Source organism: Carassius auratus, chromosome 20 (genome assembly GCF_003368295.1).
Source record: "Carassius auratus strain Wakin chromosome 20, ASM336829v1, whole genome shotgun sequence".
NCBI classification, from domain to species: Eukaryota; Metazoa; Chordata; class Actinopteri; order Cypriniformes; family Cyprinidae; genus Carassius; species Carassius auratus.
In genome coordinates this window covers 20,471,341-20,729,101 of record NC_039262.1, presented here as the reverse complement: position 1 = coordinate 20,729,101, position 257,761 = coordinate 20,471,341, and the positions used below count along the sequence as shown (strand labels likewise).

At 37.0% G+C, this 257,761-nt stretch overlaps 7 protein-coding genes across 14 annotated transcripts; 5 read left to right on the top strand and 2 right to left on the bottom strand.

Moving 5' to 3' along the window:
• Positions 1–19,133: 19,133 nt before the first annotated feature.
• On the top strand, positions 19,134–30,860 carry ccdc190 (coiled-coil domain containing 190). Of its 2 annotated transcripts, XM_026291422.1 has the most exons (5): positions 19,134–19,173; positions 19,295–19,353; positions 24,485–24,664; positions 24,738–24,873; positions 30,117–30,860. In XM_026291422.1, the coding sequence occupies exons 3-5, from the start codon at positions 24,487–24,489 to the stop codon at positions 30,634–30,636; spliced, it is 834 nt and encodes a 277-aa protein (XP_026147207.1). In that variant the 5' UTR covers positions 19,134–19,173; positions 19,295–19,353; positions 24,485–24,486; the 3' UTR covers positions 30,637–30,860. The 2 variants fall into 2 exon arrangements, with proteins under 2 accessions (XP_026147207.1, XP_026147206.1); XM_026291421.1 differs by having other exon boundaries at positions 19,151–19,353.
• Positions 30,861–34,012: 3,152 nt separating this feature from the next.
• LOC113121155 (enoyl-CoA hydratase domain-containing protein 2, mitochondrial) lies at positions 34,013–43,057 on the top strand. The gene is made up of 9 exons (XM_026291420.1): positions 34,013–34,439; positions 36,106–36,173; positions 37,569–37,656; positions 37,813–37,899; positions 39,040–39,132; positions 39,307–39,363; positions 39,641–39,828; positions 42,633–42,731; positions 42,822–43,057. The coding sequence occupies exons 1-9, from the start codon at positions 34,253–34,255 to the stop codon at positions 42,897–42,899; spliced, it is 945 nt and encodes a 314-aa protein (XP_026147205.1). The 5' UTR covers positions 34,013–34,252; the 3' UTR covers positions 42,900–43,057.
• A 605-nt stretch (positions 43,058–43,662) lies between these two features.
• On the bottom strand, positions 43,663–62,364 carry LOC113121154 (protein zyg-11 homolog). The gene is made up of 16 exons (XM_026291419.1): positions 61,989–62,364; positions 59,996–60,161; positions 58,060–58,574; positions 56,620–56,865; positions 56,365–56,505; positions 56,108–56,284; positions 54,841–54,905; positions 54,101–54,200; positions 49,480–49,530; positions 49,216–49,377; positions 49,086–49,133; positions 47,787–47,984; positions 47,652–47,704; positions 45,200–45,297; positions 44,929–45,108; positions 43,663–44,527 (listed from the first exon to the last, which is right to left on the bottom strand). Exons 1-16 carry the CDS (start codon positions 62,010–62,012, stop codon positions 44,511–44,513), a joined length of 2,241 nt encoding a protein of 746 aa, XP_026147204.1. The 5' UTR covers positions 62,013–62,364; the 3' UTR covers positions 43,663–44,510.
• Positions 62,365–65,356: 2,992 nt separating this feature from the next.
• Positions 65,357–178,123, top strand: LOC113121152 (ras-specific guanine nucleotide-releasing factor RalGPS2-like). Of its 3 annotated transcripts, none has more exons than XM_026291415.1 (21): positions 65,357–65,565; positions 107,490–107,570; positions 110,361–110,493; positions 110,571–110,675; positions 113,865–113,915; positions 125,599–125,682; positions 129,973–130,062; positions 130,679–130,771; positions 133,073–133,199; positions 159,236–159,373; positions 159,456–159,546; positions 160,214–160,284; positions 160,549–160,690; positions 162,659–162,810; positions 162,899–162,953; positions 166,107–166,184; positions 170,219–170,324; positions 171,656–171,748; positions 173,534–173,639; positions 173,821–173,912; positions 174,781–178,123. In XM_026291415.1, exons 3-21 carry the CDS (start codon positions 110,437–110,439, stop codon positions 174,808–174,810), a joined length of 1,761 nt encoding a protein of 586 aa, XP_026147200.1. In that variant the 5' UTR covers positions 65,357–65,565; positions 107,490–107,570; positions 110,361–110,436; the 3' UTR covers positions 174,811–178,123. The 3 variants fall into 3 exon arrangements, with proteins under 3 accessions (XP_026147200.1, XP_026147198.1, XP_026147201.1); XM_026291413.1 differs by having other exon boundaries at positions 107,487–107,570; XM_026291416.1 differs by lacking the exon at positions 166,107–166,184 and having other exon boundaries at positions 65,358–65,565; positions 107,487–107,570.
• Positions 137,560–156,200, bottom strand: LOC113121153 (angiopoietin-related protein 1-like). Of its 2 annotated transcripts, none has more exons than XM_026291418.1 (5): positions 155,760–156,200; positions 144,547–145,437; positions 141,618–141,811; positions 139,479–139,749; positions 137,560–139,283 (listed from the first exon to the last, which is right to left on the bottom strand). In XM_026291418.1, the coding sequence occupies exons 2-5, from the start codon at positions 145,334–145,336 to the stop codon at positions 139,096–139,098; spliced, it is 1,443 nt and encodes a 480-aa protein (XP_026147203.1). In that variant the 5' UTR covers positions 145,337–145,437; positions 155,760–156,200; the 3' UTR covers positions 137,560–139,095. The 2 variants fall into 2 exon arrangements, with proteins under 2 accessions (XP_026147203.1, XP_026147202.1); XM_026291417.1 differs by having other exon boundaries at positions 155,776–156,195.
• Positions 178,124–179,638: 1,515 nt separating the features above from the next.
• Positions 179,639–198,907, top strand: fam20b (FAM20B glycosaminoglycan xylosylkinase). Of its 4 annotated transcripts, none has more exons than XM_026291410.1 (9): positions 179,639–179,759; positions 182,809–183,017; positions 183,953–184,490; positions 187,326–187,412; positions 191,699–191,808; positions 192,775–192,946; positions 196,495–196,686; positions 196,864–196,923; positions 197,990–198,907. In XM_026291410.1, the coding sequence occupies exons 3-9, from the start codon at positions 184,114–184,116 to the stop codon at positions 198,219–198,221; spliced, it is 1,230 nt and encodes a 409-aa protein (XP_026147195.1). In that variant the 5' UTR covers positions 179,639–179,759; positions 182,809–183,017; positions 183,953–184,113; the 3' UTR covers positions 198,222–198,907. The 4 variants fall into 4 exon arrangements, with proteins under 4 accessions (XP_026147195.1, XP_026147194.1, XP_026147196.1 ...); XM_026291409.1 differs by having other exon boundaries at positions 179,640–179,814; XM_026291411.1 differs by lacking the exon at positions 179,639–179,759 and adding an exon at positions 179,807–179,935.
• A 41,994-nt stretch (positions 198,908–240,901) lies between these two features.
• Positions 240,902–242,634, top strand: LOC113037856 (uncharacterized). The gene is made up of 3 exons (XM_026195200.1): positions 240,902–241,312; positions 241,740–241,779; positions 241,910–242,634. The coding sequence occupies exons 1-3, from the start codon at positions 240,920–240,922 to the stop codon at positions 242,203–242,205; spliced, it is 729 nt and encodes a 242-aa protein (XP_026050985.1). The 5' UTR covers positions 240,902–240,919; the 3' UTR covers positions 242,206–242,634.
• The last annotated feature ends 15,127 nt before the right edge of the window (positions 242,635–257,761 follow it).

The window sequence follows — 257,761 nt, the reverse complement described above, 5'->3', positions numbered from 1 at the left end:
GAAAACAATTTTGCAAGGCATAAAACCACACATAGATGATTAATGAATGCACTGGCTCAACAGGGCAAGTGAACTGGAAAAAAACCCTGGGCCATTTGACCATCCTTATTGTTGAGCCCTGTATTGGAAGGGACATTATTGATCTCAGTAAGCCTGTATGCACTGCACCGAAAAGCCTTACACACAAGATGTAACCAGTCCAGCAATAACACCTCCAGGTGATACTGAGAGCAATAGAGGGAAAAATGTGAGTGTTAGTGCGTGTGTGTGTGTGAGTGCGTGTGGCTCATTGCAGTAAAGGTGGGGGAGAATAAAATATGTCAGTATTCTATAATTTTGGCAGGTCTTTTTTTTTTTTTAATCAAATGTGATTCCTCCTGTGGCTACCACATCATGCCACTCAAGGGCAGAGCTAAAGTGACCCCTCTATCTTCACACTGCACCATCAGCACTGGAAGGAATTGCGCCCGTTGAGAGTGTTGTTTTAGTTTGTGTTTTCTGGTTGTTTAACACAATTCCATTAAGAAATGATGATAATGGGACATTCAAAAATTTGTTTTAGCACAGAACCTTATCAGCTAGTTTGTGGAGGATTCAGCAGACTAATATAATCTGGCATACTTTGCTCTGCAGCATTATTACTGCAATCCAGAACCTTAATTGTCTCTTTAAAATGTTGACAGTGTTCTCTATTGCACAGCATGTCTGGATCTACAGATACTCTCCATTATTTGATCATCACTGGATGAATTACTGCTGCCATTATCATTAGAAAATGTACACAAACGTCTTGTTTGAACCAAATTGGTTTCTGTCAGCTGCAATAGTGCAAAGTTAATTTTTCCAGGCAAATGACAACATCTTTTGTGACTTCTTTATGGTTGAGCACTATTCCAACACAGTTAGCACCTGGTGAGATGCTGGAGTGTTGGTGATTAGAGAAAAGGAGCTGTTTTACTCCTGAATTACAACATACAAAATGTGACAAAACCCTTTTGGCAAATTCGCCCATCCGGTTTAACATGTTTTGTCCCTAAATTCAACTTTAGAAAGAGAAGTGTACAGAAGTCACGTCCTCTCATTTCTAGAGTTTTTAGATGAGAGGGAAAGCTGATTTGGGGTTTATTGGATGATTGAGGGTTGCTAAATCCATCTGTAACGAGTTAAAGAGTTTAAGGGAATAATGCTTATGGCTTGGGCTGCTCTCAAAATCTCAGCTGCTGCTTTTAAAAATCTATATATTCTTTTGCTAATATTCTTTTGAATTCTTGTTCTCCATTTCCCTTAGAGCCGCAGTGGGTAATTCCCGCACAACAAGTTGCACCCAATGGAATTATGACCTTTTCCAAACAGGCTTCCCAGACACTCCCATCTACAGAGCCACTAAAGCAAAATGGTGATTGTAAAAGGAATTATATTTCAGTGTGAAAAAACACAAAAGCTCAATTGAGATAGCATCTTTCCTTCTAACTCATATTGTTTTTTATCACCATGTCCCCTTTAGGGGTCCCAATCCTATCAGCCATTAGTCAGTCAAAAAGACAGTCCCATCTTAAAACATGCACATGTGAAACCCCTCTCTCCCGGGTCATAACCGCCACTCCTCATTCTTGATCCGAGTAGATCTCTGTGATGAAAGGGAGTGGGACCGAGAGCTGTGGGAATGGAGTAAGGCTGGTAGACTATATGCTAAATCTCGTCATCTGCACCACTCACCGGTCTCTAGTCCCACTGTTGTCACTCCTTTTATTCTTCCAGAGTGCCGTGGGACTCAAGACCGAGTGGCACAGGTTTTACGCATTAGCATTTACTCCACCGGCCTAGCTCCGTTCCCACAGCTCTCAGCCCCGCCCCTCTCATCACAGTCTCGAACTTGGGTCTACGGCATGGGCGGCGGACCCACTAAGAAGGAGGCTACTAGCCTCTAGCACTGAAGACTTTAGCCACTAGCATCCGTCGCTAGTGCATCTCTTGAGGTCAGGGAATGCCTCTGTTACACATACACATGCTCATTAAACCCTGTTGAAAATTTAATTTGAAATAAGAGGTCTAGAAAAATCAAATTCCAACAAGCTGGTCTTTTCATCTCCGAAGTCTCAACTTCAGGTCACAACCCTGGAATGAATGTTTGTGTGTGTGTGTGTGCGTGTGTGTGTTGGCACGCCCATCTCACCTACATTTCAGCCTCTCATTCATTGTCTCTCTCATTCTGTCTCTCACTTGTTAGAAGGTGGGCCATTTCAGATTACAGGTTACAGTGGTATGTCACCATGTCACCATTGTTTTGAAAGTGTTAAGACTAATAGTACCATGTCTTCAGGGGGAACAAGATTTTGTTTGTACAGTTGAGCCAGGAAATACCTAAAGACACTTCCTCAAAAACAAATGAAAGAAAAATACTGCTAAAAATGTTGTGATACATAGACTAGAGGTTGCATGAATCATGCTGATGTCAGCATCAATATGAGGATGGACCGTAGAGGTACTAAACTTTCTAGCATCAAAAGCAACAACTGAAGTGTGTGTGCCGCTTTCACCTCCCGTGAATTTTGAGAGTGATCATGCATGACTATGTCATTGCCCTTTAGAAGAAGAGAGAAATTGGGGAGGAGTTGTATTATTATTTTATCCCTCTATGAATATTAATGTGTAATATAACAGGTGAGCCCTAGTGTACGGAGCCCTGCACATGACATGCAAGAAAAAAAATAAAATTGTGCGCATTATTTACTAATTCGTTTCCCTCACTGTACTAAAACATGTACACAATTACTATTGCATTCCCTATTATTCCCTAGTACTATTGCGGGAAAGAATTAGTAAATCATGCGCACAATTTATAAATCGAGTGAACGAAATAGTAAATCGAGGGAACGAACAAATAAGTAAAGTTTTTTCCTGCATGTCATGTGCGGGGCTCCCTACTAGTGTAATCCGAAAGTCAAGTTAAGTGTTAGAGCTGGAGTTTATCTGAGTCTCCAGGCACTAACAGTGGCACAACACTGCAGTCTGCTCAGCTCCAAAACCGCAAGCACAATCAGCAATGCAGAAGGGATGGCCTGTGTCAGGAAAATCTGTAGAGACACACACATACACTCAACAGAACGCTAATGAACTAGCAACACAACTCCGGCTATATCTTTGTGAATGCACAAACAAAACTTCAGCTGCTAGCAGTGAGTATTAATAATAGAGGTTGAAGTATATGTAATATGCACCAAAGCATTTTCATACAGATAGATGCAGCTAGAATCCACAGTGGTCATCAGTATTATCATTTTAAGCATTTGTTTTCATTGGTCATGATAATCGGTGGATGTAGCTAATGCTTTGTGGAAAGTTTCAAGGTTTCACGTCTACATTTAGGTCTGTAAGGATATGTGTGTAGAGTAAGCTAGCAGTGTGCTAATCTGATTTGAGTCACTGAGTGGTTGGCTTGCAAAAAAATAAGAAATCTATATCTTTGGTTATATTCTATAATGCCCTTTCATAAAAACGTGCAAACAATTATACCTTTAGTGATACAAAAACTTGTCACTGGGACATTATCCTTCGAGGAACAACTTTGTACCTTATCTAACTTTAAAAGGTGCAAATTTGGACCTAAAGCCAGAGACACACTGCACGATTGTAGCAATTCTGATTGTAGCAAGTCACTGCATGTCACACTGTGCGACATGGATCTAATAAACTTGGCTACAACATGTGTGTAGACTGTACACATTACTATAGAAGAATAAAATGTTATCAGCATGCCCTAGTGGTAAAAAAAAAAAAAAAACCTTGATAATGCTATAAGTTAAGCAGTTGTATTTTATTTATTTTTTGTGCTGACAAAAAGTGGAACTGGTGAAAAAGAAAGGCATAAGAGCTTGAGTTAAGCAGTTTTATGTTTTAGCGCCATGTAGTGTTTACATCATGTCGCATTTTTATAGTTTGGTCAGTAAACGTTGATCATACCAGCAAACACACTGTGCATTGATAATGCTGAATCGTAGGCTATCTTTGGACAGAAGACCATGACAACTGCCATCTTTGAACCTCTCTCACTGTACGACACAGAACCACAGATTAGGAGCCATGATCACAGAAATCGAAACGTTTGTTTCATGATATCAATCTTTTGTCTGGGACAGCTGAAAATTGTGCCGTGTGTCTCAGGCTTTAGAGTAGTAATACACAGTTTTGGGGAAAGTTACTTTTAAAAGTAAAGCATTACAATATTGCGTTACTCCCTAAAGAAGTAACTAATTACGTAATGTTTTACGTTACTTTTGCGTTACTTTCATGTTAATTTTTAAATATGAGCATGGTTTGATTGTTTTTAATATAAGAAGTTCTATTTATAGCAAATGTAAAAGCCTTTTCACACCAACAAATTTTATGAATAAGCCTCAGGCTGAAGGAAAAGTAAATTCAAATCTGTACAGTAGAACACAAAAGAAGAAGGTTCAACACTCTTAAGAAATAATAATAATAAAAAAATTAAGCACAATTGTTAGTTTATCTAAAGTCATTTTTGCTGGTTGAACTGGATCATCAAAGTTCAGCTTCAAAGACATTGGTTAATAAAATGGGATTAGGTTTGTTCATATTCTGAGTTTGCATTGCACTTTTTTTTTATTAATTCTGATGAATACTAAATCATTTTTTTTTTGCTAGTGGGATGAATTGATGCACATTCACATTAAGTCTAGAACTACAGTAACATTACGTTCACACAGCGCCTCTGTACTTCCGATTTCTCCCAATACGGGGACAGGAGACTTAAATACTGTATATAGGAAAACAAAGTAACTGACATTACTTTTTGAAAAGTACTTTTTGACAAAAGTAATCTGATTATGTAACTCGTGTTACTTGTAATGCGTTACCCCCAACACTGGTAAAACGTTTGGACCCTTAAGGTACTACTCACCTCCTTTGAGGTTACTGTCCTGGTGACAAGCTGTTGTACCACTAAAGGTACAATTTTTGCACATTTTCAGATTGTGTACTGGATGTAACGATAGTTTCTACAAAATAAACCAAGCAATTTCATATGATTTCTAACCAGGTTATGAATTGAGTACTCTTGAAAAGTTATTTAGCCAATTAAATCCTCTTTGGTTTCAGGTGAACATTATTCCACTTGTCTAATAAATTGTTCATGATACCATCATTTCCAAATTTTCTGCTTGGTACATAAAGTCGGTGTTCTTGAAAACAAAGTGAGTGTTGTGATTTTGTTTCATTATACATCACTTTGCTAGCAGAATACTATAATTGTAGAGCTGACATTTGAAGGAGGAAACTCCCATGACCAATCTTTAATGGAACACCATTACCTATTTAACTCCCTAGATAGACAATTAGCAATTTAGACCTCGTACACCCTCTACCTTTATGGGTACAACAGCTTGTCCCTCAACAACTTTGACAACATTGTAGCTTATTTACCCATAAAAAGGTTCATAATAGTATGCCTTTTAGGTAGGTAAGAGTTAGGTACAAGGTTGTCACTGAGGCAGTACCCTTAAAGGGACAAGCTGTTGTGCACCTAAAGGTACAACTTTTATAAATTTTTTATGTCAATGTAGATGCATTCTTTTTAGGATTTAAAACACAGTTTTTCTCTTACATTCTTGTTGTGCCAATAACCAAAATGAAAGTGTGGGTGAAAGCTCATTAGAGTTTCAAATTAGATTTGCGTGCAGAGAGTAGCTGATTTTAGAAATGTTTGGTTCAGCCTTTAGTAAAAAGTCTAGAAAATAATATTGATCTATATAGTTAAACTACACCTGATAGTTATTTTTTAAACATTTGGTTTGGATTGGAGCTTTGGGACCAGAGGCAGTGTGGCTAAAAGCATGACTTGCTGTAGTTTCAGCAGCACAGGACTGAATTTGGGCTCTGTGAGACTTTAGATTTGCTGGATCGATTTGCTGTCTGTGGAGGTGTGTCTGTCACGATCTATCCATCATTCATGGAGCTCTGCAGAATTTTCTCAACTAAGAGTCGCTAACACCCTTGTTTTCTCCTCTTCTCTCTTCCTTGTCTTGTTACATCTCATTACTTCTCTTCGTTGTTTTGGCTCGTTTCCTCTCTACCTTCTGTCTTTTTTCTTCTTGTCTCCTTTCATCTGTTCTGTTCCCATCATTTGTCTTGTTGTCTTGTCTCATCTGGTCTCTTCCTTGTCTTCTCTTCTTGTCTCTTTTTTCCTCGTCTTATCTTCATTTCTCTTCTCCTTACTTGTCTTGTTTTGTCTCATCTTCTATACTCTCCTCTCTTGTCCTCTCTTCTTTGTCTCATCACACCTCTTCTCTTCTCTTCTCTTCTCTTCTCTTCTCTTCTCTTCTCTTCTCTTCTCTTGATTGTAGTGCCTTGTCTCATCTCATCTTGTGTCCTGTTCTGTCTACCTGTCTTGTCTCTTCTCTACCGTGTCTTGTCTCTTGTCTTCTCCTAGTCTTGTTTTATCTCTTCTTCTGTCCTCTCCTCATCCTTCTCCTTGTCTCATATTCTCTCCTCATTTTGTCCTATCTCTGTTTCTTTCTTGTTCTCCTGGTCTCATTTTGTCTGTTCTTATCATTTGTTTTGTCTCATTTCTTGTCTTTTCCTGTTGTCCCACCATGTTGTGTCTCCTTTACTTGTCTCATTTTTCATTTCTTCTCTTCTCTCCTCGTCTCATCTTCTCTTCTTGCCATTTGTCTTGTCTCACTAGTCTTGTCTTTTGTCTTTTCTCATCTCCCAACATGTCTGGCCTCTTCTTGTCTCTCGTCTCATTTTGTCTCTTATCTTGTCATATGTCTTGTTTCATTCTTGAATCCCGTGTCCTCTCCTTCTTGTTGTCTCTCATCTCATTTTGTCTCATCTCTAGCCGTACCATCTAGTCTCTTTTTGTCTCTTCTGCAGTTGGCTGCTCAGTAATAGCTCTGTTCTGACTCTGCCCTCCTCTTTCGTATCTCTCTAGTGCTGGTTTAGTGAGGGTGGTGCCATAAAGGCTGCTGTAAGCCGTCTTCCTCTGTCTTAAGGAAGAGGAGGACTAGATCAGAGTGGATGACAGGATTCCACTGGGAACCAAAGCTTAGAGATTTTCCTCTGCCTTGACTCGCAATGCTTTCATCCACTTCAAGCGTCATGTTGATTTTCCCATTAGCAGTTGGGTGCGTGTAGACAGTTAGATATTTTCCCTCTATTATGTATATATATTTAACTCTAGAATGTATGTATACTTTTTCATGATTATGTTTAGTTTAAACACAACCTTGCTCTTGCTATGTCTGCTGAATTCTTCTAAAGAGGAAAGAATGACAGCAGCTCTCAGCACTATATGTTTTCATTATGACCTTGTATATGGTGCATCATCAAATGGCATCAGGACATCATTTGAGGAACATTCTTAACATTCTGAAACAACATCTCCCACATTAGCCCCACACATATGGTCACTGATCATTTGTATGGGGTGTGTGTCAGTTCACTGGGAAATTTAGTGGAGTCAGATCACCTCCCTTACCAAACACTTGCTCAGTGTGTGTGAGAGGTCTTCCATTCTGATAACCCCTCTTGAGCTCTTGGCATCCTGTAACACAGCAGAGGCTCGACTGCAGTGTGACAACAGCTCAGAGCAGGAAGAGAACGCTGATGCTCACAAACACACTCTACAGAGCTGGATCAGCCCTTTATCATCTCTGGCAGACTGAAAACTTTTATTTATTAGTTATTCTCTTCTTCACACCCTCTTTGTGTCTTTGTGCTATTGGTGCACATTCAGAATCAGTGTTTCAGAAGTTACTTATCAAGCTACAGACTAGTCATAATTTACAATGGCTAAATTATAGACACACTTCCTTCAAATAAATATCTTTTTAAGGATGTAATTAACATAGTTATCATTTGATATCATAAGGTTTATTAGATTTGCAATCCTATCATAATAACCTTGCAGTCATAATCATAAATAACTTACTTGGCACTCTATTTTTATTTATTTGAATCGAACTCAAATAAATTGCAGATTTCTTAATTTTTTTTTTAAAAACATACCATGCTAATGAAACATTGGTTAAAATTAATCAGACATCCCAATAATGCAATTTTTTTTTTTCAACAGGTAGTGCATGCAAAACCATTTATATGTTTTGAAAACAGCCGAAAAATCACACTACTGCACAATATAGTAGCATCACCACTTTAAGTTAGTTCCCCGCAACACTGCTCATAATACTGCATTCAGGAGGGTTAAAGTTGAGGACATCTCTCAGACATGATCAAAGCATCTGATGTAATCAGTCAATATCACGGTCACACACACACATAGTCTGCCTTCCAGGAGCAATAAACAGGTGACTTTGAGGCCTCGGAAGATGTCAAAGTTGTTTTACGACAAGAGAGAAAGTGGAGTCTCTTTTCATTGGCAGTTGTTTTCCAAGAGCAGAACATGAAATATTCACGAGCATTTAATCTCTGCTTACTGACATTCACATATGAGCAACCCGTTCTTTAAATGCAAATGCTTGCGTGTACATTGACAATTCCACATTCAGTAGGGATTTAATGTGAATATTTCAGACAGCTGCCTGCTCGTTGTGTAAGGGGTGACACACAGAATCACACGGGCCCAAGGGGGCCCCTGACCTATTTACAGCCCCTACCCCACTGGTCACACACCAAACACACACACACACTGAGTCTGTCACATTTCTACACACACACACAGATTACACAAATTCAACCTTCATAGAGATTTGTAAATGAGGGATAATGTGTGAGAATGGCTTGAAAACTAAACTGAGATCACCACATTAGTAGTAGCCCACAATTATTGAAAGCAGAAAATGGTTAGTAGTTTAGTAGAAGATGTTTAGTAGAACATTTAAGTTAAATGTTTAAATGTTTATCTAAAATGGCAAATAATCTCAAGGTAGCCAAATATCATTCAGTCTGTTGTCCTGTTCAACATGTTGGTCATGTATCAGGTGTTCCCTCTGTTGTTATGCTTTTGGCACTTTCAAATAGCACTTTGACTTTCATGTCCAAAAAGTGCAAAAACTTAAATATACAATAGAAACCAGGGTCAATTATTTCACAGGAAAAAAAAAATCTGTCATCTATCATATATATACCTTAGTGACAATGAAATCCCCATGCCACTGCACTCTTCAATGGTTCTTGAATGCACCTCAATGTCCATCCTTGCAGTAAAGCAGAAGCTGAATGTAAAGTCACCATTTTATGAACATGGTCTTTCATGCTTTGGCCTTTTTCTTCTCTGTCGTAATGGGATTGGGCTTTGTACTGGACTGGTGAAGTGAGAAAGTACACATGCTTCACACACTTTGGTGTTTAGGAAATCAAGTCAAGAAACTCCTCGCCGTATGAACATTTAGGGCTCTGTCAGCTCTGCAAGAAGCTCGGTCTAATTAATAAAACTATAGTAACTTATATTAAGTAACATATATCTTTTACTAAAACAGGAAAAGAATAGAATATGTTTCTGGACTTTCTTTTGTTGTTGATTTGTTTTGCTGTTTTATTTTCTTACTCTGGTGTGAAACATGACCTGTATTAGCACAAATGAAGAGGACGCAGGCAGACAGATCAATAGTTGATCCCTTTTGCTTTGGTGCAGAGGCACTTAGACTGAACAAGTGAGCCACATGAGAGTGTGTGTAAGCATGCCTGTGGCCGGACATGTGTGTGTGTGTGGCTCACATGTCCATGCCTGTCAACTTTGTATTTATAACATTAAAGATCATTTGAGTGAAAAAATAAGGTGTCCTCCTTGTTTTATTGCTGTTCTCTTTCTCTTTAATGTGCGCTTGCACTCGCACACTTTGGTGGCTTTAGAGTTGAACATGCTATTATTTTGCCACTGTTTGACTTGTGTATGTAAATAATCTCTTTTATTATTGGTTCACTTGCACAGTTTGCCATTTATCAAGGTGGGTCAAGTTACTGAATACATGTTAAAATTAAAATGTGGGCAGTTATATGTTAATAAGCTTGTGGTTTTGATGTTATAGCCATGATGATTTCTGGATTATGCTGTTATGCAGCAGAGATTTTAAACATTATATTTGGTGCTGAGTGAGTGTGATTTTGTTTGAAGTCTGTTTGAATCAAACGTTGTAACCGAATTCACTTTTTGTGTTGATTAACTTTTCCGATTAATTGACCAGAACTGTGCTTTAACAAACTTGCAAATGCAAACTTGCAAACTTGCAGACACAAATTCAAAATTTGACCTTTTCTTGCAGACATGAATGAATCAAATTTTACAATGGCCCTCAAATGGTACCCTAACACAATTTTCTGATGGTTTTATGCTTCCAACTGAGAAGAACCTTTGATAGTACATCAAAGAAGACACAGAAGAATCTTGTTTCCCAAGCGTTGAGCATGTAGTTGAACTATGACACTGTACTGTTCTGTGATTGCACTGTAAGTTTAGCACCAGAGATGGAGGCCAGTGCTAGGGAGTTTAATATGTACACATGCAGGTCTCAACTATAATATGAGTCATAGTGGCAGATAAATGGGTCAGAGCACAGACACAAACAAAAGACCACCCTGGAGGAAATAAAGGTTATAACTTACTCATAGGCAGTGCAAAGCTTGAAACACTTGGTTACTAACAGACAAGTATTTGTATTAAATGCCTGTTTAGGTTGAAGGAGAAACTTCAAACAGTAAGTTTTAAATCTGTAAATAAAAACGTGATGAGCTGACAAGTTATATATTTCTACTCTTCAGAAGTAATACAGTAGCTTTGGGTGAGGAAACTCAAAATTGAAGTTATTATTCACTGGAAATCTCATTTGCAATGCTTTATATTAAAACGTGCTGCATTGTGATTGTTTACATCATTAACGCCAAACCTGGCAAGAAGGATCTTTATTCAGCAATTTATTTTTTTTAATTTGCGAGACTGAATGCACATCATCGAACAACATGAGGGTGAGCTAAGCTGGCTAAGCTATTACCTAACTGGAATTCATACATATAACGCCCCTGCACATTGGCCATTGCAGTTTTCCTGTTCTCATTTATCTTCCTCTTCTTCTCTCCTTCTGTTCTAGAAATGCATAACACACAAACACAGGGGTATTCCAGGGCTTGTGTCAACTACCAGTTCACTGGAAACACAATCGCAGCTGACAGTTATGTGTGTCATGAGGACAACGGCACAGCGGGGCAGAGATGGCAAACACACAAATCTAGTCACCACATCAATGCACACACAAACAGAGATGTCTTCAATCCTAGATTTATTTGCACACATACAAAGACATTTAATTTGGAAAACTGAAATGTTTTGGATCCATTCACACCCACACAATGCTTACGGTCAAACAGAGGAATAAACCAGTAAATCCTGAGAACGTTGAAATGAACTGAGAGAGGTTATTAATATGAGACAGAAGGTTGGCATAATGCCCCAAATGCTATTTATAAAGGACCAGTCCGGCCCTGAGTCTTTTGGATGGAGGGAAGTACTAAACAATGTGGGGGAAAACTGATAAAAATACATTTACATTCTTGGATTTTCAAGATGTACTTTTTATCAAGTATTTTTATATTTTATTATGTGGGAATCTAACCCACATCATTGGTGTTGTAGTGTAACCATTTACAAATTGAGCTACAGGAATAAAATACAAAAGCAGTTTGAAAAACTTAATGACCTTGGCATCTACCATTTTTGCCCAGGCATGATGGCAACACTCCCCCAAAGTATGCAACAGACACCCTGGTCTGACCTCCCCTCCCCTCTCCTTTCCATGTGCCTGGCTCTTTTTATAGCAGACCAGATTCATTAATAGAGAAGGTTCCTCCCTGGAGAACAAAGCTCATTACAGAACTGCACATCCTTTGGGTGCTCTCTGGATGCTCGTTTGGGATCTTTCTCTGGCAGGTCGGCACCTTTTCCTGCTTTGGCAAGAATTACCCCACCTCAATCTCCGCTCTTTTCTAACTTAACTACTCCACAGAGATTGTAGGATAGAAAAACAACAGTCTCTTAATGAGTTTTGCTAATGCAAGCCATTTGCTATGTCACCTCTACAAATACAATGCAACCTTTCCTTCATTATAACATCAAGATTTATCCAACTTTATCAACACACTGAAAAACATTTGATGAGCTCATAGCTTTGTTCGCTTAATTATGGTTAAGACAAATTTTCACTTGGCAGTGTTAAGAAACAAGTCATAAAACTGCTGTAATAGCTTTTTAAAATGTGCTAGCATGTAGTCTACCAGGTGAATGTAACTTTACTTTAGGTACAAATATGTGCCTTCAAAATACTAATATATACCCTTTGATGGTAGATATGGTACAAAGGTGTCCCTTTGGTAATTGTTCTATCCCAGTGAAAGTTTTTGTACCCTTTTTTTTCCTGGGAAAGTGGAATTTCAAGATTGTTTAGCTCAACTGGTACAGTGTTGGATTAACAAAGCTACGGCAGAGAGTTTGAACACCAGGAAACACACAAAACGTATACTTTGAATGTACTGTAAGACAGCAGTCCCCAACCTTTTTAGCACCAAGGACCTGTTTAATGTCCGACAATATTTTCACAGACTGGGCTTTAAGGTGTGACAGGTAAATACAACAAAATAAAATGATACAACTGGCATAAAAACTGGTATATTGTAAATATAATAATAAACATGAATCCACTGTGTATTCATATGCAACTTTATTAGCAGCGTCCTCATGGACAGAGGCAAGCAGAAATGCTAATAAACAATATATTACTACTGATTTGCTCCTTTTGATGCACTGAACAGCCATATTGAATTCTGAAGTCATTTGTGGTTCCTCTGACATTCCGAGTTGGAACTCTAACTTGAAAGGATGTTCCACTTAAAAGTTCCTACTTGCGAACTCTGAATTTCTGAATTTCCTGTATTTCTGCATTCTATGAGTTCTCACTATGGAAAACAGCACATGCCAATTGAATAAATGTGACCCTTTCTGTGTAAACCCAGCTAAAGTAATTTATATTTGTGTGTGTGTGTTATTTACTACAAACAGGTTTTCTACAAACCTGATTCCAAAAAATTTGGGACACTGTACAAATTGTGAATAAAAACAGAATGCAATAATGTGGAAGTTTCTAATTTCAATATTTTATTCAGATTACAACATAAGCACTATTCGGACGGGACTAGTTTTCTAAACTACGTTTGAGTTTCGATTCTTACCACCTGACGTCTGTTATTTTCATGTACCAATTCGGACGGGACTAACATCTCCGTGTTTATTACAGAGGTGGGAGGGTCTGATTTGTGCATCTGGGCGTCACAGAGATCACGCGCTTTGTATGCGTGCATTTAATTCATTCGAATGATTGCCTTAGTATTATTACACAATAAAGACTAAATGGCTAGTATAGCAAAACCATGTTAATGTGTGGTTCCTTTAGTTTAACTTGTTTTCCTTTTTTCTTTTTCTTTTTTTTTTATTAAATGTAATTAAAACATTATGTAACTGAGTACATAAATGAACGTGAGTAATCTTACCTGATGCTGATATTACAATAGCCGTTATTAACAGTTTACGCGATCTTGATCTTGATTTTATTATTTGTATAATTTTTTTATTATTATTTCTTTGCAGGGAAGCAAATATATCAAACATCCGCGCGGTAAGAGCATCTACGGTAATTCACGTTGGCCAAAACACACAAGGAAACGCGTTGTGAAATAAAATATCACCGGCAATCACAGACATCGCATTCGGACGGGATTAGTTTTCTCAGAGGATCACTGAGTTTGCTGAAAAACAGTAGGTAATTTGCTCTGGAATTATCACAGAGGTTGTGTGAGAAAAACACAGACGTGGCAGATTCGGACGGGATTAAAATCACCAAGTACGTCTGTGAAACGCAGATTTCTCTAATGACCCCCTGTAAAACTAGTCCCGTCCGAATAGATGACACATCAAATGTTTAAACTGAGAAAATTTCATGGCATTAAGACATCTCAAAAAAGTTGGGAGAAGGTCATGTTTACCACTGTGTGGCATCTCCTCTTCTTTTTATAACAGTCTGCAAACTTGTGGGGACTGAGGAGACAAGTTGCTCAAGTTTAGGAATAGGAATGTTTTCCCATCCAGTATGGTTTTCTGGTCTTGACCCTTACGCACAGAGATTGTTCCAGATTCTCTGAATCTTTGGATGATATTATGCACTGTAGATGATAATAACTTCAAACTCTTTGCAATTTTTCTCTGAGAAACTCCTTTCTGATATTGCTCCACTATTTTTTGCCGCAGCATTGGGGGAATTGGTGATCCTCTGCCCATCTTGACTTCTGAGAGACACTGCCACTCTGAGAGGCTCTTTTTATACCCAATCATGTTGCCAATTGACCTATTAAGTTGTAAATTGGTCCTCCAGCTGTTAAATGTTCATTTAACCTTTCTGGCACTTATTGCTACCTGTCCCAACTTTTTTGGAATGTGTAGCTCTCAAGAAATCTAAAATGAGCCAATATTTGGCATGGCATTTCAAAATGTCTCACTTTCTACATTTGATATGTTCTCTATATTCATTTGTGAATAAAATATAAGCTTATGAGATTTGTAAATTATTCCATTAACTTTTTACTCACAACTTTTACAGTGTCCCAACTTTTTTGGAATCGGGTTTGTAGTAAAATCATCCTACATACGTTAAAAAACATTATGTGCAAATTGAACCTTTATATCCTTTATATCTTTATATTTTTAACCTATATATTTAGACTTTAATATTGAATTGAGTAAGGCAACGTCAACGATGGAAAGTATAATGAAATTAATGGTTGAAATCAAACTTTGATGCTTGTTATCTCATAATTAGGTTTTGAGACATTAGTCTGAATTTCACAGAGAGGGCCACAAATGCAAATGTAATCTCAAAGAACAGCCGTACTGACATATTAATACATTTAAACTCATATCTATCACTCAGCACACAGGATTCATTTGTGGGGGCCTGTAACGTGTTGCTCTTTGAGCTGGTGTCAAATAATTAGCTGTGTAATTGGAGCAGGGTCACCACTGGCAGATACATATCTTGAACAAACAGCTACAACATTCATCTGACTGCTGCTATGTACGTTATGCAGTTGCTATTACCAGCATGTCATTCTGTTCCTTGTGTGTATAATACACTGTGCGGTGAGGGATTTCTATCATTATCACTGAACAATTATATTCTAAATATAACCATGGCGCACACACATGCACAGTGACCCTCAGGGCTATAAAGTGTTTTGCAGTGTATAGCAGAGCATAAGTATGTAGATAACCCAAATTCATCAGCGTCAGTGCAAAAAAAAAAAAAAAAAAAAACTGATGTTTTAGACACAGAGGACTGGGTGCCTTAAAAACTGTTTACCATATTTAACATCACATTTGTATGCATTTGAATGCTGGTATTTGTATGTTATTTTTCCACTATGAAGTCTATTTTGACTGCCAGAAGAGATGCATTTGCTGACATCAGAATCAAAAACTGTGTGAATAAGAATGGGTCATCAAACATGACATCAGTTATCTATTATACTACATCAGCAGTGTAAGAAATCAGCAATAAGAATGACCAGATGACAGACGTCCATTTGCACAGACAGGACTCATGTGATCACAGCATCGAAGACAAGGTAAGACAATGTGATAAGATGCAATAAAATATTCCTGGTATGACTAAAGTGAGGAAGAACTGGTAAAGGCACAACCAGTATGTTCTGCACCTTGGCATGTCTCCACATCGCATAGTGAACTGAGACGGATCTTACAGCACTGGATGTGCTGCAGTGCATGTGTGTGTTGTAGTGCTGCATTGTGGGCGTGTTTGGAGAACTTTTGTTCTCTTCTTTTCTATAGCTCTCTTTTCTATAGCTTGAAAAGCTGAATCAGCAGAAGCTTCCAGTGTAATGCAAACCACTGACCCAATCTCTCTGTCTTTCTCTGGCTTTAAGAGAAACCAAGGAGTGTCGATATACAAGATGAGTTGTAGCACTATGTTTTGTGAATTAGAAATTCAAGTAATTTCACACAGACTTTAAAAATGCGTCAAATCACTCCAGTGTTTGTAGTCTAGTTGGTTATTTAGCACACAAGCCTGTTTCAACCTAGTGCTTGGAATAATCTGTTCATCGAAGGCCTCTGGCGGAGCTACTGTAATAGTGCATAAAAGTAGCTTGAATCTGTGCTCACATGAAAGCTTCTGGGGGTAGCCGAGAGAAAGAGAGAGGGGTGGGGTTAGAAAGCTCGCCCTGTGCTGCAGGCGTGTGCTAAAAACAGGCCTGTTGTTCCATGCTTTCAGGATCAATATAAGAACAGAGCGAGCTATGAAGAACCGAAGATTAAAAGGCGTATATCCCACTGATGGGCCCATCACTCATTCTTGAGGGAGCTAAGTATTGATTTGGATGAAAATATAATTGTTTTTGTGGGCGAGGCAACTTTTTGGAAAAAGTCATAGCCTGCAAGTATAAAATGTTTTGTGATTTTAACTTAAAAATAAATAAATAAATCAAAATAAATACGGGCCTTACCTGACACATGTTTACAAAACTACCATTTACTTTACCTAAGACAGATGAAAATTATGAGCCACATTATAACTGATATAAAGCATGTAGGTTTTTCAACAGTGGCTTTTTAGTGAGTATTTTTGTAGTTTATCATTACATCAGTACCGCTGCAGACAATTCTGTGTGTGAACTATATGAACGAATCAAACTAAAACACAATTTGATTAATTCTTTTGGTGTTTAAATGCACAAACTACTGGATTCTGATTGGCTATCAATGTTTTTATCGTTCATTATAATTGTTCAAATGTTCCTCTGTGTTGGTATTGTATCTTATTCTCACATAATTAGAATGATTAAAACTTTATTATTGATCTTTCTTGGAGTAAATGGGCCCTAAAACAACCAACAACACCAAACATACAATCAAACTATTTTTAACAGCTTATGCACAGTTTTCTGAAGCCATATAGTATGTCATTGTTCATAATTTTCCCCACATTTATGTCTAAACTTAAAATAAAGAATGACAGATTGTTGCTGTTATTTAGCAGTACTGCATGATAGTTTACTGATGGTTTGAAATCCTTATTTGAGTATTTATGTATTACTTTTTGAAACAAATCTTCACTTTAGTTAGTTTGCTCCTGACTGAGTTTGTTATAGGGTGAATGTTGCCATCCTTTTGAGTCTATAATGTTATCTTTCTTAAACGTGCCAGTTAACTCTAACCCTAACCATTAATCCAGAGCTTGGGCTGACAGTGCTCCAGGCTGGCTTTCTGATAAACACTTGCGCTTTTGGCTTTTCTTTAGTGTGATTCTCAATGGGACTAGAGATTTGCCATTACAAGACTGACCCAAATTGCTCAGATCCTATTAGAAGTTAGCCTGAGGCTGCTCATGTTTGAATGAGAGAGGCGTCACGGGCAGAACTTAAACCCAGCTCACTGGGAAAAACATGGTGTGTTCAAAGGTAATATGGTCATTTATGCAGAAAAAAAATAAACAATGTTTTTTTATATATATAAGAGCGATGTAAGAAACTCTTTAGTTCGAGAACCTCCGGCAACATTTGTGCTGGTTGAAAACTCTCATATAGCTGAGAATCAAAGAATTTTATAAAAGATTCAGGGAGAAAATGTGTGTATAGTGAGTATTTATTCTGTATATGCAGGTATCAAAGTCAAATGAAAATCTATAGCAAACGTATTGGTCAAAATTTAAAGCATCGCACAATTTCAGGATCAAAATCTGAAACCACTCTGATCATATTCACACACATTCAAATCAATTTAATAAATTGCACACACTACAGACTGATCACCTTCATGAAGCAGTTATTCATATAAAAGGAGCCCGAACCAAGTATTGAGTGTTGAATATTAATTTTTTTTAAGATTTTTAATTTTCTTAAGCTCATAATCATCAGAATTAAAACAAAAAACTCTTGAAATATTTCAGTTTGTGTGCAATGAATCCAGGATATAAGAAAGTTAGCTTTTTTAATTAAATTACAAAAAAAAAAGACCTTTTCCATGATATTCTAATTTTTTTTTAGATGCAACTGTATATACATCTATATATAGGAAATAAAGTAGCTTTTTTAAATGAATAATATTTTACTATATATTTGTTAATCAATTAATTCAAAGTTAAGCATACAAAGCTTTTTTAAAAACATTAAAAGTCTTTCTTTCTTTCTTTTTTTTATTAAATGTTTTATTTTCTGGATATGCCAGTGACGCATTAGAGAATATTGGGTAACACTTTAGAACAGGTTTCCATTAGTAAATGGAAATTAAATACTTTAGTTAACATGGTCAAAGCAAGACCAATCCTTCTACAGCATTTATTAATATAAGTTAATGTTAATTTCAACATTTACTAATGCATTATTCAAATAAAAAATTGTGTTAGTTAACATTAATTAATGCACTGTGAATTAGCGCACAAACAATGAATAACTGTATTATTAACAAAGATTAATAAATACAGTAAAAACTTTATTGTTCATTGTTTGTTCAGGTTAATACATTAACATTAACTAATGGAACCTTATTCTAAAGTGTTACCGAATATTGCATTTCTTTTGTAACTAAGCTATAACTTTCTCACAACAGAAAACACTCTGGGTTTGATCTCATTACATTCAAGTAATAATTATCTAGACCAGACGAGATCAACCGGATCACAGGCAGCCTATGTTTTCCATTAAACCTTATGATAAAGTAAGTGCAAATAATGGGTTTACAGCATTACATTGTTACGTGCTTTTAATATCAATATTGTGCTAAAATTTGTCAGAATACATAATGACAAGCACTTAAAGTGTTAAAGGCAATTACAGAATATTATTACACACTTGTAGTACGATTTATAAGTTACTAACCAAACGTTTGCTAACATAAAACTTTGAATTGCATCTGCCCTTAAGATGTTCAAAGACGTTAAAAGAACAGGTTATAAAGCTGCTTTGATCTTCCCTTCTTTATCCATGCCAGCCAATATAAATGTGTGCTGGTATCCATGGAGAGCTCGTCATTGTCACTGGTCACTTCTCATTATTTTGTCAAGAGCCCTAGTTACCCTTAGTAACCATCTGGGTGACAGAGGAGTCTGAATAACAAACCAAAGAAGAAGACATTGTGTGCATCTCATTGTGAGGAACTACAGCCCCGAGGGCATTTAGCTAAAACTAAAGATCACTTTGGATTATTTGCTGTTTTTTTGTCTGTATTTCATTACATATATGGTCAAAGTGTTAACTTTTTTCACTTTAGCACTGGAAGATGGATCCTGTTTCTTAGTTTCTTACTTTTCAAGCTGGACTGACTTTAAAGTAAGTTCCTTTCATGATGTCTTTTTTTTGTCGTTATGAACTACTAATGCTACAAACCTTAACATAATTTTATGGAAAAAAAGAAAATAATATTTTAGTTTAATGAGAGCACTTCAGCGACCGCTGCTGTTTCTCAGCTGTGCGCACAAAAGGCTTTTTCACCGGAGACTGTGATTCAAGCTCTTGATGTGTGTGTGGGGGGAAAGCAATTTTGCCATTGTTATGCTTTTGTAGTAATGGACTCGACCTTTAAATGATTTAACTGAAGATGAGGAATTTATTTCAGATGGTGGTAATGATCGCTAATTAAAGCAGGTATATTAAAATGATTTTCCAGTCCTTGCTGGAATCCATTTCTGATTGAGACTAATTGCTCTTCATGGCCTCTTCAAACATAATACAACATGCTGCTGCTATCCGAGCCGATGAGTAATATGCACTGCTGAAAAAACTAACAAACACAGAATCATGTTTCATAATTGTTCATCATTTTTTTTTTTTTTTTTTTTTTTTCAGGCTTTAAGGTTCTTGATGGTTAATATTTGATAGTTGTGAATGAGTTAAAGTTAACTAAATCAGAATTGACTTTTTGCTTGGTCTTATTGTTAATGTTTCCAAAAATTTAAATTAAATTAAATTAAATTAAATTAAATTAAATTAAATTAAATTAAATTAAATTAAATTAAATTAAATTAAATTAAATTAAATTAAATTAAATTAAATTAAATTAAATTGTAATCTCAATTCTCCATCATACTTTTTTCTTTTTAAATATCCTGTTTTAGTCAGAAATGCATTGAAATGCAGGAGTAAAATGGATTGTGATGGCTGTTGATTTTAATACAAGTCACTGGCCATGTGAACACATATCTAAACTATTTCTACTAGATTAGAAACACAAAGATTTGCTCTGAGAGCTTCGACTTAATCATTAATAGAGATTTCATATGTAATGTGCAAAGGCATGAGTAAGCTGGTCTTAGGTAAAGATTACCACAGAGACCTGGTATGAGCCAGTGATAAGAGGAAGGAGGAATATTTTACTGACACAAACATATTAAGATCAGTACTTTGGTTGAAGAAAGTTCAAGGGAAGTTTTAAAAAAAATCTAAAAGTTGATATAGAGTTGTTCATTAGCAAGCAAGCAAACAAAAATTGTTTATTACTTATGACATTTCACTTTACATGCAAAATTAAACCTGTGGAAGCTAGTTTCCACCACAGGAATAAAATAAATAAATATTTTCATTTATTTATTTATTTATTTTTTACTCACAATTTTTCCTCTTGAGTTTATACCTCACAATGTTGTCGCAATTCTGAGAAGAGAAGTCTAAATTGTGAGATAAAAAAAATCACAATTTCCTTTTTGTGTCCTATATATATATATATATATATATATATATATATATATATATATATATATATATATATATATATATATATATATATACTGTATAATATGGCAGAATCAGAATTCAAATATCAGAAATGTGGGATATAAATTCAGAATTGTGAGGATAAAAACAATTAAGAATTCAGAGTTTATATCTCACAGTTATTCTAGAAATACTCTATAATACAATAAATTTTTGTATAATTCTATAATAAAGTTTCTATCTTTATAGAAGGTCAAAAAGTTGCAATGGCCTTGTTTTGTTTTGTCTTTCACACGGTAGAAACAGGCTTCCATAGTAACCAGTTTAGCAAGTCACCTTACTAATGGATATACTCTTTTTTTTTTAAAGCAAATTACAGTAGAATTCAAGCTTGCAAGTACTTCAATAATATTATCAGATAGCAATATCCCCCTGTCCTTAGAGATAAAGTGATCTAAACTAATCTTTTCTGTGACTCTATAAACAGAAATAGGACAGTAAAAAATGCTATACTTATTTCTAGATGGGTATGCACAGTATCACCAACTCTGATCAGTTACACCAAGGCCAACAGCATGTGATTAAAGACCAGACGTTGATAGTTTATTTGTAATCTATAACAAGCTAATAGGGCAGATGGAACAGAGAGATCTAAGGATTTATCTGCAGTGCTTCTATTTTGCTTTATTCAAGCCCATAACTCATTCACAATGACCCAAACAGACTGAAAGCCGCTTCCTCACGTTTGACTGATGAACGCTGTGAAGGACGTGCTTCATCAAAGCTTGTATCTCTTATCCTGCTGTGGGCCCTGGCTCTCTCTCTTTAATCCTTGATGTTGGAAAGGACTATTGCCTAAAAACATTTTGAATATGTTACATGTGTCTTTAAAAACTTGTGAAATTACTGGGTGTTTAAGTCATCTACGTCTGACGTTCTCCTGAAGACCAAATTGTATTCATCTTCTAATCTGCAGAAGCCTGTCACTGGTAGTGTTGTATGTATTTATGTATGTTTTTATTTATGTATTATGTATTATGTATTTATTTGTTTATTTATTTCACACAATAGTATTATAGTATTTATTCATATTTTAAATGAGATTTTATATCATTATAGGTTTTTATTTTAGTTTAATTTTAGTTTGAGTAATTTTGTTGCTTTTTATATATTTTTTATTTACCATTTAGAATTTTTTTTTTTTTTTAGCAAATATCTATATATCTCATTTCAGCCTTATTTTAATTAATAATGATTAAAAAAAATTGCTTTAGTTAACAGAAATACTGATCAATAAATATGTATCTTATAAATAGGGCCATTTAATTTCATTTAATTTTATTTAATTTCATTTACCGTGTTCCCAACTATTCAGCATTATGGATCTCTTTAGCTGACCCAGTTGTGAAAAAGCAAATGGGGATCTGAGTGAATGAGATGCTTTATTATATAATTATATTCTCTTGGCAAGTGAGATGGATGTGCTGAATGTGGTTTTGCATAACAATGGAATGAGTAACAAAGTCAAGCTTGACATCCCAGAAAGCACATCAAGAGAAAATACACTAAACAAAATAATAAACGCAACACTTTTGTTTTTGCCCCTATTTTTCATGAGCTGAACTCAAAGATCTAAGACTGTTTCTATGTACACAAAAGGCCTATTTCTCTCAAATATTGTTCACAAATCTGTCTAAATCTGTGTTAGTGAGCACTTCTCCTTTGCCGAGATAATCCATCCACCTCACAGGTGTGGCATATCAAGATGCTGATTAGACCAAAATGGCCAAAATAAAAGGCCATTCTAAAAATGTGCAGTTTTACTGTATTGGGGGGTTCCGGGGGGGTCATGCAGTGCAGCACATCTCCTACACATAGAGTTGATGAGGTTGTTGATTGTGGTCTGTGGGATGTTGGTCCACTCCTCTTTTTGCCAGATATTGGCAGGAACTGGAACACGCTGTCGTATATCCAGAGCATCCCAAACATGCTCAGTGGGTGACATTTCCGGTGAATATGCTGGCCATGCAAGAACTGGGATGTTTTCAGCGTCCACGAATTGTGTTCAGATCCTTGCAATTATCATGCTGCAATATGAGGTGAGGTTCGTGGATGAATGGCATAACAATGGGCCTCAGGATCTCATCACAGTATCTCTGTGCATTCAAAATGCCATCAAGAAAATGCACCTGTGTTCATTTTCCATAACATACACCTGCCCAAACCATAACCCCACCACCACCATGGGCCACTCGATCCACAGTGTAGACATCAGTAAACCACTCACCCACACGATGCCATACACACTGTCTGCCATCTGTCCTGTACAGTAAAAACCGGGATTCATCCGTGAAGAGAACACCTCTCCAAAGTGCCAGATGCCATCCAATGTGAGCATTTGCCCGCTCAAGTCGGTTACGATGACAAACTGCAGTCAGGTCGAGACCCCGATGAGGACGAAGAGAATGCAGATGATCTTCTCTGAAACACTTTCTGGCAGTTTGAGCACATAGAAAAAGTCTTGGGGGCAAAAACAAAAGTGTTGCATTTATAATTTCGTTCAGTGTACTATTCTGAATATGAGAGCTTGTTTATGTAGATGTATATGTTTTCCTCAATATGGTTATGTTTGACGTACACATGGTTTATATTTTGGATTATGTATTTGAAAGACATTTTTGTAAATAATGAATCTGTCACTGATGTTTTGGTAATGGGACATTTCACTGATTTTTAATGCACTTTCTGTAGGTTACAGTTAATCATTGAAGCAATCACTCGACCCATTCTTTCAAACCACTGTAAACCCTGATAAGTTCACAGAACTCAAAAAATATTTTGTAACAGATTACACAAAAACATTTAAGTGATGTTTTTAAATGTTTTAAGTTTACATAAACTTAAAAAATTTAATTCCAGTTGCCTTAAATTATCTCAGAGTTATCTTAAACAATTATATTTCTGAACTTATAATTTGGTAGTCATTCACTCATAATTTTATCTATTTTTCAACTTCTATAATGTGGGAAATACACTCAAAATTAGGCATTTGCTGTCCATCCTCAGTCTAACCACAGGCTCTACTCTTCACCACAACGGTAACACTACAAATCCAACATAACATAAACCTTTGTAAAATCTAATATAACACAACATTTATGTATTAACTTATGTCCCTCTATGTTAATCTTGTGTAAAAACACACAAAATAACACTTAATTTCTAAATTTATTTTCCTTGTTTTCTGATGCAAAGCATGCTGGGAACTAGAAAACGCAATCATTTTAAGTTCACCTCACTACAACAAATTTTTGAGTTAACAGAACTTATTTAAATTAAGTCCAATGAACTTTCGTTATTATTTGAGTGCAATTAACTAATTTCATTTGATTAATTTCACTGTTCGGTTTTACAGTCCACTGAATCATTCAGAACTGAATTAAGGGGGCTTCTCTAGCTGTGTTTCCATTAAAGATTTTTGCAAACATTTTATGTTCATAAAAAAACTATTAAGAAGTGAATGCATTTCCATTAACAAATGTTATGCAAATAAAATTATTTTTTCTACTCTAGCAATATCATGGCGACAGATGTTGATAGGTTTATGTATATCGCAGCCACTGCACTAGCCGTTATTTTTACTTTCGAGAAGAAATTAAAACATGCCTGTACATTTGTGCTGTTGGTCTGATTTTGAGTGTGTTTTGTTATGGTATAGCTTTATCTTTTTTGTGTTATTTCTGATCATCAGGCATGCGTCGTGGAGACTGGTTGCCTTGGCCTGGTGAGGCTCAGAGACGAGACGAAAGGAGATCCGAAGCCAGATTGGCCGAGGGTCTGCAGAGACTCGACCAGGCTAAACATTACCACCTCAACACACTGGCCAGAGAACAGCGCAGACTTCACAGAGACCTCATCTCCATCAAAACAGGTGCGTCAGGGAATACATCTCTCTAAAAGAAGCTGGAGCATTTCATAAATTAACCATAGCTCTTTATTGTCAGGTAATCCCTGGAAAAGAGGACTCCAAAGTTTAGGGCTACGACCCTCCAACCATGATGTTGTTCGCCCTGCTGCATCTTACAAGAGGACCCTGTTACCCATCATCCCCATTGCAGGAAAGGAGATAGACAGTCACAGGTGAGACCAAGGTTTTTTTTTTTTTTTTTTTTTTTTTTGCAAATAAAGTTTGTTTGTCTCTTCTCACTATCTTCATATTCACAAGCAAAAATGCAAATGAGCATAAACAATTGAATATACAATACTGACTGATACCAATAAATGAAAGAATCGGCAAGTGTTTGACAAAAAAACTAAATATTACAGATTTTTGTGCATCTGATATTTAAATCTTAAATATTTTCAGATATTTTTATCCAATAAACATTCATAGCTGGATGCAACAACTCTATATGCTTCAGTTAGGGAAGCCTCTGATAAATCTGATGGATATCAAAGAAAGTGTGATGTGTCGAGATGAAGCTAATCTCTTTAGTGCCTTGTTACGTATCATGACTATCCAGCTCGCTGTCCCCTGTATCCCAGATACAGCCGTGGCATGTACCCCACTCTGCAGTTAGGCTGGGGTTGGCATGGATTTCAACAAGGAATGAGAGAATTTATTCCACTTGATACTTGACACAGCACAACTTCAAACAGATCGTAGAAAACGAATCCGTTGCAATTGGGATCTTTGCTTCAGGGTATGATTCTAAAAAGGAAGCTAGACACCTCCCACCCATTCTATAAATGTTTGATATTGTGTCTTAGACCCACTTTGCATTCAAAAAGTCATGTGTAGGATAGAGCAATGGAAACAGGGAATGTGTTTACAGTTAAAGGGTCCAAAACAAAATGTCCCTACTGTCTCTGAAATGCAGTATGTGTTCTTGGAAAATCACACATCTTTGCTGTAAATGGCGAAAGTGTATTTGCTGTGAGTTTCCTACAGTATTTATTGATGTTTAAGTTAAATCTGAAAATAAAACTATTCATTGTTAGTTCATGTTAGCTCAGTTCCATTAAATAAAATGAACAGATGCAACTTTTGATTTTAATTACTGTATGTATTAGGAAATGTTTAAATTAACATGAACTAAGATCAATAAACGCTTTAGAACCATTTTAAATAGTTAATGGTAATTAATGTAGTTACATAATGTTAATAAATGGAACCTGATAAATTACCTTTATGAGCAAAAATATATTGCAAGTTAGTATTTTGTAAGGCTATGTGTTTGGCTGTACACAATGTGCACAGAGTTCACATCAGAAATTAAATATACTTCGGGCTTAAAGGAATAGTTAACCCCCCAAAAATTACATTTTGCTGGAAATTTACCTCCTCTTGCCATCCAAGATGTTGATGAGTTTGTTTCTTCCTCAGCACAGATTTGGGAAAATGTTGCTTTACATCCAATGCCCACCAGTAAATCCTCAGCAGTGAATGGGTGCCGTCAGAATGAGAGTCCAATCAGCTGATAAAAATATTCAATATTAAATAGTTCCTGTGGTTCAGTGGTAACGCATTGCATTAGCAGTGTAAAAGGTTGTGGGTTTGATTCCTAAGGAACACATTTTAGGTAAAAAAAAAATGTATAGCCTGAATGCTAAGTCATTTTGGATAAAAGCGTCTGCTAAATGTAAATGTATTATGGATAGATAGATATTTTAGGTGTAAGCAATGGTTTGAAGTTAAAAACATATAGATTATGGATTTGTTTCTTATAAACATGCAGCTTTTTACTTTACAATTCATTAATTAATGGACTGGAGTGCTGTGGATTATTTTGGATTGGAATATTTTTATCAGCTGTTTGATTCTCATTTTGACGGCACCCATTCACTGTAGAGGATCCATTGGTGAACAAGCAATGCTAAATTTCACCAAATCTGTTCTAATGAAGAAACAAACTAATCTACACCTTGGATGGCCTCAGGGTAGGTAAAACTTTAGCAAATTTTAATTTCGGGGGAACAGTTCCTTTAAGAGAAAGTATGGGAGAAAATAGACTTAAATGGCCACTTTCCACATTTGATCCAATTTGCTAATATGTCTGTAGTCTTCTTAAATTACCATTTAAATTGTTATTAAATTACTGGAAACCTCATGTGAGCTACAGAATTAAAACAAACAAACAAACAGACAGCATTTAATCTGCAGAGCAAGTTAAAAGAAAAAGTCTTATTCTGTATTAAGAAATGAATGTATTCACTCGAACACATATTCAGTTATTTGGGTCTGCACCCGCATATTTGTTTGGATTGTGTGAGAGGATCAAATGTTTTAGCATAACAAGATGATGGCGAGCTTGCATATATGTGCTATATGAATGTGAATGTGGGTTTGAGGGTCCCTGGGAATGAAAGCTGAATCAGATTGTGCTTTTCATGTGTGTGTGTGGTCGGTGTATGTATGTGCATGAATGCTTTCTGATTCGAGTCTGTGTGCAGGGACGGGCATCTGTGGTTGAGGGGATTTCCTCAGTTAACCGCACCAGTGAATCTAATGATGGGATAACCACATACACACACAAAGCCATCCATCCTCAAACACATACAAATGACTTAGTAAAAGATTTATTAGGTTTTATCCCTCTACATTGATATGCTCATCTATTAATATATTTACACTGACAATGAATGAGAATGAGACAATGAATGAGAGTGAAGGAGGAGGGCACTAAAAGATTTAAGAAGCAATGTATCAGTGATCCAAAGAAGTTGGTGAAAGGCCGTGGTCATCTAACAGTTAAAGATCTGGGCTGCTAATGAGACAGCGAGAGAAATCGCTCTCCTGTTTATGCCCTTGAGCAAGACTCATCTCAGGTTGTTCCACTGAAACTGTCCATTCAATAAGGGAACTCAAGATTGCCTTAGATGACAAGCATCTGCTAAATAGAAAGGAAGACACAAGAGAGACGGAAATAGACATTGTTTTGACCGTCTCCTTCTCCCACAGTGCACCGTCTGCACTTCCTGTAACATCCACTGCAGCCTCCTTCTGTCTGTCTGCTCTTTCTCTCTGTGGACCTGAAGGAGGTTGGTGGTTCTTCGTCTTTATGCTTGTTAGGCAGACAGCCTGTGGGCAACCAACTAGTGCCTGCTTCACTTTACTTCCCCTTATTTCCTGTTTTCCTTCTCTCTTTCTTTCCTTTCTGGTTCACTCTCTGACAGAGACACTCTGTCTTGTTTCCTCTTCTCTCCCATCTCTAACTTCATTCTGTGATATTGGATGTTTTTAGCTGCCCAGTCCATGTAACACTGGACCAGATTTATGTTTCCACACATATTTTTTTTTAATGTATTTTATTGTTTGGATATATGAACATAATAAGGGTCAAGGTTACAGACTGATATCTATCACAATGCAGCATCAAGTGGGCGGAAATGTAATCTTTAAACTAAAAAAAAAATGTAAATGATTTTCAAGAAATGTTTCAACTGCAAAAATGTCCTTTAAAAGGTAATAACATAACATTTCTTTACAAACATCATGAATTTATTAATAATTATCAATCCGTTTTTGGGGAGTTGCACCACATGACACTCTGAACAAACCTTGTCTCATCATAAAAATGTCAAATTATCCACTTATTGACCTGTTGGTTGTATCATAGCATTTTTTTCCCCAAATAGTTTTGCATATACAGTATATTGTATATATATATATATATATATATATATATATATATATATATATATATATATATATATATATATATATACACACTGTATATATAAGTGAAGTGTTTTTAAATAAAGTGAATATATATTATTTATGTAATAATAAGTGCCAAACACCTTTTCAATAATTATATTTTTTAATAAATAGTTTAACAAATGCATTGCTCATTAATTAGTTAAGGTTAATTAATGCATTTACTATCATTGAGACCTGTTTTTATACAGTCTTACTGAGACGGATGCATTGAACAAATGATTAAATGCGGACAAAAAAAGAGCATCGTCGTGTCACCAATAGCGGTGCCTCATTTAACCTTTGGGATTACACTCTTCTCAGCTCATTTTCTTTTCCATCATACCACCCTTTGCCAAGCTGCAACAAATTTACAGTCTCTCTCTGAGCGTTTGCAACTGCTGTCTAGTGTGGCAGGTTGAAGAGATGAGGAGGGGTGTAAGATTTACTGTTTACCTCAGCACTGTCCTGACATGACCTAGTCCATCCAATCAGTGCTCGCTGGACACAGACAGCAAACTGACGCAAAACTGCCATGAAGCCAACGTGCCTGTCTGAACTTTCTCATCTGATCATAACATCTAACCTCATGCTGTGTCAGTCATACTGTCACAGGAAACTAAAGTAAACCTGAGTTCCTGATAGTAATGCATTCATCCATCTTTAAGATATGTAATGGTTTGTTAGCTGTACATTAGGACTTGTCTTAATGTTCTTCCAATTGAATGTTGGATAAACAAAAGCTGCTAAAACAATGACGGTAGAAGTGAAAGACGATCCTGACATTGAAAATGTCCTGAGAATAACTGTGGTGACATTATCGACACTGTTTTCTGTGCCAAAACCTAGAGAACTGCCAGCTTTTCCAATACCTACAAAGCTAGGTGTCTTCTGTGGCATCATTCTGACTGAAAGTTAATAAGCAGACCCAGACAGAATGTGCTAGCTGGTTTTTGCACAGATTTTGATATATTTGCTGAGCTGAGAGTATTAAACTCTTAATGGTAGTTATGAAAGTCCATTACAAGGAAAGTTGGTTCACTATGTAGCCATATTTGCAATGTGGAAGCAATTCGGGACATCCAAGAACAATTTCTGTCAACTTAGTAGTAAAACAGATATTTTTTAAACTTGTAAAACTCACCTAAAGGCTGTGTGTACATTTGTCATTGACATGCGACCTGTATCCAGATGTTTTCCACAATCATACACATTGAAAAGACAAGTGATGAGAATGTCATCCGATCAGCATGTCAGAAAAAAGACAGATCTGGGGTGCGCTTCCCAAAAGCAACTATGGTCACAAGTTTCATCATTACCAATAGAGTTCAATGGAACTTATCATCATAGTTAGCTTTTGAGAAATGCACCCCTGATCGGTTATCCAGATAGAGAAGTCAGTTGATGTTGCTAAGTGTAAATCCTGTCAAACACGGCCTTAACATTTGTGAAAACCAAGGAGTCAAGGGTTAGCTTGTTAGCATGGCCCAGTTAGCCTCTTATAAGGGAAAAAAGCAAATTTCTGATTTTAAAGACAAAAGTTGAGCAATGAAGACTGCAAAATAAACCCGAGTATGTCATTGTAAAGCCAATTAGCATTGTCAGGATGTCATTTTATGCATACTGCTGCTGACTTTAACATTTTACGTAATTATTTCTCTCTATCACTCCTCAATCTCTCCAGGTCCTCTTCACTGCAGGCTCGTGTTCAGGAGTTTATGAGCAATGGGGAGAAAAGGGCAGAGCACTCCTTTGAGACGCTCTGTCTGCCAGACCTAAAACAGCAGCTTGTCACCTCTCTCACCGCTACGAGCACAGATACAGAAAGAGAGGAGAGCAAGGAGAGAGAGATGGATGGAGAACAGGACAGAAACAGAGGGGCCCACGTGGACATAGTTAGGGACAGAGAAAAAGACAGCCAGAAAGACAGGGAATGGATGCTGTTAAGGGAACGAGAGAAAGTTAATGAAAGTGGAGCTGAGGTACATGGGAATAGGTGTCCGTCCTCTCCTGTCACATTCCCCTCTGAGATGCTGGCTCCGGATGGACATTTAAGAACAGTTCACACGTTACCAAACTTTGCTCAGGCACTGGCCGCGGCCCGAAAAGCAAGATACATCAGATACCGAGGACAACCGCTGTGTGAGCGAGAACTCACCATACGAGAGATATTTGCCCGAGATTCAAGAGCTCCTGCTCATTGAGACACTAAAACAGTGGTTCTTGACTGGTTGTAATTACCATGTTTTAATTACCGTAATTACTTGATGACAGCCTGTCCTGGATGTTCTACTAGAAGCTGTTCACATAGTTAGTTCACCAAAAAATGAATATTCTGTCATTATTATCGTTCCAAACCTGTAAGACCTTCATTCATCTTTGGAACATCAAAGGAAAATATTCTGGATGAAATCCGAGAGCTTTCTGACCCGCCATAAACAGCAACACAACTACCATGTTCAAGGCCTAAAGACATCATTAAAATTGTCCAAGTGACATCAGTGGTTTAATCGCTCTTTTATGAAGCTACAAGAATACTTCGAGAATAATTTGTGAAATGTCTTCTTCTGTGTCAGTCTTCGAAACGCGTTCACGAGAGTACTATGACGCATGCACGTTCATTTGTCTGATGTCACATGAACTATTTTAACAATGTCTTTATTAACTTTCTGGACATGTCAGGACATGTCAGATGTGTCGCTGTCCATGGGAGGTTTAGAAAGCTCTCGGATTTCATCAAAAATATCTTCATTTGTGTTTCTAAGATGAACGTTTTTTATTTTGGGGTAAACTATCCCTTTAATGCCCAAAGTAGACCTCAGTTGTGATGCAAATATTTACTGTATGCATATAACTGAATGTGTAGCCTTTGAAGGTATATTTGATGACATGTAAAAATACAGGAGCTCAGCATATGCTTACTATCAGATTTAAGCTTTGTCCAGTGTCTAAATTGACTTTAATGTAATTTTTTCTTACTTTGCAATATGTTTTCTTGAATGAGACAGCCTTATGTGGCCGACAAAAATGTGACCCTGAAGGCCGCAACCTTCGAAATAAGACTTTAGAAAATCTGTCAGTAAGCGTGTACTATGGTATGCACATTATCTACGCAGTATGCATAAAGTTGAAGTATACTTTGGGCTATTATATATTAGACATTACTTATCCAAGTCTGTGCTAACTATATTTTGTCCTTACAGTAAATAATTAGTCATTTCAACATAGTGTGAATGCACCTTTCATTATTTGCTTTTGAGAACCTCTGAGCTAAAACACACAAACCAAAACACATGCTCACAAACAGTTCCTTGATCTTTCCTCTACTGAAGCTCACACACATACATACATTTAGAATATCCATTTAAATGTTAGGATATGTTAATAATTGTAACATGATTAATTACAAAGACAAATCTGTATAAGCACCTTGTAATGTTTGTTTATGACTGATATCTAAAAGAAACAAACCATTTAATGATGGTTTAACACTCTTTTTATCAGCAGCAATAAAACCAATAATAATAATAAATACAATCAAAAAAGCTGCTTTGGTTTGCATTTCATCAGAAGTGTGCATCTTCTGTCATATACTTCTCTGTGTAATGTCATAATCATTGTAGGCATATTTTCATTTCATGAGTAGTGCTCTGCTGTAGTTTGATCATTCCTGTTATGCGGTAACATTTTGACTTCAAAGGTGTTGGAAAAAAAGTTACATGATTTTTATGTTTTTTTGCATTCTACCAAAATAGTGACATGTTTAACTATTAGGATTGGATATTGGTCAAGCTTGGGGACTCAAAAAATAATAATTATGGGTAGATTGTTCAGACACTGGCCATGAAAATATTCCACCCTTTTAGGGACAAATAGATAGTTATCACAACATGTTAATAATGTAAATGTTAAACAATAATGATTTTTTAACGTTTCACGTTGCTTTGACATTATTATTTAAAATGACTTGTATAACAGGGTGGAACACCAGTGTTAACAGGTTCGTTAACATTGGACAAGCTTTCCGTCATTGTCCTGCATGGTTTCCCATCTGTAATGTGTGGAACTGCACCTATATATATATTTCAAAATGATACCAAAAATAATAATAATAAATGATAATAAATAAATAATAATCCAGATTTCCTTTGGGGGAGGGACACAAAAAATAGCTATGTTGTTCCTTATCACAATCAATCATGGTGGCAAAACGATTATCTGTTCAGAAGGCTAGAGAAATTGAGAGGAAAGACATAATAAATTAAAATTTATTTATATTTGATTAAAAGTAAAGATGTTATAAATCATTTGGATTAACTATATTAACAAACCACAAAAAACTTAAGGGATTCTTGCACAGTATCTTTATATATATATATATATATATATATATATATATATATATATATATATATATATATATATATTACACGTATATAGAAATTGATTCGTTATGCGTTTATAATGTTTAGAAGGTTTATAGACCTAACAGGGTGGAATCTAACAGGGTGGAAAATTTTTAGCTAAATTAGCCATAGCTCACTGAGTGATCAACATTTAGATAGCTAACCTTCAGCAGATAAACAGAACTTTTAAAACTATGTCAGATTTGTTTTTACATTTTTTTGATAGGACAAACATTCTACATTATATAGCCTAACAGGGTGGAACTTTAAGGGTGGGACAAGCAGGATAACATTTCAAAAACAAAAAAAAAAGAGTTAGGAGTGAGAGTTGAAGATTACCTCAGTTTGTACAGATAAATTCCAGTGGGAAAAATAAATTATGTCACTTCTATAAAATGGTCTCAATGAAATTGCAGTCGATTTTGGAAGGAGAGAAAGTATGTACTAACAGGGTGGAAAACGACTTCAGGGACACAGGAATTTAAGAAAATGGTAAAAAAAAAAAAAAAAAAAAAAAAAAAAAATATTTTCTCTTGATTTATATGTATGATTAAAGGCAGTTTAGCCTAGTCTATAACATAATTAAAACACATTTTTAGTTTTAATCATTTTACGGTTTATATTTCTTGTGGAAGTTGATTACTTTGCCTTGAGGACATAATAAAATTGAATGCATATATCAATGAAAAGGTGTGTAAAATACAAAATAGTATCAATCATTTCTATTATCCCTGTTTAAGTGATAAAGAAGACCTAAATATACAATTTAAGCCATATCTTATAAATATGTGACTCATTTTAGATAAAATATGATTAAATAAATAATTGGGACATAAAAGTCACTGTTTAACAGGAATGACCCAGTTGTGAAACTGCCATCATATCACATTATCGCCCTCTGCTAATGGTCACCTACAGTATTATGGTTAAGTGTTATGGACTAACAAATTACCTCTCAAAGTACGTTTAAAGGGATGCGTCGCGTCGCGTCGGACGCGTTACAGAGGTATTTGATTGGTCGACTGGGTGTCTACGTCAATAATGCAGTTTCGTAGTAAGCATCGAGTTACAGAATAGTATTTATATTCTGTAAGAGACTTATTTGAAGTATGTAATATGATACATATGCAAATATGAATGTGAACATATAAAACACATCAACGTTAGACTGTTTCTCTGCAAGCGTCCAGGTGAAATGGGTCAGTTTGTTCGAGGAAGTGGAGAATAACAAGAGCAAACTTGTGTGTGTGTGGGTGTGTGTTTGTGTGTGGTGATGGCGTATTGCAAAACGTTCGTCTCCCACAAGGCTTATTATTAACGGCAACAACCCCGGTATAATTCCGGTTTCAGTGTTGGTCTTAATCCAGCAAGATCAGTGTTCCAGTGTAACCCGCGTAAAGAGCTTGTGTTGATCATGAGCGTGGCGCGCGGAGTGCTCGCGAGGATTCTCACCCAGCCCTGTGTGGAGCTGATGGCAGCAAGGCCGATCAAGCGTCTTCTCCCCCGGGTTTCTCTTAACCAGACCCGCTCGTGGTGCTCTGATGGGCCCATTGCGGATCGGGCTGAAGTACGGCTCAGTCGGCTTGATGGTGAAGACAACGGTAGGTGCTTCAAGTAAATCATATAACACTGAGCCTGTCTGCAGACGCGCATACACACCTGACTACACCTTACAGGTGTGTTTGAACCGTTAACGTAACTTCCCAAACATTTGAAAACGAAAGCGAAGGTTTTTTTTTTGGACGACTTCAGGTTTGCATAGGGTACTGTAAGTAGTATTCACACCGCCATGGATATTGAAATGTTATGGAATAAGAAATTGTTATGGAAAAGTACTGGACATTGTCTAAATATTACATTAAATATTATTTAAATCATTTATTGTTCATATTTTTTTAATATTACATTATGCATTGAAAAAATACTGTGTATATATATATATATATATATATATATATATATATATATATATATATATATATATATATATATATATATATATATTAGTAAGTATATTATCAACTCTTCATGATAAATATATTTAAGTTGCATAATAGGTTCCCAACGGTAATGGAAATTGGACAAAAGTCCAGGAAATTGTTACAAATTTAGAGGACATTTATAACCTATATTTATGTATTTATTAATATTATAAATATTATTTATAAATAAATATTAATTTATGCATTTATAGTGTAAATATTATGCATGATACATATTAAAATGACCGGATAGAAAATTAATAGGGAATGCTATTGTTAGAGGGTCACTTAAAAAAAAATAAAAAAAAAATATTTATACATTATAGTAGTATTTGTTATTCCGCCTTTAATTTTAGGAAGTGAAGCAATGTGGCAAACAATGTGTTAGGGGACAATGGCTAAGGAGAGATCATATCTCTTTTATCACACTATAGCTTATATCATATATCAGCATGTCAGTACGATACACGTTGCATTGACACAGGGTTGCTGCTTAATCACCTTTCATCCGTTATTTCCTACACTTTTAGCCTTTTATAAGGACCCATGAAGGGTAGTTAGTTTAGTGTACTCAATGAAAGTTTGGTCTCTGATCAGATTAGAAACTTTGTATTCAAGATCGTTTCATTTTGATAATGACAAGCCCTCTCGTGAGGATGAAAAAAAATGACTCTCTTCTGAATGTCATGCAGGTCAGTTTTTCTGAAAAAAAAAAAAAAAAAAAAAAAAAAAAAAAAAAAAAAAACCTTTTCCTGTAGGACCCAGGTTTTACTTGAGATATTGAGTAGCGACCCACTAAAGCTTGGTAAGATTTAAAGTCTTTCTGAAAAAATTTAATGGGCAAAATTCTGTCATTTCAGCAGGATTTATTCCACATGATTCAAGAGGGAAGTTTCAAGAGAGTGAAATATTTGCTCAGGCAGATTTTGCAACCAGTTCAAATTGGTCACATGTTGAGCAACAGAACAGTTTTTGGTTGGAAAGCAACTTCTTTGTGAGCTGCACACACTATTGATAGTAGACAATGGACCTGTTTTGCCTGTAAAAATTTGCAGAAATTTCCTTGTGACAGCACAAAAATCTAAGTATGTTTTAATAGTTTATTACATGTCATATGAAGAGTTCAGCCATTGTGCAATTACTTATTTAATTTGGCATCATTTACTCTGTGCTGCCTGTGATCACATCAGAACAGAAAGGCCACTCATATTTGGGTCAGAGCCCACCAGTTGAGAGCTACAACCGTATCCACAGCTTCAGTTTCTCTGTTCTCTTGTCTGGTTAGGTATAGTGGAAGTGCTGATGTGTCGTGAAAGGGCGAGGAACTCTCTGGGACGCTTGTTTGTGGGTCAGGTAAGTGTGCAGAACCCCCCGTCCTGCAGCAGTAAACTCAAGCGTGCAGGAAGCTTCCTAACCACCCTTTGTTCATGTTATGGTTAAATCATCCTTTTTGTTTTATGTTTAACCCAATGATGGCTGATGATCAAGCCCCCAGTTCTCAGTAATCCTACTGGTGTTAAATTTCCACCACGTGTCCCATGGATCTTTAGAGATAACAGATTCATATAAATTAGTGCTGTCAAATACATGTACATGTATAAATACAGTTGTGGACAAAAGTGTACACCCCCGCTTTCACGATCTGCAAAATGTTAATTATTTTACCGAAATAAGAAAGATCATACAAAATGCATGCCATTGATTATTTAGTACTGACCTGAATAAGATATTTCACATAACAGATGTTTACAAACAGTCCACAAAAGAAAATAATAGTTGAATTTATAAAAATTCAAAAGTTTGCATGCCCTTGTTTCTTAATCCTGTGTTGTTACCTGAATGATCCACAGCTGTGTGTTTTTTGTTTAATGATAGTTGTTCATGAGTCCCTTGTTTGTCTTGAACAGTTAAACTGCCTGCTGTTCTTCAGAAAAACTCCTTCAGGTCCCACAAATTCTTTGGTTTTCCAGCATTGTTGTGTATTTGAACCCTTTTCAACAATAAGTGTATGATTTTGAGATGCATCTTTTCACTCCGAGAACAACTGAGGGACTCATATGCAACTATTACAGAAGGTTCAGATGCTCACTGATGCTCAAGAAGGAAAACCCATGCATTAAGATCCGGGGGATGAAAACTTTTGAACAGAATGGAGATGTGTACATTTTTAAATTATTTTGCCTAATATATATATATATATATATATATATATATATATATATATATATATATATATATATATATATTCATTTAGTACTGCCTTCAGAGATTACAGAAGATAGTCACATGTTTCCCAGAAGACAAAGAAACAACAACAATAAACAATAGCATGCATTTTGATCCCTCATATTTAGGTAAAATTATTAACATTTTGCATATTCTAAAAGGGTGATGCAAACTTTTGACCACAGCTGTTTTATGAATTATATGAAAACAGATATATGCAATTAAATTCATGTAAATATTTTTAGTATACACTGTATGTGTGTATATTTATATATATATCCAGTGCACACACACAGTTAATTGTTTGACAGCACTAATTATAATTTTCTGTTGCCAGAAAGAAGAATAAGAACTCTTCTTTTATTTTTTATATTTGATCAGTTTACCAAAAGAAAGTCTGGCAAAAGTGTGTCAGGCTTTAAATAAATAACAGTGTACAAAGACAAAAATAAATCGGGCATAACTCTCCTAGAATTCTTCCTCAAATCAATATAATTTTGATTTGAGTCTCTCTCTGTGTAGATGAGAGAGCTGGTGTCATTGTTGCATCATGACGCAGCGGTTCGTGTGGTGGTCTTCAGGAGTTTGATACCTGGAGTCTTCTGTGCTGGTTCGTAAAGGAATCCGTCACACAAAACCAAAGACAGCTTTGACTACCTTACATTTAAAGATGTTGTCATTTTTTCAAATACTTAATGCTCCTGTTTTACAGAAAATATCAGCATAAGAAGCAGATCTTTTCATTTGTTTTTGTGTGTGTTGACAGGGGCAGATCTTAAGGAGAGAGCTCAGATGAGTAACCCTGAGGCAGAGCTGTTTGTTCATGGCCTTCGATCACTAATGAATGACATCGGTGAGACATATGGGTGATGTTTCTTATGAATATCGCAAAACTGACTGTAATCTTGTTCAGAAAGTGATGATACAGAACTCTGAATTCTCAAAGTGTCGCACTGAAAAGGTAATTGTTTCTCAGCTGCAAATACGATTATGGCTGGATGTGAGAATGATTGGATATGCATAATAATAAACACACAGTACGTGACTTTACTCTGTGGAAATGCTACTGTTTTATAAGCAGAAGGCTGAGGAAGAACATTCTCTATGCTATTATTGTCTAGTAGCATTTTACCAGAAATACAGAAATTTGTGATTATACAAAGGAGTGAAATACTTCTAATTTTAAACATTTTATATATATATATATATATATATATATATATATATATATATATATATATATATATACTTTCTCATTGCAAACAATTTTATATGCATAACAGTTTAAGTAAAAAAGTTGCATTGAAAAATGAACAGGATTATCAAAGTGTGGTTTCATTTAGCTTATTTTAATAACCGTAAACATATGTATCTGTGTAACACAATTGCATGCAATCCAGTCACTAAAGGATTTTCTCCTATTACAAAAACTGTAACACTCCACAGTTGCGCCACCCAGGAAAAGACATCATATGAACCCTGTCTACACCACAACAGGAAGTAAATAATTGCTCAATCTTTACACAGATTGTTCTGTCGACAGCATTTAACAAGCTTAACAAAGCTTTCAACACTGAGAATAATAAATAAATGTTTCTTGAGCACCAAAATCAGCATATGTCAGGGATTTCTGAAGGATTGTGTGACTGAAGTGATGTTTGAAATTCAGCTTTGCATCACAGGAATAAATTACATTTTAAAATATATTCAAATAGACAAGTTTTTTTGAATTGTATTAATAAGATTTTCTGAGAAACTGAAAACAGTTCTTTGAAATAAACTTAAGATAAAATAAAATTAACTTTTCTATTATTTCCAGGTTTATAATTACCCTTTGAATCCCAAGTTTTTCCAGTGTGTCCCCTCTTTATATAATTGTGTGAGTAAGTTAGTGTTGAGAGGTCCAGCTGTTTGAAGCTGTCTCTCATTAAAGTGATCTATGACCTGTCTGATCCGTGTGTGTGTGTGTGTGTGTGTGTCCATGATGTGCCAGCTGCACTGCCCATGCCAACCATCGCAGCAGTGGATGGCTTTGCTCTCGGGGGCGGTCTGGAATTGGCCCTGGCGTGTGACCTTCGCACTGCAGGTGAGTGCCTGCTTCTTCTGGGGGTAGATGACGGCAGGTATCCCGGCTGCGGGTGTGTGTTTGCGTGATTTGTAGTCTTTCTGTTTGGCACGTCACGGAGTGGGGAATCTCTGCGAGGAGGCTGGGTCCTTCATCTGACCTTTTTCTGTGATTGTGTGTGTGTGTGTTTTGCAGCACATTCAGCGCAGATGGGCCTGATTGAAACTACGCGAGGATTACTCCCAGGGGCTGGTGAGAAAAATTAATGAATAGATAGAGTGACTGAAATAAAAAGACAAACAGACAGCTAGATGGCAGTCCCATTACAGAAGATAAGACACACACACACACATATATATATATATTAGTTTCTTTCTAATGTAATGGCACATATCAAAATGAAACATTGTAAAAGTAAAACAAAGTACAAAGAACCAGTCTTGTTGTAAAAATGGAACACTTAATGAAGTGTTTGAATACTTTTTAAAGGCAGCATAACTAAACCATCATTTTTGTGTTTGTGTGTCAGGGGGCAGTCAAAGGTTGCCCCGGACAGTTGGCTTTGCCATCGCGAAGGAGCTGATTTTTACAGGCCGGCGTGTTGGGGGTAAACGGGCTGCAGAGTTGGGGCTGGTAAACCACTCCGTGCCACAGAACCAGACAGGAGACGCAGCCCACAAAGAGGCTCTTAGTCTCGCACGAGAGATCCTGCCTCAGGTGAGTCTGCAGGACATTTCCATCCACGTTTACTTCTTCTCTCAGACTTAGACACTTTCTCGCCTTTGCTACTGTCTCACCGAAATACACTCTTCCCTAGATTATACAGACATTTTTAACTAAACATATATGTTTTTAAATGAGCTTAATTATACAATTTCTATTTGTTATTGAAATATGATAATTTATAAGTCATAACGTGTTTAATGTAATATTTATTTTAGACATAGACATTAAATAATTAAGACATGACTTGACAGGTAAATTAAAATATAATGGAGTATCTAGTCTAATATTTCATAGAATGCGCTTCACTAGACTTCATTTTTCTAGCAAATAACAAGCTGTAGACACTGGGTGCGTTTCCAATACAGATCTGCGCAAAACTTTGACAACATTTTATAAATGTCGAAAAGTGACAGCGTTTTCATTAACCAATGTTATGCGACTAAAATGTAATCTTTTGCCTCTCTCTAAAAGTCATGCCAATGGATTTTGGTGGGATTTTGGCTATATTTATTAAAAGGAGGCGTATGCGTGTATCTATATAAATATAAATCTCCAATGGCTGAATCAGAGCCACAGTGTAGACGTGTGCAGTGTGAATTGTCTAAGCATTAATGGTATGGAAAGCCCCTTATACTGGAGAGCAGCCGTGTATGAAGTGTTCTAGGAGGTTATAATATATTGAAGATTGATCATATGACTTTTTACATTTGGCATGTGACCTGAAATTTTTTTTTTCCATTGCAGTTTTGTGATTGATTCCTTTTTCACATTGCATGAGAAACCACCTCATGCAAGCATATATATATTTTTTTTTTAATTTAATTATGTATTTTTTTTTTTTTTTGCGATATGTGGGTATTTTTTCTAAATTTATGCATTTCCATTTTTTCAATTTGCAATTTCAATTCGTGCAATATTTTGAAGGGTAATGGAAACGCGAGGTATATGAAATTCTACGTGACATTTTATTTACAAGCTTGACATATTTCCAGGGCTGAAGCACTAATTGAGTGATTACATGAGGGTTGAGATGTTCATTCATGTTTATTTTGCATTAAAACTAGTAATAAAGAGGAAGGGATGATCACACTCACTCATGCTCCGTATTGCTGTTATATGGCGATCTGTTGTGCCACGTCAAAGTGGCATCTATTGTATGAATTTTTTTAAAATATTGAATCACTTGTCCAGTATACATACGTGATGAACTGAAGACCTGTACCAAAAATTATCAGTATGAAATGAATGTATCATTTTCTGAAGTAAACCTCTACAGATGGTGTATAGGGAGCCTGTGAATTGGAGTACAGGTTTATTTTCATTATTTAACAAGTGTATGTTTACATTCATTGTTTGTGGTTATGAAATAGTTCTCATACTAGTTCAGCTGTACCCACAGGCATTTCATTGTGCACTTGTGCTTTAATCTCATTTGTGTCATGTGACACCGTACTGTCACAGCGAGTGTCTCCCATCGCGACTCGAGTCGACAGGCTGGTCATGAATATGTATGGCCTGAAGACAGACCTGGCTCAAATGTGCCATCCCAGTCTTCCCTCAGGCCCAATAGTGTCCAGAGCACATAATTAACAAGATAAACAACGTAATGGGTACAAAAGACACGTGTGTAATCGACTGCATGACCTTGTTATTCATTGCCTTTGGGGCAAACCTGAAAATACGTGTCATATCATTGTCATTATATGACTTAGCATGTATAGTGTCTCGTGACAATGAGTAAATCCTGCTTTTCTGGTTGTTCTGTGATTGGCAAGTCATTATACTGGATTAAAATGAAGGTGGCATATTTAGGTCAGTGTGGGAAGTACGTCATTCAGACACATCATGCCACAATAACTTTTGTCAGCACTTCTGCCAACCTGACTTAACTGAATCATGATTATCTGTGACTGTGTGTCTTAGACAGATACAGTGCAGATTTTACAGTTGCAGTGGAGGATAATAAACAGAGGATCTACACTACCGTTTCAGAAATTAATACTTTTATTCAGCAAGGATGCATTTAATTGATTGACAGTAAAGATATTTACCTTGATACAAATCATTTGTTTTTTCGAATACATTTCAGTGTTCTTAGCTTAAAGGAACTGCTTTAGCTACACTTTTAGTCTGACTTCTCTTAAACATGATGAGGCAGATGCTTACCTTGTTCAGCACTGAGCTGGTCAGCAATTCCAGCTGCAGTGCTGAACCCGATTCTCTATTGAGAGTCTATGCATTATCCTGTCTTCTCGTACATTTGTCTTATGTGGACGACCAGCATTTTTGGGGGACTTGAATAAAATGGTGTCATTGTAAAGTTGCAATATGATAGAAATCACAGATTAGGAACGACCAGCTTTTCTTGCAGCGGCTGAAAGGGTCTTCACTTTAGCCTTCATTTGGACAACCTCCTGTTGCAGGGTTTTCGTCACCCGAGAGCAGCCTGCCGTTTTACAATCTCAGTCAAAATTGGAGGAATACTGCATGCAGTTAAATAGGCTTTTAAATGAACTACAGGGGCCAGATTTACACCAATAACTTGGAGATATCTGAAAGCGTTCTCTATCTCTTTCTCATTGAAGTTTTTTATACTGTGCTTCAGAGTAAAATTAATAATTACATTTATGGAGTATGCTTGAAAAACTGCATCTTATACTCCAGTTAGGATAGCTTCAAATAGGACTGAGCGGTGGCCTTGAAAAGTAGTGAATTGTAGGTTCTCCAGATTGGTTCTCCACTGTGGAGAATGTGTTTTAAATGGAAAACTTGTGTTTGTTTTCCTTCCTGCACAGGCCCCGATTGCTGTGCGAATGGCTAAAGTAGCCATGAATCGAGGCGCTGAGGTGGACATCTCTTCAGGAATGGCTATTGAGGGAATGTGTTACGCCAGGGTGAGTTACATATACATGAATGATATGAAACATATCTGCACTATTTCATTTTGTGTGCTTGGTTTGACGGAAGGTTTTGTGGTTTCTCAGCTCATTCCTACACGGGACAGACAAGAGGGCATGGCTGCGTTTATAGAGAAGAGGCCTCCAAGGTACACTGGAGAGTGAATGGTTTTAAACCTGCATTTAAACATGCTTGTGTTGGAATTTGAATTATGTAATGCTTAAAAATAACCACCACGTATAATTTAAAAAGGTCTTTGTTGTGTTTATGAAAAAACTGAAAATAAAATACTTTTAAAAACCATAAAAACAATATAAAATTGTGAGCTGGTATACTTAAAATTTCTTTTGAACACTTTATATAAATAAAAAAATACTTAAATGAACCTATTAATAAAGATTTCCAGCAGGGCTTCTTGTTCTTTATTACCCAAACATAATTTGCATAAATGTGAATCTGATCAGCAGTATGACACTGGCTGACTCTGGTGTTCCTGCTCAATCCAAACGAAATTCGAATTACAGTAGAAATTATAACAAATACTTTTTCATGTAATGTGCAAGAACAGCTGCATGACACAATAAGATTTGCTGGAACATCTCATCGTAATACATGGCCCAGTTATGAACAGAAAACAAATCCATGCTGCAAAAAGAAGCATACACATCAAGGGAAAAAACATTTGCATACAACAAAAAGAATCAGCTTGTTTTAGATCACTAGAACAAAATGGAGCATAACTTTTTTAATTGTAATTCCAAACAAGACAAGTTGAACCTGCTGTTTAACAGCTTCATTGGTGTTAAATAACATCAAACTTCAAGTTCAATGCTAGTTTGTTTAGAGGCGGCAAATCCAATGACGTTTGGCAAATCACCAGTGCACCAAAGTTGCCACGATGAGAACAAAGTTCTCACTCTTGCATTGTTTTTTTTTTTTTTTTTTTTACAAAGTGCCGTTTATCTGAATCCATTTTTATGTCTACATGCTTGATTTCTCAACGTGGTTTACAAGGCAATCCATTAATTGATGTGCTCCTGCTTTCCAGCAAAGGCAAAACTTTATTTTTATTCATCTCCACCCGTTTCGTTTGCTTCTGAAGAGCTCTGGGTTCTTGAGGAATCTTTCATCTGAGCGTCCGGTCTAGTACCATTTTTGAAACCAACTCAAATCTGGAATCATAATACTTTGCGTGCAACACAACATTATAAACACTGTCATCTGTCACGGTTGATAAACGGTCTATAAAATAGAAATTTCATCCCTAAAGCTCTCATGCTGTTCAATGCACTTTCTTCTCTTTTCACAATTTAACATATTCTACAATTAAAGTTACAAAACCAATCTATCTGTTGTCTTTTTTTGTATTTTTGCATTTTATGCCAAACACGACACACGTGTAATATGGTAAATGAAATTTCCAATGGAGTTACATCTAAATCGGAATATGTTTACATAGCAATCTGATGCACATGCTCTTAATACACAAATGCACACAAACTCTCACATACTTCCCACGTTTGAACAGAAACGCACTCTCTGAGCTGCTGCGCGTCTGAATAATCATTTCCTCAGATCAAAGAGACTTAATTCTGACGTCAAATAAATAACGGATTCCGTTGTGTGCAAACATATGCAAAGTAATTCATCCGCACATTCCTCCTAACAGGAAGAGCAGCAGAGCGTCATTGTCATACGGATGGGCACAAGTGAACAAACAATTACAAAAAGCTTCCAGTTTTTGGCGGCATCCTATCCAGAGACCACTAATTGTGTCATGAAACGTTTTTCTCTGGAAAACAAAAAGACATGTGGAATTAAAATCTCACATTATACCTAAAATTGAACATTTAAACTTCAGAAAGTGAAGTTTTGAAATGTAATTTAAAGGTTAAATCCTTTAAAGGGATAGTTCACCCAAAAATGAACATTCTGTCATTAATAACTAACACTCATGTCGATCCAAACCGGTAAGACCTTGCTAGGTTTAATATCCTTGCTGTCTATGGAGGGTCAGAGAGCTCTCGGATTTCATCAAAAATATCTTAATTTGTGTTTCGAAGATGAACGAAAGTCTTACAGGTTTGGAGCGACATGAGGGTGAGTAATTGATGACAGAATTTTCATTTTTGGGTTAAGTATCGTTTTCAAATTTAAAAGGATCTTGACTTTCGTTTTTCTGTGGACATGTACCTCTATGCGTGTGTATTTTGGGTGGTCCTGTGAATCCCGTGCGCGCTCTGTGGCGATGTAAACTGTCTAGGATGCTTTCGGCCAATCGCTGCACGTCGCCGTGGGTTTTGGGATGTGACCTCACTGCCTCCAGCTGCTGCAGTCCTCCCTCCTCCAGTAGCATGCTGCAGTACCGCCCCGCTGCATTCATGATGGCAATACAGGAAATCAAATTCACAACACAGAAAGTGTCTGGGCTCAGAGTGTGTTGGGTTTATAGTGCTGATCTCACCATTCTTGCTGCAGACGTGCTGCATGGCCCATGCGGCCCACAGCTGGACTCCAGGGGTCTGGAAGCACTTCAGTAAAGGGAAGAAAGGGTTGAACGACCTGGAGAAGACAAACAGAGATGTACACTAAACACTTTATTTCTTTGTAATACAATAAATCATTTTCTTTCTAGTGCATGGCCAAGTAGAAGAGGGGTCTATACAAGCATTAAACTGAAACTATCAAAAGCAAGACCTCCTTAATGTGACTGAACACCAGTCATGTCAAACAACCAGTGTTAATTTCGTTGACTAAATATTTTCGTCATTATTTTCGTCACGAATATATTTTTGCGGACGAAAACGAAACGAGAACTAAAATAGAAGGCACTGATGGAGACTAAAACTATGACTAAATTGATTGACATTATCGTCAACGAATAAAGGACGAGACGAAAATAGACTGTGACGAAAATCAAATCAGCAGACGGGAGAGATGCGAGGAATGAACAAAGAAAGACCCGGCAAAACATAACAGGCGAGACTGCATTAGAGAAGAGAACCAATCCGAGCCTGACTTATTGAGACGTGAAGCGAAGGTCTTCAGTTTTTAAATGAGCTCCCGGGAAGACGGCATTCGAAGAGGTGATGTCTAAAAGAGCGACAAAATGTCCACAGCTCACTTCACGTTTGACGACGAACAAAACAAAACAAACTGTAAAGCACGCGGAGCGCTCATTCGTGGCAAGAACACAACCAATTTGAAAAGACATTTACAGACGAGCCACCCGGACATTTTCTCAAATGTAATTTCACAACGATGTTCTTTTGTTTATTGAGCTAAGCAAAAGTGGAATACTGCAGTGCGTAGATGTTGTAGCATTAAATATTACGAACTGAAAAGTACTGTAAAATAGCCCCTTCTTCAAGTTAGATGAGAGCACAATACTAATACATAATATCATGATAAATACATTTGATTAATACTAATGTTTTGTATATTTTATAATGTTCTACTTGTTGACAATATCACAAATATTTCTATATTAGTCATGTGAAACATGAATGTTCACATCCTATCATTATACATACAAATCTAGCAGTATTGTAGTATTTAAAACATACAATATTGCTAGACAAATGAATACCTTATAAAATCTTGTTACTTTTTTTTATCCACCTAGCTGCCAACTTATTAAATATTTACTTTAAATGTATGCACTTATTGTTCAGCTCAGCTGTAAGCTTTAAGGTCCTGGACCTAACTTTATTTTTCTTTTATTGATGGTCAATTGGCAGCTAGTTATTGTTTACATTATCATGACAGTGTTTGTTGCTGCATAAAAGCTTTTGAATCGAAATAAAGACACAGTTGTGTTGAAATAAAGTTGAATTTGTGTTTTATATATTTTGGTTAAGTTTGTTTCCTATACCAGCTGTAAAAAAATGTCTAGTAAATCTGTTATTGATTTTAGTCTTATTTTAGTCGACTAAAATACCAAGCAATTTTAGTCGACTAAAACACCAAGCAATTTTAGTCGACTAAAATAAGACTAAAATTAAAACAAATCAGATGACTAAAACTTGACTAAAACTAAAAAGAATTATAGTCAAAAGACTAAGACTAAAACTAAATTAAAATTTCGTGTCAAAATTAACACTGCAAACAACTAATTTTTTTTTTTTTTTTTTTTTTTATGGAAATAAAGCTGAAATAAAACAAACAGTACATATTAGATGAAAAACAAACTGAAAATTAATAATGTTGAAAAACAGAAAAAAAAAATGTAAATTTAATAAGGGGAAAAAAAACAGTGGAAACAATCATTAAAACAAACTAAAAAAAAAAAAGAAGGCGCACATTAATTTTAGTTTTGTTTATTAAGAAATGAAAATGAAAACTGAACATATAATTAATAATAGAAATTAAAAAAAAAAACACTGCTAAACACAACCAGTATTGTCAATGTTTAAGTTAACTTTAAAGTTAATTGCAAACTTCTTTTTAACTTGTTGCCATTATTTATTACTTTATTTTTAATAAACATTTTATGCATTTTACATATTTAACTGCATATATTAATTTTTTTTTCAATGTTTATTTATATATATACACAAACCTGTACTGTAAGTAAAAATTGTTTAATGTAATAAAATAGGAAAAAACTGCTCATATATTATTAACTTTATTCCTGTGGTTCCCTTAAAAAAAAAAAAAAAAGAATCATAATTCATGTTTATCTTATAATATACTGTTTTTAAGGACTTAATTCTTTACCCAAATTCTCAGTTACAATTTTTAGGGCACTGTTTTAATGGTTTAAATAAATACTGATAATTAAAAACAGTGTTTAATTATTGAATTCAAAGCTTTAATAATTTATCGCTATTTTAACAATAATAATGCTCTATGAAGTGACCAAAACCAGACCGGACACACCCCTTCAGTGCTCTACCCTGTTTCTCATCTCTCACCTGTACGCTACCATCTCACATTCGGGCGCTGGCCACTTCAGAATCACCGAATGCTGCGAGAGTGAGATACATAACGATTAAACCATTTATAATCATACCCAAACAATTAATACTTGTGTGTGCGCAAACACGCACCAGTTGCTCCAGCAGCGTGGTCCTGAGCGACAGGTCGAGGGTCCACACCTTCTCGCCCCGTGATGTGAGGTGTGCCAAGATGCCTGCGGCAAAATAACTGACCTCCACCTCTGGACTGTTCAGCAGAGAGCGGATGTGCTCCAGAAAACTCTCAACCATCAGCTCACCGTGCAACTCCCCAACCTCGGCGATGTTATTCTGAATACAATGGAAACAATCACACAAAACATTCAGAACTAGACAGCAACAACAGCACAGGGGACCACAGCTCCAAAAATACAACTGAATGCAAAGTGAAATGGTCTCATTATACTTTCTAACTAAGGGAAGCTATTAGCATAATCCCTCAGCAGTGCTTCCTTTGACACGAGAAGGCGTTTTATCAGTGCTGCCCACAGCTTCAGAATCACTCACCTCAACTCAGTTTCATGTATTTCTCTCGTCAGTGCATAACCAGCACAGAATTATTAGAATTATTAATGCTACATATGCTGCCAAAATATTTTATGCATGCACACACACAAACACACGTTCGAATGCTTTGGATTAAAGAAAAAAAAAATACAAGGCTGCATATAATTGATCAAGTCCAAAATAACTGCAATATTGTGAAATATAATATAATATAAATCTATTTTAATATGCAATGTATTGCTGAATGTTCAGCATCATTACTCCAGTCTTCTGTGTCACTCCAGAAATCATTCTTATATGCTCATTTAATGCTCAAGAAACATTTCTTATTTTTAGCGATGTTGAGTTTTAATAATACATTTTTTTGTTCATAATTCATTCAATAGAACAGCATCTTTAAGGAAGCATCTTTGTCACTTCTGGTCAATTTATGAATCCCTGCAGTATGAAAGTTATGAATATATACACAGTAAAACTAAAAATGATTCAGACACCAGATATAATTTTTGATATTTATTTACTAGTGGGTGCAGGACACAATATGTAAGTTTATGGAAATCCTCACTAATATAAATGTATATGACACATTTAAGTAAGTGAGGATAGTAAAATAAAGTAAACGGTGATATATTATTATACCCAACAATTCTTCACAGAGTGGACTACCAGTAACATGTATAAAAATGATTCAGACACATTGACCAAGTGTTTTTTTGTTTAATTGCTAAGAGAGTCTAACAGAAAGATGGTATTATCCAGATGCATTTCTTCTGACAAATTGCTGTGTGTGTTTATGTGCGCTTATAATTTAAGGTTCAAATCAGTTTTTGAATCCCACATTCCCAGTGTCAACCTTTGACCCCCACTGTATAGATTATTTCTTACCAGTAAACCCAGGACTTTCTGTTGAATGGATGACTCTGATGGAAAGGACTGGAAAAAGAGACATTTTGAGATGAGAATACAAGGCAGGTTTTTAACAAATAACTGTTGCGTTCTCCTGAGAAGTGTTTACCTCGAGTACTTTGATGAAGAGCTCTAGTCCCTGGTTCTCTATGAAGTGTCTGCAGGTGGTAGGAGATTCATCCGTGAGGTTCCACAGAGCGCTGAGTGTGAACTTCAACGTGGCATCCACGATACCCTGACACGTTTTCTGCCGCACTATGTGCAGGAGTTGCTGTGATGTGAAGAGTGAGAGAGAGGGAAGTATCCACTATTCCTTCCATTCAAGTGTTACAAATGTTAAGCATTAAATCTGAGAGGAAAAACAACAACTTACCTTTACAATGAAAAGCTCAGCTCCTAATTGTGCAGTTTGCTCAGTGGACAACTAAGAAACACACACAAAGAGCCATCATGAAGCCAGATTAATTTACTCTTGTCCAGTTGCACCTGGAGTGCTTCTCAAACCACCTCCTGAAGTGATTGGGGAGATCCCTCGTGAATGTGTTTCAGAGGGCATTAAAACTATCTATTAATCCATTTCACACACACAGTCTTTACTCGTAAATTACCAGTAAAAAATCATGTGTGAACAGAACCTTTTTAAAAATACCAGTAAATCAGTTCTGGTAATTAACCAGAAAGGGAAGTTGTAACAACACCAGTAAATTTCCAGTATGATGCTGTGTGTGAACACACAAAGATGATCACCGGTATGAGAATGTACGGAGTCAGATCCCACTGACGAATGAAGTCTGCTTTGGGCCAATCATAAAGTTCTCACGGAGGTGACGTGATTACTCTGAGCTGTTTACAGTTAGCTCTGCTGCTTTTTATTCGTTTTTCTTTGTAAATATGCACAGCTTTGTTCCGTTCATATGTGCTGAAGGTCTGCAGTTGGATACTACGTGTGTCTCGTGTTTATGACAGTGTTCCTGTAGCTCAATTGGTAGAGCACTGCGCAAGGTTGGGGGTTAGATTCCCGGGGAACACGTGATATGTAAAAATTGATAGCCTGAAGTCGCTTTGGATAAAAGCATCTGCTAAATGCATTAATTGATTAATTTAATTTTATTTATTTTATTTATAACAGCAAAAACACATTCTGTTTGATCCCTTATGTCTGTCAATCAGGCTTTAAAAAGGTTTTCAAACTGGACAGATGAGAGTAAAACTAAAGCGCTTCAACGGAGCAGCTTTTTATCATAATTCCCGATGACTGACATCACAGAATTTACTGGTATTTGAAAAAGTGAAAGTTGTGACATTTGCCAAGTATGCCAGATTGCCATTATTTGTTTGAATTTACCGTTAAAGTAATTCTGGTCATTTTAGGGTAGTTTACTGGGATTGGTGTGTGAAGAGGGCCATTAATAGCCACCCAATCAAAGAAAACACAAGAAGTGTTAAGTGTAAGTAGGCCCCTAGAAAACCAACTATGCTTTTCTTTCAAACCTGGGCTCCAGACTAACATTTGAGAGCAGTGACACCAGCGACATTAAATTCTGTAGATGGTGGCACCAGGAGTAGGTTTGGTAGTGCTGGGGTGGTGTGGGGGGTATTCAGAATAAAGATCATTTAATCAAAGAGGTTTTCTTGTTTTGCATTGATAAGTGTGGTTACTAATGATATTTAAGGTTAATTTCTTGTTTATTTTTATTGGTTTATACAGATTTGAGAGTAAAGCACTTAGCTTGAGTTAAGATGCATTCAAAACGTACTTTTATTAACAACCGTAACCGGTGCAAAATCTACTTTTTATAAACAGAAAATGTATATATTCCACTCTTATTAAATGTACCATTATTCTTCTAGCATATGGAACTGACCAACTTCACTGATTATGTGTGATATAGCAGCAAATTGAAGAAAAGTTCGTGACTTATTACTTCTTACACAAGAAACGTTTACAATTCGGACAAAATCTGATTTCCTGATGATTTTGTATTTTAGTGATTTTAGCATTTCAAAATATGGAGAAAAAGTGGAAATGAATGACTAATAAGCCAGTAAGTGCTCCTCTGCTGCTGTCTACTGGTTATAATTGTGATTTGATGTATTTTTTATTTTTATTTTACATAAGTGTTTGTTTTTACCACAAGGTATATTTTGTTAATCCCTTTAAAAATAACATTCAAACTGGATCATTTTTGAGCTTTAAAATGCTGGAAATAGCTGTGTAGAATGCTTGAAAATCATTAAAAATTGCATGAATTTCTGTCTCAAGAGGTTGTACAAACCCTGAAATGAATGATGTAATGCATTCAAATATTTCTACCACAACACCATGGTTACAGTTAGCCTTGCTGCTTTGCGTTGCGTAGCGTTTCGGGCTGATAAACGGTCCACGCTGCACAGCTGCCATTTGATGTTTGAACTTTACTTATGAGTTGAACAACCTCTCACAACAATTAGTTGCACCGGCAGAAAAAATGGTCGCAGTTTGGAGCCCTGCAAACATACTTTTATAATTAGCTTTTTGTGGACAGATTCAGACATTCATTTTCAGAGATTAACAACCAATGCTGTGTGACTGCCCCTAGGGGGCGACAATTATTTAGGGGCCTTTCATCTGATATGTTTTGCATGTGATTGTGTCTTTTCACACAGCTATTTCTCATTCAGACAAAGCTCTCCTCTAAACCTTTAATGCTTCTATATACCAGTGTGCTCGCTGATGATAGGCTAACCTCTCTGCATGTGAAATATGTAACAAGTGTATTAAAAGGGCATTTATATAATCACATAATCAATGTATAAATGTCAATTATATGCTGATAGACTCAAGGTGCCTCCCAAATCACATACTTGTGCACTATTCTAAGATGCTAGTGCAAGTAGTGCATTCACACAGAAAAGTCCCCCCCAAAAAAGTGCACTTTAAATACCCAGATGATGCACTTAAAGGGGGGGTGAAATGCTCGTTTTCACTCAATATCCTGTTAATCTTGAGTACCTATAGAGTAGTACTGCATCCTTCATAACTCCAAAAAGTCTTTAGTTTTATTATATTCATAAGAGAAAGATAGTCTGTACCGATTTTTCCCGGAAAAACACGAGCGCCTGGAGGCGTGACGTGTGGGCGGAGCTAAAGAATCACGAGCGCCAGTTGCGTTGAGAGCGTTTGGAAGCTGTGACAGCTGTGAAGGCTGAAACTGAACGAGAGCAGCAGCTGGGCTCGAACCCAGGTCTCCGATGGGAGGCGGACGCACTAACAAGGAGACAGAGATATTTACTCACCGCCTGTGGTTCCAACACACAATCATGACCCTTTTTCGTTGGGATTGCATCATCCTTAAGAAATAAACGATACGCAAATCCGTCGTCAAACTGGGCTTTGTTTGTAAAACAAGATTTTAGAAATGCAGGGAACAAACACAAACACTTGCACAACTCCGTTGATGCTCTGTAAAAATAAACTCCATCCACTGGTCCCTTAATGCGGTTTTTTTTTGGTAATCTGTGCAGGGTTGTCTTGCCCTGGCAACCAAAAATACACTTCCTTTGTGACATTTCGCGACGCTCTCGCTCTGATCACTGAATGCCTCTGCTCTCAGTGCTGTGCTATACGGGAGAGCGCGCTCTTCCGGCAGAAGTGCACTCAGGACCCATATAAGGAAATTCCGCTCCATCTAACGTCACACAGAGCCATACTCGAAAAAAACTTTCCGAAACTTGTGACAAACCGGAAGAGGTATTTTTGGAACAGAAATACTCCTTCAAACGTACAACTTAATTTTTTAAACTTTGTCCATGTTTAGCATGGGAATCCAACTCTTTAACAGTGTAAAAAACTCAGTATGCATGAAATAGCATTTCACCCCCCCTTTAAATAACAGAAAAACGAATGGCGCTATCATACAAATGGTGCAATGCGGCTCAAGCGCTTTTGCTAGTTTCAGCCTGACGCAGTTCTCATTTTCTCGTCCTGCACCACGTTGTTTAAATAGTAAATGCATTTGTGCCCATGGGCGTGCTGGTCTAAAAATTAGGTGTGTTCAGGTGCACTATTGGTGCGTTGCTATTTTGAGGAACTGAAAATAGACTGTACCATTGACTAACTCAAACCTGGTCTAAAGTTTGGCACAATATATTATTATAATATTTTTTTTGTCATTTAAATACCGTGTTAGTAATATGTGCTTATAGGCAGGTGCACAACATGCGTACACTTATTACACACACAGGGATGCACAGCAGCACACAAACATTTTTAAAAATTAAAAATTACATTCCGCCATGTAAATAGCAAACCTAACATGACGCATGCGCAACTGGCTTTTAAAGGGGATGGGAGATGAGACTCTGATTGGTTTATTGCACGTTACACCCAAAAGACACCCATTACTCATTAAGAGAATAGGGACAACCCGTTTAGACCATGCAGTGACTGTTTCCCCTCCTTAAACTAGCAAAATTGGATTCGGACTCACCCTGAGTACATCTGCGCCGTGCGCTTTAGACCATACGCTCAGATCATTAAAATAGGGCCTTAAGTGCGGAAACTTCATGCACTCAACTTTCACAGCTTTAATCACGTTGCGAAGGGGAGGGGCTATCAGACTCCGACTATTTATGACAAATTAACCTAATAAAATTCATAAACCATATGGTAAACAAGTGCATAGTGTATACCGCGTCATTTGAAACACACTTTCACGATTCTGACGATGTAATTTTTTTAAAATAAGCCTTTTTCACAGATGGTTTTCAATGAAGGGGAAGAGGGCTTTATGTTATCAACATTAAAGAAACTTTTTATTCAGAATAAAATCTAATTCGGCCCATGACAGCAGCACAGATAAACTCCTCTGATCGCTGCAGACATGACACAAGAACAATCTGCCCATCTCCGTTCTGTCACACTGCATTTCACGATGCATCACAGCGATAGAATGTTCTGAACCTTTTGTGGGAGTCTCCCAGCTTCCGTTTCCTCTCAGACTGCAGCTGCTTACCTTGGCAGCGAGGATGGAGATAATAGCCACAGCCATCCTCTGCATGTTCTGATCCTCGTGGTTACACAGCCACTGCATGACCAGCTTGGCAGCTTCGAACCTGACCGAACAAATGTCATAATAGATTCACATAATCATAATAGATTATATCTGATAATCTTTTCCATCTAAAATATTAGGCTTAGATTATTTTAGAAATATAGTAAACAGTCATGAGTAGGTGTGTTTAAATTGGACTTATGCATTTACAAAACGGAACTGTTTTTCTGCGTTCTGACTGGCTGACACGAGTTTAAAGTTCACATACTCCACATTATTATTTTGAAAATACTTTTTAATAATACTTATATTCAGCAAGGATAAATCATCCAAAGAGACTATAATTAAACTTAAACTATTTATTAATTAGCAAAAACATTTTTTTCCAATATTACTGTTTTTCCTGTACTATTAGTTATTGCATAAAATAAATTCAGCCTTGGCGAGCAAAAAACTTAACCTCTAACATTTGAAGAGTAGTTTCATAAAGAAACAAAAATCAAATAAGAAAAGAGCAACAGATGATCACTGGTCATGCAAAACAGATGAAAATACCATGCATATTTAGACTTGTTTTTCTTTAAAATAATTTGAAATCATTTGATTATGTATTGATATTACCTGAGCATTATTAGCAGCTTGACAAAAACTAAAGCGAGTGATTTATTATTGCCACATTTTTAAGTAGAAATGAAAAGTACCTGTTGAAGGGAACCTCCTGCAAGATTCGATCGCTGCATAGAGACAGCAGGCAGTTCTTCTGCAGCTGGAAAAAAACAATCAACAGAACAGCTGTTTACTGGGAACTCTGAACTGGCAACAGTAAAATCTGTTCCTCGTTCTTAAAATGATGCACTGTATGAATGTTCTGAATGAATGTTCTGAATGTTCATGTAAAATAAAAATGTTGAATGTTCTCAGGAAGAACAAAAGCTTATTGTGTGAAAAGTCTACTTCCTGTAGAGGTGACCCAATCATGCTACCAAGTGAAAGTGACCCGACTACATAAAATATATTTATCTTATCATACAATCTATTTCATTAATCCACTGAGGGAAACAATTTGAGCCAAACAATACTGAAATATTCATAATATTCTAGTGATGATTTTGCTTGCAACGTAAAAGCAACATATTAAATACTGCAGTAATTTTAATGCATTTAGTTTATCTATCAATTTTTCCTAAATGCTATTATATTAGTTCAATGTTTAGACGCTTAACTTCAGTAGTGAAAAGAGAATCTGAATTAAGTGTTATTTTAGTACTAAATTAAATTAATTTAAATTTTTTTATTTAATTTAATTTAATTTGAGTATTATTTATATAATAATAATCTAAAGATTTTGAATTAGCGTTAATTTGTACATTTTCAATTCAAGTTTTTTTTTCTTAGCTTTATTTCAGTTTTAGTAATTTCAGAATTCAATTTAAACTTAATTTAGCATCATATCAAATGTTTTTTTTTTCATTTAATATTTACATAACAGAAAAGTTTTTTTTAATATTATATGCATTTTTTTTAACAATAACACTGGTTTGAATAGGTAAGGTTGATTTATTCCCTGTGCAAACTGTCCATTTTAACAAATGAATTCGGTTCTAAATAATTTCGGAATGAACCATTTTGTTTTAATAAAAATATAAACATACATAACTATATTAAATAATACATAGTATAAAATACAAAAACTGCTCTATATTATAAAGCATCAATGCATTCATGCATAGTAAAATAAATTAGTAAATGCTATTCTTCCTTGGGCTTGAATCATGTTTTTCTTATTATAAACTAGATTTAAAGTGGATGTAATGTTTTGCATTAAACATTTTAAATATTTGGCAATAGAATTAGAGCAATTTTTTTATTATTAAACATGAAGAGCAAAAAATGCATTAACTGTACTCTGCTATACTGTAATTTGATTTCAGTCGTGATGGGCAGTTTTTATCTGATGTTTTCATGTACCTGCTGGTGGTTGGGGAAGGTCTTCATGGCTTCGAGCAGCAGCTGTGTGATGTTCCCCAGGAGTCGCACAGGGATCCCAAAGGCCAGTTCCTGTTTGGTGAGGTTGAACACACAGGCACTGGCTGCCAGCTGCACGTTCAGTGTGGCCGGATGATTCTTCATCCCCAGCGCTACCAACTGCAGATGGACAGAGCAGATCGATATGAAGAAACACCGTGACCTTTGATTCATCACTCAGTCTTTGCGAGGATGCATACCTTCAGGATGTCAGGCCTTGGTTTCTCTATGGCATGAGTGAGGCTGAAGAGGTGGAAGAGAGCTTCTCTGACAAACCCCTCTCGCTCACTGTATCTTCTCAACGCCTCACAGATCTGGGTCTCATTGGCCTCTCCAGTCACCTGAAAAACAGAACAAAAATCATGAACTTACAATCACCTACTACATCTAAAAGAAGCAACGGGTAATTATGTTGCATTTTTCAAAACATCTTGCTGTTGCATCTGAGCACCTACCTTTAAGCTGCCCTCACCAGAGAGGAAGTCAGAGAATCCGGCATCGGTGGCCAGCAGACCAACGAATGTCATGCCCGGTCTGGCCTCCACGAAAGCCCTGACCGCTGCATCGGTCACCAGCTTACGGCCAGACACGTCCAGAGACAGCAGCTGGGGCAGGATGCCAGGAGTCTCCAGCAGCTGCCGCGCCACGTCCGATGTGAACTGCTTATCGTCTGAGATGTCCAGGTGCTGTAAACCTTCCAGCTGGACACACAGAAAAATCACGTGCATACAATCACAGGCATTATGATCAACTTTCTGGCTAGTGAGACAAATTTAAGTCAAAACTAATTTTCTGCTATTTACTCTAAAATAGATTTTAAATGCAATTCAAACCTATGATGACTTGATATTTTCCATTTTCCATTTCTTTCTTTATTATCTATCATCCATCCATCTATCAATCTAAAACTGCTTCATTGCCTAATAATATGAATAAAATAATTTAATAAAAAGATAAAAGCTTGTTGGTTTAATCACTGAATATTAAGTCAAATTAGAATAGTTATTTTAAAATTATACAAAAAAAAAATAATAATAATAAAAATAAAAAACTTCTACTTCCGAGCTTCTTGACTGTATTAGGGTCATTAAATCACTGAAAATATTAGAAAATTTGACATATTTATGAAACATAAGTATTGGTTAGTTTGTAAAATGTCCTTAAAAACATGATATTTAATAAAATATCATGAATTATTAATGTATTAAATGTACTAGTGACAATTTTGCTTGTGATGTGAAAACAACATAAATATCGTAGTGATTTTAATCTGTTTTTTCAAAATGCCCTAGAAGAGTCATGTTAAGATGCACAACTTAAGTAGTAAAAAGAGCGTTTGAGTAAGTTTTATTTGAATGATATTTATATATTAATATTTAGCATTTGCTTCATTTAAAATTTAATTCAAGTTTGTCCCTAAAAACTTCCACGATATTAATAAATTAATAATTCATGATATTTAAAAATACTTAAAACATGTATTTAAAGATACAAGAGAAATATCATCTTGATTTGACAGTTATCTCACATGACATATCAATTACCGTATTTTCCGGAAGTCACACTTTTTTTATAGTTTGGCTGGTCCTGTGACTTAATTAATTTGACAAGAACCAAGAGAAATGAACCAAGAGAAATCATTACCGTCTCCAGCTGCCAGAGGGCGCTCTATGCTGCCAGAGATGCTGCTCAGTGCTCCTGTAGTCTACACTGAAAACATAGAGCGCCCTCTCGTGGCTGTAGATGGTAATGTTTTCTCTTGGTTCTTGGTTCTAGATAAATGCGACGTATTTTTGGACTGATAGGACTTCTAGTCCGAAAAATACGGTACACATGCCTTTGTTTCTTGAAAGCTACAAAAACGACCTCAGCATTAAAACCGATGAAGAGCTGACCTGACTGAGCACAGCTAGCAATTGAGCGGTGGTCATCTCCAGCCTCTTGAGCTGGTGCATGGTGAGATAGCGCAGCCTGCTCCTCAAGCCCAGGAGCGGGGTCAGGTTCGTCACTGAGGTGTTGGAGATATCCAGACTCTCCAGGCGAGGCAGCGTGCACACGTCCACCAAGCCCGAGTCGTAGAAGTCCACGCTGGACACGCTGAGCGCACGCAGCCCTTGCATGGCACTGAAACAGCGACGGCTGGGCTCCTCCAGAGAAGACATGGTCAGGCCGTTCAGGACGAGCAGCTGCAGACTCTCCTGCAAGGTTTTATTGGATGATAAAACTCGAAGGATGTCGGCAATGGTGAGGTCTGCGTTGACCCGAGAAGCGTCTAGCTCCACGAGGCGGTGCGGGCAGAGGGCACGCTGGAAGGCCTCGGCGGAGATGCGCGCCGTGCGGATGCAGGCGTGACGCAACCGGAACTGCTGGCAGCTTCGGAAGATTCCCACTGTGCTGTCATTCAATAGGCCTGTGAAAGAAACATTATTCTCAATCTTTTTAGTATAAATTCATTCATTTCGTCTGAGCCGGAAATACAGCTAAGTTTAATTTCCAGCTTCTGTACCCCTCTCAGTTCTGTGTGGTTCCAAAAATATAACTTTATAAAGAAATTAAAAAAACATGTTAGTTTAATTTCATAACACTCAATATATTAGGGCCCCATTTAAACTGAAATTTAACACTGTTGTACACTCTTGCTAATGTTATTTTCAGTATAGTAAAACTGAACAGGGACTTTAAAAAGTATTTATATTACATATATAAATATATATACACAAATGCACACACAAATACACACACATACATACAGCAGGTAATATACACTGAACAAAATTATAAAAGCAACACTTTTGTTTTTGCCTCCATTTTTCACTAGCTGAACTCAAAGATCGAAGACTTTTTCTATGTACTCAAAAAGCCTAATTCTCTCAAATATTGTTCACCAATCTGTCTAAATCTGTGAAGTGGACCAATCTAATCAGCATCTTGATATGCCACACCTGTGAGGTGGATGGATTATCTCGGCAAAGGAGAAGTGCTCACCAACACAGATTTAGACAGATTTGTGAACAAGAGTGTACACCGAAAAAGTCTTAGATCTATGAATGTCGTGTTTATAATTTTGTACAGTGTAAATATTGAACTCGTCACCATTTTTCTCAGTAAATATTTTTCTAAAAGTGCTGTTGACATGGAATTTTCTCCCGATGTCGGTAACAACCAAAGTAATCCATCCATACAAAGGAAACAATACAATTCAGAAATTAAGTTCTGTGTAATAAAGTATAATGACACAGGGAAATAGTATTGAACGGGGAGGTGCAAAAAGGCATGGAAAGCCATGACACCAGCTGAAATCTATAAGAAATTAGAAGGCAATCCTGCCCCTAGTCATTGGAAATTTATATTAGTTGGCAATTTCATGTCAAATTTCACCTTTAGAAACATATTTACTGAGAAAATTGTGACATGTTCTTATTTAACCTGCTGTACACACACACACACACACACACACACACACACACAATTTAATAGAATCGTTTCAATGAGTTTGAACTAGAATTATTCAATTTCATTTTGGTCTGTTCCTTATGCAAAGTGATATGGCTAATGACTACGCTACGAACAACTTATACTGTTTATTCTACTTTTTTCCTAGGATGAGGGTGAATAAAGTTCAGTGTAACTTTAATAATAAACTCCAATTGTCGAGATCGTGTTTTGTTTTACTGATAAACATTAAAAGGTGAGTAATTGACTGAGTCTCTATTTTAAGATGGACTATATCTTTAGAAAACTACATAGAACACACAATCATTGTTCCATGTGCAGGAATGTCATCCTACGTTTGTGCAGGCTTCCTCAAAACACAGGACGCCTCGTACTCACCCTCAGTGGCCATCTTACAGAGCAGTTGGTCGGCCAGCTCCTGCGGGAAGACCAGCGGCTCACGGAAGGAGAGCGAGCCGTCATCACGCATCTCACAGAAGAGCTCCAGCCTGGAGCTCACCAGAGTCATGCACAGATCGGTCAGAGATGGCGGGGAAGCCTCGTCCTGCAACAACATCAGATCAGATCTCAACCCTCATACGCCTTTCTTTTCCTAGGTTTGGGAGGTTTCCTTTATTACACTGCTTAGGAAATCAATCCTCTGATGTATTATATTGTAAGTTATGACTAAGCTGAGTGCAAAACCAGTCTCTTAACTGGATAATAGATCTTTTTATGTATTTCAACTAGTCGAGGGGTTTTCAAACTGCAGTCTGGAGACCCACAGAGGACCACAGGGAACTGCTATATGGACGAGAGTATGTGGAATCACGTAGTGAAAAACCGTGTAAAATAAACGAAATAACTTGCCCTGCATATATAAATAGTGGTTACAATTTAAGAATTAGTTTCCACAATTTATTTATTTGTCCCTTCATTTTCTTTTAATGCAGACCACAATGTACTGATTCGTTCCCTCATTTAAATTAAATCAAATGAGTACAACATAGCCATGATTGACTAAAATGAAGGAACAGATTCTTAATTTGTGACCATGACTGAACTAAAATGAGGAAATTGAGAGAAAAAAAAGAGGGAACAAATTCTTTCATTCAGTACTGCAAAATAGATGTGCTGTCAAACGATTAATCACATCCAAAATAAATGTTTTTGTTTACATAATATATGTCTGTGTATATTTATTATGTGTATATATAAATACACACACATACAAGTATAAAACATTTTTATATATTAAATATATTTATATATGATTTAAATTATACAAATATAAATGTATACATGCAAATATTTTCAAAATATGCCCTATGTCTGTGTACTTGTATATAAACATATACACACACACACACATATACATATATACATACATACATGCATGCATATAATAAACAACTTATTTTGGATGTGATTAATCGTTTGACAGCTCTACAATAACAGTATGAAATGCAAGTATTTCTTAATGCTATTCTCATTTTGCAATGTAGTTGTTGGCTAATAATAAGATAATTTATAGTTATTATATTTGAGATGGCAAGATAATTTACTTTAGAAGTTACATATTACTTATTAATAATGTATATTTAGTATTTTTATTTTAGTCTTTTTTGTTACCCATAAATGCTATTATATACACTTTTCAGCTTATTTGGTCATGAACAATATTAAGTAATGTTATATCGCATAGAGATGAGCACACTAACATACTAGTTTTAATATATCTGACACAAAGATGATAATCTTCCGTGGCCACAATAAAGATATTTCGCACACGTCATGTGCAGGATGCCATAAATAACATAATAATAATAATAATAATAATACAATGAATTAAATAAATAAAAGTTAAATATAATAAAAGTTTAAACAAATACAATTACTTTAATTAAAATAAGTAAACTAAAATTTGATTTAAATAATGAAGCCAAAAGTTTTCCAAATATTTCAAACTGGTATAGTATACATTACACTGTATAATAATACATATTGGCAGCTACATATTTTCATTTGGGTCCCTCGCTTGAAGATTATCATGTTTTGTGGGCCGTAGGATCAAAAAATAAATAAATAAATAAATACTGAAATCCCTTCATGTAACGTTAGTCTACAAACTGACTGCTGGAGAAAGTGTTTGGAACAAATTGTGCTTTAAACCTTTAAAGGGTTTAAGTCTATAACCTGGCAGCTCCTAACTTGTGATCAGCACAATAAAGAACTGAGAAAACATCGTAGAGCAATGTCCTAGACAGTCAGTCATCTCTAATGAAGCACAATTAATGACCACCAACATGTTCCTACAAACCTCAAGAGTTGATTTACAGTACTTTGACATCCTGAGGAATGATACACAGTAGTGTGACATCTACAGTCTTACCACGGGCTCGAAGAGATGGATCATAACGGCCTCGAAACGAAAGAAACGCTCGTATTCAGCGTTTAATGGTTGAGGTGGAGATCAAGTACAATCCGACTGAAATGCTCTTAGCTTCTCAGCCATTAGCAGTCAAACATCGGTCTTCAAACATTTGCAGATCCTAACCGTCGGTCTTTAAAAGAGCACTGGCAGCTTTAAATCCACTGTAACCTCTGTTCGTCGTTTGCTTTGTTGTTTAGGGGATTTCTTCTTCTGCCGGAGAGTTCGTACGTACTCCGGTCATTACGTGCCGTCAGCCACTTTGACGTTTTTATGGCAGGAGGAAGCGGTAACGACGTCTTGACAGGTAACGTAAACAAGGCCGTCACACGGGAAACGGATCCGCGTCAGAGGAGGCGGGGCTGTGGGCGGGGCTTCAGAAGAGCAGCTTCTGCATGACAACAATACAGTTTTGTTTCCTAAATTTAGGATTCGTTTTTGTAAGTACATTTTATATCCATAAATGTTATGCTATACGTTATACAATTATAAAAATCTACATATACACACATTTACATTTCTAAATATTTTAATATTTCTGACATAAAAACAAATGACGATTTTCTGAATTTAGACAAAGTAAGATAATTGGGAATGACCTCCGAAAGATAAACTTTATATACGTATTACAGAGCATTAGTACAATTAGTACTGTATATTTTCTGTAACCCTGTATTCGGCAAAATACAGTATTTAAAGGTTTTATTTTGTGCTGTTCACACTGTAAATGTAGTATTGTCTGGTTAAAATAATTAGGTCTTAGATCATTTGTGATCTTTTGATATACAAGACACCAAGATTCTGGCAGAGATAGACATTTCATTGTAAATGACATTTTATTTATTCATAATTTAATTTAAATGTATTATTTTGTATACATAAATTATATTTTATGCTTTACGGAAATCTAAAATAGAGGTTGTGAACTACACTATAAAAAGAAAATACCGCTTTTATTTTATTTTTAATTCATGCCAAACAACACGAACAAATCTATTTGTGTATGAACTGTGTATGATTAACAAAAGATAAAGCCTACTGAATTGTGATGAATAAAAATAACGTTAAAATAATTTATAGCCTACATATTCTGACATGTCTTTTTTTTCAGAGAGATCAAAAAGCTTCAACACAAATACATTCTCAAAAAAAAAAAAAAAAAAAAAAAAAAAAAAAGATATCAGTTATCAGCGTGACCGGGAGAAGGATCCTGAAGGTCGTGGAGCGCTGTCCCTCTCGCGCGGTGCTGAACAGCGGAGTGACCGCCTTCATCCGTGTGTCTTGTGTTTGTTGTCACAGGCTGGCAGAGGTGGACAGATTATTTGGAGGGTGTGATGAAGAACTATGAGTCCACAGCACAGGTTCTCAAGCACAACTGCGAGATGAATGGCCATAGAGAGAGCTGCTATAAGCTCGGCGTTTACCATGTCACCGGCAAAGGTCAAGCCGGGTCGTATAGATGATAAAAGCTGAGAGTGATGGTTTTAAATTAAGCCATCTACTGAATCTGTTAAAGATAACTTAGAATGAGAGAGTTAGCAAATACTTATTATTTAAGTTTATTAAATACATATTATCTGTTAGTGGTTTGAATTAAGATTTAATCCTTGTAAATTTTAGCAATTGCTGTGTGAAAAATGTCCACTAGATGGAAGCATACTCAAGTTCAATTGAATCCGCACATACATTTGAGGCTTTCTGCCGAACTTCTTACTATGGTCAACAGATTGTGGTGAACATTTATTTATTCATTGAGACAGACTTTTATATTTTGATATTTCAAAATGTCCACTTCATTCACTTAGGTTTGCTGAACGTAAACGACTAACTGTATTTAAAATGGCTTTGAATTCTTGAAACTTTTAAGTTTTTTATTTTTTCCTCTCTTTGACTCTGTTTAAGACTAACATATAAATATAGATAGATAGATATTTTGATATGGTTTTCATATGTAACACATGTCTATAGTGCCAGATGGTCTGATGGTGACCTCTGTCCTAGTGTGAATTTGAGGTCAGTTGCTGCTATTTTTGGGATTTGGTTTGTATCATTTAAATACAGGAACCAAATAGTTTTCATGACCCTCAGCTCTGTTAACTGTTCATAACCCTTACAATTTATTCTCGAACGAATAATAACCCTTATGAGCCGGTACTTTCAAATTAATCGGAAACCATCAACCACTGTAATCTGATTCACAAACAAATGACTCTTAGGAAACGTTTTTTTTTTGTTTTTTTTAGTGAATCAAAATCACACCAGTGTAGTCTGATTTCTGATTCAGAACGAATGACTCTTGGGCATCGGTTCTTTTCAGAGAATCAAAAACAAACAGCGAGTCTAGTTCCCAAACGATTGATTCTTATGAACTTGCTGTTTTAAGTGAATCAACTTTTTTTTCTTCAGTAAACTGTACAAACATTAAAACCTTAAGGCAGTAAAAGTAGTAGAAAAAAAACCATTAAAAAAAAATATGCAACAAGAATACAAACAGATACAGACGTATTGCCAGGGTAACATAAAAAAGAAAAAAAGAACAATGTTTATTCCTTAAAGGGATATTACGCCACAAAATGAAAATGTTGTCATACTTCATAACGTTACGGTTGAACTACTAATGGCAGATTGAGTATTTTGAAGATGCTTTTCATATTTTCTGGACCTTCACAGTGTATTTTACTTGGCAATCTATGGGACAGTCACAAGCCTCCTGGTATTCATCCCAAATATCTTAAATTGGGTTCCAAAGACGAACAAAGCTTTTACGGGTTGGATTTGGAATGACATGGGGGTGAGTGCTTAAAGACAAAATTTTCATTTTGGGGCAGAGTATCCCTTTGAGTGAATCAACAGGTTCATGCACGACTGGTGTTAACACCGGCATGGTCTGATTCTCGAGCAAATTACTCTTATGAACTGTTTTTTCCCCGTGAATAGTGCAATCAGTGTAGTCTGCTTCCCAGTTCATTCATATAAGTGAATCAGAAACATACAGCATGACTTGACTTCAGAACGAGTTTAGTGAAACAAACTTGCGAAAGACTTTTGGCAACAAACTGAAACTCCTGACCGCAGAAGATACAATAAAATTGCTTCAAAATTTACCAAAGATTTCTTCCTCAGAATGGCATCGTTAAATTCAACAATATGATTCCCAGGAGCAATATGGAGGTGAAGATGCTCAGGCATTCTTCACCTCCATTGACACTGCAGCAGCAGCAGCAGACTGAAACCAAGCCCTTTCTCAGCTATTCAGCAGTAGGATCAGATTGAACCAGTAGCCCCGCCCCTCATTCGCTATCCTCCAATAACATTGCAGCAGGATCAGACAGAGGACGTAGCCCCGCCCCCTGTCGGATCAACGGACAAACAGTCTCTACGCTCACTCACGGACACTTGCCGCTCCTGCTGGAACATCAGAGGCGCGCGACTGTTATTTTATGTTGTTTATATTAGTTTGCTGGATGATCGCGTGCTGCACGTAGTAACGGTCGCAGCATCCCCGCCCGCGCTGGAGTTGAGCACGGATCGTGAAGCGGTGAGTTTCTACGCTGTTTAGTTGCTTGTGATGCGCAGTGTGCTGTTATGAGCGGGATGTTAGCTAACAGGCTACAGCAGCAGCAACAGAAACACGCATGTGATGAGATTAATAGCGACTAGAGCAGCTCTGACCGGCGACATGCTGTTAACGGACTAAAGATGCGACTGTTTGGGAGGAATTCATATGTGTGTGTGTGTGTGTGTGTGTGTGTCATGCGCTGGCTGCGTGTGGTTGGACGACTTTTGTGTGAACAATCCTCGGTTCTGATGATAATAAACTAGGCTTGCGGCTGGCGTGTACGTGTGTGTGTATTAATCTGCAGGATTAAGTTTATTCGCGAGGTTGATGTGGATCAATGCAGGATAACGAGTGTTTGTCTGGAGGGGGTTTCATGTGCCCCCCACCCCAGTTTGAATCGGGGTGTGTCACACACACACACACTCGCGCAAACGGAGGTTGATTTGTCACTTAGGAACAACCTAATTTCTTTCGAAATTTACCATATTTTCTGCCAAAATATAATAGTTACCACATGTACTACTGTAGAAGTGGCACTGGCCACTGTTGTCATCACAAAAAAAGATATTAAACACAATTCTGGCACCGTTTGGAAGAGTAACGTTACCTATATTGATGTCTTACGATTTTACAGTAGGATAACTGTAGTACAAATTGTGTTTTGGTTGTTAACAATCTCATCATGGACAATTTTAATGGAATATGTGTTTAAAAAACAGTTCTTTTGTTTGCACATCTCAAAACAAACCGAAAACGATGAATCAGTTTTTATTGAAGATTTTAGGCTGTATTTATACCTTTCTTGACTTTTATTTTTATTTGTAGTATTCTATTCCGATTCACCTGCTTTATTGGATTCGTTTGGATATTAATCTGGTACAGTATTGAAACTTTTTCTAAAAGAAAACAAATGCTTAACTAATGTTCAGGGAACCTGTGTGTTGGTTTATTACTCTCATATTAAAGGCTAAATTTAACAAGTGTCAAAACTATTAAATGCAATTACGGTTTGTTTTAGATGTAATAATTAACACTCAAAAACTGAGTGGTTTACAAACATTACATTGACAGAATTTGAAAAAAAAATTTTCATATGAAAAGTAACAAGGTTTATTGTAATTTTTAAATGGAAGGCAAACTCCAAATAATGGTTGATGAAGTTTTGTTCTTCAGGCATCAACAGAACACATCAAAATGGAGATTGAATTGAGTCATCTCTATTGTCAACTCATTATAAATGTGTTCCAAAATCATCAATTATGATGCTCAGTATGCAAGCAGACAGTTCGCTATGTTCTGAGCCACAATGAATGTGTTTATACTGATCATGAAAGTTGCTGGTCAATAGCATAGAATCCATTCAGAGTCTTTCTGCAGTAAACTCAAGCTTAAATACATTAATTATGTCTTCCTCAGCACTTATTGATCATATTTGGAAATGGGACAGCCTTTCGGGATCCTTCTGTCTGAATAGAGCACAGTTATGTGATGAAATCAGCCTAAATCAGTCATGTTAAGAGCCTGATACTGTAATGATCAAAAGAGGAAACTAGCCACAACTCTGATAACTGGACAGTCAAGTTTTCTTAGGATTAGGATACGATATGCTCATGAAATATTGGGTTATGACTAACTATGGCTCATATTCAGATGTGTAAGTACGAGCTGGTTCATGATGCAATTTGAACCTCGAATTGTTCTCTCTGAAGTATGTACAAAATGAACTTCTGTTCATGGTTGAGGTTCTTCATGCATATTGTCTAATACAAAATTTACAGATGTTTTCTCTGTTAAAACACTGTTACTGTCAAAAATGGCACATTTCAGGTACGTTTACATGAAAACAGTGTACTAAAAAAAAACATTTTCCTTTTGTGTTTTTGAAAAGTTTCATGTACAAATGACAAAGATCTCACGGATCTGCTAAAATGACTAAAACACTGTATTGTGTTTGCCAGGCCAGTAAAGTTTGCACTTTTTAAGGCCCCCAAAATGCCATCACTTTGTAAATGAAAGGCCAAAAAACATATAAAAAGTTGTCTGTTTATAGTTGAAACCAGTGTTGTGTAAACACTCCCTACAACTGCAAATTGCATAGTGCAGTTTTATGATGCATTCTCAGCCTTGCCACTAGGGGCGCTGTCACATTTATTAGTGTTAAATTCTTCTTTTACTGTCCGTTTTTTTTTCCATTATGGTGGAGCAATAAGTCGAGAGCATCTGGGCACATTCGCGTGCTTTCCATTATACATTAACAAGCACAGCGCAAGTGTTGTTTACATTCAGAGGAAAGCATGCACATCTGTCGTGATACCAGAGATTGTCTTACGAGATGAGAGAGTATGTATTACTTGCTAATGGAGAAAGTGTAACTGTCAACTTGGATCAAGTGTGCCTTTATAACCAATCACATTTGAGTTTTTTGCACCTAAAAAGTATTCTCGTCGTTTCATAAAATTACAATAAAATAACTGATGCCACATGGAACATTTTGTTGATTTTCTTGGTACCTTTCGTGGTAGGACCCTTGGTGTCTATGGAGGTTCAGAAAGCTCTAGGATTTCATCAAAAATATCTTAATTTTTGTTCTGAAGATTGTTCTTTTCATTTTTGGGTGAACTATCTCTTTAAAGGGACAGAAAACATCATCAGAGCAAAGATCAGAACATGTGCTTTGGTGCGGATGCTAGGGCTGCACGATTCTGGATAAATTGAGAATCACGATTTTTTGATCTCATATAGAGATCACGATTCTCCTACGATTCTTTATTATTATTATTACTATTAACATTATCATTATCACAAGTATATAAATTAATTATTTTATTTTGCAAGGATTCTTTAAATTGATCAAGTGTGACAAAGACATTTATAACAAAATATTTCTATTACACACAATTATTGTTCTTCTGAACTTTCTATCAAAGAAACCTGAAAAAAATCTACTCATCTGGTTTCAACATAATAATAATAATAATAATAATGTTTTTTTTTGAACGGCAAAACAGCATATTATTCTGATTTCTGAAGATCATGTGACACTGAAGACTGGAGTAATGATGCTGAAAATACAGCTGCACACCACAGAAATAAATTACATTTTAAAATACATTCAAGTGAAAGCAGTTATTTTAAATGGTAAATATCTCAAAACTTTACTGTTTTTGCTGTACTTTGGATCAGATAAATATAGTTTGGTGAGCAGAAGAGACTTTAAAAAAACATTACACATCTTATGGTTCAAAAACTTTTGACTGGTAGTGTATATATAATATATTTAAAACCCCAGTTTTTTAATATTAGAATGATGAAAAAGTTGTTTAGATCACTGATTCAACGACTCACTCATAAACCTACTACACTTGTTTCATTTCTGGATGAATCAGCGTTTTTGAACGATTCTCTTGAATGAAAAATTAATCATTGACAAATAAATTAAGACACTTGTCGCCACCTATTGGTGAAACAATGCAATCGACACAAACGTTATTTAAAGCGCAGTACTTTCAAAAGGGGATTTGTTATATTTTGATCGCTGCCATATAGACATCAATGTTTATATTTAAACTATAAACTTTATCCCAGTATTTCTGTTATAATATAAATGACTGTAAGACAGATATAATACTGTGTAGTTGAAAAGACTGTTTGTGAAGATGTTTCTTAACCAAACATGGTAAGAGCTCTCTCTGTGTCAGCGGCAGTGCGCGCACGGATTTGAATGATCCGGTAAGACTTTGTCAAAGGTTTAACAGACTCGGGGAATCGTTGTCTTTTAGAAATGAGATCGAGAGGGTGTCTGAATCGAGATCGCGATCTTTTAACGATTAATCGTGCAGCTCTAGCGGATGCTAAGATTGTTATTGCTAACACTAACTTAGTGTGAACTGAGTGATCTTTGCCTTCCTCGAGCAGTGAGGTTGTTGTCACTAAAGAATGCACTTAAGGTAGGTATAATTTGACCATGTGTTTGCTTTGAGTTGGCCAAGACTTTGCTCACCTGTAGAGTATTTATGGCCTAAAAGAGAAGTATCAGTGTTTTTGAGTTGCTCTGTTAATCAGATCTCAACTTTATGCAAAAGCTCAATTTCCTTTGTTAAATATAGCTTTTGGTTTCATGGGCCTCTGATGAGTATTAGCAGTGTTATTGTATTGTCTGTCAGCATTGTTTATAGTTGAAGCCAGCATCTGGCATTGCTTTAATCCCCATAAACACTCTCGCTTCATCACTCTCTTGCTTTCCCACACTGTCTGTCTGAGCGCTTCCTCTCTACATAAGAAAGCTTTGTCCTTTGCAAGGCAGATCCTGGTGTTGCTTAGAGCTGAAACACTGCTCCAGTGCTGCTGTTTCTTTGGCTGCACAGGTGGAATAACTTTTTCTTTCTTTTTGTTGATCTCTGACTTACTTTCTGACTTAACTGTGTTTTTAGGGCTGTACTGAATTCATTGCAGTGGAAGAGAGTTTTGTAGGGATGCACATTATATTACGGTGGTTATCAGCCATTGTTATTATTATATCTATTGGTTTATTTAATGCTTTTTTGGTACCAGTCGGTATAAAATAATGTAATGTTAAAATTCACATTATTAAAATTAACGTTATGTTAATAAAGCCTAAATTGATTTTATCTCAACTTCAGTTTGGCATTCCCAAATGTGACAGATTTTAGTGTTATTAAAAAATTTCACCAAAATGTTTATATTTTTTTATTTTAATAAATTTTGATCAAATTTAACATGAAATACAATAAAAATAATTGTAAAGTTATCTAGTTGACTGTTAATGAGTTAACCCTGGAAGTCACTGATAGAATAGGTTAAAAGTGATAAAGAAATCAGTTCAATATTGAATTGAATTCATTTAATTTTAGGAAAAGTGTGCTAGTTATAATACAGGGTTTAAAGTTCTTCGGCACCGTGCCAGATCTCTGGTGTGCAGCGTTTGGCTAAAAAAAAAAAAAAAAAAAAAAAACCTTGATATCACTTTCGAGTAGGGATGTACCGAAATGAAAATTCTTGGCCGAAACTGAAAACGAAAAAGAGGAAACCTATAGGCCGAAAACCGAAACCGAACACCGAAAGAATTTATGCCAATTATTAGTACCATTGCATTTATTGCTATGACCGTGTACTAACTTTACTAAAATTAAGACATTGCAATTGCATAAATTAATATTAAAGTTTCAAAGATAATTACAATTAGATAACTTATTTAAAAAAAATAACATAAAAATACATTCAAATACAAATTATTCAAATATGTATTAAACACATTGCAACAATAAAATTCAAACTAAAAATGTATCCCACTCATGTGTATATTAAATAATAATGTACAGGCCTACTGGCCTGCAGAAAGGTTTTAAAATGAACTGTTCTCTCATAAAAACAAAGTGCTTGGCGCTTGGATCATTTCTCGTGCGCGCTGCCTTATTTCCGCATCCAAGTAATGGTCTTTATAACGTGGATCAAGCACATTCGCGATGAAGTGCAGAGGATCCGAAAATATCTCAGTGAGACGTGTGCTAACAGACTCTATAAGACTGTACTTTTCTTTGTTTTCACTTCGTGGTCCGTCTTAATCTCTTTGTTAGGAGACGCTTTAGTGCTGCGAATAAACAAATAAGAAGAAAGAGAATGTTCTCTATTAAGACCCACTGGTGTGAATGTCGGGGGGAGCTCGTGGTCTGCGTTATGCAGGTGCACGTGCAGGTCGCGGTTTCTGTTTGCGTCATCACAACATTTCGGCCGTGTTGTTTCGGTGATAAAAGTCTATCGGCCGAAAACCGAAAGGCCATTTTCGGCCTTCGGTGTCCGAATATTCGGTGCATCCCTACTTTCGAGTCCATGAGTTTGCCTACCAGTGGAAAAAGAGGAGTGCAGCTTTCATTCTCAACCAAACTTACATTACTAGCCAATCAGAATTTTTTGCTCTAATAAACAATAGATGTGCATAACATTATCCAACTGCAGTGTCGCAGCCCTGATGAATGGAGAAGCCTGACGTTGAAAAAGCTGAAAGGCACAATGTTCAAAGATGTCCATCTAGCGCATATTTACATAGAAAAGCAATAACTTTGCCATAGTATCCTTTCAAATGTTAAAGTTGGTGCAGTCATCGCAAGTTTAGGCTCAGGAATTTTTTTTTTTTTTTTTTTTTTTGCTTTAACTCCTGACAATAGATTTTCATAGGTTTCAATAAATGTAGTTTCATAATTGTATTTATTTTTAAAGAATAACAACAAACAAAAAAATGACAGCGAGATTGTAGCATAAGAAACGTACCAGCTGTGTCTCATATAGAAGGCTGCGCCCTCTGGAGGTGACATTCTAAGGCTGCATACGTCATCGAACCTTTCTCATTTCAGAAAACCAAGTAGGAGACTCCGAATGCCACCTTCTTTTACAGGAATTCGGAGGATGCATGAGGTGTATCCTTCCCTACTACAGATAACCCACAGTTCTTTGCATCGCCGTAAACAACCATAGTTAATTTGAAAAATGCCAGCGCCGGTGCAGATGTGGTGTTAACAATTTACCTTAAATCGCCTCTGGTAAAAACGGATAAACTTTGTTTTTAATATTCTACTATTTTTTTTCCCTAAGAGATGTATGTTGTAAGTAACCTTTAGCTCCTCAGACACTGAGCAAAAATAAAACAAGTAAAAACATTTACATTTTCCTTCATTTAAGCAGTGTGAGTGCAAGTAGAGAGCAACGATGCTCTAAATGCTTTGGCATAGCAATGTGATCCTTCCTGTTTCCACCCCGTTCTATGAAGGCCATCTCGTTTAATTTTAGGTTAAGGACACTTCGTATTCGCATCCTACAGAGGATGCAACCTCCACAGGATTCGACCTCCGGAGGGTGCAGCCTTCTAAATGAGATGGCTAACTGGCCAGATAAAAATTAAATTAAAAAAGAAATGGACAGTGGAAATTGTTGCAGTGTAAATAAAAATATTAACTACATCCAGGCCAGCAGAGAAATCTGTATTGACATACATCGGCCGAATTTCCTATGACACTTGGCATACATCTTGAAACTGGTTTACCTAGTTGTAAAAATGTTCTTTTGGCCAGATCCTAATTGAACACAGTGTGCATTGACGTTTCTTGTGAGGATGCAAGACCCATCTGGCCTTGTGCGATTTTTCACAGATTACATTTGTGAAACGAGACCCCCCTGCTCCACAAGGGCCTACCTTTCCTCTTTGTGTGTGTGTGTGTGTGTGAGGATTGCAGGACTTGTTCTGCTTTGCTTCCCTGCTCAAATGACAGGGGTTTTCTGAAACACAAGCCTCGCAGGATGGGTGTGTGTGCAATCGCTCACTTGAATGAGGCCTCATGTTTACATTATGTCCATTGGTGATTCAGTAATGCAAATAAATCGCTTTTCTTTGCATGTGTCTCATGTTCGGACGGCACATAATGGTGTGTGTTATAGGGAGATCCAGAAAGGATGTGTATATTTTAAGCTACGGGGCCATTTGGCAGGCTGTGGATTTTGCGTGCACGTGTGTCTGTCTCTGTTACTATTTATGTTTCTGCTGTCGGTCTTATAGGCTCTGAGGTTAAGCGGGGAGACTCTTTAATTAGTCTAATGAGCACGGTATCTCTAGTTTGATATTATGGCAGCTGTTTCATTAGCCTGTTGCCTCCCAGACTCCCTGTAATTTAAGAATTGACCGGTTTGCATTACTGCAGGAATTACTACGTTGTCCACGAACGGTTGCCGTTTCCATTTTCATCTGTCACTAGAATTGGCTTTTATGCGCTGTGCATCACTGCATCTGTGTAATTTAGAGGAGTGTTCAGAGACCTGTAGTTACAGTGAGGCTAACAGTGCAGATTATAGAAGTCTCTTCATGAGTGTTTTTGTGGCTGTTTCAAAGGAATCATGGGAGAAGTTTGCAGTAGTGAACTACAGTACTGCTCTCACACTCCGCTTCTGTGTAAATAAGTATATAATGTCAATAACAGAGCAAACTAAGAGGAATACTGTATCCCACAATGATATGTACTTGACCTTTTCTTGACATTAAAAAAAAAACAATTGTTGGGAAATTTGAGGGTAGGAAGATTTGTTTTGATTGAAGTCTCTATATGACCACTAAGGCTGCATTTAATTGTTTAAAAATACTGTAAAAACATGAATTTTGTGGAATATATTATTACAATTTAAGTAGTAGTGTTGTTGTACATAGATAACTAAATAAATAAATAAATAGATAAATATGTAAATTAACCCCTTAACTGTCACGCACATTTTTGAAGGTCAGAACTCCTGTTATAATGTAGGTTTTTGAGGAGCACTCTTGTCATAAATTAATCTATTACCTTTCCTACATAATTTTTTACAAAAAACTTTTTTTTTTCAAATAGAAAATGGTCAATAAATACTAAGCTATGTATTTTATATCACGTTCAGCCTAAAAATACTATGATTTGCTTTTGTTAATACTGTTCAGCAGCCCTATTTATAATAACGGTTTTATTTTCTTTACTGTATTTTAAAATATCATTTATTTTTGTATTTTCTCATGATTTTTTGAAGAGTAGAAGGCCCAACATTTATTTGAAATAGGAATATTTTGCAAATGTTTTTTCTGTAGTAAAGTATTAATTAATCTTTTTTTTTCGTAATGACCCCAAACTTTTGAATGGTTTTTGAAATAATAATAATAATAATAATAATTTTGAATTTGCTTTATTTTAAGATTATAACAGTTTTGTTAAGTGAGTCATATGCTGATTCCACTGATACATTCAGTGAAAGATTCGTCAGAGTGATTGAACGCAGTAACTCCTGAAGGGCCTTTCTGTCAGTGAGTAGTAGGGCTGTCACTTTTGTGAAAAAACATTTTCAATTTTTAAGACATAAGTGTTCATTGAATCGATTGTAAAATCGATTTTCCATGTCAAAAAAAAAAAGTTTCCTTTTTCAACGTCAAATAACGGACAAACGTAAAGAGAGTGCTGGAAACGCACAAGTCAGCAATATTTCTTATTTATCGGCATGAAGTTTTGTGCAGAATAACAAACAGCAACAGGAGTGCAACATTCTCGAAAAAATATATATGCAGAGGCTGCCATAACAAAAGAAAAACATCTCTGCAGGCTTCAACCCGACTGCATTGATTTAGGCAATTAAAAAATCTCCAAGATTATTTTAAATAATGATTCAATCCATTTCAAACAACTGTTCAAAAAAATAAAACTTCAAATGGACTTGAGAACATTTTAAAATTTTTTAATTTTTTTATTGAACGTAACCGACACTTAGGCTAGGCGGAATTAGGCAGGCATAATTAAAGGCTAGGGCCATTACAAAATTATTGGACAGGAAACAAGTCGATCAACATTTTTGGGGTCCAGAGCAGAACGTTTTTTAATCACTATATGTCCAGCTGTTGAGAAGACGTGCTCCGACCGCACTGATGTCCCAGGGACACTCAGGTACAGCTGCGCAAGGTGGGGGTATTACCGGTCGCTGTCAGCTTGCAATGGTCATTTCATAACTCAGAATCTCCTGTAACTAGATGCGCGAACGAGGCGAATTCGCGTCTACCGCGCTGCGAGACCGCCAGACGTGCGTAAACGCATCTTTACATTGACTTAAAGGGGGGGTGAAATTCTTTTTCATGCATACTGAGTTTTTTACACTGTTAAAGAGTTGGATTCCCATGCTAAACATGGACAAAGTTTCAAAAATTAAGTTGTACGTTTGAAGGAGTATTTCTGTTCCAAAAATACTCCTTACGGTTTGTCACAAGTTTCGGAAAGTTTTTTTCGAGTACGGCTCTGTGTGACGTTAGATGGAGCGGAATTTCCTTATATGGGTCCTAGGGCACTTCTGCCGGAAGAGCGCGCGCTCCCGTATAGCACAGCGCTGAGAGCACAGACATTAACTGATCAGAGCGAGAGCGTCGCGAAATGTCACAAAAGAAGTGTATTTTTGGTTGCCAGGGCAAGACAACCCTGCACAGATTACCAAAAAAAAAAAAACAGCATTAAGGGACCAGTGGATGGAGTTTATTTTTACAGAGCATCAAAGGAGTTGTGCAAGTGTTTGTGTTTGTTCCCTGCATTTCGAAGATGCGTGTTTTACAAACAAGGCCCAGTTTGACGACGGATTTGCGCATCGTTTATTTCTTAAGGATGAAGCAATCCCAAAGAAAAAGGGTCACAACCGTGTGTTGGAACCACAGGCGGTGAGTAAATATCTCTGCCTTCTTGTTAGTGCGTCCCCTCCCATGCCGAGACCTGGGTTTGAGCCCCGCTCGGTGCGAGTCGTTGCTGCTGCTGCTCTCGTTCAGTTTCAGCCTCAGGATCTGATTCTGGATCATAAATAAACGGCTGAATCTGACTGTTAGCCATGGTTTGTTTTGGTTGGTTTTGTCCTCACTGTAATGTCACAGCTTCCACATGCTCTCAACGCAAAAGCCTACTGGCGCTCGTGATTCTTTAGCTCCGCCCACACGTCACACCTCCAGCCGGTCGTGTTTTTCCGGGAAAAATCGGTACAGACTATCTTTCTCTTATGAATATAATAAAACTAAAGACTTTTTGGAGTTATGAAGGATGCAGTACTACTCTATAGGTACTCAAGATTAACAGGATATTGAGTGAAAATGAGCATTTCACCCCCCTTTTAAATAAACAAAAATGTTTATTGATGTATAGGTCATATTGTCAATCATCTTGTCATATTGATGCTTGGGACGCAGCTAGGGATGGGCATTCGATTAAATTTTCTTAGTCGATCGTCGGGAGAATTAACGATCGACTATCGATTAATCATTAATATTTTTATAATATAATTAATTATTAAATTTTTATAGTTAAAAAATGCAATGAATAGAAAAATAAAGTGTGTTTTTCCTCGGTGAGACCTTTATTACAAGATCAACTTGTGGCAGACAGTTAAACTACGTTCAGGCAAACCGAACATATGCGCGTGCATGCAGTGCTCTAAAGCAGCGGAACCTGCAGCTGCTAGCAGGCGTTCTTAAACAGAGACAATAATGATAAAAGAATCATGTTAAACAATAACATAAAAAAAAAACATTATAAAACTTAGATCGGACAGATTTTGTCAAAATGTAACTCAAAACTATCCAAGCCAGAAGAAAAGGCCAGATATTAGCCTCCCTAACAATTACGCTAACTTAACAAATTATGCAACTTAAAGCCTCATGAAAAATAACTAACTTTAGTAACTAGCATACAACTTCTGCACGAGTCTACGGATTTTTGTTGAGAAATACCATATAAGCATGTTGACATGATCTGGTGTCAGACGCGACCGCAACCTGGTGACCGTCAGTCCAGCCGCCGAAAACACCCACTCTGAGGGAACTGACGTTGCCGGGATGCACAGGATAGGTACATCATTTGAGTCGTGGCTGTGTTGTACTTAAACACCCCATCGCAATGTTTGCAGTTAACTAGTTCGCTTTTTAAATCAAAATGGTCCCACGCCACACTTCACCGTGACATCTTAATGATTATTCTTTTGAAATCCAAACGTAAGATCACAAATAACCGAGTAGGGTGTCAAATATTGCACCCTGGTGGTAAAATATTTAATTGCTGCCACACTACGTAACGCAACCTGCATTAGATTAAAAAAAGTGCTTTAGATTAATCGATAACAAATGAACATGATCGAAGAAATTCTTAACGATCAATTATCGATCGTCGATTAATCATGCCCATCCCTAGACGCAGCATTAGATTACTGGTCTGATCTGTTGCACAGTGTGCAGTATTCAGTGCTAATATAGCCATGGACTTGTTTTTTGGGTAGCAGTCACGAGTCACGACTGCCTGTTGTATAACAGCTGACTTTTTTATTTTTTTGTAACAGAAACCTCTGAAACTCGCAGGCTTTCACTCTTGTTCTCGACTGACGTGCTGCAAGTAGTTTCCAGGGTAACGTGAGTGCCAGTCATGCTATTGGCCCACAGAGGAAGTGAGATGTGATGAGGACAATCAGAAATGTCTTGTCTGTCTGCCACCCTAGTTACCAGAGGCCCATATGACCTCACAAAACACCTTCACGCTGATCTCAGAGCTCCTTTGTCTCATGATTGTCATGGAATTTTAACCAGCTGTCTGTCACCTATTACAGCTTTAAGCCCCGTCACACTAAGTTTGACACAACAAATCACGTAAAAGTATAAACTGTCCACACATCATTTACCTTCTCTGACAGAAGTTTTCTACTACTACTTATTTGAATCTAAGAAATTTTGGCATTCATGTTCTAATGAACATAAAATGTGCAACACGGATGTTGTGTAAAGTGATGCTTTTCTGTTGATACTTTCTTTAAATTTCAGCATGTTGCTAAGCTAATGGTGCTGTAATAAGCATAGAATCCAAAGCACAAAGACTATATCAATTATATATTTTTTATATTTTTCTATATTTTTTTGTTTAAATGTGCATGTTATGCTAACGGCACTAAGCATAAAATAAAAAAGCACATAACACATTTATACAATACTTACAATACAATAGTTAGCATCTTGCCTAGCTAAAGGTATTGTAGTAAGGATTAATCTCACAGCACAAATATTGTGCAAAATTATAATAATGACATTTTTCTCACTTCGTCCATAGGCATTTACATTTATTCATTCAAAAGGCGCTGTTAAAAAGTAAATTACATATGAGGTTGGGCTAGGGATGGGTATCATTAAGGTTTTAACGGTATTACTACTCTTACCGATACTGCTTAATGGTCCGGTACTTTATCGGTATTCTTATCGGTACTTTGTGTTGTGTTACTTTGTGTTGTGTAAGGCAGTCAAAAACTTTGCATTTCTCTGTCTACATAATGCGCTTTGACAGATTGCTTGTGTTTCCGCCCTTACATTCAAAAATTTTGTTGCACGTATGATAAACATCGTTGTTTGCATCAACTCTAGTGAACACTGAATCAACGCTGCTGCTGTATGTGACATAGAGGGAGGGCGCCGACAGACCAGGCTCTTGTCTTCATGACAACAATATCAACTTATTTTTACACGCATACACCCAAGCCTACTGATAAAGGACACCGTCAACAGTATTGACGGCGAAACAGACTATGTTTGACAGGTGCAATATTTGAAAATCTATAATTATAATTATTATTTTTTAAATTACATTTATATCTAAATTTATGTCAACCTATAGACTTTCAAACATCAAAATGTCATGAATTAATATGTATTTGTGTACAAAATTACATATAAACATATTTTCCTATTATATATTTCCTGGAAACGCTTCTAACAAAAAAAAAAAATAGGCGCCGATTCTATTTCTAGCATGCACACGTTTTCCAAGATGCGCGTCTCACGCAGGCAGTCTGCAAGCTATAACCTGTTAACATGGAAGCCGAATTAAAAACCGACACGCCACGCGGCTGAGACACTTGCGCCACGCATCCAGTGTGTCTCCGGCCTTACAGACAGCCTCCGCGGCGCGCATGGGAGATCTCGCAGATTTCACAGACAAATGTCTTAATATGATCGCAAATTAGAAATGTTTGGTAAGATAAAATCGGTACCCATCCCTAGGTAGGGCTGCACGATTATGACAAAAACCATGATTGTCGATTATTCTCTTGAAATTGTAATTGCGATTTTATTAATTACAATTATTACAGTTTACATTGAATGATGTTTATACCATTGTTTGATGAAAACACTTCAACTGAAAAACTTTTAGTGCTTTTCTATAGTATTTAGCCTCAAATGTCAACTATATATTGGCTGGTTTCTTCTTTAAATTATAAAAAAGTAAAAAAATGAAAGGTATTATAATGTTATTCTAAAACTAAAATAAAAATAATGGGAAAACCCATAAGATAGCATGTAGAAAGAAAAAAATGCATCTTAAGCACGCAGAATAACATATTGCTGATTTGACCGGTTATGTAATTGTGGCATCCATAATTTTAATCACGATTAGAAATTCGATTAATTGTGCAGACCTAATATGAGGAATACCACAATCTCAGTACAAACAAAACCGTATTTAGTGTATACAAGTTCACGTTTACTAGAAGCTATATTAGGAAACAGACGGAAGCGAAAGAACAATTGGATGAATTTTTTAGCTCGCTGCAATTTGGTTATTTGCTTCTCTGTGAAGAAAACTAAAAATCTTGCCATAGAATTGGTTACAAACTAGGTTTTTAAGTCAGGAGAGCACATCTCAAAATGCTGTCCGTCTAGGCAGCTCAATATGTTTTGGAACTGGGCAAGAGCGAATGGTCTTCATTGTAGATGATTGATTTCATTAAATCATGATTTGCTCTACCACACACTGAGTTTAAATGATGACACATGGACTGATGACGGCGTCACTCAACGGCACATTCACACGGCTTCCTGACATTGACCTCAGGCACCACTAACATTAGTTGGCTGTACCTTTCATTTGTTTGTTCGTTCAAGAGAGCACTTAAAATGGCATGTGTTAGTGAAATTTATCTCTTACCTTTTATCTAGTTTTTGGTCACCTTGTATGGTCCGTTGCATGCATGTGAGAGACAGAGGAAGAGCGTTGATCCATGTTTGGTTTAGGGCTGAACGATATATCGTTATCGTATCTATATCTAGATATGAACTTTCAAGATATTAATATCGAAAAAAGCAACGATATAGACGATATAGATATTTTTGGAAGTATTTTGGATTCAGAAAATACGATGTAAACCAGAGTGACGTGTTGATGTGCAGGTCGTGCTTAGCAAAAGAACACGTAGTCATATCGTATCGATATCGAGATATCTGGCATGAAAATCGAGATAGGAAATTTTGTCCATATCGTTCAGCCCTAGTTTGGTTATATGTGGGATCTTGGCTCATTCATATCATCCTCACTCGGGATGGTTTTGATCAGTGGTTCTTCTCAACTGGTTTTTCTTCAGGATACAGACTTTTTGTGACCATGTACAGACCTGTAATAGATCTGGACACAAAGATGAATATCAGCTGTATATGTGTGTATAAAAATATACGAATTTGTCTTCCCTAAAAATACTAGAAATATAAATAAATAATTCAGAAATTAAAAAAGATCTTGACAAAAAGATATCAGTGGATATCAACCATCTCTGCATACAAAAATAAGTGACTGTACAGAATGTGGTTTTGTTGACCTACATCTGAAGCACCAGGTGAAAGAGATGTATGAAAAGAGAGCACTGAACGGCTATTTACATGAAGGCTGTGCTGAATTTCTCTAATATAGGTCAAGGCTATCCAAACTGGTGATTGTTGACTGCAGAGATTGTCTCTCATTGGCTCCCAGTCACAGCAACCATCAACATCAAAATGCAAGTTTCTCTCACTTCTCAAACAAGATGTTTAGGAAGAGATCACACGACTCAACTTGAGCACAAACCATGTTACAGTTGAGCAAGCGGGCGAGAGCTAGCTTCCCCTCTCTCACCACACACTCACACACACACACGGGTGCGCTCGCTCGCTCACAGCTGTGTGGGGTGTGTGTTTTGGCGTGTACTTCAGAAGGATGGGAGTGCCTGTAACAGAAGGGTTGCAGGGTTTGCTCTTTCTTGTTCTTACTCACACACACACAGAGACATGTCATCTTTGGCCCACTGTCGTCTGTCCTACATGAAAACAAACATCTCTTGTATTGGACTTCTGCGTTGGGGAAATGTTAGTCCATAGTCTGTTACAAACATGCAACACTGGTGCCGTTTGTCTTTGCACTTTTTTAGCAGAAGTAGGTCTCCTCTTGTGTATAATGATATGGATAGTCCCAAGTGACATACCTACACACATTGTCCTGAACCATACACAGTCAGATGAGGAACTGGTACCTGGATCTGGTATTTATGAGGTTCATGACATCAAATGAAGGGGTTTTCAGAATTTTATTAATATATTGTAAAATTTCATTTATTCCTTTGAAATTTTCAGCGTCATTACTCCTGTCACATGATCCTTCAGAAACCATTCTAATATGCTTATTTGCTGCTCGAGAAACCATATTATTATCAAAGTTGAAAATGATTTTGCTTGTGTTTTTTATTTTTATTTTTCAATATCCTTTGAAAAAAATATAGATTTGTGTGTGATTATAATTTTAATTCTAATTAGTTATGCAACGTGGTCATTCTAAGTAACTGCATATTAATCACACATGGCTGAGAAATTATCCAAAAGATAATTTAAAGCCATTTTTATGCTACACGCAAAAAGCATGAAACAGATATTACAAAAAAGCTTTTGAAATATAATTTGTTTCTATTTTCATGTTTTTTTGTGTGTTAATTGCTTTACAAGGTTATCTTTTCCATTACTATTTAATTAGATTGAGATGTTAAATCGGCAGCCATAAAAAAAATAAAAAATAATAATAATTATATATATATATATATATATATATATATATATATATATATATATATATATATATATATATATATATATATATTAGTACAGACCAAAAGTTTGGACAGAATGAACACACCTTCTCATTCAAAGAGTTTTCTTTATTTTCATGACTATGAATATTGTAGATTCACACTGAAGGCGTCAAAACTATGAATTAACACATGTGGAATTATATACATAACAAAAAAGTGTGAAACAACTGAAAATATGTCATATTCTAGTTTCTTCAAAGTAGCCACCTTTTGCTTTGATTACTGCTTTGCACACTCTTGGCATTCTCTTGATGAGCTTCAAGAGGTAGTCACCTGAGATGGTCTTCCAACAGTCTTGAAGGAGTTCCCGAGAGATGCTTAGCACTTGTTGGCCCTTTTGCCTTCTGTCTGCGGTCCAGCTCACCCCTAAACCATCTCGATGGGGTTCAGGTCTGGTGACTGTGGAGGCCAGGTCATCTGGCGCAGCAGCCCATCACTCTCCTTCTTGGTCAAATAGCCCTTGATGCCTTCAGTGTGACTCTACAATTTCCATAGTCATGAAAATAAAGATTTTTTTTTTTTTTTTTTTATGGCTGCCACTTTAACATCTCAATCTAATTAAATACATTGATAAACTATGATTTTTTTTGCATCATAGTTTAGGATACTTGTGAAATCCAGAACATTTAAATAAACACTTCAATTATTTAATTCTCCTGGGAATAGATTCTTCTTCTGTGTCTAAAATCATTAGTGACTAGTGTGAGTTGGAAAACTGTGCATTTGGTCAATGGTATATTCTGTTTTGTTATATGACATTTATTTCAGATTTTAGCTGAAGGCACAGAAAGAGCACACAAAGTCCCAGAACCCTTCAAAGATGTGCCTGACTTCGTAGCAGACAGGCAAAGACAGCTTTCGGGCAACTATAAAATAAGTCAATTTGACACTTTTAAAAACCATTAAAGATGCATGGCTGTCATAATTCTGATGATTCTTTCCAAACATATTTGTAGGCTATATATCTGAATGATACACCATTAGTTATGCAGAGTGTCAGACAGTAGTTTGTTAGTAAGTCACAGCTCTCTCCCATGAGCCTCTTCTGTCCGCCATATGGAGATGATGAACTTGGACTGTCCTTGTGCTTCTCTCCTTTTCTCTGTCTTTCGTCTCCATTCTTCCCTTGTGCTATTTCATTGCTTTCCTCAAATCTGTTTTTCTAGTAGTGTTCTGATATGTAGTGTTTATGTGATTTAGCTTGTATACATGTATAAATCTCTCTCTCTTTCTCTTTCTAAGGCAGATTATCTTCCAATCTGTTCACCTGTGTTCAGTCGACTGCACTTAATACACTCAACAGCTCTCTCTCTCTGTGTGTGAGAGAAAGATTAGTTTTCTCTGTGTTGAGTTCTTCACATGTTGCCATCAAAGAAATGTGCAGTTCATTTGGCCACCACAGTTTACTGCCAAAAAAACACACACACGCACAGGTTTGCAACATAGGACTGTGGGTAACGCCTAGTGTAAGGTCTCAGAACTCAGTGAGACTAAATTTCCTCTGTTTCTCATAACATTCACATCCTCTCTACAGACCTCACTTCACTACAAATGTTTTTTATTAAGATATTGATTGCGTCCCAATTCGCATATTTGTTACGTGCTTTAAAATATGTACTTTTAGTTAGTATATCTTAAAATGGCAGTTGTCACTGTATGCCACATTTATAAAACTGCATCTCTCTTGTCACCTACTGTTTGTGTTCACATGCAAGCATTAAAGGTGACAAATCATGAAAACAGATTTTTTTTTTGTAAGTTTAAGTGCTATAAATGCATCCCCAGTGCATCGACCAACCTAGAAAAACGTGAAAAAGAACGAACCTAGTAATTTTTCCAATATTTTTTTGGTAGGACTTTCTCTGCAATCGGTCAGATTTTGCTCACCCCTTGACGTCAAAAAGGGATCTTTTTCTTATTATAATATTGCAGCATATTTCCACCCACATTTCCACCAACTTCACCACCACCACCGTGTTTTCGCAAACGGCTACGATGTACCAGTTCAGACACCATGGCAAAAGTTCATGCAAAACATGTTAACTGTTCTGTCTTTTTCTGTTTTTATCTGTTAATATGTAGTCTAATAAGGGCTGCACAATTAATCAAATTTCTAATCGTGATTACAATTATGGATGCCACAATAACGTAAACGTTCAAAGCAGCAATTAATTGTATCAAAGTGCACATTATGTTATTTTGCATTCTTAAGATGCATTATTTTTCTTTCTAAATGTTATTTTATGTTTAATTTTAATTTTAGTATGACATTAAAGTACCTTTCATATATTTTTTTTTTTTTACAATTTAAAGAAGAAAACAATCTGATTTATAGTAGACATTTGAGGCTTATATTAATATATATTAATTTAAGTAATTATTAGAGCCCGACCGATATATATAGTTTTGCCGATATTATCGGCAGATATGAGCCTGCTGCTGTTATATTACTACTGGCGAATATGCTGCCGATATGAAATTTTTCAAAATCAGGCCATTCTCAGCTTCTTCTCTTTGTGATGTCACACACACCAAGGCTTCTCCCATGATTGTTGATTGACACAGCCGTCCGACCACAGGACCTGCCCTGAGTGAGCAGTAAAAGTCCGACCACCATTATTTCGATGCTGGGGACCTTCATAACTCACTTGTTCTCTAGGCGCACATGAAGCGTGCACATGCGTTTCAGATGGCACGCAAACACCAAACTGAATCCTCTTCTGAATCCTCTGGACAGACACATACACATACAATTATGACAAAATACCAACCTCGACAATCATTCAGGTAAACGCAGTCAGTTATGTCTCAAGTGAGCGAAAACGGCTGAGGTTTTCCCCAAAAAAAGCATATTGGCCAGGCTCTAGTAATTATTCAATAAAGAGATCAATAAATGAGTGTTAGTCAGTTAAATGAAATGACTGTTAATTTTTAATAATGCAATTGGGCAGATTTATATGGTACACAGGAGAAAGCGCATGCTTAAAAAACGTGCAAAAAAAGGGTTTATGATGTGCTTTTCAGTATATGCTTAACTTTGGCTTTATTTCAGTTTTAAAATTGGAATTATATTATCATTATATTGCGATTTGACTACTTTGTCTACGCTTTATTAAAAGCTTATTTCAGACATGTTTGTTTATTATAAAAAAAATATAGAAATTTCAGCATTAGAACTAGGGCTGGGTGATATGGCTTAAAAAAAAATCTGCGATTTTTTTTTTTTTTTTCACATCAAACCCTATTTTTTTTTTCTATTTAAAAACAAACTACAACCGACAAAGAAATTGCTAGAAATTGTACTCTTTATTTTGTTCTGATTTTCGCTTATGCAGTTTAATCTAAATTTCCCCTTTGTGCATAAGTGTAACAGGAAAAAAGCCTCAAAACATGCTTGTAAACGAGATGGCAGGCACTGTCTGACACTAAAAAAGCGAACCAATTCCAAACAACCGTTGAAACGGTGCCTTTCTTTGGAACGAGCTCTGCGCTGTTAACTGTCATGTTGTCTGTGTGCAGTAGTAAGGAATGCGGGGGGAGGGCGAGCCCACTCTGAACTACGGAAGCCTTAATTAAGCCTGGTTCACACCGGACGCCGAAGCGGCGCGGAACGGAAAGAAAAATCACGCGCGGTCCGGGGCTTGCCTGTTCACACCAGACGCGTATTCTCCGCAGCGGTCAACAATCGCTTCTGCTCACACACCCATCCCCCCGGAATTGATGCGGATCGCTCGCAGCTCGCGCAAAAAATAGACCAGACACCGAAACTGGCGCTTCACTGTCTGGCGTGTTCTGTCGATTTGTCCCACGCTGTCAGATTTTCCTACCTCCCACTAAAACAGTGGGTAGTACAATTCCACAATGAAAAATGCTACTGTAAAGTTATGGTTTATTAACATCTACACCTACCACAACCCTAATCATACCCTTACAGTACTGCAAATACAGGAATTATGTGTTATATTCGTGGTTGTAGCTAGAAGGGATACAGCTACAGGAAACCAACAATAAATATTATTTTGTACCAATTAGATTGCGTTTTTATTAAAGTCTACACCTAATCCAACCCTAAACCTACCCTTACAGTAATTCAGATACATTAAATATCGTTGTTTAGCATGAGACAAAGGACGCGATATTGATGTGCGCGTGCGCAGTAACCCGGGTAGGAAAATCTGACAGGGTAGGATAAAATGTCAGGACACCGGCCGCGGAACGACACCATAGGTTAACATGGGTGCTGACAGGAAGCGCCCTCCGTTCCGCGTCGCTTCGGCGTCCGGTGTGAATCAGACTTATTAAGGGGAGACCCGGTGGTGGAAGTTAAAGAGAAAACCGATTTTCATTAAAAACAAATCGCCCTTAACGTCAAATTCGAGTTAAATAAATAAAAAGGATTTATCGCCCAGCCATAATTAGAACAATCAGAAACATTTGCAAAGTTTGAATTAGTTTACATGCTTACGACAACTAAAAAATAACACGCAGGGAACGTTCTGGGAACGTTTAGGTTCCTTCTAGGTTATAAAATTAAACCTAAAATTAACCTTCAGGGAACGTTCCCAGAATGTTCTCTATAGGTAATAAAATAAAATCTAAACATAACCTACAGGGGACATTCTGGGAACTTTCTCTGTAGGTTACAAAAATAAAACTTAAAAATAGAAAAAACGTATATCAGAAGTTTAATATTATATAAAATGCATGATTTCAGTCCAATAGACATGATGATCAAAACCAGTGTTTTTAGCAGAGTAACACAAGCGTCAGTTGTGTCACTTCATCCATTCACAAATACTCTCCTGTGGCCTCATGAGAGAGTAAAATGTCCATCAGATGTGCACGTCAGAATCTCGCCTAAAGTAGTTAAAACCGGGACTACTGATTAGGAGTACTAGTATGAATTTGGACATAATTATAATTGTATGTATTACTTTTCACTTACTATATTGTAGTGAAGCAGTCATATTATTCAGACCGCCCTGTGTGAATTCTTGCTGTGTTTCTCTGCTGCTTTAAGTATCCCAAATTTCCTGTCGGAAACACACACACACTCACACTGACTGTTTTTCCCTTTGAGGGAAGAGATATATTTTGGGAAAGGAGTTAAAAAAAGTCTTTCTCTCCCTGCTTGAATCTGATTTTGTGTATCAATAGCAACTTCACATCCTCCATTGGTCTTGTGCACCCGGCACTGAAGCAATGCGAAGATGGGAAGTGCATCCGTCTTTCTCTCCTTTTTTATTTTCTTCACCTCATAATGGCTTTTCATGTCCGCTGTCTTTTGTAGTCAGGCGTTTTCTGGTTGTTCCTCTGGGGCCTTTAGTTAGCTTCTGCCTGGACACATCACTCAGAGCCTCAGGCGTCTGCCCAAACAAGTCCCACACACTGAGGGGGTGCAGGGCGGACCCAGGGTTACCCATTATCTGTCCTGCCGAGAGATTCAAAAGCTGTAAGCGAGCCTTTGTCCTATGTGGGAGTGGACGGGCCTTGAACCAGCACACAAAGCAGAGAACAATGTGTCTTGTCTATATTTAGGGAGTTTCAAATCAATGTTTTGAGTTTTTTTGCATCCTGTCCTAGCCTATCGTGCTGTTGGGTTTTAGTTTTTCATCTGTGTTTGTGTGACACGTGCATGGCGCGGTTTGAAAACGTAGGCGCGAGTTCTCTCAAGGGAAGCTGGGAGAACGAGAACAAGAGAGGAGGAGAACCAAGGGAAAAGAGATACAGCTGTTTGTTTAGCCCCAGCTGTTGCTTTCCTTCATGCACACACTAACAGACAATGAAACATTGTTCTGTGACAGTCAGATTCAGAGGGGAAAAACACAAAAGATTCAAGAGTGAAATTATAATGGTGGCTCTCAGGATTGGAGTACATCACAGATGTTTCAAATTGAATTGATGATGGGCTCTTTTGAAATGGGTCAGTAAGCAACCTCTTCAAACACGATAGAACAAGACTAGCACAAAATAGTGATGCTCTAACTGTCCAGGACAGTCTTGGTAACTGCTTAGTCGAACTAACACACAGTCCTTGCCCTGGTGACCTCTGGGACAACAAACAGATTTGGGTCACTGAGAGTTTGCATTCCTCTTCACTGAACTGCATTTGTTAAAGGGAATTCACAAGTGGTGGCAATGACAAGATCCATAACCACACACTTCCTGAGGAAACCCTTCACTTAAGAAGAACTGCATTGAATATCTTAGGACAATTACGTAATGTTAAGTAAAAAAAAAAATGTTAAATTGTTTATAGGTCACTTTTCTTGTCTTTTTTGCAAAAAAATATGACTGGTTTTGGTGAAAGGCCAGTGAAAAGTTTAGCAAAAAAAAAGAGGGGTGCACAATAAATATTGGCCAATAATGAATGCGCATCTTGTCAGTAAATCTGTTCTCTAATTAGCGGTAAATTCCATCAGGTGCGTGATTTCACATAGAACAGCGTTTACTACACAGAACTGTTGTTAATTGACAAGCTACTCAAATCCCCATTCCCGCCCCCTACACTTTAAATATTGCTTGCAATCACAAAAGTACATAATTTTGTGTGTGCTTTAAGGCCTTGCCGGTGAATCGTTTTATTTGCGTGCTGTAGTTGTGCTGTTCTAACATTCAGAACATGTCCACCTGAAGCGGCCATACACTAAAATGCTGTTCAAACAATACCTGATTAAATATTAGTTATCATCTTTTTTATTATGTCATTATTTACTCAGTCATATTGTACCAAAATGTTTTATGCATTTAAGTAATTGCACATGCTAAAACACAGAATTAGGTAACAATAAAACATATAGTGAAGAAAAAATAAAACATTTCATAGGGCCCTAAACATGTCATTTTTGTTAAACTTATACATTTTCACATCAATTTATTATAAGTTTTATGATTTGAATTAATTGGACATGCTTTTTGATTAATACAATTTAATTTAACCATTAAAAAGGAGTTGAGAAAAAAACGGAATCCAGAAAAATGTAAATGGAAAAAACGGAATTTGGGAAAAAATAAAACTGATTTTATAGGTCCCTAATTGTGTCGAGTGTGTTTGTTTACTATGTTTATGTGTCTGTACCTGCTCTCTCAGGCACTAGCATGTCTCTCGTCTCTCCCACAAAACCCTGAGGGCCAACTGGAATTATCTCAAGGGAGAGACAAGAAAGAGCCAGAAAGACTCTGAGGGAGCAAGTCAAAGAACAAATGAAAGCGTGTAGAGCAATGAAAGGACAGAAGTGTAGTATACGTGATTTATATGCAGCCAGTGTGCCGTTTGGTCTCATCTTCGCCCCAGCTGCGAGATGTCTTCCTGTGACAGGGATTGAGAAAAGAGACATGGAGTGAAAATATGATGATGACTCATGGAATTAATGTTGATGAAAATACTGTGGAGTTCTGCAGAGGGAGTGTCAGAAACACACATGCGTTCTCATAGGAAATAGTTCTGCAGGGTAGTGTTTTTGTTGAAGTAGGGTTGGGCTGATAGACCATGCCATCGTCCATATATATACACACTAGGGCTGCATGATATTGGGAAAAAATGACATTGTGATATTTTATTTTACTGCGATATATATTGCGATATGAAATCTAATCTAATTTTTTCTTACATACAAAAATGGCGTGAGCACACTTACATTTTCTCATTTTAAATGATTTAAACACCAGAGTATTATTTAAATTAGAGTCAATTATTTGTTTGTAACTTTAGGATATGGTTTAAATTGTTAACATAAACTAACATGAACTAACCACGAGCAATACTTTTGTTACTATATTTTTTAATCTTTGTTTATCTTAGTTTATAAAAACACAGCTGTTCATTGTTTGGTATTGTTACTTCACAGTGCATTAACTATGTTAACAAATACTGTAGAACTTTTGATTTCAACAATGAAGGCTATAGCCTAAATGTTGAAATTAACAATGTTGTAGAAGTGCAGTTTAGTAATAGTAAATGTTAAATAATGAAGTTAAACAGTTTAATAAATAGAATATTATTGTAAAGTGTTACAGATTTTTCTTTATACACCAATTCAGATGTCTCGTGAGCTCAGTGTTGTTTAAACCATTCATTAAATTGAATCAGTTCAAAGGAATCATTAGTTCGCAAATCAGACGTGTATAGCATGCGTTGTGTAATTATCTCTGCAGTTTAGGATATCACACAAGATTTGACAACACAGAAAACATGTCATCACAGAATTATTATATATATTTTTTTCGACACCATCGTGTCAATTGATTTTGATAAATATGCACGAGGGAGAGAGCAAGACAGCGCCTGTGTTGTTTGAAGACGGTGAAGGTGAGTGTGCGCGTGCAGCTGGGACTCTCTCTCCATCTCTCTCTCTTGCGCGTTATCTCTCACGCTCTCTCTCTCTCTCGCGCGCCCTCTCTCTTGTGCTCTCTCTCTGCTCGTTCTTATATGCGCTCTGTTAAACTGACAGGACTTAAACTGTGCAATTAATCCGCGAATCATATTCGTCAAGGGCCAGTGATGTGCCGAATTTTGACCCCCTGCCAAATTATTACCCCCCTCGTTCAAATCCCTACCTGATTGTCTAATCCTAACCCCACCCCTAATCCTAACCCCTCCCCCAAACCTACCAATACTAGGGGCATAATAATTTGGCAGGGGGTCAAAATTCGGCAACACACCGGGGAGCAGCTGGCCCATACAGTTAATGAATAACGGATCAACTAGGACAGCCTACATCGCACATTCGCGATGTGACAATCGCGGATTCGTACATCGCGATATCGATGCTTAAGCGACACACCGTGCAGCCCTAATACACACACACATGTATTAATATATTATAAATATTATTTATTTATTTATTTTTCACATACAATGAAAGTCAATGGGGTTCAGTTTTGCTTTGTTGGATTTTGTGGAGATGTTAGTCAGAAAATGCGGCCATGCAATCATCTGGCCATGTGTTCATCTGAAGCCTCTACTGATTTCCTTCTAATCATACTCAGCTGGTGGACGGCTTTACAGAGCAGCATGATGGTTTATCAGGCTGAGGGCCAGTATGGGGTCCATATGCCAACCCTTTCTTGAGAGTGGGATAGTGCTGTCCATTTTGGACAACACTTGCAGAATGGAGCTTCAATAAAGGTTGTAAACCGATCTGGCGGTGCGACCTCTGAACTCTGACATGTCACTTAACGGCCAAGTGAGACGTGCTGCAATGGCGAACGTGTCCAAGAAGCTTAACTTCAGATCAGTGGATCAATGCTCAGTAATGCAGTCACAGTAATCTGAAGGGTCAGGACTTCCTTTGCACGCCCTTTGTATTGATTTCTAAACACATTATTCTTTATTTCTTTATTTTGCCTTAAATACTGCTGTTTTTTGCACACTTGAACAAGTACGACATAGTTTTAGGTATTATTCAGTATACACTCTTTTCAGGGCAGAGGTCATGGATAAAGATGTGCAAAACTATGTGTTTTCAAAATTCACTGTCTGGATGATTAGTTGGCCTTTATCATGAATGCACTTGTTATTGACCATGAAGGAAGGTTGTGGGAAATAGACTTAGTATTCATATTGGCTTATGTTTGAATGTTCACTCTAAAATTTTAATGTGCTTAAATTTCAAGTAAAAGGTGTACTAAATCATTATATTCAGGAAAGTTATTAAACAAATGTCTAGGTAAAATATATATATAACATAACCGTCGGGGGAGGGGGGGTGGGGGGTTAGTGGATCTACCATAGAGTCAATTGGTTGTTCTTGGAGATAGCGGGTTAACTCCGTGTCAGCGCGCTCTGATCAGTAAAGGGGCAGAGATTTCAGACCTCCATTTATTAAGGAGATCGGTCACAAAACTCATCATCCGAGCCAACGTTTTTGGAGCAAATTTCAAAGCCGCACCCGCCCGCCATCCACTGATTGTTTTGCGGTCTATGGCCATGCAATGCTTTGCTCATGCGAGTCGCAAAAAAAATGCCATTGTCTGTTCTAGAAAGGATGCAGCAAAGATATTTAATGCTATTGTATGAGGCATAGGCCTACGCTGAGTTTCATTTGCGATGAGATGCGCTCTAGTGCAGTGCAAGTGAACACGGCGCGCTGGTGCTTCCACGTCGGTTATCATTGTCTGCTATATTTGCTTTTTATTTATTAAAATACACGCAATTGGTTGATGAAACATTTATTAAAATTAAGACAAAATTTGTACAAAACGAAATTCGTTTTTAAGAAAGGTTTTCTACAAAGCAAAATTTTATGAAGTGGTAAATATCATGTCTGACGATTTACAAAACTTCATTAAGTGGTAAAAACCATGTCTCCCGATATATTGCGCATCTTATGATCCTATCTAAAAAATGTTTGTAAAAAATATTTAAATGACACTGTTTTGGCGGTTATAGAGTTCTAATGACGGTGTTCAACTATAACCGCCGGTCTCACGGTTATATACGAACCGTCACACCCCTATATATATATATATAGTGGTGGGCATATATTAATTTTTTAAATCTAGAGTAATGTCACTGTGATCTTGAAATTAATCTAGATTAAAATGGCTCGTTCGAATTGCCGTAGCCGGGGTCAGAGGGGCCCTGTTGAAGGTTGTACCAGTGGGCCCTGTTTGAAATTGTTTCATTTGTATGTTCGTTCATTTGTACTATTTACACAGTGTTTACGTTTTTTTTTTTCAAGTTTGTAGGTGTCAAGGTACAGAAAACAAATAATTAAATGTAAAAAAGCACTGGATAGTCTTCAATGTAAAAATGAAATATACAATCAAACCTATATTTATTCAGACACCTTCAACATCTCTCACATTATTACAGTTTTGCTATATATATATATATTAAAAATTATATCTGGTGTCTGACTAATTTTTGGTTTGACTTTTAAAACTACAAAGTAGTCAAGAGCAGTGAGTGATTTTCATTTTCATTTTCTTGGATTAACATTACAGCAGCCAGTAGCTAAATTAGGCGCGGTTACTTTAAGAGACGATGAACGCATCTAATACACATCCCATTTTTTTCCTCAACTGTTTACTTTCACTTAAGAAATAACTGACAGTTTTTTGGAGCATAATTTCCAAGGTGGATATTTTCAGATATTTTGTAAGTCAATCAATCAATCAATCACCTTTATTTATATAGTGCTTTAAACAAAATACATTGCGCCAAAGCACTGAACAACATTCATTTGGAAAACAGTGTCTCAATAATGCAAAATGATAGTTAAAGGCAGTTCATCATTGAATTCATTGATGTCATCTCTGTTCAGTTGAAATAGTGTCTGTTTTAATTTGCAATCAAGTCAACGATATCGCTGTAGATGAAGTGACCCCAACTAAGCAAGCCAGAGGCGACAGCGGCAAGGAACCGAAACTCCATCGGTGACAGAATGGAGAAAAAAAAAACCTTGGGAGAAACCAGGCTCAGTTGGGGGGCCAGTTCTCCTCTGACCAGACGAAACCAGTAGTTCAATTCCAGGCTGCAGCAAAGTCAGATTGTGCAGAAGAATCATCTGTTTCCTGTGGTCTTGTCCTGGTGCTCCTCTGAGACAAGGTCTTTACAGGGGATCTGTATCTGGGGCTCTAGTTGTCCTGGTCTCCGCTGTCTTTCAGGTCAGTAGAGGTCCTTTCTAGGTGCTGATCCACCATCTGGTCTGGATACGTACTGGATCCGGGTGACTGCAGTGACCCTCTGATCTGGACACAGACTGGATCTGGTGGCCACGGTGACCTCGGAACAAGAGAGAAACAGACAAATATTAGCGTAGATGCCATTCTTCTAATGATGTAGAAAGTTCGGTGTTATGTGAAGTGTTCCGGTTCCAGTTTACCTAATTAATGCAGCCTAAAAATCCTTTAACGGATTTGGATATTAAAAGCATATTAGTATGTTATGTGTATGCCAGGTTAAAGAGATGGGTCTTTAATCTAGATTTAAACTGCAAGAGTGTGTCTGCCTCCCGAACAATGTTAGGTAGGTTATTCCAGAGTTTAGGCGCCAAATAGGAAAAGGATCTGCCGCCCGCAGTTGATTTTGATATTCTAGGTATTATCAAATTGCCTGAGTTTTGAGAACGTAGCGGACGTAGAGGAGTGTAATGTAAAAGGAGCTCATTCAAATACTGAGGTGCTAAACCATTCAGGGCTTTATAAGTAATAAGCAATATTTTAAAATCTATACGATGTTTGATAGGGAGCCAGTGCAGTGTGGACAGGACCGGGCTAATATGGTCATACTTCCTGGTTCTAGTAAGAACTCTTGCTGCTGCATTTTGGACTAGCTGTAGTTTGTTTACCAAGCGTGCAGAACAACCACCCAATAAAGCATTACAGTAGTCTAACCTTGAAGTCATAAATGCATGGATTAACATTTCTGCATTTGACATTGAGAGCATAGGCCGTAATTTAGATATATTTTTGAGATGGAAAAATGCAGTTTTACAAATGCTAGAAACGTGGCTTTCTAAGGAAAGATTGCGATCAAGTAGCACACCTAGGTTCCTAACTGATGACGAAGAATTGACAGAGCAACCATCAAGTCTTAGACAGTGTTCTAGGTTATTACAAGTAGAGTTTTTAGGCCCTATGATTAACACCTCTGTTTTTTCTGAATTTAGCAGTAAGAAATTACTCGTCATCCAATTTTTTATATCAACTATGCATTCCATTAGTTTTTCAAATTGGTGTGTTTCACCGGGCTGCGAGGAAATATAGAGCTGCGTATCATCAGCATAACAGTGAAAGCTAACACCATGTTTCCTGATGATATCTCCCAAGGGTAACATATAAAGCGTGAAGAGTAGCGGCCCTAGAACTGAGCCTTGAGGTACTCCATACTGCACTTGTGATCGATATGATACATCTTCATTCACTGCTACGAACTGATGGCGGTCATATAAGTACGATTTAAACCATGCTAATGCACTTCCACTGATGCCAACAAAGTGTTCAAGTCTATGCAAAAGAATGTTGTGGTCAATTGTGTCAAACGCAGCACTAAGATCCAATAAAACTAATAGAGAGATACACCCACGATCAGATGATAAGAGCAGATCATTTGTAACTCTAAGAAGAGCAGTTTCAGTACTATGATACGGTCTAAATCCTGACTGGAAATCCTCACATATACCATTTTTCTCTAAGAAGGAATATAATTGTGAGGATACCACCTTTTCTAGTATCTTGGACAGAAAAGGGAGATTCGAGATTGGTCTATAATTAACTAGTTCTCTGGGGTCAAGTTGTGGCTTTTTTATGAGAGGCTTAATAACAGCCAGTTTGAAGGTTTTGGGGACATGTCCTAATAACAATGAGGAATTAATAATAGTCAGAAGAGGACCTATGACTTCTGGAAGCACCTCTTTTAAGAGCTTAGATGGTATAGGGTCTAACATACATGTTGTAAGTTTAGATGATTTAACAAGTTTATACAATTCTTCCTCTCCTATAGTAGAGAATGAGTGGAACTGTTCCTCAGGGGGACTATAGTGCACTGTCTGATGCGAAACTGTAGCTGACGGCTGAATGGTTGCAATTTTATCTCTAATAGTATCGATTTTAGAAGTAAAGTAGTTCATAAAGTCATTACTGCTGTGGTGTTGGGAAATGTCAACACTTGTTGAGGCTTTATTTTTCGTTAATTTAGCCACTGTATTGAATAAATACCTGGGGTTATGTTTGTTTTCTTCTAAAAGAGAAGAAAAGTAATCAGATCTAGCAGTTTTTAATGCTTTTCGGTAGGATATGCTACTTTCCCGCCAAGCAATACGAAATACCTCTAGTTTTGTTTTCCTCCAGCTGCGCTCCATTTTTCGGGCTGCTCTCTTTAGGGTGCGAGTATGCTCATTATACCATGGTGTCAGACTGTTTTCCTTAACCTTTCTTAAGCGTAAAGGAGCAACTGTATTTAAAGTGCTAGAAAAGAGAGAGTCCATAGTTTCTGTTACATCATCAAGTTGTTCTGAGGTTTTGGATATGCTAAGGAATTCGGATACATCAGGAAGATAACTTAAAAAGCTGTCTTTTGTGGTAGAAGTGATGGTTCTTCGATACTTGTAACAAGAAGAAGAATTTACAATTTGGGCTATATGAAGTTTACACAGAACTAAATAATGATCTGAGATATCATCACTTGGCTGAATAATTTCAACACTATCAACATCAATTCCATGTGACAGTATTAAATCTAGAGTATGATTTCGACAATGAGTAGGTCCTGAAACGTGTTGTCTAACACCAATAGAGTTCAGAATGTCTATAAATGCTGATCCCAATACATCTTTTTCATTATCGACATGGATATTAAAATCACCAACTATTAAGACTTTATCTGCAGCCAGAACTAACTCGGATGTAAAATCACCAAACTCTTTAATAAAGTCTGTATGGTGCCCTGGTGGCCTGTATACAGTAGCCAGTACAAACATAACAGGGGATTTATCATTAACATTGGTTTCTCTGGATAATGTTATATGAAGCACCATTACTTCAAACGAGTTATACTTGAAGCCTGCCCTCTGAGAAATCCTGAAAACGTTATTATAAATTGAAGCAACACCTCCCCCTTTGCCTTTTAGACGCGGCTCGTGTTTATAACAATAATCTTGGGGGGTGGACTCATTTAAAATAATGTAATCATCAGGTTTTAGCCAGGTTTCTGTCAAGCAGAGCACATCTATATTATGATCAGTTATCATATTATTTACAAAAAGTGTTTTCGTAGAAAATACACAGAAGAGTATTTGTTAGGGATGCACAATCATGATTTTTCATTGCCGATATCCGATATCCAATTTTTTTACAAGCAAACTGGCCGATTCCAATACCGATTTCCGATTTTTGTTTATCTTTAAGCAACAAACAAGAAAGAAGGAAAGTATGCATAAGCAAGATATTTATTTGGTATTCAATAGGCCAAACTGGCTTTTGGCTATTGAAAACAATAACCGTAACCATCTGAAATTAACAGCAGTAACTGCACAATAAGTAGCCTACATTCAATACAAACACAGATGGTACAGACATAAGCATTTAGCTTTTGTTTTTGATTTGGGTTGAAACTACATAGAACTGGCCTTAAATTAAAAGATGAACTGTAACCATGTGAAGTTAAAGGCAACAACTGCATAGTTCTACAATCCACACAACACAATCAACACACATTCAATAACATGTTCCTTAATCAGCATTCAGTATTTGTTTTAGTTTTTAAATTTGGTTAAAAAAAAAAAAAAAAAAAAAAAGCTTTACCAGTGAGAATAAAACGGTATGCTATATCAGTAAATTATTCCAAAATGATAAATTAAATAATGTTGGTCAGAATAAAACACAGATGCAAAGTGTTTCATTCGTCCAAAAAAAGAAAAAAAGAAAAGAAAATTAGGGTAATGATTCACATATACTTTTTTTTTTTACTTGAGCCAATGAAAAATAAATAACTATTGTCTCCAGTTAAAAAAAAATATATATATAGATGTGAATCATTACCCATAAATGTTTTAATTGGATGAATGAAATACTTTTTTCACCAAGCTACAGCAGGTGATTTTTAAATCAAATTAAGTCAATGTAATTTTTAGGTAAAATAAAGTTTTGACAGTTTAGTCCGTTTCGTTTCTCATCCAACACGTGAGAAGTTGATCTGAACATCTCTTCACGGTCTACTCGTGTTCAGGGCACGGACCGGTACAGTATACGCTCGCGCAGCTTTAGTGCGCGCAGGAAAGGCTCTTATTTGTGCGCCAGTACACCAACGGCTGATCGCTTCCTGCCATCTGTGCCTCAGACATGAAACTCTGCATTTCCAGTACTGATCGGCTGCCCGTGTCCTGCGCACAGATTTCGAAATACTTCCACACAAATGACATGATGGCGAATGATTTCAATGTAGTCTGTGCACGCGGCCGCACTTCCGGAAAAATCGGCCAGAAAAAGACCCGATTTATGGCCGGTCAACCGGTGCATCCCTAGTATTTGTCGGCACAAGAGTAAAAATAAGCAAATTCGATGTTCAAGTGTTTTGAGACGCCTTTCTCTGCGTGAGCCTTGAAGACCAGAACACCGCGAGTACTGAATTGAGCTCTTTCACATCTTTTTGTTTGTTCAACTGCAATTTGTGTTTGTTCGTTCAGATGCAGGAGGGACTTCGAGGATAACTTCGCAGAAGAGAGCTCGGTTCAGTGTGTATATATATATATATATATATATATATATATAATATTGTATTATATTGTAACATCATCCATTATTAAGAATCCTCATTCCATTTTACAACCTGAGCGAAGCATTTGCTTTCAGAAAAAGATAAAATTAACAGATTGTTTAAGAGACTTGTAGTAATCTATAATTCAAGTTTAGGGCCTTATGAAACTTTTTTTCTTTTTTTAATTGACTTTTTTTCTGGAATATTTATATTATATATAATTTATATAAAAGCATTTAAAAAAAATGGGTTTTTTATTTTGTGCTAAAGTTTGGCTAAAATGATTTTTTAGGGCCCTATAAAATATGTTTTGTTTTAAAATTTCTGGTTTTAATTAAATTGTAATAACAAAAAGCATATCTTTGAATTGATAAAAATGACTTCATTTATAATTTGTTTAATCCGTTATCATTAGTTAGTATTATTAATGTTGTAAGATCTTAGGACCCCACAAAAGTGGTATAAACAACGATAGGTGTGTGTGTGTGTGTGTGTGTGTGTGTTTAGTCCCAGTGGAGTGTTTGTGGTTTGCTATGGTGTGATTTAAAGTTGTGGTGTAATGACGTCAGTTGATTAATGCCACAGATTTTCTGCTCATCTGATCTGCTCCACACTCAAAACCACAACCATAAACACCAACACAAGATAACAAACGGCCGTTTCCTCTAGTGCCTCAGTGCTGTTTATTTAATGGAGTGAATGTGTGCTCGTGTGCCACGACTGTGTGTCAGTCATTATGACTATAACCCTCTTCCTATTGCTGCCGGTCGGCACAGCAGCTGCTGCTTCCTCTCAGAATCCCTTGTTTCCTGTGCAGTTTCCTGTTGGCTTCTGAATCGGGCTCATAGAGAGGCAGGAGTGGGGCATTCGGCCGAGCAAGTGCATTAAATCATGCGAGAGGGTGCGGAAAAAAACTGAAGGCATGCTAGACGAGGGAGTGAAAGAGGAAAGAGGAGAGAGAGGGGATAGAAACCACGCAGGCAGCGGATCTGGGCTCAGGTCAGCTGCTCTCTTCCCACGGGAGTCTTCAGTCAGCACACACACACACACACACATGCGCTGCCTGCTGCTGCCCACTTACTGGACTGCTGACACCGCCGACCTCCGACACACACGCTCTTATTGATCTTTTCTGAATTGCATTAAAAAAGAAGGACAGCGAGCACAGGTTCCTGTCATCTTTCCGTTCTTCTTTGTCCATGTGACGGGGGAAATTGTCCATTCTGCACTCTGCAGTTGTGACAGTTGTGACCCTCAAACGCCTCACACACAAGGTTTTGATCCATCAGCCGCTAAGATGCTGAATGTGACTCTTAATGGACTTCAGATTCCAATTCAATTTACAGTTTATGAATGTTTGATGCCTTTGAAATGGTTTCAGATAGGATTGTTATTGCACATTTAAGTAAATGAAAACTTAATGAAATTTAAAACTGCAGTTTAATATGGTAAAAAAAAAATACATGAATCATTATTTGAAATGCCACCTATAAATGTTTTTGCAGCAGCCTATTTTATTTAAATTGTCTTTTAAACATGATGTACACTTAAATGTCAAGCTGTATTTTAAGTGATTATTTCAATTCTTTGAAATTAGTAGTTATTTATTTTGTGGTGCTGTGCAAAATTTATTTGTATGAATTTTAATTAAGTTTGATGACTGTGTAATTTACACTACTGTTAAAAATGTTGGGTTTAATGTTTCATTTTTATATATTTCTTTTTGGTTCACTAAGGACTTGTATTTGAACAAATACAGTAAAGGGTGATATTGGTGAAATATTAAAATATTTGTTTCCTATTTAAATGTTTTAAAATGTATTTTATCCCTGATTATCACTGTTGAAAACAGTATGCCACTTAATATTCATTGTGACGTTTGATCACAATGTATTGTTATTGTTCTTTCAACAATTAAATGCATCCGTTTGTTAATGAATAAAAGTATTATAATTATTTTATTATATACATTATTCAATCATTATGACTAGTAATTATCATTATAAAGTATTTCAAAAATACTACTGACTCCAAACAGTATGCACTGCAGTAGTGCATATTAACTTTTTTTTTTTTGCTAGGCTAAATAAAAATAAAATAACAGTAATTGCAATTCATAAATGAAGTCATTGCTATTTAGATTCCCGCCGAATGTCCAGTACCTGTAATGCTTTCTATAAGGGCTGACTTAGATGGCCTGTAAACACATGCAGACACAGAGCAGGCCTGTCATCAGCCATCAGCCTCACACTCAACTCCTTTCCTCAGATTCCTCTGCTTCTGATCAGCACTCTGTCATAGCATGTGCTGTGACCTTGGCTTTTTATAGTCTCTCTCTCTCTTTGGATGATAATTCGAGTGCTGACAGGCTGGCCGTTTCTCACCTCCTTTATACACACACACACACACACCCTCAATCTGCTGTTAAACAAGCTACCCGCTACTGTCTCTTCAGGACAAGCATAAACATCCTTTTCCTTCAGATTTGCGGCCAGGATTGTGTTTCATGTGAAGTAGTTGTTGGACCTGTCGCTCTATCTGTCTCTCCTAATGTACTTAACTTTAAGCCCGCCTTACCGTAGAATTCTGGCAGACACTGTTTGCCTTGCTTCAGACAGACAGCCACATGCAGACATACACAAACTGTTTGGCTCATCCGTCTGATATTAATCAGACGCTTCAGTGCAGCATGAATTTCATTGTGATTTCATGCACACAGCTCTTCAAGCCTGAACGTTTCTCAGTTGAGTTCACTTCAAGGCGCATGGAGGTACAGCGCATGTTTCTCACTTTCTGTCTAAATTAAGACACACTCAGTCACACACGACTGGATGACACTTTAAGCAAGAGAACCTGTAGCAGAATAATCTTAGCATTGACTTGAAAGCCATTCAGTTGTGCTGCACTTACTCTCTTAGTTACTCATTTGTGAAAGGGTTACACATTTAGGGCTGCGTGATTAGTCAAAATCATTTTTAGATGCACCAACTATTGTCGCAAATTTGTATTGAGAAGTGCTTATGAACTGGCTTTTGTCAACAAAAGAGAAACCCTGTGGTTTTAAACCAAGCTTCATGGTTTAACATTTGAGAATGCAGAAATGAGACAGCCAGAGCTTCAGTATTGAAAGTTTAGCTGTACTGTACATTTCAAAAATATTTTCTTGTATTTGTAACTTTATTATTTATTATTATTATTAATATTATTATTATTATTGTTGTTGTTGCTTATAATAATAATAATAATAATAATAATAATAATTATTATTATTATTATTAGTATTATAGAAATTGTTTTTGTTTTACATTTTTTATTTTATTTTACAAGTTTTTAATGATTATAATTTTTTTTTACTACCACTACTAACAATTACTACTATATCTATTTATTGACCCACATATATATATATATATATATATATATATATATATATATATATATATATATATATATATATACCACATATAAATTTTTTTTGTTTGCATACCTTTTGCATAATCCGTAAAATCTTAAGCTTATGGCTTTTTTGAACATATTGAAGGGTTATGAACTGGTGCAAGAACAACTCCACTGCTCCAGGAAACCAGGCCTTTCCACCAACGCATTTACCTTCTGTTCTGGTGAATCCTAGCGGTGGGAGTGTGGTTGGGTGGCCTCTTGATCAACACTGTGATATTTATTACACACTTTTACACCTACACAATGGAGGGCGACACCATTGGGCTCTCACGTTGTGAACGGTTTCATTTATTATTATTGTAACTTTTGTCGCCACTCACTTCCAGTGTAGCCGTTGTGTCAGACAGCAGTTGTGTTTCTTTTCGTCTGTTGTAGTATGTTGATATTTCCTTGTGTTGGTGAGTAGCTGCCATTGTTCTCTGTTGGAGACGTGCTTACATGAACGTATTGTTATTATTGTTACACAGAGACAGTACAGTAACGCACTTGTTCTTATTCATTCGTGCTCGCTGAACCACAAAAGATAATATTTTCTATTTTAACGGTCTCCTCTTATCTTTCCCCTCAAGGCTTATTCCATAAGGTGTTTTCTTTTTCGTTCCTGCTGAAATATGAATGAATAGGGCTCAGGGGGGCCTCAGAGCAAAGTTTGTGTGTGCGTGTGGTTTTAAATAAAGTTGAAAAAGAGGGTTGACAAACACCCAGTGACCACCATACATGCGCTGTATTATAGTCAAGAAGGTTACATTTCCTTTCAGCTCTGTTGAAACGGGATCCGTTCAGTGTTTAGGAAGGACAACTTGTTTGTTAGCATGATAGCCTTCTGCTGCTTTGCCAATGTTGTGAATGTGATGTGATGATGTACTAGTGATGTCACTTGATTCATTTAGGGATCTTTTCTAAAGGTTATTTTATGTTTTATGAAAGAGTCCACTGAATCATTCACTCAACTGATTTGTAAAAAAGAAAAAGAAAAAAATGGTTACAAAATAAACACAAAAAAAAATAAAAACCAAAAACGCACTAGTGTAAACAGGGCCTAAGTTTTTGTTTGGGTGTCATACCAAATGTTTCCACTTGATGAAATTGACCTCACATTCATTTCTAATGCGATCATTTTTTATTGTGAACACTACAAGCTTGGCTGTTTTTTTTTTTTTTCAGGAGTATTTAAAGGGGTCATGACATGGGTTTTTTTATTTTATTATTATGGTCCCCTAGGTGCAATTATAGTATTACTATAGTTAAAAAAAAAAAAACTTTTAAAATGTAGTGAATTATGACATTTTCCCACCCTGTTTCTCATCCTTTGATTCAAACAGTCTGTTTTGGGTTGTTTCCCCTTTAAGAGTTCAGTGTTAACGCCCACTGTTATGATTGGCTGACGACATTTGACGGAACATTTGCGGATTGAGCGTAACTGTTTAGTAGCGAGTGATGCATTCGAAGCGATGGCTCTTGCAATGATAAAACCTTATATGTTTGAGCCGGAATCAGATGAGGAATCAGAGGAAAATGAACCATCACCACAACAACGAAGACTGGATCAGCCCGTGTCCACATGGAAAGTGAAACTATTTTGAATTAATAAAAAAATTGTAACCCGAGACACTTGAAAACGGTTTATTGTTGCATAATTATTCTATAGTTTAATATGCTAACAGTTCAACATTATTTACCTAATTTCAATGAAATGATAGGGTGTACTGCGGACAAAAATGCATGCACAGGCCATATTTGAAGATGCAGCATTGATAAGGCAACATTTTTAATCTTCTATTACATGTAGGCCTACTAGAAAGGCGACATATTTTCAAGATTCTCTTATACAAATAAACTGCATCCATTTTTCCCTGACGTCAGGATCTTTCGGCAGCGTATTCAAATATGTTGTTTGTCCACAGCCAGGAACAGCACATCTGCGTGGCATTGTAATTTTCCTGTACACAGACCCACTCGCTGTCCGTCGACTGAACACTTGTGAGGCGCGCAGCGCGACAACGATCCGAAATGAGCGTAGTTGTCTTGTGCTGGAGGCAGTCATATGCAAATGGTTGGAACGTCACTTCGCACCGCGACGTCACTTCTTACCATGGATCCAGAACGAGCTGTATTTAGAGCTTGATTAAATAAATGGCTCGTTTATAATGGGGAGGACGTCTTAAGCTATGAAACTTGCAGGACGTTTTAATGGTACAAAGACCTCTTATATTCCAAAAGATCAAGGCAAATTTGGTTTCTCATTTCATGACCCCTTTAACCTTTTTGTTTCCTTCCAAGAGATTCACCCACCAGTTACAATAAAGCAGATTGATGTTTTCTCCATTTTGACTTTAAGTGTTTACAGAGGTTTAACATGGGCACACACACACACACGCACATTAGTTTTTTTTTAAAAGTGTGGACATCCCATAGGCGTAATGGTTTTTATACTGTACAAACTGTATATTCTACGGCCCTACAACAACCCTAACCCTAACCCTCACAGGAAACTTAATGCATTTTTACTTTCTCTAAAAAACTAATGCGATATGATTTATAAGCGTTTTGAAAAATGGGGACATGGGTTATGTCCTCATAAGTCACCCTTTCCTTGTAATACCTGTGTCATACCCATGTCATTATACAGAGTTGTGTCCTGATATGTCACAAAAACAAGAGCACACACACACACACACACACACACACACACACTAAAAGCAAAAGCTATAGGGAGATGAAAGCTCTAGACGCATCGAGAGGGAACACATGTGAATGAAGGTGGGAAAAACGACTTGAACCCGTTCCTTCAAGCTCCGTGTGTCTGTTCTCTGTTACACTCTCTGTTTCCCCGGCAGGTCGTAACAAGACAGAGACACCTCCTACACTCTTTCTCATCCGGATCTATCCTCCATTCCTCTTAGCGTCTTTTCACAGTCTCTTTCGACAACCTTCCGAGCTCTCTCACATTAATCATTCCCGTCACACCATCAGGCTCACCACGCCAACATTCATCCCGACGTTCCCTCGCGAGACGGAGATTTGTGTTGCCCTTCTGACGCGTGCTGTGATAATGCACATGCACAATCTTTATCGTCAGCTGAGCATTGCATCAAGTCGTCAGTCGCAGCAGCACAATGGCCTGGACGTTTCCGGTCTTTACATACAGATCTACACTTTTCAATCGTCTGTCCACAGACTAATCGAACAACGCCATGTCAGAAACAGACAAGGTTACAGAAAGCTAAATAGATTTAATTGTAGCTCACAATTCCCCTATTCCTCACGTTCATTAAATATTTGATTATGTTGTCAGCAGCATCAGCTAAAGCACATTACTCTTAGATCCCCTTTAGGAAACATTTTGCCAGATTTCAGAGAATGAATAAATAAATACATACATGGGTTTTCAGATTGCTCATTTTCCACAGATTTCCGTAAAGCATGTTAAATTACTGTAACTGTAATTAATTAATTATGCTTCAACAGTTCTACAGTCTTATGAGTGCCCTTCAAATAAATCTTAAAAAGTATTTAAACATGAATCTCTTTTAGGCATGCAATTATAATGAATAATTCAAATGAATAATTCAAAACATTTTAAATAATGCACAAGTATATTAATAATAAATAATTAATTGACAATAATGCTAAATAATTTAGTTGTATATGTATACAGCAGAAAAGTTTAAAAGAAGTCTCTTATGCTCATGAAGGCTGCATTTATTTGTCCAAAATACAGTAAAAACAGTAATATTGTGAAATATTTATACGATTTAAAATAAATGTTTTCTGTTTTAATATATTTTAAAATGTAATTTATTCCTGTGATGTTAAAGCTGAATTTTTCAGCATCATTAATGCAGTCTTCAGTGTCACATGATCCTTCAGAAATCCGTATAATATGCTGATTTGCTGCTTAAGAAAGGTTTATTATTATTATTTATACATTTATTTTTTGATGAATGGAAAGTTCTAACAATTAATTCTTTCTAAAATAAAAGTAAACATTTCTTTCTGAACTTTTGGACAGAAGTGTATATTAATAAATGAGTACACAAGTGGTAGAGAATGAAGGTTTGCTGTCTGCAGAGCTCTGTGGGCGAAGGTTTCGTGTGGGCCTGTTTCTAAAACAGTTTGGGCTGCTTAGCGTTTTTCTTTCTGTGGAGTCATCCTCTTATTTCCATGCTAACATCAAACATGCAAACAAAAGCTATAGCTGCATAACATTTATTCTGTGTAAAATTGTGAGTCATGGTTTTTTTCACATTTATCGCCTGACGTGTGATCCCAATGACAGTCGAAGTGGAAGTGGCTTTGTGTGATTATTTTCACAATAACTAGTCTGGTGGCTTGGCGATTGGGTTATTTTGTTGAGATCCATTTCAGCAGATCATATTTTCACATGTTTGTGACATGCCAGAGCGAATGGATTCAGTTCAGCCTTCGGTCGACAGACTGAGGACGCTTGTTCTCCTTAAAATGCAGTGAATGTTTGCTGGCTTCAGCCATGTGATGTTTTTACAGCCTATTTTCATGAACGCGAGGGAAATAAAGCATGAAGTCCTGCTTTGCATCTGGCCCGTCCCACAATGCCGTGTGGCGTCTGGTGTCTGTAGTGTCCTAAACAGTCCTCTCTAATGACCTGAGACTGAACTCCCTTCCACAAACACACACCGCTGCTGTTGTTTTCCAAATGTACAGCGCCACCTAGTGGCTTTTCTCGTTGATACACACAGTCTGTCTGTTAGGTTTGTCAGTGTTTCCTTCAGACAATGGCCAATTTGTGCTCTCTTGTGGAATCAAATGTAGTTATAACTCATGATCAACCTCTTACTAATAATTTTTTAATTTGTCTTCTGTTTACACTAACAATGTACAGCAGTGTTTATAGATGCATTTCTAGAGAATTTGGTCTTTTTATGCCATTTTCGACTCATCATGTGTCGCTATTCATTTTGTGGTGAAACTGACATCTTAATCATATTACAAAAAAAATGCCAGATTTACTGGAATTGACACGCAATAAAATTGTATCCTGTTTACAAGTGGCATTTCTCATACTACTAAGTATTAGTATTTATTTAGTTCAGAATTGATCAGTTGATCATCATTTATATCCATTTGGGAATTTTTGAAGCGTCAAAATTGTCATTTTATATTTATTCCCTATTAATTTCAGATTTATTTCATATAAGAATTTTTTTTTTCTCTTTTATTTAATTTAACCAATTTTTTAAAATAGTTTTTATTTTAGCTAATGACAACTCAAGTAGCGAAATATAATTTATAAATAAAATAAAATAATATAAATAAAATATATTGGTGCAAAAAACGGTTGTCGTGGAAAATGATGGTACAAATTGATAAATCATTTTACAAAATTAATATTTAATTGTTTTAGGTTCATTTAATATATAAACCAATTAAATATTAATTTTGTGAAATGATTTATCTGTAGGTGTATATATATGTATGTGTAATTATTGATATTCTTAGTGTTCAGTGGATTACTGGGTGACCAGGGGAAAACAATAAAATCTGCTGAAAAGTTTGAAAATCTAAACAAAAATAATACAAAACCCTGGTAAACGTTTTCAAAATAGTTTTAAAATGATAAAATATAAATCAAAATCAAAATTGAGAACATCTTTTAATTAGCTTTTATCAAAAACGAGCCCTAGCTGTAAACTCCAGATATACTGCTGTATCTGCTGCTTCAGACTCCTGGAGTGGTTTGATAAAAGACATGTCTGCTTTGGTAACGTGTCTTCTTCCTCTCTCCTTCTCTTTATCCTTCTCACAGCAGGTTTTGTTCAGCAGAGGATTTGGAGCGAGTGCAGCGGAGGACGCAGAAGAGCCGTCGCCATGTGCATTTGACAAATACCCGGTAACTGTATTCTGCATGTGTGTGTGTTCATTTAACACTATATAAAAGCATTAGTGCTCTTGCTTTTTGCTGTGTATGTGTGTGAAGCTGTGATTAGGATTAGTCTGCAGTTTGGCCATGAAGTCAGTCGCAGTCTCCGCAACACCTGTTTCTACAAACCTTAAACCACACACACACACACACAGCGTAGCACCTGTTCACTCATGCTGTCGTTGTCGGTTCCACTGCTGTCTGAACACCTGCTGTTGTTTCACGTGTGAGCAAATGTTGACAGCAGTGTTTTGATAGTGAGGCCAGCAGTCGACGTCGCTCAGCACCTTGTTCTTTAGTGTACGGTTACATCGCTTCACCAAAACATTAGATTAGCAGCACACAACTAATCTACACCAGTGTGTGTGTGTGTGTGTGTGTTTCAAAGGTGAGGAGTGTGTTGAGAATTGTGTTCATTTGAAATCATTCTGTGACGAACAAACAAACAGCACTTGTGGAATATTGTAAAAAAAAATTGTTTCGATTTAAAAAAAACAAAAATCTGGGTTACAGCGCACTTCTAATGAGAGATTTGGGCCAATCTATAAACATAAAATATTTTCAGTAGTGTAGCTGCAACACAATAAACTTGGATGCCTAAAAACATACAGTAACCATAAAAATAATGAGAACAAATGACAAATAATTGGAAAATGAAATGTTGCCTAAAAATCGATGTAAATAATTTTCAAACAAATGGTGTTGATTTAGTTATTATTTATATGTACTGTTATAGTTTTATAAGTGTTTTTAAATTGTCTTTTATTTTTATATTTTCAGTGTCCGTTTTAAGTTCATGTTGTGGCATTGATTTTTGAGTGTTTTGAATATTTCTTTTTAGACTGATTTTATTTCGAGTGAGTTTTTTTTTTCTTTCTTTCTTTTAACTGTGAGTGTGATGCCTAAAACATTTCAAATAATCATCAAAATGTCAAGAATATTCTATTCTTAAATGCTCCTTAAAGGGGGGGTGAAATGCTCGTTTTCACTCAATATCCTGTTAATCTTGAGTACCTATAGAGTAGTACTGCATCCTTCATAACTCCAAAAAGTCTTTAGTTTTATTATATTTATAAGAGAAAGATAGTCTGTACCAAATTGACGCCAAAGTTCAAATTTATCAACTCGGGCAGCAGACGCGAATTCGCATCAAACGTTAAATGTACAAAAAGCACCATTCGCGCTTAACGCGCGTTTCGCGCGAATGAGGCGAATTTGCGTCTTCCGCGCCGCGCTTAACGCCCCATTCGCGCCGCGAGACCTCCAGACGCTCGTAAACGCACTTTTGCATTGCCTTAACATTGAAATCATTCGTGCCAGACGCTCTATTCGCGTTTGGTGTGAACACAGCATAAGAAATAAACTATATGCAAATCCGGCGTCAAACTGGGCCTTGTTTGTAAAACAATCATCTTCGAAATGCAGGGAACAAACAAAAACACTTGCACAACTCCGTTGATGCTCTGTAAAAATAAACTCCATCCACTGGTCCCTTAATGCTGTTTTTTTTTTTTTTTGGTAATCTGTGCAGGGTTGTCTTACCCTGGCAACCAAAAACACACTTTTTTGTGACAATTCGCTCTCGCTCTGGTCAGTGAATGTCTGTGCTCTCAGTGCTATATGGGAGCGCCTGCTCTTCCGGCAGAAGTGCCCTTAGGACCCATATAAGGAAATTCCGCTCCATCTAACGTCACACAGACCCATACGCGAAAAAAAAAAAACTTTCCGAAACTTGTGACAAACGAGAAGGGTAATTTTTGAAACTTTGTCCATGTTTAGCATGGGAATCCAACTCTTTAACAGTGTAAAAAACTCAGTATGCATGAAATAGCATTTCACCCCCCCTTTAAATTGTCCCCATACTTCCTTTGTAAGAGTTTTTATATATATTATATAATACGATTCATTTTTACTGGACCTGGAATATTCTTTTTAAAAGTACAAATGTTTCATGTGGTCACACAAGCTGCATGTGTAGTAAGCAACAAATCTGTTAAATATACTCTCAGATGGAGTTTAGGATGTCATCTGTCTGAAAAAGTGCATTTGTTTTAAAAGAGGAAAAGAAAAAAAGAAAAGAAAACGGTAAAGTTAAATTTGACCTGAGTTGTCTCAGAGCATTATGAATCATTTTTCTCATTAAATCCCCGGCCAACACAACTCTGAGACGGGGATTTGCTGATGCACTTGACTGGAAAGCATTGCTAAAACAGCACTAAAGCTTTTCAAAGCCTCTATAAATCCACAGTCAGGAGCTTCATCCAAATAAAGGAAACACCGTCACTCCCGTCCCGTGAGAGATTATGGAACTAAAGTTCATTGTAACAGAGTTAGAATGTTTTTTTTTTTTGGGGGGGGGTTTGTGTATGTAATTGGAACTGATTTCTTGTGATAAACCCGAATCCTGTTTGAAACTCTGCCAAGGACAAAATAGAGATGCCTTCCAAAAAAGATAATTCAAAAAGAAAAAGAGCGTTTTCTGTCCGTCTCACTCTCAACCGTTGGATGAATGTGCTGCTGATGACTGAGAGCAGAGGCTAAAGTGGACCTTTCTGGCATAAATGAGAAACATTGTGTTTGGCGATAATGAAAAACTGTATTTCAACAAGCACTGAAGTGGGAGTATTATAGTTTTGGGTTGGTTTATGGAGCCTGTGGATCCGAGCAGCTTGCAGTCATTTTAAAAAAAGACACTAGATTTGTGCATTTAGTATTCGCCAAAGCCCAAATCCACTGTAACGTGTGTGTTTGTGTGTGCAGGGGGCCGTACGGGCGAGCTGATGAGGATGACGATGGTGAGTGAGCTCTTGCTGTAGAGTCTGATGGTTTGGTAATAATGGACGTCCCAAATGGCCAGCCCAGCGTCTCCACCTTCACGACCCCGGCCTCAGAGGTCAGTGAACACACAGACGCTGCTTTGTGTATGTCTGATGTGTATGTGTCTGATGATCCTGTCACTGTGTCCTGCAGAGGAGCAGCAGTTCTGAGTCGCTCAGTGAGAAGGGCCCCTCGGAGCTCAAGAGTTTTGACGCTGTGGTGTTCGACGTGCTGAAGGTCACGCCAGAGGAATATGCAGTAAGTCAGAAAAACCTTACTACTGCTATAATACTGTTATACTGTAAAAGAGTATATACTAATAATAACGATAGTAATAATTATATGTATTATTATTATTATTAATAAACACTTTTATTTTATAGTACAGTGTTATAATTGAAATACAACATTTTTAATAATAATATAATTAAAAAAATTACTTTTAATAGACTTTTATTATTAGTAGTAGTAGTAGTAGTTAGGGATGCGCCGGTACTAGTATCGGTACTGAACGGTACCCGGGCAAATTACATTTGGAAGTGATCATCCCTATCACCTTGAAGTGGGGACTTTGGAGTGAGTAGGGCATGTGCGTACCATTAAGTAGTCGTTAGGAATGCACTTTGCAAAAGGAGAAATATAATTTCCTCATTATCTTCAGCTGGGATGTTCCTGTGACGGCAGATTCCCTGATGGTCATCGACATAAAAACAATATACATTTAATGTTTTAAAAAGTTTTATACGTATATATTCGTTTTTATATATTATATAGCATATTTTAAAAACTTATTTAAATATAAAATGTATGTTTATTTGCAACGATTATGCTAACAACAATAAAAAAAAAAAAAATAAAAAAAAAAATAAACATTTATAAAAGTAAATTTAAATTTAAAGTAAAACAGCGACATCTGCTGACAGACACATGCTGCGCTGTCACAGGAACATCCCAGCTGAAGATGATGAGGAAATTATGTCCCTCCTTTTGCAAAGTGCATTCCTAACGACTACTTAATGGCAACCCATGCCCTATTCACTCCAAAGTCCCCACTCCAAGGGGATAGGGATGATCACTTCCATTTGGAATTTGCCCAGGAACCGTTCGGTACCGATACTAGTACCGGCACACCCCGAGTAGTAGCAGTATTGTTAAACACTTCTTTTATTTTACAGTACAGTATTGTTGCAGTAGCATTATAATAATAATAATAATAATAATAATAATTCATTCTTATTATTATAAAGGAAATTATACTATTGCAATAATACTATTATACTGTAAAATACTATATAATAATAATGATAAAATATTTTGTTTTATTGTTATTATCATTATTTCTACTACTACTACTACTACTACTACTAATATTATTACTAATAATAAATTCTTTTATTTTATAGTATAGTGAAATTATTGCCAATGTAATATTTATATTACATATTTATATATAAAAATGTATCATTTAGGTAAAATATTTTAGTAATATTTTTTTTTTTTTTAAGTATTATTATTATTGGTAGTAGTAGTGGTAGTATTGTTAAATGCTTCTTTTTATTTTACAGTACAATATTATTGTAATAGTAATATAATGTTAATAATGATAATAATAATTATTATTATTATTGTTTTTGTTTTTATTATTATACTGAATGGGGAAACAGCTGATTTTTTTTTCTTTTGACCCTCACTCCTCACTTGACTGAAAATGTAGCTCAAAATTAAAAGACTCAAAAAAAAAAAAAAAAAAAAACTTTTGAAATGGCGTGATGGAAAGTAAATTATGACATTTAATTTTTGGGGTGAATTATTCATTTTACATCCTCAGGTTGTCCTGAATATAATGTATGTACATACATATGTTTTTTGATACAATCACTAAACCCATCACACACACTAGAATGAGGGGCCCAATAAGCTCCTCTGTGTTTGTCTTTATAAAATCTGGCAAGGGGCAACAGACGAAAATTAGCCATTGAGGCTAACTCAGGCTTAACAGTATTTTACTGTTGATTAATGAGATTAATAAAATAAAAGTAAATAATGTTCTCTTGTCTCTTGTGATTTGTAGCAATGGCACAGGCACCTGGTGTAAACACACACACACACACACACACACAGAGAGAGAGAGAAGAGAGAATAGTAAATACTTCAGTACAGTTTCAGTAATAATTCATGATCATTCGGCAGATAGTTGTGCAGGCAGCGATTCTCTCAAGAGTTGAAATGAAACTCCAGAGTCTGAGCAAGGCCATCAAGCTCTCCTCTCTCTGGTGAAACAAGGACTCGGTTTCAAATGAATCTCCCAGCTGATCTCTCTTCTGAACTCGAGGAAAAGACACACAGCCGCTTGTTGACTCACACTTGCTTTAACCAAGCTGTGGCCAGTCACTCGCAGCATACTTTTATTTCTCCTTGTAGGCCGCTTATGATGGTACAAAAGTTTTTTTTTTCACCACAAATCTCTCATAATTAGTTTTTTAGGTTCATTTACTACTTTCTTTATGGTCCTGAGAATGAAATCAAACAGGCTGTTTTTGGGACTGTACCTTAAATTATATATAATCTCTTCACGTGTTGAAAGACAGAGTTCACAATATTGATTATTAAATTTAAATCAAATGACTAAATTAGGACTGAACTGATTCATCTCTGACTTGCAATCTCTCGATTCAGTTTGATTTGGATTTGAAGGGATGATGAGGGCAGTAACCCATGTAACCCTTCACCCATGTTTCCTTCAGCTTTATAATAATGAAACACCCGAGCTGCTATGAAAGGCAAAACTAGATTGTAAATTCTAGTCAGATGTCCAAAACCAAGCAAAGTGCAATAAATGCGTATGACATATCTGATAGTGTCACCAGAGGACGCTGTCTGCGTTTCTAATCTCTGGATGCCTGATGTAAATGCGATGACCTGATTCTGTACACGTCTGCCTGAAAGTGTCTTTATCTAGGGTACAGAGTTTCTTTCTGTGCTTTATTTATTTATGGCCCAGCCCATTAACCTATATACAGTACATCATCCCAGTCGCAGTCTCAAGCCGCGTGCTGAAGTGTGTTTTACTTATCCACACGATGACCTCACACGCAACATTGATGCATGTGTGGAAAATGTGTTGTGAATGGCCACCGAGCAGTGGACAAAAGATGATTTATTATTCATGTGTCTGTTAGACGGTGTGTAGAGCATTCACTCACTCTCATGTCAGGATGGATAGTGAAGTCGAGTCTGGTTTCAAATAAGCTCATAAATACAGAAACTCTCCTGTGATAAACATCTCAAAGGTAGCATCTACGTCACGTCTATTGAGAAAAATAGTGCAAGTGAAGTACTTTCTTCTTTTAATCCAAAAAGAATGGGTGCCAACAGTGTCTTCCGTCATATATGTGACATTTCTAATGTTATATTTTGTGTGCTGATGTCATCTGTGTTGTCCTGCAGGGTCAGATCACTCTCATGGATGCTCCAGTGTTCAAAGCCATCCAACCTGAGGTAAGTCCACTGTTCATCATAGTATGTGCTAACTTATGTAACTTAGAGAGTGTGTGTGTGTGTGCTCTTGTTTTTGTGACACATCAGGACACAACTCTGTTATATATATATATATATATATATACAGGGCTCTGTATATATACTCAAACGGAGTGTAAGCTTCCCAGCTCAAGCTTTAGTGCTTTACTGTCAAATGTGTATGAACAAGAACTTAACATGTAATATAATTAGTAACTGCACTTATCGTTCAATAGACTTTCACACGCTGATATAGAAGAAAAGTTGATCACAGTTTCCATATCATGGTGTGCTTTTTTAGTAGCTGGTTATGTTCATGCTTTGAATCACTCACTTCACTTCAGGTGAGGTCAGAATGCTTAAAAATATAATGTTGCTGTCACTATTTCAGTTAGCAGCCAGCTGGTGAGTAACGTTTTATTTACCTGCCAGAAGCATATTTTTCTCTCATTTAGTTCTTTCAGAATGTTTGTTTTGGTCAGGGTTTTCTGAAGAAAGGGTCCCCTTACCAAGTGAGTTTACTGTGTGACTGACTCACAGGGCTGCTGCTGACCGAAGCTCATACTCTCACTGTCAGCCATACACACGGTGTTCAATTTGGAGTTCAGTAAAACCAGCCACTAGCAATAAAACAGCTGGTGATTTTTTTTGGACCTGGTTTATGTGTGGCTTCCTCTGTAACCATTCCAGGGTTTCCCAGCAGAGGCCAGTAAAAGCCCAGTGAAATGTCTCGGTTCTTTAGACTCTTCATCCACTGCTTCCGTTGGACTGAGTGTGTACTTTAAAACGCCCACACCTGATAAAATACTACACTGAAAAAAATAAATATTTAGGGATTATTTAGCTGTTTTATTTGCTGTTTATTAATAGTTCATAAGGTAGTTGTTAAGTTTAGGGTATAGGGTAGGATTATGGATGTCATGCATTATATGTACTTTATAAGCACTAATAAACAACAAATATGTTAATAATATACATGCTAATAAGCAACTAGTTATTAGTGTGAACTGGACCCTATACTAAAGTGTTACCATATATATATATATATATATATATATATATATATATATATATATATATATATATATATATATATATATATATATATATATATATATATATATTTGTGACAAACAGCACATTTCTTCCATCTCTCAATAAAATGACATATGCCTAAGAAAAAGAAAAATCATAATTACAATTTTGTTACAGATATTTTTGCCTTAGTAGATAATTAGATAATAATTCACCCTAAAATAAAAATGGTCATAATTTCTCAAACCTTTTGGACTTATTTATTTATTTTGTGGAACATAACGTAAAAGTTGATACTCCGTGTTTTTTGCTTTGTTTTATTTCGTTTCGTTTTGTTTTTGTGTGTTTTTGTTTGTTTGTGTGTGTGTGTGTTTTGCATTGCTGTGCTTTTGTTTTACTATTTATTTTGTTACGTATTTTTCATTTTGTTTCATTTTGTGTTGTCCACATTTTAAAATAAAGGGGACCAAAATGCTTTGATCCTCAACATTCGGAAAAATATTTTCCTTGGTGTTCTGCTAAAGAAAGCAATTCATACCAGTTTGGAAAAATATGAGGGTAAATAATGACCGATTTTCTTTTTTTTTTCTTTTTTTTTTGAGTGAACTGTCCCTTAAATGCGAAGAACATTTACACGTGTGATGGCACATGGATGGGAAAAAAACAGTGATGAATATCTACAAAAGACTTGGCGACCGAACCTTAGAGGCGGTACGTCTTTAGAAGAAACCCACAGCTATATGGAGTACCAAATAAATATCTGTGCGGTTATTTTCCTTATTGACATCTGGGCCTTGGTCAACATTCACTGCCCTCCATGACCTCCTCCCTCTCTCTGCGCTTTGAATGATTTATTATTTTGATTTTTATTATGTTTTATCCACCGTCTGTAAGGTCAGGCTTTCAGCCACACAGACTGATTTATATAGTATTTGATGAGGCACATTGAACACTAATGTAGCATTCTTTTCTGATTAAAAGAGACAAAATCATGACGACTGAGGGGAACTAAATGTTATATGATTTGTTTTATGTGTTTGTGGGAAATTACTGTGGCTGGCGTGCATTCTTTTGTCATTATTTATGGTAATTACAGTAATTTGTGTAATTAGGTCTACTGTTTTGTGTCGTTGAGCGGTTTGATTGATAATGCAGCGGCATTGTTTGGCTTTGATTGTCTTGGCAGGAGTTTTTTGGATGCTTGTTTGGAGAGGAGAGGGTGACATTACAGGTCGCCTCTTTGAAAAGACTAGGTCTGGTTCTCTGGAAGACGATACGGAGCTAACCTCTGATTTTGAAAATGTCTGGGACTGATTAAGTGAGCGGTTTGGCCAACATGTGTATCAGTGGACAAATTATGTGTATGTGTTATGGTTCTTTCTAGATCTTCTGGATCTGATCTGGTTTTCCGTCTCATTTTGTGTGTATCTGGCAGTTTTAGTGTTTTATGGAAGGGATTTGTTGAAGGATTATTTGCAGTTTTTTCTGAATCCAGTTGTGTCGTTGTGTAACATGAGAGTAAAATGCAGAGGGTGACGTAATGTGAACATGAATGTCAGGCTACTGCTTTATCACGCACTGTTGTTTCTGATGTTACACATTATAAAGTTTGTGTGTTAGTGCTAGGATAAAAGACCTATTGTTATTTTGACAAAAAAATTTTTTGTTGTTCTGGTAATGGTTGGGTTTAAAGAGGTCATATTATGCTTCAAAAAAGATTTGTTCAGGATCTGGACATCAGACAAGACAAAACCAGTAAAACCCATTACAAACAAGGCATTTGTTGCATCCAGTGGGGACTTAATTACTGATTATAATGTGTTTTTACATTGTGTATCGCGCTGCGTACACATAAAACCATGTCTGCATTTGTGATCTGAGAAAAAACAAGCCTACTCTACACTGCTCTGACTGTCCTTGCAACGTTTGAACTGCCCAACTTTCTAAAAACAGCCATTGTGCCACATACGCATTGCACGCCACTGGTTCAGGAAACAGTCCTCATCCTCCATAAAATGTGCTGCAAACATATTAATATTTGGGTCGAACTGTTCTGGATCAGGGTTGAAATAAGTTTTTAATTTTATTAATAAAATGAGTTTAAAATTGTAAATTTCATATATTTTACTACACCACAAAGTAATTTTTTTCCCAGCGTATTATTCATTCATTCATATACTGATTTATTCATTTATTTATATATTTATTTTGCTTTTATTGTTAAGTGCGAATCACACTTTTCCTTCCCCCTAAAAAATCACAGAAAAAATCGGTAGCTTTTTTTCTGTTAGACAGTACTTTCCTAAGTTCTTTTTGAGAAATGCTGCAAGGTTGACCAGACTTTATGCCTGTAGTCAAAAGTATATTTCTGCGAGATTCTTCACACTAATAAAGTTCAGATTAAGTGTGCAGCAGACCCATCCATATGCAGTTTGAGCAGTAATTTGAGCATACGGCTGTAATGCAGACCAGAGGCTTTTGTACATGCATTAAAACACTAAGACTTCATGAAATGTCTTTTTAGAGAGATGCGTGTAGAATTACGTAACTTTTTCCAACCTACATGCATGCAAACATCTCTGGTCTGTTCTCTGTACCACCCCATTAGCCTTTTTTACAGGCACTCATTATAAGCACGCTCTGACCCATAATGCCCTGGGTGGAATGGAGAGGTTTGTTTGATTCGAGTGGAATAACGCAGTGATATCAGTGATCTTGCAGTGCTGCCCGTTATTATTGGTTTGCTTTAATTAATGGCAGTTTTTATCAACTCTGCAGATGTTGCTAAAGATTTTTTTTATGAAGTAGCTATATTAAAGCAGCTTGTGTTTCAGCAGAGGCTGTTAAACACATCATAACAGATTTTTTTTTTTTTTTGAGTGGACTGCAGTTCATCGAGTTTTCTATTGTCTGTGTGTGTTTCTTCGCAGGGGAGGTTAATTGTTTTTGAGGCTCTGGAAGCAGGAGAGATTTCGATGATTTGTGCTCTGCTGAACTAAAGTGAAATGTGTGTGAGAGAGCGAGCGATAAAGAAGCAGAAGTGGCTCTTTGTTATTCAGTGACATCTTCAATCTGAAGGTTACTTGGCCAAAAAGCCTAATGAGAATTTTTAGATAGTTTACCCAAATTTTTTTCAACATTTGTTGTTAGAAACCAGTTTGTTTATCTTCTGTGAAACAGAAAAGTAAGTATCTAGCAAAATGCACAGGCTGCTCCTTTCCATAGAATAAAAGCATAGTGACCAAGTCTCTAAATAGGCACCACAAAAATATTATTAAAGTGGCACATGACTAATGAACAGAGCCACATGAATGGTGCACATGTATGTTCAATTGTAAAACGGTCCCTGTTAGTTGCTCTGTAATGCTTCTGTGAGCATTAGCAGAGGAACCGCTGGGTTTCTCTGGCCTTCATGACTATGATGCACATTATCGTTCAGTCTGGCCGGTTTTGGCTGGGACAGAGCAACAAGTTGCATACATACTATCATGAAGAATGCTGGTAGGGTCTCGGAAAAGACCACTGTAGATACATGTGAGCCAGTTACAAACTAGCTGCACAGATCACATGGCAGTCTGCCCGACACATGGATGTGATGCATAACATGAGAGATTATCTTAAAACCTGGAATCTGTCTTCATGTTCTGCTATACAGGAAATGCAAAAAAAAAAAAAAAAAAAAAAATTGTGGTCAAGGGCCCAGTAATCCTGAAAACCATAAGGTTTTCACATTACAAGAAATGGATTCTTGTCTGTTATATAATACGTTTTCATACACATTTCTGCTAAGACATTTTTCCCTCTCTGTTTCATTTCTTTAGAAATGAATTACCAGTTAATATTCAGTTTTTTTAAGATTTTATATATATATATATATATATAATAAGCTTATTTTGCTAGGAAAATGAGAAATTCAGCATGACATCACTTGCTTACCAATGGAACTTCTGCAGTGAATGAATCACCCATCTTCCCTTATTCTGAACCCTTTTGTGCAATTTGTATAGTAGCATTTGCTTGGCGGGATTCCATGTGATCCAGGCTCTATAGAGCTGTTGAGATTAATGGATGATACATATGACATGTTCGGTTTCTCTCTTGTGCTGTTTTTTACCAGGCACAACCTCTCAGAGCAGAGAGAGCGAATCACTGGAACACAGTTTCCAGGAAAAGTGTTCTGTTTTAGATTTATATTCTTCAGGTGAGGATCTATTTCAAACACACATGCAGAAATTGCTGTTTTTTTTAAGATGTAAAAAAGTATGTTCTTAGTTATCTGGCTTGAGCTTGTATGTTTTGTGATGTCAGTTAAATTATTGAAAGAAGTTCAAAGAACCACTCCACAATAAATTCTGCCATTATTTATTTGTCTTGATGTCTTCCCAAACCTGCATGCTTTAATTACATTTTTTTTGGTTTTCTTGAAAAAGCATGAAAACCTACCAAATATTGGATGATGGTTAGATTTTGCCATAGTAGGGCCTTTCGCACCGCGTGAACCTTTTCATAGTACCAGAAATATTTGTGGAACTACCCATTTTTTGGCGTTTTCACACTGCCGGAACTGGGTGCGATTTTAGTACCGGACTGCTTTTTTGAGAACCAAATTAGCTCCTACTCTGGAGCAGCGTGTAACCAGCACAACTGGTACAACCTGTGATGTAAATATACATTAATTGGCCAAACGTGTTTGAAAACGCCCTCACCCACCCGCCGTCCGCTACTGATCCGCGGCTGTTTAGTCCACAAACACAACTTTGTCCATTATTTTGATTTCAAATCATGTAAAAAAAAAAAATTATTCAGCATTGTGATACTCCTTCATCACAGTACTGTAACAATCTTTCATAGACATTGATTTAAACTCAAATATAAACAACGTATTACTCATGTATTTGACTGCTAGGTTTGTATAATAAGTTGCTGAAGCAAGTGGCAACACATTTAAACACAACATTAGCCTACTTTTCTTGTAAGGATATCGCAAATATTTAAAATTAAAACTCACCACTGACAGAAACAGTCGACTCTCATGCCTTTTGCATTTAAATCTTTATTACAAGAAATCCAACAGGTCTATAATTACTTTGTTTTTCTGCCTCTTTAAAAGTGCATATACTATTTCTAAAGGTGCTCTTTTTCTTGTTTTAAACCTAGCCAAAACCCATGTGTTGCTTGTGGAACAGAATTAGTATACATTTACTGTGAAATGACTGCATTTTCCGTGTCAATCCATGTAAATTTTTTACAGCGAACAATGCGCTGTCACTTTAATTCAGCGCATGCAGCACAGCAAAAATAGACTCGGTACATAAACAATCGCTGCACTGCTGCAGATGCGCCGCTCATGTAATCCACTGACGGGCCAAAATCGCGTGCGAGTGAATGCTGGAATCCATTAACATGTGTGCGTAAAAAAATACGCAATGCATACGCACTGCAGACGGAGTATGTCTGTGCTTTACATATACGTTGACATTCCATGTCCATTATTGTGAAACCCGCGAGACACAACAAAAACACAGCAGCGATCACAGCGTCCAGCATTCTCCTGTTGTTAAAGTTGTTCTTCTGTCGACCGGCTTATGTCACTTCCTAGTACACAATGTCTGTGCGAATGCAACCCTTGAAATGGTACTGGAAAATAGTTTGCGCAAAATCATCCCAGTACTTTAGTGCTGTACATTTATTTCTGGAGCTAAAGTGGTGCAAACGGCCCTAATGATGACATTAAATGCCTTGATGGAAAATCTCTGTTACTGCCCACCCATTCCGTAAGCATTAGTATTACATCTGCGTATATTTTTATAGTCCATATAGTACTGGCTAGAGATACTGGCTCTATTTCCACGCCAACTGTAATTATTTCTGTGATTTCCAGCTCCCCTGTTTGTCAGATTTTGAGCTGTGGTTAGATGCGTGAGCTCCAGGTTTGCAGACTTGGTGAAGATATATAAGAGGTTCAGTTAATGTAGTGGATTATTGTCATATCCTGAACTTGTCACAGGGTCAGAGTCTGACGTACAGTAAACCATTGTCACCCCCCGTCAAGTGGTCTTCCATTACTGCTCGCCTCCCATTATCTTATCCCTGATTTCCAGCTGGCTAATCTGTTTCCATGAATACCTCCCAGAATAGTATGAGAACAGCACATTTTATTATTTTATTTTTATAAAGTTTGAATATAAGCTATAAAGTTGCCAGTTGATTTTGTCTTTTCAAGGCATGATGAGTTCTGGTAGTTTTAGTTTTATCTTAAAATGGTGTTGTATTTTAGAAACCGTTACAAGCCTTTTCAGGAGACACAAAAGAAAGTGGAAGAAAGGGAACATCAAACACAGCTATGATCGCTTTTTCATTGACTTCCCACTGCTTTAAAGACTTTTGTGCGATAGCAACGCTCCCTGTGAACAGAACTGACTTCCTCCTGTTTTTGTTTGATGGCTTCAAATCTATGAAACGGAGAATCACAGAGCATTTTTTCCCTCAAACTGTGTCTTTTTCTTTCCCTTGTTTCTGCTGTCCTCCATGAGTTTCCCTGGGTTCATTGCTTTGTGCATTATCCAATCTGTCACTGTTAGAAAAAGACATAGTATTTGAAATCAGCATACTGATGCTTTAGCCAGCTTTCCCTTTTTTCTATAGTTTATGGACAGGAAAATCTGCAAGAAAAATGCAAATTCTGCAATGAGCACCAACCCATTATTTGTAGGGTGACCATATGCGCCGTTCATACAGGACACGTCCCAGCCAGGATTTTAATATTGCCTAAAATATCCAGGTTTTGGCTATTTGCACTGTGCAGGTTGATCGTTGTGATACATTCATGAGAGCTATAACGAGCAGAGCAGACGGCTCCTTATGCTTTTGAATCGCTTACGTGTATATTCGTTCGTTTGACTTGAAGGATTGTGGCGCACTTTGTTTTTGTTTTTTTTTTGGATTTGTGCGCAGCGACGCTTCAAGTCAATCGAATGAACAAACACGTGCGCATATTTGCATAGCTTTGATTGTTCCCTCTAGATCTCACCTTCTCACACGCAGCCCCACGATTGGTCGACTATGTACAATACCTGCATGTTATTGGTCAAGCTGCTCTGGATGTTTAAGGCATTATTAAACTTCTGGCTGGGGCGTGTCCTGTATGAACGGTGCATATGGTCACCCTAATTATTTGCCATCCCAAAGAGGCACAAAATCACTCTCACTAACTTTTTCATTAACTGTTCCCTCCTGGTGGAATGACCTGCCCAATTAAATCTAAATGGCCGAGTCCTTAGCCATCTTCAAGAAACGCCTAAAAATATGTATCTTCAATCTTTTATTTCACGCTCAAAGTTTAGCCCTCTCTATTCTAATTCTATTTTACCTATTTGTTTTCATTTTTTATATAAAAAAAACCCATGACCCTTTATCACTTGCAATCTCTATTCGTTTTCTAACTGCTTGTTTTTATATATATATATATAGCCAATATATCTGTCTATCTCTGATACCATGTCAGATTTTATTACATCCCATGAAAAAAGTAGGTAGTACTTATATGGGCTCGCCAAACCAAGGGAAAAAAGAGCCTTACACAGCCCGGGGCTAATCAGATTTCTCTGCCCGAGTCGCTGTCCTCATTACACAGCTGCTGTTGCAGCCATTATAATAGTTTAGTTTTGGTTTTTAATGGCATTTAATTCAGAAATATGATTGAAACATTTTATGTTTGTTAAATTCAAGTTGGTTTGTTTTTTAAATAGCCTACAAGCACAGATTACAGTCATAATATTTTACGACAATGAAATCATGTTACATTGCATGGAGTAAAATTTAATATATTACACCTGTATACTCCGCCAAAATATATATAAAAAATTGTATGTGGCAGCTGTCATTCTTCACATTTCACGTTTGTATTAAATTGTTCTGTTTTTTTTTTCAACATGCACTCAAATATTAATTTGTTATTACTTTCGTGCTTCAAATATTAAACTGGAAAATATATTTTACTCACATGCCTCATGAAAGGAGAATATCTCACTAGAGATTAAAGAGCGTAAAAAACATTCATTGTTTGTATTTTATCTTAAAATTGACAGAAGCCTGAGGCTTTATGTTATAATAAAAGTAACAAAGCCCAGAGCTTAATGCGATTAAAACATTACATATTATTTCCAAGCATTTATACCTTAATTAAAGGCTAGTGAATAGTCACATAAAGTTATTTAGTTTATAAAAATCAACATAACAGAGTCAAATTTTTAAATGGTTTAAAGAAATTGTATGGTTATCAAACCAGTGGAATATTACATTTTATTCCTTCAACAAATAACGAATCATTTTAATGCAGCTAGCTCGTAATCACGACTTAATAAGTGGGAAACAGGAAGCTTCTCGCTCAGCACAATGGAGTACATCGTTCTGTTAACTTTGTGGTTCATTATTTTGAGTCTTTTGGGACACGGTGACACAGAAGAAGAAGAACCTCTCACAGCATATTGCTTTATAAATCTATTGCATTTGCTGCTCAGAAATGTGTAATCATGCTACACGTATCAGCAGTTCCCTGCTTCGGCCTGTTTACCGCTCACACTGCATGCATACCGCACTAATTAAACTGAACTGTGCTGTGGTCCACTTCTTCCAACCAACAGCATCCGAGCGCGGCACGGAGCAATCACAGTCAACCGATCCGGGCTTTGGGGGTAAGACGCGCTCGGGCATGGTTCGCATCCTTAGAAAATAGTCGCACAGCCTAATCGATAATCGCTCATTAAATCGACTAATCGAATATTCGAAAATCATGACCTGGCCAATCAGAGCACACCTCGCTTTTCAGAACGTTGAGTTTTGTAAAAATCTACACATTTCAGAAAGGTGGGGCATAGAGGAGAAACAGTAATGTACAGTATGTGGAAAATAATGTGTAATGAAACACTTTTCATTAACACATTTCATTACACCAAATACATAAAATAATGTTCTTCTTAGCAAAATCAAATGACCCCTTTAATATTGCATATTGTAATATTGAGCCACCCAAAATAACCACAAGGAAAATGTACTACTTTACTGCGACAGCCCTATATTTTGTTTGTTTATCTTGTTTTTTATTTTGTTTTGTTCCAGCCAATCAGATTCAGCCAGGTCAAGGCAGGTCTTGCCATTTTAGTACACAATATGATTTAGGTAAAACGTGAACACTGTTGTTTGTGGATGAGATCCCTCTTTGGGGTTTCCAGCCTGCATCTTTTTGGTTAAAAGCCCAATTATTACCTTCACTGCTACCATTTGGAGCATGTGGTTGTGCTGTCCTTGTTTGAAGAACTCAATGATAACCTTGACAACTGGCCAGCTGGACCAATTAAATTCAATTAAATTCAATAAACACACTGTTCAGTTCACTTCTACTGTAATCTCAGAAATGCATTACATCACAGAAGAACGGAAATCTGCCATTAACCTTGTGTTTTGTTCTCAGAGTGGGTAGCGACTGATTTCATTAAATCTCTGTAGGTGATTTTCCTCATCGCAGATTCTGAGCTCTATGCTGGGGGCTCAGATTTGTTACACATGTAGAGATAATTGATTCAGCAGAAGTGATTTCATTGGCACGTCTCGGTGGTCGTTGGTGTTGGAGACACAATGCAGAAAGCACACTTACTTAGCTCTGTGTGTGCTGGCTCGCGTACTCACATCTGTGTTTGTGTATGTTGCTAAGCTCCTACCTCCACAGGTTGCTGACTCATTAAGTCACTGTTTGCTAGTGTGACCTCATGAGAGATTGCGGTTGTGTTGCCGTCAGGTTTAAGTTCACAATGGACAATCTTAACGAATATGTTTGATGGTTAATTTCATTGTTCTTGAAGTCCCATCATGGAATCAAGCAGTTCTTCTCCCGTTACTGACATCTCTCTTTGTGGTTGAATGCATATCAGAGCTTGTTTTTGTGTTTTAATGGTGCTAACAGCTTGTTTGAAACTGATACTCTACTGGAAAAGGTCTGAGCTTTTGGCGTAATTATGCAGCGCACGGTTGCATAATTAGGTTCTGGATTTTCCAAATGTGAATTTCCAGGCTTGGCCGATATGTCGTATATTAGACTGTCATGACGGCTTTAGTATTGGCGCTTAGATGTTTCTTAGATGAGTTTTCATGTTTGTGTTTTGGAGATTTAGCAAGTCAGATTGATGTTTATTCAATGGTGTTGTTGCCAAATACACATTGTTAAATGCTATTTTAAAAGCTTTTCCATTCCCGTTCAGTCAGTCAGTCACATCATGTGAGCGAGACAGAGGATCCACACGATTTTCGGAAGTTTGGCATGCTATTCAGAGATGGCTTCTGTGTTTCGATGCAAAATTAAGTGTACAAAGCATGATGGACTGGGAAAGATGTGAACTTCTGCTGTCAGAGGCCCCATTAATGATGTTTTCTAGGGTCACTGGTCATGAGTGATGCTCACCCTATTTTAGGTGCCCCGAGTTGATTTGTTTTTGGCATTGTAGACCATTCGCAATGCTGCGCTTGGTTGACTTAATTGTTTCCGTCCAGTTTCTCCAATCTCAAACCAACTGGAACATGATTTATTTGTAATTTTTTTTTTTACGTTACTATTTTTGTTTTCTTGTTATTTTTGCAGGAACTCTCTAGTTGTGGCTGGAACAAGAAGGAGAAACACAGTTCAGCACCCAACGCTGTTGCCTTCACACGACGCTTTAACCAGGTAAACTGCAGACACTATTTGTTGTTGCCCCATTAATTGGATATAGACAGTGATTAACTGTAGACTTGCAGCTGAGGAGGTTGAAATACACAAAACTGGAGAATTGTCCAAAAATAGCTGTGCTGCTTGATATTTTAGCAGAAACTGTGATTTATTTTTATTTTTTTCCGGGTTCTTTGATGAATAAAAACTTTTTTTAAATATATATTTTTTCATAACAATGTAAAAGTCATTGCAATCACTTTTGATCAATTTAATTATTTATTTTCTTTTTAAGAAATGTCTTTTCCTTTTACCCCAAACGTTTGAGCAGTAAAATGTGGTTTCTGAAACATACTTTTAAATAAAAATGTAAATTAAAAAAGGCTTAACCGGACAAGCACAATACATTTTTAAACAGTAGCTTTTTATGTAACTTTTTTAAAATATACTTTTCCATTCAAAATGATGCTCGAATATGTGTGTGGTCAGCCAGTTTACTATGACAGGAAACATGTTTATTGTTTCTGTGGCCACATGTATTGGAGAGTTGGTTTGTTTTAAATAAAAACTTCAAATCCTACAAACCGGAAAATAAGGTTTCCAAGTGGTTTGTGTTAGAGATTGGGCATTAAAGTGGAGAAAAGTGTTGGTCGAGGTAAATGTTGGGGTCACGAGGGGTGGAGGCCTCTCTAGTTGCTCAGCTTCCAAGGGCTGGCATGCTTGTAATGCGCTGGCTGAGCATGTTTGCGAATGAGTATGTTTCTGGCCAAAATCTCTTGACTTTATTGCCTCGGATTGGCTAAGTTGGAAAATGACGTCGCCACCAAGGTTCTTGTTAAAAGAATTTGGACTCTAATCATGCTAACACAACACGTTGTGATTTAATGTCACAGTCACTCCGGATGAATAAGACAAGTGGGAAACCAAACCTACATTTACATTTTGGCCCCACTATGAGCAGGTGATATCAATGTTTGAAAAGCTTATCACCGAACTGAGGCCTGTGCGAAGATGTTGGATGCACACCACTAGGGCAGGGAAACATTGACTTGATCCAGTTGGCCTTTGAAGAAATATGTGGCCTCCTCTGAGTGTGTACAAATTTCTGTGTGCAATCGTTGCTTCATAATTGACAAAAGCTGACAGTGCGTAACCAGAAGGGAATGATTATTGAAGCTTATATGCAATGCAGAAGTTGTTTTTTGCACCTCTCCACTTTAAGACTTAAACACACCCTCACAGACACAGACTTTCTCCCCTGATAATATGGCTAGCACTCTGTAATAAATATGAGAATATCAGTGAGGAATTCGTGTTCTGTGGAAACTTCTCTCAATATACATTGTGAAAACGGTTAAAGCGACTGTTCGGGAACCCACATGCACTCGCCTGCCAACACAAATGTACTTTCTGAAGGATGATACTTGGAAAGGCAAGAACAAAATGTCCTAAAAAGACTGGAACGTATTGTCCAAAGGATACTGAACTGTATGTGTCTCTGAACTACAAGTATAACTGAACTATAACTATTTGAATGATTCAAGACTCACTCCTACAGGAAGTCTTGTTTTGTTCCTAAATGAATCGGCGCTTTTGACCAAATTAGTTGAGTGACTATTTCAATGACTTACTTCAGTCACTAGTTTAGTTTTATCATTCATACTGAACTCTTAATTATATGAACTAATGTCACTGAACTGTATGTGTTTATATTAGTGCTTTCGGAATTAGCAAAATAATGCAACCGATTACTTTTTTCAGTTTAACGTGTTAAAAACGTTCTTCACTTTAATCACTTTTTCTCTTGACAGGAAAAGCATTTATTTTATAAGCACATCATATGGAAGATTTTCAGACATGTACTCCAGCTTCACCTCAACGCCAGGTGTGGGGTCAAACGAGCACCGGTGCGCGCTGTAGCCTTTATAATTTCATATTAAAGCGTTAAATAAACTATGTGCATGCAATGTCGTGATCAGTTGCTGTAAGTCACTAAGTTACTAAAAAGGTGGAATAAAGCTGCCTTAAAACCATTTATGTTATTAGAACAATAATTTTAAGATTTAATGTGAAATATTTGCAATATAAAAGTTTATTTTAAAACTTTGATGTTAGGTGGGATTTTCAGAATTTTCGCAATTATTTTCAGAAACAAAATGTAGGTTTTTTTTTTTTTATAATCTGTTGACAGCACTAGTTTTTAATCTTTCAAGGCTACAGTGGGGCTTTGTGTGTTTTTGTAAAACCAGTAGTCTAGTTGAAAAACAGTTGTTAATGTAATTCATTATGTATACGTTTGTCATCATTCAAGTGATGGTTTCATCATCATTTAAAGGGATAGTTCACCCAAAAATGTTGGTAACCGAAAAATGATAGCCTTCTTTAGTGTGGAAAACAATACTATGGTTCCTTTTGTCTTTGTATTTTTACTAAGTATAAAAGAATGAAACTCATATAGGTTTGGAATGACATGTGGTTGATTGAATGATGTCCACTTTTTGGTGAACTTTCGTTTTAATAGTATAATGATTATATAACGTGCGGTATGAAGTATGATAATTAGTAGTGTGCCTTTATTCAGTGGTTAGTTAACACTAGTTTTGTCATCATTAGTTGATATGTGCGGTTAGTTGATCATCAATACTTTACTCATCATTAAAGGAACACATCACTATTTTTGAAAATAGGCTCATTTTCCAATTCCCCTAGAGTAAACAGTTGAGTTTTACCGTTTTTGAATCCATTCAGCCGATTTCCAGATCTGGACCTTGATCGTAGTAATTACATCACTGTCTATGGGACGGTCAGAGAGCTCTCAGATTTCTTCAAAAATATCTTAATTTGTGTTCTGAAACTGAACGGAGGTCTTTTGGGTTTGGAACGACATGAATGTGAGTAATTAATGACGATTTTGGGTGAACTATCCCTTTAAATAAACTGATCATGTAGTAAGCTAATCATCATGTAGTCGGTTGGTAGTTACTGATCTTTGTTTTTATTTTATTTTTCTCAACTGGAGCAGGTTAATCAAAGCCATTGACAGTTGTCTGGTTCGGTTGTCTTGTATAACTCATTGTCATTGTGTAAAATCAAATGTTAATGTTGTTTATATGACTATAAACACTGGTAAAGCACTCTTTCCATAAATATACATTCTTTTTTCTCTCTTGCTAGACCTTGTGCTCCCCACTTCAAAGACTCCCAAATTAAAATGTTTGGTCTGTCATGTACAAACATGCAGTGTATTCATATTATATTTACTCTTATGTCCTAAATACAGCAAATAATGGAAGCAAACTCGGGTATAAAAATACACTTATGCAAACACACGCATACAGACAGACCCTAAAGATTACCCATGGACAGATGTAAAAAATTAGGCACATATGGGTATCTTTTACCAGGGGATATTTGCATAAGGTCTGTTTTTTTTTTTCAGTCCTACCCCCATTTCTTTCTCTCTTTCGTTCTCTCTTTTTTCTTTCTTTCTTTCTTTCTTTCTTTCTTTCTTTCTTTCTTTCTTTCTTTCTTTCTTTCTTTCTTTCTTTCTTTCTTTCTTTCTTTCTTTCTTTCTTTCTTTCTTTGTCATGTTTTCCTTGACAGAGCATGGAGATGAAATGTTATCTAATGGAGTATGTGGAGGAAAGACTAGAGGCATGACTAGAGGCTCAAAATCTGACTCCGAAATTGATTTCCTCTTTGTGTAATGCAGGTGCAGGTGTGTGTAATGCAGCAGCTGCTGTGAATGTGTGCTCATGTGTGAGACGGAGTTTTCTCACTGTGTATTTGTGTTCGAGTCTGCAGTACCATGCTGCTTTTTCTCTTCATTAGTCATTAGAGTTAAATTCCTTCCACTGGTTTGAGGCGTTCCGGCTTCATCCAAAGACGCCGTCTCACAACAACAAACAGGGAAACACACAGTAGGGGAGATGGTGAAACAATGACCTCACTGTGTGTGCGTCCCAGCATCAGACATGTGGGGAGGGATGGGGAAAGAGGGATCACGGGAAGGAAAGGTCTGGAAAATCAACAGGAGGAATGGAAATGGGGGTTGAGGTTTGAAGGAGATGAAGAGTGATGTTTCAACAATCCATGTCTGCAGTTGCGTAACGTCTGAAGTTTAAAATACAATGTTTCTTCTTGTCTCTTGGCTTCTCATCTCCTCTCAATATCTTTTTTTCACATGAACATTTACATTTTCCAGTCCCACCATGTTGGGGATAAATGTAGTGTTGCCTATATATTGACTATAGCAGTATTGATTAATTGTGAATATGCATTTGTTTTTATGGTTTTGTCTAATGTTAGGTGAGTTTCTGGGTGGTGAGGGAGATTCTTCATGCTCAAACTCTGAAGATCAGGGCAGAAGTGTTGAGCCTCTATATCAGAACAGCAAAGGTAAAAAAAACAACAACAAAAAACACTCCATACAGCACACGTGTACTACTTAAAGGGGTCATATGATGCTGCTAAAAAGAACATTATTTTGTGTATTTGATGTAATTAAATGTATTTATGCGGTTTAAGGTTCAAAGATTTTCCTTATACTGTACATTATTGTTTCTCCACTGTGCCCCTCCTTTCTGAAACACATTTTTACAAAGCTCATCTTCCTGAAAAGCGAGGTCTGCTCTGATTGGTCAGCTATCCAGTGTATTGTGATTGGCTGAATGCCTCAAGCGTTTGACGGAAATGTTCAACCCCTTAACATACTGTGATGCATGTCCCGGTCAGAACATCAGCGCAACGAGACAATAACAATAAAACCCATTACAAACAAGGCAATTGTTGCATCCAGTGAGGACATGATTATTGATTATAATGACTTATACTGTCTTTTTACGCATTGCATTGCATCGCGCCATGTAAACATAAAACCATGTCTGTATTTGTGTTCGGAGAAACGACAAACAGCAAGCATAACACACTCCAAAGAGAAAGGGAAATCTGAAATTGCATTAAATGACCTCTTTAAGTGATTATGCTAGTTGCTAACTTTTCTCTCTTCTTGCAGAAACTGTGTGACATGAATAATCTCCATGCAGTGATGGCAGTAGTATCTGCTTTACAGAGCGCCCCCATCTTCAGGCTCACCAAGACCTGGGCTGTGAGTTATTAAATATATTAATTATTCATATTTTGCATGTTAGTTTTTACTTTGCTAAAACCTTTTTTTATATATATTAGAAAATTATTTGCATATTTAAACACGTTTTAATATTTTCTTTTTATTTATTAATTTAAATTTTTTTTTTTTTTTTTTTCAAAGCATTGTGTGTGTTTTTGGATCAGTTGGGTTCTCGGTTCACTCAATTATCTTTTTGTCCAACCCAGCTTCTATGCGTGTCCAGATTTCTCGGTTTTCATGTGTGTTTATAGGTTGTGAGATTATCCAGGTCTCCAACATGCTCTCAGTCAGTTATTGATGAGAGCTGGAAACTGCAAACAAATGAATCACCGTGAAACCTTGAGCTGTTTCTTTCCAATACTTAGACTGATGAATAACAAGGAACTCTGTTTAGCTTTTCCCCTTTCAGTCTTTACTGGAATTAAATTGTGCATTTAATTTCTCAAACATGATACCCTCATATGAACACACTCCACAGTGCTAGGGATTTTTGTTCCCCTGAAATTAATTCAAATACAATACAATGATGGTACTTGAGTGAATATTTTTTTTTATCTTTCTAGCTAATAATTGTTAATGATATCCTTATGAACTGACTATGAACTGTTTCTTTAAAGATCATTAGCTTGCAAAACCTAAAGCTAATAGTGGGGTTTCCCCAACACTCATCTGTTTCTACTATAAAATAGGGCAAAAATCATAAAACAGACACCTGTTCCTCTGTGTTTTTTTTTTTTTTTACTTCACAGCGTGTTTGCTCACAAATCATTCTGTAGACGAGCATCTGCGCTGCACTTGGGTTTCTGACATTTATTAGCATTAGCAACTTCAAGTTTCCCAGTTATTTTTATTTTTTATCTTTTGGACAATTACAAAACCACCAAAGAACCACCGGGAACACCCAAGCAACCTCACAGAATGCTCTAAAACACCCCAAACACCTGAGACCTGGCAACCACTCACAAAACTCCAGCAACACATGTGATTCTGAACATTTTAGAAGCCACAAGACAATGCTTTGGCAGCCACCAGCAATTTGGTGGGGCCTTTTGCATGTGCAAGCAGTATATGTTTGTATTTTGAGGGGTACTATGGTTACTATGGTAAACCTTTATAAGGATCAGGCTATCCAGCATCTCGGCGTATCTGTCTTTTCTTTGGAAACATTTTCTTGTCTTGTCTTCAGTCTCAGCCAACATCCCCCTCCTCCAGCCTGTCTCTAGTGCACCATTTTCTAGTCTTTTACGTAACTGTATTCCTCTCCCCTGCTCTTTCTGTCAGATGCGTGTTTTCCATGGCTTCTCAGACTAGCACACACTCCTATATAGTGGGCCCTGAACACACTTCTGTGTGGCTATTTTTGTAATTTATTAAAATATTTTCCCTTTTATAAATTGTGTTATCCAGTATGATTTTAGAATAATCCAAATTAGCATCTTGTTCTTCAATGGAAATTTGACTTTTTGCACAGATGACTTTTCATGATCAGTTTCCTTCCAAGTATTTTTTTGGTGAAAAATGTTTTTAGTTATTATAAAGCATGCTAAAAATATTGGTAGCACTTTATTTTGAGAAGTGTGGAGAGCATTACAAGAGCGAGAGAGAGAGAGAGAGAGAGTGCGCGTGTGTGCGCTAGAGGTCAAATCGGGTGGCTCTTAATTTGGTTAGGTTTGTTTGAATTTATTGTGCGGTACTCTGGGTTTCATTTCAGCGCTATCAGCTTTTCCTTTGTTTGCAGAGCTCTAATTTAATCTGATCTCTGTTTGCTGTCTTCGTTTCTCCACACTTTTATTTTTGCTGAGAACATTACTAAACACTAAACATTAGTTTTCAGTTTTGTCTTTTGTTTTGGTCAGATATTTCACGCCGTCCCGAATGCGATTATGTTTACGATTGCACTGCCAAGTGTTTGATAAATGGAAAACAAACAAAAATCATGTTAACTGTGAATGATTACTGGAATATGACAAAAAAAAATCAGCACTCTTGAGATCTGTTGTTAGAGACTGGATTGTTTACAGCCGAGTTCATTTAGATGATTAAAACCCTGATTTACTAAATGTTTGTGTGTCTAGAAACACATGCTGACTTGATTAAAACGTGCAGAAAATGTCTGAATGTTGTCTACTGAGGGCTGCTGCACTTCTCCATGTCACAGATACTGATAATAAAGCCAGATTTCTATTGGACCAGGATTATTCCTTTAAAAAGGCACTTGTTATAAAAAAAAGTCACTTTGTTACAAAAACAACTCTCTTTTTCTCACTTTGTTTCCCACAGCTTTTGAGTCGAAAGGACAAGGCCACGTTTGAGAGGTTGGAGTATCTCATGTCTAAAGAAGACAACTATAAACGCTTGAGAGATTACATCAGCAGCCAGAGCATGACATCCTGCATCCCGTATCTGGGTATTTTTTCTTTCCACTCTTATTTGCACACACACAAAACATAAAAATTGCATCAATTAAAGATTTGTATTAAATTGTCCTATTTAAAACATTATAACATATATATATATATATATATATATATATATATATATATATATATATATATATATATATATATATATATATACCATTAATAATGCACACCACTTATGTTCACCCCTGATTATGTTATAATGTATTACGCGTGTGCAAGATTAAATTGCCTGTGACAGTGTATTTCCTTTGTAGTTTAAATTTTATACATTTTTTGTGAAAGCACATTCACTCATGTACTGACACACTTCATTACATCCATTTTGCTCAGTGCCATGCTTATAATACTCTTATATAAAACTGGCATGGTTATTAGCAGTAATGCCCTTTTTCTGTGTGTTGGAGTTACATCATCTTCTGAGTCCTCTTCTGCTGAGGTTTTTTGTTTTTATTTTTTTACTGGCAGCACAAACTGTGTCTTGAGCAAACTGGAAAACATTTCTTCTGAGTGGCAAAAAAAAAAAGTGTGTTTTGACTCTCCACTGCGAAATAGATACTTCTATCATGTGTTAACATTCAAATGAAAGAAGTGGAGAATAAATAGTCTCTGTAGTTCCTCTAGGCTGCGTTTACAAAGTCAGGGTTTTGGATTAACAGCATATTTACAATGAGTCGTGAAATTGTCCTGTTCATACAGCACCTTACAGGAGTGGATTTGATACTCTGCTACTGTAATATGAAGACAATCCTTTCTGCCATTGAGTAAATCACATTTTTATATATTACATGCTTCAATTCATATTTTGTATAGAGTTGTTCAGATTCCGATACTAGTATCGGAAATATCACCGATACCACAACAAATTCTGGCATCGGCGAGTACATGAACCCATATACCGATCCGATACCATGTTCTTAGATAAGAAACAAGTTTGCGGTGTTAGATTTGTGGCTGCATTTGAAGTTCTTTTTCACTTATGAAAATAAATAATATTACTGTCAAATTCATGTCAGATAATAAATATACTGTAATAAATACAGTAGTTCACCATGTATTTGTTCATGTTTTATTAAGAGAGAAGTCTGAAGCACACCATAAAATAATTCTAGCCATTTACACAGGGCTAGTAGTACATACAGCTGTATATACAGATACACACCCAGGTATCGGATCAGTACTCGGTATCGGCCGATACCCTGAGCCCAGGTAACGGAATCGGTATCGGGAAGAGAAAAAGGGTATCGGAACATCTCTAATTTTGTATGCAATTTCTGAATTATTTTGTAGCTAAATTGTGACTGGGTTGATTAGTTTGGTGTTGGGATGCAAAATATAGTAGGTCTTTATTGGTTTATTGGCTGATATCTAAATCACCAGAGTTCACTTAGTTCATTTAAAAATGAAAATTCTGTCTCACAAGAATACAATGAAAGTCAATAGGCTTTCATTGATTGCTCTGTGATCGGTCAACAAATTTACAAATGCAAATGCAAATGCAACAACATAATTGAACATTTCTCCAAATACCTTCTTATGTAGTCCACTAAGGAGGACATTCATTTACTATTGAAATGATGTGAGAGAGTAAATTATTACAGTATATTAATTTTTGGTCGAATTATCCATTTAACTGGAGGCAATCTTGTTCTTAACTGAACTTCATAGGAACAAAACTGAATGTATCACTACAAACAGGAAGTATGTCATGTTTCCGTGTGTTTGGTACGGGGCTGGAGGACTCCCAGGCTCTTTGGAAGGCAGAGAGGAAAATACTACTCTCTTGTACAACTTGAGGTCTGAACTGCAAGAACTGCCAGTCACTCTCCTTGTAAATCTGCTCAAAGTAAAAAAAAAAAAATATGAGAGTGAAAGAAAGATTTCGGCAGAGAACTGGAGGAACTCTTGTGTTCTCAGATTTGACCGTAATACTGAAACAGTTTCTTTTGACCTGCTGGATGTTCTTTCACCTGTTACCCCCTCCTCCCTTTATCTGTCCGTCTATCTTGATTTTTATGGATTAAGTGTCTTTTCCATAGATGACTGCAGATCCTGCCTTTCCTGACAGCAGTATAATATAAAGTCCCCCTGTAGTGAAATATTTTATCCTTTAAAACTCTTGATCATAAAAATGACATATTTAATTTTTTTTTCTTGTGAAAATAATTTTCTCATGCCTTAAAAAAGGTTGAATGTAACTCTACACCCTTGCCTTATTTACTATACGTAGATCGATGAATATGCAAATTAGCTCCGCCTCCACTCAATCACACCAGCCTTCCAATTTATTTTTGGTTTTGTGCTGTTATTAGTATTTTTTGCATGCTAGTGATAGGAATGATTAATGTAACCATTTTAAAGAAAAAAGGATTGTTTTGTTTTATCTTTTGGATCAAGGGTGCCGGCATCTTGCAGTGCCACCCTGTGAGACGTCATGGGGTTGGTTCGCTCCAATGGCCAGTGGAGTAATATAAGCATTTCTTTACAGTTTGAGCACACACATATAAATGAAGCTAACTCATTGTGGGTGAATTCTCCCTTTGGTCTTGTCACTTCTGCTTTTGCAATCAGAGACTGTGATTTGTGGTGTGTTATGAAAGCGCTCAGGTGGGGGGTGGGCTCTGACTGCATCTAAACGGCTTCATCTCAGTCTGAATGTGAGAAAAACTAGCTGGAAGGCTATTGAGAGGAAGATGAGGTAAAGGATCGGGTCAGTGTCCAAATGGTTTGTCTGTTTTGTAATAACAGGATTTCCCTACTGAAAACACTGGGTTAGACTGAAACTTCCAGCTGGATGTACATAGGTGTGTGTGTGTGTGTATGTGTGTGGAGTGTCACTCTGGAGTGTGTGTAAATTTCCCCAGATGCAATCTGACACGGCTTCATATTGGTAATATCTGGCAACAAATGACTGATACACACACACACAAACACACACGTAATGCCATCACCCCCTGAAGAGACACTGTCTGGAACTCCTATCAACCCACATACTGCAAAGTTGACATGGGATTATCTGATACTGTTGGAGACTTTTTAACATTGATCTATTAATGAAAATAGCATTGAATGAATTAAGTAAGTAGTATTATTTAAGAATAAATTCTAATAACTATAGTAATACCCTTTCACAGTAATACCCTTTCACTCCTACAGTTGTAAATCAGTTGTAAAATTTGAAAAACATTTTTGGAATAAATAAATAAAGTGATTGATCACATATATATATATAATTTTTTTATTTTTTTATAAACTTTTATTTTTATATTTCCAGTTTTCAATTGAATTTGTAGAATTTTTAGTTTTTATGAAAAAAATTCTCAACTAATTGAATAAATATGATTAATCACATCAAAATAAATCAAAATTGGATTGTATTGGTTTTGTTTTAGTATGATTTTTGTACAATTAATATGAATATAATATTTTTTTTATCATTTTAAAGTTGATATAATGATGATAACCCTGAACTGGATCAAACCCAATCATGACCAGAATTTATATGGCATGATTCATTGAATCCTTTTGTGAAGAATCATTGTCAGTGCAATGGCCTTTCAGAAGCTAACAGCCCGTGACATGCCAAAACTTAAATTTACCACTTTCACAGCTGATGATTTTAGCGGTCATCAGTCTCTATCCAACAAAAGCTTTTACAAGACAAAAAACAAGTTTATGGCCGGATTGTGACTGCACTCATCGTCTGAGTTTGAGTATTTACTATAATGTGCCACGTGCGTGCAAGTGTGAAGCCTGTGATCTGTGTCCCGTGAATGCTGGGAAACAGACAGAAGCTCTTTAAAAGAACGTGTTCGTGTGCAGGCCGCTCACAAAACTTCATCTGCCTGTGTCTGTCTCTCCTCTATGAGCGCATGTGTCCATGTTCTCCCGAAAGAATTAGAAGCTTGGCTGTGAGTGATCGAGGACGTTTTGAAAGATAGTCCCGTTGGGGAAACTGGGAACAGGGAGGCATAACTTTTATGAAATACACTTTTGTGGAGCTGTAACCTAAGCACTTTATATGGAAGGAATGTCTTGCTCTTTTGTCTCCATCTCTCTCTCTCTCCCTCCCTCCCTCTGGATCCCTCTCTTTCTCTTTTTCTCTCGTCCCAGTCTCTCTCGCCTCCATTCGTGACTGGACAGCAGAAATGTGTTTTTCATTGTCTCTATGTGCTGTAGTCCTCCCATTTTCACATCTCTGCATACTTTGGACATGAAATCTCTGTTTCTTTCGGTCTCAGACACTCACTCACTCACATACTCCTGCTCATATTGCAGAGAAATCGGTTGTGTAATTAAAAAACCAGCTGTGACTTCATATATACTGTGCAAAAAAAGTTACACTCAGACTTTTGGACGCTGTTTTATTCAGTGTTGGAGCAGTGTTAAGAGTGGATTCAGAGATCATTTACACAAAATCCTAGTTCGTAGTCCGTACCAAAATTACATTCAGGCATAAGTGTGTCTGCCTGCTTTCAACGGAGCCCATCAGAGACTACAGAGATGAGTGTGTTTGTGTCTGTATATGCGAATGTTTATGGGGGAAGTCTAGCATAAACTCAACAGTTTTACAAAGTTCAAAGTTTTTGTTTTTGTAGTTGTTTTTCTGGTTTTACATGTGTGTTTGTGAGAAAGTCATTGGTGTAACCAAAAATTGAAGACTAAAAATTGAAATCTAAACTGACCCCTTTTATTTTTATAATTATTCAAAAGAAAAAAAGACTTGGTAAAGCCATTTCTAATTAATAAAAAAAAAAAGTCCAGTTTAATTTCTATTCATTTTTGTTTGGTACAAACAAATAACTTCATATTCAAATTCATTAAAAATGTAATGATTTGCTAATTTTGCTCTGAAAAACTGTATCTCTAACATCAATTAAGCTGCACTGAGTATTCAATAATCTTTGGTTTGGCTCTATTATGGTATTTAACATCTTCTTTTAAAAATCCACTCAACTCCCAGTAAATATGAAATCTCGTTCACCCCTGCATTTTTGTCTGAATATTTTGTTTCAATTGAAAATGTCATATTATAAAGAAAATAACACTGAATTGAAGATTTAGTTACGAAAAAATGCATTCTTATTGACCTCTAAGATAGATGTTGGGGGACATGTCCCTTTCAGTCCCCATGGTTATTACAACCCTGGAGTCAAACGTAATATTCTCTTTCTGTTGGTAAAAGTATACAAACGTTTGTCGCATCATAATAGATGACTGGAGGATTATAACTGTCATAAATACAGATCACTGATATATAAATAACAAATGATTACTGCGGATTGGAGGTGAGTCCTTAAATTAACTCTTACAAAAACGAACAAATATAAAACATAAAGTATATTTACAGACCAACATTACCCCCGAATGCAGACGGGGCCTGGTGAACAGTTCAGCCCAGTGCCAGTCCCTATTGTTAAAGACACACCTCCAAAGCCAGAGGCCAAAATCTGGTTAGTTGCGAAGATCTTTGATTAAAAACCAGTGATTGAGGATTTAATGGCATCAGTCCCCAGGCAGTGAGGAAGAGTTGGAAAGAATGGACAGCAGTGAGGAAAAATGTAGGAGTTGGAGAAGAGCAGGAGATGCTGAAGTTGACTGTGTTGTGGTCCAACTTCTAGTTTCTACTTGGTCGTCTTCTCTCTGCATTGGGATGGACAAAGGACATTGGTGTACAAGTCTGGAGAAACGCATATCCTTCCACTCCTCCTTTTCAGGATTTTTATCAGTGCTGTACAAATGACGACTATACTGTGCTATACATGTCAGTCCTCATAAACATGAATGTGTGATTATAAATAAGTGCTGAAGTGAATTATGAGTACATTCAAGCAATTTAGACTCAGTCGGGTTTGGTAAGAGGGTGAGGTCCTGAGGTGAACCTCAATCTATTGGCCGGATCATCATACGGACTGATTTGAGCGAGTAGAACCCTCCTCCATACTCCGCCCAGAAGATCCCATCCTGGAACTTGCTGCGATACACACCGCCAGAGTACCACACACCGTTCAGATTCGTTTGACCACACGCGTTGTACCACCAGCCACCTTTGTGGAAATGAGCGCAGTTGCCTGGCATAGAAGAAGATGGACAAGAGAATGCAGTGAGTTGGAATGATAGAACCCTTTAAAAGCTTTTGATCTTGTTAGGACCAATTCAAACCAGGCAATTCTTACATTCTGAATTCTATCCTACCCTTATAGCTATGGACAGTATGCCATTTTCTTCAGCAATTGCCCTTTTTTAACTGGCTGTTAGCATCTAACCTGTAAAGGCATCTTTATCCCGGTCAAGCGTTGTGAAGGGTTTTCCATTGTGGCTTGTGAGGGAGTCTCCGGCATTGCCCTGGTAGGTGCCCAGTCTCAGCCTGAAGGCCTCACTGTCAGACTCCAGATGGAAGCTGCTGTACTCTGCGTACACTTTCTTTCCAACCCAGTCCTCCAGCTCCACCAGCAATTTGTAGTCCCCCTGCTTGGCGAGATTATAGATGTTCTCCAAGCCCAGCCAGTGCTCTCCATCTATGTTCCCAAAGCCTTTCTGTGTGGGAGAAGGAGGGAGGGAACGAGAGAAAACGTAATAGAGACAGAGTATGTGACAGAGAAGCTTGATCTTTTCTCCAATGGAAATAGTTCATCTTTTTAGCGTGTTTAGTGGATTTATGTGCATTTCCCCAACTGTGTGCAGGTATTCTAGTTGTTTTCATTTCATTTGTGTCAGTGAGCAGAATTTGAGGTATATTTCTGTAGTAGGCCTTCAAATCTGGAGTTACAATTCACCCATCTGGCAAGTGAATACACTTAACTTAGACTAAATCGGTGAAGTCACACTCCCAGGACGGACTTTGCAGGGAACATGAGAGCTACTTTATAAAAGCATAACTGGATTTTTCCACTGATTTCAGCAGTGTACAAGGGAAAATGGTCATTCTCGGTCCATTGCTCTTGGAAAAGGATTGAATTATGCGATTTGCTTCTACAAGCCTCCTATATATCACAGTTTGGTTTCCTGGACTAAAGGTGAAATGTCTTTTTCTGTTCAGAAAACATGTTTTGAAATTCATAGCTTAGATTTTTTTAAGCATGTCTTTGTGTTATCTAGTAGTGGAATACAATAATAAGAGCATGCAGTACTATAAATCAATACTGTAACATAACATATGATCTACTGCCATGATCTATTTCCATGCACCAGTATTTTCAAACCTCTGAATAAAATTTAATTAAACCAATAATTATTTTCATGTTACTTTGGTAAAGGAAAACTATACCTATACTATAACTAAGAAAAATACACAATTTAAACATATTTAAAATTGTAATAAATACTGAATTCAAAAGGTGAAAAAAGGGTCAGTTGACAAAGGTGAAGGATGTCATTCTGTTTGCCCTAAAGCTCTTTGGTGTTTCTTGGCAACCCTCTACATTGCGAGTAAATCCCTCGCATTTGCGACTAAATCTTCACCCTGGCGACTAAATTATGTTTAATATTAGCCAATGACTAATAAATTCTCAGATTTTACTCGCCGATGTGTGTGTTGGAGGATAAGTATAAGTTAAGCGCCGAACACTCTGACTGTATGCTTCAGAGTTCTTTTATCGTCAAGTGATCTGTGATATTTCTCAGTTCATCTTAATGGACACGCAGTGCACCCGTGTTTGACGTACCGTGAGTTCTAGTGTGAAGACACGACTCGCCGTCGCTTTTGAGCGAGCGAGCGAGAGAGTCTTACATTCTGCAGAATTGATGCGATACATGTACGCATTAAACGATATTCTTTGTTATATTTTCCTGTCAAAAAACTGGAGTTCCTTAGTAGTGGGCGGAACTAATGCGCAAACTGCAATCTCATTGGCTGCTGCTCACCTACTGAGCAAATCAGTTTGACGGAACGCAGACAACCTGATTAATATTTATGAATCCGTTACTGTTCTTCTTCTTCTTATTATTATTATTATTATCATCATCTTATCAGTATTATTGTTAGAGTTTCCCCTTATTTTTACAGAAACACTGAATGATCAACAAAGCACCACCACCTAAAAAATGTACTAGCCAATGGCGCTTTAATTGCCAAGGTGTCAGTAGATGGTTACTTGGCCTGACAAGTCTTAACATCCACTGACCTGCAGTAAATAACTGATGGGCTTCACTGGGAATCTCATTACAAATTTCATCTATCTTACTAATTCACTTACACAACAGGCATGTGGGGCAGTTACAGTATGTAAATGCAGACATTGTGGCTGTCTCCCTATTTCCCTGTTTCTTATCAGACATTTACACTTACTCTTCTAAATTTGGATAAACAGTCAGAAAATAGAGGACTTCCCTGCTAATTGATTGTTGTAGTTTTGCGTGTCCATTAGCTTGCAGCACACTCTGGTCAGTGTGTTGTGGGCCTTTACCTTATAATTCTCCCAGTTCCTGAAGAAATTGACAGAGCCATCTTTTCTTTGCTGAAAAACAGTCCAACCTCCGTTGTCTAATTTATGTTCACACCAGGCCTGAATCAGTCTATCACTGCCCTCTGCCTTCAACAGATACATCCCACTGGTGCTGTGTCCTGCCTGCCGCACCTGGAAACAGTCTCTGAATGGGCCTAAGGAAGACAGGGAGAAGAGAAAACTGGGGTTCTCATTCCAGTATATCATATCTGAACCAACATTGATAATGTCAGTTTGCATTCACAATATGGCTAGCACATAAATTATTTCAGGTTCTGTTGTACATTTGCTTAATTTTGTGCAGATATGAGTTGTGTTTACTGTATATATGATTACAATTGTGCAGCTCAAGCGAGTCAACTTAAATATTTGAAAGAAAGAAAAAAAAGTTTGTATTTTAATGTATTGGCCTTTCTGTCATATTGTCATTAGCAGTATTTTTCTCATTTTTGTTATCGGCAATAACAAAAAACACTGCATTTTCGTCAATAATAATAATAAGATTAAAGGCCCAGAGGCCTGCGGCCTTCTGCCCAGAGCACATGGTCTCCCAGCAATTCAGATCTGACTGAAAGATAAATACCCAGGTCTGTCCTGATGGAGTTACCATGCCCAGACACCAGCTCAGGCCCTGTGCGACTCCCTCTTCCAATGGTTATTTTCCGCTCATTTTTCTTTTTCCTCTTTACTTTTGAGCTTAAGCTAAAATCATTATCAGTCATATAGGGGTGAGCCAGACGTGTAGAGAGGAAGAAAGAGAAAGAGAGATTCCCTTTTGCCAAAGGCCCTTTTGGGCTGTATGGTTGTATAAGAGGAGTTTTCCTGTGTTGAGAGGAAGTTCTTCTGTAGCTCTCGCTGTGCTGTAACAGCTGCGTTAAACCAGCCAGGTCCCAGTGTGGCCCTGATCGCCTGTGCATGAATGACAGCCATTGTGCTCATACAGACAGGCATTGTGCTGGGCGTTTTGAGCGGCAGACATCGGCAGAGTGGGCGTTTTCTCTGCTTCGGTCCAGGAGGACCCTCAAACAGAACTGCATCTTAGAGTCATCCAAGACTATTCTCTGAGCAGCTTCAGTTTTTTCAGTTATAATACATCTTCATTGACTGAAAAAAAGTAGTACTGTACAACCTCAGAGGTTATGAAAGTGTTTTGCTTTGGTCAGCTGCGGTTGTAATTCTCCATGTTCTGGGTGAAGCAGGCTACACTGCGCTGTCATTAGCGGTGAGTCATGAGAGAATTGGACCCTATTGAATTGCCTTGGCCACACAAGAGGCTGGACTCTGGAGCTATTTGCTACAGAAACTTAAAGATTTTATCATTGATTAAGGTTCGAGTTGAGACTGAAGATCTGCTGGATAAGCAATGGAGATTGTTTATAATGTCGTGTGGGTATGTGGAGAGAAATGATATTGGAGAAAGCTACCAATGGAGGTTGTGTTTGGAGAGGTGATATTTATCTACTCAAGGCTTTATCACTAAAGGCTGTAGTCCAAAACCACCATTTCACACTCACACATGTCCATTATTTGGCCTGCCAGGTGTGGGGTCTTACAAAAGTGCAAGTGCTTCTCCTGGGTGTTTTTATATCACTGTATTTCAGAAGACAATTTTCAATGTCATATTCATTCCATCTAGCAAGTAATGCCTGATAAATCAGAGTTTGTGAGCTCAGTGCTGCTTTGTACACAGCCGTCTCAAGCTGTTCAGTAGTTTATTAAAAGTGTATTCATTCTGAATGTGTTGTGTGTCCATTTTGCACCAAAATGTGACACTGTACTCCCTTGGGTCATCTGCAACACACCCGTCACGCATGAAGTCGATTGGATGAACTCTTCAATGCAAACAGACAGACAGACAGACACACAGAGATTCCTGCCTTTATTAGAGAGAAGAATATGTTCAGCCCCTCCCTCTGAAGCTTCGAATATTTGGTTTTGATTACAACCGAAGCTACAAAGCTCAAAAAATGGTATTCAGGCCAGCCCTATATTCCTGTTTTATGTGTAACGTCACTACTTACTAGGCAGATACATTTTGATGCATTAATGGAGAAGGCATACAGTAGCCCAGTTTAAGCTTAGTCTAAAAGTTCATCCACTTCACTCTTCTCTGACCCTCTTTAATCTTCTTCAGATTTTTCTGGGAGGATTGTGTGGGTGCATGTTTTCACGTGTGCACTCAGGAATCCATGAGCTCATATTTTGTTTTCATGGGCTGCCAGAGAGGATTCTGCAGAAGTGGAATGGAGGATTCTGAGATTTGTCTCAGTAACTTTTGGCATTACTACACTGTGAAGTGTGTTCTCGGCTGTGTGTTCATGCTTTATAAGGTTAAGGCTCACTGCAACTTTTACAGAAAACACGTAGTACCACCAAGGGAAATGCAACACCTTCAGCGGCACTGCAGATATACAGTGTTCCAATTGTTATTTTATTTTTCACAAGAACCTCCTTTGCAGCCACTATACACCCTTCATGGAAACTTTTGCAGGGCCCACTGTGATACTGGCCCCACAAAGGCTGCTGTTTAACTGTCTGAGGCATTATGCCACCAAGATCTGGACTAAGTAAATGGGAAGTGGGATCTAAAGACATGATCCGTCAAATTTGCGCCCACCACATAAGTTACTTCCACATGTGTAGTAACTGCTGGGTTAATACTACAAAATTTTGTGTTGTATGGTAACATAGAGAGATACCACATCTCGCCTGAAAACCTGGCATTGTAACTCCCCTTAGACTGTTAATCCATAGAACCTGCAAGTTTCACAATGTGTCATTTGTGTTGATGTGGAATTTCTGTAAAAAAAGATTGTGAAAATCTACATGCAAACCTACACTTGTCAAGTTATTCTACAACTAATTCACCCCCTTGTCCCTGGTCACTTACCATCTGAGGTAAGGGTTCCCTGAGGGGGTGGTGGGATTCCAAGTGGGTCTGGTGTTGGTGCATCCATTCGTGACCCTCTTGGAAAGGCTCTGTTATTGTGGTCTCTCTGAATCTCATTGGTGAAGCGATTGTTGTTTACTGGAATGTTCTCTGGCACCACCTGCACCAGCGGCGGAACTGCGGGTAGATCTTGGCGGCCATATCCTCGAAGACAACGATCCTCCAGGGCGGCGATGAGCACAGATTGGTTGTTTACTGTGGCAGCAAGGCCTGCGAAACGTAGCTCCAGCTCTTTGTAACGGGAGGCCAGTCGTAGCATCTCTGTGGTGACGTTCAGCACACGGTTCTCCAGTTGGGCCAGTTCCAGCGAGTTGTCCCTCTTGCGGATAATTTCATGAAGCAACTGCATATAGAGCTGTGTCACTCGGGAATTCATGTTACGAGACTCTTTGCGCAGCAGCTTCATCTCATTTACCAAGTTCCCATCCACATCCGCAACTAGTTGCAGCATCTCGATCTCCCGCCGCTGCTTGGAAAGGACCTCCCGGACATCAGAAATATCCATACGTGTCACCCGGTCTTTGTCTGGTTCGGGCCCGGTGGCAGAGGCACAGATTGGACCTGTGATCTTCTGCTGAGGCATCATGAAAGTGTAGGAGCACTTCTTGGAGTCATCGGCAGGTGCTCGCCGTTGTCGAGATTGCACTAGTGCCTTTCCTGAGAGGCTTTTGCCGAGTAAGCAGATGGAGAGATAGAGCATAATGCCCATGCACCATGTTATGTCTCTCATTTTTGCTTCTGTTATCACCTCACCTACTTTTTATTAGTTTCTTTCTTCTGTTTATCCTTCTCTTTCTCCACCTCCACACACTGGTAAATCCAATGCTTCACCTATAAAATGAAAGAAAAGCAGCTATCAATTAGCAATCATGTACATTATCAGCGTACATTTAACCTACGTTTAAGAAGGGCCACCTCAGAAGGGCCATTTAGATGTCAACCAGAGCCACAAAATGAATAAACCTCAGCAAGAATTTTCTGTTTACTAAGACAACTAAGGGACTGTGACAAAGAATCCACATTGTTAACAACAACAAATGAGAAATAAGAAATACTCAAAGAAGGAAAAAGATCAGGATTTCTTGCCAAGCATGTTCTGGTGTGGATTCCACAGCTTACTTTTACCAAGCAGCTCATGTGGCAAAGTGGATGACCACAAGGGCTGTCACTGGGCCAGAAAAGACCAGGAATAGCGTCTTGTTTCCTTCAGTGTTTTAATGGAATCCTACCATAAAGTATTAGCAGTTCAACATGGTGTACAACCTTTACCCTTGCACTTCTCACAGACACCCTGCTGTGCTACTCAGTCTCGTCTCAGACACTTAAATCAAACACACATTGGATGCTTCACATGTTCCACTAACACATGTCCATATCCAGATGCTACACATCCTCTGCTAAGAGTTTATCACTTAAATGATGTCATCACCATGGCATTTTATACACCCAACCATCTTTAGCATGGACTATAACCATTTTCCCACCCTTGCACCTCCTGCTCTGTAACTTACTACCCCCTTTACCACCTCTTCAGAGTTCATGGGATCAAATTCCTTGGAGCTCTAACATCCTGCTGTATATCCCACTCTATAGGGTTCAGTATTTAACAATCTCCCACTCTGAGCACCCCATCATGTCTTCAGTATTTGTCTTATCAGCACTCTCGGTGAGCTGCGTTGGACTCCTCTAATCCCAGTATCACCTTTCCATCCATGCTGAGCTCTGCTTTTCATCAAGACCTAGATGTGGTCTCTAAGGTCCCCCTCCCGGTTTATACAGACACATTTTTCAGTCAGCAATTCTTCCATCTCTGCTGCAAGACCAAAGATGTGTCTGCAGATCCAGTGTAGTTCTGCATACACTATATAGTGTATAACAAAGGTGAAACTGTCTCGCCGCATCACACCATATTGCCTCCATATTTATATACACCATATTTAAGAATGCGTTGCTGACAATTTAATTTGGTAGAGAGTTGAAATAAACAGTGTTACTATGAACCATAAGTACAACCTTTGAAATGGACTTTGTATTTGCCTCTCCTCCACGGTTCCTTTATATTATATTTCCTATTTGTCTGCTTGAAGGTCCTACTGTCTGATTCTAACTGGATGTAGTCAGTAATCTAAAGCTAACCTGAAATGCTTAGGGGTAGGTTTAAAAAAAAGACTGACTCTTTCCTCTCAAAGGATAAAGTGAAATGGAAAAGCCACAGTCAAACACAGCCTAATCGGTACTGAACTAATTATACACGGTGGAGCAATTTGACACTGCAGGCTACAGACTTTGAGAAATAAACTGTGTGGAGTGAAGAGATTAGAAAGTGAGAAGAGTGTCAGACAAGGTTTTAAGGAAAATCTGGGCTATGGTGCTGAAAGTGGGTCACATACATAATTGTCCTTCTGCCTGGTCTGCCAAACAAGACACCTGGCCTTGAACCTGACTTCATGGGAAAGGAAGTTTTGCTGATTTGTCTTCATTTGTGTTACTTTCTCAAGCTCTCTCTTTCAAGGACCTGACTTACACACCTAATTATCTTTAGCTATCAACAGACACTAAGTCAACTAGCTTCCCTCCTGTCATTTTTCACAATCACACAGGAAAAACAATTCAAAATATTTTGGCTTTTGCATAGTAATGGGCAGCTAACATATCCAGAACAGATGTGGGAATGTCGGTCCATGCCAAAACAGAACGGTTCAGGACACAGTGGTTCGGAATGCTAACCTGAGGGATTGAGAGGAAAACTCTTACCTAATAATTTGCTTATTTTTCTCTCCCTCCCTTCAGTGATAAAATGGACGGCTGCGTTTGTCTCCATTACATAGTCTCTCAACCTTTCACCATTACTATTGAATAGTAATAGATAGCTTAGGTATGTGTTTGCTCATGGCTACATACAAGATGAGAACTATTATACCACAACTCATGAGAAACAAACTATGCTCTTCTTTAACAACATTTTGTGGTTCAAAAACCAATTTGCAGTTCCTGTAGCTCAGCTGGTAAAGCACTGCACTGCCAATGTCAAGGTCATGGGTTCAATTCCCAGGAAACGCACAATCTGTGTGTATTTGAAAGTGTATATTTGAATATCACTTTGGATAAAGTATGAGTCTGCCAAATGAATAAATGTAAATATTAACATTTTGTCAGCTGTTATAACAGTTTCCAGTATCATTGGTCTGCTACTCCTCTGAGCTGTCAGAATCAACCCAAGTCTTCACTGGACTCACACTGGAGTTGTCAGGCATATTGCCGGGTCACCTTCTGTGTGAAAGCAACCACGTCCCGGGATTGACTCCGGCAATGAACCCGTGTCGGAGACCTAGTAACATTGCCGGGTTCAACCCGGGACGAGCGCTGTGTGAACAAAAGCCAGATCTAATGCCCTGTCGAAGTTATGACATGCGTTATCGCGCGACTCTTTTACCGGCTGTGTTGAAGGAAGATCAACGTTCGCGAAAAAAAAATATGTGCAAACTGTAATGAAGCAGAGATCAGTTAGTTCCTCACTTTCTGCGCTGACGCAGAGATCGTTTGCTTGCTTAAGTGAAATTATAATGTTCCTAACGTTTTTGACTCGTACATTACACGGCATGCCCTGATGTCACGTATCGTTACGGGATCTTTACGGGTTGTGTGTAAAAGCACGCACATATCCCGGGGTAATCACTGGCAGTGTGAAAGTGCAAAAAACTAGCGACCCGGGAACAATTGCCGGAACACTTTACCCGTGTATTTGCCGGAATGGCAGTGTGAAAGGGGCTTCAGTTAGCTATCAAGCTTAGGTTAATGTAAATAGTTTTTAAATGTGGCTTTTGTCAACTTTGGTCTTGATTTGGCTGAGGCGTAGTATCACCACTGCTACTATGGTGATCCAGAGGCTCCCTATCCTTCCCCCAGCCATCTGAGTCATACATCTCCACACTCTATACAATCAACCCACTGTTCCCGTGATCCATTTCATCATCCTCTGTAGCTTTGATGTTCTGTATGGACAGCTGTGACCCTCTACTGTTCCAGCCAATTGGCTCTTCATGTGATGTTAGTAGCCATAATTCACAGAGCTTCCAGAACGGCCTCCAGACTGTTCCTATACCCTTGGGTTCCTCGGGTGCTTTTATGAAGTCAGTATAAGTGTTATGATGTCACTAGCCAGTATGGCACATGAACATTAAATCCGCTTTCTTGTTTTCATTGGGTTTAACTATGCTATATCAGTCATGGTGGATGCCAAAGGCTAAGTCCCAGTGGCTCCTCTGTATTCGGAAGAATTTAGAAGCTGTTGAATGAACATCATCTGTTTAAAAATGTGAGGTGCAGAAGTTATCAGTGGAAAGATCTTATGATGTACTTTAAAAGTTTAACAACTTTTCATGCCCAAGACCTCACACAACAGGCAGAGTTGTCAAATCATTTTTACACAGTTAAAAACAGAAAATCAATTCTTTCATCCAGCAGTGCTTTTTGGATTTCTTTGGAAATATGTACTAGATTGATGTATGCATCTCACACTATCAGTCCCTAGTTTAAGACATGGTGTCAAGTAAAAAGATTTTTAACTTACACTTTAAAAATACACAAAATACAAAAAATAAAAAGTTTTTATTATATTATTTATATGTATATTTATTCTTGTTTATTTATTAAAAAAAAAGAAGCTTATATGTTAACCATGGCTGCATTTATTTGATAAAAAATATAGCAAAGCAGTATTATTGTGAAAATTATTACAATTGAAAATTAGGGCTGCTCCCATCATGATCGGCCGATCGTATGGCGCATCTCATCAGTAAAGCCGATTCGCTAATCAGCGGTAAATTCCCTCAGGTGCGTAATTTCACATAGAGCAGCTACATGGAGCCATTGTTAACTGAGAAGCTGCGCAAATCCACTTCATTTTCAGCGTTTATTTGCGCGTCTTCTCAGTTAACAACAGCTCTGTGTAGTAACAGCTGCTCTATGTGAAATCACGCACCTGAGGGAATTTACCGCTGATTAGAGAATCGGCTTTTACTGACGAGATGCGCATAACGATTGGCCGATCGTGATCGGAGCAGCCCTATTGAAAATAAATGTTTTCTATTTTCATGTTTTAAAATGTGATTATTCCGGTAATGGCAAAGCTGAATTTTCAGCATTTCAGTATCAAACAATTATAATTGTAATAATAATTGCTAATTGTGATAATGTTGCACAATGTTTTTTTTCTTCTTTTTTTTTTACTGTATTTTTCATCCAATAAAGCAGCCTAGGAGAACTGAAGAGAAAAAAAATGACACACTTTTGACCACTAATGTATATCTGCACACTTCGGTCCAATTGCACTCCTAAAGCCTCTAAACCACAATAACACATACTGTGTAAACAGCCCTATAGAATATCATTATGGAAACTGCTGAACAAACAAAACTCAGTTAAACAAGGTCCCAGGGTTCATTTTAAAGTTGATCAAAGAAATCCTGAGTCCTGTTTTTGTCTACTCGGCTATCCATCTTGAAAATACCCAGAAGAAGGGTATTTGCCTGGACACATTTGTTTTAGTAATAAAGTCTCACTTATTCCATATTTTTACAGAGTGCTGCCAAAATCCTTTATTCCTCAAGAGTATTTTTGAGAAGCTCAGTTTAGAGAAGAGGGATAGCTACTGAGCTTTGTTTATACTTGTGTCTTGGAAGCCAGTTTTGCCAATTCTCTCTCACTCTCTTTTTATTGCTCCTTCTTTGCAATTTATGCGTGATCACTATCTCATCTAATGTACTTAATGTCTTTACAGTAAGTGTCATTTGTAGTTCCAGCATGTAGACCTGAAGAGCCCCGCATGGCCCCTTCATGTCTGGCCTTTTTAACAACACACCATAGAACTAATGCTGACATCAGCATCTGTTTTGTTGCATTTATGGTTTTGGCTTTCTGAATATGCATGTAGAGGATGAAAAGACTCTTTAAGAGCCAAACTATTCCTGGTCCATTCATCTAATCATCCAGTCAGTCAATTAAAGTTTTAATGGATAATTTCACAATGGCAAACGCTGCTCTCTGGCTGGCCTGCTTTTGTGTGGCGGGATTTTGTAGGCCACCAGGAGCTGTTTTTCCTTGGCTGTCCTGGGGTCGGATCTGAGCTCGAGTCATTAGCTTAATTGCCTCTCTTTTCGTTTTGCACCCAGCTCTTCATTTCAGCCGATTATTGTGACTTCCTCTGAAGTGAGTTAAAGAGTTTGAGCTCTTTTTTTTGTGGGATTTATGCCCAAGTGTCTTTGATTTCAGCATTTAACTTTTTTTTTTTAAAGGATTTGGTCAGCTGTTTCATGTCAAACTTTGATTGGGCAGTTAAGAGCTGTTTGAGCGCTTAACTAGAAACCAGCGGGTAATATAAGGTGTTTTGTTTAGGGTGTTTGCACTCTTGTTGAGAAAGCTTTGATATGGGACCATAAAGTCCTGTATTTTTCTTGCAAAGTTTATTAGACAGAAAGCTGAGTGTCAGTTTGGGAAGTTTTATGAGAGAAAAGGTTATTGCTGGAAAGTTTAGACAAGGTTATGAAGCGACTAAAATGCTGTTCTCTTTGGGGATTGACAAGGCAGCAGGGAAAGACTTAGAGCGCGAAATACTTGTAAAGATTTTTTATTTTAATTGTAAAGCAAATAAATCCCAAGACAAACAAAGTGTTTTTTAAATAAAGCATGTTGTGACTGATTTTACCTAAATCATTTTCCAGGGCTATTTCCTGTTTACATCCTAATGAATGAGGTTGTTTATAAAAGCCGGCCGGTCAATTTGAAGTTTATATAGTCATTGAACTATGAAAGAAATAAGATCCGAGCTAGTCAACCCAACAACTAGCTCCATAAAATTTTAAGAGATGAGTCTCCATGAGTCAACAAGATGTTTAATTTAAACACTGCAGTTACATTGGCAGAATAGTGGTCCGCAACAAACCGCGACTCTGACCAAGCGTTTGTTTGATATTGTAAAGAGGACTCGTAAAAACTGATCTAAAAAGCCAGACAACCTCAATCCTACCTGGCACATCACATCAGCCATTTCTGCAGCTTTCTACATACATTTACACACACACATTTAAACACGTCTGTCATTTGATCTTAAACTATAGTGAAAGGTAGTTGTATTGAATTTATCTGTTTTTCTTGAAAGAGAATGTATTTCCCATTTTGATCTAGAATTCCACATCTGGCTGTCAGACTTTCCCGAGATGACGGCTGTTAACACGTAGACACACTTCAGAAATATTCCATAATGAGAGAGAAAAAAAGACAAAAGAGGAAAACAACATGAGAAATGGGCAGAAGGGAACAGCAGTTAGGGTGACAGATGGACAGATGAGGGACCGTAATGAATTTGTTAGGGTGCGGAGAGAGAACAGCTGGAATCAGCTTCGAGAGTAAACCGTCTGAAGAGAATTCTCGTTCTGCTGTTGTTCTTGACATTTCTACTATTGGAAAAACATGAGAAAAAGATTACTACACAGTAATAGTCCGTACAAGAAATGTGTCACACACAGATCCGGTTTTCAGCATGGTATTAATTTGTAGCGTCGCTCATATTTTGAGATCAGAAAACCAGAAACTGTAAACATATCACACACTTATTCAATAAGGAAGTGCTGACAAAATTAGAAAAATGGAAGAAGAGCATAAGAGCAAGGTAGGAAGGAAAAGAGGTCTTAGGAGATTGGAAAACATGCCCCAAGTTGCGTCCATCCCAGAGAAATTAATGTTGGCAGAATGGAGACCAACAGGGCATGATGTAATAAATTTATGAAGTGAGATCTGGGCATGTGGGAACTTTAATTGATTTTGGAACCCACAGCTAATGAAAAGAGAGAGCAGGAAATAGAAGCAGTTTTGTCCTAGAGAATGCAGCTTTTCACCGAACGTGGTTTGGAAGGCTCAGGCCTCTGTCCTCATCGCCACCCACAAGCCCTTTTAAAAGCCTCTCAGAAGCTTTATTCCTCTGAAAACCTGCTAAATGTGCGGGAACATGCACGTCATGAGAGACAGAGCAGAACCTTTTCTCTAGTTTGCTTGTTTAAAGCTAAATCAGCCGTGAGGGATGGTGATTTGAGATGATATGAGTATCAGAGCTGTCAAAAGCTGACCCCAAGAATACTATCCCTACATTCAAGCACAAGGTGGAAAGATTATGCTTTGGGGCTGTTTTCTGCTAAGGGTACTGACAGTTACCCGAAACATACCACCAAGAGAACAATGGAGTGGCTCAAGAAGCAGCACATTAAGGTCATGGAGTGGCCTAGCCAGACTCCAGACCTCAATCCTATAGAAAATCTGGCCAAGAAACCTTAAATATTTAGAGAGGATCTGTAAAGAGATGTGGATCAAAATCCCTCCTGAAATGTGTGCAAATCTGGTGACAACTACAAAAAATGTTTTTTACCTCTGTGCTTGCCACAAGGGTTTCTGCACCAAGTAGTAAGGCTACCTTTACACGCACAATGATGAAGTCAAAAAATGAAAAGTTTTTCCCTTGCGTTTTTAAAAAGTTTCATGTTTACATGACAACATTTTCAAAACTATTTGCATTTCCACATATCTTACTTTAAATACTTATTAACCTTGTTGATTGCACCACGTGATTTCTATCAAAATGCATTTTAATGACCCTTAGTTGAACACAGCAGTCAAGTAACATTACTAGCAACCAACAGTCAGACTCTGTGACCTTCAACAAGCATACAAACCAACACACTTTCTAGCAACCGTTTCTTTGTCTCTTCTTTCCAGCATCTCTGTGCGTGCAAATAAGCCCACATATTACCAAAGAAACAGTTGCAGATGCTAGAAAATCATTACCTGTTTCAGCCTGAAGAGAGAATTACTGCAGCTGAATAGATTAATGAGTACTTTTTCCTACAAAGCTTTATGGGAACGTGAATGCAAATTCACTTTATACCCAAATCTCAAAATTGTTCTCTCTTTTAGCTTGGAATTTTTATAAGGTTCAGTTTAGGTGAATAATGAGTAAGACGGCAGCAGTTGCAGATGATCTTGTAGGTCAGTCTGGGCTTAGATATTTATATATCAAGCTAATTTTCTTTTCTTTTTTTTATTGTCAGATGGATGACAGTGGCTGCTTAGATAACAGACAACAGAAAAAGAAGAAAGCCTGAAATCCTAAAAACGTGTGTATCTGCAAGAAGCCAGAAGTCATCTCCACATGTTTCTAATTATCTTAGTGGCACAGATTAGAACAAGCAATGCTTCTATTTTTCTGTTTTAACCTGTTGAAAGGAAGACGATAAACAGAGCGCTCTTAGAAAGAGAAGCAATGTTGGCTCTTATCTGTATTACGTGCAAGGCTGAATTGAAATTCCACTTACTACTTTTTCTTAATCTCCATTTTCTGCAGTTACTTTTTCCCAGCTGATATTCCAAATTATTTTATGGGACCATTTTAAGATGTGCTGTATATTATTGGATACTTTTAAAGAAAATAAAGTTCAGAAATTCTTCAATTGGCATTGCTGAAATGTTGCACACACTAATATTTCCTTCATGGAATGTAAATCTAGTTGTAGAATCAGTTACCAGAGGTTTCGCTGCCTGATCTAACAGCCACAAATATGTATCTGCATACGTTTATAGAAGCTCGTGACACATGAACATCACAGATGAAATTAATCACCAGTGCCCACAGGAACTGACCGTTGGATATGAACAATGCCAGCCCTAGGCCCTTATTTACCTGCCATCACATTCAACTCTCACATCTTCATTTCAGATATTTCATGCACTTTCCAAAATCAGTGTCTTTCTAAAATAGCACTAAATGTTCCTATGTACACAGTTTCATTTTTGGAAGAGGCAGGTATTAATGTAATGAGTGTGAAAGACAAAAAGAGTCCTACTGGAAATTTAAGATGTTTCACATGTGCTACAGGTGCACCATGTGCCAAAACTTCAGCACGGAATGTTCTCTGAAGAGTAATGTCGTGGAAATTGGTCCAGGAGCAGCTTCTTTTTCTATGATTGGATTTTAGTGAGCTTTATGACTCTCGGAGGAAACATGCGTTTTTCTAACCTTTCACATTTCAGCCATTTGGTTTGGTTTCGTGGTTATATTCATAATGTGTTCACACAGGACACTCGCAGTTTTTTCTTGTCACCTGATGCACGTAAAGATCATGTCATCTGCGAACATCCCTTACACAGAAGTAATAATCATTTTTGTTCAGTTTGTATCTACTGGTGCTGCTCATGTGTGTCTGACAGCAGCAGGGCACTATGGGTAATGGTGCCACAACACACACTAGGTTTTTGATTAGCCTTCTGTAAAATCAGAGAGAAGTGTGTGTGCACAACGTGAGAACATAGACATTTCTACATGAGGAATTGGTTAGCGTAAAAAGACCTTCTGTCTTGGAAACAGTTTGCTTTAAAAACCAATATTTTATGAATAGAGTGCCTTATCCCCTACAGAATGGTACTTAGACGCTCAGTGGACCGGATTCCCAAGAGCTTTAGCCATAGAAACCGTGAGCAGCACCAGGCAACCAAGAAACATCTACAACATTCTACAATAGAATCCACAAACCACAGTCCTCAGAATAAGACTGAATCCACCAAATACAGCTTTCGTAGTACAAGAAAAGCCACAAGACACAACCCAGAGAGTAGCCGACACTGTTTTAGGTAGCACAGTGGAAATCTCTGTAAGAGAATCGAGCTCTGAACGAGAAAGCTGAGAAAGCAGCTCTTAACCAAGCAAACAAACACACCCATCCAGATGCATGTCCCCCTTCCTGCATGACCTTAAAGTGGACCAGAAAACACCCATCTCTTTTGGTGAAAAGTAAACAAACATAATAAGAAGTGCAGTTCTGGGTAATTATCTGCCTTTGATGTTTGTCCTACTTGCCTGCATTGGATTATGAAGGAACACCGAAGTAATCCAATGCAGACTCCCAGGATGACCCTTGACCAGACCGCTTGGCCCACCTGTACCCTGGCTGGAGGAGTTTGTTCAGGAAAAACAAAAACAGAGCAGCGAATGTACAGGTAGTGACGTGTGCCAAACAAAGACAAAGGAGAACTGAAGAGATGAAGAGTGAAATATCAGAGAAATTACATAAAGGAAAAGTACTAGAAGTGAGTGAAGAACTTGCAACTTTTACCCAGGTGTTCCCTGACCTTTGTTTTCAGTTGGGGTCCAGCAGTCCTTGGCGTCTTCCGTGATTCCTTATTCTTCCAGTGGCTCTTTAAAAGTCCTTAAAGTTGCACACATCTCTTGTATCCCAGGATTTTAAGGCCTCCTCCTCCTCCTCAAAGCTCCTGTGGTATCGGATCCCCAGTGTCCAGGACCCTGTACAGCCCAGTAGCGAGCTCCTCTCCAAAGGTTCACGGGATCTGGGGCAGTGGCATGGTACTGGAAGCCTTCAGCTGCTTTCTGGAGACTGAGGAACTCTCGGACAGCAACTATAGTTTTTCACGAAAGGTTGGGGGAGGGAGGGGTGGATGGAGGGAATTGGGACCTGATTTTCTTTTTCCTCTCTCTTCCGTTTCTCCTTTTTGGAGGGAAGGGCCTAACCCCCTCCTCTGATGTAACGGGTGCTGAAATAGAGACAGAATAACTCGACCCCTTCTAAAATTTCACCTCCCATCAAATCTTTCATTCTTCAGGGAAGGAGGAGGAGGGGATAGCAAGCGGGAGAGAGGGATCTCTCTGAACTCAGGGAGAATAGGCTTGCGGTCTATGTGGAGACGGAGAGGACTGCTTTCACTTAGAGCCTAGCAGCATGGGACTCCACCGTTCCTTCCTGCGGTCTCGCAGAACACACATGCTTTCAGCTGTCCTGAGAGGACGGCACAAGTTCTTCCCACGCATGTCTCTAAGGTGTTTGTTTAAAATGGAAGAAGAAAACTGAGTATCATTCGGACCAAGTGAAGAACATGTGTTTGAACAATCTACCCAGTGACACCAGAATGTCCTTCCCTTGTTTTCTTGTGTAAATTCACAAATGTTTGTGTGTTTGGCTCTCATCTAATCATCAGAAAGGTAGAGATCCTTATAGGGATAGTTCACTCATCTGTGACTAACTGGATTAAGGTCCAGTGTTTGTCCTCATTGACTTTCAACTTATGGTCAAAAACAGTTGAAATGTTTTTTAAAAATTATTTTTGAAAGAAAGTCACATAGGTTTGGAACAACATAATGGGGAGTAAATGATGTCACAGTTTGTGTCTTTGGGTAAACTATCCCTATCCACTGAGCTGGGAATAAATGTTAAAATAGACTTGGTTTTGATTGTACTGCCACAAACTGTAAACATATTATATGTGTTTACATGAGGCTAGTATGATAAAATCGCTTTCTAACCTTGTCTATGTAACATTATATACAGTCTTTCAACTCCTGTCATGAGCATGTAATGACAGTGAACACTTTTTCATATAATACAAGCGATTTTTCCAGAAAGAGACTGTTTATGTGTGACTCAGGGGTAGAGCATTGTGTTAGCAGGGCAAAAGGTTGTGGGTTCAATTCCCAGGGAGCACAGATACTGATAAAAACTATATGTATGTATGTGTGTGTGTGTGTGTGTGTGTGTATGTGTGTGTATGTGTGTATGTGTGTGTGTGTGTGTGTGTGTGTGTGTGTGTGTGTGTGTGTGTGTGTGTGTGTGTGTGTGTGTGTATGTATGTATGTATGTATGTATGTATGTATGTATGTATGCATGTATGTATGCATGTATGTATGCATGCATGTATGTATGTATGCATGTATGTATGCATGTATGAATGCATGCATGCACTGTAAGTCGCTTTGGATAAAATTGTCTGCCAAATGCGTAAATGTTATATAAAATCCACTTGTATGAATTATGACAGTTACACATTAATCAGAAGTTCATCCCAGAACAGTAGTTGTACTAAAAAAAAAGGACAATTTATAAATTAACATGTTAAAAATATATGCTCTATATTTCTACTTTCTAGAACCCCTTGACTTTTTCACATTTCTTGTCAAACTATAGGGCAATTTGAACTTGTTTTCTGTAATTATGGCCAACAAGGAAGATCGATTATTCTTTATGTAAACAATTTAATACAGAAATAAATGTTTCCCCCTCAGCTGCATCAATTTTTCCTTTATTTTCACAGTTTTCTCCCAGGTTGTTGATTTGAGCTCCGGTCAGTTGTAGTAGTTTGGCGTCTGTGTTTTATGTTGAGTTAACGTGTGTGGGGGTTCGCTGCAGAGGTGTTTAAATTGAAGTGTGACGCCTGAATGACTCGACTTCACCCTATTAAATGAGGTGTTACGGAAATGGACAGACGTCTCTTGTTAAGTAAAGATTTTCTCCCATTTTGCTTTCCTACAATAATATTTAGCTTGTGCCTGAGCTTTGTCTGACATCCATAAAGCAGCCATCTTTTTCTTCTTTACAAATTACATTGATGATAACATAAGTATGATTTTGAAAGAAATTAATACTTTTATTATACTTTATACTTACAAGGTATCTGTTTCACATAAATGCAGTTCTTTTGAACCTTCTGTTTATTTTATTTATTATTATTATTTTATTATTATTATATTCTTTTTATCAAATAAATGCAGCATTGGAAAGCAAAAGATTGAGTGGGAAAAATCTTCCAACCCCAATCTTTTGAACAGTAGTATATATATAGGGGGTTGAAATATGTATTCTTGTTATTTAAATATAAATGTAAAAATTTTGGTTAGTCATGATTATATTTAAAAAAGTATTTTTAGATTGATATCTTTGGCTGTCAATCACTTGATTGGCTCCACCCACTACACGTTTATCTGCAGCGATCAGTGTCCACCCACACTACAGCCAAGTTTTCCGTGTTATTTATCTAATCATTATGTCATTGTAAGTTATTGAGGGGTTCAGTTTGTTTTTAAATCAGTGTTGCTCTGCAGTGTGTCTGCTATGTTGTTTATGCTGCAGGCTGTCTGGCACAGGACTGTAATTATCATCTTAACCCTGATTTCCTGAGAGATGCACAGTAATGATCATTTAAACAGCGCTTACATTGCTCTCTCTTCTGTTTTAAATCAATCTGGATTCTGGGAATGATTTGTCTCTAATTATTTTCTGAATCTTTCTTTTGTCATACTGTCATCAACATTGGTTTGTGTACTGTTGTTTTTGATGATCATCACAGATGTGATACTCTGATGTAATCTCTGTAACGGACCAGTGCTTGTTTGCAGTCCCCAAGCTTATATTCTTAAGAGCATGCTGTCACAAACACATACTTATCAGTATTCACACACTATCCGTTTTATGCGGCCAAATGTTTCTCCAGAAGCTGCATACATTTCTTCCTAATGCAGATACTTCCTGCACATAATGTTCCTCACTAATCCAAATATTTACTTGGTTTGAAATAAGCGCTCATTCCACCTCCCCACTTCAGACGGACAAGAACAGAACAAGAACGAATGAATTCTGATAGGAAAAGAGAAATAATAAAGAGATTGAGAATATTTAAAGCTTTAAACCGATTAAAGAAGATTATTGTTAAAATAATTAGTCTTTAAAATTGAAAATAAAATTGCTGTAGATTCTGTACAAAAAAATTATTATTATTTTTTTTTTACATTCTTGTGTATTTGCAGGTATATATCTGTCTGACCTGACCTACATCGATTCGGCGTATCCCTCCACCGGCAGCATTCTGGAAAACGAACAGCGTTCCAACCTGATGAACAACATTCTGAGAATCATCTCAGACCTGCAGAGATCCGTTGAATATGGTGAATATTGAATATTGCGTGTTTGTTTAATTTCGGCAAATGAACAGAAGTAACAGTGAAATAATTTCTCTTCCTGTCTCAGATATCCCAGTATTGCCGCATGTGCGGAAGTATCTCAACTCCGTTCGCTACATTGAGGAGTTACAGAAGTTTGTGGAGGACGACAATTATAAGTGAGCAGGAGCTGCGTGTGTATTACATAATACACTACCAATCAAAAGTTTGGAATAATTATGATTTTTGAATGTTTAAAAAAAAAAAAAGTGTCTCATTCTCACCATGACTGAGTTTGTTTGATGGAAAATACAGTAAAAACAGTAATGTTATGAACGACATGTGAAATGGTTTCTATTCCCGCGATGTCGCGGCTGGAACAACAACATACAAACATCTCACACACTTATTATATGCTTTATTAAATCCCGAAATTGTCAAATGTTGGTTTGAATATCATTTTGCATGACATGTATAACCATAGTGAAAGCAACAACAGATAGTTTACATCAGATCTTAAAAATAAATTAAAGCACACATGTACGTTAAAACTGCGAACTCAATGCAAACTGCGCTATTTGTCACTGGAATCTTGTCGTGTCGCTTGTAGTTAGGACAAGGTGTAAGAATGTTCCACAATATTACTGTTTTTACTGTATTTTTAATCAAATAATGCAGCCTTGGTGAGTATAAGAGACTACTTTCACTCTCTCTCATACACACACACACACACACACACAAAAGACTGATCTTTATTATTCCAGACTTCTGACAAGTAGTGTAGGTTATATTTTTAGTGTAAGTGTTTTAGTTTGTAACCGAGACTCCTGTTTGTATACGTATCAGGTTGTCCCTAAAGATCGAGCCACCAGCTACCAGCACACCTCGCACCACTGCCTCTAGAGAAGACCTCACAGGTGAGAAACGCATGCGGCCCACACACACTGACACTAACCAGGCGTCATGCCATACATCTCTTCTGAGTTGTGATCCTAACCAGATGCAGCCATGATGTGACAACATTTCGTCAGACGTTTGGATTTTATTTATGTTGCGTCGTGCTGGGTTTGTTCTGGACACAGTAAAGTTCCATTGGTTCAGATTTTCCTTCCCCAAAGCTGAAGACCTTCAATGTCACATGTTCTTGTTAATGATTAGTGTTTGCTGTTTTTGTAACACAGGTCCAGACACATCTGCGTCACCGTTGTGTGGCCGTCGTGGTAATGTTGCTGAAGGCGCTCTGCCTAAAGTCCCGCCGACGCCACCTTCACCCCGGAACCTCATCACCTACGGACACAGGAAGTGCCACAGCCTCGGCTACAAGTGTGTTTGATTCCTATCCTCCATTCATTTGTATACATTTGTTTTGGCACTCTTTTATTCAGTCTACTTCAGTGCCTTTAGTCATTTTTTGTGTTTATAATAGTTGGAATTGACGCCAAGTAAAATATATTAATTACAAAAATATACACTTCAAAACAAATGGTTAGTGAAATTTGGTGCTCAGAATGTCTGTATTAATTTATTATTTATTTAAAAAGAGGTGATATTTAAATTAGGATTCATTCAACTAGTCAGAGAAATTAGTTGCTTTAAATGTATACTCCTGATCCTGACAATCAAATTTTCTGAAGTTTATATATATATTATATGACCAGCACCTGTATAAAATGATTTCAGATATATATATATATATATATATATATATATATATATATATATATATATATATATGAAATCATTATATACAGGTGCTGGTCATATAATTAGACTATCATCAAAAAAGTTGATTTATTTTATTAATTAAATTCAAAAGTTGAACCTTGTATATTATATTCGTTCATTACGCACAGACTGATATATTTCAAATGTTTATTTATTTTATCATTTCGATTATAATTGACAACTAAGAAAATTCAGTAAATCAGAAAATGTTAATATTGTGAAAAGGTTCAATGTTGAAGACACCTGGTGCCACACTCTGTTCAGCTAATTAAGTCAAAACACCTGCAAAGCCTTTAAATGGTCTCTCAGTCTAGTATGGTACGCTACACAATCATGGGGAAGACTGCTGACTTGACAGTTGTCCAAAAGACGACCATTGACACCTTGCACGAGGAGGGCAAGACACAAAAGGTCATTGCAAAAGAGGCTGTCTGTTCACAGATCTCTGTGTTGAGGTCCAAGGTCAACGCAGCCTTATACCAGGACTTTTTAGAGCACTTCATGCTTCCTGCTGCGGACCAACTTTATGGAGATACAGATTTCATTTTCCAACAGGTTTTGGCACCTGCACACAGTGCCAAAGCTACCAGTACCTGGTTTAAGGACCATGGTATCCCTGTTCTTAATTGGCCTGCAAACTCGCCTGATCTTAACCCCATAGAAAATCTATGGGGTATTGTGAAGAGGAAGATGCGATATGCCACACCCAAGAATGCAGAAGAGCTGAAAGCCACTATCAGAGCGACCTGGGCTCTCATAACACCTGAGCAGTGCCACAAACTGATCAACTCCATGCCATATCACTGCAGTAATTGAGACAAAAGGAGCCCCAACTAAGTATCAAGTGCTGTAAATGCTCATACTTTTCATTTTTATACTTTTCAGTTGGCCAAGATTTCTAAAAATCCTTTCTTTGTATTGGTCTTAAGTTATATTCTAATCTTCTGAGATACTGATTTGGGATTTTCCTTAGTTGTCAGTTATAGTAATCAAAATTAAAAAAAAATAAACATTTGAAATAATGAATGAACATAATATAGTTTCACTTTTTGAATGGAATTAGTGAAATAAATTATTATATATATTTATTTATATACATATATACATATATAAAAAATTATTACAAGTGATTGATTTTTTAAAAAGAAGTTCATTATTGAAAATAATTTTGCTACAATTAATTTAAAGGGGTCAAAAATAACATTATTTGATATATTTGGTGTTATGCAATGTGCTTATGGTTTAAAAAAAACACATTATTTTAGGCCCCTTACCATATATGGAAACACCGGATCTCCACGACATTGCAGCGGTGGCAACAAAAGTTACGCCTTCTTTCTTTGCGTATACATTTGGGCGGTGTTATTTTTTGCTCGTTTTGTTTCATTAGTACAATACATAGAAACACTCTGAAGCATAAAGCAATAACTCCCTGAAGAAGGATCTGCCTTGTTGGTTCTAACAAGCTTTATATGTAATATTCCTCTGGTTTCTTGCCAGATTTGTAACTGTTGATCAAGAAAACATTTTAAACTTGACTTCATCTCTTTCCTGTGTGTGCTGCAGTTTTATCCACAAAACGAACACAGTGGAGTTTAAAAGCGCCACGTTCCCCAACGCTGGATCCAGACACCTGCTGGACGACAGTGTGCTGGAAAGTCACACACCCACACGAGGGCAAGCGGAGAGCTCAACGCTGTCTAGCGGCATTTCACTGGGTAGAACACAAAAACACACACAAAGCTACTGGATCATGGCCTGATTCGTTCTTTTTTATTAATGCAAATCACGATCTTGTGATTTTAGGAAGCAGTGAAGGGTCGGAGCTCAGTGAGGAGATGTCTTGGCCTGCCTTTGAGAGGTGAGTCTTTTAAAACATTCCCACTTGCAAACCCATGGAAAGTTAAATGTGCGCATACATGACCACATGCTTGAGTACATATGAACACAGCATGTCATCATGGAACATGCTGGAATCTAACGCAACCCTTCCCGCTACTCACCATCCCTCATGAAAAAAGACTCTCCAACGCTTCTCTTCATCATCATCATTAACCTAACACAATCACTTTTCTCTAATACAGTTTTTGATTATTTGTTTAATCTGTAATTGATTGTTTATAATGCATTAACAATCTCAAGTGTGGCATAAACCTGCTTTGAGACCCTAGTTTCCCATAATTAAACACCTGGGCTAAAACAAGCTTCAGCATGGGAATGTTAAAGGACCTTTGCTCTAGAATGTGTGTTTTTTGGCAGAGAAGAGTGTGTTCTGTGACCCTCAACTGCCTGTGCTTTCCTGTAGACCGCAAATGATCATCATATTTCCTCATTAGTGCTCTACCTCTATTGTAGCTAATGAGATAAACTTCCTGTAACAGGAAATAGAGTATGAAAGAGTCATTTGTGACTGCCGCTGCCTTCCATGCTGCATCAGGTGTACACAAATGCATTAGTGTACACTAAATGCATGTCAAAGCCCGCTTTTCGGTTTCCTTCTGTGTTCTAAAAAGGTAGTCCGTTTTATATAAAAAATAGGAAATTCAATAAATTACGAATAATCATATTTTAATGAATCGTATATTCATTTGACCATTTTGTGATGATCAAAATTAGCCGTTAACCCTGCCAGTTGGCCAAGTAATAGAAATGTCAATTAAAAAATCTGCAAAGAAATATGGTATTAATGTAATTATATGTTTTAATCCATTTTGTATTTATTAATGGGTAATGCACAATTTTGTTTTGAAATATTTTTGAGTAAAAAATAAATACATCTACAATGATATCTATTTATTATAATATTTAGGGGCCAAGCACTGAGGGAGTTCAGGCACGGATTTTATCCATTGCTGGTCATCGTGATCTTTTGAAATTTGGCACACTGATAGAGCACAGTCTGAACAGTCCCCATAGCAAATTTGGAGTCTCTAATTCAAACTCTCTAGTGCCACCACTGGTCCAAATTCAAGTTGGTTCATTAAATCGTTCTCGAATAACGCGCAAACATATTCTACTACAAGCACGCAGAGATGTATAAAGTACTAGAGAACCATACTTGAGTAAAAGTACAAGTGCTCTATCAAAAAAATGACTTGAGTAGAAGTAGAAGTGCTCTTTAAGCACCACACTTAAGTAGAAGTACTAAAGTATTCAACATTTTTTGTACTTAAGTATTGCAAGTAGTCTATTTTAAAATTTACTACTCAAGTACTGAAAGTAAAAGTAGAAGTATTGTGTTATGTAGCTATTAAAGAAAGTAGCCAAAAGTTTGAACATATTGTTTTTACTATTTCAAATGATTAACCTAAAGGACAATTACAATTCCTTTGACTGTAACTTCTTGTAAACAAAAAACGGTTACTAGGGTTAGTTAGCCCAATTTGCAAAATGATGTCATTAATAGCTAGTTTGTGATATCTGGTTCGCGAACGAATCATTCGATGTAACCGGATCTTTTTGAAACAGTCCACCAAATCGAACTGAATCGTTTTAAACAGTTTGCGTCTCCAATACGCATTAATCCACAGATGAATTAAGCTGTTAACTTGTTTAATGTGTCTTTATCTGGCTCGGCTCGGTGTTCATCTCTCTCTTCACAGCAGTTCAGTCAGCACGCGCAGTCTCGCTTGATTCGCTTAATGATGTGCCAGCTTCATCAAACCTGCCATCTACAGTTCTGGCAGTGGTTTGTAATGGAATGATTCGTAACATTATTATAATTGTAACGAGTAACGATGCAGCACATAAAAAAAATATCGGAGTTAAAGTATTAAACTCAGAGAAAATATGTACCGAAGTAAAAGTGGAAGTAGGAGAAAAAAATAATACTCTAGTAAAGTACAGATACCGCCTTTTAGTACTTAAGTACAGTAGTGAAGTAGTTCTACTTCGTTACTATACATCTCTGCAAGCACGCAATATATTATCATATATATATATATATATATGAGGCTATATATGCACAACATTTTGGCATATTGAAACAAAACTTGGTGTATTTTATAACAAGCATGTCCTGAATCAGAGCAATACCACCTTGTGGTCATGAGATATGACAATTGCTCTCTTCGTTTATAACTTCTCAATGGTTTGACTGAAAATAATAAAACTGTTCTCCATTTTGAATTGTCATAAAATGCTCTAATTTTGAACGCGTTGACGTATTATTACAAAACTCTGTATTCATATTCGACACATGCCCTGTAGGTACTCAAAAAGTTTGTGGGCAGCCCCACCTTTTAGTCAAAAGAATTAAAATGCTAATAACTTTTTTATTTACATTAGCCTATTGTAATGCAATTTTTCATAAATGCTGTTAAATATATATATATATATATATATATATATATATATATATATATATATATATATATATATATATATATACACATATATACATATTTATATATATATATATATATATATATATATATAATTGTTCAATATTATGACATTTTAAAATACATTTTATATTTTAATACTTCTAGGTTTTATTAGGTTTTTCAGTGATGGAAAGCTGAAACATTACTCTTCAGTGTCATATAATGCTTCAGAAAATAATGTAATACAAAATCGATGCTAAAGTCTTGTTATTAGAGATCTCTGAAAAAACAACAAAAACAAAAAACTACAAATATATAAAGTATATCTTTGATATATTTCTTTCAAGGTTCTTTGATGAATTTAGTTTTTATTTTCAGGTCTTTTTTGCTAAATAAGCTCTTGGCATCTTTGTAATTTTCTTTTTGCTATAATAACTGGTTGACTCTATATTATGCAATTGTTATATTAAATATATTGACACTACATCATCACTGACCACCCTGCTTTCTAGGTTATTAAAAAACCTATATCAGATGACCACGTGTACCGTTTGTTTAGACATGTTAGCCAGAGTCTTTAGACCACAGAAGGAGAAGTCCAGGCAGCAGAGCTCTAGCATGGCCTGTACTGTGTGTTATGTGTGAGGGCTGTGACTGACCACTGCCCCGCTATGACTGACACTCTACAGGACTCGATTCTACCACTCTCTGGGCCCCGTCAGCAGAGTGGGCCGCATTTCCTGCAGAGGAGCGCTCAGGCCCAGCAGGTAACTCAACAACCCGCCGGGTCTTTCTCTGTCTGACTTACTCTGAACAACTGGGGAGCTGTCGCCGTCACAGTGTGCAGAGTGTGCTTTCTTGCTGTGGAATCAGGTGGTGGGCTTTTCTGAATCACGTGTGTGATGTTGACTCTATTGCTGCACTCCTGGCTTGTTGCAACTAATCAAAACCCGCAAAAGCCACTGAAGCATCTCTTGTGATTGCTTCTGCTTTCTGTTCTCCAAACACACACATGGCTCCTCTCTCCACGACGCTTGCTGCAATGTTATAAAGAAACACATCATGGAAAAACTAAATGTCCCTCTTATGAAATAAGGGGTTTGAAGGACTAATGTTGATGTATTCCCTAATACAGCCAGTTGGCAACATCCAGCACATAAAAGCACCATCACTTTGATGGTGTGGTCACATTTAGTGTTGCAATAGGCAATTTTGGGTGAAGGCGAAAGATTTCCTACGTGGATTTTGCATCACTTTTAATTAGTTGACCAACAGCTGTGCTTACAAAGTTCACTAATGTGACCACACAACATTCTGATATCAAACTAGGATTGTGCGAAAATTCACTAGTTATTGGATTATCTAAATAAATAGTAAACTAGACCTCCTAAAGCAATAAGTCATATAAAAATTAATATTAGATTACAATTCACACACCTTTAGCCAATCCTACAGTAGATGTAGGTGAGTTAGTTTCTTCACTGGAGAAATTTAGCATTGCATCACTTGCTCAATGGTGTTATCCTGAGTGAATGGGTGCCGTCAGAATGAGAGTTCAAACATCTGATAAAACCATTATAACAATCTTCAAGTAATCCACATGACTCCATCAGTTATTGGGTTGTGGAAAACTGTGTTCATAAACAGTGTTCATTTTGACATAAAATTTGGATTTAGTTTCAGTCGTAGTCTTTAACTAAATATGCAATTAAGTTTTAGTCGTTTTTTTTAGTCGTTTGAATTGTTTTTATCTTGAATAAGATTTTAGTCGATTAAATCTAAAGTAGATTTTGTTGAATAAAATGGGTTTTATTTCCAATGTAATGCATCTATGAAACATTTCTCTAAAATGTCCAAACTTGTTATACTTTATACATTACTGTAGAAAACATATATCAACCTGACATTATGAATGTTATTAAGGTTTGAACATTGGAAGAAAGTTTGAACCACTTCTTCTAAACAAACAAGAACATGGTCCTCTTTTTAAAGCAATTCTAATGGTAATATTGTTATACCAATGTATTCTTTATGACAAATTGTTTACAACATTCTTCATTCTTTTAACCAGAAATATATGTATAAATTCCAAATCCCTATTTGGGCTACTAAAGTGATTTCTGTCAAGGTCAGAGTGAGTGAGGCTGAGTGATTTTCTCTCTTTCATTTGTTGTTTGAATAATATAAATGAGACAGACAACAGCAATTAAATTAGGCTACTGTCCCTTTAAAAGCGATTGCCCAGAGGTATATAATATACTGATGCACATCCAATATTTATCCAATATACTGTTCGGCTGAGGGCAACTTCTGCAGCAATTTTGCCGGCAACTTTTTTGTATTTTTGCAGTGTCGCTTGGGCACTTTTCCATAACAGATTTCTATCTGGATATTTTAGATCGGTCGTGGGCCTTGTCTCACCTGGTTGCCCATTGCTCAAAAAGTATCATTAGCCTTTAAGTACATAACCGGGTGTGTTTATGTGGATACTAGTCAGAAGGTACAATTTGACATAATTTTCTTAGTACTTATTCGTTCATGTCTGATAAGAAATAAAATATTTCAGTACTCATGTACTGTTTGAATTTAAAATGTTTCATATTTTTATTTAAATTGTCTTGATCTGTGTGTATTTCTCTCCTGATTCCTAAAATACTTTTTTCAATGGAGAAAGCAATGTTATAAATAAGAGATTATAGATATTTTAGCTGAAAGCAGTTGTTTGAAGTTAGAAAGGGTCTTAATGATAGATGTCTCAGACACGCAGGGTATGGATTACATTTCTTTTTCTTTTTTTTATCGGATATTTAGACCGTAATTCTGGTGGCACCCATTCACTGTGAGCAAGTGACAAAATGCTAAATTTCTCCAAATCTGTTCAGATGAAAAAAACTCATCTTGGATGGCCTGAGGATGAGTGCATTTTTAACACATCTTTAGTTTATGCTTTTTGAATGTTGTGTCAGACAGGACTTGATTTTATCCATCAGCCGTTGATTGGAGTGAGAAATGTGAGTGTTTGCACACCACAGTAGAGGCAGATATAAATGCTATGCATTACATTGCATCGCAGCAGAAAAATCCAGTTATGAGATTTTGATTACAATTTCAATAAATGCATGCACAGATGGGTCCATCAGACACGGCTCTTAGAGGCTTTTCACATTAGCCGTGCTCTTGTGTTCAAAAACAACTCGATTGTAATTATGAAACAATGGAACAGTGGTCTCTATGTTTTTTAAAAAGGTGCACTGAACGGTTAGAAACTGAATAGTGCAGCCCTGCAGCAGGATAACTGCCAGATGTTCAACAAATAAATAGACTAAATGGCTATAACCTCAGATGCAGACCTGTAGATAAAGTTAATAAAGGGCACATTGCTCACAGCAGACAATTTGAAGTCTGACAGTAATTGTCTTGAAATTTATTGTTGGATGTGGTGAACTCGTTTCACGAGCAGTGCTCCGATGGCCCCAGCAGTGCTTTAAAAAGGGTAAATTTAATTTGAAGACAGGGGTTTACCATGCTGAGAGTCCTGCATGCTAAAGCTCCTGCAGAGAGCATTTCTGTCTGGCTAAATTTATCCATTTTAGAACAATTGTACCGGTCTATTTAAAAAAGAAAAATCTAATAAATACATAAAAAGAGCTCGTTCAGCAATGAAGCACATGTGGTGCTCACAGATGGGTAACAGATGACCACCCACTTTTGCATATCAACAATTTTAATTTTTCAGAATTATGTAGTTCACATCTGGATGGCTTGCCCAATCACTGCAGAGGTCATCTACATACAGATCTTAAAGGATCCAAGGCTGTTCTTTTATTCGTAGATTTAGAAAGAATAATAGAGAAATGCTTTGTGTCTCTGAGATGTCTGTAGACAACATTTGTAGGCGGTGGAGTTGCTTTGTTTCTGTGCTTGTGAAAAGAGAATGCTGTTGGCAGTATGCAGTAGCTGAGAAAATAAATAAGAGAAACAAAAACATATTATTTATACGTCACATAAGTAACTAATAACTAATAGTTCACCAAAAAAAGAAACTCATGATTTACTCGCCCTCATTTCGAATCTGTTACTTTCCTTACTGATGCAAAAATAAATAAATAAATAAACAAGTTGATAATCAATGAGAATCATCTTGGCAGGTTAACGAGAGTTCATAAATCAATCACTATTTTAAGATTTTTGATGAATCAGTTGATCCATTTCACTGTCTAAATTGTTCATCTGTCACAAATCAAAGTTCTTGGATTCATATCATTGACTTTCTACATGTTTTGAATGACATGAGGCTGAATGAATTTATTTTTGGGCGAACTTATCCCCTTAAGGTGGATATTGGTCAATATTATCGGTAGCACTTTATTTTACAGTCCTGTTCCTCATGTACATACTATGTACTTATTATAGTAATTACAATAACTATGTAATAACTAGGTACTAACCCTGAACCTACCCCTAAACCTAACCCTACCCCATGTAGTTACCTTGTATTACCAGAACTTTCTTAGATAAATACACTGTAAGTACACTATAAGTACTTGTTAGTACACGTACTGTAAAATAAAGTGCAACCATATTATCTATTCAGATTTTCACAGATCCCTCATTTGCTTTCTTTTTTCTCTCAAACACTCTCACTTTCTTCACATCATAACTCTGGGGAGGGGATTAAAATATATTCCCTTGATCTGTAAGTTTCTGTGTGTCTTTTTTAAGAAGTGTTACATGTCCCCTGGGTGTCAGTTAAGCCTGTGTGTGTGTGTGTGTGTGTGTGTGTGTGTGTGTGTGTGTGTAGCTCTGCAGAGTCGGAGGAGCTGGCGGTGCATCTGTACCCAGGAGCCGTCACAGTTCAGGGGGTCTTACGCAGGAAAACAGTCCTCAAGGAGGGCAAGAAACCCACGGTGAGAACACCACTGGTGCAGCTCTTCATCTGTCTCCTGTTCATAAACTCTCCCTGTGATCTCAATCTCTCGCTTTTCTGTTGTTTTCCAAAATGGTGCCAAATGCAAATAATTTAATGCAACTAAAGAAGGCAATTTTTCTTAAAAAAAAAAAAAAAAAAACCTTTTTAAAATGTAGTATGGACCGTTTCATTTATTAGATAAAAAAAATAGTTATATTGTGAAATACTATTACAATTTGAAATATATTCAAAATATATTTTAATATATTTTAAAATGTAATGTTATTTTCGGTGATGCGAAGCTGAATTTTCTTCAGTGTCACATGACCCTTCAGAAATCATTCTAATATTCTGATTTGATGCACAATAAACATTTCATATGTTGTAAACTGCTTGAGATTTTGGGGGAATCCAAATAGACATTTTTTTTTTTTACTGATCCCAAACTTTAGGTTGTAGAACATATTGCTTGATTTGGTTCTGTTGGGTCACTACTTGATGTCCAGTGTAAAATCTAAACCAGCAGTGACGAGTGTGTTTTCTCTGTCGTTACGTCTCTTCCCCTCTGCCCTCTCATCATAATCTACACTTTCATCTTTTGCTCTACAGTGTCTCTTTACTGTCAGTCATTTCTCCATTAGCCCCATCAAACCCTGCGGTTTCCTCAGAGAGTAGTGTGTGAAGGGAGCCAAGGCAGTAAAAGATACTTTGCTGAAGTCCAGTAATGGGCGCCGAGAGTCTTTTTAAGACCCACATCTCCTGCACATATTTGATCTGCCACTAAATCTGCTGACCTCTCTCTTTCTAGACCTTTTCCTCAAACATGCACGTACACACACTGGATAACTACATGTTTGTACAGTTTTCGGCTCTATTTTCTTGCATAAGCGTATAATTAAGAGTGTATCATTCGCTTAATCTAGATCGATATGTTGAGATTTCTTCTATTTTGTTTCATGCTTGCTCAGGAAATGTCTCTCGCACACAAGCTTGATATATTACGCTTAGCTGACATTGTGGGGATTTTGTACTTATGAAAGAAAGTTTTGTATTTCAACCATGAAAATAAAACACACTCATAGGCTTCCTGTGACGCTGTCTGTGAAGTGGTGTTTGTGGTAGTCGTCTGAAAGTCAACGTGCGACTGTTGCACATTTTAGTCAGCGTATCTTTAATTATTGCATGTCTAATGTAAGTGGCTGATAACTGTTGATGGTTAATATTGTTTACTTCTCTCCACTGCTTCGGAGAAAACCGCTCTGATGTGGTTCTGTGCTTCAGTGTTTGGACTAATATTACGTCTCTCTGTTTCTCTTGTGTTGTCTGTAGGTGGCAGCGTGGACTAAGTATTGGGTGGCTCTTTGTGGCACTCAGCTTTACTATTATACTGCCAAGTCCCTCAAGGCCACAGAGAGGAAGCATGTGAGTCTCTCCACACTATTACAGACCATATTGTTACTTATTCTGGCAAAAAATAAAATAATAATATTGACCATATTTAAGAAGCTTAAAAACAACTAGGCCTATTTAGGACTATTAAGGTTTATATTTTTATGACTAAGCAATAGTTATTATAATTTTAAAGAAATTAATTTCAGTCTAATGTGATTTTTTTATTTTAATTAATATAATAACTTATTATTATTAGATTAAAAATTATTAAAAAAATAAATATACACTTCCCTTTAAAAGTGATTCAGTTGGGCAAGATTTTGAATGTTTTTGAAAGAAGTCTCATGCTCATCAAGGCTACATTTATTTGATCAAAACTGCAGTAAAAACTGTAATATTGATAAAAACATTTTAAAATAATGGCTTCCTTTTTGAATATATTTTTCAAATGTATTTTATTCCTTCGATGCAAAGCTGAATTTTCACGATCCTTCAGAAATCATCCTAATTTCATGCACAAATAATGAATTATTATTATCATTAATGTTAAAAACAGTTGTGTTTATATTTATGTGGAAACCATGATACATAATTTATTTATTTTTTCAGGATTCTTTGATCAATATAAAGTTCAAATGAACAGCAAGCATTAGTGTCAAATACAAACATTTTTTTAATATTTAGAAATGTATTTGTCACACATGATCGTTTTATGTCCCTGCACTACTTTTTCTATCCTTTTTTTACAGTCAATTTTATGTAATGCAGTAAAAAAAAAAAAAAATTCTTCTGAGAATCAATATTAATAATTTAAAAATATGTAACGATGTAAAAAGTGGTGTTCTAACAGTGGTTGGTCTGTGAGATTTGAACTTGCTGATTTGTAGAGTACAGTTAGCTTTGTACAGTCTGCGGGTGGTCCATCTGAAACTGATGAAATGATGACACTCATCATGTGAGAGGAAGATAGCGTCACCGTGTCCTGCAGCCTGATGCTTCATCACATAATCACTTCAGTATACGCTGATGGGAGACTGCTCATTCTAATACCATCCAGCAGGAGAGTTTGGAAGAGACAGGGATCCTGTGAGCCAGGAACAGTTACACTGAATGCACTCAGTCAGACAGAAAGCCTTGGGTGGCGTTTGTAGAGATGCTGTCCTGGAGGTGTAGAGGAGGGAGGAAGAGATGCTGGAGCCAGGGAGGACGGCTGATCATCAGGCTTCATTTTTCAGACAGCTGTTTGCAGTCATTGGACAAAGAGATGGATGACATCATCAGCTATCACACATTATCAGTGTTAATGAGACGCACATGCCACTGTCCAATACACATACGCTAACAGATGTTTATACACACTCAACTACTTGCTTACGCTGACACTTGTGATACATGTGTGTTCGGGTCTGCGCACAAGAATGAAGCCAAGCTGTGTATATATTTATATTAAAACAGTTCAATTGATGTACATTTTTTCAAATTAATTAATTGGAAAATAATAATAATTATAATAATAATAATAATAACAAAAGGAAGAAGTATTAGTAGTAATAATAATTTTTCAATATAAATGTATTTCTTCCAAAAAAAAGTTTGATGTAATAAATAATTACGTTTATATTAAATAAAAATTAGATTAGAAGCATTTGATATTTTGACTGCAGTGATCAGTTTTAATACAAACAATAATAACAATTCACTTAAATTGTTACAAATTGCAGTGCCATTATTATACATATATATATATATATATATATATATATATATATATATAAATTCTAAATCATTTTAATATTTTGACTGTATTTTTCACAGTTCAAGTCCACTGCCAGCAAAAGTGTTTCTGTTTTGGGCTTAATGGCCATGATGGCAGATGACCCGGAGCATCCCGACGTCTTCCTGCTGACCGACTCTGAGCATGGTGAGACAGCCAATCACAAGCCTTGTACTCAGACAGCAACCAATCACAAGTTTTGATCAAAGAGACATGACCTTTCACTGAAATAAAACCTGTTACAAAACATTGGTTTAGTTTGTACTGAGAATTATTATATTATAATATGCAAATTTCTGCAATTATTTTTGTGTGTGTGTGCCAACAGGAAACTCATATAAGTTCCAGGCAGGGAACAGAATGAACGCTCTGCTGTGGTTTAAACACTTGAGTGCAGCTTGTCAAAGCAACAGGCAACAGGTGTGTGTGTGTGTGTGTGTGTGTGTTTTGATTTATTTCAGCTGTGTTTTATCTCAGTGTTCTTTGTAGAGAAAATGCACCATATAAACCATTCATTGCCGCTGATGTGAATGTTCAGAGCGTTTCCATGCAAAGGCTGCATTTCTAAGCTAAATTATAGATGTTAATTGTTTCTCAGGAGATGCCATAATGTTGAAATCCTTTGGGTTCAATAAATGTGGGAACATTTTGCTCTAACCTTCTGCTTTGAAGCAGCAAATCACAGACTGTTTCTGTGGGATCTATTAAATCCAAAGCATTTCACTTAATGGCGTTTTGAAACCTCTTGTTTCCAAGTACATGGGTCAGACTGACCTTCAGAATCATGTTCCCTCAGCAGGTGTTCAGGTCTCCACTGAACTGAGCAATCACACTGCCCTCTAGTGCTCGACTTTCACTAGACGCTTCCTTCAAGTGCAGTGTTGGAGAAGCTAGTTTGAAATGAGCTATTCATAGTTCAACTACAGTCAAGCTACTCTTTTATAAAAAGATGTTAACTACATTGCATGCAAGAACTACGGGAATTATTATTATGAAATATTATATGTATACATTTTATACATTTGCCAAAACTAGCTGGTGCATGATAGCACTCAAACACTTATCATTAATTATATCATTATTAATTCTAATACATTTCGAGCACGTTTCAAGACTTTTGCTGGGATAGTTATTTATAACAGGACCCCATTATCTGCAAACTTTCTCCAAAGTCTTCACCGTCTCAGCTAGACTAGAATAGCCTATTAGAAAACAGTACAGGATCTTGTGAAATCATACATATCCCTTTCAGATTCTCTCATTGTCACTTTCTCTTTTTGCATTTCAGGTCCCAGCAAATCTAATGTCTTTCGAATGAGTGCGAGCAGGGCGAATCAGACACCTGGAGAGCTCATGAGCGGCTCCTGGATGACAGGAGAGCAGAGGAATATGAAGGCCAGAGGCCAGAGACGAATAAAAGAGCAAATGACTCGTGTTTTGTGTGCGTTGGAGCTTTTCCACTGCCATCACCCAGCCTGAACCCCACAGCAAACTCCTCGAGCACCACTGCCTTAACAAGCAGAGTGTGTGTGTGTGTGTGTGTGTGTGTGTGTGTGTGTGTGTGTGTGAGAGTGAGAGAGAGAGAGCGATGTGACAGCAATGGTGTCCCCTCCGCTGGTTTGACCTGAAAGGACCTGATTCCTTCTTCCTTTAACATTTTATTTACACTTCCTGCATCTTCCATCTGATTCCCAGCAATTGGATTCTTCCTGGGCTCTTCTTGAAGGACTCTTCATGGACCTCTGGCGTTCGTTTACACCTTCTTTACCTTGTCTGTTGCTTGAGTTTTATGGTTGTAAATCGAATCACACTAAAGTTCTGCACAAGATGTTGAATGCGTCTTCACACACTTGAGTTAGGCTCATGCAAGCAGGACACCAGATTTTCCACAAACAGGTTCAGCTGCCGCAAACGGAAGTCCCTCATTTATTAAAACGCAAGCAGAAAGGGCTCCGATACTCGACGAATTCCAGATGCAGAGAAACTCTTTATCTTCTGAACGTTCCTATTCGGCTTCTGTGCTCTTTTATGAATTCTCCAACCTTCTTTTGAGCTCATATCAACACGAACACACACACAAACATGTTTGGTTTGCTTGAAGGCACCCGAGATGTTCAAACCCAGGGTGTGTAGAAAGAAAAGATTGAGAAGGGAAGAGCTCATTAAGCAGGAACAACAAGATGTTTGAAGCCACTCCTTTAGGGTAAGACTCTGAAAACTTCTAAGCATCTGCAATAAGCACACGCCGGTTTACACAGGTTCAGTCAAAGAGTAAAAGATCCGTTGGTTTGAGCTCTTTGAGTTGTCTATGAGGACGCACCTTCATGAACACACTTTTCAAGCTGTGAATGTTAGTGGGCACAGATGTCAGTTGGTTTACATCCTCAAACTTGTATTTAGTCCCATTGTATTTAGGTTTTTTTTTCCCCCTATCAATGGTTTTCCAATGGTATTGTGCGAATGGTGAGAATCGGAGCAGGAGATAAGGCACTGCTTGCGTTTTCTTTGCATCACTGCTATTTTTATGTCTTTTGCTTTAATGTGGTTTTATTTCATTATTTTATTTCAGTATTACTGGGATAGTTGCACTTGTCTAGACTATTTTGATTGTCTGTTACGTTAACAAGTTATGTACAATCTTGACATTTACATTTTGAAAGTAGCATCACCTCGACTTGGCATTAGTGTGATGTTTTCTTCTCTTGAGCCATAAACGTTCAATAAAACAGCTGTATCAGATTCTGTTGGGAACAAGAGATGTTAGTTCTGAGCTTAGCCGACAACGACTAGCGTTCTGAGATGTAACGGATCAGAATGTCTTTTAAGACATTCAATTAGATGGGTCTGCCTTTATCTTTCGATTTCTGTAGATCCATGTCCAGGTTCAGCTCTACTGTTTCCAGTCGTGTGGAATGTCAAAGTCTTTTCTTTTTTTTTTTTAATGGGAAGATCCAGCTTTGCTTGGATGATGATTGCAAGAAACTTCTTCCAGAGTGTCGAGATGCTGTGGTGTTGTTTTTTTTTTTGTACTGACAATAATGAACTAAATTGACATGAATAAATGGTAATGGAGGAGTTGGCAACTGGTTTATACTCGACCTGACTTCAATAACAAGTTATCGTCATTCCTTTTGGGGTGTTTTTGTGTGGGATTTGAGTGGAGATGATTGGGTGCCGGGGACGTGGATGGGAAACTGGCCATCTTGCATTGCTGGTCTTCTTAAAACAATATTTTCGTAAGGTATCTTTAATCTAAAAGGGAGGATTTCATAGGAAACGTGGCGTCCCGCACAGGCGATATGGAGATGTTTGAGAAATGCTGGGTCTGACAGGTTAGCTGATCCGGGGTAGTTTTCGTTTACATGCGTTTGTATTGTTCTTAGCCTTTAATATCAGGTATTAGCACTTTAGGTTGTAGAAAAAAAAGCTATTTGAAGCTCTGCCACATACAAGATGAGGGGGGGGAAAACTATGGGAGTCAATCAGCGAAATGAGACACCCGAAAAACACTGTCGACAAAGTGTTTATATGATAAATGAACATGAATGTTATTTTGGTTCAAGCTGTGAAAGTCCCGTGAGGCTGGATGGTCGTTTTGGAGCAGTTGTGAAAGCACAGGCAGAGATCTCGACCAACCACATGAACTTGGCACCAAGAATTAAATGAGAAAGTTGTTGAAATGGGAATCTTTCTTAATAAACGTGGGGGAACATCACGCCAGACGTTTTACTGAAATGAGTTATGCTTCTTGTCAAGTCTCCAGTCTTTTCCAGCAGAAACTTGGACCAAAGTAAATTATGATAATGTTGGTTCTGTGGCATTTTCTAGGTTTGTTTCTCTAAAAGGTTCGGATGGGGGTTGACGTCATGGAATAGTTCGAGCAAGAAACGGTCTATGGTTCATAAATGAAGGCAGAAGAACGGTGGGAAACGTGATTAAGCTGCCTCTGTTATCTAATGCATTTTTGGACCTTGTTTTTGTTCCAGTTGTTTATTATTTCACACTACATCTCTCTCTCTCTCTCTCTCTCTCTCTCTCTCTCTCTCTCTCTCTCTCTGAACAATAATGAAATAGCAGTGATGAATGAAATTGCTCATGATGGATTTTTCCCCCCCTTAACTACAGTAATGATAAATGTTATTTTTTGTTGTTGCTGGTTTGTCTTTTTTCCTTTACAGTTAATTTTATGTTCATTCTTTTCAATGAGATTCTCTGTATCTCCAACTTACTTTGTACTATTCAGTTTCAGTGTCTTTATATGTCCAATGCATATGATATGATACACACACACATGATATTGACAGATGGACTTCTCATCATCTCACCGCATCAATTGTTATATGTGATAGTGTATTGCAACGGAATGATACAGATTTGTATTGAGTTGTTTAAGAAATGAATTTGATTGTGCGCGTGTGTGTGTGTGTGTGTGTGTGTGTGTGTGTGTGCGCGTCTCACTCTGTGCCATCCTGTGTCACCTGCTCCCACTCACCTTATAACCTCCCCGACTGACCCCACGCCGGCTGGGACCCATGACCCAGGGTAGCACTATGACCTTTGACCTGAGAGATGTGCTCCTGGGTTCCAGACAGGACTAAACTAATAAACACTTTTGGTTGTATGTTTTTTAATCCAGTGGTCCCCGTGTCTTCTTTTGGCTGAGGATGCGGCTTCGTTCACAATTGCATATGAATGTAAACAAGGCAGCCCACAAAAGAAATCATCGTGAGTTTTAATATCTCTTTGATCAGTGTTAAACTTTTTACTTTTTCTAATTAAGCATGTAACACTGAGGTCATGTGACAATGATGTACCAGATTACTAATATGTATTGTTGCACACTGTATACAATACATTCTGAACATCTTCTGCGTGTGCTTGCACACCTAAGCTAGTGGTACAACTCGGGAGTCTCTACTGTTGAAGTAAAAGAAGTGATTCTTCTGAATCTCTGCATCTAGATATGCTGCTCCACTTTTAAATGTGTGATCCTTTGTCTTCCGGTGGCTATTTTTAGCTGCATTTACAGTGTACTGTACAGCAAACTACTGTTCAAGGAATATACAAACGGAGGACAGAATGTTTTGTTGTGAAAAAGCTACATTTTACACAAAAAGGGCTTCACTAAATAGGTTTTTGTAAATGATTATAAAATTGTCATATTTGGGGTAAATTATACTTTTAAAGGAGTGGTTTAACCAAAAATTCTAATTAAAAATATCAGATATGTCTTGTTTGTTTTCTTTTTCTTCTTTATATAATAGAAGTCAATGAAAACCAAAACTGGTCGGTTAAATTTGGAAATGGAATTGGTTAGAAAAGTTACCCTGTTTAAAATGTAACAAATAGTGTATTTATCTCATTTACTTTTTTAAAGAAATGTAACTTAAGTACATTTTATTTTATTTTTTAGATTTCTAACGAAGCTTTTCGACTGAATCATTTAACTAGTAACTAATTTAATTACACTTCTTTTTTCTGTTACACTTTATTTTAAGGTGTCCTTGTTTCAGTGTAATTATTATTTTTACTAAGTACAGAGTAACGTAGATGTACTTACTATATGGTTAGTGTTAGGCTACTTGCATGTAATTATGCATAATTTATTTTTATTACTATAGTAAGTACATGTAACGTGTGACAAGGAAACCTTAAAATGAAGTGTTAACTTTTTTTTCTCAGTAACTTGGTACAGATTAAGATCGATGTTATTAGTCTGGACGTTAAATCGGTCAGAGAGTAACGGTGTGATACTTCCCCCTGCTGTTCACCAGCGTTAAGAGACGAGAAGAAAATCTGTAACTATAATATATAATATTATATAAGATTTAATATAGGCTATTAAATATATGCCATACCAACTATTCTGTGCAGTGTGAGTTAAATATGTTTAGGATTATAGTGTAGAAATGTTACTGCGTTTGTTCGAAATTTGTGACATTTGAAACCTCTACCGGAATTTTTACTGGGGAAAAACGTCTCACGATGCCGATAGTTTTGTAATTGGCATTATGTTTAATTCTCCTATATGCCCCACACACGCGGATGGTTTGTGCTCGCGTGTCAGTCCGTGTGTGTGTGTGTGTGTGTGTGTGTGTGTGTGTGTGTGTGTGTGTGTGTGTGTGTGTGTGTGTGTGTGTGTGTGTGTGTGTGTGTGTGTGTGTGTTCAGTCAGTCAGGAAGAGCCACAGAGACTCAGACACAAACACAGCCAGCAGCAGTAATGAATGGAGGCTGACCTACAAGCGGCTGGATATTGTCGATAAACGTATGTCGAACGCGTTGGGGTTTTTCTGTCGAAATGTTTCGTTAGTAGCGCAAGGGTGAGTCGATGCCTTTAGATGTCACGGTTTCACTGTTAGCCTCTTAGCCTTGCGGATATGCTGTGACTAAAAACTACGACTTCAACTCACTAACAGCAACTGCAGACACTCATATATAGAGGTACACCTACGGTGAGCTCCTAACTGTGTCGTTGGGTTATATCCGTGGTTATTTTATCGCCATAATATGAAGAAAACGAGGGAATTGTGAACTAGCTGGGCTAACCGTCGTTAGCGCTCTCGCTTATAAAATACACAGAATGGCGTGAGAGCTCGATTTGACACACTTTCACTGTTCATTTTTAGCCGTTATGTCAACTGGTTTCTTATGTTTGAGTAAATGTAATAAAAGTGAGTATTAGGTGTGTTTAAACGTTTGACAGCAGCGGTTTAGTCAGTCCAGCGGCACCTTACTGAACGTCTTAAATGTAAAAGCTGTTCTTTTTGTATGTATCACTTGATCCTGTTTGTGTAGTAGGTGTGATACATGTGTGTTAGCGTGTAGCTGGAGTTGATATGAATGGCTGATTGTGTATTAATAGTGCCTGCGTGGCCAGGATATGCTGCAGGCGGTCCACCCAGTCTCATGATGAATGTACACTCTCTCACCTGCATGTGTCTGATCTGATGAGGAGAGACCGAGCACCCGACTAAAGACCCGATATCTGCAGAGATCTAAGGCTGTTGTGTGAATCAGAGCTTCGTGCATGGATAATACACATTTCCAGAATATTTCCAGAGTTTGTGTGCTCTGTGCTCCTCAGCTCCTGTGCTTTTAGACTGAAGCTGGACCACTGGATTGACCTTCAGGGTTCTCAGAAGCGGAAATCAGCATAGTTTGGTGAATGTAATAAAAGTCGGATATCATTTCTGAAGTCCATTTACTCAAATAGTGTCTCTATGAGTTAATAAAAGAGGAAAAATCTGAGGCAGATTGATTACAGTTGTTAGAAAAGAGAAGGGTTTTGTTGTCACTCCCTTCAGGCATTGTATTAGAAACACTGAGGCATGCAGCAGTGTTAACTTGTTTACTGCAATTTAATTAAGGTAATATAATACGAAATATAGTATTGTAAATGTGCATTATTTAAAAAAAAATCATCATAATAATTGTTTTGGAGCTGTAGGGACACGTCATCATTCTGCGGAAAGGATCTATATAAAAAAAAATCCATAAAAAACATAAGCAACACCACTGATTTGATATGTGAAGGATCATGTAACACTAAAGAATCGAGTTATGTTACTGAAAATTCAGCTTTGCATCACAGAAATAAATTGCATTGTTAAATATATTAGAATAGAAAAGTTGTTTGAAATTGTAATAATTTTACAATATTACTGTTTTACCGTATATTTGATCAAATAAATTCAGCTTAGGCAAGCAAAAGAGACCAACATTTGAGATCTCATCTTTCTTCTCACATGCTCTGCTTCAGAAGTCCAGTGAAGTGTTGAGTTAGGCTAAATAACAGCATTCTAGGAATACCGCTTGATCAAACCAATTCAAGAAGCCTAACTGCATTAATAGCTGGAGATTATACAGCTATAATGAAACTACATGACCGATAACTTGACCTTGGTGACGTATTTAACATAAACTGCATTCACAACAACAACATTCATTGTGTCCCACTAAACCCATTTATAAGCTTGCAATGCATAGAAGTGCATGCACATAATAAACAAATGTAAGATTTAGTAACATAATCCGTTCTATTGAGCCCTGGATGATGAGCACTTGTCAACTCTATTTTTTCTCTTCATAAAGGCACCAGAGATTATTGATGCAGATCAATATAGCATAACAAAAATACGCATGTAATGTTCTATAATCAAAGCAGTGTATTTTGTGGATGTCTGCCAAAAAGTCTTCCTTTATTCCTTTGTAAGGAGTGGGCTCATCCCACATGCTAGATATAAGAGAGCAGAGCACAGTAGTGAACGTGTATGTGTTTAGTAGAAGTCTTTGGAGTGGCAGCGCTCTCAGACTCAGAGAAGCCCCAGGCTGAGATCAGGAAGTGCTGAGTTTGAGCCGAGACTCTTCTTCTGCTGCTGCTCTTTCACTGTAGTGTAAATCCTGTGATCCATCAGGAATGTTGCATGTGTTCGAGGCTCTGCATATTGATGGCTGGCATTTATTGAGTTTTTCCTTTTGTGTGCAGTGGAGCTAAACGTTTTGAAGCTTTCTATCTTTGGGTGTATGTTTGACTTGGAATAAATCTTTGATTTATACTGAAATGCAATTGTGGCCTCTGTTTGTTGTTATAAGATAAGAGTGTTAGTCTAAGATGCCCTTGAATGTGAGCCATTTAGAGTACAATTCATCACAGTAGTATTTGAATGCAAGGATGCATTCAATTGTGAAAAAAAAAAAAAAAAAATATATATATATATATATATATATATATATATATATATATATATATATATATAAAGCATCACAAAATTCAGCTTTGCCATCACAAGAATAAATTGTATTTTAAAGTATATTAAAATAGAAAAAGTTATTTTAAATAACATTAATAGTAATGTTTAATATTATTCTTTACTGTATTTTTGATCAAATTAATTTATAGAATAGAAAAAAAAATCTTAAATGTGTCTAGTTCATAACTAAATATTAATAAAGCTGTCGAAATGTTTTATTAAAAGATTATACATATTTATTTGCCTATGCCTATTTAATACAGTTTTTCTTTTTAAGAATCTCGTTCTTTTCATGTGTTTTCTTTATTATGATATCAGGACAGCTTTATCTCCTTGATGTTTATGAATTATTTCCCCCACAAAAAAAAAAAATATATATATCAAAAGGAAATTTGAATCCAGATGTTAAAAAAATGCTTATCTCAGAAGAGGTGTATTTAAATCATTGTATGAAATTTTAAATGTGTTTTTGAATAAAACAATCTGATCTAGAATGCTTTCACCCACCCGGAATGATTCATGTGCCAGAAGCTTTGCATGCTTATTGTCTTTTTTCTACTTCAGGGAGCTCAAGATTGTGTCACAGTAACCAGACTGGCCCAGTCAGTAACAGACCAGACACACCTGAGCAGACAGGTGTCCGCCCGTCCTCCACACCACACCAGGCTGGACTCTTAATCATATATCAGGAGGATTTGAGTTGGCGTGTGTGCGAGACGAACACAGACACATCCAGGAGCGTCTTATATAACTGAGGAAGCTCTCGTGCATCAGTGAGTGCTCTTATTTGAAGTGTCCTGATTTAATTCTGTGTTTGTCTGCATCATGTCTGTCCGTCTTGACTCACGGCAGTCATACAGAACAATATAAATGGTAGATCTGTTCTGAGTCAAAAATGTGCTTTAAAGCAATAGTTCACCCCAAAATTTACTCTCAGCCTATCCAAGATATAGATGAGTTAGTTTCCTCACTGAAATTTAGCATTACGTCACTTTGTTCACCAGTGGATCTTGAATGGGTGCCGTCAGAATGAGAGTCCAAACAGCTGATAAAAACATCACAATAATCCACATGACTCCAGTTTACTAGTTAATGTCCTGTGAATTGAAAAGTTTCATGTATGTTAGAAACAAATCTATCATTTAAACGTTTTAACTATAAAGAATCGCTTCTTGACCAGATATGAGTCTGTAATCTGTAATTACACTTCCTTCAGTAAAACAGTTCATCCTCTATTGTTCACTCTCAACAACATCCATAGGCGTTTTTGACTGTTTTTACTTATAAATGGGTTTGAACTACGCATGTTTCTCAGACAAGGTGTCTTTTTTATACTGGAGAAAGCGATATAATGGACACAGGAAGCATTTATTTAAGCATTTTAGCCCGAAGCAACAGTTAAAAGTATATATTAATGGTTTTATTTCTTACTAAAACAGAGTTTTTTTTTAACGAGACATCAGTTGCTGGACTGGAGTGGTGTGGATTATTGTGATGTTTTTATCAGCTGTTTGGTGTCTCATTCTGACGGCACCCATTCACTGCAGAGGATCCATTGGTGAACAAGTAATATAAAAGACTGATTTCTCCAAATCAGTTTTGATGAAGAAACAAATTCTTATAAATGTTGCATGTACTGAGACTAAGAAAATGTCCAACTAATTTGAATCGATTCCTTTAAAATGACAGCCACTCTCTCTTCTCACAGGAAGTGTCGTCCGGTGTGGTGGTTCGACCCGCTCCTGTCCTACCTGACCGGTGCTGGTGTTGGTCAGACAGCGGGCAGTGCCATGCCCCAGGCATAGGTGCGTGTCTCCGGGCAGACTCAGGCGTGGTGGGCCGCCGGTGGGCGTCCGGCTGTGGAAGGTGATGAAGCTGAAGCAGCGTGTGGTGGTGCTGTGTGCTGTGCTCTTTCTCCTCGGCCTGGCCAAGGTCTTCCTCCTGGATGGAGGGGAGGGATCGGCCGCCAGCCGCCGCGACCTGCGGGCCTTCCGCAAGATGGAGAGCAGCCTGGCCCTGGTCAAGGGCGCTCGCCTCACGCACACCCTGCAGTCGCCCTGGGAAGTGGCCGCCCAGTGGGTGGGACCGCGGGAGGTGTACCCGGACGAAACGCCCGAGCTAGCCGCTGTGCTGAACGCCCTTTCCACCGCTCGTGTGGAGAGGGCTGACGTGGGCTATAAAGGCACCCAGCTTAAAGCCCTCCTAGTGCTCGACGGAGGACAGAAAGTGGTATTCAAACCTAAGAGGTAAAGAGACAGATGATTAAGATGGAAAACGAAAGAGAGAGAAAGTAATGAGAATGTGAATGAGGTTAAAATAAAAGGAGTGAGTGATTAAGAAAGAGGTAGAGTGAGGGGAAGAGTGAGTGAGTGAGTTAGAGAACGAAAAAGCCGGTGACTGAAATGGAAAAACAAATGAATGAACAAGAAATGTAATAATAATCATTTTTATTAATACAGTGCCTTTTAGAAACCTGAGTGTGCATGAAGGTGTGGAGAAAAAGAAGAGCATAATAGTAATAAGAAAACAATAGACAAACAAACAATAATACAAAGAGGAAGCTATTTTCAAAATGTGACACAAACTAGTAATAACTAATTGAGCTGAAGGACTTACTGACGTATGAAGGCTTTTCTCAAATGTTCTTAATGTTTTCATTTTTTCTGGTTTAGGATATTGTTAATGAGGTTTAGTTTGTTAACATTAGTTAAAAGCATTTGGTATCATGAACTAACAATTAAAAAAAGAGCTTTTACAGCATTTATTAAACTAGTTATATTCTACGCTGCTTTTCTAATATTCAAAAAAGCATTAAAACAATAACATTGTGAAGTATTATTGCAATTTAAAATAACTGTTTTCTATTTCAGTTTATTTTAAAATAAAATAAAAATCAGCATCATTACTCCGGTCTTCAGTGTCACATGATCCTTCAGAATCATTCTGATTTGCTGCTCAAGAAACACTTCTATTATCAAAGTTGAAAGCAGTTGTGCTGATTAATATTTTTATGGAAACTGCGATGCTTGAAATAGAAATCATTTGTAACACTTTAAATATCTTTGCAGATCAATTGAATGCATCCGTGGTGTAACTTGCCAAACAAATAGGGTATACAGATATCAAGTTGCGTTACCTAACATAAAATTATAAGTTCATGTACACAAACATTAATTAAAATAAACAAGTATATATATATTTTTTATGATTTTAATATGAACCTTTATCAAGAAATGTTGTAAAAGAAAATTGTGGATTGTGGATGTCATTAATTACTCACCCTCATGTCGTTCCAAACCTTTGACCCCTTCGTTCATCTTCAGAACATTAAATTAAATTAAATTAAAATCTGAGAGCCCCTCCATAGACAGCAACACAACTGACAACTTCAAGCCCCAGAAAGGTAGTAAGGACCTCATTAAATTAGTCCATGTGACATCAATTATTTCATGAAGTTACAAGAATTATTTTTGTGCGCATATAAAATAACTTCATTTAGTAATTCTTCTCTTCCACATCAGCGTCCGGTGCCATTATGGAGAGTACCGGGACGCATGCGTGTGTTTTCCTCTGCTCGTAAACAAGGCACAGCACAAACATGTTCTACATGCATCCAGGTACTCTCATGAAGACTTGGAAGTGAAGAATTTTTGAATAAAGTCATTATTATTGTTTCCGGATGAACCACTGATGTCACATGGACTATTTTAACGATGTCCTTACTACCTTTCTGGACCTTGAATGTCTCCGTCGTGTTGCTGTCTATGCTGGGTGAGAGAGATCTCGTATTTTATCAAAAATATAGTTGTGTTCTGAAGATGAACAAAGGCCTTAGATTTGGAATGACATGAGGGCGAGTAATTTTCATTTCATTTTTTGAGTGAACTATCCCTTTAATGCATTAGGTGTCATGAAATAATAGTGATGTTAACATCCCCTAACTGTAAAGTGTTACCAGAATATTTCTGGAATAAAACCGCTTGTGTGCACTTAAGACACAAAGCTGATCAGTCATTATTTGAGGTGAGTTCAGCTATTCGTGTTATCATGGCTCTACAGAGACTTTAGATAAGTGAGGAAGCTCTCCTGGTGTCCTTCATCTCCACACCTCATCTCTGATGGCTTCACATCCACACTGAACTTTGTGAATATTGTGTGCCGTTCTAAGGGGAGGTTCAAAAGCAGACTTTTTGAGTGGAATGACATGCTAGTGTCTAATGCTTGAGGTTTGCACTTCGCAATAACAAGATTAAGAACTAAAGTATAATATAGCCTTTTAGGTAGTTTTTTCTTAAAGCTGCAGGGTTAGTAGTTTCAAAATGATGTGAAAACATCAATCTAATTCAGTAAGCAAAGTTTTTTTTTTTTATTTTGCAATACTCTCAATCTCAATAACAACTTGATTCTGTATTGAAAAATGTTATTTCAGATTTCCGAGCAGCAAACCCATCTTGGCCACAGTATTCCTGTTTTCTTTGTGCTGTAATAGTCACTTTATTATATGTGGTGTTATATATAGAATTTTACATAAGCTGCACCCACGACAGCCTGTGTTGAAAACGGCTCTTGCATTAAGTGGGCGTTGTGTGTGTTGGATTCTGTCAAGGTATCGGGTCCGGTTTTTTTGGAAGACTCAAATAATCTTATATTTGCTGACTGCATCCTGCTCTTTAAGGAACAAGGAAGCAGTGTGGGTGCATTTATGTTAGGAGTGGATTGACTGGTTAAGCTCATTCCTCATATACAGTGTCCACACTAAATGTGAAAATACTGTGTGACACCACACAATCACAGCCAGTCAAAACATATCTGAAGTTCAGTATTCTGTCTAAACATTTAGGCCTGTTCACACAATGGAAGACCACATATTGAAACCAAGAGACTAGAAAAATCATGCCACAGCCGGTTAAAACAAAAACTAACATTGGTGTACAATTGCTTGCATGCTTTTTTTTTTTTTTTACCTGAATTCATTAGGACATGGATGCTTTTACACTCAATCTTTCTGTCCTCTTCTGATTTTCTGTCAATTACTGTTTGCCTATCTCATGTTTTTATCTTCTTCATTGTCTCGTTGTTAGGTACACTAGAGATTACGTGGTTGAAGGAGAGCCGTACGCAGGGTACGATCGGCATAATGCAGAAATTGCTGCTTTCCACTTGGACAGGTAATGTGCAAACAGAAACAGACTAGCACACGTTAGGTCTGCGCGATTAGAACAAGTAACTCAATTGTGCATTTCTCCAACCGTGGGCAGTGTTTTAGGGTGACCATTACCTTGCTTTAAATTGTTTTCTTCACACATTGTTAGAAAACTCAGAAGCCTCTTGGGTATCTTGAGCAGTTCTTTATTGAGAGTGTGCTGCATTCCTCAAAAGTCAAACTAAGATAGATACATTGTATTCTATAGGCTTTCAGTGGGCAGTCCTTAAAAGTGTTTATCTTGCACAAACTCAGAAGTGAGCACTTAACCAAAACATCTTAAAGGCAATACAGAAAATCAGCCCCCGACTTTGAGTTTCAGCAAACCTACTCTCCAAAGATAAGAGTACCCAAATAATCTGAGCTGCACCGGGCCATGAGGACTGAAGACGTGTAATAATTCAGGTCTTTAACTTTCGGTAGAAAGATCAGAGCAGATCACCAGCAGATATTATTATTTATTTGAACGAAATATCCTAACTCCACAATGTTTCTCTGTCTCTGTCATTTACTCTGATCAAACGTATGAATGAGTGGATTGTATTATGCCTGCATCACATTAAACTGCATTTATGACAAAGAACTGAACAGATGCAGACTTCATTACATTATTTATATATCAGTATAGAGATGTAACGATTACCGGTTTGACAAATCATGATAAAATTCCCCACCGTTAGTATTAACGTTTAATATTTTATTTGTTATTCAATTTGTATTAGATGATAAATAAATACTGTCCAGCATAAAGCACAGTTTTCAGTAACAGCATGTAGAGTACTTTCATTATGAGTGAAAACACGGTGGAAAAGCTGAGGTTTTAAAAGAGTGCCAAGGTAATTATACAAATGAATATATGAATTAATTAATTATATGAATGTACCTCTGAAGGTTCTGACTGTCTTCAGAAATGATTGGATGGGATTTTGTTTTCCTCTTTGTAAATTTTGACCGTTTGATGAAAGACAAGCTTGAAAAAAATCTGATAAGTTATTTAGAATTAGTTATGGAGGAGAAAAAACATATAGTAATTATTAATCAATTATAATTAGGACTTGACCCTTTTCTTTATTTAAATGCTGGAATAGCTGGAACAGTTTCCCACTGTTGTCAGTCAAGTTGTCGTTTAAAATCCAAATATCATTGGTAATGTTATTGTTTTAGTGATTAGGCAAACAAAAAGTCATTTAATTTGTTGCTTTCTTACTTTGTTGGTGAAGTGATTTGTCTGAACTTTTTGAACATCTTCTGAAAACAGCACATTTGAACAAAACCGTGATAATACTGATAACCGTGATAATTTTGACAAAAAAAAAAAAGACAAGAGAGGAGCCCAAACTTCCATTTTAAAAGATTTAAAGGGGACAATATGACCACGAATTTGTGGACAAATTACAGAAAAGCCCCCCCTAAAAGGGCCTAGCGACGCCCCTGGTTCACAAACCTTTCAATGGAGTTATTTTAATAATTTCTGCAATTTTTTGTCTTGTGGACATCTTTTATCTCTTACAGTATCTTATTTAGGACAGTACTAAATAAACAAATAACTTGCAACTTGTCTGATCTCTCTTAATTTGTTGAAATTATTCACATTTTCACAGATTCAACAAGGGGTTCCCAAACTTTTGCATGCCGCTGTGTGTGTGCGTGCGTGTGTGTCTATATATATGTGTATGTGCATATTATATATATGTATTTTCATAGTAGTCGTTAATGAAGACATAGCAAAGATGTTTAGATAAGAATGAACCCATGGGACATTCCAAGAAGCCCTCAGTGGCATCTTTGCATGTACATATTCAAAACAAAAGCTGCCCTTTCAGAATTGTGCTTGTGATTTACTGCTGTTTTGCACCTCATTAAATCAAGTCAGCATTAAAAAAAAATAATCTGATAATCAAATTTGAATAATTACATTTGAAAGCAATATGACTGGCCAAAACTAGAATGACTGTTTGCTGTCCTATTCAGTCTGAACGTATTGAGAGTTCACAAGCATGGTGTTAGATGCTGAGGGCCAAGAGCCTTTTAGTTTTCTATGTTCCTGCTGTCAACTTTGATTTGGATTGTTAACATATTACCAATATTTTGCTTTTCACTAAAACATCTTTTAGCGGTTTTTCTTATTTCCATGAGCTACTGTGAACTCACTCTCATGTTGCTCCAAAACCAAACACAGTGTATTTGAAGAAAAATTTGAAGAAACACACTATTTGAGTATCATAAAAGTAGTCTTTGTGAATTGGTGCCCCATATTCCAGATGTGAGAAACAGATTTGAAATGGAAGCCCTGTGATGTTCCACAAGAATAATGCAGGTTTAAAACAACACGAGAGTAAAGAACTGCTTCTGCTTGAACAATTCCTTGAGGCCTTAGATTGACGTCTGCATGCATGGACATAGCGGACATGCCTGAAGTTGGTTACGGTGCTAAGCCTGTCCAGAATCACTTTAGAAATGTAAAATAATAATAAAAAATAAAACCTTGGGTCTTACAGCAGCAATTCAGCTTTGCAATCTTAGGAACACATTATTCAACACACATATATAAACAATTGAGAAGTTATTTTAAATTGGAATAATGATTATTACTGTTTAGTTTTTTTTTTTCTTATATAATTAATGCAGATCTTTCTGTAATTTTTTTCCCCTGAATTTGTTGATGAACTCTCGCTGCCCACTGGTGGTCCCAGACAAGTTCAAAAACCCCTGCTCGAATATTGATCAATGTATGATTCATTATGTCTTTGAAACACTAAACCATGCAGTGCAGAGTCCTACACGGATCCTGTTTGGTAAACTCACACCTGCTCAATACACAACAGATCACCCGATCCGTTATTTGACCCACTTGACATTAGACATGTGCCGGTATTCGGTAGTGCGATATATCACGGTAATGAATATGCATGATATTGTTATTATGGGCACTTTTAAATACCATGAATTATTATATATTACAAATTATTCAGAATTTGGAATGAATTTTAAGAATACTTTTCCCATCAACTGGTCAAAATGTACAACAAAGCTGTATGCTGCTTGAAAGACACGTGTGTGCTCTGATGTAAACAAGCGCGCATGAGAAGCACATGGGGAACACGTGAGAGACACGCTGAATGAAAGCACATTCACTCTCTGACAGCAGATGGCGCTAAACTGCAGAAAATGCAGCCCTTACCCTGGAAACCCCATAAATAAAGCAGCTGCGATACTTTCTAAAACATATATACCTAATTTTAAATAGCCATTCAGATTTGTGTATTCGCTATGATGTTAATCACAGTGCCAAATATCTAAGTATTTAGACTTAATACGCTATTTATTTTCACACTTTTTTTTCATTTTAATCTGTTCTACAACATGCCCTAGATATTTTTTGAAAGTGTTTTGATTATTTAAAATTAGATAGTTCATTAGTTAACGAACTGCCAATGAAAAATTCCTCTGAACATTCATTAATCTCAGGTATTCCAATATTTAATAACATGTTGTTAAAATCTAAAGTTGAAACTGTATTATTTAATGAGTTAACATGAACTAAGAATTGTATTTTTTAATCAAGGATTGATAACTTCTGTAGCAAATGTAGCTATTGCTCGTTGTGAATGTTAATGGTTAACTATTGAGGTCTTATTGTAAAGTGATACCTATGGGTCTTTATAGTATAACTTTATCTATAAACTGTATTATGACCACTAATATCTAAATTTCAATACCGTATACCGTGATAAAACGATGAGCAATTAATCGCTACAGGAAAATTTTATGCCGGCATATCCCTACTTGACATATAAACTGCGACTCGAACCACATCTGTATTAAATGTACTATATCAGGTAAACAGAATTACTCCTGCACATTGTGTCTGTTATTTTAATCACAGAATTTATCCTACAGAGCTTGAACACAAATTAGCATGAATTGAACCAATAGTAACAGAAAGGTGTCTTTGAGGGAGAACGTGTAATTTATTTGTTTACATTCGTTTACATGTACAGGGTGGTGTTTTATGGCCTATACTGCCGCCAGGGGCCTATACTGGGCCTATACTGGGGGCCATCTAAATGTTTTGGCTTTTAGCCATGAATTGAGCCAACATAGTCTTTGCTCGGGTCTACAGTCCACCTATGGAATTTCTATATCGCACACACACTGCATATGATGATGTAATATTAATCTAAACACTCATAGCTGTGTTGATAACCAGGTGTATATTGATGTCATGAGCTTCTCAATCTCTTCCTGCAGGATCCTAGGTTTTAGAAGAGCACCCCTGGTGGTGGGGAGGATTATGAATCTGCGTACTGAGATTAAGCCAGTAGCTACAGATCAACTATTGAGCACTTTCCTGATGCACGGTCAGTTTCACCCTGACAGTCTTCTATTATGCGTTCTGTCTGTTGAGATGATCCCTCTCTATTCCTTTTCTATCACATTCTCTCATTTTCCCTCCCTAATCTGAAACCACTACTTACATTTCTGATACAAAAAAGACGTTTCTTGTTTGGAAAATTGTTCTGCAGTCCATATCTGCTGGTGCCATGATATTTCAGTAGTACACAAGATACCAATGCAGTTTGATAAATACCACTTTTGAGGCCATAGTAGAAACTGAAATGCTTCGCTTTGCATTAATTTATCATTATCATATTCAAGTCAAAGTACTTTTCTCTGAGCCACAGTCATGTGTTTAAATATTGAGTCTGTATTAAATACTGAAGTATATGTGGCTAGGCATTAAAAAATAAAAATAAAATATGAAGAATGTCTCACACATCCAGACTTATGATTCCCTGCATAAAGTCTGGTCCACTTTGGAGATTTTTCTAGCTCAAAACAGCTCACTTGACAGCTTGTAAAACAACCAATCACACCTTTGTGTAGTGTGCATGTGCGAGCACGTGTTATTGCAGTAATTCCTGTGTGCTGTATAGGGACTGTATGCTAATTTCCGTTATTACACCTAACTACAGTATGTGAAGTGATATGAAACTGTTATGTGGTCAAGAGAGCTGCCTGCAACTATGTTAGCCATGCATTTCCCTGAAAATAATTGCACACCTCAGAACGTACGTCAGCCAATCAGATTCAAGCATTCAACGGCCTCGTAGTATAACATATTTGATACGTCTGTATTGTTGGACAGTTGCATCAGCCAAGCAACATTTTTTGAGTTAAGATCAGCCTGATCTGCATCATAATCCATTCCATAAAAAGATTCATAACCAACTGTTTGTCTCTTCAAAACAATCCTTTCATGAAGCACAGTCTTCCAGACATGGTTTTAATAATGGTAATTGATGATAATGTCTCTGTTCTTGTAGGAAATAATACATGTTTCTATGGGAAGTGTTATTACTGCCGTGAGACTGAGCCTGCGTGTGCAGAGGGGGATGTGATGGAGGGATCAGTTACCCTGTGGCTCCCAGACGTCTGGCCCTTACAGAAACACAGACACCCATGGGGACGGACATACCGAGAGGGCAAACTTGCCAGGTATTGTAACTGTCTTTCTCTCTCTCTCACAGGTTTTCTCCCTTCGCCAGTTATTTTCATGCTTTGACTTGAATGAGTGTACAGGTACATGTTGCTTTATTTGGCATCAGTGGCTCAGCGCAGTTTCAACCTGATAGTTTGTGGTTGGCCTGCTCGTTGTGAGAGTGACTGTTGGTCAGTGGGGACTTTCACTAAGAAATACTATCTCTTGGCCTTGGCTGAGGATGGGATGGTCCAGCATTCAGAATACAACTGTGGATTTTTCACACGCTGGGTGGCACAGAAACTGCTGATTAAAATAAAATTTAGCATTAAGACTGTAGGGTTTTTGCTTACAGGTTTTCCCACATTAGACAGGTTTCCTGAAATGAGGTGTAATTTTTTTCCCAAGCCTACAAACACAAACCAAAAGTAACACTGCTTTTCTTTTTGTGTTCATAATTTGGAGCCGCAGATTATTTCTTTTTACATAAAAGTAATGCACAAGTGAAATAATAAGTTATGTTAAATGTAAAAAATAAAAAAACAAAAAAGGAAAAAAAAAGTTCCTCTCAAAAGGACTCCTGTTTGGCTTGTACCTTATTAAATGCTGAACTTACCAAAACCATTCATTGGAAGTAACCACAGTTATCCTGAGAAAAACAAACAAACACGGAGTTTATCCAATGTTTGTTTATATATCCAGTTTCATTAATGTTAAGGTAAACAATTCTGGGAAATCTGGGAAATGCTGTTAATTCTGGCAAGGCAGTTGGAAATATTTTCAAATTTTACACATCTGGCAGGACTCTTAAATAAAGTTTGTATAAAGCACTACCTTTATCTGGAAAAATTGTAAAAAAAATTTTTTTTTTTTTTTTTTTACTCCCAAGTTTGGATTAAGAAAGGAGCAAAAGGAGTGAACCCCGAAGTCCTTTTTACCCCAACAACGATAGCTCTAATTGTATCATTTTATTAGTCGTCCCAATTCTATTAGAATAATGAAGTCCACACCACAGCTATAATGATAATGACAGAAGAAAAGTAACATTACTATAGTTTCAGAACTTTTATTTTCCTAGCTGATGAACAGTAATTGAGTCAATCAAAATCCATCCAACTTTAAAGAGCTTGAGCGTTTATAGTGCAAAACACAAGGCAAAAAATGGATGCTAATATTGTTAGCGTTATAGTTAGCATTCTTTGCAGGAAATCCCTAATATGGACAAAGGCATCAAGCTGCCACTTTGACTGGTTAAACATGAAGACAATAAGTAAATGACTTTATCTTTGTTATTCTAGACATCTCAGGTATTTTCATTAAAAATATCGCCTATAATCATAAAAATAAAGTCTAAATATAATGCAGTGCTAAGTGACACAGCATGTAGGCTTTTACAGTAACGAATGCTTGAAAATATTTAGTTTCATTCTATGCTAAGCCAAATCAGATCACAAAAGGAAGTTGTTTTAAATACTCGACTGATGTTATTAAATGAGTTTGGAATAAAATATGTTATAAAATGTGTTTTTTTATTATTATTTTTTACAACAGGTGTGTAAATGCTACTTATTACGCTGCGGTGAGCCTGAACTCGCAATAAGAAGAGAGAGAGAATGCACGGCTGGTGTTATTTATACTGCAAAAAAAAAAAAATGAGTATTGAAACCATTTGAGATATTTCAGTATCGATATGCATAGGATTGATTTTGACAACAATACTCCAGAATATCTATAAAACACATAACACCGGTTTGGAGTCTTCTGCTTCGTCTGGCTCTATTGCAGAAATAAATTATCCCAAATATAACAAACAAATAAACTGGAAGCCGGTGTCCATTTTTTCCTCCCATTTGGTGCTTGGCAAGTGTTCATTTTTGACTGCGATTGAAGAGTTCTTGAAAGGTATTGAGGGCATTTCCTCCATTTACGGCTAATCAATGTTGTAGAACTGTATGAAATGCATGAAACCTTTTTACATGTCATTAACCTTATAGTCTCTATCTCGTGTCACTTTACTGGAAACATTTGGTTTTAGAAGCCATTTAATGAAACATAAGACTAGTTTGGCTATTACTAATCAGTTCAAAATGTAATAACGGGTGTATTATTTTGGTCTGAAGTTCTCTGAAACTCTTTCAGTTCTGCAAATACAGGTATTAAATGCACTTGTTTTCCGGTTGCAGTTTGCACAAAATTTGTACTTGCGCTGAAAATCCTTGCAAAGTGCTGCAGGAGTGAGTCCTAAAACCTGGAAATTTTGGTTTGTGTTTAGCATTTATGGTTCCATCGTCATTGGGTTTTTAGTTGGTTTTTGGTTAAAAGCCTAAAAATAAGTTCTGTGGTTAACACAAGCTTAAGATATTTTACGTTTTATTCTGTGACATAAAATACATCAGGAATACCCCACTTGTAATTTTTTGTTGGCTTTTAGGGGTTTTGAAAAAGGTGATTGCTGATAAGTGGTTAATTTTATCTTTAAACTTATCTACCCACTAGTCCACTTGTTTAACCCATTGTGTTTATACTCGCACGCTTGCAGACTCAAACTTTCCAATGTGTAGATTTGAATTAAAGGTTAAAAGAGTTGTTGGAAGTTTAGTGATGGTGACGTTGATCATGCAGCTGTGGTGTAGTTTGTTTTTGTAACTTTAGATTTTTACTAATGGTGATTCTTTTTTTTTTTTTTCATCGTTTTGTTGAACAGAACATGAAAAAATGATAAAACCTTTGTTGGTCACAGCAGGTCTATTTATGGAGGAGAAGATCTTCTGCTTTATCGGTCTTCTTCCCTCATGAGAAATATTCAAAACTAATGCAATACAGAATTTACACCTACTTAAAATGACACCTGTAGTGCATTGGTTTTGCATATTTCTCATGACCGTTTAATCATTTTACAGCATAAAACACATGCAACACTAGACTCCTTTTGTTTGCAAGCAGCTGCTAGGTGAACTGGCACCTGGAACATGGTGAGAATAGCCCCTTTCACACATAAAGACTTTACAGGAAAATTCCTGGTAAATTGCCAGTAAAAGATCATGATTGAACAGGCCCAATTTAAAAATACCAGTAAATTAGTTAAGGCAAATTTACCAGTGTGAGAAGATGTAACATTACCAATACATTTTACTCCGAGCTGTGTTTAAAGTCATGTAATGCGATGTCACTGGGCCAAAAGAAGCTGCATGTTCACATTTGACACAAAAATTAAAACATTAGTAAAAACACTGACCATGTTACACACACAACACCAGGAGTCGCAGCCATTTAGAAGGTCATTTCCATTTAATGATGTCACAGAATTTACTGGTAATTTGAAACCGTTGTGTGGAAAGACGTAATGCCCTTGCCTATGTTAGCAGCGCATATTTTTATTTACCGGTTCAAGTCGTCCCCGTAATTTCACTGCAATTTACTGATATAACTGTATGAAGGGGGCTAATGAGATTTCTCAGAGACTCTGACGAGAAACATACCCTAGTCCAGAACCGATGGAGTCATCCTTCAACAGGATGTCTGTTTTTATTGATCGTGTTGATCAGTTATTCTGTGTGTTTGTCAGGTGGGAATATGATGAGAGCTATTGCGAGGCCGTGAAGAAAATGCCTCCTTACGATGCTGGGCCACGGCTCCTGGATGTTATCGACACAGCCATCTTTGATTACCTCATCGGTAATGCAGATCGCCATCACTATGAGAGTTTCCAAGACGATGGAGGAGCCAGTATGCTCATCCTTCTGGACAACGCCAAGAGGTAGAAAGAAAGAAATCTAGAGATCTAATCACCTACAAGATGATACACACAAGTAATATATAACTGGGCTTCTACCAGAAAACATTTAGGAAGCAGTTTTAGATAAAGAGAGAGTTTTGTTTGTTGGATGTTTTGACACGTGTAAAAGGATTTGAAATTTTGTTGTTTCTCTTGCAGTTTTGGGAACCCAGGTCTGGACGAGAGGAGTATTCTCGCCCCTCTTTATCAGTGTTGCATGTGAGTACACACACAAGCACTGAGTAAACTTGGACTTCCTCTTACAACCCACTTTGGTTTCCTAAAAATGGCTCACTTCTGGCAGTCACCAACTTCAGGCTTACTTCATCTTCTGGCTGTGGTGACGAATGCTACCTATTCTGTTATTTTAAAACAAATACTCTGACCACTGACATGCTGTTGACCTTCAGTTATACGCCAAGCTTTTGAGTGGTTTTGTCTGGATGAGTGTGAGTCAAGGTTTTAAATTTGAGGGTAAAATTTTAATTAAAGACACCATCGGTGGTGTGCTGTAGTGTAGTCTTTCCTCCAATATGTTTTCAATTCCTAAATACATGGTTTCCGAGCTACTTGCATTTTGAACGACATTTACCTTGAAAAAAGGATCAAGCAACCAGTACTACATTTATATTATAATAAATATTGAGTTTGTAATAAACAAACTGAGGTCAGAAATGGGATCAGAGAATGTTTTTATTTAGCAAGGATGCATTCAATTGATCAATTCAGTTGATTACTCTTAAGAAACTCTTAGTTTAAAGAAAAAGGCAATTTTTCCACTATCATGGAAAAATATTTTTTTCCATATTTTTTCACCTGTTGAAGTACTAATTATGAGACCTTTAATTTACAAAAGTACAAATGTCTGGGAAATGTTTCAGTAGTTTTAGCTCCCAGAATGCCTTAGTTCTCCACATACTCATTACTTCCTTAATGAGATATTGATTGACTAACAGAGGAAAAGCCTTACAGTATTTAGCTTTAACTGTACATGTGCATTTAAGACTTCCTGTCTGACTGTTGGAATTCAAGGCCGCTCACACCGACAGTGATTTCACGCAATAAATCAATCGCAAGTCATTCATGTTTAATCAGAGGTGGCGTTTTGAGGTGTCATGAGAAACCGTGTCCATTAAATGACGTGACAAAGTTGAGCGGAGCTCAGCGTTATGCAAGTGTGCATTGAATATCTGTGGTTTCGTTTGCTTCCTGTTATTTCGTTTTTGAAATGAGCCAGACACAATTTGATGCGTTATTTCTGTCTCTTTCTCATTGTATCCTAAAGGGTCCGTGTTTCCACCTGGAACAGGCTAAACCTGCTAAAAGGTGGAATGTTGAGTTCAGCGATGCGACAGGCCATGGCCCACGATCCCGCGTTTCCAGTGCTAACAGAGCTGCATCTCGCAGCGCTCGACCGCCGTCTCAACGGAGTGCTGGCCACGGTGCGGCAGTGCATGGAGACGCAGGGCGCTGACAACACGCTGATCGAGGACCGCATGAACCTGCCTCATCCTTAAACACACTGGAGAAACAAGGGAAGTGAAGATGTGTTTGACTCTTAATGCACAGGCTGCTTTTGCCTTCCTGTTGTGAAGCCACAGAAGCGGAGGCCACAAGAAGCCTTATAAGCCGATCTGGTGGAGTTTGTTTTTCACTGGATTCATCCGGGTCAGACCACAGAGGCCAAGAAGAATCTCCATACTGTTTCTTCTTGCTCTATGGATGGGGTGAGGAGGCCTTGACAACATGTAGGTGGACTACACTTGACCTTTTTACTGTTTGTCTTTTTTTCTTTTGCCATCCAAGTCCGTTTGCTGGAAGATGGATCAAATTTTCAGAGTTACAGATGTGGAACTTGGAATGAGATCTTTGGAGGAATTAGACTCCGGAAGCGGTGACTAGGACGAATCCAAAGTGACTAGGACGAATCCAAAAGACTATTAATAGACCCCCCCCCCATTGTATCTCCCACATTGTATATACAGAACAAGACTTTGAATGATACTGAGTTATAATTTTATTGATCTAAAGATAAAATGAATTCTGATAGGTTCACTGTGTTCTATATTCAGGATGATCACAGTGTTTGTACAGAGCTGGGCGGCTGTTGCTACTGATGTTCAGAGAAGATGGTGAAGATGACAGCATTGGAAGATTGCTGTGGGGCATTTTCAACATTAAAAATTAATATTGAATCTAAAAGAAGTTTGTGTGTGTGAACCATTTGTTCACTCTTTCTTATTTAAAGACAACTGTAAACAAATAACAGAGACAGCAGCCTGTGGTTAAGCAACATGCCATTGGCACATTTTTTTGTCTAGACTGGACTCAAATACACACACAATCATTCATACACAGTATTCATGTAAACATTTTGTCTTAGTTTAGCGTCAGCAGTCGGGAAAAATTGGATGTATTAGAAGTGATGGCAGCTTAATAAACCTTCAGCTGTCTGTGTAAATAATGCTCATCAAACAACTACAGAAAAAGAGAAGAATCACTCAATGACTTTTGTAGCTTTGAAGCAGGGGTGTCCAAACCTGCTCTTGGAGGGCCGCTGTCCTGCTGAGTTAGCTCCATGAACCAAAGTAATCAAATATGTTGGAGCAAAACTGAGCAGGACAAGGCCACCCAATATGTAGATGAATTAGTTTTTTCATCAAAACTTCAGTGGAGTACAAACAAATCCATCATTAAGGTATTAACTGCCTTGCTAGTACCAAATTGGACCCCCTTTTGACTTCAGAACTGCCTTAATATTTCATGGCATAGATTCAGCAAGGTTTTGGAAACATTCCTCTGAGATTTTGGTCCATATTGACATGATCGCATCACGCAGTTGCTGCAGATTTTTTGGCTGCACGTCCTTAATGCGAATCTCCCGTTCCACCACAACCCAAAGCTGCTCTATTGGATTGAGATCTGGTGACTGGAGGCCATTTGAGTAAGTGAACTCACTGTCATGTTTTGAGCTTTGTGACACGGTGCATTATCCTGCTGGAAGTAGCCAACAGAAGATGGGTACACTATAGTCGTAAAGGGATGGACACGATAAGCAACAATACTCTGGTAGGCTGAGTCGTTTAAACAATCCTCAACTGGTACTAATGGGCCCAAAGTGTGCCAAGAAAATATCCCCCACACCATAACACCACCACCAGCCTGAACTGTTGAGACAAGGCATGATGGATCCATGCTTTCATGTTCTTTACGCCAAATTCTGACCCTACCATCTGAATGTCGCAGCAGAAATCGATACTAATCGGACTAGGCAACATTTTTTCCAATCTTCTATTGTCCAATTTTGGTAACCCTGTGCGAATTGTAGCCTCCGTTTCCTGTTCTTAGCTGACAGGAGCGGCACCTGGTGTGGTCTTCTGCTGCTGTAGCCCATCTGCTTCAGAGTTCGATGTGTTGTGCATTCAGAGATTGTATTCTGCATGCCTTGGTTGTAACAAGTGGTTATTTTAGTTATTGTTGCCTTTCTATCATCTCTAACCAGTCCATTTTCCTCTGACCTCTGACATCAACAAGTCATAAATGTCCACACAACTGCCGCTTACTGGATATTTTCTCTTTTTCAGGACATTGTCTGACCCTAGAGATGGTTGTGAAATTGTAAAAATCCCAGTAGATCAGCAGTTTTTGAAATACTCAGACTAGCCCATCTGTCACCAACAACCATTTCTCGTTCAAAGTCACTTCAATCCCCTTTCTTCCCCATTCTGATGCTCGATTTGAACTACAGCAAGTCGTCTTCACCTCATCTAGATGCGTAAATGCAGCGAGTTGCTGCCATGTGATTGGCTGATTAGCAATTTGTGTTACCAAGCAATTGAACAGGTTCACCTAATAAAGTGGCCGGTAACTGTATATGCGTCGTTTCGTGTCAAATCACCCAAATTTCAGAAATCTCCCCAGCTTAAATTTTTTATTTTACTAATATTTTTTTCTGAAGAAAGATGAATATGTATAGTGATGAAAGCCCAAATATGAAATGTCATGGATGAATATTTACTAAATACTCTTGAGTTATAGGCATGCAAACTTTGGAAAAATAATACCTATGGCACTTAGATGGGTATGTTCAATGCATTTGTTTGGACAGAAGTAAACTAGATGCATTTCAATCTCTGCTCTGAATCTCGGGTGAAAATTGCCATTTGGCCCCTCTCCAAAAAATAGTGGATTACTCACTAAATATAAATCCATGACTAACTGTAGCGAGCGAGGGCGTATTTTAGGGAGGTCTGCAGCTGGAGAGTTAGGAGACAAACAGTGAGTAAGCAGGTCAAATGCAAATGACAGACAACTGTGTCCCGTTCCAGTAACTGGTGTGGACGAACCACATAAAGAGGCCTGGGAATGAGAAGGCAGGGGAGAGGGACAGATTGATGACATGGGACCTCTGGTTGAGTTGACACAGAATGACCCATATAGAAGGTAATTTTGTGTCTTAAATACAAACACCATTAAAGGGTTAGTTCACCCAAAAATCTAAATTATGTAATTAATAACACCCTCATATCGTTCCAAACCCATGAGACCTCCGTTTATCTTCAGAACACGGTTTAAGATATTTTAGATTAAGTCCGAGAGCTCTCAGTCCCTCCATTGAAAGTGTGTGTACGGTCTACTGTCCATGTCCAGAAAGGTAAGAAAAACATCATCAAATTAGTCCATGTGGCATCAGAGGGTCAGTTAGAATATTTTGAAGCATCGAAAACACATTTTGGTCCAAAAATAGCAAAAACTACGACTTTATTCAGCAATGTCTTCTCTTCTGTGTCTGTTTTGAGAGAGTTCAAAACACTGCAGTTTAGTTTGCGAACGAATCACTCGATGTAACCGGATCTTTTTGAACCAGTTCACCAAATCGAACTGAATCGTTTTAAACGGTTTGCATCTCCAATACGCATTAATCTACAAATGACTTAAGCTGTTTACTTTTTTAATGTGGCTGACACCCCCTCTGAGTTAACCCTTATGCGTAGTTGGGGACGTTTTCGTCCACTAGGGGGTAAAGTTGAGTCTTATTTTGCCCACAACTTTCTCTGGTAGAACAATTTCTTCTTGAAATTTTTCAAAAACTTAACGGTACACTCTGGGCAAATTCACTACCCTTTCGTTATGTTCGTGGATTAAAACATCCACTAAATTAAACTGCTGTAAAAATGTATCAGATAATTTTTTTTTTTTTTTTTTTTTTTTTGCACAAATCTATTAATCAACCTCAGTCCTGATTAAAACTACCAAATGTTTAAAAAAAAATCCAAGATTTTAACTCTTTAATTACCGAGTTCATAAATGATGTCACTGATTTGGGAGAAGAAAAAAAAACCACTAAAAATTACATATTTTCAATTTAAAATTGTGGACTAGATATTTTTTTACCTTTTATTACTGTCTTGGGCATCTCACAGATTAGCAACAAGATTGGCTTTGATGCATTGTTAGTTTTTGTGCAACTTTAGATTTAAAATTTTTTCCCTAATTTGTTGTTGGTGGTTGTTTTTGCCACATTGACTTCCATTATAATGACATTTTTTGATTGCAAAGCCATGACACCATATAATCATGCATTCTTGATTGTTTGTGGTTTTCCCTTTTGGGAAGAGGTAAAATTTGTTATTTTTACAATTGATCACTAGGTGGGACCATTAACCCTTTAGATAGGTCTGTGCAAAAAAAAAAAAAAAGGCTTAGTTTCTGGCTTGTATATGGAGTTATATGGCGTATAACAGCAAATTATAGTGTTTGTGTATGTGTGTGTGAGAGAGAGAGAGAGAAAGAGAGGGGTAGAGAGACCTTTGTGCACTTACCTTGATGTATCTGAAAAAATCCAAATACGCACCTCAGCTCTCAGGAGTAAACAATAAAAAATTAAGTGTGTTTATGTACCTGTTGCCTTTTGATGGTGAAAAATACGGATGTTCTTTGTGTCTCGTCTTTTCTTGATGGTAAAGCCAGTTTAAAACCTTAAAATCCTGTAAAAAAATCTACTTTGCATCAAATTTATGAACATAATGTATTATGAACCAAAGCTGCATAATCATTTCTAAAACTTCAGTACAAGTCAAGCCCTTTCTCGTGTTGCTTGCTGCTCTTCTCACCATTAAATGACCAGCACGATGGCATGCAAGTGTTTAAATCCACGTACTTTGCTTTTGATTAGTCTACACTTATCACCACCATCAACAGGCAGCAGGTGCATAAATACACTTTTGTTTACTCCATGTAGTTCTGAGGTGTACATTTTGATTTTCTCAAATACATCAAGGTAAGTGCGCAAAGGTCTCTCTCACACTCTCTCTCTCTTTCTCTCTCACACACACATGCAAACACAATATAATATGCTGTTATACTCCATATAACTCCATAAACACAGGCCTATCTAAAGGGTTAACGGTCCAACCTAGTGATCAACTGTAAAAATAACAAATTTTACCTCTTCCCAAAAGGGAAAACCACAAACAATCAAGAATGCATGATTATATGGTGTCATGGCTTTGCAATCAAAAAATTTAGTTATAATGGAAGTCAATGGGGCAAAAACAGCCAGCAACAACAAATTAGGGTTAAAAAATGTTAATATAATACTGCACAAAAACTAAAAATGCATCAAAGCCAATGTTGCTACTAATCTTTGACATGTCCAAGACAAGTTATAAAAAGGTAAAAAAAAAAAAAAAAAAAAAAAATTCCCCCAAATCAGTGAGATCATTTATGAACTTGGCAATTAAAGAGTTAAAATCTTGGCTTTTTTAAAAAACATTTGGTAGTTTTGATCAGGACTGAAGTTGATTTGATTGAACAGATTTATGCAAAAAAAAATTTGAGACAAAATATGAATCTGACACATTTTTACAGCAGTTTAATTGAGTGGATGTTTTCATCCCGAACATAACAAAAGGGTAGTGAATTTGAACAATGCACAAGGGTTAAAATAAACCAATATCCCGGAATAATTCATGTACTCAAACAGTACACTGACTGAACTGCTGTGAAGAGAGAACTGAAGATGAACACCAAGCCGAGCCAGATAATGAACATAAGATTGAACACTTTAAACACCATTTTTGTGTTCAGGATTTTATTTGAGCCAACACTATTAAGAAGTTTGTTCGACTTGAAGCAGCGCTGTGTAGACCGATCATTGTCGAAGGACATCGAAGTACAGTGAGCTATAGAGAGCAGACGGCTCCTTATGCTTTAGAATCACTGTCGTGGTATTTTGATGCCATACCCTGATCAGTCTGCACAGCGTTGCTTCAAATCAAACACACCTAAAACTAGAGTGCATTAGCATAAGTGGTTGCTTGCTTAATCACAAGTTACAGTCATTACCGTTAGTTACTACCGCCTACTGTTTGCTTAATTGCTATGACTTATGATAGCATTGCAAAACTGATTTTGAGCTACTGATGACACATCGACTGTTCTACCAATGTATTTACAGTGTTTCTGGACCTGGGAACATTTCAGTTGCATTCCTGTCTATGGAGGGTCAGATAGCTCTCGATTTAATAAAAAAATATCTTAATTTGTGTTCTGAAGATGAATGGTCTTACAGGTTTGGAATGACATGAGTATGAGTAATTAATGACAGAATTTTCATTTTGGGTTGAACTAACCCTTTAATATTGCTTTTCACATACATAACATAAAAACCCTAATGTAGATAACCGATAAAAAAAAAAAAAAGAAACAGACTTTTATTGTACATCTCAATGAAAAGCTATCAAAAGTGAAACAACGCTCCCAGGGAATTCTGTTAATGTCAATTGACATTTTTTGATTGTAAATTTTATGATGTTGTTTACATCCAAAAACTGTACACTATTTTACAGTAAAATTACATTGTAAAAATAATTCAGTGTCCCATTAGATTGCCATAGAATTTAAAGCTGACATATCATCTACCAACCAAGGAAACGTGAAAAAGATTAACCCAGTAACTTTGTTTTGGTAAGCCTTTTTCTGCAGGCATCTGAAAAAACTAGCAATCAGATCTGGTGTAATGAATAGTAAAGATCTATTCTGGAAAAGGGGGCGGGGAGCAGCATCTTATTTGCATTTAAAGAGACAGGCACAAAAATAACAGCGTGTTTCTGTTTCCACTCAAAATGGGCATTTTCAAAATGATATAATAAATAATCTGTGGAGTATTTTCATCTGAAACTTTACAGACATATTCTGAGGACACCAGAGACTTATATTACATAATGTAAAAAGGGGCATAATATAGGCCTATGTCACCTTTAGAGTTAAACAGTCTTTTTACAGTTAAAATCAGCCTTTTTTTTCGGTGTAGCAATGTTATTTTTTTTTATTTATTTTTTTTACTTTTTATTGCTATTGTGAAAATAAAAAAAGTGCTCATATAATATATCATTCACTCTTAAAGGGATAGTTCACCCAAAAATGATTACTTACCATCATGTCGATTCAAACACATAAGTACTTCGTTCATCGTGGGGACACTACGAGATATTTTTCATGAAATCCAAGAGCTTTCTGACCCTCGGTAGAAAGCAACGCAACTGAAATGTTCCTAGACCTAGAAACGTAGCAATGGCATCTGTAAAATAAACCATGTGACATCAGAGGTTCAACCATAATTTTACGAAGCTATGATAAATACTTTTTGTTTGCAAATAATTAAAAAAGAATGACTTAACGCTTCTCCTCCTCTTCATCCCATCTGCCGCCATTATGGAGAGTATATGACACATGTGTGTGTTTTGATCTGCACGTGATCTGCACAGAGCTGCTGATACAGAACACATAATTCCAGAAGACCGTAACTCAGCGGAGAAGAATTGTAGAATAAAGTAATAATTCTGTTTTCTTTGCGCACATAAAGTTTCCTCATAGCTTCATAAAATAACAGTTGAAGCTCTGATGTCACATGGACTATTTTTCAGATGTCGTTGCTACGTTTCTAGGTCTGGGAACATTTCCGTTGTGATGCTGTCTATGGAAGGGTCAGAAAGCTCTCGGATTTCATCAAAAATATCTTCATTTGTATTTTCCAAAGATGGACAAAGGTCTTATGGGTTTGGAACGACATTTAAGTGTTTAATAATCATGATTCTAATATTATTTTCATATTTGGACACTGTTTGAGTCCTGGGATCGACTAGCCATCCATCCACCTTGTCTTTGGCAGGGATGGGCTCCAGCAAAACCCTCAACCCAACAGAAGACATTTCATTCTAATTTTGTTAGATCATGTTCAAAGTTGCAGTGATAGCTCAGCCAAAAATAACAATTCTGTCATGATTTACTCACCCCTTCACGTCCTTCTTAACCGTTTAATGTCACTGGGGGGAAAAATGGGCACAGAAATGTGAAATCAGTTGTGAGAACGTTTGTGGTTTAATACTTTGTAATTAACGGAATGTAATTCGTTTATGGTTTTAAGGCGGCTGTATCACCAGCATCATCTCTCTGTCTGTTGGTTTACTGGAAACTTCTGGTGTAAAGTGCAAAAGTAGACTCATGTTTCATGAGGTGCATATCTTTAATCATTTCATATCATCACTGACTAACAGTGAAACCATCGAGAGTTTTGATTGAAAGGTTTTTGGATATTTCTGATGAGCGAGTGTGTCACTTCATTGTTATAAAAAACTCCTCTCTGTCATCTAATCTCATTATCAGATTTGTGTTTGTTTGTTTGCTGGCGAATGCTGTCCTTTAGCTTGGCGATGGGATTTCCAGGGTGCCTGCGATGTTGCACGTGTGGCTAGTGTTGTCTTTGCCATCGCTGCAGTCAGTCTTATCTCTCCCTCCAGTCACCTCTGAACTTGACTGGCTGTCCTAAATATCTTGACACCTCAAACGCGCTTGCTCATCTGAGGCTGTCGGCCTTGACCACCCACCTCTCTGTGGGCTGTGGGAAGGGGGCTTCGCCTGAGATAGCGGCTGATATTGACTAATGAGGTCATTCTCTCAGTAGAGGTGGAGACGAAACACACTGAACAGGGGAAACCCGGGGGTCTGCTGAGAGCCCACTGATGGGAAGTTATCACACAACACACAATACATTTCAGTCACTCACAGGAAAGAGAAAACCGTTTAAACCACTCTTACTTGTTGACATAATTCATTATTTTCTATGTATTTGTAACAATTATTTTAGAGTAATTACCTTTTTTTTTATAAACATTTAATCAAAATTTCAATACTTTGCTTTGTATAGTTTTTTTAAATAATGTAGAAGATTTTAGAACAATTAATAAATGTTTTTTATTTTTTTTTATAATTATTTTCATTAATTATTTCAGAAAATTTTTAAATAACATTTGAAATAATTTGAAGTACTGTTTTAAGCTTATTTTGAAATAGAAAATATATATTTAAAGGAACTTAGGTTTTTTTATTTTCAATAAATTAAAATATTTAGAAATTCTTTGTAATTTGTTTAAATAATTATTATTTTTATTTTAGAATATTTTCACGATGTAAAATTTGAATGAATATATATTTTTTAATATTTAAAGTAATTTTGGAATCATTTTTGAATTTCTTAATAATATGTTGTGCTTGTTTTTAACTAACTAAGTTTATTTCTAAATATTTTGGATATTTGAATGCATGCAGTTTTATTATTTTCAATGAATTATTTTTGAAATGTTTAAAATATTGAATATGTTGAAAATAATTGTTCATTTGACTTTGTTATTGATTTGATTAATGATTATTTCTATTTATATATTTTTTTTAATAATGTCAAATATTTGAATTTGTTTTTTGTTTTTTTCTAAAATAGTTTGAATGCTTTAAGGTTTACAATTTTCAATAATGATTATTCACAGTTAAATCATAGTTTTAAAAAAACTTTTAAAGATTAAAAAACTTAATATTTTTAATATTTATTCAAATGTATTGTTTTTTATTATTGTATATATTCAAAGTATAAATTTAAAATGAAAATCAAACTGAATCATGAAAGAAAACTAAGCGAAACCATTTGTCATTTCAAGTGTTCGTCAAGGTGTCTAAAAGTCTAGACATCCAGTACTGCAGAAGTTTTTATTTATTTAGCAAGATAAGACGAGTGTTTGTAATAATGTAGCTGCACAGACAAAAAAATTTTAGGAGACGGCATTTAGAAATGATTTTTCAGATCTTTGTTCCCAGAAGTGTGCTTATTACAGTAAGAATAGCTGAAGCTAAGGAATCGAGTTCAAGTTTGGAGCATCTGAGTCATGCGAGTCTCACTACAGAATAAACAAACATGTAGTATTCTACCCCGAAACTATATAATCCAGACAAGCGCTTCAAATAGTGGGTCTAAAAGGTCATGCTTTAAAAAAAAAATAGAAAGGAAAAGAAAAAACCTTGAGAAAGTTGATTATTAGTTGTGAAAACCCCCCACAGAGCCTCTATGGCATTGCATATGAAAAAAAAAAGAAATCTCACTGTGTGGTTGTTGTTTTTGTTCTTTCTGGTCACTTGCACTCCAGCTAGTCTGTAATCTGATCATAAAGTGTTTATGATTCACGGCTGAAACAAAAATGAAGAATCTGTGCAGATTGTTTATGTCAACAGCCATGTGTTTAGCACCGTATTAACAAGTTCCTCAAATCTTCTTATTTTAGTAGCATTCTGTGTTTAGGTGAATTTAAACCGTGGAAATCAGCTCAGTGCAAATGAAACCGTAGGATTATCAGAAGTGTTTAACTTTCCTTTTCTTTAAACACCCAGTGAAATGTATTTTACCGACACGGCAGGACATTCTTTTAGAAGAATAGTGAACAGAACAGTTATAAAGATGCTATAAAATGAATCACTGTCATTTAAAACCTGCGTGACTTTTGTTTTAGTGGGTGACAAAAAGAGAAGTTCCGAATAAAGTTTGTGCTTTTCCCAAACATCATAAAAGCAGATGGGGACCGGGGGCTTTCAAGTTACAAAAAAAGCAGGAGAGCATAAATCACAGCACATCAGTGTGAGAGCATCATAAAAAAAAATCCATAAATGTAGTGTGCAGTATTCAAAGAACAGACTGAAATGTGTTATTTTACTCTTAAATCTAGTTTAACAGATTTAGTGTCCGTTTGCGTTTGTTGTACACACAAAACACTTTTGAAATTCTATTATAAATAATTGTGTGTTATAAAATAAAGTCATTCAGTCACTCATATTTGGTTATTAAATAGATTTTTTTGGTTTACTGGACTCAAAGCTTTTAAGTCAGTGAACTTCAGTCAACTGGGAATCATGATCGGTTTTAATTATTATTCTAAAAAAATCACTATATTCAAATATCAAACCACAGTTAAATCATCTGTTTTTAATTTTAGCTGAAAATATATCAGGTTACAGGTGGATGATGTTGCTTTCAGTTTAACATCAGCTGTGATCTGAGTCTTGTGTAGAACAACGGAAAGTTTGTCAGGTTTCTTCAAAAAGTATTTTCAGATTTATTTCCATTCATATTTTTCATCAGATATACCAAAGGAGAAAATATTACAATAACACTTTTACTCAAGAATTTCTTTATCAAGTTATTAGACTTAAGTAAAATGTTAAAAAAAGTTTAAAAAAAAAGTTGTTCATTGGAGTATATTTTACAAGAATGCTTATTCTATTTCAGTATGTTACTTTGTAATTAATAGTGAAATTGACATGCCATTTCTGAGTGAAGATTGTATCTGCACCATCTGTTTATAGTGCAACATCTGTACTTTTTACACCTCTGAACACTGGCGACTGTGCCAAATGTTTCATTCCCATCCCTGAATCACAATGAAAGTCCCCATTAAACATAAATTCACACATCTCTCATTTAGCAGCTCTGTCGTTCTTACCTAATAGGACAATATTGAACATTAGTTACAGGGACAGTCCCTCTGAAGCAACCAGAGATTTGGTGACAACTTTTCAGTTGCCAGTCTTGAATTTCAGAAAGCTCAGTCTGCCCACAGATGTTTATATGCAGCCCATGGTTTAGGTATAACACCTTGTAAATGGATGGATCATTCTGAGCACATAGATTTGGTTTCTATTTGGTGTTTGCTTTTGTTCTCAGTGCGGTACTTCAGTCGTTCACCTGTGTCGCAGAGTTTCAGTGATTCTTTTACAGAAGTAAGAAACACTGTCACTTCGGTCTAGTGTTATCCATGGTTTCGTGACTCTCTCATCATGTCTTGTTTTCATGTTGTGTGCGTGCCTTGTTTATTGTTGTAGCGTGGTGTTCGGATCCCGACACTCATGTCTTGAGTTTCAGTTTTGTGACGGGGTTCGGACACTCACGCTCCATGTCTTGTTGTGGGAGCATTAAGTCTCGAGTTCGTTCGGTCGTGTTTTGTGTAGCATCTTGTCACCTGATTATTAGTTTATTTGCCTCACCTGTGTTTCTCTCATTACCCCTCATTTGCTCCTCTTTTATTCTCCTAATGTTTGCAGTCCTGTGCCAGTTCATCGTCAAATGTTCCCTGGTGTGTCCCTTGTCCTGCCAGCCAGTTTCCAGCTGTGTTTTCCCTAACTGGGTAGATTTAGTTTGTTTAGTTTTGTTTCTGCCGTTAATAAAGCCCTTATCTTCCAATATTGAGTCCTCGTTCCATCCTTTACTCACAACCTTGACAGAAACAATCTGCTTTAAATTGATAGTTTACCCAAAAATTTAAATTAAACCATTATTTACTCACCCCCGAGGCATCCTAGGTGTATAGTATATGACTTTCTTAATTTTAGAAGAATCCAATCAGATTTATATAAAAAAATCGTCCTTGATCTTTTAAGTTTAATGGCAGTCAGCGGGTGTTGCGGTGCATCAGTCCAAAAGAAATGAAATAAAGGGCATCCATCCAAAATAAAAAGTTCTTCACATGGCTCCGGGGGTGAACATCTGTAACACCTGTACCTTCTGTATTGAATCGATGGGTTTTTGTAAGAAAAATATCTGTGTTCAAAACATAATAATCACTTTAATCTAGCTTGCGCTCACTGTTGTACGCAGAAGTAGTTTCGGGCTGATGACTTATGATTTTTTGAAATTAAGATTTATACATCATCTGAAAGCTATAAACTAAACTTTCCATTGATGTATGGTTGGTTGTGATAGGGACATATTTGGCTGAGATAAAACAATTTGAAAATCTGGAATCTGAGGGTGCAAAAAATTCCTTTAAAGCTGTTCACACACACACATGCATACAAAAGTGAAAACAACCATGAAAACTAGCATAGCATTTCATAGAAAACTTAAAAGAATGATTTTGTTTGCTTGCTGTAAATTTGTTTTAGATCATTACACATTAAATTATGAATTGAATAGTTCAGATGCAAAATCCCTCTAAGTGTCTTCTGAAATTTCCTTCTAAAATTAGCATTTTTCTCAGGCCTCTAGGTTTTTGATTTAATTTAATTTTTTTATGGGAATATAAATATCCTAGTCACTGCCCATAAAGTGAAATGACTGAACTTACACCTGACAAACACACAAACAAAAATCAGACTGCACTTCGAAGCTTTTGCATCAGAATTCTTCATTACTCACAAGTCATAATGAGTGGATTGATATGAATCATTATGGACAACACATTCAAAACATAACTGTCATCGATTAACTGGGCTTTCAATCAGCAAGGCATCTGTTTTAGCCTATAGATACAGTTTATACCTGTGAGATAAAATTATAAAGGACAGCTGATAATCCTTTCAGTGTTAAAACCACATACTGTATAACAATGTTACCCCTCAAAAGTGTTTTGGAACCTTTAAGTGTTTTGGTCGAAGACTTAAATAATGTCTCACAGCAAGAACTAGTGATAACACTTTACTTAAAACCTTTATGTGCAATGCATTATACATATTTTTTTTAAAATATACAGTGCTGTTTAAAGTACTGTATAATTTATTGTACAATCTCATGAATAATTGTAACCAGTTAATACATTATAACACTTATCAATTCATTGTTACACTATGCATTTTAAATTCAGTTATATTCAATTAGGATTAGAAATGATGCACAACACACATTATGAATATTTATAATGCATTATAGCCCATATAAACCTTTTATAAAGGCTTTAAGTAAACTAGTACATCTTTCACAGTCCATTAAAATAAGATCTCTAGTTCTTAAAGCAGAAGGGCAAAACAATTTACTATTACGTATGTATTTGGCAATTAACGTTTGTTTCCTTTTTTGGGATGATATATTTGTATCTGTATGTGATGATTCAGGTAGTGTAGTGAGATAACGTGAGAGAAAAGAGAAGTCCCAACACCTCGCAATTGCCCCCTATCTGTAATCAGTCTCTATTTAACATATGAGAATTACACTCTTACACGATTTCTGTGGCTAACTTGCTCATAGAGCCCAATTTACAAACAATCTGTTTTTATTCCCTTCTTGGTGAATTTCCTCTGACTGCTGCTTTCCTGTCTCGGGTGGGCTTCCCCTGTGTCCTCATGTCTCCCTATGACTGACTGCTGGACAGAAGTGTGATTGGCAGTGATAGGCTTTTGCGATGTTTGTACAGAATAGATGTGTGATGGAGAAGAGGGTTAGTGGGTCACTATGGGTTGGTGTGTTTTTCAGTGCTCTCAGACAAGCCAACATGTCCAGAAATAAAAAAAATAAGAACTGACTTCGAACAAAGAAACCAATCACTAGAGTGACGCAAAATATCTTAAAGCTTCTGGGAGTAAAAGCACTGCTGACATTATTGCTTTTATCACATTTAGGCTATAAAAACCTCAATATAATAAGTGTTTCAAAATAATTTAATTAAACCAGTTATTTCAAATCTGTCAGAAACTGTAACTGAACTGATCAGTTTATTAGTATTTAATGTCAAGGGTGGAGTTTTCCCGTTTAATACAAATGAAAAAACACACGACTAGACACAGTCGCTTTCCTCCTCTTCCATCGACACTCACGTTTATCCGGGGTCAAGAAGGCCTGATGATTTTGGAGTTGCTGACCAAGATGACACTGACACCAGAGTCAACAAGATGAAAAATTTCAATGTATTAGAATAATAAAGGTAACTCAGAATTAGAGCTAGACTTAGGCTGATCTGCGTGCTTTCTTTGCTAGAATTCTGCTTTATTTGTAACTCTGAGCTTTTTGCTCACACTTTATTTTAAGGTCCAATTCTCATCATTAACAAACCATTAACTTTTAAAAAAAAAGACTAAAACTGTATTTGTTGTCAACATCATAATATTGTCTGGATTGGTTGAGTGAGGTTGTATTATGTGCTACGTTGTTTTTCATTATTTTGTTAATTTAATTAGTACTTTTTGTATTTTTGCATTTTTTTTCTCTCATGTGTATTTACATACGATATATTTGGGAGTAATTGTGATTGTAATTATTGGGTTTTGTATGTATTGTTTGGACCCCAGGAAGACTAGATGTCGTCTCGGCGTCAGCTAATGGGGATCCTTTTAAATAAACAAATAAACAAATAAACAAGTCTTAATTTGCTGCTTATTAATATTTAGTATGGTAGTTGTTTAGTTCAAGTATTGGGTAGCATTAAGGATGTAGAATATGGTCATGCAGAATAAGTGCATTATAGGTACTAATCAACAGCAATATATTAATGATATGCATGCTAATAAGCAACTAGTTAATAGTAGGAACTGGTTCCTATACAAAAGTGTTACCAGCTCTTCTTCTGTACATCCAGAGATGTAGAGATCATGAAGTATCTGGCATTGTGTTTGTGCTCGGAGTCTCAATAGGAGTTTAGCATTCTCTGCCTCAGTAGATAGCATCACCAGGATGAAGAATTGACGGAGGTCCAGTGATTCTCCTGACTCTGTGTGTCAGCACCACGGACAGTACACTGTGGCCAGCATCTCTTCCAGAAGGTTGAACTTGCTAAAGTCTTTTAGTGCTATTTGTATTTCACAGTATGTTTCACAGTATGGGAATGACAGACTCTACAGATAAAATTTCAGTATCTTTGAACTTTGAAGCAAAGGATGACTTTTTGATTATATGTAACCCTGGAGCACAAAGTCGCTGGGTTATATTTGTAGCAAATATACAAAAATACACTGTATGGGTCAAAATTATTGAATTTCTTTTATGCCCAAAATCATTATGATATTATATAAAGATCATGTTACATGAAGATATCTAGTAAAATGTCCTACTGTAAATATATTAGTAATATGCATAGCTAAGAGCTTCATTTGGACAACTTTGAAGGCGATGTCTTTTTTCAATATTTAGATTGTTTTGCACTCTTAAGATTCCTGATTTTCAAATAGTTGTATTTCGACCAAATATTGTCCAATCCTAATAGACCACACATCAATGGAAAGTTTATTTATTTAGCTTTCAGATGATGTATTAATCCCATTTCAATAAATGTACCCTTATGACTGGTTTTGTGGTCCAGTTTCACGTATTTCAGTGTCAAGAGGATATGGAAACATTATGTCATAATGTGTTGAAGAACAAGGCCTGGTTGAAGGTCAATACCATGTTACTCAATCAGAAATTGTGGAAAATGAATGACTGACTGAAGGAGGGAGTAACACACACACACACACACACACACACACACACAAATTTGTTTTTGTGAAAAGTGTGGACATCTCATAGGCGTAATGGTTTTTATACTGAACAAACTGTATATTCTATCGCCCTACACCTAACCCTAACCCTCACAGGAAACTTAGCATTTTTACTTTCTCAAAAAACTCATTCTGTTTGGTTTATAAGCGTTTTGAAAAATTGGGACATGGGTTATGTCCTCATAAGTCACCCTCTCCTTGTAATACCTGTGTCATACCCATGTCATTATACAGAGTTGTGTCTGGACATGTCACAAAAACAAGAGCTCACACACACTTACTGTATATACATGCCTTGACGCCTTTCTATCAGTCACATAGCTACGGATGCCTGTCAGTCAGCCCATCCAATCAATTTGCCTCACAAGGTAGACTAATGAGTGATTTCTGTTGCAATTATCACAATACTTGACCTATAAAATAAATCAAATTGTTTCTTGTTTGCCATATAATGATGAAGATAAGTTTTGGGAGTAGTAGTGGTGTAGCGCATTTCGCAGTCAGATTGCAAATATCCCTTCAGATGTGAGGAGGACAGATTGGTCTAATTGTCAGGTTTTATTATTATTAATAATATTATCTTATTTCTTTCGATTGGCTGGGAAATTAAATACACTGCTGGACAATAACCATTCATTTGCATTCTATAATTAGTTTTCCCCCTATTTTTTCCAAATTATAATTTTATGATTTGTTTACATACATTTTCATAGAATAAGCCAAGGTAGAAGATATATTTTATAGTTTCCATAGCCTAACATAAGAAATGTTATGTCATGTGTATGAAAAACACATAAACCATGTATTGTCACAGTCGTTTGTTTATTGTATTCATGTTTCATTAGTCAAAACTCTTGATTTTTAATCAGCTTGGCTGCAGTAGAGATTACTTTATCCATTGTCAGCATTTGCAGTGCGTTTCTTTATTTGTTTGCATTGTGTGCACTATTGGCAGACTCGGATTAAGAACACATAGGGCCCTGGGGATGTATAGCAAACCCAAGGGCCCCCTTCATAGAAGCCTATCTTGGTGCCACAACATTTTCTACCACAGGAATATTTTTTATTTTTTATTTTTTTAAATGTCCAACACACAGAAATACAACGAGTATGCACACTAAATATTACAGTTTACAGAATTACAAGAGTTTATTTGAAATAGTTTTATTATCACAAGGTCTACTTTCTGGCCCTAGAAGAGGAAGGTCATCAGGGCTGGACTGGTGCTAATTAATTCCATCTGGCCCACACAGTCCACTATTAAAGTCTTGCTGTCATTAGGGCAGGTGGAATAAATGACTCATGTAAATGATACATAATGGACGAAAATAAAGTATATTTCTGAATACTTAAAATTCATTTAACAAATGAATTGAATTCATATTTTTTTCATATTTCTATTAAATTCTCAAAGCTAATTCTTGAATCCGGAGTTAACTGTATAGTATTAGTAAGTCTTTATAAAAGTAACTTCTTGTCTTTATTTGACCCAATATTCAATATAGGCTATAATTAGCTTTTAATAATTTTTGTGAGATTGATAAATGAATAAATATCATTGATGCCATGTTTCTACAGTGTCAGTAACTGCATGTTAAATAGCCTAGGTGTGGTGCTATGAATTAAGTTGATTATTTAAAGTTTACCTCTACGGTTTAGTTTACATGGTGCTATTCAATCTGGTTTCCGCTAGCTTCACCACAGAGACTTTACTGTTCAAATATGAGTGTTGTTTGTGGAATTCAAATGGGCAAGTGCTGCTTACTAACACTTAATTTCTAAGAACGGCAAAAGTGTCGAGTGTCGGCAAAAGTGTCGAGTTACAGAGTTACAGTATTACAAAATCTTGGTGCATAAAGAAGATCTGTAAAGTTGCAAAGAATAAAGTCTGAAATCTAAAGAGATATTCTTTTTAAAAGTTAAGACTAGTCCACACACCCCTAAAATGGCTCGTTTAAACACACCCCCACATGTCTACGTCACCATGTGGCAAGATTTGCATAATGCCACCCAAATGTTCACGCAAAGAAAGAAGGCATACCTTTTATTCTCGTTGTAGTATTGTTGTTGCTGCTTCCGCCATGTCATATAGATGCTGTGCGTTTCGTTGTGAAAGCAAAACTACTTTGTTTGGTTTTCAAAAAGAGGAAGATATCTGCTTCGTCATCCCTGGAGCTGAACCGTGCAGGTCACTGAGTAAAAAGTACATCAACTTTGCACTGTGGATCGCTGGATCAGCGCTCACCATGGACGAAGCAGAGTCCAGCCCAGGGTCCTCACATGTGGTTGCCACAAGCTCCTTTATAGAATCCGCTGGCCGCGCCGTTCTCAAGCCCACCTCCGCTCACTTAAGACCGCGGCTCACTCTAGGCCTATAGCCTCCGCTCAATTAAGGCCGCGATGTGTGACACTGTTTCGTTGAAAAAGCAAAACTACTTTGTTTGGCCTTTCAAGAGAAAGTCTACACTGAAATCATAGAGTGCCCTCTCGCGGCTAGATGGTAATGTTTTCTCTTGGTTCTAAATAAATGCGACTTATAGTCCAGTGCAACTTATATATGTTTTTTTCCTCGTCATGACGTATTTTTGGACTGATGTGACTTATACTTAGGTGCGACTTATAGTCCAAAAAAATATGGTACTTGCCCTGGATCTGCCTTTGGAACCAGCTCATCTTTCTGTCCATCATTATCATCATCATCATCATCATCATCATCATCAATGGTGGCTTGTTGCTGCGTAGCTGTCTGGCTCACTTCTTCACTGCTGCTAATATTTAACTGCAAGGTGCTGCTGCTGTTAAATATTGCTATATATTTCAGTTCGTTTGTGACATTTATCTGCTTCAGCATCTACTAAATTCCGCATTTTTTTCTCTCATTGTCAGCCCCACCCTTTTCTTTCCGTTTTTTTACGCGCAGCCGCGTTATGCATATTGTTTGTTTGTTTCTATGCATCTTCTGTCTAATGTCTTTGCTGTTGGTTTCTTCCAACTCTTTCACTTCTTCTTCTCCTTACTTTGCGGCCACGGCCAGTGCACCTGTCATCCAACTTAAAGGTGCATTGCTGCCACCTACAGTACTGGAGTGTAAAACAGATTTGTGGGTGGAAAAAACAGGTGATGACTGCGTGCGTGGTGGGTGATGGCCCGGTCCCTGTGATTCTCCAGATCACACAGATGTCCAGTCCGCCCCTGCATGGAGGAGAAACAATAATGTACAGTATGTGGAAAATAATGTGTTTCTTAAACACATTTCATTACAACAAACAATGTTCATTTTAGCAGCATCATACGTCCCCTTTAAATGTGGATAAATGAGACATTCAGATTTGCTTTCATACATTTTACTTGATTAACTGTTAGATATCATACATCTCAGAAGGAAAGGAAAAGAGAAAGGATGGAATATGTGTGGAATGAGCTGACAGCTTTGTAACCTATATCTATGTTTTTTAAGTGTGAGTGAAAAATATTTTGAAGAGGACTCTCCATACACATCGCTGGGACTCCCCATACCCACCACATTGTTTGCTTAAAGAAAAACAGTTAGGTGGAAATGAAAATTGTTGAACATTCTGCTGTTCCAAACACCTCAGTAAATGAAATCTTGAAATCCATGAACCTTGTAAGAACTGACTTGCAACGTTGGTACATGAATATGGCTGGAATATTCTGGGATTATATTGTGTACCAAACAAACCAAACAAAAACAAAAACAAAAATGTTGACCAGTTACCATGCTGACATTAAAGGAAAGTTGGGCAAAAAATGAAAAGTGTTATCCTTTACTCATCCTCACGTTGTTCCAACCGTATGACTGGTTCAATTTTGTTTTTATTTTTTATTTTTTTTACAGTGGAAGGCAGTAGTCACCAAAACTGTTTGGGTGATACTCTTGCTGGACCAAACACCAGCAGAAGAGTTTATGTCCAGATAACTTCTTCAGCTGGACTTTCCTAAAAATAAATAAATAAATCAGCCCTAGACTACATTATAAACTAGTCGGTATAATGTTATATGAGACAGCATTTGTGCAAAAAATAAAATAAAAAATACACACAATAATAATGAAATCCTGCAAAAAGCCCACATGAAAAAAAATCCAATAGTCATGTATAATAAATAGGCTACTACAGTGTTTTTGAACCATAATATAGTAAAGCACTTGATTTGGTGGTAATTCTATAGTATAACTATAGTAATAAACAAATTACTTTACTCAATACTGTACTACGTTTTACTGTAGTAAAAAACTATCTATCTATCTATCTATAGGACTCCAGTATAAAGATAATACACTTTACAATAGTCAAAACACTTACTATAAATTACTATAGTATTTTTTTCATCTGGGAATACGAAATTATTCTTACAACCTAAAGGAGCTTTTGGCCGGCATTTCTCTTTGCATACTTGAGGTAAGCATGTAAAAAGAGCAAGGCTATCGGTCTGAATAAACCAAACAGTTAAACTAGAGCATCCTCCACACACGGCTTCTGGCTCGACGCGACGCGATGCGTTGGAAGGGGATGTTTTCTCGGGGTTTCGGTCTGCGCCCTCCTCCGCCTTCTCTTATAAAAGGCGCGTCGTTTCTTCACAGGGCAGTTGAACTCACTCGTCCGTCAGTCGGTATGGACTCAAAGGATGCTCACGAGAGTTTAGAGAGCGGCGGCGGCGGCGCAGGCGGAGGGGGAGGCGGAGGCGCGCGCTGTCGCTGTAGCAACGGGCGGAGGACCGCGGCGTTCTTCGTCATCCAGAGTTTATTGACAGCCGCTTGTGCCGCCTTTAGCCTCAACATGTTCTTCAGCCAGCAGCCCGTAAGAGCTCGTTTCTGATTTCATTTGTGTTTTTACGGTGTATAACGCTGATATGTACGAGTGTAGTAGCGCATTTGAAAGTCCTTCAGAGGGCAGTGTTGACCGTGGTAATGGTTGGTTTGATAAAGTTCCTCAGACTGAACCACAGCCACTTATTCAGTCAAAGACCTGACATTAAAGGATATTTGTTAGCGTCACAAGAAAATTCTTCTTTTTTTTATGTGTAGAACATGTAATGGGGTTCAGTAGCAGTCGTTAGTGTTTAGTCAGATAAACCACGCGTCTCAGGTGTGTTGTTTCATGTGGTCATGTTGTGTGTCTCAGAGTGTGGTCTGATTGAGTTTTGCCTTGGCATGTCCCTTAGGGGAAACCCCTCTTAACAGCTGTACTGTGTTTCTGAGTTTGTTTTTAAAATCATCTGTTAAATGATAATAATGTTGAGATTAGGAGATCTATATTTCCATTTCAAAGTAAGCCTACACTGATATTAGACAAGGGTACCCACCAAAGACACCTACTAACTGATCCACTTAGTGGTCTGAGGGTGAACAGGAGGTGATTTACCCACTATTTGGGTTGTGTGCCAAGTCCTGAAAGGGCATTTTTGTTGAGCAAATGTGTTCCATTATCTCTATGCAGGTCTTTTCAGCCCACGTGTTCCACAACTAGCCTTTTGCTCTGGTCACTGAAAGTGTTTAGTGATATGTTGACTTGATACAGGATGGAATTTTCCATGTCTAACAGAATGAGTGTGTCTGTTAGTTCTCATCACTATGATCATTACTATTTCTGTATCTTGAATCAGCTGGGTCTAGAATTTTAAACCAAGTGGTGACCCCAAAAAATTTCCTAAAAATTAAACATAAACATATGTATTTATTTGATGAAAAACTAAATTCACAATTTTTAAAATGCATAATCAATGGGAAAGGTGTGATAATGGTTTTTGGGACACTATGAATATGTACTAACACGTGCTTTTAGATTGTATGTTATAAGCACATGTTAGTTCATATTCATGGTGTCCCAAAATATTACATTTGAGTACACTTAGATGGTTTTAAGATTATCTTAAGAAGTACTAAATAATATTTTTTTCTATATTAGGAACAAAATGAGTGTGTGAAAATAGAGCACTTTAAGTGCATTATAAGTGTGCATCTTTTTCACCTAGAATAAATCTGTACTAGCTGTATAACCATTTTTCCCTCAACCTTTTTTTCTGTTTCCACAGATTCCACAGGACAATGGGATTTTCATGCAAATGCTCAGTAAGTGTTCATTTTATCCTATCATTCAGATTAGTTTCTATATCAAATCCTCCCAAGGAGTTAAGATACAGTGCCATGCAATATGCAACGGAAGTCATTAAATAAAACATTAAATATATTTATTATTATATGTAACATTTTATATTTAATATATAAAATATATTTTATATTATATATACTTTTTTGGTTACACCACATGAGATTTTAAAAGCTATAATCAGCTTGCTTATGTCAGTCTTAGAGGAAAGCACATCTAGATCTAACACATCTAACTGAACAGCTATCTAATTCTCACTTCTTTGTGTTTGTGTGTGTCAGGGTTAGATTCAGATGAGTTGAGATTCACACCCATCTGGAACAAGAGTGTGTATCTGAACAATGAGAAGAGGGTGAAGCTGTCCTGTGCGGGACCGTACATGGTCTATCTGTGGGCTTGTGGGAAGAGCTACGACACTCCGACGGTTGCCAACCTGACGCTGAAACAGGGAAATGAATCGTTCCACCTGCAGACCCTGCGAGACGGAGAGTGCCAGGAGATGCAAAGCATCTTCATGCTTAATGAAAGAGAAATCACGCTGAAAGTTGGATTCATCGAAGACCAATTCAAGATTAAAAAGCTCTTCTTAGGCCTCCACTACATGCTAGGATCCCAGTGCTTCAAGTATCCACTATAGCAGCTATCTTTTTAAAGGTGCTTGTTCTTCAGAAGAGATCCAACTATGGCATGACCCTCAGTTTGAGTTACCATGAAGAAATCTCTCTCGTTTTCACCCTGATTTGAAACTTGCCTGAGTTTGATGTATAATGATGATGCCATAGTCAGACCTTCCCTGGGCCAAAAGTATAACCATGAAGCTAAAGAAGAAGACTTGGAGAGCTGCAAAGACATTTTTCCATAGCGGAAGAGTCTGTTATTTTTCTATACTATATTAAAGCTTCGTAGCTCTTCAAGATGGACTATTTGTGGAACACCTACTGCATCACAGTGGAAGTGGGCGATAATGGTACTTTGTCAGCGCTAAGAGAGCATACCTCACCACAATCTGGATTAGTGGCGTTCCATAAGCTGTTTGAATGTATTGATACTCTGCTGTTGAAAGAGAATGGAAGGCCTTTATTTGAAGTTACCAGCTGCAGATAATTTTGAAGCTAATTCTGATCAATGTACATAGTACTGTCATTTGAGCAGGAATAATTAGATCACCCTCAGATATTGTCCTGACACAGGTTTCAAATACTGACATAGCAATAATGTTCTCAATGTTTGTCATTATCATTATATTTATATATGCAACTGGAAGAAATCTCCACATATCAAAGGAAATACCAAAGGGTGGCATTTATATTTTCAGTTTAGGCTTTGGAACATGTACTGGATATATATTGATTTTGTAATACAGAAATGAATGTTGTTATTGTTTTTTCTAAACAAGATTTTGAATTATCTAAGACAGTTTAATTATGTAAACTGTATGTGATCAAATGTTTGATGATTTATTAAAATCAGAGTTACTGGATAATGTAAGGAGTTAATCCACACTGTCAGAAACTTCCACAGTTCTGATAGTGCCCTTTCCCTTTAAGAGCACATGTCGGGAAATGTATTTATTGAAATTAAAGTGTTTTTTTTATATTATTATTATTATTATTATTATTATTATTATTATTTAATCAAACCACAGCTATAGTGATGGTGAAGAAAAGCACTAAAGAAAAAAAAAAAAAAAACCTGTATCATCCACATCTCATTCATTCACTCATCAAATGTATTTCAGTTCAGTCGTCATTACATTTTCATCTCTTTTTAGTTTGTTTTACTTTGTTTCATTGTCAGTGCAATGTGTTTGTTTATCAAGCATGATCTCAGATGTCTAACCTGCTCAATCAAATCCCTGCTGCAGTTTCTCTAGCGATGCTTTATTTATACAGCAAAGTTTGCACTTTTATTTTATAAATATTATTATACACCATCAATAAAAATGCAATATGCTGAAATATTCAAGTTGTTTTCATGTATTGTACAATGTTGCATAATTTACTATATATTGTGTTCCAAGATAAATTTACCTTTTAAGACAAGTGTTACATACTTATATTCAATACAATCGATGACATCGAGCCTTAAGTTTCATTTTCCCGAGTAAGTAATGTCTTTTTAAACTTTTTTTCTCCTTTGTTATTGTCAGCCTAACTAGCTTGTTCTTGTCTCCTTCCCCCTCCATTTTTACTCTCATATCCTTTTTTCATGTCCATACATGCCTTTTGCATCTAGCCAGTTATTTCAACAGTGGAAGTGAAAGTACGTTCCCTATTTGTTGTTTCCTTTGTAAATGTGCCACTGTAATATTACACCAGGCACCATTGTGACGTCATCATCCTGAGTAATCTCTATGTTCACCAGGGAATTAGTTCAGACACCACACTGAGACTGCTGTTGCATCAGACCCTTTTATTCACAGAAAGAGGTTAACATATCAGTTATGATGAAAACCTTGTACCTGGAGATTACGTCAACATCTAGGTGTGAGTCTGCTGTAGTCATATGACCAGATGTGTGTCCCAGAAAAATAACAGATCCCACCCAATTATGAGCAATTATGAGTGTATGTGCATACATAGAAATAAGTAATAAGCAAACTTATGAGTTTATATATAAGTATACAGCAGGTCTGAAGAAGCTGCTGTGGGGTTGGTGTCCACAAAGTAAATTAGTAGCCTATAATTCTGTTTAAAATTCCGTTATTAATTGACAGAAAATAAAGGAAAATATAACGCAAAATATATTATATAAAAGGAGTTAGTTTAGGTTACTAATAAAAAAACAAGCAAAATTGTTACAATAATTATGTGACTTTTACACAAGATCAAATGGCCTTCAACACACAAACAGCGCGTGGTTTTGAGTACCGGGAATTCCCTGTATATATATATATATATATATATATATATATATATATATATATATATATATATATATATATATATATATATATATACTGTATACATAGGCTACTGTGTCGTTTTCTGTTGTATCACGCAACATCACGTTCCAGAATCCTACTCCAAATAATTTCATATAAGCGTCAAGCATGTTTTAACATGTTCCCTTAAACTTAAAGTAGACTATCGTATATATATATATATATATATAAAAAATGCCAGTGGACTCGTTGTATGTATGTTGGGTTGTACGTACATTGCAGTTTTTCAAAGTCGATGCTTTGGAATTATTATTTTTTAATATATTGTCTTTTTTTTCTTACACATATTACATAACAGATAACAATTTTATATTTATATTTTATTTTATATTTTAAAATCATCCAAACCGGTATTTAGTAGACTAAAGCAGGACACATTACGCAACTTTTCTTAGTAAATCCGCATCATAGGCTCTGGGGCATATGCATATTGTGAGACTGCACAAGCAAACAATCTTGAACGCTTTAACACTCTAAACACATTTCAAAACGCATTTTCAATGAACATATATATTTTAAATTAATTCAGAAATATTTATTCCCCTAAAAGTCCGTTTAAACGAGTCTTTGATGCTCAGGTCTCTGGACTGGAAGGCAAACACAGACAGATAGCTGAGTTTACAATATTGAGAGAGAGAGGGGGAATATTTTTTTATTATTATTATTATTATCTATTCCTCCTAGAGTGGCTGAGTATTAGGCCTACTCTAAGGTTGAAATTATGCATTCTTTAATATAATTGGAAAGTTGCATTGAGTGTGCTCTTTTTTTTATTATACATTTAAAATTAATTGTGGGAAATATAATTTTTTGAAAAGATCTATTTCGCGGTATTTTATTAATATGTCCGGGAAACTCCTCGCGCTCAAGTAGTGTTGTTTGGTAACACAAAGAGCAAAAATGAGTCAACGCACTTATTACCATGATTTAACACCGGAGACAACGGGAAAATCAGCACATGTACGGTCGGAAAGGCATACAAGTTCTCATGGCACAAGACGGAAAAAAGAAAAAGACCAAAATGAGTATAAACATCAGTATCCAGCTGCATACACAAGGGGGAAAGATGTGAAGACGGAGAAAATGCTCAGCAGTGATGCCCAAATTGCTTTTTTATTGGACAGGTAAGTGAATTAAATATAGTGTAGTCTGTTCAATAAAATCAGAGTAACCTAAACATAGACATTCATGCAGTATCATTAACATTTAGTCATTTTGCAGACGCTTTTATCCAAAGCCAGTTACAATTAGGGGATACATAAAGTGATTCTTCTTAAAGAGGCAAACAGACACAGGACTCAGGAATGCTTGTGATGCCAAGTTTTAGACATTGTTCAAATAAGTACAAGCTAGAAAAAGAAGGAATAAATAAAGAGAAATATATTTTTAATAATATATATATATATATATATATATATATATATATATAGACAGAACAACAACACCCGGACTCTGTTTTAATCATTCTGGGGGACTTTAATAAAGCCAATCTCTCCCGTGAACTGCCAAAATACAGACAGCATGTTACATGTCCCACCAGAGACAGTAATATATTGGATCACTGTTATACCACAATAAAGGATGCATATCACTCTGTTCCACGAGCAGCTTTGGGAAATTCTGATCACTGTCTGATTCATCTTATACCATCCTACAAACAGAAACTTAAATCTGCTAAACCTGTAGTAAGGACTGTGAAGAGATGGACCAGCGAAACAGAGCAGGATTTACAATCTTGTTTTGACCTCACTGATTGGAGTGTTTTTGAAGCTGCTACCACCGATCTGGACGAACTCACAGAGACTGTAACATCCTATATTAGTTTCTGTGAGGATGTTTGCATTCCTACCAGGACTTATTTAACATTCAACAATGATAAGCCATGGTTTACAGTAAAACTCAGACATCTTCGTCAGGCCAAAGAGGATGCCTACAGAAATGGGGACAGGGTCTTGTACAATCAGGCCAGGAACACACTGAACAAAGAGATCAGAGCGGCTAAAAAGAACTACGCTAAAAAGTTGGAAGACCAGTTTTCTTCCAACGACTCAACTTCAGTTTGGAGAGGACTGAGGGCCATCACAAACTACAAGACACCATCCCCTTGCACTGAGGCTAATCAACGGCTTGCTAACGACCTGAATGAGTTTTATTGCAGATTTGAAACCCCCAACACCCATTCTGACCATCTCCCTGCACAACCATTAACACCTCCTGCAATCCCCCGTTCCACACCTACTGCTCTTCAAATCTGTGAAGATGATGTGCGCCAGGTCTTCAAGAAGAACAAAAGAAGAAAAGCACCAGGCCCAGATGGTGTTACACCAGCCTGTCTGAAAATCTGTGCTGACCAGCTGGCCCCCATCTTTTCACAGATCTTCAACAGATCCCTGGAGTTGTGTGAAGTACCTTCCTGCTTCAAACGCTCCACCATCATCCCCATCCCAAAGAAACCCAAGATAACAGGACTTAACGACTACAGACCTGTGGCTCTAACGTCTGTCGTCATGAAATCGTTTGAAAAACTGGTTCTGGGTTATCTGAAGGACATCACTGGACCCTTACTGGACCCCCTGCAGTTTGCTTACCGAGCAAACAGGTCCGTGGATGATGCAATCAACATAGGATTGCACTTCATCCTGCAACATCTGGACAAAACAGGGACTTATGTGAGGATCCTGTTTGTGGACTTTAGTTCGGCTTTCAACACCATCATCCCAACAACCCTCCAGACCAAACTGACCCAGCTCTCTGTTCCTAGCTCTATCTGTCAGTGGATCACCAGCTTTCTGACAGATAGGCAACAGCTAGTGAGACTGGGGAAATTCACATCAAACAGCTGCTCCACCAACACTGGTGCCCCTCAGGGATGTGTTCTCTCCCCTCTGCTCTTCTCCCTGTACACCAACGACTGCACCTCTAAAGACCCCTCTGTCAAGCTCCTGAAGTTTGCAGATGACACTACAGTCATCGGCCTCATTCAGGACGGTGATGAGTCTGCTTACAGACAAGAGGTTGAGCAGCTGGCTGTCTGGTGCAGTCTTAACAACCTGGAGCTGAACACGCTCAAAACAGTGGAGATGATCGTGGACTTCAGGAGAAACCCCCCTGCACTTTCCCCACTCACCATCATGAACAGCCCTGTGACTGCAGTGGAGTCATTCAGATTCCTGGGAACCACCATCTCTCAGGACCTGAAGTGGGACAATCACATTGACTCCATTGTAAAAAAGGCCCAACAAAGGTTGTATTTCCTTCGCCAGCTGAGGAAGTTTAACTTGCCACAGGAGCTGCTGAAACAGTTCTACTCAGCCGTCATTGAGTCTGTACTGTGTACTTCTATAACTGTCTGGTTTGGCTCAGCAACAAAATCAGACATCAGAAGACTACAGAGAACTGTTCGGACTGCTGAAAGGATTATTGGTGCTCCCCTGCCCACCCTTCAAGAACTGTATACATCCAGAGTGAGGAAAAGGGCTCAGAAAATCACTCTGGATCCCTCACATCCAAGTCACCCCATTTTTGAACTTTTGCCATCTGGCCGGCGTCTCAGAGCCGCAAATACCAGAACAGCAAGGCACAAAAACAGTTTCTTCCCCCAGGCAATCTACCTCATGAACAGTTAAATGTTCCCCACTTATGCTTATGCAAACAAAGTGCAACATCCTTATATTTATTTGTTACCCCTCCATCCTAGTACATCCCTGCATCTTTTTCAATCTTATTCCATTATCATTTATAGCACAATTGTTTATACACTTATTTATTTGACTACCTTTTTTTTTTTTTTTTTTTTTTTTTTTTTTGTCTGTGTGTTGGTGTCTCTGTGTACTGGAAGTTTATGTCACTAAAACAAATTCCTTGTATGCGCAAACATACTTGGCAATAAAGCTCTTTCTGATTCTGATTCTGATTCTGATTTCAGTTGTTTTTTGAAAATTGTCAGGGATTCAGCATTCCAGATAGGGCTGGGAAGATCATTCCCCCGGCCAGGAATGATGAACAAGAATGTTCTGGAAAGTGATTGAGGCAGTAATTAAAGCAAAAGAAGCCCCTATACCCAGCACTGAGTACATGTACAGTAAATGAACACTTCCATAAGGCCAACGATTCACTAAATGTTTTTAATTCAATAAAAAAAAAAACTAAAAAAAAATTGTATTCTAATTTGTTGAGATAGTGAATTGGTGGGTTTTTGTTCAATGTCAGCCAAAATGTGTGTGCACTGAATTTATTTAATACACGAGTTTCACATTTTGACTTGAATTACTGAAATAAATGAACATTTCATCGACATTCTAATTTATTGAGAAGCACCTGCGTGTTAGACAGTACGGTCTTATTACATCATTTCGGTTAGGCGCATCAAGCCATTCTATTTCCTTATATGCAGATGACATTTATTACTTATTATTTCTATCTGACTTGCAGCCCTCACTTCCTAACACCCTCAAATTTATAGATGAATTTGGCATACTATCGGGATTTAAAATGAATCATTTTGAAACTATTTTGATGCCTCTTAATTACGGTGGTCTCAATATTTATCAAAGAACTAAAATTAAAGGCGGCTGGGGGCTGCCCCCATTTTAAATGGTATCATTGTACCTTCATTCTGCTCTAGGTTAAGAAATGGTTTGATCTTTGTTCACAGTCCTTGTGGAGAGAAAAGACCAAGAGATAAAGGAAGTGCTAATTATATTACAGACATATACTTTCCCACGCTCTCCAAATCTTTAAAATATTTGAATCCCTTTTTCCATCTAAGAATATATGGCACAATCTGAATCTGCTTTCTGGTGGACTACCATTTGTACAGCCAACTTGGTTATGGTTAAACAATATAAATGGAGAGAAATCAATTTTAGATTTTCAAGACTTAATTGAAAGATTTAATATTTCCTTTAACGCTTTATTTCTATATTTTCAACTTCGTTCTGCATTGAAATCTTAAAAGGTTCCTTGGGGTAATAATCTTCAAATGAACCTGGTAGTGCAATTAATTCAAAATGCTCCAAGTATAGGAATTGTTTCTTATTTTTACCATTGCTTTTCAAATCTTAATACAGATAAGTTCCCTAAAACTAGAGCATGCTTATCAGATCTGACTCATACACTGTAAAAAATTATTTAGCAGTTTAGTTGTTTCAATGAATTTTTTTATGCTGACACAACTTGCAGTTACTGAATTTGTTCATTCAACTAAAAATTTTAAGATTTTCTTCTTTCAGACGAATCTGATCTGAGTTAAATAAAAATTTGTCCTGGCTCTTTAAAGTTATTTAATGGCAGTAGACAGATGTTTTTTCAATTTTCGGAATGGCTCTCACGAAAGTGAGAGAAAAGTGTTTAAATATGTTTTGAATAACATTTTAAATATATTTTTTTTACAAAAACACATGAATTCGCTACAGGAAGACCTTATTCACCTCTCAGAGCCATGTGAGGTACTTTTTATTATGAATTGATGCACATTATTTGACTACTTTTGGACTGTTGAAAAAACACCCACCTATTGCCATAAATATTTTTTTTATATAATCCGTCTGGATTTGTCTCAAAGAAGAAAGTCATACACTCTTACGATGCCATGAGGGTGAGTAAAACATACATGGGTTAACCAACCCTTTAAGAGTCATGCTTTACTCTGAACATGCAGTGCAACAGACTATTATTTAAAAGGAATACCTATTTACACCAATATATTTTCTGATCATTGTATAAATTGTGTGACAGATTAGACACTTAGAATTGGATAAAAAAAAAAAAACCTGAATATGTTGTATTGGTTTGTCACATTTTATGTCATTCAGAAATCATGTAGAATACCAGTGAATAAAAAATTTTCCCCCCATTTTCAGCATAGTTGGTTCTGGGGGTGTATTTTACACTTATCTTCCCATGGGATTTTAAACTCTTTGTGTTCAGCAGAACAAAGAAATTGGTACAGGCTTTTAACAGTTTAATACAGGAAGTTATTTTGAATGTTTCTAAACGAAACCGTTGAGGAGCACCATTTTTACAGTTGATTTTCATTTTTGGTTAAATGTTTCAAAATATCTTCCACTTGAAGGTGAATTACACTTTGCATTTATTGGTAGCTGTGCTTTTAACAGAACACACAACTTTAATAGTGTATGTACATATGTGTGTTCATTTGTTATAAATTTATTAAGTAATGTAATATTTTTTTCTTTTCCCAGCCATCCAGTGACATTAAGGATATTGAGAAAGAAATTGAAGAGGGCATTCTGATTGTAACTGAAGAACAGCAACGTGATGTGCTTCCCAAGGAATAACCAACATTGGTCTCATTTGGACATCCTGTCATCACTGACATCTCCCATGTCTCCAAGGCATATGGACTCCTAATGGGTCTGTATGCAGTGAACATCCACCACCTCCAGCGCATTAAATACACCATTGAGGCTCTGCAAAAACTTGTGAAGACCAGCTGCTCCCACCATGTGCTCGCTACAGCGGCAGGAACTGTAGGTGTGGGGGAGTGAATGTCCAGCGCTCTCTCCACCCTCAACACCACAAATAAGGTGTCCTTGAGCAAGGCACAACTTCTCCCCGGGTGCTGCAGCATAAATGGCTGCCCACTGCTCTGGGTGTGTGTTCACGGTGTGTGTTCACCGCTGTGTGTGTGCACTTTGGATGGGTTAAATGAAGAGCACAAATGTATGTCATGTCACTTTCACTTTTCAGTGTTCATGATGTGTCCATCAGCTCCACAGCACTCTTTCTTAAAAAGTAGTGTTTTTTTTTTTTTTTTTTTTTTTTTTTAAGGAAATTTAGGTTCTTTTGTGCCTTTCACTACATTTTGGAATGTACATTAAAGTTTATCATGTCATGACTTGGAATATGCATGTTCTCATGTAAACAAATGTTGTTTCCCCTCTCATTTTCTTAAACAGTATGTACACATTTTCAGTATGTAGCATTATGATGGGGGACGAGTTTGGAAACTTCCAACATCCTTCTGATGTTAACACCTCTGTCTGGTCATGTTGTGCTATGAAATTTAGAATCTGACTTTAGATATTTGTGCTTCCATGTGCATTCATTCCATTTATATCGTATTATACAGAAGTACAGTACATTCATTCTTTGTAACTAATTGTGATGTTATATACATATATCTTGGTTTCTCATTTTGACCATGACTTGCATTATGGTGGGGGGAGTGCATGTGAACTTGTGCAGGGTTAATATGCAGAGTTCAACCTTCTTTCATACTGAGTTATGAAACAATCCCTGTGGTTTTGATCTGATGAATTGAAATGCAACTATTTGTTTCTCAATCCCATGCCAATGTTATTTATTATGCATCGCACTTTCAAGTGTCGGTTCAGATCTTTAGACGTGTGTTTGTATTTTGCATTTTTTGTTTTGTTTATTAATTATCAGATGATGTGTTGACAGCAAATTGCTTGTTCAATTTAAATGTGAATGAAAGTGTTGTCTCTATCATTAAATAAATTACATAAAAAAGTGTTTTGTCATCTTTATTTAAACATTTAAGGCAGTGGGGTAACATTTGTTTATGATTATTGATCGAAGTAAAAAAAAAAAAAAAAAAAATCCCTGTTGAGACAACATGATTTAGTTGACTGGACTAGAAAATAATAGTCAAGTCAACTTAAAGAAATTTGTTACCTGGACTAACTCCACTCTAATTTGAAGTTGTTTCAACAAGAAATTTTTTGTCAAGATAACAAAAAAATTTTAGGCAGCGGGGTAACAAAATATTTTTAGTTGACTCAACAAATTCTTTTTTACAGTGTAATGTAAACATTGAATGGGACATGGGATAAATTCCTTGCAAAATCATTTAGAAAGCATATTTAACCACACTTATACATTCTGGTATGTGTATATCACCCCATCCATATTGCATATTTTGTGGACCAGGTTGCCTTAACACTTTGATTCATTTGATATGGGACTGTCCAGGTGTGCAAAAAATGTGAGACATTGTGCTTGATGTTATAAACAATGTTATCAAGATTAATTTTCCCAAAGATCCTGTTATTTTATTGTTGAATGAAAATGTTCCATTTTAAGTGACAAAAGAATGAAAACTTTGGCTAGCAGCTTTGACTGTGGCAAAGAAATAATAGATCAAGCTGGAAACCCCCTCATGACCTTTCTGTTAAGCACTGGATTCATTCCTTTTTGGAAATACTATACATGGAACTATCTTCTGCATGAACTAATCACGTAAAGCCTGCTACTCCATCTATTTTGAAGAACTGGATTTCCATAGTCTCAAAGATTTTGGTAATTTAATCTATAGATGTCCTTCTGTTGTTAATATTATTACCAATAAATAAGGGGGAGGTTGTGGCCTAAAGGTTAGAGATTTGGACTCGTAATCCAAAGGTTGTGAGTTCGAGTGTCAGGCTGACAGGAACTGTAGGTGGGGTGTGAATGTACAGCAGTCTCTCCACCTTCAATACCACAACTGAGATGCCCTTGAGCAAGGCACCGAACCCCCAACTACTCCCCAGGTGCCGCAGCATAAATGGCTGCCCACTGCTCTGTGTGTGTGTGTGTGTGTGTGTGTGTGTTCACTGCTTTGTGTGTGTGCACTCTGTATGGGTTAAATGCAGAGCATGAATTTTGAGTATGGGTCACCATACTTGGCTGTATGTCACTTCACTTTCAATTTAATTTACAATTCTACTTCTATTCATTTTTAGGGGGGAAGATCAGGGAGGGCAGTGGTTTATTTAATAGGTTTTCTCTCCTTTGTGGTAATGTGTTATTTGTGTTTTCTAAAAAAACAAAAATCTTAAGGAAATTGTGTGTAAACTTATTTGGCTTGCTGTCCACTGATGAGGGGCTCAATGAAGCAGCGTCAACTCAAGCTCTGATATACTTCCCAAAAGTGCAGAATGAATTTGGAACAGCAAGTTGAGTTAAGCGAGATCGAGATTTAAAAATACGGGATACCCAATCACTTAAAGAATAATGGTAAAAATACCCCCCAAAAGGAGTACAATTTAAGCTATATAAAGGATGGTGGTGAAAGAGCCACTCTTTGGAATTGTAATTAGTGTGGATCTTGACACTGAATCAGTTTCTGAAATACTTCTGCAGTATCTCAGGACTTGAGGTGAGTGCATTGCTGGAGTACAGTACATCCCACTTCACATCTGTGCCATAGAGCCCTATGAATAAAATAACAATGGGCCCCCAGATGTCACGGATGGGGCAGTGTGCCCTGGTCCTGAAGGGAAATGGGCCACTTGTCATGATTCTGCCTTCATGTCCTGATTTTCCTCTAGTCTTGAGGCAGGATCATGACAGGCCCGTGTGTGTACAAGCACATGGCCTTGTCTTTGGGCCATATGCTTGTGTTGTCTCGTTTCCCTTGCCCCGCCCCCTTGTTATCCTAGTTTGTTCATTATTGCCTTACCTGTGCCACCTGTTGTGTCTTCATTAGTCTTCCTATTTATATCCCCTAGTGTTCTCTGTCTTGTGTGGTTCATTGTGATATACTGTTACTCATTGTTGCACTTAGAAGAAAACGTGAGTCCTGTGATTGTTTATCTGTAGTTAGTGTTCTTGTGTTAAGAGTCTTTGTTTATTGTGTCTACCTAGTCTTGTTAGATTATCTATCCTTGCCCTAGTCATTGTTTTCCCCCTCGTGAGTTTTGTTTTCCCCTTTTTGTTGATAATAAATCCTGTGTTTTGTGCATCCTGTCTGCACCTGAGTTCATCCCTAACATCCACGTGACAGAATGAACCGCCAAACAAGGAACTCCGCAGACAGGATGCCCTCTGAACTTCAGCGACAGTTGGAGTTCCGTAGGCAATGCTGGTTGCCATCCCCCACTGACAAGAGGAGTGTCACCCTCCCAGTCTCGTCCGAGGGTGAGTGGATCCTACGGAATTATGCCCGGCTATGGGAGAGTTTCTACCAGGAGGAGCCGCAGGTTTCCCCCTCGAGATCCCCACCTTCTACCCAGCTGCCAGTGATCCCAGAGGGTTGTATCCTTGCCGTTGCAACACTGGGGGATCAGGCTCATCCCTCCCCGAATCCTCTGGCAACTCCCACACCCATCAGTCTCCCCAAGAAGTGAGAGAGATGGTTCTCGTGGGAATCGGCCTTGGAATCCTCTGCGTCAGAATCAGCCCTGCCTGAGACCAAACTTCCCCAACCAGTCTCAGACCCAGCTGTGACCTCTGCACCGCGGCCAAGGAGAAAGAGGAGGAAGAAGGGGTCTTCCGTTCCTGCGTCTCTGTCTCCTCCTGAGTCCGCGATGCCTCTCCAACCTGCAGCAGCGGTGAGCACTGATCCCGAACCAGCAGCAGTGAGTGCTGATCCTGAACCGGCTACAGAAAGAACTGCGTCAGAGGCAGCAGTCGTGAGTGCTGAGGAGAGAGCCGCGGCCGACACTGCAGCTGAAGCAGTGTTGCAGTCTGTTTCGGCTCGTCAAGAGATGCCTGTAGTCATTGCTGCCAGGACCTTGTCAGATTATTTGTCACGCCTAGTCAAGATCCTAGAAGTCCCTGCCAGTCCTGTCTTGTTCCCAGAGATCCTGAGCCAGCCGCAGTGGGCGCGGTTCCAGAGCCAGTTTCTGTCTCCACAGATGTTGTCAAGTGTCCAGTGATTACTCCTGTCATGTCCACAGATGTTGTCCAGAGACCACTCCCCACTCTACACCACCCAGACCTGCCCGGACCCCTCGTCGTCAGCCTTCATCCCGTCCTCCTAAGACTTCTTGCCTTACCTGTGCCACCTGTTGTGTCTTCATTAGTCTTCCTATTTATATCCCCTAGTGTTCTGTCTTGTGCGGTTCTTTGTGATATACTGTTACTCATTGTTGCACTTAGAAGAAAATGTGAGTCCTGTGATTGTTTATCTGTAGCTAGTGTTCTTGTGTTAAGAGTCTTTGTTTATCGTGTCTACCTAGTCTTGTTTATCTGTCCTTGCACTAGTCGTTGTTTTTCCCCCTCGTGGGTTTTGTTTTCCCCTTTTTGTTGATAATAAATCCTGTGTTTTGTGCATCCTGTCTGCACCTGAGTTCATCCCTAACCTCCACATGACACCACTGACATCCAAAGTGAATTTCTGAAAAAGAAAATTAGATATAGCTTCAGCAATTTCATTTTGATGACCAGGAATATGTTCAGCTTTAATGCCAAATTGGTGACAGGCAGAGATCTAAATTAGACATTTAAGAAAAGGCATGATTTTTGGAGCACTTTGTTGATACAATGGCAGAATTATCACAGTGAAAAATGTTTTTTTTGTTGACCGTTTGGAGCCCCATAGATAGGCTAATACTATTATGGGGTATAGCTCAAAAAGTGCAGTTGATTCTGCCGTTTGATTTTGTCAGTGTGCTCAGGTGGCTAGGTTGCTCTGTGGTCTCTGGATTAGGGCACTATAGATGATTGCGTTGGAGAAACAGGAATGGATGGGAACTGGGTCTTCTTTTTGGAGAAGTTATGGTTTTTATTCCGATGCTGGAGCAGTTATTGGAGTTAATAAGTAGATTATAGAGTTAAGCTTTTGATGATCTGCGGGATAAATTAAGTCTTGAGTTTGAGAGGGCTTGTCTTAGGCTCTTGACGGACCATTTTTGAATGAAGAGATGGACGAGGCGCAGTTACCAGTGGTGATCTTGAAATTGTAGGGCAGAGTAGTCTTCTGGAGCGTGGCTTTTATAAGTGCTAGAATTTTCGGCTGGATCGCTCTGAGGGAGTCTCTTTGTTTTGATGCGTGTTGTCAAATGATATGCGAGTTGCGACTGTTGGAGTCTCATCAAAGTTCATCATCTGAAGGAAAAAGCTGGAGGTCCGGTGTGCCTGACATAATTCTTTATGACACAATTGGAAGATGCTGGAACGGCTGAGACTGGAGAGAGGTAAGCAGCTGCTTTATATACTCTGCTCACTGCTCCCTAACTTACATTAAGGAACATCATTAAGTTTCCTCAAGGGAGATTGGTTAAAGAACAGAAAACACAAAGCGCTGTAAGAAACTTTGATTAGCTCACCGTTATCTTTGTGCATGTGCTCTTATTGTTAACAGACTAAGGAAGCAACTTTAACCCGAGCATGTGGATATGATTGTTTTCCTCAACATTAACATGTGAATTAATATAAGCATGATAAATATAGGCTGACTTGAGTGTATGTGATTCTGTTTTGTAACTGGTATGGTCTGCTTCATTATTTCCATTTGCTCTGAATTTATGAAAAATGCTCATCACTAGGAATGATAGCGGAATTTTTTTTTGTTTCAAACATTTTCAGGCTATTGAAGAATAAGTATGTATGGTATTTTAATCTTGAAATGTTTTTTTTCAATTTAAAAAAATAAATAAACTAATTTCAAGGAAATGTATGTATTATATGAGTAACTGAGCCATACAGATAATTATTTACATTTACATTTGCATTTATTCATTTTGGAGATGTTTTTATCAACTTACAATCAGGGAATACATCAAGCAATTATTATTAAAGAGGCAAACAGACACAGGAAGTGCTCATAGTACCAGGTTTCAGGCATTTGTTCAAATAAGTACAAGCTAGAAAGGTAAGGAATAAATAATATATATATATATATATATATATATATATATATATATATATATATATATATATATATATATATATATATATATATTACATTTAGGATGAAGTCAAGTAGCGGTGAAAGAGAAGAGTTTTCAGCTGTTGCTTGAAAATTGTCAGGGATACAGCATTCTGTATGGGGTGGGAAGATGTATCCACCAGCCAGGAATGGTGAACGAGAATGTTCTGGAAAGTAATTTTGAGCCTCTCTGTGATAGTACCATGAACAAGACATTGCTCACTAGTTGATCTTTTTGGCTCGTTGAAGACCAGTTGTGCTGCTGCATTCTGAATCATTTGTAGAGGTTTGATTGTACATGATGAGCACTGCAGTAGTCCAGCATAGAAATGACAAGGGCTTAGCATCAGCATAGCAATGTTAGGAGAAGCCATGTGCCTGTGTGATGGGTCCCAGTGATGTAGTGCATATGGAGAAGAGGACGGGTCCATAACCAATCCCTGAGGAACCCCAGTGACCATTTGATGTGCTTTGGATACCTCCCCTCCCCAGGCCACCCTGAAAGACATATCAGTGAGATAGGATTCAAACCTGTGAAGTGGAAACCCTGTGATGCCCAGTGATGAGAGGGCAGACAGGAAGATCTGATGAATGTCAGTGTGTAAAGCAGCAGATAGATCCAGCAGAATAAGAACTAATGATTTGGATGAGCTTTTGCAATCTGCATGGCTTCCGTGACTGAGAGAAGTGCAGTCTCTGTTGAATGGCTACTCCTGAAACCTGACTGGTTAGCATCGAGTCTGTTGTTCTGTGAAAGAAACAATGATATCTGGTCGAAAACAATTCATTCGAGGGCTTTCGCTATGAATGGAAGGAGAGAGACAGGTCTGTAGCTATCTGTAAGTGAAGTGTTTAATGTAGGTTTTTTTAAACAGTGGGGTTACACGAGCCTGCTTGAATGCATTGGGGAAGGTGCCAGGGAGGAGAGATGTGTTGATGATGTGTGTGAGTGCTGGTAAGAGTGTAGGAGGGATTGCTTGGAGAAAGTGTGAGGGGATTAGGTCTAGAGGGTATGTTGTAGGATGGTTGGAGAGAAGGAGTTTTGATACTTGTGACTCAGTGAGGGGACAGAAGGAAAATATGGGGGCGTGTTTGGATTGAGGGCCTGTGTGGGGGGCTGAGAAACTGACTACTGATTGTTTTACTTTTGCCTGTGAAGAATGTGGTGAAATCATCAGCTGCTATAGAAGTGGTGGGAGGTGTTCAATGCTGTTTTTCCCAAAACAGTTTTCAAAAGGACATGTGAAAGGGCACAGGAGGGTGAAGGTAGTGACAATGACTGAATGACAGATCTTCTCTTTAATTACAATTCAGCATGTGATCAACAAAGTGAAACTATTAATATGCATAATGTTATACATATGACGCACTGCATGAATGCTTTTCACATTTCTTGCTTTGAAAAGTGGAAGTGAATTTTAGCAGAGTAAACTTCTATAAAAGTACATGTGAGAAATTGTTTTGTCTTCTCATTTACTTCAACAGAAAAAGATTACCACAACTTCCCAAAAGAGGAATGTGTGGAAAGTAGTATTTTATGTATTTATTTGCTTGTAATTTAATGCCAAGGTAATATAACACAAAGTATGATGTTATACATTTACCTTAATTAAAAAACACTTAAAGTTTACTAGATATACATAATTTTATTGCAGAAATGTGCCGTAGTTTACCTTTTCCCAGCTGTAATATCCCTGCAACCATTTACCAAAAAAATGCAGTTTCTGTGAAGACAGCTTTTAAATATAATCATAAACAACTGCAATAACAATGAATCCTTGAAACTCTCACACAAATCTGTTTAATAGAAACATAATGATATCAGCAATGTAACTCTTTATAGAGGTAATAAATGAAAATTTGGTATCACCAATTACTGATACTAAACCTTCAGGTTCATCTCTTCGTTTTTTAATTTAAGAGAATTCCAGGGAAATCAGTGAAAATCAGGCATATGTTCATGTGATTCTCCTCATACCTCAGCTCTTGTATAGCTTGTTTTTTGGCTAACTGTTCAAGGAAAGATTTACTGAAACTATGCACACACCATGGCATATCAGCTCTCTCTTTCTCTTTGTCATTCACATTTGAAACCAGAAAGTAGTAAGCCTTATCTTCTTTTTCTGATTTACAAACATGACAGGAATGAATTGTTGATTTTTTTTTTTCAGTGACATAAAGTGAAAAATGTAAGGGTGATACAACTGCCACGATATCATAATGAAGTCAGTGTTTTAATATTTGGAAAAATGTTTGTGTGCTTAAATGAAAATCATATAATGCGACTTGGCGAGGACCCCTGTGGACCCTCTTGAAATATCAGGAAATTTTACAAGGTCAATAATCAAGAAAAAGGTAGTTAATTATATAGGATAAACTTTAAATAGTACATTAATAGCTGGAAAACAACATTCCTGACCTTAAAATGCTTGTGGTGAATATGAAATCAATATTAACACATAATATTGCCTGCGGCAGTAAGGGGAAATTGTTTTTGTTTACCTCTCAACCTTCCTCATTATTTAACTCGCTTACAGCACGGTTGATGTTGTTTTAGTATAGGGAAATTTATTTTTGTTCGAAGTTAAACAAACATTGAAGAAAACATTCAGATAAATGAATTGGTTTTAATTCTCTCCTTGTAATGTGTTTGGATAGGAATGAATGGAGGTGATGTTTGTACTGTAGGTAATGTGTGGAGGAAGAGATACATGAACGTGAATGAGCGCGTGGGTGTGTGTTTCTCTGGGCGGGTTCAATGGCTTTGGGCTCTCTGGCTAATGAGGAAATAGTCAGTGATGATGAAACAACTCTCCGGCTGTTAAAAAAAGGTTTCACTAAAGTGTGATGCAACAATCAAAGAGAATTCCCCCACTCATTATTATTCTACTGCTTTCTTTCTCTTTGTAACTCACTCTTTCTCCCTGGCCTCTTCGCCCACACCTCTTTCTGTGCCAGTAAACTGTAAATGCTATAAATATTAACTTGCAACAAGTTGTAAAGTGAACACACACAGTTCACAGACTAGCACATTCAATGTATTCTGAAGACAGAAACACCCACACACACACGTTTGTTTTTGTGAAAAGTGGGGACATCCCATAGGCGTAATGGTTTTTATACTGTAGAAACTGTATATTCTATCGCCATTCACCAACCCTACACCTTACCCGCACAGGAAACTTTGTGCATTTTTACTTTCTCAAAAAAAAAAAAAACTCATTCTGTATGATTTATAAGTGTTTTGAGAAACGGGGACATGGGTTATGTCCTCATAAGTCACCCTCTCCTTGTAATACCTGTGTCATACCCATGTCATTATACAGAGTTGTGTCCTGATATGTCACAAAAACAAGAGCACACACACACACACACACATACACAAACACAGTTTTTTTTTAATATAAAATTATTTATTTATGCTGACTTGCAAAATCAACCTGGAAAACTCAACCATTACTGGAGATCTTATTTTTTTTTTTGTATTTGCTTTTTTGATAGCTTCCCTTTTCTTGTACTTCCTCGTGATGTCTGTCCATTTTATGGGAAGGCACAAGCTCTGTGGTTACTACGGCTTGACTAGAAACTATACAAAGTTGAATGAAGTCTCTTTCTGTAATTTTGATCACATGAATGCATTGCACGTTTTATTTCAGGCAGTTTCACATGATCTGATTGCCATGCTGCAGTGACTTTAGAGATCGGAATGTGATGATTTAGGCCCAATAACTTTTCCGTCCTTCCAGTAAACTTAAATATAGTGCAGTACATCCACAAGGTGTTTGATAGTAAACAGTTGAATGAATAGCATTAAGCCATGCTGGGATCAATAATGCTTCTATGTCCATCCTTGATTCATTTGGTGGGGTAAGTAGACCACCCTATAGCACTAGATCTGGATTTTTCTTTTGTTGTTGCTTTGCTTTGCAAATGTCATATAGTAATACCACAATTTATGGGAACTAAGAAACCATATACGCTGTGAGGACTTTGGAGAATGGATGGATGGGTGAGAAAATGTAATGCAGTTTTGCATCTTGTTTTGTTATTTGGCCAACTATTTATCCTGAACATAAAGTGGCCCCAAAAGGTTTTCGGACACTTAAAGGGATACTTCACCCCAAAATTACAATTCTGTCATGAATTACCCTCATGTTATTCTAAACACATAAGACATGTTGCTTTTTAAAGAAACCTGACGGGTTTCTGTTCTTCCATCTAAAACCTCTAATATTACAAAAAATAAAAAGTGTCAAGCAAGCACATGAGCTTACATTTACCATATTTAATGTGCTTTATGTATGTCTGTTGATCAATGTTTATAAGCAAATAAAATTTAAAAACAAAAAATGAAATCTGTTCATCATATAAAGCGATCATGTCTCTTCAGAATGAACCGAACTGCTCAACTTATGTTGATTACATTTACAGCATCTTCAACTTTGCAAAATTCATTTAAGTTATGTTTATTATACACATTTTTAAAATATCAAACAAGAGTTTTATTAAAAAATGTATAACATGTTTAATACAGAAGCAGTTTACTCATGTCGTTGTATATATGAATTTCATGTTTATTGTATTTTAGAGCACTACAAACAAACCAACAAACAAAAAAGGGCCTCAAGTCATTGACCTTGAAATGTTTTAGAAAAATGAAGCTCTAAGAAAAGATTTTGCAGGCGCCACATAATTTAATATTATGGTCTCCATACTGTATGTTTTTAAGTGAGCAAATATTTTTGGGGCCACTCAGCTTTGCATCATTTTCATTGTAAAATCTCACAGTTTAAACCTGCAGCCGGGTTTGTGAAGATGCACAGGTCTAAAGGTGAACTTCTGGATCGCTTTATTTATTTATAGTGCCATAAAATGCTTTATTGGATGTAAAAAGGATGTAAAAGAGTTTCTCTTCTGTGCTGGAGAGAGATTCGAGCGCCAGCACGGAGTTCCTGATTGTTCTTGCATATGCCTGCAAGCATGTGCGTGGGTGTGTGGGTAATCCCAGCTCCCTCTCTCTGTGTTGTCCCGACACATTGGAAGCTTGCCATAGCAGCATGCTGCCATTTGTCTAGTTTCAGTAAGGGAACTCTCTTGAGTGGGCAGATCCTTGTCATAAAAGAGGCCAGGACTACAGGGAGATGCTCATTCAGCACCTTGCTCACTCATCCACTCAGCATGGCAACTGCTCCCTTCATCTGTGATGTGGAAGCCTCTAAGGAGTCTCTGAGGCCTGCTGTGAGCAGCCACCAGCTCAGACATCGGGTCTGCTCCTTCACTCTCCTCCAGGTCCTTGTGGGTGTACTGGCGGTCTTCGTGCTGGCTCTGACTGGAGGTGTCATCTGGATGAAGCTGTTTCAGGTAGGGAGACTGAAATAATTAATAAAATCTGGGGTTTCCATGCTGTCATTCCATACTAACAGCAGTGTTCATTAAGTATGCAAACTGAATTATCGGGTATTATAAATACCTGTAGTTGTTCTTATTGGGCTGCTGCTGTGATATCTCAATTAAAAAGACCAGTTCAACCAAACCCGAAAACCTTTCGGCATTTATTTACCCTCATGTCGCTCCAAATCATACCTGCTGTGGAACAAAAAAGAAGATATTTGAAAAAATTTATCTTGTCTTTATAATTAACGTCAGGGTGTAATGCTGTTTTGGACCGACTTAACATTATGATGTAAACAAAAATGGTAAAAACATATTTCAAATGTCGCCAGATAATGCAACTTCAGTGCGATCAGTTCAATTCAGTCAAGTTTTATTTACTATTTGTTTTCTACAGGATTGCCCAGGGAAGCAACTCTGGACTGTCAATTTCACAGGTGAGTGTTTCACATTAATGTTTCCCATATACCATATACATATTTTCTTATATTTTCATATGCATTTGCATAAGAGAGCTAACTCTAATAACCATAACCTAACAATGAGGCCCTCTATTTTGCTTTACAGGAACGAACACAAACTTCACTTCACCTAGAACTCAGAAATATGTGATCGTTGGCAGTGTCTTCACAACAGGATCTTGTGACAAGAACTCCTTCAGGCTGCATCAGATACCACCAACGGACCATACTAACGGACCCTTGAAAAATGAAATCATAGAAAATAGAGTTGCTGAGATGTTTGTTAAATATGATGTGGAGCTTCGTAAAGAAGCAACAATAAAAGTAGCGCTTAATTGTAACGAGGTGAAAATTGATGAGGACAAGTCCAAACTCTTCATTTATCAACAAAACTCATGCTAGGATGCATATACATCCTAGCTGTTGCTGGTATCTGGCCCAAGGGGAAAACCCTCTCTTTATCTTATAAAGATTTACACACAAAGGTTTTACACACACATACTGTAGCTGCATCTGATTGAACAAACACCTTCTTTCAACATCAGTGTCAGGAGGGGGATCCAGACAAGGCAAATTTGTGAATGTTTTGTTAAGCAAAAATATGATTGTCAGTGAAGTTCAGTAGAGCTTCTGTTTGTTCATCAGTGTGAGTGTGGTTTAGTTACTGTATATTTAAATATTTTATAAATCACTTAAAATCTATTTTTAAATCGTTGATGATTGTATTTGAATTATGTTATTTCATTTTTGTTTGAAATGTATTACCAAAATGTAAATGGTTTGTATTTACACCTATGGTGTCCACAAGCTTCTTGTTACTGTTCATCTCTATGAAACCTCTGAAACACATTTGCATTAATTACACACATTATTAAAAAAATATCCTTGACAATTTCTTGTTTGCTTGCAAATCCTCATTCTATATTTTGACACTTTATACTGAAAGGTTTATTTACGAAGGATCTGAGCAACCTGTGTCTGTAGCTTCAAGAAAGCAGCCGTACATATGGGTAGTTTTATTTTTCTATATTCCATTTAACTGTAGCATTGAACCATTTGTTCATTATTGTTATTAATTTAATTAACACTTTAGTATAGGAAGCAATTCTCACTATTAACTAGTTGCTCATTAGCATGCCTATTATTAATAAAAGCACATATTGTGTATTACCATTTTCTACATCCTTAAACAACTTCCTTACTAACTAATTAATTAGTTAGGAGTTTGAGGCAAACACATCCACCCTACAAGGTAACACTTTATAATAATGTTCAGTTGTAAGTCATTCATAAGTGATTAGTTAATGATGAACTAAATGTAAAGCTAAATTGCATGATTTTTTTTTTTTCCAGAGGTATCACCTGAATGCAATAATGTTTCAGAAGATACACTGATTCAGCAAACTCCAAAGATACTGGGCGGATATTCTTTCAAGAGTACATAAAAGAAAGATTTATCTAGACCAAATGATTGCTATATTTGGGTTTAATGGTGAGCACTCCTTTAACAGGCATGAACATCAGTCTATCTCTTTATTTATGGTTCTTGCAAAACACTGATCCTTCAGAGGTGGAAACTGGACTCTGTTACAACATTATGTTGTTATGCTGATGATACTCAGCTCTATATTTCTCTGCAGCCCGGTGAAACATACTAATTTCAAAAACATAATGCATAGTCGATAAAAAAATAAAAAATAAAAAAAACTGGATGATGAGTAATTTTTTACTGCTAAATTCTGAAAAAAAAAAAAAAAACGGATATTAATTATAGGACCTAAAAACCTAGTAATAACCTAGAATACAATGACTTGATGTTTGCTCTGTCAGTTCTTCGTCATCAGTTAGAAACCTAGGTGTGTTATAGAAATATTTCCTTAGAAAGCAATACTTCTAGCATTTGTAAAACTGCATTTTTCCATATCAAACATATATCTAAATTACGTCCACTACGTTCTCAAAACTCAGGAAATTTAATAATACCTAGAATATCAAAATCAACCTCGGATGGCAGATCATTTTCCTATTTGGCGCCTAAACTCTGGAATAACCTACCCTAACATTGTTCGGGAGGCAGACACACTCTTGCAGTTTAAATCTGCAATAATTAGGTAAACCAGAACCGGGAACACTTCCCATACCACCCTATGTACTTGCTACATCATTAAAAGAATGGCATCTACGCTAATATTTGTCTGTTTCTCTCTTGTTACGAGGTCACCGTGGCCACGAGATCCAGTCTGTATCCAGATCAGAGGGTCACTGCAGTCACCCGGATCCAGTACGTATCCAGCCCAGATGGTGGACCAGCACCTAGAAAGGACCTCTACTGCCCTGAAAGACCAGGACAACTAGAGCCCCTGTAAAGACCTTGTCTCAGAGGACCACCAGGACAAGACCACAGGAAACAGATAATTGGATGACAGGAAATTGAGCCTTGAGGTACTCCATACTGCACTTGTGATCGAGATGATACATCTCCATTCACTGCTACGAACTGATGGCGGTCATATAAGTACGATTTAAACCATGCTAATGCACTTCCATTAATGCCAACAAAGTGTTCAAGTCTATGCAAAAGAATGTTGTGGTCAATTGTGTCAAACGTAGCACTAAGATCCAATAAAACTAATAGAGAGATAGACCCACGATCAGATGATAAGAGCAGATCATTTGTAACTCTAAGGAGAGCAGTCTCAGTAATATGATACGGTCTAAATCCTGACTGGAAATCCACACACATACCATTTTTCTCTAAGAAGGAATATAATTGTGAGGATACCACCGTTTCTAGTATCTTGGACAGAAAAGGGAGATTCGAGATTGGTCTATAATTAACTAGTTCTCTGGGGTCAAGTTGTGGTTTTTTGATGAGAGGCTTAATAACAGCCAGTTTGAAGTGTTTGGGGAGATATCCTAATGACAATGAGGAATTAATAATAGTCAGAAGAGGATCTATGACTTCCTGAAGCACCTCTTTTAGGAGCTTAGATGGTATAGGGTCTAACGTACATGTTGTTGGTTTAGATGATTTAACAAGTTTATACAATTCTTCCTCTCCTATAGTAGAGAATGAGTGGAACTGTTCCTCAGGGGGTCTATAGTGCACTGTCTGGTGCGATACTGTAGCTGACGGCTGAATGGTTGCAATTTTATCTCTAATAATATCGATTTTAGAATAAAGTACTTCATAAAGTCATTACTGCTGTGGTGTTGGGAAATGTCAACACTTGTTGAGGCTTTATTTTTCGTTAATTTAGCCACTGTATTGAATAAATACCTAGGGTTATGTTTGTTTTCTTCTAAAAGAGAAGAAAAGTAATCAGATCTATCAGTTTTTAATGCTTTTCTGTAGGATAGGTTACTTTCACGCAAAGCAATACGAAATACCTCTAGTTTTGTTTTCCTCCAGCTGCGCTCCATTTTTCGGGCTGCTCTCTTTAGGGTGCGAGTATGCTCATTATACCATGGTGTCAAACTGTTTTCCTTAACCTTCCTTAAGCGTAAAGGAGTAACTATATTTAAAGTGCTAGAGAAGAGAGAGTCCATAGTTTCTGTTGCATCATCAAGTTGTTCTGAAGTTTTGAATATGCTAAGGAATTTGGATACATCGGGAAGATAACTTAAAAAGCAGTCTTTTGTTGTAGAAGTGATAGTTCTTCAATACTTGTAACAAGAAGTAGAATCCACAATTTTGGCTGTATGAAGTTTACACAGAACTAAATAATGATCTGAGATATCATCACTTGGCTGAATAATTTCAACACTATCAACATCAATTCCATGTGACAGTATTAAATCTAGAGTATGATTTTGACAATGAGTAGGTCCTGAAAGGTGTTGTCTAACCCCAATAGAGTTCAGAATGTCTGTAAATGCTGATTCCAATGCATCTTTTTCATTATCAACATGGATATTAAAATCACCAACTATTAAAACTTTATCTGCAGCCAGAACTAACTCGGATGTAAAATCACCAAACTCTTTAATAAAGTCTGTATGGTGCCCTAGTGGCCTGTATACAGTAGCCAGTACAAACATAACAGGGGATTTATCATTAATATTTGTTTCTCTGGATAATGTTATATGAAGCACCATTACTTCAAACGAGTTATACTTGAAGCCTGCCCTCTGAGAAATCCTGAAAACGTTGTTATAAATTGAAGCAACTCCTCCCCCTTTGCCTTTTAGACTCGGCTCATGTTTATAACAGTAATCTTGGGGGGTGGACTCATTCAAAATAATGTCATCATCAGGTTTTGACCAGGTTTCTGTCAAACAGAGCACGTCTATATTATGATCAGTGATCATATTATTTACAAAAAGTGTTTTTGTAGAAAGGGATCTGATATTCAATAAGCCAAGCTTTATCATTTGTTCATTTTTTTTGTATTTTCTAGTTCGGGGAACAGACACAGTCTCTATAGTGTGATATCTAGGTGAAAGAGTCTCTATGTGCTGAGAATTATCTGACCTCTTTGGAGAGACCTGAAAATGGCTGTCCACCAACGTTTACCATCCAACCTGACAGAACTGGAGAGGATCTGCAAGGAGGAATGGCAGGGGATCCCCAAATCCAGCTGTGAAAAACTTGAGGAAGAAATCAAACATGCTAAAAGTCTTCTGGGTCAGGTCTTACCTATGATTTCTATGTGATCAGTGGTACCTAAACAAGCAATCACTCACCATCCTTAAACTAAAGAGAATGAGGAAAACCAAAACCAAGAATCAAACAAAAAACATAGTTCCCAGGGCAAACCACCGTTGAAGTGACATCAGCGGCTCTTAAATAGGCAGAGGCCTCAGGTGTTTGTACTAGTCTCCACCCCCAACCTATTATATATACATATACACATTACTAGTAGTACTTTACTATGTCCTATCCCCTAATCCTGCCCAACCCTAAATTTAACCTATATAACCTAAAGTATAATTAGGAGTTTATTGATAGATAGAGAGAAAGATAGATAGATAGAGAGAGAGAGAGAGAGAGAGAGAGAGATTTTTTTAATTAAAAAGAAATATACAGATAGATAGATAGATAGATAGATAGATAGATAGATAGATAGATAGATAGATAGATAGATAGATAGATAGATAGATAGATAGATAGATAGATAGATAGATAGATAGATAGATAGACAGACAGACAGACAGATGTATAGATAGACAGATCGTTTTAATGTCCTGAGGGAGACAGTAATTTGTGTTTTTGTTTTGAAGCTTTTTTTATTCACAGCTCTCAATTACACTGGGAGTGTAATCTGTCCTTAACCTTTGTATTCTAACTGCATTATGACATATTTTATGGATTAGTGTTATAAAACCTCCCCAGATTGTCATGACATGGCAGTCAAGCCTAGTTGAAACACTGAAGGCCTAATAGAAACAGAAAGTTTTTAAATCTTTGACTCCCTGTGTTTCCACAGACAGTGTCTGACCTTGTGCTAGCGTGGTGGGCGCATGTACTTCCTTATAACAAAAATATACAAAGTCGTCAAACAGTATTAGGAAATACGGCTCCAACAGCTCTTAAATTATAATATGCTAATTTGCTTTAAAGCTGTGCTTACACTAAATGGCCAAAAGCAAAGCAGTGATGTGAACTGTTAAAGAAATATTATAAAGGAAGTGTAGTCAGTCAATTAAAACATAGAAGACACTCTTGTCTAACTTGCTTTTACTAGCAGATGTGGGTATGACGTAATAATGAATTCCTGGAAGATAAATAGTTTGGTCAGGAATATTTATGCAGACAGACACTATTGCAGCTACTTTTAGTTTATTCTTGTTTGCTCTGCAAAAATGAGTCCTTGTTGACCCCAGAGACAAATCCTAAAAAAAATGTTATTATTCATCGGGCTCTTAGGCTATTTCAAAGTGTAGGAGACTTGAGTTATGCAACAACTGTTTTACCTAAAATTCCTTAGGATAGACAAAAAGACACAAATGAGACAAATGTTAAGTTACAATACTCTATTAACATGCATTCTTAATGTGCTTTTACACCAGCTAATTTGGTGTAAGAATAATTTTATGATCTCATTTGAATCTCACTGCTGTCTAGGAGAATGATCAAGATATTATGGTCACACTTTAGCTTGGGGACCAGTTCTCACATCAACTTTTAACTATGACTATTGCCTTAATGAACTTCTTGCTGCTTATTAGTAGTTAGGTAGTTGTAAGTTTAGGTATTGGGTAAGATTAACAGGTCTAAAATATGGTCATACAGAATATGGGTAACACTTTAGTATAGAGTCCAATTCACACTAATAAGTAGTTGCTTATTAGCATGTCTATTATTAACATATTGGCTGTTTATTAGTGCTTATAAAGTACATATAATACATGACATCCATAATCCTACCCAATACCCTAAACTTAACAACTACCTTATAAACTATTAATAAGCACCAAATAAGGAGTTAATTGAGGCAAAAGTCATAGTTAATGGTTAGTTAATAGTGAGAATTGGACCCTAAAATAAAGTGTGACCATAATATGTGCTTTATAAGAACTGATAAACAGACATTATACTAGTAAATTGTTCCCCAAACTAAAGTGCTTCAATCTCATTTGTGATTTTAAGGGTTAAAGTGTTAAAAGTTGGTCCAAATATTTTTTAAGAGTTACAAATCAATCTAATATAACAAGATTATTAAAATTATACTATAATGTTTTGAATGTAAATATAATTACCAACATAAAACTAAAAGACCATTTAGGTTCAGCAACTTGGCCTACGGAAATTAACAAAGAAAACAAAATGATTACAAATATAAAGTTTTGCCAAGTTTTTTTTTCTTTAATTACAAATATAAAGTAACTGATAACAAAACCCATTGCATTGCATAAACATTCTCTTTCGTTTATGAAGTTCATGCACCTTTCAGTACACACCCATACCTGTTTCTAGTCACTCGCTTTGTGCAATAGTTTCAGCTTAATTTCAACTCAAGCAAAGCAAACATTTGAGACCCGGAAAAATGACATCAAAGGCAGAGACCAAAATCTACGGGTGCATTATAAAAAGTGTGGGAACTGCATAAAGGAAAGAGAAAGATTATTTGAAATACAAATACATTTTGTTATCAATGCCATTATTTTTGTAATTAAAGAGTCAACACTTAGTTCCAAATTAATTAGTTTTGCTCTCAAACACAGTATGTCTGAATAAAAAAGACACAAAAGTAACTCAATATTTGGGTCAGCCAGTCACAGGTAATGAGGAATAAGTACAAATATGTTGTTTTCATAGATTAAATTACATTAAGAGGAATGTTGATGTAAGAGATTATGAAGACAGTAGTTGATCTGTTACGCATCTATTCCTGTTAACTGTCATTGTACGGGGGAGAATGAAGCAAGAATCTTGACTCATGAATTAACAGACAGAGTAGCATATTGTTTTGACATAGCATACCTTTCTGACCCTTTTCATTTGGCATGAATAAAAAAATGCCATTATTTAGCCTGCAAACAGTATATACAGTAGAGGGGAATTTGAGTAAAATCGGCCACTTAAAGCGGACATAACACACACAGTTTCTAGCAATCTCTTATACTTATAATGTAGTACTGCATCCTTCTCATCTCCGAAGAGTATGTAGTTTTATCAGATTTAAAAAAAAAAAGAGATACAGCTGTACAGCTTCTATCCAAATACATTCAAGCTCCTGGAGGCGTAATGTGGACAGAGCTAAAGGTCACGGGTATGTGCAGCTTTTGCACTGCAATCACCGGCAAGCTGTGACATCAACATAAATAAAACAGCAACAAACACTTTATTGACTTAAATTAACTGGTAAAAAAAATAAAAAATAATAAAAAAATTAACAGATCCGGCTATATATATTTGACCCAGACTCAGATCACAACAACTTCTGTAACCCCAATGAAGCACACTGATGGGCATGCTCTTGCACTCGCTCTGGCTGAAGTGTGGGCACGCTCTTCCGGGAGAAGTGCCCATACAAGGAATCCCACCCTTTATGATGCGGAAAAAGTCTCTTATATGTTCACACATCTGCTTTTATTTGATCCAGTAATCCAGTAATGTTGCAATATGTAATTACAATTTAAAATATCGGTTTCCTTTTTGAATATATTTTAAAATGTAATTTATTCCTGTGATGCAAAACTGAACATTCAGCATCACTACTCCAGTCTTCAGTGTCACATGATCCTTCAGAAATCGTTCTAATATACTGATTTGGTGCTCAACAAAAATTCTTATTATTAATGTTGGGAACTTAATATTTACATAGCAATAACACTGATTTACATAATATAACCATGGTCGTATAAATTTTTATGCCCTTTTGAAACATGTATTTTATTTTACAATGTCTCAACAGTCGATTTAAATCAATTTAATGTATCCATACACCATAAAAGTGTAGATGTCTTAAAAAAATAGCAATTTTTCTATTTCATGGCAAATTAAGGCGATTAAAAATAAAACAAATAACTATGTGACACACATCATTCATCTTCCCTGAGGAACAGCAGTTTAACATCACCATTAAAGTTTTAATTTGCCTCATTGCATTGTCTGTTCTTATGTCACAGCATGGCATAGATTAATATCAGTATGTTTTTCATTGTTATATAGTAATCCAAAGTAGAAATGATCTGTGTCAATCATTATCATGCGACATTTATAAATAATCAGAGCACAAGAACACACAACCTCATGTAAACATAATCAAGCCCATTAACATTACACTGGTAGTGAATATCAGGCAATACAATGCATTTTGGTCAAAAGCACTTTAAATCAATATTTCGGATCATAAATCAAAAAAAAATCAATGGTACGTATCTGACATTTAATTTTCCGTTCTGATGAATTTGGGAAACTTAGCGGTATTACGTGCGTCACAGGATGTCCAATTTCCACTCCATGCGAGGCGTTACGAGAAAAAAAAAATCATAAAATGAAAACAAATATATGCATGTCCTTTATCCTGTGCTTTCTTCTGCTGCCCTCCACTCATAATTGTCCTATATACCGGCATACTTTCCATTCCAATGCAAGTTTGATGCAACTGATTTAAAAACGACACAGAGGTGGTGTATATGCCTTCCTGTTTATTATGCCCTTATCTCACTTCAGAAAAAAAAAAAACCTGTCAGCCTACCACAAGGGTCAGCTGATATCCTGTGACCTCCCTATAACTTCCTGTCTAGGCCTTGGCCGCAGATGTTTACACCTGAAGCTTGAGCTGATTCCTTTTGCAGACTCCTCTCCACTTTCACATATTTACATGAAGGTGTTGCATCTGTTCTGGCCCACTAAGCCACTAAGTGTAAACATTCTTGAAAAACTCTTTGCAAGAATTGAAATGTATCTTTGAAATGTCAGTCATGTGAAGGGGACTTATTTATAGTCTTTTCCCTCCTGAGGAATATTTAAAATGTTAGTTGAGGTTTCTTTGATGTAACTCGTTTCTACCTTGTCCTAACCCTTAGGATTAAACCGAAATCAACCACATATCTAAAGGGTATTCAGACATCTTTAGTGAGATTCTAGTCTGAAGGGAGTAATGTGTTCAGTTCCAGCATATTTTACAGGGAGTGGAAAAGGACTTTTATATACCAGTCACTGCACATCACTCCAGTACAAAAAAAAAAAAAGGATATGGTTGTTTGTGGGCATCCACCTTTGCCCCATGACACTCTGCATGAAGTATGGGAATAACTTGACTGCCAATAAACTTGTTTACATGTTCTCTTTAAAAGTCCTTGCACACTGAGTGTGCACTGACCTATACCAAGGGTGTCAAACTCAATTCCTAGAGGCCTGGAGCCTGCAGAGTTTAGATTCAGCTCTAATTATGAGGGAAGTCGTGGCCTAATGGTTAGAGAGTCGCATTAGCAATCAAAGGGTTGTGAGTTTGAGTTTCGGGCCGGCAGGAATTGTAGGTGCTCTCTCCACCCTCAATACCACGACTTAGGTACCCTTGAGCAAGGCATCGAACCCCCAACTGCTCCCCTGGCGCCGCAGCATAAATGGCTGCCCACTGCTCCGGGTGTGTGTTCACCAAAGAGGAGGTTCCGGGGAAGGACGGAACCGCAGGAAGCGGCCGGTAGACAGAGACCAAGGAGGGCCGAGCCAGGTAGAAGACAGGAGGAGCCCAGCAGGACCCACGCCACAGCCATAAAGGGCCCACAGTGGAGCCGATGGAGGAAGGAGCCATGGAGGAGGTGTGTCAGCCATCGGCAGCAGAGCAGGTGCCATGGTGGAGCTGACAGGTCAATGGGCCAAGGCGGAGTCAAGGTTTCAGAAGCTGGAGGCGGAGGTGAGGGAGACTCGGGACGCGGGAGACCATGGCGACGCTGGAGGATGGCAGCCCCGCAGGGCTCACACTGCAATGAAAGTGGGCTAAGGGTGAGCAGAGGGGCTGCCAGACGACAGCAGTGGAGGAGGCTGGAATCGGTGGGAGGGCAGCTATTTTCGAGGAGTGGGCACTCGAGAACACATTCTAGGAGAAGGGACTAGAGAACACATTCTAGGAGCAGGACCATTGAACACCAAAATCTAAATTAGAAGTAAAATTAACAAATGACTGTCGGCAGACCATGAACAACCCCAAAAGCTCAAATAAGTCAATCTTTCAGCAGCAGTATTATGAGCATGTTAAATATTACTGTAAAGTAATATGTAAGGCCGGTTTGACACTCCAGCCATGAGTGGTGCATGGGCATTGTGTATTTAATTTTTTCTGCGTGCATGTTAACAAATAAGTGCATTCACACTGGGAGTAGCACATGCGCATCAAACAGGAGCGCTGTGTGAGCCACATTAAAGAGATGGTTTCACCGCCATGTCTTTTTTGTTGCACTGCTCATGATTAAATAAAGTGATAATACACTTTTGATGGACAAAAAAACAAAAGGTGCTAAAATGCGTTTTAACGAGAATTGGAGTATGTCAGAAAAGAAAAGAAAGAATCAAAAATATGTATAGAAGATTTTCCCATTTAAACTGGTTTTTAATTATTCAGTTTGGGTTAATCTATTTTTATATATATCTATATATACATCAGATTTAAAGTATGCCTGTAAATGACATAATCAGAGTTTTTGATGTTAGCAAGTTACAGGGCAGGTTCTAGACATTCGGAGGCCCTAGGCGTTTGGGTGTGTTAACAACACTCACACTCTTTTAAGCGGTAATCAAAAGAAAAAGTCTATATTTAGAATATCTGCAATCACTCCAAAACAGATGATGACAGCTCACACACCTGCTTATGAGCTGTACTTCTTTGTGTACCTATTTAGTCATTTGCTTTGCAGCACCTGAAGGATGCGTTCGTTACGGCAAACGCCCAGACATAAAAGCGGCAACATTATTAGGTTTATCTGCAGGTGAATGACGATTCTACTATAACCACTGAACAATGAGGCTAGTATTTTACTGCCTGTCTTGACTGGTGGACTAGCGAATAGGGGATTTTACAGTTTTTCAACAGAGTCAGCAAAGTCAGTGAGGTAAAGTTCTCTGAAGGTTTCAAGGAAACAAATAATGCATTACTTTTTCCATTTTAAATCTAAGCTAAAGCATTCAAGTAAAAAAAAAAAAAAAATCAAATGTGTTCATTACAAATAAATTGATTATTTATAAAACTACAAAAGCAGTTCAGTCAAGAACAGCAAGTGATTCCCTCTTTTCTTTTATTGTTTTTCATATAAGACAGAAGCTCTATATTAAGATCTACTGTACTGCACAAATCTAACATAATGTTACAAATCAGATATTTTCCCCAACAATTCCTCTAACATTCAGTTTAGACATGACAGATTAATTCTGATAATATTTCTCTCTAATATTTGTGTGTTTATTGGGATCCCTTTTATGCGGGTGCTTTGGATGACCGTCAGCACTACAAGCAAGCAGAGAAAAGGTTCTCCTCTCCAAAAATGTACAATTAAAGATAATTTTAGATGTCTGATTACTATTTGGAGCATTGGGATCACTAAACAAGGGTGATTTTGCCTGTAGCTCAAAATTAACCTGTGTGCATTCAGACTCATTTTGACAGCACAGGCCACATATTCCATACAGTCTATTTTTGCTGCACTGCTCGTGCAAACTTTATAACTGTTTATAACTGACCAACTTCTAAAAACTAATTTATATTTGACTTTGTAAAGAAACATGTAGCTTTGGAGCCACTGCTGTGATGCTGTACAAACGTTTCCAGTGTGAACACTCTTGCGAATCTGCAGACGCAGTGATGATGCAGTGATGATGTAGTTAAACTGACGTGAAGCTCACCCAAAGAAATGCAAGAGAGGGGTCAAAGCGACTAGAAGGCAAACCTGTAATCTTTAGCTGAAAAATCATAAGGGCTAGGGCTAACGCTTACACTTTGGCAGTCAATGGAGGAGAGGCATCACTACACTAAATAAACAGCTTTTTAGAAGAAACGGCTTATCATTTAATAGCCTATCTGCTAATCTTCAATATGTTTTACAGTAAACCATACTTCTGAATTTAACTATGTTTATAGAGTTTACCATAAAAAAATGTGAGGATAAAACAATATTCACCTTTGATCTTGCTGGTATCTGTTCCAGTTTGAGAGTCCTACATTTCAGGCAAGGTAATGCACATCTCGAACAAGCCTCTTCTTAATCTCTGGAGGGGCAGGGTGAGAAGTAGATTCTTATGATAAAAAAAGAGACATGCGCTGAAACAGGTCACTGTAAACAGGACTGTTTTTGACTAAACATGGACAGCTCAATCAGTCGAAACTGACAGATAATTGTTATCCGTAGTGCAGATTTATTATTTGAAATGATTTGTGTCATTTTGAGTTCCCTAAAAGTTCCAGAAGTGCCACCTATAATTTAAAACACAGCAGAGTTCAGAAAAAAAGGTGGATGAAGTGCATGAGAAGCTATTCATTTTTATGCTGCTTAACATTCATTAGCATGTGCCTTTTCTGGCAGGGAGATGTTGGTATTTTTTTCTCAGGCCTTGAGTACAACATTACAGTCAAGATAGTCAATACACCCTTCAGCTAATGGGCAGACTGATTCTTTTTTGCAAACTGATTGTTTTGATAAAATGCATTAAATAACCGATTCACAAATTTGTTTATGCAATCTCACAGTGGCATTATATCAGGCAAGTCTGTACCTTTCTCAGTTCAGTGTACTCTTGGAGTGACTGGAGAGCTGATTGAACTGGCAAAAACAGGCATCATAGAATCATATACTCCTGGATATTGACTCACTACGAGTAGGAGTCACTGTCAGGCACAATCGAAAAATGGTTTTGATTGAGTAACTTGTAGATCTGTGTTGACTCAAGCCACAAACTATTTCAGCCTGATTGAGGTCTGATATTGTGCACTTCAATTAGTTCACTAAAAAGAAGTGGTTCAAAAGAATGATTTTGTGAAACCAGACATCACTACCTCCTCAATACTTTGTCGTCTGACCTGTCAGGCCCCAGTGACTTTCAAGGTTTGACTTGAAAAAATAAAATAAAATAAATAAACTGAAGATGAGAAGAAATGCTGTGATGCTGTGTAGTAGTCCAGATTTGGTCTTATTAAGATTTATAGACAGATGGCTTTTATGTCTGAAGTGCATGGAGGATTGAGTCTGTCAACAGTTCTTCCAGGAAATGAGGGCTAAACGTGATCCCTTATAATTTGCTTACAGGGCATGGAGTCGAAGTTACCACTTCCAGTCTGATGAATAAGAATGTTGAGCATTTGGATCTGGAAAATTCCTATGTTAGAATTTAGATTTTTGAAAATAATCAAGATAACATTTATTGGGCTGATAATGCAATGTATGAAAATGATTAAATAATGCACATATCCCCATAATTTCATCATTTTACAGTGCTGCAGTAACATAGTTGTCATACTTGAATGAATGAGTGAGTAGCTCACTGAATTCAAATAGGCAGTCATATCCTACTTATAGTTCCCGATCAGGTGAGGTTTGGTCAATTTTGCAAAGGATGTTGTTAGTCATTAAAGCATGACTAGTAGTACACTGAACAAGCAGGGGCTTTATTTTGGACATACCCTTTTGACCAAAAAAATAAAAAAAATAAAAGCACCGATATGCTAATATGACTTCGGATAGAGCTGGCGTTCTGATTTGGTGTGAGACCAAATGGTAACTGAATGATAACCAAATAGGGCCTGTGAATCAGTGATATGGTCAAATATGGAGACAGACCAGTCTTGTTATGGGGGTGTTTTGCTGCTGAAGTAAGTGGAAATTTTGACTATATGGATTTTTTGAAGTATCAGGCCATTTTGGCAAAGATTGTGATGCCTTTGTTTGAAGCTTGATGATCATTGGACTTTCCAGCAGGGCAACCATCCCAATGTATACATTCAAATATACTAAGGCTTGGTTCTAGTAGAAGGGTGACATAAACTTAAAAGACTCTCAACTAAATGTGACTTTTAGGGGTTGAATATAAACAATTATTGCACATGTGGGACAGTTTATATAACTGGACACTGAAAAGGACTTTTTACTCACTCTGAAAAACACCAAATGATGTCCTGGGTTCCTCATCTGGACTGCAGATGTGGCCAGTGCAATAAAGAGCGGTGTCTGTTATATAAGATGCCTAAGACAGCTGATCGTTCTTGCAGAACACATATCCATGTTTCCATCCAGATGTGTTGAAGAACGTGTAAGTGCGTTGGTGGAAGTGTGGAGTGACATCTCACAGCAAGAACTGGCAAATCTGATGAAGTACATGGTGCATAATGAAGATCATTAATGTTGCAAAGACTTAAGAGACCTAATCCTTGCAAAGACCTAACCCTAACCCTAAGTCTCAAATCCAAAGAGATATTTTTAATAAAATTTAAGGCTCATTCATGTGGGGTAGGCTTGTTGTTTGTTGTTTCTCAAATCACAAATTATTTTATGTTTAAGCAGCGCAATATGCAACACAATGCTTAAAAAGACAGTATAAGTCACTATAATTAGTAATTATGTTCCCAATGGATGCAACAAATGCCTCGTTTGTAATGGGTTTTATTGGTTTTGTCTCGTCTGATGTCCGGATCGCAAACAAATCTTTCTATTTAACCGGATCTTCGAACCAGTTCACCAAATCAAACTGAATCATTTGAAATGGTTTGTGTCTCCAGTACACACTAATCCACAAATTTCTTAAATTATTTGGTTTATAAACGTGCCTGACACTCCCTCTGACGTGAAATAAACCAATATCCAGAGTAATTCAGTAACTCCTACCAGTACATTTATCGAACTGCTAAAAGAGAACCAATGATGGGATGTGCACGAGCAGAGCAGCTGGACTGAGTCTCATGCTGCTTGCCTAATGGTGCGTTCAAGTAATCTCGTATAGATCGTATTTATGAGTTGAATGCACATGAACTCCACCACAATATCGTAAATACCAGTGGGGAGCTCGGGATTTTCTTTTAGCCCCGATCTGTACAAGTTGGGGGCGTGTCAGTGATTAACATGGCGGAATATACAATACTTAAAGGTATTTAGCTGTGATATTGTCAGGATTTTCTGTTTATATAACAATATAACAATGCAACTTGTAACAATAAAGTTGGCAGCTGCTTCATAAATTAATTTAAAACATTAAAAAACGAAGTATACCTAATGCACATTTCTTTGTTCTTCGTTTTCTAGAACAAGAGTTTAAGAACATTGCTGTATTTTTGTGTTTTTAATTAAGAGAAAGTACTCCGCCATCTTGCTCTGACGAAAGTGACTTGAACGCACATGCCGTCGTAAGCACGACTTCCCACCTCTTGCGTACAAACTTCCCAGGAGGACTTGAACGCACCATAAGAGACGGCATCACAGTATGTTAAGGGGTGCAACATTTCCGTCACATGCTTGAGGCATTTGGCCAATCATAATGCACTGGATAGCTGGCCAATCAGAGCACACTTCACTTTTTCGGACGAAGAGCTTT

Coding starts and splice junctions, on each gene's coding strand:
- ccdc190 (XM_026291422.1), top strand. CDS start 24,487: ATGCGTCGTGGAGACTGGTTGCCTTGGCCTGGTGAGGCTCAGAGACGA. Junction 24,665..24,737: donor CCTCATCTCCATCAAAACAG/GTGCGTCAGGGA, acceptor CTTTATTGTCAG/GTAATCCCTGGAAAAGAGGA. Junction 24,874..30,116: donor AAGGAGATAGACAGTCACAG/GTGAGACCAAGG, acceptor CAATCTCTCCAG/GTCCTCTTCACTGCAGGCTC.
- LOC113121155 (XM_026291420.1), top strand. CDS start 34,253: ATGAGCGTGGCGCGCGGAGTGCTCGCGAGGATTCTCACCCAGCCCTGT. Junction 34,440..36,105: donor GCTTGATGGTGAAGACAACG/GTAGGTGCTTCA, acceptor TTGTCTGGTTAG/GTATAGTGGAAGTGCTGATG. Junction 39,364..39,640: donor AGGATTACTCCCAGGGGCTG/GTGAGAAAAATT, acceptor TTTGTGTGTCAG/GGGGCAGTCAAAGGTTGCCC.
- LOC113121154 (XM_026291419.1), bottom strand. CDS start 62,012: ATGATCCATCTCTTCGAGCCCGTG. Junction 56,285..56,364: donor CAAGGCCTGACATCCTGAAG/GTATGCATCCTC, acceptor GTCCATCTGCAG/TTGGTAGCGCTGGGGATGAA. Junction 49,134..49,215: donor TCTTCATCAAAGTACTCGAG/GTAAACACTTCT, acceptor CTCTTTTTCCAG/TCCTTTCCATCAGAGTCATC.
- LOC113121152 (XM_026291415.1), top strand. CDS start 110,437: ATGGACGTCCCAAATGGCCAGCCCAGCGTCTCCACCTTCACGACCCCG. Junction 160,691..162,658: donor TGCCACAGCCTCGGCTACAA/GTGTGTTTGATT, acceptor TGTGTGCTGCAG/TTTTATCCACAAAACGAACA. Junction 162,954..166,106: donor TCTTGGCCTGCCTTTGAGAG/GTGAGTCTTTTA, acceptor GACACTCTACAG/GACTCGATTCTACCACTCTC.
- LOC113121153 (XM_026291418.1), bottom strand. CDS start 145,336: ATGAGAGACATAACATGGTGCATGGGCATTATGCTCTATCTCTCCATC. Junction 141,812..144,546: donor GGGAACCCTTACCTCAGATG/GTAAGTGACCAG, acceptor TGTCTTCCTTAG/GCCCATTCAGAGACTGTTTC. Junction 139,750..141,617: donor GGAACTGGGAGAATTATAAG/GTAAAGGCCCAC, acceptor TCTCCCACACAG/AAAGGCTTTGGGAACATAGA.
- fam20b (XM_026291410.1), top strand. CDS start 184,114: ATGAAGCTGAAGCAGCGTGTGGTGGTGCTGTGTGCTGTGCTCTTTCTC. Junction 187,413..191,698: donor GCTGCTTTCCACTTGGACAG/GTAATGTGCAAA, acceptor CTCTTCCTGCAG/GATCCTAGGTTTTAGAAGAG. Junction 196,687..196,863: donor CTTCTGGACAACGCCAAGAG/GTAGAAAGAAAG, acceptor TTTCTCTTGCAG/TTTTGGGAACCCAGGTCTGG.
- LOC113037856 (XM_026195200.1), top strand. CDS start 240,920: ATGCCTGCAAGCATGTGCGTGGGTGTGTGGGTAATCCCAGCTCCCTCT. Junction 241,313..241,739: donor TCTGGATGAAGCTGTTTCAG/GTAGGGAGACTG, acceptor TGTTTTCTACAG/GATTGCCCAGGGAAGCAACT. Junction 241,780..241,909: donor CTGGACTGTCAATTTCACAG/GTGAGTGTTTCA, acceptor TTTGCTTTACAG/GAACGAACACAAACTTCACT.